Source organism: Danio aesculapii, chromosome 5 (genome assembly GCF_903798145.1).
Source record: "Danio aesculapii chromosome 5, fDanAes4.1, whole genome shotgun sequence".
Lineage (NCBI taxonomy): Eukaryota > Metazoa > Chordata > Actinopteri > Cypriniformes > Danionidae > Danio > Danio aesculapii.
Genome location: NC_079439.1, coordinates 30824139 through 31112496, shown reverse-complemented (window position 1 = coordinate 31112496; position 288358 = coordinate 30824139). Strand labels below are relative to the sequence as shown.

General features: G+C 36.0%; 16 protein-coding genes across 27 annotated transcripts in view; 10 read left to right on the top strand and 6 right to left on the bottom strand.

Moving 5' to 3' along the window:
- Positions 1-4472, bottom strand: part of usf1l (upstream transcription factor 1, like) — a 15786-nt gene extending 11314 nt beyond the window's left edge. Inside the window, exons 1-4 of one of the 2 annotated variants that reach the window (XM_056457903.1) lie at positions 4379-4472; positions 3847-3910; positions 3671-3717; positions 46-164 (exon numbers count right to left, since the gene is read on the bottom strand). In XM_056457903.1, the coding sequence (XP_056313878.1) occupies positions 46-164; positions 3671-3717; positions 3847-3851 (171 nt within the window). In that variant the 5' untranslated portion in view covers positions 3852-3910; positions 4379-4472. Of the gene's footprint in view, positions 1-45; positions 165-3670; positions 3718-3846; positions 3911-4332 lie in introns of both variants that reach the window. The other variant, XM_056457904.1, reaches the window with a different exon arrangement.
- A 72-nt stretch (positions 4473-4544) lies between these two features.
- thy1 (Thy-1 cell surface antigen) lies at positions 4545-6376 on the bottom strand. The gene is made up of 4 exons (XM_056457906.1): positions 6269-6376; positions 5496-5559; positions 5070-5393; positions 4545-4904 (listed from the first exon to the last, which is right to left on the bottom strand). Exons 2-4 carry the CDS (start codon positions 5533-5535, stop codon positions 4804-4806), a joined length of 465 nt encoding a protein of 154 aa, XP_056313881.1. The 5' UTR covers positions 5536-5559; positions 6269-6376; the 3' UTR covers positions 4545-4803.
- Positions 6377-12259: 5883 nt separating this feature from the next.
- si:ch211-215c18.3 (uncharacterized) lies at positions 12260-21131 on the bottom strand. 2 transcript variants are annotated; one of them, XM_056456932.1, is made up of 4 exons: positions 20712-21131; positions 20245-20330; positions 12891-13307; positions 12260-12705 (listed from the first exon to the last, which is right to left on the bottom strand). In XM_056456932.1, exons 2-4 carry the CDS (start codon positions 20282-20284, stop codon positions 12599-12601), a joined length of 564 nt encoding a protein of 187 aa, XP_056312907.1. In that variant the 5' UTR covers positions 20285-20330; positions 20712-21131; the 3' UTR covers positions 12260-12598. The 2 variants fall into 2 exon arrangements, with proteins under 2 accessions (XP_056312907.1, XP_056312906.1); XM_056456931.1 differs by having other exon boundaries at positions 12891-13310; positions 20712-21130.
- A 2462-nt stretch (positions 21132-23593) lies between these two features.
- Positions 23594-65350, top strand: cfap77 (cilia and flagella associated protein 77). Its single transcript, XM_056456930.1, has 7 exons — positions 23594-23663; positions 24109-24185; positions 39252-39351; positions 54908-55136; positions 59653-59758; positions 59858-59959; positions 65281-65350. Exons 2-7 carry the CDS (start codon positions 24123-24125, stop codon positions 65332-65334), a joined length of 654 nt encoding a protein of 217 aa, XP_056312905.1. The 5' UTR covers positions 23594-23663; positions 24109-24122; the 3' UTR covers positions 65335-65350.
- A 2488-nt stretch (positions 65351-67838) lies between these two features.
- Positions 67839-71291, top strand: barhl1a (BarH-like homeobox 1a). Its single transcript, XM_056457902.1, is given in 6 exon segments — positions 67839-67962; positions 67964-68054; positions 68057-68193; positions 68195-68210; positions 69372-69594; positions 70487-71291. Coding segments are annotated over 6 exon segments (819 nt in total). The 5' UTR covers positions 67839-67893; the 3' UTR covers positions 70770-71291.
- Positions 71292-72437: 1146 nt separating this feature from the next.
- Positions 72438-100520, bottom strand: ddx31 (DEAD (Asp-Glu-Ala-Asp) box polypeptide 31). Its single transcript, XM_056457900.1, is given in 21 exon segments — positions 72438-72559; positions 72561-72675; positions 83593-83788; positions 85823-85934; positions 88412-88496; positions 88903-89042; positions 89196-89246; positions 91490-91549; positions 94861-95025; positions 96301-96515; positions 96840-96946; positions 97119-97238; positions 97775-97839; positions 97951-97992; positions 98093-98137; positions 99023-99087; positions 99301-99371; positions 99450-99493; positions 99581-99656; positions 99751-100067; positions 100187-100520. Coding segments are annotated over 21 exon segments (2220 nt in total). The 5' UTR covers positions 100289-100520; the 3' UTR covers positions 72438-72532.
- A 2461-nt stretch (positions 100521-102981) lies between these two features.
- ak8 (adenylate kinase 8) lies at positions 102982-139701 on the bottom strand. The gene is made up of 13 exons (XM_056457901.1): positions 139602-139701; positions 139433-139517; positions 138366-138415; positions 136463-136573; positions 133462-133530; positions 127588-127669; positions 127352-127423; positions 126721-126924; positions 121443-121574; positions 119706-119795; positions 114460-114601; positions 103521-103601; positions 102982-103405 (listed from the first exon to the last, which is right to left on the bottom strand). The coding sequence occupies exons 1-13, from the start codon at positions 139683-139685 to the stop codon at positions 103147-103149; spliced, it is 1461 nt and encodes a 486-aa protein (XP_056313876.1). The 5' UTR covers positions 139686-139701; the 3' UTR covers positions 102982-103146.
- Positions 139702-140730: 1029 nt separating this feature from the next.
- On the top strand, positions 140731-142420 carry spaca9 (sperm acrosome associated 9). Its single transcript, XM_056456929.1, has 4 exons — positions 140731-140783; positions 141002-141164; positions 141643-141845; positions 142046-142420. Exons 2-4 carry the CDS (start codon positions 141021-141023, stop codon positions 142347-142349), a joined length of 651 nt encoding a protein of 216 aa, XP_056312904.1. The 5' UTR covers positions 140731-140783; positions 141002-141020; the 3' UTR covers positions 142350-142420.
- Positions 142421-142880: 460 nt separating this feature from the next.
- Positions 142881-159538, bottom strand: tsc1a (TSC complex subunit 1a). Of its 5 annotated transcripts, none has more exons than XM_056457894.1 (22): positions 159446-159538; positions 158102-158291; positions 157023-157126; positions 156745-156897; positions 154933-155077; positions 154663-154817; positions 154504-154577; positions 154242-154402; positions 152939-153051; positions 151661-151823; positions 151457-151569; positions 151315-151372; positions 151161-151238; positions 150587-151064; positions 149511-149581; positions 148977-149149; positions 148483-148665; positions 148251-148361; positions 147454-147576; positions 147054-147241; positions 145244-145408; positions 142881-145096 (listed from the first exon to the last, which is right to left on the bottom strand). In XM_056457894.1, exons 2-22 carry the CDS (start codon positions 158208-158210, stop codon positions 144604-144606), a joined length of 3411 nt encoding a protein of 1136 aa, XP_056313869.1. In that variant the 5' UTR covers positions 158211-158291; positions 159446-159538; the 3' UTR covers positions 142881-144603. The 5 variants fall into 5 exon arrangements, with proteins under 5 accessions (XP_056313869.1, XP_056313874.1, XP_056313873.1 ...); XM_056457899.1 differs by having other exon boundaries at positions 149538-149581; XM_056457898.1 differs by having other exon boundaries at positions 151324-151372.
- Positions 159539-168271: 8733 nt separating this feature from the next.
- Positions 168272-208510, top strand: grin1b (glutamate receptor, ionotropic, N-methyl D-aspartate 1b). Of its 4 annotated transcripts, XM_056457890.1 has the most exons (21): positions 168272-169065; positions 171577-171711; positions 172072-172248; positions 176248-176310; positions 177066-177163; positions 179611-179732; positions 180466-180640; positions 181154-181298; positions 182792-182878; positions 182964-183099; positions 183190-183317; positions 183508-183672; positions 185634-185752; positions 188570-188682; positions 188821-188969; positions 190171-190328; positions 192704-192865; positions 193015-193124; positions 195472-195617; positions 201855-201965; positions 206447-208510. In XM_056457890.1, exons 1-21 carry the CDS (start codon positions 168817-168819, stop codon positions 206510-206512), a joined length of 2814 nt encoding a protein of 937 aa, XP_056313865.1. In that variant the 5' UTR covers positions 168272-168816; the 3' UTR covers positions 206513-208510. The 4 variants fall into 4 exon arrangements, with proteins under 4 accessions (XP_056313865.1, XP_056313866.1, XP_056313867.1 ...); XM_056457891.1 differs by lacking the exon at positions 176248-176310; XM_056457892.1 differs by lacking the exon at positions 201855-201965 and having other exon boundaries at positions 168275-169065.
- An 8777-nt stretch (positions 208511-217287) lies between these two features.
- entpd2a.1 (ectonucleoside triphosphate diphosphohydrolase 2a, tandem duplicate 1) lies at positions 217288-232104 on the top strand. The gene is made up of 9 exons (XM_056457885.1): positions 217288-217501; positions 222560-222677; positions 225316-225466; positions 227704-227863; positions 227961-228188; positions 228278-228541; positions 228967-229086; positions 230610-230744; positions 231291-232104. The coding sequence occupies exons 1-9, from the start codon at positions 217373-217375 to the stop codon at positions 231492-231494; spliced, it is 1509 nt and encodes a 502-aa protein (XP_056313860.1). The 5' UTR covers positions 217288-217372; the 3' UTR covers positions 231495-232104.
- A 2164-nt stretch (positions 232105-234268) lies between these two features.
- Positions 234269-243152, top strand: entpd2a.2 (ectonucleoside triphosphate diphosphohydrolase 2a, tandem duplicate 2). Of its 3 annotated transcripts, none has more exons than XM_056457888.1 (10): positions 234269-234324; positions 234398-234474; positions 237821-237938; positions 238815-238965; positions 239160-239319; positions 239426-239653; positions 239750-240013; positions 240440-240559; positions 242034-242168; positions 242248-243152. In XM_056457888.1, exons 2-10 carry the CDS (start codon positions 234472-234474, stop codon positions 242455-242457), a joined length of 1389 nt encoding a protein of 462 aa, XP_056313863.1. In that variant the 5' UTR covers positions 234269-234324; positions 234398-234471; the 3' UTR covers positions 242458-243152. The 3 variants fall into 3 exon arrangements, with proteins under 3 accessions (XP_056313863.1, XP_056313864.1, XP_056313862.1); XM_056457889.1 differs by having other exon boundaries at positions 237805-237938; XM_056457887.1 differs by having other exon boundaries at positions 234272-234474.
- Positions 243153-244357: 1205 nt separating this feature from the next.
- nelfb (negative elongation factor complex member B) lies at positions 244358-257502 on the top strand. The gene is made up of 13 exons (XM_056456928.1): positions 244358-244609; positions 247433-247593; positions 247676-247775; positions 248997-249227; positions 249774-249959; positions 251630-251742; positions 251844-251946; positions 252584-252679; positions 252759-252901; positions 254836-254942; positions 255024-255165; positions 255275-255383; positions 256985-257502. Exons 1-13 carry the CDS (start codon positions 244508-244510, stop codon positions 257141-257143), a joined length of 1752 nt encoding a protein of 583 aa, XP_056312903.1. The 5' UTR covers positions 244358-244507; the 3' UTR covers positions 257144-257502.
- A 7487-nt stretch (positions 257503-264989) lies between these two features.
- LOC130228359 (P2Y purinoceptor 4-like) lies at positions 264990-265940 on the top strand. The gene has a single exon (XM_056456795.1). The coding sequence runs from the start codon at positions 264990-264992 to the stop codon at positions 265938-265940; it is 951 nt and encodes a 316-aa protein (XP_056312770.1).
- Positions 265941-267651: 1711 nt separating this feature from the next.
- LOC130228496 (lysophosphatidic acid receptor 6) lies at positions 267652-270113 on the top strand. The gene is made up of 2 exons (XM_056456927.1): positions 267652-267745; positions 268951-270113. The coding sequence occupies exon 2, from the start codon at positions 268966-268968 to the stop codon at positions 269992-269994; it is 1029 nt and encodes a 342-aa protein (XP_056312902.1). The 5' UTR covers positions 267652-267745; positions 268951-268965; the 3' UTR covers positions 269995-270113.
- Positions 270114-271856: 1743 nt separating this feature from the next.
- arrdc1a (arrestin domain containing 1a) overlaps positions 271857-288358 on the top strand; it is a 19204-nt gene continuing 2702 nt past the window's right edge. The window contains exons 1-7 of the mRNA XM_056457884.1: positions 271857-272050; positions 279964-280074; positions 280163-280213; positions 283449-283603; positions 283721-283903; positions 285571-285747; positions 286015-286519. Of these exons, the coding sequence (XP_056313859.1) occupies positions 271933-272050; positions 279964-280074; positions 280163-280213; positions 283449-283603; positions 283721-283903; positions 285571-285747; positions 286015-286519 (1300 nt within the window). The 5' untranslated portion in view covers positions 271857-271932. The remainder of the gene's footprint in view (positions 272051-279963; positions 280075-280162; positions 280214-283448; positions 283604-283720; positions 283904-285570; positions 285748-286014; positions 286520-288358) is intronic.

Below are 288358 nucleotides of genomic sequence, written 5' to 3'. Positions count from 1 at the left end.
AACGTCATATTATCAACGTTTACTGTGCGTGAATATGCCATTTACCTGTCCCCCTGTTGCTTCCGCTTTTAGAAGATGATACTTAATTTGCTGGTCTGTTGAAAATGCAGCTGCTGACTGGATGGCTGTGACCGCCAGTGAATCATCTGTTGTGTCAGCAACACCTGATAAAGCAATACCTGGAAGTTACTGTAAAGTAACAACAACTCCTTAGAAACTTTTAATTAGTATAAGGGATTTTTTTGCAGTTGAGAGGTCGGGTATCAGATTAGTGATAGTTCAACTGACCACTGATTGTGGTTTTAAGTCTTGCTGGAGAGATCATGTTTAATTTGCTTGCAGATATGCAAGTCTACACACATAGATGATCTAAAACCTTATGTCCAGTGAGGCAAAAAACAATTCACAAAGCCCCAACAAGACCACATAATAAGGTCTGGGTAGATTATATCGTTTTAAAAGAATCAATTCCAAAGATAAACAAACTGGCAACAGAGTTTTGGGCACTCAATAATGCAATGGATAAAAAAAAAAAAAAAAACTGACAAAGATTTCATGGTCATGGCCCACTGTTAAGTTGGAATAAATTTTGCTTTGGCATGCTTCAAATCATACCAGAAAATGAAGAGGCATCATATTATTCACAAGTTCAATGTGGTCTGGACCAAGGCTCAGTACTTGGACAGCTGCATTTCACTGTGTGGATGTACTTAGGAGTAGGGTTGCACGGTGTACCGGTGTTATGGTAGTATCTTGAGGGTAAGGGGGGCTCATGCTCGGCTCTTATTTATAGATTTATTCATTTAATCCAGAGACTTTTAGATAATTTTCAACTAAGCAACAATCTTGTTGGCTGGATTTTAGACTTTTTAACCAATAGAACACAAAGAGTGCGAATAAACAGTTCCCTGTCTGAAAGCCTGTGCTCCTTTACCGGGTCGCCTCAGGGGTGTGTGTTATCCCCACTATTATTTATTCTGTACACAAACATGTGTCAGAGCACAATTTAAAATCATTTCATTTTAAAATATGCAGATGACACTGTGATTGCAAGCCTCCTACAAGGAGATGAAAATAGTCATGGTCCCATAGTAGATCATTTTGTTCAGTGGTGTGAGTCTAATCTAAAACTTAATGCAACAAAAACTAAGGACATGATTATTGATTTTAGAAGCAATCATACAGCAGTAGAGGTGACTAATATTATGGGTCAAAAAGTAGAATGGGTGGAGAACTACAAATATTTGGGTACCGATCTCTAAACTTTGAGGCAAACTGTGATGCTGTGTGCAAGAAGGGATATCAGCGCCTATATTGTCTCATGAAACTATCACGTTTTTACATTGGCCCAAATATGCTTACTCTTTTCTATCGTGCTTTTATTGAGTGTATTCTATCCTTCGCTCTGGTGGCATGGTTTGGATGTCTTTCTCTCAAAAACAGGAATAGACTGAGCCAGGTTGTTAGGTGGTCTAGCAAGTTGATTGGTGAATCACAGCTGAGTATTGAATCCCTGTATAGTAGGCAGCTTTTACGAATTGGCCAGAACATTAGCAGCTGTAGCTCTCATCCTCTGTCTGAGGAGTTGATCCTGCTCCCTTCGAAGGTTTCAGATGCTTTTTAGTAGAAATAAATGGTTCAGGAATAGCTTTGGAGCAATTTAAGGTTGCAAAATTGTGTAGAATTCATGCCTCTTATGGTAGCCTATTGCATGTTTTCTTGATGCTTCAGTTCGAATGCACATCTGAATCAGTTCTGTTCCAGTCAATTTGATTTAGTAGCTACAACAACCGCAACAATCTCTTAAAAAGAACGACTCACAAAGAGAAATTTTGAATTACTTTGGATTCTTAGCTGATAAGACTGAAGAAAAAGAAAATAGATGAAAAACCCAAAAGAGCAACAGGAAACAATTTGTCCACTTCATAAAGCCTAATTTGATCTTTTTGTAACAAATTTCGTTTGGTATAATTTGTATCTTTATTTTAATGCATTTTTTGTTGGTCAGTTATCTACAAAATAAACAAAAAGAACAATGCATTTTAGGTGAAGTGATGTGCAAATAATGTTTTCAATAATAAGTGTATTATTAATTCAAGTAAGCATAATATAACATAAAATATAGTATTTCTGACCATTTTATTTATTTCATAGATTTGAGTTATGAATTACAGTACTGCAATACTACTTGGTATTACGATACTTCAGCTGGTATATTATCGTAATGTGAATTAATGGTATAATGGTATCAACCCTACTTAAGAGATATCGTTAAGAAACTCAGAGTGAGTTTTCAGTTTGCAGATCTACATTTATTTGTGTCGAGAGGCTGGTCTATGTCTAAACACAGAGAAAACGAAAGAGACCTGCGGTGGAAACAGGACGTAGTTTAAGGTACTATGGTTGAGAACCACTAAATTGAATTAGTGTAAAGTTATAAGCACTTAGGTACTATTATTGATAATGAATTAAATTTTAATGAAAACACGGAAAGACTATGTAGGACAGGCCAACAAAGACTTTATTGTCTGCAGAAATTAGCTAAGTTTAATATTGAGAGGACTCTGATGGTGGCATTTTATAAGGCCTATATAGAATCCATTTAATATTGATTTGTTGGTTTGCTTCTTTAAAAGTAAAACAGAAGAACTCGCTGTTTAAGGTTTTAAATCCCTGCATCAAAGTATTAGGGGTAAAAGTACCAGGGTTATCCTATTTGTATGAAAGCCAGGTGTGAAAGAAAGCCCATCAGATTACATCTGATATATCCCATCCTCTTTTTGATTCATTTCAAATACTCCCCTCAGGATCTCGGTACTGGGCCCCTTTGGCAAGGACCAACAGATTAAAATTTTCATTTGTTCCTTGTGCGATCGATTTGCTGAATTTTAATGGGAAGTAGTAGTTGCTGTTTATTGTAGTAGTATTAATGCTGTTTAATGTTTGTCTTAAGTGTGTGGTATGATATATGTGTTGTAAATCTAGCATGCTGCAGAACAAATCACCCCAAAAGGGCACAATAAAGTTTACAGTAACAGTATTTGAGGCCTAATGAAATGAACCAATAAACAAACTTTACAGAATGCACAGTCGATTTTAATTTGATGACTTGTATCTTTTTACTTCTAAATTTAGAAAAAAATGGGATTTTCCGTCAGTAAATTACATAATTATGTACATTGCAAAAAAAACATTAATTTATGAGCTCACATCTTATTTTAATGTGTTACAAGTTGGTTCCTTCACAAGAATCTACTACTGGATAAACTGCAAGTTACGTAGAGAACAAGCAGTTGTGTGTCATCTGAGTTTGTGAACACTGATTTAGAATTTAACTGATTCAATACTTAACTAAATCTATCTGGAACACGACATAACTTTCATTAATTTCACCAATTATTGCCAGAATTTACTTGTTTCTATTTGATGAACTTAGACAAATCTATTCTAAATAAGCTGGCAATGAAATAAACGAAAATTTACTTTTGACAGGCAGTCAAAATCCATTTGGTTCCTGTGTTTACATACACTCGGTTTAGCACTAGATGGTGCTACACAGACTGCAATCGGTCACAGTTAAACCGAAACTAAAGACTGACCCCTAGCCAAACATGTTGATTAATCTTCCTAAACAAAACAAACTAAATGAGAAGAATAAAGTTCCTCTCACCGTCTTGTAGTATGGGAGAATCTTCAGGATCAGAACCCTTCCGTTTTCTTTTTAAAAAGAAAGAAGTTTATAAAATATAGTATTATCGTTTAATTAAATGTACTAGTTTATACAATGTAGACATAGGGGTGTTAAAGCAATAAACTATGACACAAGTTTGATATTTAGAGACTTACGTCATATTTGTGAGCAAATATTGTTCTGGGGTTTAGCTTTGATGTCCTCAAACGTAAATATCCACTGAAAAAAGATAAATAAAAATAGGACGACGTTTAATATTTGTACCAACGCACTCGACTCCACATCTTAAAAATATTCAACAGCTCAAAGCAGGTGTGGCGTTAGCACAGGATTTTTACGCCGCTGCGTTAAAAGTCCTACCATACTACCAATGCGTTGAGAAACCTCATACAACGCTATAAAAAGCGCACATTCCTAACTCGTAATATACAAGTTGACGAGATGCCACTTTTTGCACAGATATGCAAGGTTAACTATATCAGCAGCACTAGAATTAGTTACGATAAACTTAGCGAAACCACCAACACAAAGCCGCATTTAGCATGCAAGCTAACGCCAAGTAAACAAAGAGAAATTCAAACAACTAGTAGAAAAGTTGAGCCAAAACGCATATATAACAGCAATTACAGTGTCGTGCCTACCAAATAAGAACAACAACCTGGTGGTTAAGATCTAAATACGAGTTACCCGTTTATCTTTTGCAGCAAACGTTCAAGGGGCACAGACCTTCCTGCGCATGTGCCGCAACCTTTCGGGTTTAATTGTTAGCGCTAGAGGGCGCCATACACAACAGCATCACTGTTGGAAATGGTTTATAAGGGCATGTTTATGACTTGACATTTCATCACACCAATTGGAGTACAACAAAATTTTATTTCAGAATAATATAATTAAAACAATGCCAAGCATTTGGTTTACATTTACAACAGCACATGTTAAGAGACATGCATGATATAACAGTGTCTGACATCAGCACAACCAGAACCAGTGTACACATACTGAAATTAAAAGCAGTCTGAAGACCCTGATTTCAGAATTATGAAACTTCTGCAAGATAGAGAATTGATAAGTTGGCTTTATGGGAGAGTTATTTCAGGATATCCAATTCATGCTCACAGAAGCTCTGACAACAGTGGGACAGTGAGGAAGGCTAACAGGAGCGCTACTCCACTGTGCTGCAAAACACTCCACGCTGAACAGGCCTGAAGCTTACCTGGGAGGAAGTAAAAAAGAAGATTAATATCAGCCTGATCACCATCTGCCAGTCACCTAAATTTCCATGCAAAGGAAGGACTTGCTTGTCAGTTCAAAGCAATTACTGATTAGGTTTAGCATTTATGGAAGTTACTACTACACAAAAAGTGAAGTTTCCTCTTACTCTTGTCCACAATTTGTATGACTGACACCGGTGTGGCAGTCTGTCTGATGAAGCAAGTGTAGTTTGCAGGTTTGCTATCTGGTAAACCCTTCAAATACAGGTCACACTTGTTATCAGTAATGGTGACATTGGCACGGTTTCTGTACATGCTGTCTGGTGTGCTGCTGGCATTGGTACTGCCAATCAATTTATTGTCGGTCATGTAGTAGCATGTTTTTGAGAGCTTGGGGTCTGTAGCTGGAGTGAAGGTGCAGGACATTTGCAGGTTTTGGTCTTTAGTCAAGCAGGATGTAATCCTAAGGGATGTCTGGGCAGAAACAACACCTATTTAAAAAAAAAAAAAACCTTAGATTTAAGGTGCAAGCCATTTAAGAATACTGGTACAAAACAGACACTCAAATTAAAGTTTACTTTATTGAAATTTACCAAATAAAAAGAGAGTGGCAAAGGCGGTGTAGCACAACATCCTGATCACGGTGCACAGCAAAACCTGAAGCCAAAAGACAAGCGTTAAGCAATACACAATAACAGTATTGATTACGTCAGTACTGCAAAATGTACTGAAAGATTATGAGATTTGTGGTTACAGGACTTCCAGCAACTTAGATGCATGTGCAACCGGTTTAAAAGAGGAACACTGTATTCCTGCCAGGGTCCGGGTTGCCTTAGTTTTGTAGCAAATATGGGTGTGGTCATGCCATAAGCAAACAAACAAATCTGTATTTTAACAAAATACATTTCTACACAAAGTAGGCTACCAATATCTACACTGAAGTTAACGCACAATATGAACAAACCCCACCTTAACTACAGGCAGAATGATTTAATGACTAGACTGATGCGCGAAGAACTTCCCTTCAAGGGTCTGTGCATCTTTTTTTAAACAAGACTGAACTTGTGATTCTTCTGAAACCTTTGGACATTCTTTAGCAAAAATTAATCTCGTGCTTCAGCAGTAGCCTAGAAGTAGTTAAAACCCTCGAGACTGATTTCAACATGTCTTTCCGCCTTCATGTAAACAAATAACGTGTATGGTTTCAATACAACTACAATTTTAGGCGTTAGGAACATAAGTCAAGATAGCAAAGCCATTTATTAGGTTGGTTTGATCGCTACATGCACCAGTTTTGGTGGCGTCTTTGTGATAGATGTTAATAAACGCTACAGAGAAACGCTAATTAGACCGATGCGGTTCTTACCTTATCTTTCTTTGCTCAAGGATGCTGTTGATGCGCTATAGACACAAGACCCTCAGTAATGATCCCTTCAGGAAGACAGAGATTAAGTAAGGGGAGGCTGCACGCCCACTTAGGCTACATCATGCCTTGTCATTGGGAAAAAACATGACGACCCATTACGACCAGCTGAAACTTGTGTACGAGTTATTTATGAAATCAACAAGATAGCAATTAGAAAAATAACCCGGGCTTCTTTGTTGGGCAACTTTGTTTAAAAAAAATCGCCACACCCTTTAAATATGCCTCATACTTTTTTATAGTTCACTTCAAAAAAGTATTACAAGGTTGATTTTGGACTGGGTTACTGAAGCAAATAAATAATAATTCAAGTACGTTTCGTTTCACACAAGTTAAGCCATCCGTTTGATTATAATGTTATCTACATTATTGATGTCGTTTACAGGCATGAATTTAAAGGAATATTTCAGCTAAACATGAACGCCATCATATGTAATCACACTCAAGTCATCCTTGATGTTAATGACTTTCTTCTTGGACAAAACAGAATAGAAATTTTGTTCATGGTCTTCCTCCCCACTATGGCAGTTTAGAAAGTTTATATGTATTTTTTTGCTTAAGAATGCATCATTAACCCACTTTCAGTCATGTGGATTACTTTTAGGATGGTTTCTTGTGCTTATTAGAGTTTCAAAATCATTGGGATCATTCACTGTCATTCAAAAGTTGGGATGATGAGCCAGGATATTATTTAATATAACACCAATTGTGAAGGCGTGTACTGTACACATATCTTGAGGGTAAAGAAATATGGCTTAATTTTCATTTAGAGATTAACTTTAACAATTAAAGGACAGCTTGATTAAAAATGTACTTACATCCTCAAGTGGTTCCAAACCTTTCTGTTTCTTTATTCTGATGAACACTATGTGAAGATATTTTGAAGAAACCTGAAAACCTGTAACTATTGACTTCCATAGGAAGAGCAAAGCAGAAGTAAATGGTTACAGGTCTCGAGCTTTGTTTAAAATATCCTTTTTTGTGTGTTGAACAAAAGAAAGTCAAACAGGTTTGGAGCAAGTTAAGAGTTAGTAAATAATGACATAATTTTCAGTTTGGTGAACTATCCCTTTAATAGGCCTTTAACTATTGTAATACTTTTTTTGTGCAAGTCATCCTTTTAATTATTAATTTAGATCAAAAGCAAATTATTTTATATATCATGCACAGATTACAAATAAATGATCACAAACATGCTTCACACTTTCTATTTAGTCTATCCACTTTTCATGGTTCACTGCTAATCTGTATTTTCATTCTGTAAAATTTCAGTTTGTTGCAAAATGTAAAACAGTAAAAAAGAGATAAAATTGTATGTTTTCTTTAACACAGTTAAACTTTTTTGTTGCTAGTAATTAACAAGAATTTTAACCATTCAGAATTTAATTAAAGAATTGGATTTCACAGATGATTTTTACCTTTAGGAGCGATTTTAAAATGAATACTGCTGTACAATATTACATTTATTGGGAAAACATTCAATTCAAATTTTATATTCAAACATTGAGAAAGTAAACATTTTATCAATTAGTTTTGACTTCAGTACAAAGACATGGAGGTTCTCAGTACAAGAATTTTATTAATGAAACTTCAGATTTTTTTAAGTACACTGTAAAACCCAATAAGATAAGATAACTCAAACCATTTGAGAAAACCGAATGCAACAAACCATTTGAGTTCAAAAACTAATCCTAATGAGTACTGTGAACTTAATCCATTTGAGTAAACGAAGCACTTTTAACACAGTAAAACCCAATAAATGAACAGAACTGAGTACTGTAAAATTCAATAGGTTAAGGCAACTCAAACTAATTTATATGAGAACTGTGAACTTACTCCATTTTAGTTGAAGTAATGAGGTGTTTAATTAACTCATTACCTTCAACACTGAGTTCAAAACTCTTTTTAAATGAGTAGAATTAACTTTCAGTTGAGTTAACTACACTCATTTCATTCGATAAAGTTGACGGTTGGGTTTTCCAGTGTAGTTCCTGGAGGTGTAGTGTCCTGCAGAGTTTAGCTCCAACTATAATCCAACACACCAGAACAAGATAATCAAGGTCTTACAAAGGCTGCGTTCCACTTCACTTTTAAAAATGCCAACTTTTCTTTTTTTGCATTTTTATCTTAATAATTTCCCCTCCATTTTAACAGATGAAGGGAATCGGCTTCATTTGTCCACTCCAGTTCCTATATTTCCCAGAATGCAATGCAATTGTAATATCAAAACTGTGTAGTTTCCAAAGTATCAAGGGATTAGAACATTCCATTTAAATCAATGACGTACACCTGAGGGAATGAGACAGAGGTGAAGTTAGCAAGTGAAGGTCATAAAAAATTGGACAGGAATGCAGCCTGTTATACTCTAAACTTCAAGGCAGGTGTGTTCAGGCAAGTTGGAGCTAAACTCTGCAGGTACACAGGCCCTCCAGGACTGAGATTGCTGACCCCTGTTTAAAAAAAGTCATCATATTTGGGGCTCTCAGCATTGAAAACTCCTAGTAGTCCTATAAAGCATGCTTGAGGTATGCATCATCTCTTTTTTATCGAATATATTAACTATTCAAGAATAACTGTAACTGATTCTAACAAATAATCTCAAATCTGTGTTGCTGTAAGTAAAAAGACCCGCACAGGTTACACTCTATTCCTTTATTGTTTTCTGTGACATTTCTCAGTAGATCCTTCAAATTAAAAGACAAAGTGACGGAAAGATACAGTTAAAGAAGGGAAGACAAAGAAATTCCTCACAATTTGTGTGTGAAATGTGCATGTTAGTGCTTGAACATATTGCTACGCAGTCTTTGTGAGTCATTATGGTCAAAAATGAAACAAAGCACTACATTGCAAAAGCAGAGATTATACCTTAAGTCAACTTAAGGCACTCAAAGTTGGTGCAAAAAAGCATGTGCAATAGTCTCTAAACAGTACAGTGCAGTTAAATGTGTACCTACAGCATCTGCACTGTGCATGCAAGCGTAATGGAAGACACATATAAATATATGCAAGCATTCGTCAGAATATTTAGTTTTCTAAGCTAGAGTCATTCTAATGCACTTGTGTACTGTTCTAGGTCTGTGTCGTTGTTCTCCTTGAAACGTTACTGAAAAAAGTCCTTCAGTTGTTGTACAGGATATTTAGTTGCATCATGTGTGAGCATTGCAATATAATATGTCATCAGTGGTGATGTCCTTCAAACAGAGTTGTCCTTATAAAAGTGATAAACAGAGACAATGATCAGGGAGTGCAATGCATTTTGCACTTGACAAATGGCAAGGATCAATAAACCAACCAACAGACCAATGAGATTACGGATTTCACTCAGCTGTTTCTATAAAGATTACAAAAATTTCAGCAATAAAAAGTATAACCTCTTTTAGAGCTACTATGAATTGGTTTGAAGGAAGCACATAGTTGGATATAAAGATCCTATGCCATATATTAAAATAATAATGTATATTTCTCATAACAGAGAATACTGTAGGTGATAGATATGCTGAATGGCTAATCGTTTCAAGCTTCTGCGGATACATTTATGTAAATTCTTCATCTGAATTTAATGCAATTGACAATCATGCTGCATTCATCTAATTATAAATGATAACTCCATTACACACACAAAAACCCCTTTTGACTGGAAATGTTTTGATTAAACTATTATATATTAATACACTACATTTCAAAGGTTTGGGGTTGGTAAGATTTTTAAATTGTTCTTGAAATGAGTCTTTAAAAATTCAGCAAAGAAGATATTATGATAATACTTTAAATGTATTGTGATCCCGGACGAGCCCCCACAAATTTTACACAAATTTAAGACAAGGCATCAATAGCTAAAAGAAATTTGAAGAACCCCCCAGTACTGGGTTGCAGCTGGAAAGGCATTCGCTGCGTAAAACCTATGACAGAATAGTTGGCGGTTCATTCCGTTGCGGGGACCCCTGATAAATATGAGACTGAGCTGAAGGAAAATGAATGAATCAATAAATTTGAAGAACAGACTGGTGTGATGTCATTTTATGCAATATCAGATGGCGTTTGATTCATTTTGGTTTGCTTCAGCTCAAACATTTCTGAAACACCTTTGGTCTGTGCTGATTGCATAACAGGTAGGTGTGTTCTGAGGCTTTACCTGAATATCTTAATTTCTTTTGTTTATTTTGTCAAGATCAGATATTTCTGAGGAAAATAAGTACGTAATGTAATTTAATTTCAGCTGGAGTGGCATCATTTTCTGTGTGTTTTTGTGTTGATAGTGCTTAGTGTGTTTAATTTGTTGTTTAGTCCAAAGAATGGAGCAGATCTCTCAGCAGCACAGGTGGCATTGGAGTGTTCCTCCTACAACTGATCCAGGCTTTTTTAACCCCTAAAATAAACCAGAAATTACAGCTTTAGGGGACTAAAATTAAACATTTACACATTACATTATTTTATATTTGAATATATTTTAAAATTTTAATTATTACCGTGACGGCAAAGCTGAATTTCCCCATCCTTCAAAACAGAAATTCTTCATAATTTTAAATATCTTGTCGGCGCCAATAGCCTAGTGATTAAGCATAGATATATACAGTAGATATCGCATACGAACCCTGAGCATGCGTCAATATCGCTGCCACATTTGTACAGTGCTTCCAGGACAAAGCCAATGTAAAGATGCTGGACTTTTGCACTGCGTCCGAGTGTAGTAACGCGCAAACAAAGAAAACAAAGCATAAAGGCAGAACATTTCATATAAGATTTAGTTTTTTAATGATTTTGTATGTGATAAGCTTTTGTGCTAAACAAGTAACATTACTGATGATAATACAGTCACTTACTGCACTGACCATAAGGCAAAGTAGCAAGTGATGTAAAATTATAATTTTCGTAATAAAAAAAAATAGTTGCATACTGACCACTGGGAAAACTCCCAATCGAATGTATAAATGTTTACATATCTATGGCTCCGTATGGCCAGTCCTCCACTACACCTTGGTCCTTGTGGTGGAAATTCATTTTATTCATCTTATATTAATTTTATATACTCATTTGTTCTGATTATAAAGGTCTGCTCTTTTGTACTTCCATGGATGTACCGTTTACGTTACACCAAGTGTGACCACTTTAACATCTGTTTATCACCAGACAAGATCTGGATGAGTACATGGTGATTTAACAAGCCACATGTTCGAATAGGATGTAAGGCTGAAATGTAGATGGTCAAAAATGAGTGCTGATGTAACTGTGATTCATCCTGTATGTCACTGATGACCTTGTGGGCATTACAAACTAGATAAAAAGAGAACGCACTCTGTTTCGGCGCCTCACACTCTGCAGAAACCTGCGTTGATGTAAGATTGTGTGACCTTCTTTGCAAAGAATAAAACTTTATAAGACACTTTGGGTAAGACTATGTCTTCTTTAGCACTGAGAGAGCCTCCTTAAAGAAAATTGCTACTACAGTCAAACATTTATTTCAAAGGAGTGCTACCCTGTACAAAAATGGCGACACTGTTGACACATTCCTTTAAGTGGTTAAGTAGGCTAACATAAGCACCATGGATTTCCAGCTCGAGGTCCTTTGCTGATCCTTCCCCTCTCTCTGCTCCCAATACTTTACTATCTGTAACCTTCACTGTCGTATCCAAACTAAAGGTGAAACCCCCCTAAAAATTATTTTAATATTACATATATATACACATATACATATATATATACATATATATACATTCACACACACACACACACATATATATATATATATATATATATATATTTATATATACATATACATATATATAAACATATACATACATACATACACATATATATATATATACACATACATATATATATATATACATACATATATACACACACATATATATACATATATATATATATATATATATATATAATTTTAAATATCTTTAAATATGTTTAAATATGGGTTTAATGCATCTTTACTGAATTTGCAGTGTAAATTATACATTTCTTTCTGTTAAATAAATAAATAAACATACAGACCCCAAAGTTTTGAATGGTAATGTAAGACATCTTAGATTTGAGCAGTGTTTTGAAAATGTATACTTGCTTGGGCCAGATGCATTCCATTTCACAGTGAACACTGATGAAGTAACGATGGTGACCCCCATATAAATGTTAGGTGGGGTTGTAAAACAAATTAAAAAGTGAGTGTAAATAAAAACCAAACACTAAAGTAAATTAAAATGCAAAAGTTGGTTAAATTTGACAATGGCTTTGACTTTTAGCCAGCTTGATGAAGTGAAGTCAAGCAGACAGAAGCCCGAGAGAAATGGGAAGTGATATCATAACTGCAAACATCCATGGTCCAGTGTGGAAGAATACGCTCAGTGCAGAGCACACCAGAATATTTCCTGTTTGGAACACAGAAGACACATAATAAGCAACAGAGCACCAGTTGAGAAAGCATGTTGTGAAAGCTCACAAATTTAGAAAGAACAAAATATGACAACTCATTTCATCTCAAACTAAACACCCAGGAAATATTTGTTGCCTTCCAGCACATGGTAATAGTCTTGCTGAGACATGTTAGACTCACTTTGGTGGAATGCCATGCTGTTCTCCTTCCAAGTGCTGCCCTGGTAAACCCTGCACGTGTAGGTATATGCGCGGTCATCGGACATTGGCATCCAGGTGAGGCGACAAATGTTCGGCGACACCAGGGAGACATTAGCACGGCGTCTGACCTCAATATGAGGGATCAGTTGAACTGGAGTATTTGGGTAGGTGGATCCCATGAGTCGCCCATCCTGTCTGAACTCGCAGAATGGGCCTGGGATCTTGTGGGTCTCAGGGAATTCACAGTCAACCTGGAGGTTTTTCTCAATGTATGTAAGGCAGGAGAACATCTGTGGCCCTCGAGGGGTGTTCCAAAACCAGGAGTTAAAATCCAAGAAGCCGGGTTTTAGGTATGGGTTTGTTGCACTCCCTACACCCACCATACATGACAGATAAGCTGCTGGGAGACAAACACAATAACGTGATTTGGGCTTTTGTTAATGCTGAGGGAACAGCTGATGTTTGTGAGAAAGAGATGAACATTTTGTTGTTTTAATAGAAGCATTATGTTCCTTTGCATGGATTTTTCTCTAAAAATAGAGAATTACAAGGAGGCAACCTCTGTCACATTTTGATGACCTCCATCTTTTGCCAATAATCAGGCAGGTGGTCGAGGCTGCTGACAGAGCCCAAGTGATTCTCAAGGTGGCTTGAGAAAGCCAACATACTGTTATAATATATAAACTTTTTCTTCTTCTTCTTCTACTAATTTCTATATGCATCTCATCCTAAACCGTTCCTACTACAACCACCAAACTAACACCAAACCTCCAAAAAGGGTTGCTAACTGATCCGACTTTTTTGTCCAAAAACTGTCCCGAAAAATTCTGAAAAGTCCCATTGACTTAACGTTGGATTAAACTTTATGAAAACTTTGCGCCAGACTGTCATACAGACTTAAAATTTAGCTCATTTAATTCAGACAACCAATCTGCCAATCACTGATGACCTTTAAACTTACTATCCACATCCTAGCAACCACTTACGGCACCCTTGCAACTGTCATATAGACTTTCTACCATTGTAAAAAACTGCCATTGACTTTACATTGGACATACTAACAAACAGACTAATCATACTAGCAACATGCTAATCCATGCTAATACATACTAGAAATATGCTAATTCATACTAAATTCATGCTAACAACATGCTAGTTTATACTAGAAACATGCTAGCAATGTGCCAATTCATATTAGAACCACTTCAGCAACCCCCGATCAACACCTTGGTAGTCACTCAGAACACCCTTGCAACCACCTAGCAACACCTTAGCAACCACCTAGCAACACATTAGCAACCACTCAGAACACCCTAGCAATCACCTAGCAACACCTTAGCAACCGCCTATCAATACCTTAGCAACACCTTAGTAACCACTCAGAACACCCTAGCAACCCCCTAGCAACACCTTAGAAACCACCTAGCAATGCCTTAGCAACCACCTAGTAACACCCTAGCAACCGCCTAGCAATACCTTCCCAAACACCTAGCAACGCCTTAGAAACCACCTAGCAACACCTTAACAACCACTAAGCCACACTCTAGCAACCGCCTAGCAACGCCTTAGCAACCACCTAGCAACAACTTAGCAACCACTCAGAACAACCCTAGCAACTTGCCTAGCAACCACCTAGAAACGCCTAAGCAACCTCCTAGAACACCCTAGCAACCACCAAGCAATGCCTTAGTAACCACTCAGAACACCCTAGCAATGCCTTAGCAAGAAACATGCCAATCCATACTAGAAACATTTTAACATATATGTACTTTTCTATCTATGCCAACTGTTTCAAACATCCTAAAAACTACTTTGATGACTTAAACTTTAAAACTACTTTAAACTTTCAGGCTAGGCTTTCTCAAACCACCATAAAGTTTGCCTACTGACTTTACTTTTCTAGTTATATTTAATTTTAGACTTTGTAAATTAGATAATGTTTTACTTGATAAGGTTACAAGAATACTGCAAAATGTGTTGATTTCAAGTAGCAAAAATACCACCTCCACCTCATTTTGAGCCTGGAAAAACCCTGATAGCTACACACATATTTTAGATCAGGAAAAACTGGAAGCCTATTGTGCAAATGCCATCAAAAATGCTTTAAAAAGTCAATATAAGTGTAAAAAAATGTAGATATTTAATGACACCAACGGCACCAAAGTGAACTAAACCACATTCATACAAACACAATGTACAAAAGATTGAATGTGATAAAATACCTAGATATACTCATGGAAAAGTTCCAATAGTATACTGATAACAAACTTCCAAAAACAACTTCCATTTAAGAACGGATCTTACGTGCTTTTCTCTCAATACCGAAATAAGCACAACAAAAATGACAGTAGTAGGAAAACTACATTTAGGGAAGCAACTGATCATGTGATTCTCAGAAACATGGGTCATCACGTTTTTGATTTGTCTGGCAAATACATCCCATATATTTCATATAAAAACAAGTCAACATTATAATACACCTGACAAGGTCTTGTTTATAGGTTTCATCTAAAGAAATTTATAGGTTGGCATTGAAAAAGTGACATACAGTTGAGGTCAGAATTATTAGCCCCCCTGAATTATTAGCACCCCTGTTTATTTTTTTCCCTTATTTCTGTTTAATGGAGAGAAGATTTGTTTAACATATTTCTAAACGTAACAATTTTAATAATTCATTTCTAATAACTGATTTATTTTATTTTTGCCATGATGACAGTTAATAATATTTTACTAGATATTTCTAGATATTTACTAGACACTTCTATACAGTTTAAAGTGACATTTAAAGGCCTAACTAGGTTAATTAACTAGGCACGTTAGGGTAATTAGGCAAGTTATTGTATAATGATGGTTTGTTCTGTAGACTATCGAAATATATATATATAGCTTAAAGGGGCTAATAATTTTGACCTCAAAATGGCTTTTAAAAGTTAAAAACTGCTTTTATTCTAGCCGAAATAAAACAAATAATAATAAAATAAAACAGATTTTCTCTAGAAGAAAAAATATTATCAGACATTGTGAAAATTTCATTGCTCTGTTAAACATCATTTGGGAAATATTTAAAAAAGAAAAAAAAATTCAAAGGGGGGCTAATAATTCTGACTTCAACTGTATACATCACTTTAGTTTTGTTTACAGCATTATAAACGCTTTCATTGTTAAAAATACAATTGCTCTCCAAAGGGAAAACTTAATTTCTGAGTCGATTTTTAGATTTGTATATTCAAAATTCAGAAAGTCTGACCAAAGTAGATTTTGACATGCTTTAACACTAAAATCGCCGGAGGTCGCTGTATTCCTAAAATCGTCGGTGCTGGTAAATTTTACCCAGCACAAATTTTGTTTAGAAATTGCTAAAAAAACAAAACAAACAAACATACTATTTCACTGTTTTTCGCCAGTTAACAATAAGTGTCTAGACTCAACTTGAGTCAATGATTATTTCAGGATGACAAGATTATTTTAGGAGTAGGTTAAAGTATCTAAATTTGAGCCATCATCCTCTGATGCATAACTTATTTCTCCAGACTCTCTATTATTGATTGTAGTTTGTTTTCAATAGCTCTACAAATTGCCTTCTTTTAGTCATTGTGAGTTTGTTCAATTATTATAACCACTAATTTAGTGAGTAAAACTGAAAGTAAAAGTCATTGGTGAGTTGTTCAAGCATAAGCAGTGCATAAATACAAGCATTTTTTATAATTGGTAAATTTGACCCACGCTGGAGCTTATAGGTATAAATGTCCCACTTTTTAATCTATTTTTATCTAAATAATTTTTTTCAATCTGGGAATTGTAAATAAGGCAATTTTAGTAAAAGTCAATGAGTGGGAGGCTTGAATGTTTTATTGAAGGGCTGGTATGTACATTTGAATAACAGTGATGGGTAAAATTGACCCCATGGCGGTTCAATATAGTGTTAAAACAGCATTCCATGGAAAATATTTTTGCAAGAACAGATATCAGGAAGAGGAAATGGGCTTGATTTGTTGCCCAGTATTGTACTACATGTTACTACCTTGGTATGCTAGGATCAGTTATCTTTGATGCATGTTGGCTGCTCTTCTAATATAAAAAAAGTCTTATTGATGATAATGTTATTTGTGTCAATGTTTGATGAAATAAAATCATGATGCCATTACTGAGTATAAGTATATTAACATATGATATGAAAGCTATGATTTCAGAAAATTTGTAAGCCATGATGAACTATAAGTAGAAACAGATCTGTTGTTCTGTATCGACACTAACAGATTTATTTTTTAATCAAAAGGTCTGTATGTGAGCTTTCAAAAAACAAACAACTTTAAAGGTTTCTAGTTTTGTTTATGTTGCTTATAGCCAATTTAGTTTATTTCAATCACCCCATGCTACCACATGTCTTTGGACTGTGGGGCAAACCAGAGCACCCGAAGGAAACCCACGCAAACATGGGGAGAAAATGTAAACTCCACATAGAAATGCCAACGGACCCAGTTGGGACTCAAACCGGCAACCTTCTTGTTACGAGGGGACAGTGCTAACCACTGAGCCACCGTGTCACCTAAAACACTTTCATTTTCTCATAAGACATATTTCTGCACGAACAGAGCCAAAAAAAACATTAGGGACTCAAACCACCCTGGTAATTCTCCATTTACCCTGCTGCTATCTGGTATGAGCGTAGTCTAATGGTCAATATTAATAGACTTCTTAGCTTTTTAGCTCTTAAACTCAGCCTTTCACCACGCACTGCACTTTCACTTTATTTATTGCTGCTATGTAACAAGTTCCACAACCTGTTTTATAGATATGCAAAATCATGCGAACATACCTCTGCATAATCCTAACTTGTTCATTCATGTTGAGGTAAATATCAGTGAAGTGGGAACAATAAGGTGTCATTATTCTCCTCATACTGAGTACAAAGAGAAAATAATAAGAAGGAACAAAACACAGACCTGACTTACATTTAACAGTCGGTTACAAATATGATATATACCAATATAACAGTTTCTTTAACAATAAAAAATTAATGATTCTTCTAAAAGAATCTCGTACTAACTTTTCAAAAAAGCACACTCTGCTCTGATTGGGCAGATGACCCATTTTTCCCCTCAAAAGTAGGTATTAGTAATATCAGTATTAATTGGTACTGAACATTTAATGATGTCCACATGTCTGTGTGCTCAACAGACATGACAGTGATAGGCTCCAGTGATGATCATTTGAACACTCTTGTGCGATTACACTGATACACAGTCAATGGATAGTTTGAAAGCTGTGTCTATCTAGAGATTCGTCTATGAGCAGATATATGAGTGATACGTTCACAGATCAGCTGATCGACACAATGTTCAACCTAGGGTGATTGTAGCCAATCACAGTTATATATGGTAAGTATGTAAACACAATGGCCAGTCAGCTGTGTTTTAGAGTCCACTAAACAGCACTCAAAATTCGAGCTTGAAATGCTTTTATTATCTATCTATCTAGGGGAGCGCGGGGCACAAAGTAACGCGGGGTTAAATGTAACACAGTGTTTTAAGGTATTTGCTCAGGGTTAACCGTGGCATGCTTCAGAGGTTTTCACCACAGTGTCGACAATCATCTTCCTGCCAATTTTTGAAAAAGTTTGGCAAAGAGAAACCATTTTTGCAGCATAAAAGTATTTTTTATTATAGTCAATATTTTTGTATTTTAAAAAAATCTGTGAAAGTATGAACGTGAAATCTAATATTGTTGTGATTACCGTCTTCTAGGCTAAAAGATGAAACCATTTTGAAAGATGTAAAAAAAACACGCAGTGACTGCCAGCTGGGTTTTGAAAAAAACACGACATAGCGGAGTTAGTTGTAACAGGGTGTTACAATTAAGCCACACACTGTTGCACACAAATTATACTAACAAAATATTTTTTAATTTTGAGTGTAATGTTGAGAACTTTTTTAATAAAATGATTTTTAATAGAATTTTATTTTGATAGACAAAAAACATTTTATTGCTAACACTACAAACAAATGCATTTTATAATAATGGACAATAATCCAAATGAATCCAAATGTGTTTATCTAATAAATAAATGGACATTCTGTGCTATGTAGAATAAAAAATAAATTGAGCTAGATACAGAGAAAATATAGCTAATATTTAAAGTAAACTAAACTTAAATGAACTGTGTGTAATCTGCCTTTTTAAGCATGTGTTACAACTAACCCTCTGTCTGTTACAACTTGCCCGCAGGTGGGATAAATAGTAACATTTTTACTCCTGGCACTTTTGGCAACACTGCACAGAAACCATAGGTCCGGCGATCATACTTTCAGTGCTCATTTGTCGGAGAGGGTTGTGTTTTGTTGGCAAAAAACAAATGGTTTGTCTAACCCCATTACTTTGTTTATTATTTGACCAAAACGTGTTACTTTGTGCCCCGCTCTCCCATTTATATATATATATATATATACACTATACAGATCCGATTGTTTGTTTTTGGTACCAATTTTCACAGCTTCAGTGATCATAACAGCCCCAAATTGAATTCTGATGTATGGTAATACATGCAAATTACATGTGACATACAAGTTCAACGTGGATTTCACATATATGTCATATATGCCATCTACATATTTTTTTTCATCCTTTGAAATTACAACAATGTACTGTGTATATTATATTATACAAAAATATGTGTATTACCTAGAATTGAACATGACTGTTCATATTTGACCATTGGTTTTTTTTTTTTTGCTATAAAGCAAATGTCATGCTAGAATATTTTTATCTCTACTACCAATTCTCTTCATCACATGATGTTGACATCACAAACTAACTGAGTTTGAGAATGTGTGGGCAGCCTACACCACAGCTTTAAACAAATATGTTATGGATCTACAAATATCAGTGACAGAAGTGAAAACAATGGCAGCAATAATAACTGAATGCAGGTTAATAAAATAGATAATTTAAAAGTAATAGTTGTTAATTATTTCACATTTTAAAATAGAATAGCACCACGGTGGCTCAGTGGTTCGCACTGTCACCTCACAGCAAGAAGGTCGCTGGTTCCAGTCCGGCTGGGTCAGTTGGCATTTCTGTTTGGCGTTTGCATTTTCTCTCTGGGTGCTCCGGTTTCCCCCCAGTCCAAACACATGTGATGTAGAATGAATGAATAGATTGGAATAGTCTGTCAACATTTACTTACACTTTACTTGTGAAGGGAGTTTCTTTTTTCTGATAAATAAAATGCATGGTAGTTGGCACTCACTGTCCTGAAATGTTTATTTTCGGGGTGAACTATCCCTTTAAAATTGGGCCTCACACAATACAAATTTTAAACGGAGCATTTTACTTACATAACACAAAACAAGTTGCCAGTGAAGGACGAGACTTCATTGCCTCTTTTTAGCAGGGTCCAAATTAAATGTCTGCTGTTGAACAACTGTAGAGAAAAATAATAAAAACGTTAGACTTGTATAATTTTACAAAAGCATGCATGAGATCCTAAACATTAAATAACTGTCCTGCTAAAAACAAAGGTCATTATGTGGCCCAATGTTTTAAGTGACAGCCTTATTGCTCAATGTCAGTTTTCTAACATAATTCTATTCAGCATATGTGTTGCAATATCACACTCGGTTGGGTTAAAACGAAAACTAGGCTACTAAATTACCGCATACCGCAGACCGACCCATCCCATATCTGTTCAAGGAGACTTTAAGTCATTCAAACAGGAATGTTTTCCCTTACTGAAATGATCGCATCTGAACACATGCAAACCAGGCGGTTATTAAGGCTAACTAAAAGACGACATTTGTGTTACCTTCAAGACAAATTCGGTCTGTTTCCTCGTCTGCAAGTAAAGGCACGCTGGTCCTGCTTAAGGACGCGAGTCGATGGAGATGCTGATGAAGCCGCAGCTCCGCCGCAGTCGAGCGATGAATGCAGCACAAGAAACAGTGCACAAATCAGCTCTCCTTTTAAGAGATAATTCTTGCTATATTAATCCTAAATATCTCGTCCTATGGTTTTCCCGTTATTAAATAACTGGGCAACCCTTGAATTTCTTAATAAAAGGCTGTGGTTTGCTTGTATCTATAAAACAGATGTATATTATAATTAACGGTGCAGTAAACCTAAACAAACAGGTAAAAAGGAACTTTTAAACAACCCCACAGGGCAACATGGGCTATATTTGGTTATCGTATGAATTTAGATCGCTCAAATGATGACGCAGCATCTGAGACAGTGCACGTCAGTTTAAACTGTCCATCAGAGGTCGCTATGCACACAAAATTTTAACTTGCAGTTTTATGTACAAAGGAGTTAAACAATTGGGACAGTTTATCAGACAGTCAAATTAAAAAAAAAAATCTCCCACATTGTTTCCTTTATAAACAGTGAATAAAGAGATTTTTGTGAAAAATCAACTATTGGGATGCCTCAAGGGTCAATGCTTGCTCCTATTATTTTCTCCATTTACACAACCTTAATGTGGTCTATATCACACTAGAATCTACTATTGCAAGGATGATATATATATATATATTCTTCCATAACCATACTTTCTGTTCAGAAGAGACATAGATTACAAAACTGATTCGATGATGGAGTATCTACAGCCTTACAAAAAGCTCTTTGTAATCCCTACAAACAAATCAGTTGACCACAGCATTGCATGCTTGCTAACCAGCCAGGACAATAAGGAACCTTAGGGTAGAGTTTGATGACCAGCTTAGTTTAACCACCCACATCTTAACAATGGTCTGGTGCCCTGGTCATGTAGCTTTGGCACAATTCTGACCCTTCCAGTTTTAATAAACAGTACAGTCATTCATCAAAGCGTTTGTAAAATCAAGACAAGACTATTGTAATGCTTCAATAGTGGGTCCTCCAACCAACACAACTAAGGCTTTGCAGATGATCCAGAACACAGCAGTACATCTATAATAAGTCAAAGCAAACCCACGTCACACTCCTCCTGATCTCACTCTGATGACCATATTTGTGGCTATATTGAATACTGGCTTTCAGAACCACTGCTGGAACAGACTACCTTAACTCACTACAAACACATGCTCCCAATCCGCAGCTCAGGTCACTGAACAGGAGACACTTTGTTGTTCTTTCACAACTGATCAAACAGCCATTCTTCAAAATCCCCCTTGTCAACCTACCTCCTGGCAAATGAGTCACCTCTGTAAAGCTGCTATCTTAAAGCACATCTCTGTTATGCACTCTGCTATTAAAATGAAGCATGGATTTATAGTAATAATTGTAATTTTATTGTAAAAACGTTTTCCATTAAAAAATATCTTCTTTTGCTTGTTTTATAATTTAGCCATCTAATAAATCTGGCATTGTTTACTGACGGTTGTTTGATGTTGACTTTTTATGAACTGCTTCCCCCACTTAAGTTTGGATGAAAGGATTTGCTAAATACACCACTATAACTGGTGTTATAGGTTGTTGTTTTTTCCTCAATAGATTTCAAATGAATTCTCACACTGTCAGAGGTTTTCCTAGTTTTTACTGTTTAAATATAACATTAGATTTTACTTTACTTATAGCCTATCGTAAATACAGCTCTTAAAGTTCTCTATTTGTTTACTTTATCAAGTAAAGTATGTGTTCTCATACATATACAAACAAGAAGGTCTAAGAGTATTCTTTGTACTAGGCATGGGACGATAACGGTTTTCAAGGTACACCACGATTTGGAAAAGTCAAGGTTTTAACACCGTCAACATTTTCTGCAATACTGTTCCTAAGGTATGTGTATGATTTTTTATTTACTTTTTTTTATTTTATTTTTTTTGCTTTTTAGGACAACAGTATCTCCGGCAGAAAAGATATACAAAGATGCTGTTATAAATTGTAAAAAAAAATCTGTTATTGAAATAAATGAAGACAGCAGAAGTCAATGATTCATTTTCATTATTCAGTCTTTAAATGTTTCTCAAAAGAAAATATATTGTGTTCAACATTGAGGTTTTTTTTTTGTTTTTACCCAGACATTGAAAAAGAACAGATTTTAGAGCAGTAATCACAATACAGTCAAACCATGATCATTTTATCCAAGGTTATCATACCATCAGAATATCATACTGGCTTTGTACTTTTTTTTAAATTCATGAATGAAAATATACAACCACAATCAAAAGATCAATAAAAGAGATATAAGAGAGGAAAAATACAAGTTACATTAACTGCTGAGAGTAAAACTACTAACAAACAAAGAAAGGGGAAGTAAATTACAATTGTACAAAAGCGTATGAAATAAATAAAGAGCATTGCAAGAAAGCTATCTAAAAGTTTTTCATATAGAACCAAAAATCTGACACATTTTTTGTTGTTACATAGGGAAAGATGTGAGCATTGAGTAAACTTAAGTCAGAAAATGTCAAAAAGTAGGTAATAAATAACTTATTTTAAACTAAAAGATTGTGCAAAGGTAGAAGGGGTGTTTAAATAATAACGTACAAGTCGAACCAAAACTTCTAAACAAATTCACACGTACAAAATAAATGTATTAAAGTTTCATTATTCTTACCAGAAAATGTACAATTACTCGGATCATCAACATTTTGAAAATAAATGAGTTAACCAGATATATTGTATGCAATATTTAAAAAAAAACGCTTTGTACTCTGTGAATAAAACAACTCATCTATACAGTATGAAAACACCTCTTGTGCTCTCTCGCCTTTGGAACGAGTCTCTGCATCAAGGCTGCCCTCTGTCGTAGTGGAAGGCGACTACGACCAATTAACACGTAAGAGCTGTACTTTTATATTTATTGTTTTTAATCTCTAAAATGAAGTATACTCACGACTACAACTACAAATATTTAAAGAATACATTTCAAATGAACTATTATTCTTCTATCGATCTCCGTGCTTGTTGCAGAAGCGTCCCATCTCCATGGCAACGCCAAGCAAGCAAAAGGAAGGATTGCCTCGCGGCCTGTAAATCGTCGAAACTGCTCAAAACTAATCGTGTTTTAGTGCTTTTGAACTTAACACCGCAAGATTTGTTAGTCATAAAAGCGTCGGTGAGCCGAGTTTTTCAAGGTGTCATCTACAGGTTAAAATTATTAAAAAAACGAACATGAAAAATGTCATATACGAAATATTTCGTTTATATGTAATGATTTTTTCTTTATTTTGATAAATAACATTATCGTTTTTTCTATGTATAATATTGTTTTATTATAGCAGTCAAGGAATCAGAGATGGAAAGTCCTCGTATTGGTGTGGTGAGAGACTCGATGATCCATCGTCCTCTATTGATTAAGGTCAGGACTAATATTTATTTATGGATATGTCTTGTTATGTAAGCGCTGACTTAAAACCTATTTCTCTGCAGCATGTACTTTATGATTGTTTATTCTTAATTATACACAACACACTCATAATTACTATTAAGACAAGACACTGCATGCAATTAGACCAACAACAACAAAAAATACTAATAGTTATCATCATACTTTCCCAGGAGTTGACTGTTTGTATTTATACATTTCTGTATTTACTTTCCTAAATTGACATTATTAATTAAATATACACTAACTGCACAGATGCTGCTGACTCAGTCCAGGAGAAAACAGGCTTTGATATGTATTTTAAGTGAAATCTACAGTCTCAACTTGATAAAAATCAAGTGATAAAAATTCAGAATAATGGGAACAGTTTAGACACTGTAATTTCTAAAAAAGTGTAACCTTTTGTTTGTTTGTTCAGTGCTAAGATCCAAAAAGTTAATGGAACTTAAATGTTTCATTTAAATGAATTAGATTTTTTTAAATGCACATACTGTCATGGATAGAGCACAATACAGAGACATCAGTGAGCAAATGGAGGCCTAAGCTGATTCTGCTTGACTACTGTAGACTGAAATGAAAAGCCAAAACTGACAGGTGCATAAAAACAGTTTTTGCCAATTTGACCACTGTCTCGCCTTAATTTAAACATTACTGGTGTGCTATAGTGGAATTTTAACATTTACCTTATTGCTTGGAAACATACAAAAACAAAAACAGCACCACAACTAGAATAATCACTAGATGGCAGAGTTAGTCTCTGAATAAATCTCACCATGACAGTCATGCTTGTGTGATCTTTCTCAACACTGACTGCTATTACGATAATAAGTAAACCAAGTGAAAAAAAGGATACTCATCCAGAATGTGCAATTCACAGACATTTAGTATATTTATAGTTAAATGTTTAAAGAAAAGGGTCATCCAAACTGACCCCAATTTACTCACCCACAAGTTTATTTCTAAATACAACTTTGCATTGTTTAATGTTGAAAGTGAGATATTCAGTATACATTTAACAAATCCTGTTCAGTTAAAAAAATTATGAGTCAGCTTTAAGAAAGTTCAGTGAAACCTGTTTAGTGCAAAATGTAAAATTAAGATGCAATTAAAGAATTTAAGTTTCCTTAACAAAGTTTCCTTAAGTTTAAGTGTCAAGGACAATTTACTAATCTAAAAGACGTAATTGAAAGCTTTTTTTGATATTAAAGTTTTTACAGAATTATATCTGCCAACAAAGAAGATTTTATGTTTAACAGCTCTCAGTGCTGACGTTTGACGAATGATATTTATAAGATGCCAGCCCCCCCCCCCCCCCCCCCCTTACGCCTTCTCCTCTAGTTAACCCTCTTTGTGAGACCAAGCGCAAGTCTTGAATCTCTAACTAAGTACATCCAGCGTATCTTTCATCTAATTCTGCTTCATTTCAACTTCATCAACTCTTCCAGTGGAGCAGAAGGAGAATGAAATGAACCCGCACAATCCTCAATGTTTCTCCTTTTCCTGTGCTCCCATGGCCTTTCTCTCTTTTCACACTCATCCAATCATCCTGTCCATCCCTGGTGGGATAAGACGCCTCCGTCAGACCTTTGCTTGCTCTCGCCCCTCCTTTCTTTCTAATGTTCTCTAGGGTTATTTGATATGCCCCTTTTGACTGATGCAGAAAATAGGATTACTGTATTTAAATGACTATGATAATGAACTGCGTGCATGTTCCCATAGTCCCACGAGATCAAGGATTTCTCATTCTTTTTCATTGTGAGCAGTCATAGCTACAGGTTTTGGCAATGCGCTGGAACAATGACAGAGTCATCTGTGAGGATTTAAGCTTTTGTTCTTGTGGCGTTGCCTGATGTTGCTCTATTTCTTCCCTCTCGTGCTTCTAGTTGTGAGAGCTGTAGGTTCGAGCGTTCACCCTCAATCAGCAGAGGCTCTCTTTTGCTTGCATGCTGTGTAAAGGAAGAGCCACGAAAGGCTCATGTTCATTAAGAAATAGGCCAACTGCAGCAAGTCCCATGTGCAGAGAGCATCTCTCGTCGGCCTGCACAGTAGTTCATCATCGCAGGAGTTTTCTCTGCTTATGCAGGCCTGATGTATGGCTGTCCCGTGGGGAAAAGGGACATATATCTTAGTAATGTGCTAATGGGGCTCAAAGTGAAAAGGAGATGAATTAGTCTGCATTTACATTTATAAATCAAAGTTCAAAATTGGCATCTGTTTCAATAAAGAATATTTAATGTTCATGGAATATTTTTATTGATTCTTCTGATTACTGAAATTGTCCAGACAATTGAAATGTTTACTGAAAAATACTTAGGAGATAGGAGAAACCTGAATGTTTATTCTTATGTATGTGAACATTTATTTTAAAAGGGTTAGATCACTCCAAAATAAAAATCTTGCCATCATTTACTGATCCTCATGTCGTCTCATCCCCATGCCATGTTTGTTCATCATCTAAACACAAATGAAGATATTTTTAATCAAATCTGAGCGATTTCTTCCCTCCATTGAAAGTCTGTTCACCCAAATGCTTGAAACTGTTTGTAAAAGATTAAAAATAAATCTGTGTGAATTAAAGGGATAGTTCACCAAAATTTGATCACCGTTTACTCTCCCTCGTGTAGTTCCAAGAATGTATTTATTTACATAGAGTTTTTGTAACCACCAAACACAAAAGAAGATATTTAGAAAAATGTTGAATACTGATCCATAGAAAAAAATACAATGGAAGTCAATGGCTATTGGCTGGGTCAGCTGGCATTTTCGTGTGGAGTTTGCATGTTTTTCCAGTTCTCCGGTTTCCCCAGTCCAAAGACATGCGGCATAATTGAATTAAATAAACTAAATTGGCAGTAGTGTATGAGTATGTGCATATGAGAGTGTACGGGTGTTTCCTAGCACTGGGTTGCAGCTGGAATGGTGGTTCATTCCGCTGTGGCAACCCCAGATAAATAAAGGGACTAAGCCGAAGTAAAATGAATTAATAAAAAAGTAGAGGGTGAGTAAATGATGACAGAACTTTCATTTTTGGGTGAACTATCCCTTTAATTCAAGTCCCCTGAAAAGACATGATCACTTTATATGACGGACAAATATAATATTGAAATAAACACTGATCAGAGAACATGAGTAGAAGCTCAATCAAATGAGAACAAACCTAATTGGCTTTTGTAGAAGCATAAAGCTCTGGTGTGACATAAAAACAACCTCATTGGTTCTTACACATCAAGCAGGCATGTTTAAGCTTCAAAATCTTCATAAATCTAATCATTAATCATAAAGCAAACTCCTCAACCCTTATTGATTTTTTTATTTCTATGTCAGAGTTTTAAGCGAACAAACTTTCAATTTAGTAGGAAGTCTCTCAGATTAAAAATATCTTTTTTTTTTCTTCCGATGAAGAACATATTTCTAATGGGTCTGTAATAATCTGTGAATGAGTAAACAGTTACAATATGTTCATTTAGGAATTAGAACATTTTCTGTTTTTGTGACCAAAAAGTTGATAGTGAGGAAAGGCCTCTCCTCTCTTTTCCTCTACTCTTGTTAATTCCTTTTTGATGAGGCATGGCCAATAAATCCTGTTTTCATGCCTGTATTCCCTGATGACCAGTAAATTAGAGATCAGGGGAGCAGATTTGGGGCTTTTGTTGTTCTCTGGTGTCTGAGAGAGCCCTGCTGTGCAGCAGGCTGGTTGGGCCCCATTCACAGTCCCCTTTTCCCACTCATTACCATTCACTTCATTCAGCCTATGTAGCTAATGTTAGACACACGGCAATCTGCACTTCATTCTTAAGCAAATCTGTACTGTAGCTGATATTCGCCTGCAGCGCAAATTTATTATGCATATGTGGTCTGGCCTAAAGCATTTTTTTTGCCTGAATTAAACTTCGGTATATAAAAAAAAATAAATGCAGTTTGAAAGCTTAGGGCGCTTTAAAATGCATTGCTTGAGTGTGGAATTTGATAAAAAAAATCAGTTGCCTACTGGCTTTAATTGGCCTCTGGAATGTATTTGAATTGCAAAAGAACTGGCCCAGACCTTGACCTTCACCCACCTTTCACAGGCATCTTCAGTTTGGCCCATATTTACAGCCCTCAGTAACATCGCTGCAAAGGTGCTTTAGCTTCCACATGGTCACTGTTGCAACACCGGGCCTTATTATTAATGGGATCCAGCTGGGACCGCTGTAGATACATGCAAAGAGAGACAGATACATAACCATGAACCTAATACATAACTGTAAACTGCTTGCATAATAGACAAATGTAAATGAGATATGTAAAGAGACCTTTGGCATATGTAGTCTGTCATAACAAGGGCCGCATGCATTCATTTATGGACTAAGAGAATGGAAAGCATATATCATTCTTGTCCGCAGTTGTAGTGCTAACTATTGGTGGAGTCTCTGAGGCCACTGTCAGCTGGGACAAATGAGAACAAGGAATAATATAAGTTAGTCTATATGTTTTTAGTATGTTTTCAACAATGATTGCTTAAATATAGTTGGCAGTTTTACAAAACAAAATTGATTCTCTTATAACTTATTTGAATCATATGAAAGCTCAAAGTAAATCTGCTTAACTGATTTTAAAATAATAATAATGAAATAATAATAAGGCAAGACAAGTCTATTTATATACTGTAGCACATTTCATACACAATGGTAATTTAAAGAGCTTTACATAAACAGGAATAAAAGAGACAATTAAAAGAAAATAAAAACAACAAAGAATAAAAATGATTAAAACCAATGAAAACATGTTAAAAAGGTTTTAAAAGCATGAAAAAGAAAATAAAGATATAATAGTGGGATCTGTCGGACGTAACACTGCTCATTCAGTAAAGGCACAGCTAAACAGATGTGTTTTCAGTCTTGATTTGAATTTACCTAATGTTGGAGCACATCTAATCATTTCTGGAAGCTGATTCCACCAGCAGGGGGTGCAGTAGGTGAAGGCAGATTCACCCTGCTTTGACTAAACTCTTGGAATTTCTAATTTATTTGATCCTAAAGATCTGAGTGATCTGTTAGGTTTGTATTCAGTGAGCAAATCTGTAATGTATTGAGGTCCTAGGCCATTTAGTGATTTATAGACTAGTAATAATACTTTAAAATCTATTGTGAATGTAACTGGGGGCGAGTGTAAAGACCTGAGGACAGCTGGGATGTGCTCTGATTTTCTGGTTCTGGTCAGAATCCTGGCAGCAGCGTTGTGGATGAGCTGCAACTGTCTGACTGTCTTTTTGGGAAGGCCAGTGAGGAGTACATTACAGTAATCCACCCTACTGGTGGACTGGAGGACTAGTTTTTCTAAGTCCTCACTGGAGACAAAGCATCTAATTCTTTCAAGGTTTTTGAGATGATAGTATGCTGATTTACTTACTGCTTTGGCATGACCACTGAAACTCATATATGATTCCAGAATAACATCAAGATCCTTGATCTTATTTTTTGATGTTTGACCCCTAGAGCCAAGGTACATATTCACCTTGAGAACATCATCTCTGGTCTCATAATAATAATAATAATAATAATAACAACAACAACAACAACACTAAATTATACATCTTATTTCATTTTAAATATTTTTGTCTTATTATAAAGGACAGTTTTATGACCCTAATATTTGTTACTTTAATCCCTCTCAGCCAAAAAAAATCTAAACTAAACAAAAACATAATTGTCTTTCAGAACATTAAAGTTCCACAAGGAAGGTTTCATACACATAATGCTAAAATAATACACAATTTATGCTTATGAATGTTAGTATATACACTTTTACAATTTATATGCTTTGATATACTCACCGGCCACTTTATTAGGTACACCTTACTAGTACCAGCTTGGACCCCCTTTTGCCTTCAGAACTGCGTTAATCCTTCGTGGCATAGATTCAACAAGGTACTGGAAAAATTCCTCAGAGATTTGTCCATATTGACATGATAGCATCACGCAGACGCTGCAGATTTGTCGGCTGCACATCCATGATGCTAATCTCCCTTTCCACCACATCCCAAAGGTGCTCTACTGGATTGAAATCTGGTGATCGTGGAGGCCATTTGAGTACAGAGAACTCATTGTCATGTTCAAGAAACCAGTCTGAGATGATTTACGCTTTATGACATGGCATGTTATCCTGCTGGAAGTAGCCATCAGAAGATGGGTATACTGTGGTTATAAAGGGATGGAAGTGGTCAGCAACAATACTTAGGTAGGCTGTGGCGTTGACACCATGCTCAATTGGTACTAAAGGGCCCAAGGTGTGCCAAGAAAATATCTCCCACACCATTACACCACCACCACCAGCCTGAACTGTTGATACAACGCAGGATGGAGCCATGCTTTCATGTTATTGATGCCAAATTCTGACCCTTTTCTTTCCTGTTCTTAGCTGACAGGAATGGCACCCAGTGTAGTCTTCTGCTCCTGTAGTGGTTATTTGAGTTACTGTTGCCTTTCTATCAGCTCAAACCAGTCTGGCCATTCTCCTCTGACCTCTGGCATCCACAAGGCATTTGTGCCCACAGAACTGCCGCTCACTGAATATATTCTCTTTTTCGGACCATTCTTTGTAAACCCTAGAGATGGTTGTGCGTGAAAATCCCAGTAGATCAGCAGTTTCTGAAATACTCAGACCAGTCCGTATGTCACCAACAACCATGCCATGTTCAAAGTCACTTTAATCAACTTTAATCCACTGATGCTTAGTTTGAACTGCAGCCGATCGTCTTGACCATGTCTACATGCCTTATTGGGTTGCTGCCATGTGATTGGCTGATTAGAAATTTGCATTAACGAGCAGTTGGACAGGTGTATCTAATAAATTGGCTGGTGAGTGTATATTTTATGTCACCTTTACCTTATTCGATCTAATACAGTAAAAACATTTCTAGAAACAGAATCAGGAGTGCTCTTGTTTGCTATGATTGAAAGAATTTCATCTTTTTACTAAGAGCCTTGCACTTTTTTTTCCTAACATTTGACTTTAAAATATGTTTCCTTTACATTATATGCAAGCCTTTGTCCTACTTTGCCTGGTTAAATTTGTTTTAACTAATTTAATCAAAGTAAGCCTTATCAATAACTCCTTTGACGCTTTATCCAGTTTTAAAAACAATCTAGAAAATAAAACATGCTCAATCATTCATATCATTATAGTGAGTTTTCTATCATATATTTTAAAATGTAGTTTATTCACGTGATACCAATGCTAAATCTTTAAAAGCTAAAGGTCATGCTAGAAACATTCATTGTGCAGCGTGCTGCATATTTTTGCTATAACTGATACTTTATTTTGGGCGACGCAGTGGCTCAGTAGGTAGTGCTGTCGCCTCACAGCAAGAAGGTCGCTTGTTCGAGCCTCGGCTGGGTCAGTTGGCGTTTCTGTGTGGAGTTTGCATGTTCTCTCTGCGTTCGCGTGGGTTTCCTCCAGGTGCTGCGGTTTCCCCCACAGTCCAAAAACATGCGGTACAGGTGAATTGGGTAGGCTAAATTGTCCGTAGTGTATGAGTGTGAATGAGTGTGTATGGGTGTTTCCCAGAGATGGGTTGCAGCTGGAAGGGCATCCGCTGCATAAAACATGTGCTGGATAAGTTGGCGGTTCATTCCAATGTGGCGACCCCAGATTAATAAAGGGACTAAGCCAAAAAGAAAATGAATGAATGAATGATACTTTATTTTAGGATTATTTAATGAGAGATTTAATAGAAAATTGTTGAAATCTCTGAATCAGTTACAATTTACTGTATTTGTTAATAAATTAATAAATAAGAATAAAAAAGTATTGTTATAAACCAAGAATTCCATTTTCATTTCATGTACATACACAAATTTAGCCCAGGTTAAAGGCAGCTTGAACTCGTGCGTAAGTCCAATTACTGTCTTTCCCATTCACATGCTTGGTTAAAATGCAGTTTGTGATCCAAGCTGTGGACTATTTTTATTAAACACACCCACACACACATACTTCAGCATACATACATCTAAAACGGCAGGATAACACTCATCTGTATTGAAGAAGGGTAGCAGAAGCTTGCCCAGACACATGCTCCCAATTAGCTGGCCCTCTTTATGGAAATGCCTCATCAATTATACCCAAAGCTTCAGGATTTGCCACACATAAAGAGAGTTAGCATCTTAATAACCAGCCAGACTATAGAGGAGATGAGATGAATGTGCGTTGATGTTTGCGTTGCACATATGCGCGCATTGACATTCTGGGCCTGATATTAATTTGGAGTTCACGGATTTAGCTAGAGAAGAGAAAAGCTGTGATCTGATGTGAAAGTTAGGCTTATGATTCCTCTTTCTCTAGTTTGGCAATTTCGACCCAGTTCTTATTAATAAATGTTTGTTTTTTTGGAGCTGGCTTAGACATTTGCCAAATTGTCAACAAATTCTCAACGCGGAAAATTATTAGATTATAGACCTTCTCGGTGTCTTTAGAACAGAATATGAATTCTCTTTCTGTGAATTGTAACGGATCACGCTGCGACAAAGATACTGATTCTTTCCTTCAACTTTTACGTTCTCTCCGCCATTCGTTCTCTCTATTTAGCTTAGTTGAGATGAAGAGATTAATCATAAGCCAGTGTGCCTGCTGTCCTGTAATCAGGCACCAGATGGCGCTGAACCGAGCTGGAGGACTGCGATAATAATTAGTGGAGACAGTTCGGCACGCATTACCGCCGTTATCCTCTAATCATCATCATGGCCACTTTTATTTGTAAGTCTGACGGAGGAACTCGTGGCGAAGCTGTCTGTCAGCTCTGAAAAGATGAGTTGATCATGCCTGGCTCATAATTCTCCATGCCGCTGCCTGACAAGATTAAACCAGTTCCACAGGGAAACCTAGTAGGTCTTGGACAGGAGGTGCGGAGCAGTTTCATCCAGAAGCTTCTTCTCTGAAATGTGTGCAAATCTAGCTGTCGGGAATGATGTCTGGGTGAGATTTGGGCGAGAAAAAAAACAAATACCACATGGTATTCGCTTAGAAAGACAACATCTGAGAAAGAGAAACTTGTGCAAGTGTTCAAACAGAAGTGGTGACCGGACTGAACAGTGCAGCGATAGACTCTCAGGGTCAGCGCTAGAAGCTAATCTCGGCAGCTCAGGGCAAATCCTAAAAGCACACACGAGCAAGAGAGGCACAAAAGGACGGTGAAATTAAAGCACGGGGGTCTGAATGGCTCTCCTTAGCAAGAGATGATTATGTGCTCTTTTAGCCTGTGCGAATAATCTGCTCCTGCTGACCCTGCTGTAGCCTCTCCTGAAGCGGCACTATTCTCATGCCGGCCTCTGCTTCATTCAGCGGGTCCGTGCCTGGTTAATGAAAACACAATATAGAGACAGATCACCAGTAAATGACAATTTAAAAGGAGCTTTTGCTTAACATAATCCTTCGCCCGACTTGCCTTTTCTGTTGTCCCCTTCTCTTTCAGCTCTTTCATTACGAATGAAAGGCCCAATAATGTTTTGAGGGGTCTGATTAGCCGTTTTACGCCAGCGGTTAACACGTTCCTTCAGGCGTCTCTAAGTGATCTCCTCAAAACAATCTGCAGATTAAAATTGCGAAGGGGATTAAAGAGCTGGCCGAGAAGCCTGGTGGCACTTACTCAAAAGCTTGGCGCTTTGATATGTTTCAGAAGATATGTTAACTAGAGGTTGGGTGTCTGCAAGTTAGAAAGGCCAAGGAAGATTTAGGTTATCTCAATTTGGCCGTACTTAGGCATTCGCCTTGAAAAACAGCAGCGCTTGGCAGTGCCATTCGCATTTCCGAGGGCTTTACTTGCCCGGCCTGATTGGTGGGGGGCCAGTGACAAATATCTTTCAAATCCATTTTTCAATGTAGACTATTCAAAGCCCCGAATAATGAAGGATTGAGGGTTTTTAACCAAGAATTAAGTCTTTAGAACACGGCAAACACAACAGCGATCTCCAGAGATGATGACAGACTCACCACGCCGAGTCTTTTCTCCTTCCAAAAAATCACATACGGCAGCGTGAGGAGAAGCGCCGACATGAATGTAACTCTGTGAGTGACACATGAGCACACCTCCCTCATGTTCCATCACAGATCAAAGATACGTGCTTGTGGAGCGCTCAGGCACCATATTCCACAGATCACTTTTGATACATCCGGTTGTCACCTTTGCCGTGGTTTGATTCTCAATTTTACGCCATTTTCCAAGCTAAGCTGCTCTTAAAACAAGGCTTTGAGCTGTTTAGCAGAGAAAAATAGTGGGCTTTTCTTTTGCCCCCATGAGAGATCTTCTCTGAGTTGATGATGATGATGGGGGTAAATACACACACACACACACACACATTCATACAAGGATAGGATAAGTGTTGCCTTTTTCAACGCTTCAGCTGTCAATCATCTTACAGTTATGACTCTGGAGACGTATATCATACTCTGCATGAACTAACTGGACTACATAGTGCTAGTGAGTCCTGACTGAAGAAATCAGCCTACAAGATCACTCGCATCAACGTTCAATGGGAATTCGATTCTTATTGAGCTGCCAGATACTGCAGTCATTTGGATGTCTTTTGTGGCATGTTTTATGCTAATAAGCTTGTGCATAATTATGATTTTATTATTAGATACAATCAGATACTTTGGTGTGTTCCAATTTGAAGGTGCGGGTCGAAAACTGCCTGTCAATCAAGAAATCAGCTGCCACTCCAGAGGTCCATAAAACTTTGACTTTGTGATGCACGCTTTGTCTCGCGGCGTTAAATGCTTCGCTTTAACAGCACCTTTATTGTGGTGATGTAATTGAGACTGATTGACAGTTTGATTGACAGTTTAGAGGCTCACAGAAAAAAAAACAGATTGACTGTTGGCTGTCAGAAAACATACACAAAAACTGCCTCTGGCATAGATTCGAAAATGGAATTATTAAAATGTATTTAAAAATTAACTAACTAATTAATGTACATTTAGTACGAGTTTATGGGGGAGGCATAGTGGCACAGTGGGTAGCGCTGTTGCCTCACAGCAAGAAGGTTGCTGGTTCGAGCCCCGGCTAGGTCAGTTGGCATTTCTTTGTGGAGTTTGCATGTTCTCCTTGTGTTCGCGTGGTTTCCCCCACAAGTCATGTGCTATAGGTGAACTGGGTAAGCTAAACTGTCCGTAGTGTATGTCCTGGTCCTCCAGGTTGGGGGTTAGGATTTATTATATCTTACGACCCACCTTGTAAAATATAGCCAACGACTAAATGTCAACTTAAGCTCTGGGAGTACTTATAAGTAAGTATAAGTTTAGATATTTATTACATATCTAATTTGCTCTTGATGAAATCTCCAGTACATTTACAAATAAATAAATGAAAGATAAGGAAGTTAAGTAACATACAACTGGACTACAAAAGTAAAACAAAATGTATGTACACAATAGTTCTCATAAAAAAGGAATGTCCATATTTTGAGGTATGAAATAATTAAATACTTGTAAATATTGTTAGGTATTGCATAGCTTTTATTTTTTCTAGATTGCACTGGACGATAACTTGTGGGGATTTTAACTGTTCATAGATGGCCTCAAGGAAAAGCTTTTTTTATTAATTAACTTTATATTTTAAATTAAATGAGGTTCCTATTTCTGTAATCGACTGCAGCAGGTTCAAAAAGTCAACAACTAATTTTCTCCAAAGGGAAATTCATTTTTAACAATAACTGGTTAACCTTTGAAGACAGACTATGAGTTCTGAGGGATTTGATTGATTGTAAATGATTTGTGGAACTCATCTGTTCACATTAATTCTACTTTTGAGTTTAATAACAGAATTTCTGCAGAAAAAACTACATTTACATAATGTTGTACATAACATTCACCATCAGCAAAGTGCTCACAATGAAATCAGCCTCTCAAAATACTTAAATATTTGTATACATGCAGATTCTTGAAATGTTTTTACAAAAAAACACTTTAAAAAAAAAGACTTATTTTTGGCCTTTTTCAGATAGGACAGTAGTCAGACAGGAAGCGAAGTGGGAGAGACAGAGAGGGGGTAGGGTCGGGAAATGTCCATGAGCCGGGATTTGAACTCGGGATGCCCTGAAGTGCTACAGCACCATATGTCGGCACTCTAACCACTAGGCTATCGCACCAACAGGACTAATACTTTTAAATGAACAGTTTTAATATTATATTCGCCACAGCCATATCATCCTGCAGCCCAAAACCTGTTACTCACTGAAGCTGCCTGAATGGAAGACCACATGGGAAAACTAGATTGCTGTTGGAAGTGGTGTTAGTGAGGCCAGCAAGGGGCACTCAATCTGCGGTCTGTGTGAGTTCTGATGCCTTAGTAAAGTAAAGCGGACACTGTATTGTCAGTGAGTGCTGTCTTTCGGATGAGACGTTAAACCGAGGTCTTGACTCTCTGTGGTAATTAAAAATCCAGTGGTTTGAGGTGTAGAATAGAGGTGTAACCCTGGTGTCCTGGACAAATTCCCTCCATCAGCCCTTACCGACCATGGCCTCCCAATCATCCCCATCCACCAAATTGGCTCTATCACTGCCTCTCCACTCCATCTATAGCTGGTGTGTGGTGAGTGCACTGACGCTGTTGTATCATCCAAGTGGATGCTGCACACTGGTGCTGGTGTGGAAAGACCCCCTTCATGATTGTGAAGCACTTTGGGTGTATGGCCATACACAATAAATGTCCTATATAAATACGCATTACATTTTGAACATTGCTTATTTTTTTTATTATTTCATTTTAATTTCCTTTCTAGGATCGTTGTAGATTATTAATTCTAGTCATTAAAGTACACAGTTTTGTGTCTTTTTGTCCGATATTCGAACATTTCTGTGATTAAAAAAATATTTGTTAGGCTTCAGTTCTCCTTGGTGAATTGATTGGTTTGGTTCGTGGTTTATAATGCTTTAACAAATACTTTACTTTTAAATCTCTATAGAAAGATTGAATGGGAAAATACTTCCAGAATCGAATTCTGCTGAAAAAATGACTTCATAGCTGTACACTGTGAAAATGAGTAGCTGAATCAAGTTAAATTAATTAAACTTTACAAGCCATTTAACGTCCATTACAGTAAACTGACTTATATACACAACAAACCTATTTAAAAAAAGCTTACTTCAGTAAGTAAAAGTACTCAAATCTGTGTGGAATATACGATGTTTATTTTGCTAGCGCACATTGTTATAATTCTTTAGGTAAACAATAAATCCGTGCATGTTAATCCACAAAAAAAAGTCTTTGTTTTGGTAATAATTTTACTTTTTTGGTAACTATTTGCTTCTGTGATTAGAGTGGCAGTCCTTCTCCTTTAACATCATTTTGATCATTTTAGTCACAACATTCTTAACCATGCCCTTTCGTACCATAAGTTTGCTGTGAGCAAATAACGTGTAAAAGGAAGCCCTGCCCACTATCCAATATTCTGTTTAAGTTTGAGGTAAATCAACATACTGGAATTAAAGTGTCAGCAACGTCCTGTTCACACAGACTGTAGCCCCTTTTATACATATAGACTTTTCCGGAAAATTACAGGCAATTTTTTTGGAAAAGGATCATGTGTGAACGGACCCTTTTTAAAAATACCAGTAAATTCGTTTTGCCAATTTTCCGGAAAGAGAAGTTGTAACATTACTGGTAATTTGCCAGAATGCTGCTCTGTGTGAATGCAGAAGGAAAATTGCTGGAAAGAGCACGTTCACGTTTAGAACACGCTGACATGAGACGTCTACTCCAGCCAATCAGAACATTGAGACGCATTCATATCTGTGCTGATTATGAAAATAAAAGCCTTTGAATATTTTTACAGACACATTTAGCTGCTAGATGTCAGTCAGATAACGTTTCTATGTTCCTTCTTAATGCCAACTGTGTAAAAAATATTGATAAAAGGCTTATGATAAACCGCTGTTTTTTTACCTTCAGGCTCTGCTTCAGTTGCTTAATGTATGTGCACGTGAAGGAGTGCTCCAGTGAGCAATAGCACACACACATATTATGTACATCTCGAGATATGAAAGTGTCCCCCCATATGCTTTCATAGAAGTTTTATCGAACAATACTTACCCATCCACAGAATTTGTAATGTAGTCAAATATGTAAACATTTAGCTGCGGTTCACACTTCATCCTTTGGATGTCTCTGGGACAAAAGCTGCTGCATGAATGCTAAAGCTTTAAATAAAAGTGAAACCATCAACAAAAGCTTGACCCTTTCTATGTTTACAAATATAAGCGCAGCCGTTTAGAGGTCATTTCTGTTTAATGATGTTAGGATTTACCGGTATTTTAAAATGGATGTGCACTTTTTAAAATGTACGTCGTTCCGGAAATTTTCCGGATATTTACTGGTATCACTGTGGGAAAGGGGCTTATAAACAAATGTAAATTTAATTAAATTTAATTAAATTAAATTTAAAAAAAGTGCTGTTCACACTGGCACACATCCATTTCAAAATACAGTTAATTTTGACATCATTAATAAGAAATGAGCTTTTATTCTTATTCACTTTTAATTAAAACTTTAGCAATTCTGTAGCTGATTTTGTCCAAGAGACGGACCAAATAACTACAGGAAAAAAATCTCTACCCTCTGAAGGCAGAAGCGCTAATCACAGCTAAAACAGCTTTGTTTCCACATCTGACTACTTTGATTACCAATACTGAATGATATGAAGGAACACTTTCACATGTCGAGAAGTACATTTGAGTGTGTGGTGCAGCTTTTTCATGTTTTTTAAAATGAAAGTCTACCAATGTTGTAGGCTATTCAAATCTGACTCACTGGAGTTCTCCTTCACATGGACGCAGGTCACGCAACTGACTGCGGAGTGTGCAGGTAAACGTGAACTCGTTCTTTCTGCCAATTTTCCTTGTGTGGTTCACACAGAGCAGCATTCCGAAAAATTACTGGTAATGTTACATTTTTTCTTTCCGGAAAATTGCTGGTAATTTGCTGGAAAAGTCTGTATGTGTGAAAGGGGCTATTGATCATATCTTATTTACAGAGTGCATTCATCTCAGTACTATGTGTTTCCTATATAGCCAACTCTTGGAAAGGCAAAGTCGAGGGGACTGTCCTATCCAGGACCTGAGTTTGTTTTCGGGACAGCAACCACAGTACAGGATGGAGGAGTACAAGAAGGTAAGTGTCAAAACAACTATGTTAAAGTGACACAAGAGCACGACTAGATTTGCCTTAAAAACTTGGCTATACATCGAAAGCATCATTACCAGATCATTATAAATCTCAGTCTCCCCTCAAACTCAAAGCCTTTTGTTTATGAGACACCACACCCACTCCCCATCAAGCCCTGTCACAAGATGATGTCACAGTGTGTTTTCTTCAGTAAGTGTCCCCTCAGGCGCTCTGTCAGTGCGCTCCTGTTAGCATGCTAAACTGCGCCTGGCTTCGGCACCGGCTCCTGTCTCACTCTTTAATTATGCTTTTCCAAAACGGACGACAGGCTGTGACTGCAAGTGTCAAGCCCTTATACAGTCCCATGAACTCTGGATGCAGTTGTAGGCCGAGTTTACCCTGTCATGCTTATCTAAGCTTAGTCATCCCAAATCCTAATGGAAGTATTATTGCAGAAAACTGATCTCTGCTCAGTTTTTGAACATGTCAACAAGAGCCTCGCCGAAAGCCTGTGCCTACTGCTATTTAACGCTGCCAGTCAACAAAGCCATTAAAAGCTGTTGCCTCTGCCCTGAACGGCTTGCTGATCCGTCTATGGCTGTATCGGAAAGTTGGAATACTGCTAATATTTCTGGAGAAGGAAGCAGTAGATTCGTCAATTATTTTTAAAACGTCAATATCAATTTGAGCAATTTACAGGCGCTTTTTTTATACACTACCCATATAAAGTGGTGGCACGGTGGCTCAGTGGTTAGCACTGTCGCCTCACAGCAAGAAGTTCGCTGGTTCAACTCCCGGCTGGGACAGTTGGCGTTTCTGTGTGAAGTGTGCATGTTCTCCCCGTGTTCGCGTGGGTTTCCTCTAGGTGTTCCGGTTTCCCCCATAGTCCAAAGACATGTGCTATAGGCGAATTGAATAAGCTATATTGGCCGTAGTGTATGAGTGTGTATGGGTGTTTCACAGTACTAGATAGCAGCTAAAAGGGCATCTGCTGCTTAAAACATATGCTGGATAAGTTGGTGGTTCATCCCGCTGTGGCGACCCCTGATTAATAAAGGGATGAATGAATGAATAAATGAATGGATAACCATATAAAAGTTTTTTCTGTCATTAATCTGTTTTTGTTGCTGTAAATCATCCAAGAGCTTTTGTAAAACATTACTTATTTAGACAAAAAGTGTTTTTACACATCCAATTCTTCCATTTTACAAATGTAATAATTCTTTTAAAAAGGTTTGATTGTTGCTGTTAATTTACTCATCCATAGGGTGTCCAATGGTGTAAGTTAACTGTCCATTCAAGAGAGAGAGAGAGAGAGAGAGAGAGAGAGAGAGAGAGAGAGAGAGAGAGAGAGTGAGAGAGAGAAAGAAAGAGGAGAGAGAGAGAGAGAGAGAGAGAGAGAGAGAGAGAGAGAGAGAGAGAGAGAGAGAGAGAGAGAGAGAGAGAGAGAGAGAAGAGATTTTTTTTAAATAAATAATACTACAAACTTTTTTTCTTTCAGAGGATATTTCTTCATTTACTCATTCATTCATTTATTCTCTTTTTCGTTTAGTCCCTTTATTAATCAAGGGGTCGCCACAGCGGAATGAACCTCCAACTTATCCAACATATGTTTTACGTGGTGGATGCCCCTCCAGCTGCAACCCATCACTGGGAAACATCCATACACACTCATTCACACTCATACACTAATGACATTTTAGCTTATGCAATTCACCTGTACCGCATGTCTTTGGACTAAATGGGAAACCGGAGCACCCGGAGGAAACCCACGAAGAGAACAGGGAGAACATGAAAACTCCACACAGAAATGCCAACTGACCAAGCCGAGGCTCGAACCAGCGACCTTCTTGTTGTGAGGCAATCGTGCTACCCTCTGCTTCACTGTGATGCCCTTCTTCATTTAAGTTTTTCTAAAAATTGTGAGTCTGAAAATCTTGATTTCTGTATGAATGTAACAAAATTGTCTTTAATTCAAGCTTTGTTTTTAAGATTTACACTCTAAAACATGCCTTTGTGTATTCTGCAGTTTTTCCTATAATATAAGTGTTATGTGTAACAATGACTGCACTGAAAAAATCATTCAAACGATTCCTTGGATTTACAAAAATGTTTTAAGTTAGGTGGATGTAAAGAATTTGTTTGGGCTATATTTAAACAAAAAAATTAAGTTGAACCAGGGGCGTTGCTAAACATAAAGCTCTACTGGGGCACAGCACTCCCTCCAAAAGAATAAAAATAATAATATATATATGTATATATATATATGTATATATATATATATATATATATATATATATATATGTATATATATATATATATATATATATATATATATATATATATATATATATATATATATATATATATATATATATATATATATATATATATATATGTTCTAAAACACAACATTATAAATAAATAACAGTGATGATGTTATTATACAATTATTATTCTAAACTAGATATTAAAGTTTGAGGACAAACTTTATGGTGGCTTGAAAAGCCGAGTCTGAATTAGCATGTTACTAGCATGAATTAGCAAGTAACTAGCATGATTCTAACATAAATTAGCATGTAACTAGCATGATTCTAGCATGAATTAGCATGTTACTAGCATGTTTCTAGCATGAATTAGCATGATTATAGCATGAATTAGCATGTTACTAGCATGTTTCTAGTATGAGTTAGCATGTTACTAGCATGTTTCTAGCATGAATTAGCATGTTACTAGCATGATTCTAGCATGAATTAGCATGTTACTAGCATGTTTCTAGCATGAATTAGCATGTTACTAGCATGTTTCTAGCATGAATTAACATGTTACTAGCATGATTCTAGCATGAATTAGCATGTTACTAGCATGATTCTAGCATGAATTAGCATGTTACTAGTATAAATTAGCATGTTATTAGCATGATTCTAGCATTAATTAGCATGTTACTAGCATGATTCTAGCATGGATAAGCATGTAACTAGCATGATTCTACCATGAATTAGCATGTTACTAGCATGTTTCTAGCATGAATTAGCATGTTATTAGCATGATTCTAGCATGAATTAGCATGTTACTAGCATGTTTCTAGCATGAATTAGCATGTTACTAGCATGATTCTAGCATGAATTAGCATGTTACTAGCATGTTTCTAGCATTAATTAGCATGTTACTAGCATGTCTCTAGCATGAATTAGCATGTTATTAGCATGATTCTAGCATGAATTAGCATGTTTCTAGCATGAATTAGCATGTTATTAGCATGATTCTAGCATGAATTAGCATGTTACTAGCATGATTCTAGCATGAATTAGCATGTTTCTAGCATGAATAAGCATGTTACTACCATGACTCTAGCATGAATTAGCATGTTACTAGCATGATTCTAGCATGAATTAGCATGTTATTAGCATGATTCTAGCATGAATTAGCGTGTTACTAGCATGATTCTAGCATGAATTAGCATGTTATTAGCATGATTCTAGCATGAATTAGCATGTTACTAGCATGATTCTAGCATGAATTAGCATGTTACTAGCATGATTCTAGCATGAACTAGCACGTTACTAGCATGATTCTAGCATGAATTAGCATGTTATTAGCATGATTCTAGCATGAATTCGCGTGTTACTAGCATGATTCTAGCATGAATTAGCATGTTACTAGCATGAATTAGCATGTTACTAGCATGATTCTAGCATGGATTAGCATGTTACTAGCATGATTCTAGCATGAATTAGCATGTTACTAGCATGATTCTAGCATGAATTAGCATGTTACTAGCATGTTTCTAGCATGAATTAGCATGTTACTAGCATGATTCTAGCATGTTACTAGCATGTTTCTATCATGAATTAGCATGTTACTAGCATGTTTCTAGCATGAATTAGCATGTTGTTAGCATGATTCTAGCATGAATTAGCATGTTTCTAGCATGAATTAGCATGTAACTAGCATGATTCTACCATTAACTAGCATGTAACTAGCATGTTACTAGCATGATTCTAGCATGAATCAGCTTGTTTCTAGCATGAATTAGCATGTTGTTAGCATGATTCTAGCATGAATTAGCATGTTACTAGCATGACTAGCATGTCACTATCGTGTTGCTAGCACCTTTCTAGCAAGATTAGCATGTGAGTAGGATGTTAAAACTGTTAGCGTGTGTTAGAATAGCTTGTCACAGTCTCTGGGACAGTTGCTAGGGTGCTGAAATTGGTTGCTAGGGAGTGGCTAGTAAGTTTAAAGGTAATCAGTGATTGGCTGCTGGCTAGACTGAGTTGAATGAGGCCAGACTCTAGTCTGTAGGACAGTCTGATGCAGAGTTATGAGCTCACAAAGGTTGATCCAATGTTAAGTAAATGGGAGTCTTTTACAATGGAAGTCTATGGGACAGTTGCTAGGGTGCTGTAAGTGGTTGCTAGGGAGTGGCTAGTAAGTTAAAAAGTCATCAGTTATTGGCTGCTGGCTAGACTGAGTTAAATGAGTCCAGTTAGAAGTCTGTAGGACAGTCTGATGCAGAGTTATGAGCTCAAAAAGTTTGACCCAATGTTAAGTCAATGGGACTTTTGGGATTTTTCTGGGTCGTTTTTCGGAAAACCCAAGGTCGGATCAGTTAGAAAAGATATAGCAACCCGAGTCAGACCAGTTCGAAGGTTTGACGAAAGTTTGAAGTATGTAGCTTGAAAGGCCTAGGAGGAGATACACTTAGAAATTAGTCTCAGAAGAAGAAGAAGAAGAAGAAGAATAATAACTAGATATTAAAGTTTGAGGACAAACTTTATGGTGGCTTGAAAAGCCGAGTCTGATTTAGCATGTTACTAGCATGAATTAGCAAGTAACTAGCATGATTCTAACATAAATTAGCATGTAACTAGCATGATTCTAGCATGAATTAGCATGTTACTAGCATGTTTCTAGCATGAATTAGCATGATTCTAGCATGAATTAGCATGTTACTAGCATGTTTCTAGCATGAATTAGCATGTTACTAGTATGTTTCTAGCATGATTTAGCATGTTATTAGCATGATTCTAGCATGAATTAGCATGTTACTAGCATGATTCTAGCATGAATTAGCATGTTACTAGCATGTTTCTAGCATGAATTAGCATGTTACTAGCATGATTCTAACATGAATTAGCATGTTACTAGCATGATTCTAGCATGAATTAGCATGTTACTAGCATGTTTCTAGCATGAATTAGCATGTTACTAGCATGTTTCTAGCATGAATTAGCATGTTACTAGCATGTTTCTAGCATGAATTAGCATGTTACTAGCATGATTCTAGCATGAATTAGCATGTTACTAGCATGTTTCTAGCATGAATTAGCATGTTACTAGCATGATTCTAGCATGAATTAGCATGTTACTAGCATGAATTAGCATGTTACTAGCATGATTCTAGCATGAATTAGCATGTTATTAGCATGATTCTAGCATGAATTAGCATGTTACTAGCATGATTCTAGCATGTTACTAGCATGTTTCTAACATGAATTAGCATGTTACTAGCATGTTTCTAGCATGAATTAGCATGTTGTTAGCATGATTCTAGCATGAATTAGCATGTTTCTAGCATGAATTAGCATGTAACTAGCATGATTCTAGCATTAATTAGCATGTAACTAGCATGTTACTAGCATGATTCTAGCATGAGTCAGCTTGTTTCTAGCATGAATTAGATTGTTGTTAGCATGATTCTAGCATGAATTAGCATGTTACTAGCATGACTAGCATGTCACTATCGTGTTGCTAGCACCTTACTAGCAAGATTAGCATGTCAGTAGGATGTTAAAACTGTTAGCGTGTGTTAGAATAGCTAGTCACAGTCTCTGGGACAGTTGCTAGGGTGCTGAAATTGGTTGCTAGGGAGTGGCTAGTAAGTTTAAAGGTAATCAGTGATTGGCTGCTGGCTAGACTGAGTTGAATGAGGCCAGACTCTAGCCTGTAGGACAGTCTGATGCAGAGTTATGAGCTCACAAAGGTTGATCCAATGTTAAGTAAATGGGAGTCTTTTACAATGTAAGTCTATGGGACAGTTGCTAGGGTGCTGTAAGTGGTTGCTAGGGAGTGGCTAGTACGTTAAAAAGTCATCAGTTATTGGCTGCTGGCTAGACTGAGTTAAATGAGTCCAGTTAGAAGTCTGTAGGACAGTCTGATGTAGAGTTATGAGCTCACAAAGTTTGACCCAATGTTAAGTCAATGGGACTTTTGGGATTTTTCTGGGTCGTTTTTCGGAAAACCCAAGGTCGGATCAGTTAGAAAAGATATAGCAACCCGAGTCAGACCAGTTTGAAGGTTTGACGAAAGTTTGAAGTATGTAGCTTGAAAGGCCTAGGAGGAGATACACTTAGAAATTAGTCTCAGAAGAATAAGAAGAAGAAGAAGAAGAAGAAGAAGAACTAGATATTAAAGTTTGAGGACAAACTTTATGGTGGCTTGAAAAGCCGAGTCTGAATTAGCATGTTACTAGCATGAATTAGCAAGTAACTAGCATGATTCTAACATAAATTAGCATGTAACTAGCATGATTCTAGCATGAATTAGCATGTTACTAGCATGATTCTAGCATGAATTAGCATGTTACTAGCATGATTCTAGCATGAATTAGCATGTTACTAGCATGTTTCTAGCATGAATTAGCATGTTACTAGCATGATTCTAGCATGAATTAGCATGTTACTAGCATATTTCTAGCATGAATTAGCATGTTACTAGCATGATTTTAGCATGAATTAGCATGTTACTAGCATGATTCTAGCATGAATTAGCATGTTACTAGCATGATTCTAGCATGAATTAGCATGTTACTAGCATGATTCTAGCATGAATTAGCATGTTACTAGCATGATTCTAGCATGAATTTAGCATGTTACTAGCATGATTCTAGCATGAATTAGCATGTTACTAGCATGATTCTAGCACGAATTAGCATTTTACTAGCATGTTTCTAGCACGAATTGGCATGTTACTAGCATGTTTCTAGCATGATTTAGCATGTTATTAGCATGATTCTAGCATGAATTAGCATGTTTCTAGCATGAATTAGCATGTTACTAGCATGATTCTAGCATGAATTAGCATGTTACTAGCATGATTCTAGCATGAATTAGCATGTTACTAGCATGATTCTAGCATGAATTAGCATGTTACTAGCATGATTCTAGCATGGATTAGCATGTAACTAGCATGATTCTAGCATGAATTAGCATGTTACTAGCATGTTTCTAGCATGAATTAGCATGTTATTAGCATGATTCTAGCATGAATTAGCATGTTACTAGCATGATTCTAGCATGAATTAGCATGTTACTAGCATGATTCTAGCATGAATTAGCATGTTACTAGCATGATTCTAGCATGAATTAGCATGTTACTAGCATGTTTCTATCATTAATTAGCATGTTACCAGCATGTTTCTAGCATGAATTAGCATGTTATTAGCATGATTCTAGCATGAATTAGCATGTTTCTATCATGAATTAGCATGTTACTAGCATGATTCTAGCATGAATTAGCATGTTACTAGCATGATTCTAGCATGAATTAGCATGTTACTAGCATGTTTCTAGCATGAATTAGCATGTTACTAGCATGATTCTAGCATGAATTAGAATGTTACTAGCATGATTCTAGCATGAATTAGCATTTTACTAGCATGATTCTAGCATGAATTAGCATGTTATTAGCATGATTCTAGCATGGATTAGTATGTTACTAGCATGTTTCTAGCATGAATTAGCATGTTACTAGCATGTTTCTAGCATGAATTAGCATGTTACTAGCATGATTCTAGCATGAATTAGCATGTTACTAGCATGTTTCTAGCATGAATTAGCATGTTACTAGCATGATTCTAGCATGAATTAGCATGTTACTAGCATGATTCTAGCATGAATTAGCATGTTACTAGCATGATTCTAGCATGAATTAGCATGTTACTAGCATGATTCTAGCATGTTACTAGCATGTTTCTAGCATGAATTAGCATGTTATTAGCATGTTTCTAGCATGAATTAGCATGTTGTTAGCATGATTCTAGCATGAATTAGCATGTTTCTAGCATGAATTAGCATGTAACTAGCATGATTCTAGCATTAATTAGCATGTAACTAGCATGTTACTAACATGATTCTAGCATGAGTCAGCTTGTTTCTAGCATGAATTAGCATGTTGTTAGCATGATTCTAGCATGAATTAGCATGTTACTAGCATGACTAGCATGTCACTATCGTGTTGCTAGCACCTTTCTAGCAAGATTAGCATGTCAGTAGGATGTTAAAACTGTTAGCGTGTGTTAGAATAGCTAGTCACAGTCTCTGGGACAGTTGCTAGGGTGCTGAAATTGGTTGCTAGGGAGTGGCTAGTAAGTTTAAAGGAAATCAGTGATTGGCTGCTGGTTAGACTGAGTTGAATGAGGCCAGACTCTAGTCTGTAGGACAGTCTGATGCAGAGTTATGAGCTCACAAAGGTTGATCCAATGTTAAGTCAATGGGAGTCTTTTACAATGGAAGTCTATGGGACAGTTGCTAGGGTGCTGTAAGTGGTTGCTAGGGAGTGGCTAGTAAGTTAAAAAGTCATCAGTTATTGGCTGCTGGCTAGACTGAGTTAAATGAGTCCAGTTAGAAGTCTGTAGGACAGTCTGATGCAGAGTTATGAGCTCACAAAGTTTGACCCAATGTTAAGTCAATGGGACTTTTGGGTTTTTTCTGGGTCGTTTTTCGGAAAACCCAAGGTCGGATCAGTTAGAAAAGATATAGCAACCCGAGTCAGACCAGTTTGAAGGTTTGACGAAAGTTTGAAGTATGTAGCTTGAAAGGCCTAGGAGGAGATACACTTAGAAATTAGTCTCAGAAGAATAAGAAGAAGAAGAAGAAGAAGAATAATAATAAGTTTAAGATAGATAACAGTATGCTGGCTTTTCAAGCCACCATAATAATAATAAGTTTAAGATAGATAACAATATGCTGGCTTTTCAAGCCACCATAACTAGATATTAAAGTTTGAGGACAAACTTTATGGTGGCTTGAAAAGCCGAGTCTGAATTAGCATGTTACTAGCATGAATTAGCAAGTAACTAGCATGATTCTAACATAAATTAGCATGTAACTAGCATGATTCTAGCATGAATTAGCATGATTCTAGCATGAATTAGCATGTTACTAGCATGTTTCTAGCATGAGTTAGCATGTTACTAGCATGTTTCTAGCATGAATTAGCATGTTACTAGCATGATTCTAGCATGAATTGGCATGTTTCTAGCATGAATTAGCATGTTACTAGCATGTTTCTAGCATGATTTAGCATGTTATTAGCATGATTCTAGCATGAATTAGCATGTTTCTAGAATGAATTAGCATGTTATTAGCATGATTCTAGCATGAATTAGCATGTTACTAGCATGATTCTAGCATGAATTAGCATGTTACTAGCATGTTTCTAGCATGAATTAGCATGTTACTAGCATGATTCTAGCATGAATTAGCATGTTACTGGCATGATTCTAGCATGAATTAGCATGTTACTAGCATGATTTAGCATGTTTCTAGCATGAATTAGCATGTTATTAGCATGATTCTAGCATGAATTAGCATGTTACTAGCATGATTCTAGCATGAATTAGCATGTTACTAGCATGATTCTAGCATGAATTAGCATGTTACTAGCATGATTCTAGCATGAATTAGCATGTTACTAGCATGATTCTAGAATGAATTAGCATGTTACTAGCATGTTTCTAGCATGAATTAGCATGTTACTAGCATGATTCTAGCATGAATTAGCATGTTACTAGCATGATTCTAGCATGAATTAGCATGTTTCTAGCATGAATTAGCATGTTACTAGCATGATTCTAGCATGAATTAGCATCTTACTAGCATGATTCTAGCATGAATTAGCATGTTACTAGCATGTTTCTAGCATGAATTAGCATGTTACTAGCATGTTTCTTGCATGATTTAGCATGTTATTAGCATGATTCTAGCATGAATTAGCATGTTTCTAGCATGAGTTAGCATGTTACTAGCATGTTTCTAGCATGAATTAGCATGTAACTAGCATGATTCTAGCATGAATTAACATGTTACTAGCATGATTCTAGCATGAATTAGCATGTTACTAGCATGTTTCTAGCATTAATTAGCATGTTACTAGCATGTTTCTAGCATGAATTAGCATGTTATTAGCATGATTCTAGCATTAATTAGCATGTTTCTAGCATGAATTAGCATGTTATTAGCATGATTCTAGCATGAATTAGCATGTTACTAGCATGATTCTAGCATGAATTAGCATGTTACTAGCATGTTTCTAGCATGAATTAGCATTTTACTAGCATGATTCTAGCATGAATTAGCATGTTACTAGCATGTTTCTAGCATTAATTAGCATGTTACTAGCATGTTTCTAGCATGAATTAGCATGTTATTAGCATGATTCTAGCATGGATTAGCATGTTACTAGCATGATTCTAGCATGAATTAGCATGTTACTAGCATGTTTCTAGCATGAATTAGCATGTTTCTAGCATGAATTAGCATGTTACTAGCATGATTCTAGCATGTTACTAGCATGTTTCTAGCATGAATTAGCATGTTACTAGCATGTTTCTAGCATGAATTAGCATGTTGTTAGCATGTTTCTAGCATGAATTAGCATGTAACTAGCATGATTCTAGCATGAATTAGCATGTTACTAGCATGATTCTAGCATGAATTAGCATGTTACTAGCATGTTTCTAGCATGAATTAGCATGTTACTAGCATGAATTAGCTTGTTACTAGCATGTTTCTAGCATGAATTAGCATGTTACTAGCATGTTTCTCGCATAAATTAGCATGTTGTTACCATGATTCTAGCATGAATCAGCTTGTTTCTAGCATGAATTAGCATGTTGTTAGCATGATTCTAGCATGAATTAGCATGTTACTAGCATGACTAGCATGTCACTATCGTGTTGCTAGCACCTTTCTAGCAAGATTAGCATGTCAGTAGGATGTTAAAACTGTTAGCGTGTGTTAGAATAGCTAGTCACAGTCTCTGGGACAGTTGCTAGGGTGCTGAAATTGGTTGCTAGGGAGTGGCTAGTAAGTTTAAAGGTAATCAGTGATTGGCTGCTGGCTAGACTGAGTTGAATGAGGCCAGACTCTAGTCTGTAGGACAGTCTGATGCAGAGTTATGAGCTCACAAAGGTTCATCCAATGTTAAGTAAATGGGAGTCTTTTACAATGGAAGTCTATGGGACAGTTGCTAGGGTGCTGTAAGTGGTTGCTAGGGAGTGGCTAGTAAGTTAAAAAGTCATCAGTTATTGGCTGCTGGCTAGACTGAGTTAAATGAGTCCAGTAAGAAGTCTGTAGGACAGTCTGATGCAGAGTTATGAGCTCACAAAGTTTGACCCAATGTTAAGTCAATGGGACTTTTGGGATTTTTCTGGGTCGTTTTTTCGGAAAACCCAAGGTCGGATCAGTTAGAAAAGATATAGCAACCCGAGTCAGACCAGTTCGAAGGTTTGACGAAAGTTTGAAGTATGTAGCTTGAAAGGCTAGGAGGAGATACACTTAGAAATTAGTCTCAGAAGAATAAGAAGAAGAAGAAGAAGAAGAATAATAACTAGATATTAAAGTTTGAGGACAAACTTTATGGTGGCTTGAAAAGCCGAGTCTGAATTAGCATGTTACTAGCATGAATTAGCAAGTAACTAGCATGATTCTAACATAAATTAGCATGTAACTAGCATGATTCTAGCATGAATTAGCATGTTACTAGCATGTTTCTACCATGAATTAGCATGATTCTAGCATGAATTAGCATGTTACTAGCATGTTTCTAGCATGAATTAGCATGTTACTAGCATGTTTCTAGCATGATTTAGCATGTTGTTAGCATGATTCTAGCATGAATTAGCATGTTTCTAGCATGAATTAGCATGTTATTAGCATGATTCTAGCATGATTTAGCATGTTATTAGCATGATTCTGGCATGAATTAGCATGTTTCTAGCATGAATTAGCATGTTATTAGCATGATTCTAACATGAATTAGCATGTTACTAGCATGATTCTAGCATGAATTAGCATGTTACTAGCATGTTTCTAGCTTGAATTAGCATGTTACTAGCATGTTTCTAGCATGAATTAGCATGTTACTAGCATGATTCTAGCATGAATTAGCATGTTACTAGCATGATTCTAGCATGAATTAGCATGTTACTAGCATGATTCTAGCATGGATAAGCATGTAACTAGCATGATTCTAGCATGAATTAGCATGTTACTAGCATGTTTCTAGCATGAATTAGCATGTTATTAGCATGATTCTAGCATGAATTAGCATGTTACTAGCATGATTCTAGCATGAATTAGCATGTTATTAGCATGATTCTAGCATGAATTAGCATGTTACTAGCATGATTCTAGCATGAATTAGCATGTTACTAGCATGTTTCTAGCATGAATTAGCATGTTACTAACATGATTCTAGCATGAATTAGCATGTTACTAGCATGATTCTAGCATGAATTAGCATGTTATTAGCATGATTCTAGCATGAATTAGCATGTTACTAGCATGATTCTAGCATGAATTAGCATGTTACTAGCATGATTCTAGCATGAATTAGCATGTTACTAACATGATTCTAGCATGAATTAGCATTTTACTAGCATGTTTCTAGCATGAATTAGCATGTTATTAGCATGATTCTAGCATGAATTAGCATGTTACTAGCATGATTCTAGCATGAATTAGCATGTTACTAGCATGTTTCTAGCATGAATTAGCATGTTACTAGCATGATTCCAGCATGAATTAGCATGTTACTAGCATGATTCTAGCATGAATTAGCATTTTTACTAGCATGATTCTAGCATGAATTAGCATGTTATTAGCATGATTCTAGCATGGATTAGCATGTTACTAGCATGTTTCTAGCAGAATTAGCATGTTACTAGCATGTTTCTAGCATGAATTAGCATGTTACTAGCATGATTCTAGCATGAATTAGCATGTTACTAGCATGATTCTAGCATGAATTAGCATGTTACTAGCATGATTCTAGCATGAATTAGCATGTTACTAGCATGATTCTAGCATGAATTAGCATGTTATTAGCATGATTCTAGCATGAATTAGCATGTTACTAGCATGATTCTAGCATGTTACTAGCATGTTTCTAGCATGAATTAGCATGTTTACTAGCATGTTTTCTAGCATGAATTAGCATGTTGTTAGCATGATTCTAGCATGAATTAGCATGTTTCTAGCATGAATTAGCATGTAACTAGCATGATTCTAGCATTAATTAGCATGTAACTAGCATGTTACTAGCATGATTCTAGCATGAATCAGCTTGTTTCTAGCATGAATTAGCATGTTGTTAGCATGATTCTAGCATGAATTAGCATGTTACTAGCATGACTAGCATGTCACTATCGTGTTGCTAGCACCTTTCTAGCAAGATTAGCATGTCAGTAGGATGTTAAAACTGTTAGCGTGTGTTAGAATAGCTAGTCACAGTCTCTGGGACAGTTGCTAGGGTGCTGAAATTGGTTGCTAGCAGTGGCTAGTAAGTTTAAAGGTAATCAGTGATTGGCTGCTGGCTAGACTGAGTTGAATGAGGCCAGACTCTAGTCTGTAGGACAGTCTGATGCAGAGTTCTGAGCTCACAAAGGTTGATCCAATGTTAAGTAAATGGAAGTCTTTTACAATGGAAGTCTATGGGACAGTTGCTAGGGTGCTGTAAGTGGTTGCTAGGGAGTGGCTAGTAAGTTAAAAAGTCATCAGTTATTGGCTGCTGGCTAGACTGAGTTAAATGAGTCCAGTTAGAAGTCTGTAGGACAGTCTGATGCAGAGTTATGAGCTCACAAAGTTTGACCCAATGTTAAGTCAATGGGACTTTTGGGATTTTTTCTGGGTCGTTTTTCGGAAAACCCAAGGTCGGATCAGTTAGAAAAGATATAGCAACCCGAGTCAGACCAGTTCGAAGGTTTGACGAAAGTTTGAAGTATGTAGCTTGAAAGGCCTAGGAGGAGATACACTTTAGAAATTAGTCTCAGAAGAGAAGAAGAAGAAGAAGAAGAAGAAGAAGAAGAAGAGAAGAAGAAGAATAATAAGTTTAAGATAGATAACAGTATGCTGGCTTTTCAAGCCACCATAATAAATAACAGAAATGAATCCTAAATGTAACTGGAAAACATTTAAGAAATAGTTTGCCTATATATTAGACATTATATAGACAATACAATTCAATAGAATTTAAAAAAAAATGTTTATAGGATTATCTGTTGTCTTGGGACAAGACTCAAGGCCGAGAATTTACCCTCCCTGACTCCATCCCTCCTTCTGCTACATACCAATCCATCAGGAGCCATGCAGTATAAATAAGATCATCATCATATTATTTAAACGTTGTTTGGTCGACTTGCAAAACTTACTGCGTGCCGGTAAAGCCGGTTTCACAACACATGAGCGGTCCGGCTACTTTTTCGATGTGCGTGTTCACAACCGGACCGGGAGCAGAGCAGCGTGTCAGCGTCAAGGCTTAAACCAGGCTTGAGGCGCACGGGTATGTTTTTTTTTTCTGTGCACACGTTCAGTTTGCTTTTTGATTAAACTGCATTGCTTTTGTCAGTGATGGTTTGATTGCACATAGAAAACAACGTCTTTATTCTGGGATTACCACTCTTAATAAATACACTTGCATATAAAGTAAATCATATCTCAAAGCATTTACTGGGGCACGTGCCACAGTAAATGTGGTCTAGCGACGCCCCTGAGTTGAACATTACTAAATTTTATTTGTTTGTTTAAATTCAACACAAATAAATTGTTTGCAACAATTTTGCAGACAACATTTTTTTCAGTGTGATTATAAACAGTTTAAATGAATATATTCAGTCCAGGCCAAAATTATTCATATTCAATTTACTTAAAGGAACATTTTTACTTAAATAGTTTTTCCCCCCCACAATGATGGCTCTTGTACATTGTCTTATTATCTTTTAGGAGAAGCCTGTGCCATTTCCAGTTTACAAAAAAAACCCTTTCTGGGTTGAATTAACAAACTTGAAGTCAGAATTGACTGTATATGCAGTGCTCAGCAGAAATGAGTACACCCCTTTTGAAAATGAATATTTTTCTCCATTTCTCATTAAACATAGACAATTATTTTTGGTGCATTCAAACATATTTATAACAGTTGTATCTATTAAAATAAGTATTTGGTCGCCAAACATCTTTAGTAATAGAAAGATAATACATTTAAATTCGATTGAGTTATAGCAACAAAAAATAATTACAAACTACAAACATTTCAACAAAGTTTTATATGAGTATGTGTCGCTTGATTTTTATTCCTGTTTATTAAAATGTTATTTAATATTTTCCATCAACATATTAATTTGGGTGAACTCATTTTGGACTGTGATCTTAGTTTTCTTGTTAGATTAGTAAAAAAACAAAAAATGTGTAAATTAACCAAAAGCAAAATACTACTAATTAAAAGACTAATGAATGAATTCTGTGTATGAATATTATTATATTTCTTGGTGTCTCTTTTTCAGCCATCTCCAACTGGCACACTCACACTATGTCTACCACACACCGAGCAGCTGAGAGGGATTTTATTGCCCTGAACAGAGAAGGGGTGAAGTCAGGCTTGGTCACTGCTAAAGAGCTTCACCAGTACCGCGCCACTCATGACATACGCCGCAAACCGCTGACCAGAGAGGGCTTTCGCAGGTCTGCACCACCTCGCTTATCACCAGACCATTCATTCTTCGTCTCTAACAGGTGAGTTTAGGATTGCACTTAGGTGTGTGTTCAGTTTGTTTGCTTTGCTGATAACGATCAGATGCAAACGATAATTCTTAGTAAACGCAATGATTTACTGTACTTGGTTTTCAATTGAAACTATTACTAGACTTTTATGACGTTATTTGATAGCATAATAAAATATTTTTAAATTAAGAGAAAAAAACTGTTTAGACATCTGTTACTTTAATGAAACTTACTTTCTCAAGCCTCAATCTTGGTCTCTTTCTCTGTTTACGTCTCCCACCCACATATACACTCCCAACCACAGCGGTCGATAAGAACATTCAACACTTGATACTGCAGAAAGATAAATGTACTTCAGCCAAAAAGTGTTATCTTTTAGAATATTCCACAAAAGCTTGTTCATATTCAAGAGCATAGAAAATATTACAATTTATTATATTTCACATACAAATTTTATTAATTTTATAATAATTAATATTAAAATGAACAATAATAATGAAAAATAATATTATTAGTGGTATTATTATTAATAATAATAATACAATAGTTATAATTATAAATGATATAAAATAAAAAATAATATTTGTATATAAAATATATTATAATCTAATAAAAATAGTTTTTGTAATTGTTGTTATTATTATTAATAACAACAACAAAAATAATAATCTTTTATTTGTATTTTATTTTATTTTTTAATAATAATAATAATATTAATAATAATAATAATAAAAGAACAACAATAATTATAAATATTATTAGGGATATTATTATTATTATTATTATTTATATTGTTTATATTAATAATAATATTATTATTATTTACATTAATAATAATATTATTATTATTATTATTATTAATAATAATAATAATAATAATAATAATAATATAATAGTTATAATTCTGAATAATACTAAATAAAAATATAATAATAATAAAACATTTGAATCTAAAATATATAATTTTTAATAATAATAATAATAATAATAATAATAATAATAATAAATATTATTATTCTAATTACAACTCATCCAGCACATGTTTTACGCAGCGGATGCCCTTCCAGCTGCAACCCATCACTGGGAAAAACTCACACACTCTCATTTACACACATACACTACAGACAATTTTAGCTTACCCAATTCACATTTACCGCATGTCTTTGGACTTGTGGGGGAAACCAGAGCACCCGGAGGAAACCCACGCGAACGCGGGGAAAACATGCAAACTCCACACAGAAATGCCAGGCTCGAACCAGAGACGTTCTTGCTGTGAGGTGACAGCACTAACTACTGCACCACCACGTTGCCTTTTTTAAAATAATAATAATATTAATAAAATAAACAATAATGATAATTATTATTATTAGTGGTATTATTATTATTATAAATAATAATGTTTATTATTATCATAATTATAAATGATAAAATATGTAATATTAAAAAAATTAAATATAAAATATATAATAATCTATATAAAATATTTTTTATAATTGTTATTATGATTATTAGCAGTGGGTAGTGCTGTCGCCTCACAGCAAGAAGGTCGCTATTTTGAGCCTCGACTGGGTTAGTTGGCGTTTCCCCCTCAAGTTCAAATACATGCGGTTCAGGTGAATTGGGTGAGCTAAAATTGTCCATAGTGTATGTGTGTAAATGAGAGTTTGTGAGTGCAACCCAGTGATGGGTTGCAGCTGGAAGGGCATCCGCTGCGTAAAACATGTGCTGGATAAGTTGGTGGTTCATTCCGCGGTGGCGACCCCAGATTAATAAAGGGACTAAGCTGAAAATAAAATGAATGAATGAATGAATGAAAAATAATAATAATAATAATAATAATAATAATAATAATAATAATAATAATAAAGTTATAATTATAAATAATATAAAATATATATATAATAACAATATAACATTTTTATATAAAATATATAATATAATAAAAATATTTTTTTTTATATTTGTTATTATTATTATTAATAATAATAATAATAATAATAATAATAATAATAATAGGAAGAAGATGAATGGTATAATAATAGTTATACTTACAACTAATATTATAAAATAAAAAATATAAGAACTTTTTAAAATTAAATATACAATAATATAATAAAATCGATAATTTTTTTATTCTTCTCATAATTATTATTTGGGTTCTTTAGAAATTAGTATTTTGGGGAAAGAATGATGATATTTCCTCTGCAATATATGACCTAGCAGACAAGATACATATTGTCTGCAATTTATCCATGGCTAAATGTACTTTTAAAATGTAACATTCAACTTTCAGTGTATTGATGTTAGGCTACACAAACCCTAATATATCCATAACTCACTTGTCAACATTTCAGCAAGTCATTTAGGACTCTTAGGGAAGTATTATTTCTCTCAAATGAATATTTCATCATATTTATAATGTGTCCTTTCGCAGATATATAAATACGTCTATAAGCAGGACCCACTCTCAGGACATTTTTGAGTGGGAATATGAAACAGGCTGGTTTTGATCAGCTTAAAAAAGTGATTTAGGTGATGCAAAAGAAAAGTGAGAGAGGCACAGGAGTGTGTAAGAAACAGAAGGAAAGAGGAAAGCATTCATCTATGGCTCTGTGTGTCCACTGAGAAATGACACGGGCATAGGATTATTACAGCCGTCCGCAGCGCCACAAGCTCCCTTCACTCCTTCCTTCTGCCTTCCACCTGCTTGCTTTTTTGTTCTGGTCCTTCTGGGCCTTGATACTGTTGAAATGGAGCTGAATTATTTAACTGAAAACACAGCTTTGTGCCCACACTTTCACTCGCGCACACACACACACATACGCTTGATGTTGATACATCCAGTGTGAGAAGTGTTGGGTGAGAGTGTGTTTCAAGAGCCAGTCAGGAGGAAGGAGGTCTGGAGCAATGAGAGGTAAGATCAGGGGTCCACAGGGACTTGTTTGGCCCTGCTCTCTATCCATCAAATGCTGTTTGCCAATGCCATGGTCAGCCCTAATGAGGGTGTGCTCGGATCCTTGCACAAAATGTCACCATCCCCATACGCACACATTAAAAACAGCATACACCGGTGCTAGACTGTTACATCTAGAGGTGTCTGTTTGAGATAAAAGAATGTTGTTTTCACAGCGTCACACCTGGCAGTCCAGCATCAAATGCCAGGGAAAGGGAAATGCTCAGCTTTCCTTCTGCAAGTGCCAGAACCACACCTTATGTTGGGATAATTGTGGTTTGGAAGGCTCCTTCCAGCATATATTTAAAGTCAGCATGAAATGAATGTTGCAATAGTCTTTTTTCCTCCCATGTTGTGAAGTGCACATTTACAGGCTGTACAGGCTGACACGTTGATAATGTCAGTCTCCATTATAAATTGCAGATTGTGTCAAAGAAGATTCATCAATATGAAACAATATCAGTTTTGCAGAAAATCTTTTTCAGTTCAAGTCAGATTCAGGAAGAATGTCAAATGTTGAAAGCTGTGAATCAACATATGGATGTTTGCTCACATGATCACATGAATCACATGAGCCTCAGATGAAAATGTTACATAACCAAGTTTCTTACCTGTTTCATATGTGTTTCAAATGTGTTCCAGTTATTTCACATGTGATTTTAACATTTGGTTGATTATTAACATTAGAGTGATTTTTTTTAACAACAACATCAATAAAAAAAGTAAAAATAACTGTAACACTTTATTTTGATGGTCCATTTGAGTATTAGGAGACTGTCTGCTTAATATCTGTTGATACTGCTCCTTTACAGGCATTTTTCTATAAGAAACTTTGCAAGTACATGTCAACTTACACTAACCCTAACCCCAACCTAACGGTCTACGTATAATCTAATGAAAGTTAGTTGTCATGTACAGTTGAAGTCAGAATTATTAGCCCCCTTTGAATTGTTTTTTCTTTTTTTAAATATTCTCCAAATGATGTTTAACAGAGCCAGGAAATTTTCACAGTATGTCTGATAATATTTTTTCTTATGGAGAAAGTCTTATTTGGTTTATTTCAACTAGAATAAAAGCAGTTTTAATTTTTTAAAAGCCATTTTAAGGTTAAAATTATTAGCCCCTTTAAGCTATATTTTATTTTGTTAGTCTACAGAACAAACCATCGTTATACAATAACTTGCCTAATTACCCTAACCTGCCTAGTTAACCTAATTAACCTAGTTAAGCCTTTAAATGTCACTTTAAGCTGTATAGAAGTGTCTTGAAATATATCTAGTCAAATATTATTTACTGTCATCATGGCAAAGATAAAATACATCAGTTATTAGAAATGAGTTATTAAAACTATTATGTTTAGAAATGTGTTGAAAAAAATCTTCCCTCCGTTAAACAGAAATTTGGGGAAAAAATAAACAGGGGGGCTAATAATTCAGGAGGGCTAATAATTCTGACTTCAACTGTAGATGCAATGTAACTTCAATTCAACAAACGGACCATCAAAATAAAATGTGACCAAAATAACTTCCTCAAAGTTGTGCAGAACCTAACAGAAACTGCTTTGTTCCATTTCAGGCCATCTACTCCAATCTCAGAGCTTATCGAGTACAAGTATGCTCAGAGATGGCTGGAAGAGCAGCAGGTCAGAGACAGAGTCCTCCAGGCCCATCAGCATAAGAAGGTCTGTAGAAGAGATCACAGTATGACTCCCCGTATTAACCTTTACTGCCAAGAGAAATAAGCCATAAGTATCTACAGCATCTGACTCTCGCCTTCACAGGCTCAGCTCGGACGTATACAGGACACAAGAACAACCCTGCTCCGAAAGAGTCAGCCCTTGCCTGAGGCTCCGTCCACGTGGAAACTGCCTCGATTCCAGAAGGTGAAAACCTCCAACACTTTCACTTTGTATTCTCCAGACCATTCAGTTAATTAGTAAACTACACGGTACACAATTCGGCCATATTTAGAACAATATATTTTAATTCAATGCATTATTTATTAAGATTTCTATTCATTTAGTAGTTTAGATTAATCACACTGGAAGCATAAGTGTACTGTACCGTGTTTGTACAGTAGATCAGTGTGACAGAGACTGAGAGCGAGAGAGAGAGAGTGTGTGTTGTGACAGTGTGAAAAATGTAAGCTGAAAGCAACAATATCTGCCTCAAGCTCTTACGATTGTTCACACACACACACACACACATGCACACACACACTAGCCCCTTCAGTTTTAGGTCCCTCTACTAGCCTTAACGCAAAGCACCAAGTAAATCAAAAGTGCTTTTGTTTTTATTGGTCTTTTGCCTTGACAAGCAGACTAGCAGCCTGACAGCTCTACCTGACAGCGGTGCATGGAAATCCTCTATTGACAATCCCCAATGCTTCCAATTATGAAGGAATCAAGACTCTCGCTGAGCTAATGATGGCCCTTCCACATTCAACACACCCTCACAAACACTGACGGATCACCACAAAACATATGCACTAGCCACAGTGTTGATTTACACAGGGTAGACCACTACTAAAATCACCATAATGCTACAAAAAACATATACTATTTTAAAAATGTCATCAAAACTGCCTGCTCTACCAAATGGTTGAGCATATTTTGACTGGTTTATTTAATGACTGTTAAAGTCATTTAAAGAAGGGTTTACACACACAGCATTGTTGGTTTACAAAAAAAAAATCAAACAAACATAATTCTGTTGCACTACTACACCTGATTTTGGTTTTATTGTAAAATAAATAAACAAATAAATAAATAAATAAACAAATAAACAAACAAATAAATAAATAAATAAATAAATAAACAAATATACAAATAAATAAATGAATGAATAAATAAATAAATAAATAAACAAATAAATAAATAAATAAATAAACAAACAAACAAACAAATAAATAATTAATTAAGCATGTTAAATAAGAATCTGAAATATTTTATGGCATACTTCAAAAAAATAAAGGTGATTTGGTATTCAAAAATGTTTTATTTTGATTATGTTTTTATTAAATTAGTCTTACACTTCATATTTTCAGATGTTCATAGTATATGTATTAATTCTGGTATTTCTGCCATAAACCGGCATATCAACCATTTGGTAGAGGCTGATATTTTAGAAATTATGGGATGTGTTGAAGAAAATGCTGTGAGTGTGTTTACTAGCGGCATTAGGAGTTAAGAAATGCAATCCAAACCTTTTTTTTTCTTGTTGGGGTTAAAACCAGTCATGAAAGATTTGTGTTTTTGACAGTATGTGGTTGCATTAGATATCACGTCCCTTGAGTGTATGCTGGTGTTTGTTATACACAACAACAATCATAGGAACAAGCCATTGTAATTAGTGTATGATTCACTAAAAATATCTACCATAAATGTTTTTTTTGAATGATTTTAGATGTGTTCACAGTTGGATGATTTAGGTTGATTAAAGCAAACTCTAGTGTGATATGAATAAGCGTAAACTCTGACTCAATCATGGTGTGAATCAAGTATATAAATCGAGATCACTGAAAAGTTCTATTTCCAAAGAAACTTTGGTGCAGTCGACTGAAATATGAATTCAACATGGACCAAAGACAGTTAAACTATCTAAAAACAGAACATGATGTATGCGTATCTTCAGCAAACCAGTTTTCTCTTGTCTGACTACAGTGTAGTACAGCATAGTTTAACACAGCAGTTTTTTATGTTTGTTTATTTAACTGGGACAATGCACTTGACATTGTTATACAAAGACAGATGCTGCGTACATAGGGCATATAGCATGAAGCTAATTTGCATCCCTCCTCCCTGGTTAGGCTTACATAAATCAAAAAAAGTCAACAAAAAAAAAACAATACAACAAACGTGTACAGTACATATACAGCGCCACAAACATATAATGTAAGTCAATCTGCACACTAAAGAAAAATGTAAACCTGACCAACCTGAATGAATAATACTTAATGTTCCCCTACAGTTGAAGTCAGAACTATTAGCCCCCCTGTTTATTTCTTTCCCCAATTTCTGTTTTGACAGAAAGATTTTTTCTAAACATAATAGTTTTAATAACTCATTTCTAATAACTGATTTATTTAATCTTTGCCATGATGACAGTAAATAAAATTTGACTAGATATTTTTCAAGACACTTCTATACAGCTTAAAGTGACATTTAAAGGCTTAACTAGGTTAATCAGGTTAACTAGGCAGGTTAGGGTAATTAGGCAAGTTATTGTATAATGATGGTTTGTTCTGTAGACTATCGGAAAAATATTTGCTTAAAGGGGCTAATAATTCTGACCTTAAAATGTTTTTTTTTTAATTAAAAACAGCTTTTATTCTAGCCGAAATAAAACAAATAAGACTTTCTCCAGAAGAAAAAATATTATCAGACATACTGTGAAAATTTCCTTGTTCTGTTAAACATCATTTGGGAAATATTTAAAAAAGAACAAAAATTTCAAAGGGGGGCTAATAATTCTGATTTCAACTGTACATAATGCTCACCTTGCTGTAAAGATTTCAATCATTCTTTCAGCTTTACAGAATAAAAACTGGGAGTTCTGATTGTAACTTTAAATCAACAGGCATGACATTCCAGAGAGTTGAACCTTTCACTGAAAAGGATGACTGACCCACAGTGGTTCTGCTTCTGCAGATTCTAGAATTCCTGCTTACTGCCCCTCTAGTCTTTGCCCCAGCACTGCTGAATTTATGTATCAGTTCACAGACTACCTTAGGGGCAAGACCATGTATACACTTAAACACGCTTTTTCAAAATCAAAACTTAAAAAAAACACATCTCCTCCTGAAAGATTTAAGTTTGTTTCTTGCTTCTGTTGTGACTTTTTAAAAACATTTTCTTAAGCTCTTCACAATTTCTCAATTTCTAAAAATACTTGCAGACCAAGCATTATATTGTGTACTTTTTTTTTGGTCGCAAAATATACGTCATTAAAGATGTTCTTTCTTTGTAGGTCAGTCTTAATAGCGACATTATGAACACTAAGCATCTCAGAACCAGATAGATTACTTTTTAATCCAAACCAAACAAATCAAGAGATCTGAACTACTTACAATCTTAGTTATAATCACCAAATGGCTCCACATTCATTCATTCATTCATTCATTCATTCATTTTCTTGTCGGCTTAGTCCCTTTATTAATCTGATGTCGCCACAGCGGAATGAACTGCCAACTTATCCAGCATCTGTATTAAGCAGCGGATGCCCTTCCAGCCGCAACCCATCTCTGAGGGCTTCAAATTCAGTAATAATAATAATAATAATAATTAAATTAAAATAATAATAATAATAATAAAGCATTATTATATTAATAATAATATAATAAAATAATAAAATAATAATAATAATAATATAATAAAGTATATAATAATAATAATAATACAATAAAATAATAATAATAATAATAATAATAATAATATAATAATAAGTATATAATATAATAATAATAATAATATAATATAATAAGAATAATAATAATAATAATAATATAATAAAATAAGAATAATATAATAAAATAATAATAATAATAAAATAATGGTATAATAATAAGATAATAAAGTATATAATAATAATAATAATAATATAATAGAATATAATAAGAATATAATAATAATATAATAATATAATATATAATATAATAATAATAATATATAATAATAATAATATAGATATAATAATATAATAAATATTAATAATAATAATATATAAATATAGTAATAATAATATAATAAATAATATAATAATAATATAATATAATAAATATAATAATAATAATAATAATTAATAATAATAAAGTATATAATAATAATATAATAATAATCATAATCATAATAATAAGGATATAATAATAATAGTATAATTAAAATAATAATAATAAAGTAATTTCATTTAAGTAATAAAGGTATCAGTTTAAAAATAAAAATTTTATGATGCAGGTGGCTATTTATTTCAACTTTTTTTCTTTTAACAACAGATACAGTGATGCAAACCAAGCACACACACACACGCACACACACACAACACACACACACACACAACACACACAGAACAACATTATTTTGGTTTGTGTCTGTGTGTTTTTATATTTACACTGCTCCATCACGAAACATGCACATTATGTTGGACTCTCACTTTTACATCCCACAATGCCATGTTTTCCCTTTAACTCTTTCCACGCACTCCCCTCCATCCGATTTTTCCTCCCTGTCTGAATTTCCTCTGCAAATTACAACCCCCTCCCCACCCTCACACACACACACACACACGCACCCCGTGGCTGCCTGTCCTGTCGTCCACCCTCAGTTGGCTCTAATGAGGGAGGGAGAGTGTTATTTTGGTTGCACGCCTGCGCTAAATTCTCTCTTGTATGACAGCTGATGGAGAGAGAGAGGAGCGTTAACCTTATAAAAGATTTACCTCCGCTCATTACAGCCTGTCAAGTAGCTGTCCTGATAGCACCAGCTTCGACATTTGCATCCTTGACTCTCTTCTTCATTCTACACTCATTTTCTTCATTCCTGTTGTTTGTTTGTTTGTATTGTCACCTTCCCTTACATCTCTTTCATTCCACCCTTCCCGAGGACGTGTGTTCCTCCTATTTAATTCAAAAAGGTTTGGAGGTGTCAAAAGTGTTTGTGGGAGGCAACAGATTTTTTTTTTAGAGGAGGAAAAGGAAAAACAAGGAAATATATTTAAAACATGACGTGACGCGACTAAACTTTCCGAGTGTTCGGAAACATGCTAGAAACTAACCTTTGGAAGATATAAAATGCAGAATTTTGAGACACAATCTGCTGTTTTGAGCCATTGTTTAAATTAAATGTGCTGTGCGAGCTCTATTATTTAATACCTGTCAGTATACATCTTAAACCACCATTTAAATGCTACAGAAAAGGGCAAAGCATGCTGCGTTTTTTACAAAGCTCCCTTTTTTTAATGTTCAGCTATTCTGACTGCACTTTCGTGTATCAAAACAGAATGTCTACCGTCTTCCAACAGTGCCATCCATGTTACTTTTCTCTGTCATTCATACCTTTTTCAGTGTTCAGCGTGAACTACAATTGGCCTTCGTCTGTATTTATCCAGCGTTTTAGCAGATCAAATGAGACTGTGGTCTTTTGTATGCTACTTTCTACATCCTGGATATCGGAGTAAGATTTATCGGACTCTATGTTTTCGTATTCTGCAGGTGGGAGCGGCTCTGGACCCTTTCGAGATCCTGAAGCCCGGAAAAAAGCCATGAACGCCAGTGCTCTGAGGTCTGTTAGCAGGGATAGGGATTCTGGGTCAAGGCACTACACGGTGGATTAACACAGCTGTAATTATGTGTATCAGGCTTCTCCCTCGACTATTCATCTTTTAATGTCAACAATAAATGATGTTAACCGCTTTTAATTGTTCTGATTTAGGTTTTACAACCAATCTTAAAGCATGCTTCATTCGTTGAAAGCATGAATTCTATCAATTTAATAACAGCTTATTATATAGTTAACAAAAATGTTATTATTTTTGCAGTCGTATGAAGTAGGTTTTAGTTATTTTTTCTCCTTCGTTTATTTCTCCTAACATAAACGTACAGTGCTCAGCATATATAAATACACCCCTCACAAATCTCTCTTTTAAATTCTTAGTTTTAATAGGAAGCTATACAATATTATGTCTGTGCATATACATCTGATCAGTCAGTACTGAAGCCAAATCTGGAGCTTATCTAACAAAATGACTTATGATAACGGCCCAAAAACTAGTACAGCCAAATTTATATGTATTACAAAAATATTAAATACAAATTTTAAAAAGAGGAAAAATCAAGAGAAGCAAATATATATATATATGAAAAAATTAGTTTGAAATTTTGTAGGTTGTATTTTTATTCAATATTTTGCTTGAATTAACTGTATTATCTTTAAATTTCTAATTATGTTTGGTGACTAAAATATTATTTGAATAAATATATCTGCTAAATAAATCTGTTGTTTAAAAACGCAACCAAAATACACAGCCTATATTCACTGAGAAATGGAGAAAAATATTCAAAATGTGGTCAACTAAATTAATGCTGAGCACTGTATTAATATTAACTTTGTGAAATGCATTTTACTGGGCACTGATACATTTCTGTCACAATTTCTGCAATTAAAACCAGATTTTAGATTTTTTCAGGTTGATAAACTCTGTGATTGTGCTTTCATATAATACGATGACAATTTTTCTTTATGTAAAGCATCAAAATGTTGATGACATGACCCAGAAACAGCACTGGAGATGAGATTTATGTTCATCTTTCATACAGTGAGATAAAAAGCACCACCAACAACAACAATCTTCATCATTTACATAGAAAAACATACAGACTTATTGTTCAATAGTCTATTGCAGCTCAATCATCATAGACATTAGGTAATATTTACTATTATTATTATTCTAATCTTTTTTATTTATTCATTTAGATTTTGTCAAATCTCATTTCTAATTCAGTTTCTAGGACTAAAGTTATCATAGGGCCCTGAAAATTATTTTTATTCATTCATTCATTTTTCTTTTCGGCTTAGTACCTTTATTAATCAGGGGTTGCCACAGCGCGATGAACCGCCAACTTATCCAGCATGTTTAAAGCAGCGGATGCCCTTCCAGCTGCAACCTAGTACTGGAAACAATTATTTAAATACAGTTGAAGTCAGAAACAAACCATCGAGTTATGAGTTATTTAAATTATTATGTTTAGAAATGTGTTGAAATCCTCTCTGTTAAACAGAAATTGAGGAAAAATAAACAGGGGGGCTACTAATCCTGACTTCAACTGTTTATAATGCTCGGTAAACAATGTAATATTTTATTGACATTAATCTTCACTTAATTAAAGTGTTTAAAAAGGGTCTCTGGTCTGTACAAGAAAAAAGGTATAGTCTAAATGCCATGTTACTAAAAGAAGAGAAAGAAAGAAAGAAAGAAAGAAAGAAAGAAAGAAAGAAAGAAAGAAAGAAAGAAAGAAAGAAAGAAGAAACACAATAGCTACTGCATCCACATGTCACGCGTTACGTATCTGCAATTTATTTAGGAGAAAAGAGGGAGGGTTGACTATGTTTTCTCCCCCTCCCGCCCGCAACATATACGTGATCATCACCCCCCAAAAACACCCTTTAACCAATAAACGACGTGGCGCTCGGGACAAACGCGGAATGGACAACCTTTAAAAGCGCGTTCCTCCTCCGGTATTGGCTGTTTTCCTTGAGGGTGTCATTTTCAGGGTCGCGGAGATCACTGCGTGTGTTTATACTGCGTTACACGGGTTTAGTCCTCGCAGACCTGGACTAGAACTTTACACATCAGCATCGGGCTTAGGTCAGAGGATTTGGGGCTTGGTACGGGTTGCAGTCGAGTCTCTAGAAAGCCAGATAAGTTTTCAGTTAACGATTAGTTCTCCGCTGAGAGTTGACCGTGAGGGTGAGCAGATAGATGTACCTGTCCTTGGTGCTGAATCTGACCCGCGCGTTCACGTTTCGCTTTTGAGGAACTCTACAAGAACACATTCAACAGAGCAGCTAAATCAATCAGAAATAAAGGACTTGTGACTTGTTTTCTGGGAAAAGGATTAAACTGTTTTTTTTTTATCGAAAATGTTCAGAAGTTTAACGTTTTAAATCGGGCAGTTTTTCAGCTGCATTACTAAAACCAGTGTCATAAAGGACAAATGCACATTTGATACTGATTTTACTCGCGATGGAGGTATCAACGGCTCGACTTTGGGATCGAGTCTATACTATCTCACAGAGCCAGCAGCCCGTGCAATGTCTAAGGGGGAATGCAGGTGCCCGCGGAGCTGAGCCCGCGCTCGGACCTGGATAGCGGCTGCTCGTCGCCTCCTTCTCCGAAGACGGAGCTCAGTGGAGGACGCGGTGCACAGACACGCTCGAGCCCTCGGACTGGACTCTCCTTTACAAATATCCCAGCAAGCCGAGAACAGTCAACGTCCTCCTTCCTGATCAGAGACATTCTGGCGGACTGCAAACCTCTGGCAGCCTGCGCTCCTTATTCCAGCACTGGACAGTCAGCACAGGATGCTGAAGACTGCATGGACAAACTTCACAGCAATTCTTCCTCGGCACAGCGAATACAGGGGTGAGATGAAGCTACATCAGTAACAACGGAAAGAAACTACAAAACTAAAAGAAAAAAACGATTTCTATATATAAACTAAAATTTCACAATTCGTTTTTTTCTTTTAGTTTTTTCATTTTATTTTCGTATTATTCAATGTTTCAATTATTAATTAGGCCTATTCGATGATTTGCTTAAAACATTATGAATGAAAACTGATGTAGCATTTAGCTGAACATGCCATTAGGCATTTTTATGTTCCTAAGAATGAGTTAAAAACTTAGTCGAAGTAATATAGGCCTAAATGTAAATTCTTTTGACTGCTAATATTTTGATCTAAAATAGATCTCGGCCTCAAAAACGGATTTTCCCAAAAAAATACAAAACCAATGCGCAAAAAATGGCAGCATTTCTAACATACCTAAAGTAAAGAATCTAAAAATATTATAGGATTATACTTTTGTTTCGTTTCTCTTCGTAACGCAGTTGAATGTAACTTGAACAATTGAACATCAGGATCTGAATGAAATATCATCTCCGTCTGGAGGTCATTTTAAGTCTAAATTTGTTATGGATCCAAACCAAATTAAATTTCCTGATGCATGTTTAACTAATTGAGTGGGTCGGTGTGCTCGCAACTGATTGACAATAAATGTGTTTAGTTAAATATTTTAACTCTGAATCCGTTAATCAAATGTGCAATGCTTTGTGTTGCAAAAAATCATTTTTAAAATGTCGTAAGAAAGGTAGACTCTTGCAGCTCAACTCTGTTAGATTTTTTTAACGCAACATTATAACGATAATTAGAAAATAAAAATGATTTAGTTGCTGTTGAAATCATCAAACATAATGGATCATGAATAACTGAATATCTACACTACTGTTAAACCATTATTACCACCACGAAGAACTTCTAATGTTAAATGAAGCTTTCAATTGAAAAGGTTCTTGAGTAGAAAATGGTCATTTATTAAAAAATAAACTATTATTACACCATATAAAATCACAGTTCAACAACTGTTCTTAGTAAGAATCTTTGAGGAACCCAAACCCCACGCAGAATGCTTTATTTTTTTAAGTATGTGATCTGAAATAAGCAGGGAATCACATCTGTGCGAAATAAATATACACATATAAATCAATAGCACATGTTTATATTGTATATGTGCATGGTGTTTTCAGTGAAAGACGAAGCTGATCGGGAAATCTCCAGCAGTAGAGACAGCCCCAGCTCCCGGCTGAAGAAGCCTCGTAAAGCCCGCACCGCGTTCACGGATCACCAGCTGGCGCAGCTCGAGCGCAGCTTCGAGCGTCAGAAGTACCTGAGTGTGCAGGACAGGATGGAGCTGGCAGCATCCCTCAACCTCACTGACACACAGGTCAAAACATGGTATCAGAACCGCAGGTGAATACACACGTCTTCATATGGGCTATACACACAAAGAAACTGAAGTATTGAAGGATCAGTGGGCTGAACCATTTTAAAACGCGTATAAAAAAACCCCAAAGTTTTCATACAACAAGAATAGCCTTTTTATGAATCATTGCCGATATCAAAACTATGCAAATAAATAGCTTGAAGCAGTCTGTTTGTTGTTTCTGTTCCCGTCAAAATTAAACCACAACGGGAAAAAGTTACAGTAGCTACAAACCTCGCACTCCACGAGTCCAACACATTCAGTCATAAATAATAATTACTGCATCGTTTAATCAATAATTTAGCTTCCAAGTAGTAATTAAAACAATTGCCACAAAATATTAATTATTTATCTGAAAGGCTTTTTGCTGAGTGAACAATTTGACGGATGACTGTTCAGCAGGATATTACACGGATTCATCCTCAAAAACAAACTTTCCACGAACGCGCCAAACATTTGCTCTCAGAAAAAAAACTTTAAAATCACAAGCCAATGTTTTTTTTTTTAATTTTAATTGTATCCCTACTTTTCACACCGCGAGCGTTTCTTTTGGTTGCTTAAGTTGATTTATAACATTCTCTAAGACAAAAGAGCCTAATATGAAAGAAAAACATTGACGCATACATAAAGCGAGTCGTCTTGTTTTAGTCTTGTCACATGACAACAAAATGGCTTCCTGTACATTAGTTGCGCCACACATTCTGATCTGAAAGACGTGCAAAACTACATATTTATAACTAATAATAATTATTATTTTATTATTGTTCTAATCTGTTATGAGCTGAACATTTTCCCTCAACGATTTTCAACCATATAATAAGACTATTTAGATACATATAATGAGTAAATGAGTGATGGTATGTTGCTTGTTTGAAACAGAACGAAGTGGAAACGGCAGACCGCGGTGGGACTGGAGCTGCTAGCGGAAGCTGGGAATTACTCCGCTCTACAGAGAATGTTTCCTTCGCCCTATTTTTATCCCCAAAGTTTGGTGTCTAACCTGGACCCAGGACCAGGCTTGTATCTGTACAGAGGGCCGTCCGCGCCTCCACCCCCAGTTCAGCGGCCTCTGGTCCCCAGAATCCTCCTGCACGGGCTTCAGGGCGGCGGAGATCCAGCGTCTCTGTCCGGGGTGATCCCGCGACAAAACCCGCCGCGATGAGCTGATCTGACCCGACCCGACAGCCGCTCCAACCTCAGGAATCACAGGGTTGCGCTTGGACGATACCCTTGTAAAATCTAAACGCGCAATAATAGACTTTCCAAATGACTCTGACCAAAAGGTGAATGCTATAACTATTTATTAAAAATCAACGTGCGGAGGAAGTGATCAGAAAACAGTCGGATAAGGGTTCCATCACCTCATGAACCCCGTGACTTGTTTTCTGAGATGTTACTTTTCCCCTAAGAATGAATGGCGTGGTTTATTTGCACAAAATGATGACGCAAGCAAACCAAAATAAAACATCAGAAGACAATTTCAGATATGCAATAATGAACAATTGTACTTTTTTCTACCAAACGAAAAATGCATTTACTAACTAAAAAGTGAATAAAATACAACAACATCAGGCTACTGATAATAACCATTAACAATTGTAACAAATGTAATTTGTGACCGATTAGTGTGATGATGGCCGTACAGCTGAAAACCTGTTTACGCAAATTCAGGACTTGTCCTAATGAAATACATACAGCAGCGAAATATAAACATCACTGCAACCTGTTCACGATTTAAAGCGTATTGTGGAAATATTGTGTTTGTGGTTATTATGGGTTGTTTACAGCCCGGGTTAAAAGACGGCCAAAATACTTTTTTAAATAAAGACTATCGTGACATCCAAGTAATTTATTCTTCAATATCATTTTGGGTCATTTTGTATAGGCCTAGTACATGTGAAAATATGATGCATAATTGTCTATAAAATGAGCAAAAATGCTTTAACAAACGAATAAAAAAATTATTAAACCCAACAGCCCAAGAACGCAGCTACTTAAAAACACCACGAAAACTATCTTACAGTCTTTATTTAATTTTTAATTTATCCCAGCTTTCTGTTAAATTAGCACTATTATTAACGTTTTAGATTAACACAAGCACACAATGACTGCCAATGGGAAGCTAGTAAGTCTCTGGTTCACAGAGTCAGGTTCACTCACCTCAAAATAAGCGTATCTGTGTAAGTGGTTTGTTGTGTGGGTTTAATTGACCAATCCTAATAAGCGTTTCATATCACAGACCAATCACTTTTCGCAAGCAGCTTTTAAGTTAATAAAGAGACTGAAACGTAATATTCCGGTCAAATTTTCTCTAAGCGCTCGCAGCAAAACACTCGGCCAAAAAGACAGCAGCTGGTGACCGGGCGAGTCCGACTGAACGCTGGGACAGCTGGTCAGCGTAAGCCTCCATACACATCCAGCCCCATTCACCTGACCAAACCGACATTCAAGCCAAGGAAACGAGCTAAACGCTTTCAGCAAACAGTTTATAAACGCAGAGTTCTCAGAAGCTCGTGTATGAAAGCCATGTTTGGTCGCTGCTTGATTTTGAAACACTTTGGATGCAGTGCTTTGTCAGATTTTAGACAGATATTAAATACAATCATCCTTACAAAGTCAATTCAGCAAATTTTTATAAAATATTGCTTAAATATGGCAGAATATTTATAAAAATAAATCCATAAACCAACTGCAAGAAAATCATGCATGCTCATTTTCCCATCTGCATCTAAGCTTTTGCATCGAGCAAATTCCCAGATTGTTTTGCTGACCGGTTGTGCTTTTTCACAGCTAAAAAAAATGTTACTCTGTGAAAAAACACCTGTGTGTTTCAAACCCTGAGAATCCACCTGGTCGCGACAGCCTCTAACCTCAGCACTTCCAAAAAGAAAAGCGCAGTCTCTGATCTCTCCTGTATTGCCCACTTTATGCATTGGTTGATTCCTCTGCTTGAACCTTTCTTCTTTTTGCTTTTCTTCTTAGCCTTAGATTGTCCATCCATGCCACTGTCATACTCTGAACGCATGAGGTTTGACACCCGCTGCTTTGCTGTGAGTTTCTTGGGAGGGCTGAAAAACATTTAAATAGACAGATCACACTTTACAACAAAGTTCCATTAATTGACGTATTAGTAACATGAACAATACTTGTACAGCATTTATTAATCACAGTTCAACATTTACTAATGCATTATTAACATCTCAAACTGTGCTTGTTAACATTAATGCTCTGTGAGTTAACAAGAACAACTTTACTTTCATTGACTAACATTACCAAAGATGAACAAAAATACAAGATCTGCTCATGCTAGTAAATTCATTAACTAACAGAACCTTATTGTGAAGTATTAAACTGATATTCTGTATATATCTGAAATTAAATGGCTCTCAGATCTGAAATCTTTAACCTGCAAAAAGCGGAGGCAGACAGTGTGTGGCCGGCTTGAGACTGGCTGAACAAATTTCCCACCGTCGTCAATAAAAGGCTCGTAGACAGCAGCGGGGGCCTGATGTAAAACTAGTGACTGTTTATCTAATCAATAACTCTGGAGATGAAGCGGCGCTGTGGCCCCGTGGGGCTTGCTTAAGGATCCAATACACACACACACGGTGACACACGACACACTGTACCCCCGGGGCTGCGAGAGGCTATGAGACAGCAGTTATTGTTCTTTAGGTCCCTGAGCACTCTACAGGGACCCCTACCAGCCATATGAAGCATGTATGCACACTTACATGATGGTGTGGAGATTATATATTCATTCACTTTATATTTACACTTTTTTTTTTTCAATTGACAGAAATGTGCTAATGATGTATGTAGGCCTCAGCAGCACTCTGTAAAATAAGCTGGGCTCCACACAATTCCTTCATGTTGTGCCAACATAAATCAGTTAAATTAACCTAATTGTTTTTCTTCAAATCCACTTAAATTTGTAAAAAACACTTAAGTTGCCCCGTCCCAAAGAAAAAACGAAATACTCAAGACTCAGCTCATTTTAAATAAACAAAAGTAACTAGTTTACTAGTCATTTTAATAAAGTAGTTTTGAACAAGAAGCAGTAAATCATCCGCTACACTGAAAAAAAAAAATGATTCATTGGATTTACTCCATTTTTTAAGGTCAGTGGTTGGAAACAATTGATTTGGGCTGAAATTAAACAAACAAATTTACTAATGGTTTAACAAAAAAAATATTTGTTTAAATTCAGCCCATATCAATTGTTTGCAACACTGACCTTAAAAAATGGAGTAAATCCAATGAACCATTTTTTCAGTGTAGGTTGGAGTTCAATCAAGGATTGTAAAGAGTGATCGAGTCATTCCTGATGATGCTTAAAATGAAAAAAAAAAAGTTTTTAGTAATTATAATACAAAACAATAAAGCTTATGTGGTCAAAAAAAAAAAAAAAAAAAAAAAAAAAAAAAAAAAATTCAAATTAGGCATGGGCCAGTGTAAGATTCTGACGGTGTGATAACCTTGGATTAAATATCAGGGTTTTACGGTGTATTGTGGATTACTGCTAAAATAAGTATTTTAAAAATGTCTAAGTAAAAAAACAAAAGCAAAATAAATTCCCCATTGAACACAATATATTTTATTTTAAGAAACTTTTAAAATACTTTGGCTTTTTTGTTTTAAACATGTCAGGTTAAACTATTTAAATAAAATCCACTATCTTCATTAATTTCAATTGAACTTGAAAAGAGATCTTTGGACATCTTTCTTTTTTTGTGGATATAAAGTAAAGCCACTGCACCGTTCAGGTCTATAGCATGCTGCATGTTGGTGTATAAGTGACTTGCTTTTCAATATGCAGAGCTAGTGTTTTTCCCATCCTGATAAACTTCCGGTGAAAGCTTAATGTGACTTTTTTTTTTCAATTTTATACGGTTCTTTACAGCATCGATGTTGTAACGTAATTAAAATACTTCAGTTAAATAGAGCATTCATTAGTTGTTACGTTGAAAAATGGGGGTTAGTAAGATTTTTAAAATGCTGTGAAAATCAATTAAATAATCCACAAATGGCAGTAAATTAATCAAAAATGTCAACAATCCTGATAAAATGCATCATTACGCACAATAAAAATCAATCAGTACACTTGTTTCAACATTAATAGTAAGTAGAAATGTTTCTTGAGCATACCGAATCAGCATATTAGAATGTCACCCTGAAGACTAGAGCAATGACTGCTAAAAATCATCAAATGCATCAAATAAAATCAAAACAAGGTTATTTTATAATACCAATATTCTCAATCATCATTGCATTTCATCAAATCTTGCAACCTTAAACTATAACCCACAATATATTAAAACAAAATATGAGTGAAATAAATATATACTGATAAAAATAATTAATATCCATAAATACAACACCCTGCAAAGGTAAAACAGAATGTACTTCTCCATGGAATTGAAGTGTGTATTTTTGGTGGCCTGTAATGGCCCTCTTCTCCTGCAGGCCAGAGCTTTTTGTTGTTTAGTCGTGTGTGGTGTGTGTATATGTTTATATTGGTGTGATTCTGCTCATTAGAGAAATCTTGTCTGGACATGGACAGTGTTCACCACAGCCGGCTGTAATGAAGTCTCTCCTGACAGGACGGCTAGACTCGACCGGGAGTGTGGAGCACAACACAGCATGCCACTCAAACACAATTACACACACTATAGTAAAGGTTAACACTGACCAGTAAGCAGCATCAACATGAATATTCTATACGTCCAGAGCGATGGCTGGTGAATATAGATGTCAGCTGGCAGATATGACGTCTGAATAGTTCATTACGGCTGTTGTCTGTTGTCTGGGCAGGTTTGGGAGCATTATGGCCGCTCTGGGGCAGCTCCTCTCGGGACTGAACTATTGTGCCGCTCCATGGGTTTCATTCACAGGTCCTGCTGCAGGTCCACTATGCCAATTACTAGTGGTTAGACACATGCTTTCTCCCGCTAGTGGTCTGAAGGAGCATGTGGCACGAGTCAAACCCAACTGGCCATGAAGATGTGGTACATGTACAAGCTGGAGAACAAGTTGAGTGACATTTTTGGAAAGACTAAATGGATGGAAAAAGGAGCAAAAAAGTTAAGGGAGGCATTGATGACTAATTAAGCGAGATAAGCGAAAATAATTTGTTTTTAACAGCCCCTTTCACACAAAATTTTTTTCCAGAAAATTACTGGTAAATTGCAGTAAAGGAATCATGTGTGGTAAAATATGGGTGACAGAGGTTAACAGGTACATTACCCTCTGGGAAAAAATCAGGCATACCCCTAATAGTTTTGTTATTTAAAAAAAATGTGGTCCCCTTTTATTTCCTTTCTACAAACTTGATTAATATGTTTACTATGGCTTTAGTACCTACTTTTACCAAGGATTGCACTGGTGGGTGGTTGGTTGGAGGAACGCATGTTTTTTTTTGTTTAATTATTATTTTTATGGGCGTCACGGAGGCGCAGTGGGTAGTGGTTGCTGGTTTGAGCCCCGACTGGGTCAGTTGGCATTTCTATGTGGAGTTTGCATGTTCTCCCCATGTTCACATGGGTTTCCTCCGGGTGCTCCGAATTCCCCCCAGTCGAAAGATTTGCGCTATAGGTGAATTGAATAAACTAAATTGGCCGTTGTGTATGTGTGTGAATGAGAGTGTATAGGTGTTTCCCAGTGTTGGGTTGCAGTTGGAAGGGCATCCGCTGCGTAAAAGGTGCTGCATAAGTTGGCGGTTCGTTCAGCTGTGGCGACCCCTGATTAATAAAGGGACTAAGCCGAAAAGAAAATGAATTAATATTATTTTTATGACTGTTGGTTGTTGTTTTTTTGTTTGTTTGTTCCTTTTCTTCTTCTTTTTTAATGTCTAATTATTTACAAGTGAATGTCTGCTAAAATATTTAAACCAGAAATCATGTGTGAACAGGCCTTTTTAAAAAATACAAGTAAATTAGTTTTGGCAATTTTCTGGAATGAGAAGATTTGCCACAACCCGTTCTGCTCTGTATGAACGAAGAAGATTGCTGGTATGAGCCTTTACAAGGTACAAATTTAATCAATGTCTTGCAACATCTACTTTTTATGAAAAGAAAAGCTGTGAATTCTTTGTTCAGACACATTTCGTTGCTGCCTGTAATCAGACAATGTTTCTAAGTTCCTTGGTGCCAACTGTGGAAAAAAAAGATTGATAAAATGCTTGTGATATAAAGTTTACATGCAAGTGTTGCGTTCAGCTGTGTGACATGCTTGTGTGCACTAGATTCCGGTAAAAGACCGTTAGCATTTTTTAATTTCAAAGAGGGTCTTACAAGCTACAGCATATACTCAAAAGTAAGCACTTGACATGTGAAAGGTTCCATTTCATTCCGAGTCGTTCACAATACTTTTCCATTGATCCACAGAATTTGCTCATGTTCATCACCTCTGTGTAGTCAAATGTGTAAACACAACAGTTTTTTAGCTACAGGTAGAGCCTCTGCCTTCAGGTTCTATTGATAGCATTTTCCATGGGCCCGTTTCCACTGAGTGGTATGGTACGCTTTCATGTCCGTTTCCACTGTCAAAAGGTACCAAAAAGCAAATCGTACAGTACAACTTTTTGGGTAACCTTTCCAAAGGGTACCTAGCACAACAAAAGATACCAAAAGGCGGAGCTAGATGCACAGCTGACCGCTATTAGTTTGCAGAAAAGAGTCACTAGCGCGTACAACAAGCCAGATGAATGAAAAACACAGGAAGCGCCATTTTTAAATACACAGCTGAGACATTACACCGTAATAATATACACCTATAATAACGAGCCATGGTCGACCCAAGCACAAACAAACCTTGTCATCGTCTTGATGAACAGCCACAAAGCTAAAGAGAAGAGCAGAATCTGTCGTGTGTCCTGTTGTTGTTTACGAGGTCATCCAAGCGTGAGTGGTTTCACTTTCTCTCTCTATTTGCGGTCACTCGCCACGCGTCTATATTTGAAATAACAAACTTGAGCTGCTGATAATAACATGTGCATGACTATTGAAGTGCAGCTTCTCACATTCTTTCTGCTTCCTGCAGTTATAATCAAATCCTGTTCATAGAAAGGTTAGTAATAAACATTTATACACAAGTATTTATGTGTACAAAGCATCTGTTTTGTAAGCAGTGCTTGTCATATGATATGTAAACGACCCGTACAGCTTTACTTTGACATTTTCACGAGCATGAACGATGTCGACTGCAATGTTCCATCGTACACCACGCCTACCACAAGGGTACCATTGGTATCCTTTGGCAGTGGAGACACAAGCCTGTTAAAGGTGATCTGTACCGTACTGAACTGAATCGTACCACCCATATCGTTCAACTTCCAATTCAACCCAATAACTCACAAAAGTTATTGTTTTATGATCTATTCTGAACAAAAATAACTGGTTTAATAGGAATGATCAGCTCTGTTCGCAATTCAGACATCACAGCATGTTGTTAGTCACGGTGTACAAAAAAAAAAAACCAGACGCACCCCAATAAAACACACTTTTTGCAAACCTCTTTCCCAACTGACTAGATTATAAAATTACCCTCGCAGAGTTTTGTTTGTTGCATTTCAATGTGAAGCCCTTATAGTTTCACATAAAGCCTCCTCTGATGAAAGTAGCTTCTTTAAGAAAACACACAGCGTCCTTCCACAGCGGAGCAAGCTCTTCTGTTAAGAGCGACTATTGGGAGTCTGTTTTCCACCCTGTAATTCAACACCGCTACTCAATTAAATTTAATGTGTCACTAACCTTGAGTTAAGCAACTTTAACATCCGATTTTACCAAACCGAACCTGACACTCCCTTTACAACACAGAAACAGCACGCAGGGGCTTTGAGCCTTTATCTCAAAGGCTCACCGAACAACTGAAGGTGGGATGAAAGCGAGGCAAGTAAAATACAGCAGAAAACACTCACAATAACAGACATTTCCAGATGACAGTTTTGGTCTGACAAGACAACTGTGATCACTGCATGTGCAGGTCAGCTATAAAACATGACAACAATAGAAGTGTGTGAATATTCTAGATTTAAACACACACAGAAAAGTGTGCAGAGACACAGATGACGCTCTTCACCAAGTGACTGTACTGACGTTTAGAAAGCTTGGGTTAATTGAGAGTCCAGACCACAAGGATGCACAAAGGAAGGCTTAAACCACCAAGACCAGTCTGGACATGACCTTTGCAAACCAGACCCCATGCTAGCAGAGCTACGTTGAATCCTGTGGGAATGACCACTAATAACTCTGCAGTGTCAAGCACTGGCCAAACCTCATAGTTAATGCCTAACAGCCCAAGTGTGATGGGTGTATCATAAGCACATCAATAACACCCATCCACATCCTGTCACCTGCAATCACAAATGATCATATTTGTTCAGGAAATAAGTCACACTAGACTGTAATGCTTGAGTGTGTAGACTACACTATATTTTGTCTGTGTTAGTCACTACATATACATGCGTATGGATATTAACAGAGTAAGGGCTTAATCGCAATATATTGCTTACATGACAGAAGGAAAGCTTACATGCATACATAATATTCCCTAAGAATTGTGATTATTGTTAGGGCTGCACGATATTGGAAAAATCTGACATTGTGATATTTTGTTTTTCTGCAATATACATAGCAATATGAATATTATTTCACAAGATGGCTTGAATAGCTCTGTGTTGGGGGAAAAATAATTAATTTACATCAATTGGGGGGATTTTATAAGGGTGTGAATCATGTACAAAAAAAGAATAAACAAATTGCAAGCAAGAATAATTACTATAGAGCAAAGAAAAAAGTCAAACAAGCAGTGCTTTATAGTTTACCGTAGAATCAATTAGTATTCAGGAACAGAAATGGAATAGTAGAATGTCAAATAAAACTACAGTCTTCATTGTATTAATAATTCAGTAAAATTTTTCTTCATTAAAGTTACAAATGTTGTACGTTATTTTGGCGAAGGCTTTTTCACACTCTCTTGAAATGCCTTTAAAACACATAAAAGCACAATGATAAAGTTCCACTCTTACAGTTATACTTCCCAATGACTCGACAAATCTTATGTATTGTCAATAGTGAATCCTGTGCTATGACTTGCGCAAACCCACAATGCAATATTGATGCTGAAACAATATATTGTGCAGCCCTAATTCTTATCACAAATATTCACATGCCTCACTTCTCAACACAAATGATGGACTTGGAAAGAGTGGATGTGTTCCTGACTGCTGTTTGAATGAATTGACCTCAAACACTTTTTATGGTTGTGTTCACTGGCTTTAAATCTGAAGGTGGGATTTTGAACTCCTTAATTATTTCTGTTAGGGCTCAGGTGGATTAATTAATGTTATATTAACACAATGATGATTTCTGCTTCTGTATGTCTGAGGTACTTATGGGCTAGCAACCAAAAATATTAATAAAGAATAAAGATGTTAGTCATGTTCACAAAGATATGTTTTTACCCCACACACCAGGAGTGTGGGGCAAAAATGGCACTAAAATACCCCAAATTTCAAGATATGGAAGCTGAATTTTCGAAAAGTTTTTTTTAACAACATGACAAAAGTGTTTTTTTTTTTAAATAGTCTATTAGCACATTTGCAAATGTCATTTTGATTTCACTCAACAGTTCAATAAACAAGATGTTACTTATTTAGATTTTAGACATGCTATTGCTAATACAAAACAAAACAAATCAGAACAAATGAACATGTTTTTTTTTTTAATTTCTGATTAAATCTGAATTTTGAATGAATCAATTCACTAACAAAAATTCAGTGACTCACGCTGCACTTTTCGCCCCCTAGACTTCCATTCATAGGCATGCGAATGCAGCAGACTGGAAATGCAAGCTTGTGTGACATGTTTCGCAGTTAGCTGCGTTGCAAATTCAAGTTTGGTGAACTCTGACCTGCGAAATCGCATGACGTGACTGCGCAAGACCAATCGAAAATAGACACAAATTTAAAATATGGAGCAATCATTTGCTTTTTTAATCGTCTAATCATCTTGTTAATCCCACATGCTCAAACTTTAGTGTGACTGCGGCAAAAGACAGTGAACTGACACCACCTAATGGGAAAATGGTCCCTTAATGGAAAAGGTAGCTCTTAGGCTAGACTCATAAGGACAAATGCTGGTCCTTCATGACTGAATTTGGGCACCAATGCTGTTAATCACACAATAATACTTAATAATATGCTATATTAAGTTTATGATTCTGACTTCTCACACAGTCTTCATATTGTTTTGAGTGTGTTGCTGTAATACTGACCATTTCTGCTTATCTTTTTAATGTTATAATATTTATTTTTTGCACTTGGTACACATGTGTATGGTGTTTTGTTGTGTTTTTTTTGGAACAGTGCCCCTTTTTTGATTTGGGCCACTGCCAACTTCACAACATATCCATAAAATGTTTGTCAGAAAATGTAATAAAATGTATTTCTATAGTTAAAGCTAATTATAATGACATTCATTTAAAACATCAAGTTTAAAATATATATATTTAAAGTGAACTGCTTAACTAGAGGCTTGTAGGAAATTAACTATACAAGACAAAAATGCAAAAATTTAGCATAACATTTACTGCAATTTATAACCTATTTTCCAAAGAATTTGACAAACCTACTTTTTCACAGACAGAAGAAAATGCCATAAATAGAAAGCACAGAATCAGCTCTTTCTAAAGGACGTCTTTTTCAATAGGCTTCGTGAGTACATCACAGCATAAAGGTAGCGGAGAGGAAGCGAGAGGGGTGAGTGTGTGAAAGGCGAAAGGTAATTGTACAGCTGGTAAAGGCAGGACTTGACTAGTCCTCTTTGACCCCAAAGAGCTCTGTGACGGTGAAAGGCTCACAGCTGCCAAGAGCATGTGCAAACTGCGGGCTTTTCTCCAGCGCAGTCATGCTGATGATTTTCATGGCCATCATGAAAACACACTTACAGTACACAATGTCCAACAAAATGGCTCTAATAAGAGGTTAAATGAGCAAAGCTGGTGGTTTTACACAGGCTTTTTACTTGACACAATTCTTTCATTTTTGCTTGGAATTGTGAAACGTACTAATACATTAGTATGTAGTTGCTTAAAAAAAAAAAAACATGTAATTTCCTATATTTTTTTCTTGCAGCATGTAGTACCAAATTTATTGACTTAATTTGGATTTGAAAGCTCAAGAATGAGATCAAGAATTGTTACTTTGTTTATTATTATATTAATCTGGCATTAATTAATTTGCTTAATTGAAAATGTTGTCATTGGCTGAAGTATTGCATAAGATACAAGTGATGGAAATGCCAAATTCTCAAAGATCATGCTCCGTAGAGGTAGTTTTGGGTGAAAGGGTTGATGTGAATAATGGGAGATGGAAATGCATTTGCCGAATAAACTCTGATGTAGTGAAGATTAAATGTTAGCATGTAGTGAAAATTACTCTGATTACCAATAGGTTACCAATATTAGAGTCAGCTGCTCTAACAACTTGATGGACTAATTTGCATTTGGACTAAATATAATTTGCATTTAGGATTTATTCCTTTTCTTCACTTCATGTTGAGATTGAAACCTGGCTATTGTTACAATGAAAGTTGAATGTATTTTTCTAGTTTAATATTAGGGATGTCAGATCCAATCACGTGATCGGAAATCAGGCCCAATCACGCGGTTTCAGACTCAATCAAAATCGAACGTTACCACTATATATATATATATATATATATATATATATATATATATATATATAGTTATTATTTTTTAACACATCTATAGTTATGCTGTGGCACAGAGTAAGACCTCTTTCTTGACTTCTCAACGCATGCAGCATGACATCATTTTGTTGCAGACGCTATTGGTTAAATACCAGCAAAGTAGAACACTGAAGCAGCTTAAAGTGGAAAGCGCGAGTATGTCTGCGGTCTGGAGATATTATAAAGTTGATGACGACAACATTGCCATGGCAAACTGAGATATGTAAACTTGGGATTGCCTGCCTGGGTGTTTTAAGTTGAGGTGCTGTTTGTTTTTATTAGTTTTTTTATATTTACTGTTGCACTAAAGTCCAAAGTAAAAATGTATGTTATTTATTAGTTGATTGTTCAAGCTACCTCACAGAAGTGCTCTGTTTGTCAACAGAGTTGTTGAATGTTAAAATAAGCGGAATTGAATAAAAAATGAAGACCATTTTAAAACTGTTTCTTCGCTCTTCTTTATTCTTTTTTTATGTATTATAAAAGGATCGAGTTTCACTATCGGTAGATATTCAAAATCAAATCACTCTGACTCGAGGGCAAAAAACCTGATCGGGACATCCCTATTCAGGGTTAATACATATTTTTATTACTAAAATTCCAAGACTTTCAAGTTAATTTTCATGACCTAACGTTTCATGCAATGTCTACATTTGCGTGGTAAAAGAAAAACAATGCATGTTCAAATTTACTACAGCACATCGCAAAACACACAACAATCTATTTAGTTTCAATTTAAATTTATATCTATGTCAAATTGATTTAGATAATGCTGACACTGTGCTAATAATGTGAGAGTCTGTGATTGGCCAAAGACAGAAAAGTAGTAAATAACCTATATGCAAGTATACAGATATCTGCTTTCCAAGACTTTTCCAAGACTTTGTGGGTTTTTTCTGTTTTTCCAAACTTTTCCAGGCATGGGAAATGCCATGTGAAAATTCTATAACTTTCCAGGTTTTCCATGACCATAAGAACCCTGCCTATTTTATATGAAGTAAAAATAATATTATTCCTCTGGATTTTCAGCATCATTACATACTGACTTTCTGCTCAAGAAACATTTTAAGTTTAAAGATTCCCCCCAAAAAGTTTGAGAAACCACAGAAGAAAATGTATCATCAAACACGACCCAGCTAAATTTATCTAAAAGCAGAACTAGATCATACTCTCTGGCACCGCAAACTGTTTGACAGATTAATAAATGACTGTCCAATTTTTGAGAAGTTGCAGTACCTCTTGGCTTTGTCTTTGGCCTTCTTGGAGTGTTTGCTGTTGGCAGGATTAGTGCTTATGGAGCTGGCCAGGCCCTGGGGTGCGTCCCTCAGGCCAAAGCTCTTAGCAGCATGGCCCAGGTGCAGCATGCGGATGTGGAAGATATGCTTTAGACTGGATGGGTATGTGGTATAAGCTCTCAAGAAACACTGCAGTGCTACAGGAGCAAAAAAGAAAAACACACTTACTGTACAGACCAGACAGTAAACATTTTTTAAAAGGATTTTAAAAAAGTATTAAAAGGATACAAAGGCAATAAATGACTAACTTTTAATTGTATTTTAATGTCATAAAAGAAATTTAATTTAGGAATTGCTTAATTTTAATTAACTGTACCAGAAATGTTTTTTTTCTGAAATGTGCTTGACTTATTTTACAACTTATGCAATTAAAATCAAGCAGCAAAAACATACACAAGCTCTTCAGACGTTTGGATTGGAGCCAAATGAGAGATTTTACAGTGAATTCCACTTTATTTCTTGTGACTCTGGACTACAAAACCAGTCTTAATTTGCACAGGTTTATTTTTGCCAAACGTTGTATGAATAAAAATTGAATTTTATTTTATACAAACATCATTAGAATATTAAGAAAAAAAAACATAATCCATGAACAGGGTTTCTGCAGGTTCACCAAGTCAAATTTAAGACTTTTTAAGACCATGAAGATGAAATTTCAGACTTATATAGGGCTAGACACTAAGGTTTTTATTAATTGGCCAGCACAAATAAAATGTACTTGCCCTATCAAAAAATAATTCTAATTATTTCTTGGCCACATATTTCAAATGTGTCAAAACAAGCAGATCCTAGTTGTAAAAACTTTCACTTTTAAAAACTAAACAACAGATTGTTATAATATTAGTTATAAATACATACAAGTTGTAATATATCTATATATATATATATATATATATATATATATATATATATATATATATATATATATATATATATATATATATATATATATATATATATATATATATATATATATATATATATATAAATAAATAAATAAAGTAATATAAGTTTTATTGAGCTGTATTGTTAGTGATTTGATGTGTGTGGATCAACTGGGTAGCTTTACATGAACAAGGAAAATTAAGACCCGTTTAAACTATTTAAGACCTACAAGACAATATTTCAGCAAATTTTTTAAGGCCCTAAAATGTTGTTTTTGAAATTTAAGACATTTTAAGACTTTAAGACCCTGCAGATACCCCGATAAAGATAAGTAAATTGCAAATAGATAAAATCTCAATTTTTAATAAGTATTATGCATTGAGCATATTATGCTAAGCACTTAATTTAGACCAATTTAAAAGGGCAGTTTTTCAATATTTAGAATTTTTTTTAAACCCTTTAATTCCAGATTTTCAAATAGTTGTAGAATATCATTCAATCCTAACAAAGCATAGACCAATGTAAAGCTTATGTATTTAGATTTCAGTTGATGTTAACCTCAATTCCTCAATAAATTTAAAAAACTATAACAAAACTGACACTTATGACATTTTGTGGTCCAGGGTCAAAAATGTTTTATTATTATGCAAACATTTTAAATGATCACAATCTAGATTGGCAAAATAAATAACAATAAAACAATTATATTTTAGAGTTTAGAGGTTAATACATGATTAACTCAACTTTAACAAAAAAGTCAGGTAGAAATGTACAACTGCTCAGCAGAATTGAGTACACCACATTAAGAAAATGTATATTTTTATCCATTTCTCAGAGAATATAGGCGATGTATTTTGGTGCATTTAAACAAAACAGAAGAATGTATTTATTCAAATTATATTTTAGTCACCAAACATATTTAGAAATTGAAATATAATACAATCAAATTCAAGCAATATATTTATACATATAAAACCTACAAAATTTCAGCTACATTTTTTAATTATTTTGCTTCTCTTGATTTTTTCTTTTACATTTGTATTTAACATTTTTCTATAACATAAATTTGTTTGTACTAGTCAGATAAGCTCCAGATTTGGCTTCAGTACTGACTAATCAGATGTATATGCACAAATATAATATTGTATAGCTTCCTATTAAAAATATGAATTGAAAAGATACATTTGTGAGGGGTGTACATACATATGCTGAGAACTGTATATATATAGGGCTGCACTACCAGTTAAGCAAAGTAACTATGCAAGGTGATTAGCTTTTCATCTCACCGCTCTTGGCTGTTTGCAGAGACTCATTACTGGCGTGGACATAATTCTCAAATTCAGTCTGTAACATGGTGGCTCTCTCTCGCACCTCCTGCTCAAAAACAGCCGCTGATCTCTGCACACATCAAGGCAAACAGCAGAAATTATCATTTTCCAATCCAGAAACAATATTGAAAAATTGCATATAATAAATGATATAAATAAACAGGAGCATCATATAAGTGTTAATGGTTCAACACACTAATGACATCAGCCCTCCCCATCAATGACCTCTGACCCTCAAATGAGGCTGCTAACAAGGGGGGAGGCAAGACTGAGGATTACAAGCAGCCCATTGGTGGTGATGAGGGAAAAGGACATTAAATCAGGATTAGGACTGACTGAGCGCTGGCAGAAACATTCGCTCATTGTTGTCAGATGGCTCTCATTGTTCAAAGGGAGGGGAAAATAAGAGATAAAGAGAAAGCCATTCTTCTCTCACAGCTGTTCTCTAGACTTGCTTTTTCAACCACATGTGAGCTTCAACTAAGATTGGAAAGTTATAACAGTGGTGCAGTCAAACATGTCAACATTGACTCTTTGGATCAGAACTGCTGTTCTTAAGGTTTATGCCCAAATTACTTTCATTTTAAAGTATACATTCGGAACCATGCGACATGAATTTGTCATCAGCACAGGAGTCATGCATTATAAGTGTGCAGACCAATTTCTTTTTCAACAAATAATGTATACGTTGCTCCCACAAGCTTTTTATTGCTTTTGGTTTCAGGTTCGCGAGAACCGTACCCCAGACCACCTCTTTCAGGCAGACTCGGGTATGATTCACGGGTGCGCACCAGAGTTCAGAAGACATCGTTCATACTAGCTAAACGTACCGAACTCTGACGGATGCAGACCAAAAGTGCTAGTGTGAAAGCACCCTGAGGAGCCGATCACACTGAACATGCATTTACGTTCCAAAAAACGCGTGGCATAACACATTGCCTTTTTTTTGTTGCGCTTTTTTTTAATGTCGTTAGGCAACAACTGAATCTGCTGTGTAATGTGCGAAAGTTTTGCTGTTGATATTAATAGAATTTTTAGTATTTAATAATATTGTGATAATTAAGATTGGTGAGTCATACATAGGGCCAGAATCTGCAGACGTTTTTTGCCATTTCTGCGGAAAATTTTGGTAAATTAAACTAAAACCTTAATATGTGAAATAAAAAATTATATCTTTTTAACTTTTATTTAATGTTTAAAATGCAAATCCAATTAGATTCACTTTATTTGGTAAAGAAAGCAAGGCTCTTATATAAAATATCTACTAAAAGACAGAAATATTACTGTACAAGTGCATTGTACATAAACCAGGTGAACATTTTCAATAATTTTACTGTAATAAAAAAAAAACTGAATAAATATAGATTTACACACATTTACTTAAATAAATAAACAGAATTAATAATGGGCTAAAAATCTGAGGAATTCTGCGGAAAATCTGCGGAATTCTGCGTGCGCAGATTCCGTGTGGGCCTAGTCATACAGCACCAGATAACTCAAAACAGCAACCACAAGTTTCTTCTTCGTCTTCAAAAGTCTCCGTTGTTGTCCTGACTACACAAACACTGCAGACACCTCAACGGAAACCCCGCCTCTGCTTTTATTTGATTGGAGAATGAAAGAGACGCGACTGACGTAATGCGCTTTTTCTGCTCAGAGTTGACTGCGAGCGCACGGCACCCAAGGGCAAAAACGCAAGGCATGCAGGACGCTTCCCAACACAAGCACATTCGGTGTGATCAGCCCCTTAGACTACTGATAAAAAAAACAGCTTCTCATATTTAAATGCATCTCGTTTCTTGTAATTATTTTGTTAGAATGTTAGTAGATAAACAACATCTAAATAATGTCTCAAACATTACTTTTAACTCAGAAAAGCCATTAAATGCCCATGAGCTACAGAAAAGCATTTTTCGAAACATTCAAGTAGACATGCCTACATAATAAGATTTTTATTTTAAACACTTGCTTAAAGTTGATCTACTGTCTGGCTGGAATATTAAAAATGTTCTGTCAAATATATATATTTTTTAAATTTGTACTGTAATAGATTATTTATATTATTTATTGATTATTTATATTAACTAGACAAAATCTTGACCAAAAACCCTTTTTGACGGTTTTATTCACGCCATGGTGACAATTTTGCTAAATGTTTTTGGGGGGGGGGGGGGGGGTGACAGAAAAAAATTGTTTGGTATTCTGTCTTTGGCCAAGTGCTTCTTTATGCTTCGTCTTTTAGTGCATTTGTATAAAGCAATGTTATGTTTCATTTTTTATAGTCAGCACTTAAGTCCCTGATGTTATTGTTATGCAGTTTTAAAATGCATCTTTACAACAATTTAAGATATACTTTGAAAAATTGTGCATTTAATCACAAGTTAACTCATAGCAATCATGCAATTAATTGTGATGAAATATTATACATATGATTGACAGCCCTAATATATAAAGTATAAAACATTCAAAAACCTTTTAGAACTTTTTTTAATTGATGCCCAAGGGTAAAAACCAAAGCACTCTTGGTCTTCAGATGTCAAAACTTACCTTGCTGTCCCATTTCCCTCTGACTTTGAAGCGCTCGTCTTTCATCAGCGTGGACAGGATGTCCACCATCTTCATCTCAGACAAACTGAGGAATAGAGAAGCCAAAAGTTGTAGATGTATATTAAAAATAAATAAAATACACAAACTTGTTTTCTAGTCAGCGTTACAGATGCTCTGCAACAGTAACCCAATCAAACACCATCCTTTAATACTTTAAACCATAACATAAGGCAAAAGCTAAAGCCCCTGTGCCCGCAGAGCAGATTCATGCAGAGACTGAGAGTGTGTTTTCTCTTCACACCAGCACAGACTCATCAGTCCAGCTCTCAACTGCTGTATTGTGGGCTTTGGAACAGAGACAAGAGCAGTTTGACCATCTTTAATCACATTGTCAGGGACTGGAGCTCATCCACCATCACAGATGACCGGTCCCACGGGAGTTTACGGAGATGAGAAGTACCTGATAGAGATGAGAGAGAGCTGTCACACACCTGATGTTGTGATTGGCCAGCACATCCACAAAAGCGGTCTCGGAGGGGGTGAGGAAGAGCAGGCTGCTGCCCTGAGCTCCGATTCGAGCAGTGCGGCCCACACGATGAACATACTCCGCTGCAGAAACTGGAGGATTGTACTGAAACAGACACATGACACTCATTTAAAAAATATACAGCATAATAATAAGTGAATAATTAGAATTTTTGTGAAGAAATTGGCTAAATTTGTTTATCTGCTGCACACTGGCAATTATGCAAATGATGAAATCTTAAACATGAAGAAATCAAACCTGAACAATCCAAGTAACCTGAGGTAAATCTAAACCACGTGCAGCTACATCCTGAGGGAAAAATAAACAAAAAACAAATTAATATTTAACCAGCATTTAAACTATGAACTTGAAACAAAAAAAAAAATAAGAACATGAGATTTTTTAGAGAAATGTAAAAACACTGCTAGCATTATCATTATTGTAAAAATCTATTAAAATCCCTAGTAAAATGAAGTTGAAATGAGATTTTACATTAAAAATACAACTTTACATGCTTTGTTTTGTATATAACAAGGACAGCTGTGAAAAGCAGAGTGTATGGTAAGATAAAGATAAATATTAGATGGCAAATTAAACTTTTAACTTCTTTCTGCTAGTTGGCAGGATAACATTTTACATTACTCTGGAAAACTAAAACAATTACAACCTGTATAACATATCTTTATTAAGTATTTTCAAGGTTTTACAATAAATCAAACCCCAATACCCAAAACTTACCTCAGCTAGGTTTAGGGAAAAATATAAATTAAATAATAATCCTTATTTTAAAAAATATATATTTAATAATAAATAATAATAATAATAATAAATAAAAATAATAATAATAATCATAAATAAAAATGAATAAATAAGAAATCTAAATCAAACACAAATTCACATTCCACTTTATCACATTCCACATTATTTGTTAGCCAGTGCAGTGCAAACAATGTCTAAGAAAAACCTAATTCACTCTATAGGCAAATTACCAGTTTGTAAACATTCAGGATGCGCACGCATCGAAGTTGCAGAAAAAAGCGAGAGAATGACATCTGATGCGGTACAGAGTTTGTTGTTGTCTTAGAGATAAGTAATATTGATTTTTATATATATATATATATATATATATATATATATATATATATATATATATATATATATATATATATATATATATATATATATATATATTACATATATTATTTACATAATGCTTTCAATCGTATTATAACAGCTTGTCATCCAGTGATAAGCAATTATTCAGCAAAATTAATGTTGAAGTGAGCGGCGTTCGTCTGACAGGTCTATTTGCGATAGCGCCCTCCCAATGTATATTGGAAAAGACGAAATCGCCAAGCATCCAGCCAGAAATATACAACTATCTCATTGAAACTTCAAGTGATTTAACAAGAGAGAAGTTAAAGGCCTACATCTCTTTGGATGCCTACAATTGTCTTCTGTGTGGTCATGTGCAAGAAATAATGTTCCATGATTAGCAGATTCAACACTATGTAGCGCTGAAAACCGAGGTTCTGCCTAGCCAAAGACAAGGAAAGAAGACGGAACTGTACAAGGGTAATCATCAACAAGCAAAACAACTGCATTCTGACAGCGAACTGCACCTGTACAGCAGGGTATGTGAATTTACATTTTCACATTTCATTCTTAGCATGCAGTGTTCACAATTAACCATATTTGACTGTTTTTGCTGAAATATTGCTGCAATCAAAAACGAGTAATGTGTATGATTCAGCATAGTGTAAAAATTACCTGATATAAAATGAGATCTGCAGAGTCAAGCATTTTTAATAAGGTCCTCATTCCATTCAGCTCTTCTGATGGCTGTTAGCCAAAGACGTCTGCGGTTGGCATTAAAAGCAGTAAAATTTATGGTAAAATTTAAGTTTTCTATTTTTGGACTTTCAATTTTGGCATCCTACCGCACAACACGTCATGTTTGCTATTGAAACAGGTCTATTCCCCTATAAGTATTTTACATATTTGTATGTTACTGCCACACTACACTATTTTACCTATCAACCCAAACCAACATTCATGCTTTTCTCCCCGTAACTGTAAGTAAGCAGACCATATCCCACAAGCCCTAAACTTTAAACCACATCACTTTTTTTAAGGATGACCATTCAGACACTTCTCAATCTTAACTCCAGCTCTAAAACTCAGCGGGTGTAAATCGTGAGTTGTGGTGTCTGGAGTCTGCAGCTTTAGAGTTGGTACAGATGGAGAGCAACACAATGTCATGCCAGGCTGTCAGCAGGAACAGAGGCACTCGTTCACTCCAGGAGCTCCTCTGCCGAGTGACAGCATGGTGGAGGAGGAGGAGGTGGACACACATACGCACACACACACACCTGTCCCTAAAACTTCATATCAACCGACTGCTTTGCAACTTGAGCCATATCATCAGATTATTGCAGCGACGAGTCAAACACAGACAGCTTTCTTAGATTTTTAAAAGGAACCTAGATTATCCTTGCTGCTTTAAACTGCCGTCAGTGATTATACAAATGGTGTCTGGTGAAATTACCCACCGTACACAGCAGAATGCCAGTTTTACACTGAGAAAACTCCTGGAAGACCTCAGTGCGCTCCTGAAAAGTAGAAAAACAGGCATGCTCACAACAAAACACGGTATAAAAGAGAAAAGCTATAATGTCCAGATAACATACAACTAAAGTCAGAATTATTAGCCCCCCTTTGATTTTTTTTTCTTTTATAAATATTTTCCAAATAATGTTTAACAGAGCAAGGAAATTTTCACAGTATGTCTGATAATATTTTTTCTTCTGGAGAAAGTCTTTTTTTTTTTTTTTCAGCTAGAATAAAAGCAGTTTTTAATAATAATAAAAAAAACATTAAAGGTCAAAATTATTAGCCCCTTTAAGCTAATTTTTTTAATAGTCTAAAGAACAAACCATTGTTATACAATAACTTGCCTAATTACCCTAACCTGCCTAGCTATCCTAATTAACCTAGTTAAGCCTTTAAATTGTCACTTTAAGCTGTATAGAAGTGTCTTGAAAAATATCTAGTCAAATATTATTTACTGTCATCATGACAAAGATAAAATAAATCAGTTATAAGAAATGAGTTATTAAAACTATTATGTTTACAAATGTGTTGAAAAAATCTTCTCTCAGTTAAATAGAAACTGGGCTAATAATTTTATATTCCATTAGAACATTTAACAAAGTTATTTAATCATCAAAAGTCAAAATTACACATTAGATGCCTAAGAAACGCAATGTACAAAAATGTGCATTACATTTTGGGTTATTATTATTATTTCTTTTCTTTAATTTTCCACAATATTATAATTTTTTATTATTTGTTTGATTTATTATGTTTCAGAATATGTTTTTAACTTTTTTTTCCCACAATGTTTTAGTTCTGAAGTTCAAACAAATGCCAATAAATATATTTTGGAGCAAAAAAGATAAATTTTGTACTTTAAAGAGACAGTTCATCCTTTTACACATTTATTTTAACTGTCATTAATTTATTTCCAAACTTTATATCTTCTACACATTAAGATCCATTTCCCTCTTTGCTAATTTAAAAAAAATATTGAAACAAACTGAATGAGATGTCTTATTGTTTTAACTAAGAAGTTGATGTATGATCCCTGCCTTGGATATGTTTTGTATGTTTTCTTTGTCTTAACGGTGGGGGAATTGTGAAACATGTTTTTATAAGGTCATTTTGGTCAGGACTCTCTGAAAGAAGAGATATATGCTGAGCTCAGAGACCTTCCCGGAAAAATAACGGAAATTAAATGAATCTCTTTCCTGTTAAACACAAAAAGTAAATATTAAGAATAATACTCAAAACTGGTGACTATTGACATTCATAGTAAGAAAAGTCAGTGGCTACCAGTTTCTAATATTCTCCAGCATTTTTTTATGTTAAACAGAAGAAAGAAACTCAAATATATTTGGAACAAACTATAACCAAATGTTCATAATTTGGGTGAATTTTCACTTTAACTACAAGACTATTAAGGGGCATTTTTCATAATTGGACAAAAGATGAAGCGGAAGCGCTGATATGAGCCCATTTAAAGATGGGTTGTCCGACAGCTCCTCTCTCTTCTTCGGCATTGAACACAATCTGTTATGTGCTGGAACAGCTGCCCGTCTCCTGCGGTTCTCCTCATCGGAGGAGGCGTCCAGAGCTCAGCCTGCGCCGTCCCATTACCAAACCCATCCATAACACTACAGGCCAGCACCACACCCAGACCTGCTCTCTCATACATCTGAGGAAGAGGCTCCAGAGTCCCCTGCCCTTCCAGTGCCATATGGGCAATCCGTGGCAGCTCCATGCGTGAGGGGGTGAGGCTGAAGGCTGGACAGTGGCAGGATGCAGTTCCCCTGACACTGCCACAGGGCACCGACTGCTGCTGCTGCCTTAACGCCAGCTGGCCAAGAGCCGGAAGACCCTACTGGTCAACCAGACCATCATGGTCAAACCTGGTGTCATATGCTGCTAGTGCTTCTGGATGCTTTTAAGAGACATGGCCATTTTGGGAGGGGGGGGGTATGGGCTCCTTTAGGTGCAAATCGGATTATTTAATTTCTAATTAAATAATAGTGAGACTTTATTTTTAGCAAGATAGATGGGCAAGCGGTTAATTAATCTCAATGTATAACATTATTTATTAATAAACATTGATTGTACTTGAGGAATGATATCCAAAAGTTCAAAGACTCTGTGCTAGGTGGTTCATGAATACAGACAAATTCTTATAGCTACTGCACTCACTAAAAGCAATTTCTATTCAATTAAAGACTTTAGAGATTCGCATAATAGAAACATGCAAATTATTTTAAGATTTTATTGCTTCCCAGGTCTGAGTACCATGCGTTTAAAAGCCCCTGATATTTTCTGCCTTTTCATAACCCCGGGGATCCTAATATTATCATTGAAAACTAAAATTACTTTCTACCGACCGAGATACAGTGTGCATTAAAGAGAATATTTCAAGAAAAAAAAAAACTTTTCTTGGACTTAAAATTTTTTTTATAAAAACATACACTGCAGTCTTTTTTATACATTGACATCCCTGTCAAAACTTTCATCAAAGCATCTTTGAACTAATAAGAAATGTTACTGGAGCACTATATTATAATATTTGTGAAAGATCATGTGACACTTTTTATGTGAAGCTGCTTTGACACAATCTACATTGTAAAAGCGCTATACAAATAAAGGTGAATTGAATTGAATTGAATTGAAGACCCGAGTAATGGATGAAACTAAAAACTTCCTGTTGCTTGATGCATGTGAGCTGATGCTGTTTTTTTTTTACGAGGGAGAGAATAAGAGAGAAGCATGCATCAAACTGTTCATCAAAATGTCACACAGCATCTTTGATGATGCTGCAATTTATATTTAAAAAGCTAAGACCAATCATGATCTCACATGCTACTTTGTATAAGTACATGAAGGACTATTTGCTGAGACTGTGGATTAAAAGTAATAATGCTGTAAATAACATTCACTTTCTTGCAAAACAATTTAATTAACTTAAAAGATCAGTGTATCATCAGGAGAATTGGGAATTAAACTTGGTTTTGCCTGTGTGCGTGTATTGATTCTCAAAGGAATGGTAACCATAGAATATGAATTCATAAAATCATTATTAGAATAACTGTTAACTAAAATGTTTAGTTAAAAAACTTCCTTTAACATTTTACTTCAGAAAAAAAGTCACCTAGATTTTGGATAAATAACTAGGACATTCATATCCAACTATAAAGCAACACATGCCATAATAATTGGTCTATTAAATTACTAATAGAACAAATTATAACTATAATAGAATAATATACATTATATGTAAAAGTCTTGACTAACTGGACTTTGGATAGAAAAATGTTTAAATTGGCATAAAATGTCTCACCTCTTGTCTCATGTTGCCATGCAGCCTGTAGAAGTTGAGGTATGGAGTACTTTTAGATGAGGTGTTGCTGGGAATCTCACAGAGGACTGCAGTAAAGAGAGTGAGCAGGAACTCTACAGCCTCACAGCTGGATATGAAGATGATCAACTTCTGATGCTGCTCAAACTATGAACAAAAACATGGTAAACATCAGTATAAACACACTATACATCTACTACTGTGAATGACTTTACAGTCATCAAGAAAGCCATCTGTGAATTTTACACAGTTAGCTAATAGTTTAAACAGCTGACAATTAAACAACATTCTAGCATTGTGTATATGCTACCATTCCACCCAGGGTTTTATTTCGTATACTTTTATTCAATGAGAAAGCATTAAACTGATCAAAAGTGATTATAAAATTGTTAATTTACCAAATAAAATCCAAAAATGTATTACAGCTTCCTCAAAATCTATTGGTAACTGTATTTTAGCAAATGTTTTTAACAATGATAACAATAAGAAAAGTTTTTTGAGCACAAATCATTAAATCTAAATAATTTCTGAAGGATCATGCACTGCAAAAAAAAGCTGGGCTCTACTCAATTTCTTTATGTTGTCCCAATACAAATCGATAAAGTTAACTTAATCGTTTTTACAAATTCAACTAGATAAAAAAATTAAGTTGTACCCAAAAATATTTGTTGGTTCAACTCATATTAAAGAAGCAGTCTGAACAAGCAGCAAAAGTAACGATTTAAGTGTGAAAACTGAAGTAAGAGCTGATAAAAATACAGCTCAAATGAATAAACAAAGGTATTTTTAAACATGAAAATACAAGAGAATTAGGCTCATGGCGGTATCAAATTTTCTTATCACGGTATATGGCATTATGACAATCCTTAACTCCATTTAATAAAATGGTTACGACTTGTAATCAGATTAAGACTATGTTTTAAAATGTTATTAGGCATTAACTAAGAAATGAACATCATCTAAGATAAAAAAACAACCTTTTGTTGGTACTTTTCATTAGTTTAGTTAAATTAACCAATGTTAACTATTAAAGACTTATTTCACGGTATTAACATACAATAGCCTTATAAATATTCACAGAATTTTCAATCAACATTTCAGCATATAGATTAGCGTGAAACTGTTTGAACTATTAAGCAAAGCAATTAGGTCTCCAATTATTTGCTGCTGTTATGAACACCTCTGCAAATACAATGTGAATATTCTACAAAAGCACTCTAAAAGATTTAATAATTATTCACAATATGTTGAAGTATCCATGACATCAATATTGTGCAATCTCATTATCACAATATATTGAATTATTGAATATCTGCATATGCCTTAATGAGAATAAGCATCTTCTTTAAGAAATAACTAGCGGTGATCTACAGCACAACACTGAACATTAATAAGTGGAGATTAACATATGGTCTTCTCTACCTTGCATTTGGCCAGAATAAAGGCAGCCAAACAGACCAGGTGGAGCTTGCTGGGCACCACCACCACGTGCTGCTGCAGTCTCTCAGGCACTGCGTAGCTGTCTGACAGAGCCTGAGGGGCCGCCTGGGGACACGCTTCAACTGTCTCCTCACTCCCCTCTGACACATGGACACTCACAGGATCCTTCATACTGATACTGGCTAATCGGGACAGTCCTGCAAGTGCAGAGAACACGATCAGCATAAGTGCTTGCGTACATATGTAGATTGTCACCCAAAATGCTTTTGTGATCGAAAACGCTGGAGGAGTAAGACGTTAGTGTGACTTAGTAGTGCTGCTTAAACTGGAAAGGTCCTTGAAAACTTTTTCTATTCACAGAGATAAAGGGCCTGTCAGCTTACTCCAAGCTGCTTCTGCTAGAATAAAGTCAATGATGTACTTCCTACAGTCTACAGTGAGCTTTAACTGTCTCAAATTTACATTCACTCACACTTTCCCTCATTGTGTGAGAGCATTTGTGAATAGACGATGAGCTTTACCTTCAGATATAGTGGCTGAAAGCAGCACATTTTGCCTGTCGGGTCCAGCAGCGTTCAGAGCATTCAGAATCACAGTCAGATCTTTCTCAAAGCCCAAATCCAGAATCCTTTAAAACAGCATGATTACTGGTTATAACACTTGGTACTTTTACATCTGCAATAATGAATAGCTAAAAATGTAAACAGTCATTAATGAAAATGTTACTATAAATTAGGCGGTTATTTAGCTCTGTGCACCACACAATGACATTTTCTGATTAAATCGGTTATCACACTGACCTGTCAGCTTCATCCAGAATTAGCCAGCGCACAGCACTGAAAGCAATACTTAGTGTGTTCTTGATGTGGTCCACCAGTCGGCCTGGAGTCGAGATCAGAACATTTATGCCCTTCCGCAGTCTAAAGTCAAGACAAATTCAAACAAAGACAAGTAAAAACACTGAAAGACTAAAGACATACTGTTGAATGTAGATTACTGTGTCAAATGTTAGGTGTCTGTAAGATTTGTATGGTGTCTGAAGTGTCCTTTGTTCACAAAAGCTGTAAATAAAATAACAAAAAAAACATTACAGCTATATGACATTTTCTTGAGCGAAAATGACGTCGACTGAAACTTTTTCTGTCATACACCACGCCCACCAAAACGGTACCCTTGGTAGTGGAAACGCAAGCCTGATAAAGGTGACCCGTACAGACCCAAACCGTACCGTACTGTACCAGTCAGTGGAAACGAGCCATTAAACTGTTTTCTCTAATTTAACGCATCCCTGCTGAAAGATAAATAGTAGTAAAAAGGATTAAAATCCTACTAAACCCAAACTTCTGAAATGTGGTGTATTTGCAGTTAAGTAAAACTAATCAAAATGCAGTTAAAATCATTAATAATTTGTATATACAACTGAAATCTTATTGAAAATGATGTTTTCATTGTTTACCTTGCTTTTTCTGCTTTCTTTTTCTCTCCTCCCATCAGAACTCCTGGAACAATCCAGGTAAAAGGCTAAAACAAATAAAAACATACATACATACATACATGTATTTTTTTTAAAGACCAGCATTTTTGTAAAATTTCAATTATTTCAATAATATAAAAAAAGAGGCAAATTCTCACTCTAAGAAGCTTCTGAAACATCTGAAAGCTCTGCAGGGCAAGCTGAGGGACAAAAATCAGAGAGCCATTTTAGAAGGAAACAAAATAGGTACATAAAGAGGAATTTAAAATGTTATTATTTAGAATAACTACAATAAAGTACCTCTCTGGTTGGAACAATCACAACAGCTAAAGGCCCATCCGATCTCTAAAAAATAAAACGAATGCTCATTCATAAAAACGAATGTTGATGTTTATAACTATAAAAACAGATCACTAGCAAATTTATTGATAAAGTGCGAGTTACACCTTGCATTAATAATGTAGTAGACATTTCTTAAAATATTTATTTTTGCAGGTTTCTTAGAAAAACAGACAAGAAGAAAGGCTCGCGAGCAGGGATTTATAGGCTGACTATAATGTAGACTTATATAATGTCTACATAAACTGCCCTGTATTGCATTTATTGCAGCCATAGGTTATGCTCTGTGTAAATGTTCAGCATTGAGGTACAGTAATCGATGTTCAAAAAAAAATAAAAAAATAAACTTTGGGGAACAACACACCTGAAGTCAATCAGCAGAGGCTGTTTACACTTTTGATGAGGGAGAAAAGACAACTCAATAAACAATAATTGATGTGTTTGTCTAAGTGATTTCAAAATTACAAGAGACCTTCAATGTCTACATTTAGCAAATCATGTATGTATTTCAGAACGTCATATATAAAAACGAACAAAATATAAACTGAAAATAGTAAAAAAAAAAAGAAAGAAAAAAAAAAAAGAAAGAAAAGCAAAATGTCAAAAACAGCATTGGCTGTCAGAAACACATTATACCAAACACATTATACCAAACACAGTAGCAACATTTTTTTCTAGTTTTAATTTTAAATGAATAAAAAAATGTACATAACTAATAAGTAAAATAAAAAAATAGAAAATGAGTTATTTCAACAATGACACGTCAGAAGTGCCAGTTAGGGAATTCTGGTAATGTCAAAGCATGTTTATTCACCATACTGATACCATTTTTTACTGTAGTAACTTTACTGTTAAATTATTATTTTTTAAATTGAGTTGTTCGAGACTTGCCTTGACTTTCGGTTGTATCGCTTGTAAAAACTGAACCATTGGAATCCCATACGCCAATGTTTTCCCTGTACAACACATATGAATAAACAAACCTTACGTAAGTACATTCTTTCTCTAACAAACACTTTTATGACTTCTATTTTTTATAGTTTTCAAATCATCCATTCAATATGAAACTCAATTTAATTTGACACTCAACATTTTGTTACTCTTTGAGTTATATAGCTAATATTTTTAGATTTTATTTTATTAACATTTATTTACATCAAAAACCCCACCTGATCCAGTCTGGGAGCGCACTACAGCATCTTTACCAGACATCAGCACTGGTATGGTCTGTTTCTGGACACTGAAAGACAGACAATGTGAATAACAAAACAAAACAGAGCTAGGGGACAAAACAAAGTGTAAGATGAACTTGCAGTACCTCGTCATACTGCTAACGTTCAACACTTTATGGAGTGTGGCCACCTGTCAAATAGTTGAGGTCAGAAATGCATATGAATAAAGACAGGAGGAGCATTTCACTTGAGAATCATTTAGGTTTGTTCTTCTCACCAGATGTGGATGCAGATTCAGTTCTTCAAACAAGTTGCTGGTGAAGACTTTCTCCTTCACTTGATTTACAGCAGGACTAAAAGAAGAAGAAAAAAGACAGGTAAATTGCACTGAAAGGTCAAATCCGAGAAAAGAGACCATTCGCACAAGCTCAAATGTGTTGCATCTACCTGAGGACATCAGGGATCTCTGGGTTGTTTCTGAAGAGAGACGATGTCTTGATAAATGGTGTGCCAAGGTCTCCTTGCTCTGCAGAAGCTTTCTTTGGAAATGTTTTCACCTTTGATGGGGACTTTGCTGCGCAGTTTTCTCTCTGGACCGGGCTCTCCTCTGTGTCTCTGTTATTGCTCCTCTGAGAGGGGCTTCTGGGGGTTTGCAGCTTTTGCTTATGTGCGTGCTGTTGACCAGTTTGATTAATCTTCCTCTGTTTGGAGGCGCTGCTCTCTTGGGGCTCAATGACAGCCTTCCTTTTTGCCCCTCTCTTTTTCTGTAACGTCAACACATAGGGTACAGCACTTCACACTCAATCTAATGCAAATTTGCGTGTAAATTTAAGTAACATTACATTAGCGTGAGAATGAGAAAGGGAGTGTGGGACTGACTTACCTGTGCCCATTTCTCTGCTGATGACAAGTGCCTCTGGTTTGTTTTTCTGTTAAACTGTACAGAACCTGAGGAGATGTTGAGCATCAGCATGTCCTCAGCCATGACAGTAAACAGGTTGTAAACGTCTTTTAAAACAGGAGGTGTATTAGTAAAATATCTATACTACACTCGGACAGAACACTCGCGCTAGCTAAATGACATATTATCCTTCATTCGAGTGGCGCAAATGTCAGCAGCAAGCTAAATGCGTATGGCGTTATCATTTACACCGTGTATATACAACGTAAACAACTGCACATAGAGAGAGCAAAGTTTCACACGTGTTTGTACTCCGTGTCCACTACAACGTGAAGGCATTTCCGGGTGAGGACGTTACCAAAATAAAAGCCCCCGCGCTTGAAGCAGATGGTGAAAATGTGTAAGTAAAGTCGTTCAATTTTGTATTTTTTAAAAAGTGCATTAACTAATTTTCAGAATGTATATTTTAATGATGTATTATAGATCTGAAATGCTAAAACTATCACTGCCAACACTCCCCTCTCCCTCCCTACGCACTTTGGGACCCTTGACACACATGCAAACACCAACTCATACATCTGCATCGGTCACTTTGTGTAACATTGGACTGCTAGTTACCTCATACCCCCCCAGACACTGTTACTTTATCATACTTACAAGCTTTTTGCACTATATGCTGTTTTGCATCTGCACAACTCTGGTTTGCACTCCTTGCCATGTGCCCTTAAGTGTAATTGTATTGTTTACTATTTTTTTATTTTACGTATATTTTTAGATTACATTATATTTGTAATAATATGTATTGTAATTTCTTTTAAAAATGCAACTTTTTATATTAATAATGTGTGTTCCGTGTGCACCAGGGCGTCACGGTGGCGCAGTGGGTAGCACGATCGCCGGTCGCTGGTTCGAGCCTCTGCTGGGTCAGTTGGTATTTCTGTGTGGAGTTTGCATGTTCTCCCTGCGTTCGCGTGGGTTTCCTCTGGGTGCTCCGGTTTACCCCACAGTCAAAAGACATGCTCTGTAGTTTACATTTACATTTACATTTAGTCATTTAGCAGACGCTTTTATCCAAAGCGACTTACAAATGAATTGGGTAAGCTAAATTGTCCATAGTGTATGTGTTTGAATGTGAGTATATGGGTGTTTCCCAGTGATGGGTTGCAGCTGGAAGGGCATTCGCTGCGTAAAACATATACTGGATAAGTTGGCGGTTCATTCCTCTGTGGCGACCCCTGATTAATAAAGGGACTAAGCCGAAAAGAAAATGAATGAATTAATGAATCTTAAGTAAAAACATTTGCTGTAAATGTGTCTTTGTTCATAGGATAAGCATAAACAGTGCTACAGAACCGAAGGGAGCTCAGGAAATTCTACCTTATTCAGACGCATTTCATTTTCGCAGCCTCATCTCTCTCTTTGGATAAACGCTGACCCTGGTGTTTACATATTCAGAGGAGATGCATATTCCGGACCTCATCTGCTGTAATTAAGTCAGTGTCTGCCTGTCATAGCACACTATCTGAGGGGAATTTGAAAATCGGCCTGTTAACATGTTCCTCTAACCAGTGTACTTAACTCCATTGCCCCCTGTGGGAATCATCCAGTGACCCCAAAGAAGGGAAGGGTGAAGGAAAGCGAATTTAATAATCAAAGCACCGTTGACTGGTTTCCTCAGCACGAGAGCACTGAAGCGAAACTAATACTACCCACCATCACAAAGGTTCTGGCCAGTCTGCCTTTCGCTGCTATGTTAATTAAACATACGTCGAATTAGCAGGTGCCATGCACTCCCATGAGCTCACACATGGTCAAACGGCATGAATGACGACATTGCTTTGGTTATTTGGAGACATGTTAGTGTTTATTAAATTAGAGCTATGACCAAGACAAATTCATAAGCAGTTTTTTAGTAGCCTATCCAACTTTTCCACTGTATTGATAAAGAATAGGTATTAAAATTGATCTATGTGTATTATTAAAGAGATAATCCACCCAAAAATAATTTTAATCACCTTTCATGCAGTCTCATATGTAAATGAGATTCTTTCCATTTGGATTTTTAGAATTTTATTCTTTTAAAAAGTCTATCTTTCTGAGGTTGAGGTTTTATAATGCAGACAGTTTGGACATGCTTCAAACCACATAAAACCAACATGGCACTAATACATCTATAACCTAAGTAGATGAATCAATGCCTTTCGAAATGATAACTCTGTGTAATAAAAATACTAAAACCTTCATTTTTTTCCTCTATTTACCATCATTTTCAGGCAACTATCATATGACTTCCATTGTAATCCCACAGCAGTTCATGACTGCTTTTCTTTAGAGGATAATTTAGAGAATAACTCGTTCATATATTTTATTATAATTGGTTATGACCCCAGTGATGGCTATGTTCAAAGGTGGGGCTAGACGCATGTCTTTTATTTTGAAAAATTGTCCATTTTAGTACAAACAACAATGGATGAAATTGCCACTTTTCCGCTAAAGTAAATAGTTACATTTTCTAGTGTAATGATGATACTGTGATTTCACATTTGACATAATCATTAGTATGTTATGAAGAATCATGTAAGTGAAATGACATACAGCACCTCTACACTGTCACATCAATTCTTTCACAATGTGCTAATCTCTACACTCAAATGTCAAATTTGCGAAAGTTGGAAGAAATAGTTTAAAGTGTAAAAGTAAAAATAATAATATCAGTTTTCTTTTTTCAAGTCAACATCTAAAAAATTTTAGATTACCATTGTTTCTTTTTGCATGTTTTTTTGTTTCTTTTTGCATGGTTTTTTAAGTCCATCCACTGTTTGGCTTTATAAATTGCTCTTTTTAAAAATCTACGTTTGTGTTCTATAAGTCAAACCATCTATGATTACACAAGACTTCAGTTTTTGGGTGGTGCATCTCTTTTTTGAAGTGTTTCAGGAGCATTAGCCCTCATTTGTTTGTAGGTTAGTCAGGATTTTGGGTAGTTGGCCCACTAGCCGACTCTCCAGTGACTCAAACACAGTGTGTGGGTCCTGGTCAGCGTTGATGTACACTGCCTGTGGGTAGAAGGCCTGCAGGCTCACTGTTTGGCTCCAGTATTCCTTAAGCCTCATTAACAGCTGTGCCTCTGAATGCTGTGGGTTAAACCGAAGTCGGGCCTGAACTTCCGGACCAGGAGGAGGTTTATACACGCTGTGGTACCTGCGGAGTTCAAATGCAACATTCAGAATGCGGTTATGCCTTTAGTGGAAGCAAATGGAATGGATTATTAATAAACAAATTTACAAGCAGCTAAGTTAAGCAGATTCTTTCTCACCATTCTCCTGTCACAGGATCCACAGCCCTAAGTGCTAGTCTTTCGATTGCGATGTCATCAGTAATCTCCAAGAAGAAAACCCTGGAGGGGAAAGAGGAGGAGGTCTGATATGATACTTGTGGATCCTCTCAACTGCTTACTTGATAAAGTTATCATATGGCAACAATGCAAATGGTTACTGAGTGTTTCATTTAATTACAAAGTTAAAAAATCCACAATTAAACCTCAGAAACTGTTTCAACCACTGTACTCTAATACTAAACTAGATATCGTTCATTGATTTTCCTTCGGCTTAGTCCCATGGTGAACTGCCAACTTATCCAGCATATGTTTTATGAAGCTGATGCCCTTCCAACTGCAACCCTGCACTGGGAAACACTCATACATTCTCACATTCACACACATACACTACCTGACAAAAGTCTTGTAGCCTATCTAAGTTATAGAAACAACAAATAATAACTCGACTTCTAGTTGATCATTTGGTATCAGAAGTGGCTTGTATGAAAGGCAAAGGCCTGTAGATTATGCTTATTTTACTAATATAAAATATGATCATGCCTTGATTTTTTTATTATTTAATTAGGACAGTAAGGTCTGACTTTGCTAGACAAAAGTCTTGTCACTTAACAGAAATAATGTACAGTTTAGAATATAAAGTCATGGTGCAGTGGAAAAAAAAATTAATATTGTGCATGACTCCCATGAGCTTGGACGACTGCATCCTCTCTGAATGACTCATCTAAATTATTAATAAAGTTATCTGGAATGACAAAGAAAGAGTTCTTGTATGGCTCCCAAAGTTCATCAAGACTCTTTTGATCCATCTTTAATGCTTCCTCCTTCATCTTACCCCAGACATGCTCAATAACTTTCATAACTGGTAACTGGGCTGGACAATCCTGGAGCACCTTGACCTTCTTTGCTTTCAGGAACTTTGATGTGGAGGCTGAAGTATGAGAAGGAGCACTATCCTGCTGAAGAATTTGCCCTCTCCTGTGGTTTGTAATGAAATGAGCAGCACAAATGTCTTGATACCTCAGGCTTTTGATGTTGCCATCCACTTTCTCGCACACCCCCATACTGAATGTAACCCCAAACCATAATTTTTCCTTTACCAAACTTGACTGATTTCTAAGAGAATCTTGGGTCCCAGGCGGGTTCCAATAGGTCTTCTGCAGTATTTGTGATGATTGGGATGCAGTTCAACAGAGGATTTATCTGAAAAATCTACCTTCTGCCACTTTTCCAAATGATCAAATAGAAGTCAAGTTATTACTTGTTGCTTTTACAACTGGACTTTTGTCAGGTAGTGTAAACTACGACCAATTTAGTTTATTCAATTCACCTATATCGCATGTCTTTGGACTGTGGGAGAAAAGCACAGAAATGCCAACTGGGCCAGCTGGGGCTCGAACCAGCGACCTTCTTGCTGTGAGGCAACCACTATGCCACCGTGTGAACGACTAGACATCAATATACTAGATATCAAATATACATACATACAATATGACTAGAGTTGTTTGACTCCTGAAAGAATGATTGTAATGAGTCTGTTCTTTTTAGAAAATCAATAATGTTTAGATTAATTAACTTGAGAACAGTCAGATTTGATATACAACACCTATAGTTAAAAATATGATTAAGGCATTTGTCAGTATTTTATAAAACGATGTAAATGAAATACTAAAGCTAAATGTATTTTGTAAAAACATAAATGAATAAATAAATAAATAAATAATTAATAATTTAATGCAACAACTCTAAAAAATACAATAAAAATAAGATAAAGAAACTGGGCTACTTTAGGAAATTTCCAGTACATGTTTGTACAAAAATGTACTTTGCAGTTCTTTTGCAAGTTATTTTCTTTTAAAATTCACATCTAATCTATTAGCAAATAAACACTGTATGGTAATCAAGACCATTTATTGGCCCAGGATAATACTGAATGAAAAACGTACTGGTAATTTTCTGCTATTTTACATATTTCGACAGGTTCTTTGAAGGACATCACAAAAGTGACAATAAAGACTTCTATAGAGTTACAAATATTTCTATTTAAAATAAACTCTAACTTTTTGAATTCTGTATTCAGTAGAAATATCCTGAAAGATCACGTGACACTGAAGACTGCTGTTAATGATGCTGAAAATTCAGCTTTGCCATCACAGGAATAAATTACATTGTAAAATACATTACAATACAAAGCAGTCATTTCCAAGTGTAAAACCTGTTCATAAGTTACCATTAAATGCAACTAAAGTATCCTCAATTCTTCATGATTACCACCTACACTTGTCAGAATGCTTGCAGAAATCATAACATGTCATGCGAAAATCCATTATTCCATTATATGTAGACTGCATCTAGCCTTCAGAGAGAAATAATCATAATGCGTTACTATTAAGAGCTAAATAAATGATGAAGAAAATAATGGAAAACAGGGATACTCTCCAGGGCCACAGGAGGACTTCAACAGAGGAATGTCAGGTCTCAACTGGGGGTCACTGTGTTTTGACATTGTCCAGACATAAAGTGGGCCTAATGGTGAGGTCAGGTGGGGAGTTTACATGCCAGTCTTGTCCCAAATGATTTAATCGGTGGCCCCCGAGGACAAAAACCTCAAAACCTTTTCCACATTATTTCATTTTTAGCCACATAAACACTTTCCACGCAGACTGAGATTGTGGTATGATGGAGCAATTCAGCAACAGCAACATCACAAACCCTCCTCTTCCACAAAAAAGTGTGAGAAAGTAGAGAAAATGGGAGAAAGAGATCTAAGTTGGTGCTTTTGATAAAATATTTAAATGTCTTTGTGTTCCTGGCTCTCAGTACCACTGTGCCCTCTGAAATGGACAAAGAAGACATGGTGCTTTAACCGACTATTAGGCTGGCCTAAAACTGCGAGATATTTGATGTGTTTAAGAGGCATAATAATGCGTGTGTGCGTGTGCGCGGGTTTAATTATTCCAGAAAAAGGCTTCCCTCAATTTTTAATGAATATTTGTCTTAAAAAAGAAATAATAACTACTCTGCAAAGCTATTAGAATTAATATTTATGCTTCCTCATGAAATATTTATAAATGTGGAGGAGAGTTGTGTCTGAGGCAGGAGGATGGGAGGGTGGGGGCTTGCGTTTGCCTTTCTTCTCATCCCCCCCATACTTTTTTTTTCTTTATGCGAGCCGTACAAGATGAATTGATTTACATTAGATGTTTCTTACATGACAGCTTGAGATCCTCTAACAAATGACTGACTAAAACAAGGCGGATAACAAAAGCCTGACGGTTCTCCGCTGCTACAAATGATCCACCAGTCTTTCCGGCAGTACAGTGCTAGTATGTGTGCGCGTGTTTCTATTCTTTCTCTAGTATACATGAAGTCAGTGGTAACCTCTGACCCTTTTGTTCTTCGGCTTACACGCCGAGCTGAAGTGATCCAAGAAGGTCTCGGTCCATCCGATCTCTCCCGCTCCCGTCAGCCTCCCTTTCTATCTCTCCAAATTAAGAAATTAATGAGGGAAAGATTCTTTACAGGTGGCCACGGCAATGTTTACCACTGATTAAATTGTAATGCTGCCCCTGCTGTATAATTGATAAGCCAATCAGAGGAAGTGTTGCTTGATTTGATGGGGAGCGGACACATGAAATACATTTAACTAATAGAGAGCAAGAGCGCGGTGCAGGTGGAAAGAGAGAGGGAGAGGGCAAGGCGAGGACGAGAGCAGGTAATTGGGCCAGACTCTTAGATTACATGGCTAATTGCTCTCCTTTATCTACCTGTCACAGGTAGCCATGCATATTTCAGAGCTCCCAAAGACTCTGATTGTTTGCGAGCGTGTCAAGGCTGTAAGAGGCCGATGACTAGCCAAACTGGAGAGTAGTTAAAGACTGGTAGGAGGGGTGGGAGTGAGACCAGCGAGAACAATGATCTGCTCTGAAAATGAGCATGTAAATGGGGCTCGGACATGGGTCTTTTGAAAAGCGCAGGTATTTTGTGCCAGCTTTCAGTTCATAATATTCTTTCATGACTTTCTTCAATCTGTGGAACGTAATTGTTTCCCATAATGCACCATTTACATATTATAAAAGTGGTTTATATTATTTGTTTTCTATATTTCAGGTCTTTTGAAGTTTAACAGTTGATTTGTGCAAAAAACATACAAACTAAATAATGTTTTATTCATAAACAGGTCTCGGAGACCTGTTTAGTGTAACTTCACCGAAAGGATCTGATTCAAACACCCTGAATACCCCTGGTAATAACAAGCATTTATGTTGATTGCGAATTATGTAGCCAGAGGAACGTATGGCTGCATTTCTTTGTTAAAACGAATGCTACAGGGCGGTATGACACTGTTCCTTTTCACGCTTACTAGCTGACGGCTTACCTTCACATTAACAGCTTTTCCACTGTTACTAGTTTGTGCAGTGACTTGCTGCGTACACTGGATGATTTGAGATGCAGAGTGGAGTTGACCGTGATGATGGGGTTTGAGAACGGTTCCAGAAAGCAGGTAAGACAAAAACAAAAGCCAAAAAACAAAACAAACAAGTAAATGACAGTGTGAGAATGTGGTAAAATCTGAAAATGTGGTAAAAATCAGGCTGTTGCTAGGGCTTTTCTTTTTCTAGATTGTTCTCGAAAACACTGTTGGTTGGATTTAGGAAAGTGGCTGGACGCTGGTCAACTGGTGTTTTTTAAAACACTATCGGTTGGGTTTAAGACAGGAGGGGGGTGGGTCAGTCAATCGTCAGTCAGTCAGTCAGTCAGTCAGTCAGTCAGTCAACAGCGGACTCTGGTGGATTTATGCAAAAAAGCGAGAGAAATTTGAGGTCTCAAAAAACATACACAGCGGACTCTGGTGGATTTACGCAAAAAATCGAGAGAAATTTGAGATCTCAAAAAGTGTACACAGCAGCCTCTGGTGAATTTGTAAAAACAAAAACTGAAAAAAAAAAACTGCTCCTGGGACGTATTTGGCGCTCTCCAGAAATGTATATGGGGTCATAATGAACCTGGGTTGCTTAAAACAGATATGAACAGGGTGTGAATGTTTGTCCACTTATTTCAAATTTATTGCTTTTGTAGTGTAGGTCATTTAGTCAAATATGTTCAAATAGCCACTAATGCACCTACTCTTTGACAACTGGCCCAATCCCTTTGTCATTTGAAATCAGTGCCGTGCAATTAATCAAATGTGATTTTTATGCGCATTTTAATAAAGCAGGTTCTAGTCACATGCCTTCAGAGCAGTATTTATAAGAGTCGTAGTACACTGATAAGCTATGTAAAATCACGTTCAAAATCAATTGAAATCATTCTGCAATAATGACAGCACTTTATGTAGCTTCTTAGTGAACTACACAATGTAAATGCTTCTACACCTAGATAGACACCCACACATAAGTTTTTACTCAAAGCTCGGTTTGTAACTTCAGTAGACTGAAAAAATTCCAGTAAATTCTAGTCGATTGTTTGAGATGATTCCAGTCACTTTAGTCATTGGTTTACTAGTCATTCTGAATCAATGAAAGTAGTTAAATCTTCTGTTTATTTATTAACACTATGAGAATTTCCTGGGTTTCTTCTTTGTGAGTATTTGGAATTACACCCCGTGGTCTAAGGGAGGAGAAGATTTACTACATGCTTCCCTGATAAAATGTGCATGACAACTACAGATTTGCTTTTTAGCATTTGCAATGTCATATAAATTAATGCCCCAAGCCCTAATTAAAATCATAAGTTTGATTTGGAGACAAAAAATACAAAAAGCATAATTTTTCAGACTAACTTGAGTCTAACACAACCACATTACTTCCTGCATTATTTTAAGAGCAGAAACTAAATCTTTCTTTAGTTTCTATTGTCTCCTTTCTAAATTATATGTAAATTACGCAATTTTTAATTAGAATGTTAGACTGGAAGATCAGAAAAAGACTATACATGCATTCATCCACAGAGGACAAACAACGCAGATGAAAACACTGTAAATTGGAATGTGTTTTGCTCAACTTCTTGTGATCTGATCAGCCAGCACCAGGATGAACCTACCAAGTATATTTACACTATATGGTACAATTTTGTAAATTCACTTTCATTATGGGAAAAATAAGGACCACAATGTTTACTAAAAATATTGTATGGACTAACAAGTATGGAATGATAATGAATTATAGTTGTTTCTCTTAAATCCTTTGGCTCTCAGTAATAATACACTAAAAGTTCTAACAATATATTTATTCTATTCCATCCCCTACTAATTTTAAAAGTGTGATTTCAACTTTTAAATGTTTTACAAAGAGGAACTTTAGACTCTGAATGTTGAAAACCACAGTGGTAAAGAGCGGTTTATAGTGTACTGTAATTATTTTAGACTCCCAAAGTGTCACCAATCCAGAGCTAACTGTAAGTGATCAGCTTTTGTAAGAGGATCAGATGATTGCGCCACGAGAAACCAGAGTGAAGGCATCTTCATTTATCTGATGAGAGAACTTCATTAGTGAGCGTCCTTTTTCCTTTTCTTCCTCTTTCGTCTTTTATGGATCAGGTAACTTTCTTTACATGACAAAAGAAGGAGCGCTAACTGGAACGGACTACTGTGGATTACCTGCCATGACTTCAGGTAAGTCTTCAGGTAATTATTATATGTACATTCCATAAAATCTACAAAATTGAGTTCCAATTTTATATTAAATTTAATTAAACGGTTGGTCAATCAACTATTTTTCAAGGCTTAGATGTTTTTATGGTGTACATTTTTAACATTATTCTACATGACTGTTTCTGTTCTCCTAAAATGGTCTGTTGTTTTCATAGTTCTATGAAGCCCCTCTCTCAAAATGCAAAATTGTACATTCTGATTCGCTAACTGCCTAATGCATGATTTATATTTTAGAGTGATGTCACAAATACAGAAAGAGGCTCATAGTAGTCCAGCTGTTTACAGACTAACTAAAGTTATAAAGGTAAATCATAATTAATCCTCTTTAATAATGATTAAATGATCCCAAAGTTTGTCAACAGAAGTTTAAGACTCTTGAAAAGCATTGTCTTGGCACTTAATGCAGGCAGCGACTCTCTGTTAATGGAGCCCTTTCAGGAAATGGGTAAAGGGATCCCTCCAATCTAACCAGTATGCCAACACTGCTGCACTCTGTCCCCTCTCCCTTCTGCCAGTGACACCTATTAAATGCCCATGACCTGGCATGGCTCCAGGAGGAGCTGACTTATTCATCCTCACTAAAGCCTGGTAACCAGAGAGCTGTTAATTAATAAAGCTGTCAGGTACAGCGCCGCCATCGGGCCATCATCGGCCCATTGGAAACATTATCTCCCCATTGTTTCAGGGCCAGGCTAACCGCGGGCCTTCGAATCAATTACGCTAATGCTATGTAAATGAGGTCTCCTGCCATTAGCCCAAACAACACAGGCTGTTAATGGAGGAAATAAGGCCTTGTTTTGCAGAAGCGGTGAAGAAAGCGGACACCGAGGCTGCTTGTGGACATCTGGGATCAAATCGTAAAACCGGGGACAGATAAAATTGGGCAGAAATGATGAGAAACCATGACGAGCCACAGCAGGATGGGACAATAAGCTGAAAAGGGGGGCTCTAGTCGATTTCTCCTAATGTTACTGCGCAGATTGGGGCCCCTGCTCTTGTTTCTATGTCAAAGGAGACAGAATTGGGACACGGTTATTTTCACTGATGACCTAAGCTCAAAGTGAGCTCTCTGATGAGGGGACACACACGGAGGACAGGTTGTATAATCTAAGTGCCATCAGATCCTTCAGGGCAGTTGAGTTAAGGGTAATCTGAGAGGGCAATCTGAGCCCTGCGGTTACACTCACTATTTAAGAAAACCAAGGAGACGCAAATCACAAATAATAACCTGAAGGATTCACACAGTGTAGTTTGAACATTCCTCTTCTGCTTTGTTTTCATTCTCTAAACAGCTATGCTTACTCTTCTGTCTGTCACTGTGGAAGTCCAAGAATGTTTAGCTGGGAATGCATTGGATAGATGATCCATTAGTTAGATATGTAATGCTTAATTAGTTACATCATTTATTGCATACTGTAACATACGGTAAACATTATATCATTCACCAATGATGCATTAAACTGATCTGGCAACGTAAATAGGCTTTTACATTGTTACAAATATTTTGATATCTAACAATCGTAGGAAATTTTTTTTTCCAAATATGACTTCCAAAAATATTAAGTATTGTAATATTAAGTAATAACTGTTAAACACTAATGACAATAACGTATAATAATGTATTGGCCACTTATATTTATCATATATTGGATTAATTTAAATCTATCTATATAATGGCAATAATAAGAAAAATGCTGTGGTTTATTATTTACATAAATGCACTGAGTTGCACATCTCTTGAACATTCCAAACTTTTTCTCAGAGCAAAATCAAATCCAAAGCCTGAGTCTAAGATCTACAAAGCATGTCATGATTTTGCCAAGTATGATGCGATCCTGGATTAACATCTATATTGATCCTGGAATATAATTTTTGTTCGAAAATGTATTCCATACCTATTACCTACCCCCAAACCCAACCATAACTGTAAATTATTCCCAAAATCAGAGAGGAATAGCAGTTAGATAACAAGTAGAAGTGCATAAATCTAACCATAAGCCTAAACTTTACATAAACGTATCCCTCAATTCTGATTGGCTGATTGGAATGTTGTTCCAGGATCAACTTAGATGTTAAACTAAGAACATGCCCTACTTGGTGAAATCAGGTTGGGGTATGTACAAAATGTGAGAAATGCACCGTGCTCAGGCGCTGGCACAAAGTTTGGGCTAAAATGTCTTGGACAATAAATGAAACCGACTGCAGTTTTGTGAATATTTTTCTGGAGCAAATGGAGCAAAATTGATTTATTTACATATAGAAATGGTGTTTCTGGCCATTTCATTTGTTAAATTTATTAAATAAATATGTTCTTCTATTATATGTCAAATAAAAGTTGAAGTAATTAAAAAGAAAAATTACATTTGAAGACTGCTGTATTATATATTTTATTTATTGTAATCTTAAGTTGTGCCTGTCTTAAAATGTTGGAAATTTGAATGTTAAATCCAATCCATGTTCAGTAAAATAAATTCAAATTAATTTAATAAATGAAAAAATTGCAAGTAGAGTTTTTTACTGTACAAAATTGACCAGTAATTGGTGGAATAGTTGGAAATGGTCAAATGTGTATTTAAAATGTGTATCAGCATCAGCACAAAAAAATATAGTAATAATAATAATAAATAGGGTGGCACGGTGGCTCAGTGGTCAGCACTGTCGCCTCACAACAAGAAGGTCGCTAGTTCGAGTCCCGGTTGGGCTAGTTTACATTTCTGTGTGGAGTTTGCAAGTTCTGCTCGTGTTGGTGTGGATTTCCTCCGGATGCTCCGGTTTCTCCCACAGTCCAAAGTAGGGATATCCCGATCAGGTTTTTTTGCCCTCGAGTCAGAGTCTGATTAATTTGATTTTGAGTATCTACTGATACCGAAACCCGATCCAATACTTCTATAATACATAAAAAAAGAATAAAAAAGAGCGAAAAAACAGATCCAGGATGGAGTCAATCCATTGTGCGGTAAGGCTTAGTAGAGACATGAGAGGTACGGACGAACTCCATATTTCTATGGTGAACAAAACATGGGGTACATCTGATAACAGGACAAGTAGTTAGGAGTCAAAATCTTCTTATAAAGGGCTGGTAGAGCTTTTTCTGTGAAATAGTGGCAAGACGGCATTTCAAATAAAGGTCCTACAGGCTCCATAAGCATAATAAATCCAGGGTTCCCTACAAAGGTGAATGGCAGGTCACTCATTGCGATCATTTTATGCTATCTTGGCTGTGATGTCCTGTGCCTTTGTGCTGTCACAGGGCATTTTTTCTCTCCTCTTCAAACTCTCCTGTAGCATTCGTCTTCGGTTGGGTTGCCTGGGTAAACTCGCTGTATTGTGTTGGGTGTTTGTTTTTGAAGTGCCTTATCAGTAGGGCCAAACAGAATCTGTGGACATTTTTTACTATTTCTGCTAAAAATGTTGTAAAAAATCTGCGAATTTATGCTGAATTATTTTAGGAGTATCGTAACTAAAACCTTAATCTGCGGATTAGTTTACATATCTCACAGTTTGCTATGGCAATGTTGTTGTCATCAACTTTATAATACCTCCAGACCGCAGACATAATCGAGCTCGATTTCCGATCACGTGATCTAAATTGCCTATAGTGTATGAGTGTGTATAAAAATTAGTGTATATGGGTGTTTCCCTGCACTGGCTGCGTAAAATATATGCTGGAATAGTTAGCGGTTCATTCCGCTGATAAAAAAAGGGACTAAGCCAAAGAAAAATGATTGAATGAATAATAATAAATGCATCTTGAACACCAATTCAGTATATTAGAATGATTTCCGAAGGATGTCAAGACACTGAAGACCAGACTAATGACTGCAGAAAAATTTACTTGGTCATTACAGGAATAAATTATATAAAATATATAAAATATTAAATAATATAAAAAAAGCTACAGTACTTTTATATTGCTGTTTTGTCGTAATTTGAATTAATGCAGTTCTGGTGAGCATAAGAGACAGTCTAACATGTATAAATAACGTGGCCAATATATAGTTTTAAAAATATCTTCTTATGGAAACAACATGAGATCACAGAACCGGGTAAACTATCCCTTTAGGAAACTAAAACCCTAATTGTCAGTCAGATTATGGTGATGGTGCAGATGTTCCTTTAATTTCAAAGGGAAAAAAAAAAACACAAAGAACCACTGCTACAGATCATCGTGACAGATCCCAGAGTGGCTATATGGCTTCCACGATAATGACATGACAGTATACATGCTGAGATTCACCTTTTTAAATCAGATTATAATGACTGCTATACCTGTTTGGTGTGAAATGAGACTTGTGAAGAATTTCTGCCTGCTCAACATCTCGAGGAAAGCCATGAAGCACCCAGCCCCGTGTGGTGCAATCCATTCTGCTCAGTCTCTCTGTGAGGATCTGCAGGACTATGCTGGACGGCACTGTATGGATTAAACAATAAATACAGCGATAATAAGACAGCCTGTTTATTTTATATTTGTTGTGTTATTCCTTAATTACATGACAACAGAAGTACACAACAAAAAGCGGAGAAGAGAAACCTCATTAAAGGCAAACTTGGTGAATCTGGAAAATGTTGACACAAGAGGTTCAGACTCTTGAGAATCAACTCTGTGTGTCCTTTGAATGACACTCGTCCTATATACTGTAAACACAGTGTTCACAGGGGTTTACCCCATGAGACGCACACACAAACACACCTGCTTAGCATTTTGTTTGAAATACGGTATACGTTCCTCCCTGTAGGACGGCAGATCACAGTGTTATAGATCTAACGGACGTGAGAAAGGCCTTTCATTTGTTTACTTCCTTCCAGGTACTGAGAAAGAAGAAGAAGAAAAACAGAGCAAGAACTTTTTGAAATGTGAAAGATGCAGATATACCATGCGGTTTTAAGAGTTTAAAGGGATAGTTCACCAAAAAAATGAAAAATTACTCAACATTTACTCACCCTCAAGTGGATCCATACTTTTTTATGTTGAACACATGAGAAGATATTTAGAAAATGTTAGAAACCTGTAAACATCGACTTTTACAGTAGAGAAAACAAGTACTAGTCAATGGTTACAACAGAAAAAAAAGAAACTCATATAGGTTTGTGGCAAATAAAGGGTGAGCAAATGATGACAGAATTTTTAGTTTTAGATAAACTATCCCTTTAAAGCCCGGAGCTCTAGATGCTCTCCCCCTCAGTTTAAGTGAAATTTTGTCTAATTTAGCTTTCTGTCCACTTGCGCCCTTGTATTTTCAATTTAGATTAGATATTTTGAGGCCTTTAAAGGGATAAATCATCTAAAACTAAAAATTATGTCATCATTTGCTCACCCTTTATTTGCCACAAACCTGTTTGAGTTTCTTTTTCTCCTGTTGTAATATCGACTTCCACAGTAGGGAAAACAAATATTAGTCAATGTTTACAACAGGAAAAAAAACTCAAACAGGTTTGTGGCAAATAAGGGGTGAGCAAATGATGACAATTTTTTTAGTTATGAATGAACTATCCCTTTAAAGCCCCTCAATATATCTGATTTGAATTGAAAACACATGGGTGCTAGTGGACAGATAGCTAAATTAGACAAAATTCCATTTAAACTGAGGTGGAGAGCATCTAGAGCGCCTCATTAAGAGGATTCAATTACAGGAGATGGTCTGAGGAGAACTGAAACTACATCACACTCCACGCAAAGCATCAGAGATCTCATCATCAAGCGCTATTGGCAAGGACGTGCCTTTTGTTTGTATCTGTATCAAATCAAGTCGCTTTATTCAGATGTGAGGTGATAAATAATTAGCAGACACGGTGTCATTTAAATTCATGTATGTACATTTTGTCTTTTGAAGATATTTCCCGGGTCCCTCTCAGAGTACAAAAGCAGTCAACGGCTCGGCTGACAGGGAACATGAGCACATTGTTTAAGGGGATGATGGCACCTCTTAAAACTGACGGAAACTGTGGTATAAGAGGGTGGCGCTCGTAATGCTGCAGGAAAATTAACGAGAGCGGCGGAGGACAAACAAATAATGAGGGTGAAGAGAAAATAGAACAGCATTCTTTAAGGAACGCAAGCTGGCACCCAGGGGGGTCCCCGCAGCTGGTGAAAAATTAAAGTCGACGGTTTCAAACTGTCCAATTTCCACATCAAACGCGCACAGCCTCTTGCCTATCTCTGCAGCCCTGCTTCAAACGTAAGGCAGCCTGGAGAGGCTTCCTCCTCTCTCTTTCTTTCTTTCCTCTCCTTCTTCACTTCTGCTAAGACTATTTTTTCTTTTTTTTTTGGTTTGCTTAATAATCCGGCTTTTCAAATCCCAGAAGCACTGTACTGGTTACACTAGCCACCATCTCTCCATCGCCTAATTATACCCCTGTGAGGCCATTAATCAACTTGTAAATTATTTAGGCAAGCTCTCTGCCTCAAATCCTCACTGTCACTGGAAAAAGGGGGAGAGAAAAGGCACAAAAATCCCCCCCTCTTCTCTCTCCCAGGATACCGCAGCCCTGTTCAACACGGCAATGGAATATGCGCTAACAAAACATTTACATAGCATTTCTTATGCACACACTGCTACTTCAACAAACACGCAACATGAATTTATGAACATATGTTGAATGTGACAGATACTGCTTGAGCTGAAAAGATACTTTACTTTACATACTCTGGCAGATCTGACAATCATATTGGGAGTGTGTGGGTGCTCAGCGGAGATGGATGGGTGGAAGTCCGCACTCATAATCCATAAAAGGCTTCCAAAACTGAAAATGTGTTAATTATTTACCCACACTCAAGTGGGTATAAACCTTTATGAGTTTCTTTCTTCTGTTGAACACTAAAGAAGATATTCTGAAGAATGCTGAAAACTTGTGACCATTGACTTCCATAGTAGGAAAAACAAATACTATGGAAGTCAATGGTTACAGGTTTCCAGCTTTCTTCAAAATGTATTCTTTTGGGTTCAAGAAAAGAAAACTCAAACAGGCTTGAGACAAGTGAAGAGTAAATGATGACAGAATTTTCAGTTTGGGGTGAACTATCCCAGCAGGCACAGGATGTCAACATGACGTCAGATTGACGTTGTACTCAACGTCGTGGGAAGGTGCATTTTGTTTGAAAATGAAAATCGGACGACAGGACAACGTCAATGACCAACGTCAGACAGATGTTGCATTTTGGTTATTTTCCAATGTACCCCAAAAACAACCAAATATCAACGTCTAATGATGTTACAGTTGATGTTGTGTGGACGTTACTAATATGACGTCTATCAGACGTTGGATTTTTATTGCCATACCTGACTTATAAATGTCAGTATTTATGGTTAATATAACGCTGGTTTAAGATGTTGGCTCAACGTTGGATTTTGGTCATTTTCCAAATCTACTAAATACCAACGTCATTTCACTTCATTATTAGACGTCAGAATAAAATTGTCCTTAGATGCTGGTGACCTAAATCTAACCTAATATTTACGTCTTATGATGTTCTGTGTCTGCTGGGATCCCTTTAATAGAACAATAATACAATAAAAGATGATTTAGTGTTTTTGTTGCCCTTGACTAATGAATCTCAAACACTGCGACATTGTAAAAGCAGTCATGTAAACATCTCGCCCAAATATGAATATTATATTTTGCTGTAATAATATCTGTTAATAACAAACATTTACCCTTAAATCATAACGCTTTCAGATTGTATTATGAAACCTTAGTTTTCTGCTCTGACAACTTTTGATGTTCAATGTTTAACAAGTTTAAGTAGATTTTATTCATATTTTGAATAGAAACAATATATTGTCTGGATTGGTAGAGCAAATTATTATTATAAAACTTGACAAAAAAAAAACAAAAAAACGGTAATGACCTTTCAGTACTTTTACTGTTTCCTGTTGCAGTACTGGCAGTATTATTTCTTATACAATATATTGGTCCAAACTACTACGAATGTAAAACAACAACAACACCTTTGTCAAACTGTGGAGTAAATTTATCAGCATCAAAAGTGGTCAGAGCAGAAATTAAGGTCCCATAATGCAATTCAGAAATTAATAAATGGAAAAACATCTGTGAATCACAAGCAACAGCCTACTGTTTGTTAATGCAATCTCTGCAAAAAAGATCTAGTATAAGTATTTGTTTGATTACAAATGTAATAAATAGTTTACCCAATTCTATCATAACTTGCTAACCCTTTACTTGTTTCAAACCTGTTTGACCATCTTTCTTCTATTAAATACAAAAGAAGATATTCTAAATTAAGCTGAAAACCTGTATCCATTGACTGCCATAGTATTTGTTTGGAATCACTTAAGGTTCAGTAAATAATAAGCAAACAGTATTTTTGGACAAACTGCCCCTTTAAGCAATATCAGATTTAATATTCAAGCTAATTTTTAAAGTTAAATTGCCCAAATGTCAAAATTCAGTCATCATTGAGGTTATTGGACCACTGACTTTGAAAAACAAATACTCAACAATCCTTATCAGTGAAAGTACCCCTTAAAAGAAGAAGAAGAAGAAGAAGAAGAAGAAGAAGAATATACACATACAAATGCATGCTTACTTTCTGTGCTTTGCATCCCTTGGGGATCTTTATTAAATTAATAAAAACTTAAAAAATAAAAGATGATTTAGTGTTTTTGTTGCCTTTGACTAAAGAATCTCAAACACTGCCACATTGTAAAAGAGTTCATGTAAAAATATCTGCCCAAATATGAATATTAAAAGTAAGCAAATAGTATTTTTGGACAAACTACCCTTTCTAGCAATGTCGGATTTAATATTCAAGCCCGTTTTTAGAGTTAAATTTCCCAAATATCCAAATTCAGTCATCATTTCAGGTATTGGACCACTGACTTTAAAAAAAAAAAAACCCCACTCAACAATCCTTATCAATGAAAGTACCCCTTAAAAGAAGAAGAAGAAAAATATACACATACAAATGTATGCTTACTTTCTGTGCTTTGCATCCCTTGAGGATCTTTATTAAATTAATAAAAACTTGCTCAAGGCAAGTGGCATGGGCCGAAGCTGTGATAAAGGCAGTGATTGGCAGTCCCAGCGGCTGAATACATTCTCTGAGGGGCGGGACTACATATATATTTACTTATGGTCTCTGAGGGATTTAGAACAGAGGGGGGTTGGGCAGACACAGAAGGTGTAAGATGGGCAGGGAATAACAATGATGAGGATGAATAAAAGGTCATACAGTGTCAAGACAATGCTAGAGTACTATGGTGTGTTGTGTACTGGCTTACAGTAGATGCATGATATATGGTAAGAAGTGTTGTGATTTTGGGTAGACAAACATAGCAAAACACACCGCAAGGTATATGATAATCATTTAGACTGCAGTTATCACATACATGTGAATATAACACAATATGTTCACCCACTGAACTATTCTGGCTACGGGGGTCCAATTATCTGGTCAAAAGCAGGAGACTGAATTTGCAGCTTCCAGACTGTATTTGCACTTGTTCTGTGTGATTGACCCATTTGGCAGTAGGTATGGAGGAGGTGAGGAGGCATACCTCGCTGTTCTGACTCCAGGTATGGTTTAATGAGCTCCCCCATATGGCTCTCATCAGCTGACACAGCCTTCAGAAGCTCACCACAACAAACTACAGCCACAGAAATATGGGAAGCAAAAAAATTCAACAATATTGGTACAGTGGTTCACTCAAACATTATTTAAAAACTATTCATTCTTTAACCCTTGTGCACTGTTCAAACTTACTACCCTTTTGTTATGTTGGGGATGAAAACATACACTAGATTAAACTACTGTAAAAATGCAACAGATTAATATTTTTTTTCAGATTTTTTTGCATAAATCTGTTAATCGATCTCAATCCTGATCAAAACTACTAAATTGTTTAGAAAATTACTGGATTTTAACACTTTAATTGCCAAGTTCACATTTTATTTCAATATAAATTTCAATATAAAATTATGTAATTGTGGACTGGATTTTTGTTACCTTTTATCACAGTCTTGGACATGTGACTGATTAGTAACAACATTGGCTTTTTTTTCTCCCTAATTTACTGTTGGTGGCTGCTTTTGTCCCGTTGACTTCCATTATAACCACATTTGATGGTGCATAAATACAGTCTCTGTTTTTATTTACTCCATGTTGTTCTGAGAGCTGAGATGCATATTTTGATTTTCTCAACCACATCAAGGTAAATGTGCAAAGTTCACTCTTACACACATACATACACTTTAATTAGCTGTTTACTCTATATAAAATCCAGAAACTAAATTATTTTTGCACAGGCCTATCTAACAGGTTAATTGTGCCAACTGATGATCAACAGTAAAAAGTACAAATTTTACCTCTTCCCAAAAGGAAAACCACCAACAATCAAAAATGCATGATTATATGGTGTCATGGTTTTTTGATAAAAAAAATGGGTCACACTTTATTTTGATGGTTCGTTTGTTGAATTTAAGCTACACTGCATCTACATGCCAACTAATTGTCATTAGAATATAAGTAGACTGTTAGGTTTGGGTTAGGGTCAATGTTGTTTCACATGTCTAAGACCTTGATAGAAGGTAAAAAAAAATCCAGTCCACAATTACTATTTATATTGAAAATATGTCATTGTGTCTGTTTTTTTTTTTTTTACCAAATCAGTGACTTTACTTATGATTTTGGCAATTAAAGAGCTAAAATCCTGTAATTTTCAAAGTAATTTAGTAGTTTTGATCAGGACTGAGGTTGATTGACAGATTTATGCAAAAAATAAAATAAATAAAATAATCCGATGCATTTTTACAGCAGTTTAATTGAGTTTTCATTCCTAACATAACAAAAAGGTAATACATTTGGCCTGAGTGTATTGTTGAGTTTTTTTTATTTTTATTTAAAGCATTTTCTCAAAATATGTGTCAAAATAAGATTTGTCACAGGATTTGTTCTGCTAGCTGAAACACAGAAAAAGGTATGGCCAAATTAAGACTCAAAATCACCACAGAGTGGATGAAAACATCCCAAACAGCACACAAGGGTTAAAATACCCTATTTATTTCATTTGGAACGTGACAATCACTATAAATGCTCACTGTGTTGCAAGAACTGTGAAATGATTCTTTAAAAATGTCAATTTTTATTTTACAAAAAAAACTAAATTTGAAACAACATTAGGGGGACATCTTTTTTTGTACATTTTACAGTTAGTGCTCCACAGATGAATGAAGAAATGACAGCAGTTCATGAAAAAAAAAAAGAACAAAAGTTGTAGAGTTGATGAAGAGCTTACTGTTGATGATGCCGTATTTCTTAGCAATTAGTTTTGCCTGCAGACTTTTTCCTGCACCTGGTGGTCCAAACAGCAGGATTCTGGGAGTGTAGGGTGAAGGAGAGTGTTGTGGAGTACAGATGAAGTTCAACACTGCAGGGTAAAAGTAAAACCATTTAAAAAATCAACAAGAACAATCGATAGTGTCTTACTGAATGAATGATGCATACATCGGATAGCGCACCAAAAATGTATTTACCCTCGATCTATCCAAGATCTATGTTAATAGAATGTTACAAAAGATTTTTAGCTGAAAATTTTATCTTTGGGCGATTAATCAAATAGATATTTGGCACTTTGAGAGTGAAAAAAACATTATTAAACTTTATATAACTCCAACTTTCACATGATCTTTCAAAAATCATTCTTAACATGCTGGTCATAAACATTTCTTATTATTGTTATCAGTACTGAACTGTTAATATGTTTTTGTGAAAATGCATGTTAAATGAGCCTTAACTTTTAAAAAACAACGTACGCATCATAAAACATGTTTGCACAATAAACCAAAGATGAAATATAATGCTCTTTAACCCTATGGTGTTTGTTTAGCACCACACTATTTTAACACAAAACAGCACAATGCAGGCTCAGATAGACTCTATTGAATGTTTAATGGAGTAAGATAATAGAGGCATGGTGACAGCCCATTCGCTCAGATCATAAACAGAGATTGCCACTAAACTGAATATAAAGCCACTTGATTAATTAATCATTAGAGTCTTCCTTTCATGTCCACGGGGGCATTTGCTTGTAGTGTGACATCCCCGTCGAAGCCATCTGCTTGCAGTTGGGTTTCACTCACAACAATGCTGTTTGTCTGGAACCTGTGCTGAGCCGCCATTCTAATGTGCGATGATTAACAACAGCCTAATCATAACTAATGAGTCCCTCTCATCCAGCCCTTTATGCTGCTAATTGTTATACAACAACATGATAAATGCTTAATATGCGAAACATGTTAATGCGCTAAAAGGCTAAGTCAGGGGGAAACTAGCGATGCTGCAATCAAACCGCATGCTGAATTAGCACTAATCAAGATTTAAGATGACAGCCTTATTGCTGTTTGCTCCTCGGTATGGGTTTATGAATGTTTTATGGCAGAGTTTATCTCAAATATTTATTTAATGTCCTCCATTTAGACGTATCAAGAAAATCAGGTGCAGTTAAGTCAAGATTAAGGAATAATGCCATGCTGTCCTAAATCTGCAATTTACAAATCAAGCCCTCAGCGCAAAGCCATTAGGCTGGAGGGTCACTTCCTTGATAGGTGCTCCACGGGGCATTTTGGCTTTAAAACTAATGTGCCATGAGACTAAATGAGCCTTTATTATCCCCTGGATAAGCCTAATTTCTAAGAAATGAAGAAAAAACTATTTAAAATTGGATTTGAATTCCACCGGTTCAAGTTTATGGAATTTGAGCTAGCGAAATATTGTTAAAGAAAACATAGTTTGGTTCATGACACCTCTACAAATGCTGCCGATAATATAGATTGACTGGCTATCATGCATACTCATTCTTATGATAAATATGCATTGTTCTTATAAAAAAAGTGGTATGAATTTCACAAAATGCTGCTAACCTGCCTAACGCTCCAGTCAAAGTGATGTATGCAAAGAGCAGTTTAAATATTCACCGCCTAGCGCTACCTCACAACTAAAGGAAGGGAAGTGACAAAATTATTTTGTCAAGTTGAGCGATATAATATTTAGACAGGTTGGATTCAGATGGTTTTAATGTAATTGGCGAGGACCGCTCATCCCTGCCCAGGTTCTCATGGGATAGTCTGTGCCTGCAGAGCTGCCTGAGGCAACCTCCTCGACTGGCAGAGAGCCTGACAAGCGGGTCAATCACTGCCTCTGAATGCAGCGCCGCATTGCTGACCTCCGTCCAACAGGGGCAGCAGATCCCGCATCAGCACAGTATCTTTAATTAGGAGAAATGCTTGAAAAGCTGTAAATGCAACTAAGCCATCTACCAAACCTAGCCTGCACACATTGTAAGAGATACAGTTAATGTTCTTAATTCAGGTTACTTGATTAAATTAGCCACATTCATTCATTCATTTTCTTTTCAGCCTAGTTCCTTTATTAATTTGAGGTTGCCACAGCGGAATGAATCGCCTAAATTAGCTACCAATGGAAAATAATACCAAGATCAATTTGTTTCCTCATAGGGTCTGTGATTTAAAGGGATAGTTCAATCAAAAGTGAAAACTCAACATTTACTCAATGATACCTTTTCCCAAGATGCGTTATGATGTGTTTAACGGTCATCATAATCTTCAATCCTTGAAAGTTTTTAATGTATAGTTTCATCATGCTTCAAATTACAAAAAATGAATTGCCGCTCATGCGAGCTGTTTCTAATGCAGCGTCCATGGGTTGAGAGTAAACTTGACGTAATTCTCTCCTCTGACTCCCGTCATCAGCCTCACACTATTTTCCCATTTTTCCTGAAAGCCTTGACAACACAATCGAGGAGTTTTTCTTAAATTATTTCACCAAATAGGATTTTTTAAAAAAAAATTTGTTGTACCCATTAACTGCATTCTAAGATAACAAGTAATGATGCCTTCCGCTACTGAGAAACCCGGAAATGTGAAAAGGGTCTATTCATTGTTGACCTTTGATGATAGTGTGGTGTAGATACAGTAGTGTTCTACAGCTATGTATAATAATTAATTTCTTGTATAATTATTCGTTTCATACATGATCAAATAGCTTGTGTGCTTCTTTTCTTCCCAAATTCAGAAGCATGAACTTATTTACATGACCATTCCATTTTGTCATTATATTCAAATCTAAATAATATTAGATGAAGTAGGATTTTTAGAAAGGAAAATATTAAAAATAGACAGAGCCAATAATTTACCGTAGATGAATGAATATGCAGTCATGTAATCCATACAATTTAGGTTAGATTAGATTCAACTTTATTGTCATTACACATGTACAAGTACAAGGCAACGAAATGCAGTTTCGGTCTATTAATTTAAAAAACTAATATATTCGAATTATAGGTATAATATGTCTGATTTTTTACATTAGAAAATATCAAAAAACAGTGATATATTTTGCTGACTTATGTACTTATAGTATTCCAATTATTTAGAAGAATGTTCAAATTCAGAGAAAAGGCAATTTTAACTAGTGAGATGGACTGTGTCCTGCATCACCAAACTAATGACATCAAAACACCAACCTGATTTCACCAAGTAGGACATGTACCTGGATTAACATCAATGTTGATCCTGGAACAACATTCCAATTAACCAATCACAATTAAGAGATACGTTTAGCATTTATGTTAAGTTTTGGCTTACGGCTAGGTTCATCAAAAACTATAGAATACACAAGACATGTCACTAGTGTCTTTTTGAATTGGGAAAAGTGTAACTGTCAATTTGGTGAATAAAGCACCAACTACTAGTACAGGAGCCAATCATCGATCGCTATATGGTGAAAAAAGCCCGCCTTCTAGTACAGGAGCCAATCATCGAACACTATAGATTGACAATACTCTGGGGAAAGGGCTTGGACAAGTTTCTGCAGATTTTGTGTGATTTGGACGTATAGAAACAAAACTAAAGGGACAGTTGATGTTTAATTTTATTGGTGATTGATAATATGAAATTCAATCGTAAGCTTGGCAAGCAGTTTTGGAGAATTTGATGTTTCCCCATTCAAACAGAATGCCCGAACATACTGCCTGAGAGGCATTTCAAAGATGGCCACCGAGTGAAATGATTTGCCTTAAAGGTACTTTGGGATTACACACTTTTAGATTATTGTTATTCAACTATCATTCCCCTCTGATTTGGGGAATAATTTACAGTTATAGTTGGGTTTAGGAGTAAGAAATAGGTATGGATTACATTTTCGAACAAAAATGATGTTCCAGGATCAACATAGATGTTAATCCAGCATCACACTGTACTTGGCAAAATCATCACGTGCACATCAAACACCCTGGATTTATGGTTTGGTTTTTACAAAAAGCAGGGAAACACCAAAAACACTTTAATATGCATTGCAATTTATTAGACTGCACAGAGCAGCATTATAACAGAACTCTAAAATGTATTTAGTATGATAAATCAGTGCTGCTTGTTCCCCATGTGATCACAACCAGAAGAATCGCAAGGGGTCAACAGTGGTGTAATTAAAGCTCTGTTGCTTTTGTGTTGCGTCATGCTCATTGTTCATCAGCAAATGCTTTAGCGGTCTCATTTATTTCTAACGGCTTTCAGTTTTATACTACCATGATAATACGTTTTGAATACTTTATCTCATCCATGAACATGATTTCTGATGAGTCCCGTAGGGTGCAATGAAGATGACAACTCCCATGATTTCACACTCAGTCACAGCATAATCAAACTACACCATTGTTTGTTGTGTATATGTGAAAATTACATAATGTGCCTTTAATTTCGGATTATGTAATCCAGATTACATCTAATTAGTTACTGCCCATACATTTTAGATCTCAAAGCAGATGTGTAATCACTTTTTAAAAATTCCAAACCGACATGCCTCAACACAGACGGAAGTCAGTGATAACCAAGTTTGATTACCATTTATTTATTAATTTTCCTTCGGCTAAGTCTCTATTTCAGAGGTCACCACAGTGGAATGAACCACCAACTATTCCAGCATATGTTTTACGCAGTGGATGCCCTTCCAGCTGCAACCCAGTAATGGGAAACACCCATACACTCTCATTCACACACACTCATCATTCATTCATTTTCTTTTCGGCTTAGTCCCTTTATTAATCAGGGGTCGCCACAGGGGAATGAATGGCCAACTTATCCAACATATGTTTTACACAGTGGAAGCCCTTCCAGGCACAACCCAGTATTGGGAAACACCCATACACTCTCATTCATACACACACTCATACACTACGAACAATTTAATTGATTCAGTTCACTTAGCACATGTTTTTGGCCTGTGGGGGAAACCGGAGCACTTGGAGGAAACCCACGCCAACACAAAGAGAACATACAAACTCCACACAGAAATGCCAACTGGCCCAGCTGGGACTCGAACCAGTGACCTTCTTGCTGTGAGGCAACAGCCCTAACCACTGAGCTATCGTGCCACCAAGTTTGATTACCACGTTTTACATTTTTCAAAACATCTTAAACAATTCCCAAAGTTTCTAGTTTTTTAAAGATCACAGAAGTATCACTACAATTCATACAGATGGCACATGTATCAGCGTTTACCTTGCGAAAATACATCTACATGAGGCTGGTCAGCATTGATGATCTTCAGGCAGTTGTGGTAGGTGCGCTTCAGAGCGTGAGCTTCTGTGTGGTATTTCTGCAGCATTCGGCTCATAAGTTCAACTGCCATCAGAGTCCTGGGTGTTTCTAAACGCTGTGCAACCTCTTCACTTTCAGGCCACATGAAGGTGACATGATAAACATCTGAAACAATGAAAAGAATCATGTGGGTAAGCTCACCACGTAAGTTTAATACACCAGAGTTTATGTGCTGAGCTGGATATACTGTGTGTAAAAGAACTTCTTCGTAGCATTTGTTCTGACAGTGGATGTTCTGAAAGAGGCTCATAAACAGAGATCATAAATAAACAAAAGGGAAAGTGGCAATTATGTGGAAATGGCAAATCCACACCATCGCAAATCTGCAGGGAGCTCTGGCTTTTGTTCATTACAGCTGGGCTTTCCGAAACCCTGAGGACACGCAGGGCCCGATTGAGATTCAGCAAACAGGTTGAGTGCTGTCAAGGTCCACAGATAATGAAATGCATTCTAACAAGGGTGCGTGTTGGCTGCCTGTCTCGCAGTCTCACTCTCTGAACTAAGAAAAGTGTAATGATCATACAGACATTACCTCCTGTGACAGGGTCTATCCTCTTGCCCGAGCTCCTTTCAATCAGGACGACATCAGGAGCTTCCAGCATCACTGCGAGGAAAGAGTTAAAAGTAAGCGCTAGAGTTTGACACGTCCTCCGGGGACTGCTAGTGAGTCCAAGAGGGATATTTGGCCGGTCTCATTATCGAGTCCTGACTCAAACCTCTTGTTTTTCAGTTGGGAACAGCAAAGTGTTTGGACAACATGCCACTAACCAACGTGATCTGGGGTGATGCCTGCTTCTTGTAGACATAGCGCCTCTTCTTGCGTCTTGGGAATGGCTTCCAAAACCCAGCCCTGGAAATACAATGCATGTTATGCACACTAGAGAAAGAACAAACAATCTGCTTTAAACAATAATCCAAATCTCTGGTGACACTGAGTCCGACTCTGCTGGTGACAGACAATGCTGACATCTTCTGCTAATAACACAGCTGAAAGCCTGCGTTTCGTATTAAATAAACACACCCACACATACAAGCACACTCGATTCAACTGTTTACATTTCTATAAATGCACTTGCCTTTCCCTACGGTCAGCTATTGCGCTTAAAATGTTGCTTAAAATTGTTTTCATATAAGCAAAGCAATATCCAGTCTGGAAAGAATACTTTAAAAAACAGTAATAGGCTTTGAATGAATAATTTTGTATGAATAATTCATATAAATTGCTGCCCTGTACCAGTCTAAATAATGAATGTATAAATTGTTGTATGAATAAGGAGAAAACTGGCCCATATGGGGTCTCATGCAGGGAGGCAAATGGAGGGTTAAATCCATAAAAACCTTGAAAATGTGCCTAATTCTCCAGCTCCTCTCCACACTTCTCACTTAGCAATAAAAATAACATAAGAAGAAAGGAACCCACATGCATATCATTCATTAGCTACAAATCCATAAAAAAAATCCTCCTCTCTAATAGTCTCCTAAATCCCAAGGCTTGCTGTGCAATGGTGCGGTAAAATAAAGAACAGTCAAAGAAACCATCTCCCAAAAGTGCTTGTTAGGGGCCAACTTATTACTGCAGCGAATAATCTTAAAATAAATAAATATATGCAACAAACATTTATAGATCTAAGTATTATCAGAGGAGCTGTGGGTTTTTGCTGCCGAGTTTCGAGTGTCTGTTTGATATCAGCCTTTGTTTTTTCAGGCTTTGATCTTTAACGGCAAACCTATCCTTTGCTTCACCTGATCTCAGCGCGCAAGTTTCCTCCCACTTACTTTCCCATTAAGCATTTGATTGCCTCTGTGGCTGGGAAGCCCATGAGCAAGGCCTGACTCACAGATTGCTTGAAAGGCCTATATAGCCTACACAATCTTACTGGCATAAATATATAGGAAAATAGAGCAAACTGGCAGAGCAGTGGGGTTTCTGGCTGGTTTATTAATGTGCAGCATTTATACATAGATGAAAACATATTCTTTTAGAACACACAGAAATCAGTTAAAGGGCAGATACTATAAGGTGCTTGATTGTGATTGGTTATAATTGTATATAAAATGTACATTTCTAAATGTGCAACTGAAGTAGTCCCTGTCTGGTCATTACTGCATAAAGAAATAACTGAAGAAAGACCATCAAATTATTTGAAAATAATGCTCCATATTGTCTAAAGTGCAAAGCAGAAAAGCAGACTTTGTTTATTGCACTTTGAAATGTACACTTATCAAGACCTACTGGTACAGATTTGTAGGAGACTTGAGTTGCGTCCAAAATCTCTTATAATCAGGTATTTGATTTAGAATATACTTCTCGGCCATTAGAAAGTGTGTTCTATTTAGTATGGCTACATCCGCTATTTGTCCTTATTAAATGACCTACCCACATCAGTTGCGTCGCTTCACTACCATTCATAAATTCTCTTTTGTGGCCTTATGGAACAGTAAAATGTCCATTGAATGCATATAACTAGTAGCTCATCCTCCTCTTGCCTACTGTTTTTTCGATTACTATGAATTTAGACATATTACTTGGCTCTACTCTGTTATGCATTTAGGCCTGGTCAAGATGATCTGCTGCAGTTCAAACCGAGCATCAGAAAGGAGAAAAAAAGTGATTTAAGTGACTTTGAACGTAGCATGGTTGTTGGTGCCAGACAGGCTGGTCTAAGTATTTCAGAAACTGCTGATCTATTGGGATTTTCACGCACAACCATCTATAGGGTTTACAGAGAATGGTCCGAAAAAGAGAAAATATCCAGTGAGCAGCAGTTCTGTGGGCGCAAATGGCTTGTTGATGCCAGAGGTCAGAGGAGAATGACCAGACTGGTTGGAGCTGATAGAAAAGCAACAGTAATAGAAATAAACTGAAATAGCCACTCATTACAACCGAGGTATGCAGAAGAGCATCTCTGAACGCACAACACGTCCAACCTTGAGGCAGATGGGCTACAGCAGCAGAAGACCACACCGGGTGCCATTCCAGCAGGATAACATGCCATGTCAGTGTTCACTGTACTCAAATGGCCTCCAAATCTTAATCCATTAGAGCACCTTTGAGATGTAGTAGAACAGGAGATTCGCATCATGGGTGTGCAGCCAATAAATCTGCAGCAACTGTGTGATGCTATCATGTCAATATGGACCAAAATCTCTGAGGAATATTTCCAGTATCTTGTTGAACCTATGGTATGAAGGATTAAGGCAGTTCTGAAGGCAAAAGTGGGTCCAACCCAGTATAAAGTGGCCAGTCGGTGTATATATATATATATATATATATATATATATATATATATATATATATATATATATATATATATATATATATAGGGGAAACCGGACCACCTGGAGGAAACCCACGCGAACACAGGTAGAACATGCAAACTCCACACAGAAATGCCAACTGATCCAGCCGGGGCTCAAACCAACAACCTTCTTGCTGTGAGGCGATTGTACTACCCACTGCGCCACCGTGCTGCCTATATATATATTTTCTTAAAGCAGCTTTACTTAAAGTTTTGTGATTAGTAAACATGCTCTTTTAAGACAGTATACTGTATGCAGTAAACAATATACGTGTAATATGCAGACTGTAAAAAATAATGAAGCACATCCAAAACATTACGACCTTAGGATTTTGTAATACAATCCATTGTCAGTTTTTCCTTATGTAGGCATCTACAAGCAAAGGTATATAAAAAGAGACATAGGTAGAGTCTAAACTTCTTTCAGTCAAACTACAGCACACACACACACTCTTTCTCTGCATACATACATTTCAACACAGAGCCCCACTGCGACTTGCTCCATTCCGTTTCATCCACACATCAAAAGGGGCCATGGTGCAGCAGCAGTGGGCTCAGACAGAGACCCCAGGACTGGAACATCTGCAGTGAGGCCAGTTATCACAGGAGGGACATGCGTGGAGCAGATGTCACCAGCCAGCCCAACAGCAGGCAAAGCAGGGGAGCAGAAGAGTCGCCCCGACATGTCACTCACACACCCCAACATACAACTCCCCCACACAATACACAGACACACAATATGGCAGCATGAGCGGCTGCAAAATACTCTACTTGACTTTTACAATTAGATTTCAATTAGCTAGTTAAATTAATTAAATTTTGCTCTAGTTTATATATACAATACAATGTCACTGTGTGAACTTTATCCGAGGAATAACCCTGATTTTAAATCACAAAAAATAAAAGATATAAATGACAATATTTTTATATGACATTTGGAAGAAATGCCATCAGACTGTTGTGATACCTAGTGATTGAATCCAGTACAATTAGAGAAACAGAAAACCGAGGATGTGGTCTCCTATCTTCAAAAAAACGTTTCAAAGATGGCCGCCGAGTGAAATGACTTGCCTTAAATGGACTTTGCCGTAGAGTATGTGTGTGAATGCAAGAGTGTATGGATGTTTCCAAGTATTGGGTTGCAGCTGGAAGGGCATTCACTGTGTAAAACATATGCTGGATAAGTTGGCGGTTCATTCCGCTGTGGCGACCCATGATAAATAAAGAGACTAAGTCGAAGGAAAATGAATGAATAAAAAATATAAATGACAATATTTTTATATGACGTGGAAAAAATGTCATCATACTGTCATAGAATAAAACAAATATAATCAAATGCATACCCGGTGATTGAATACAGTACATTGAGAGAAACAGAGAACCGAGAATCTCCTATTTTTAAAAACGGATACAAAAAAATAATAAAAGGATAATATGCAAAGCAATGGAATTAAATCAACCTCAGAAGTTTTATTATATATTACATTTCTTTAATTTGATACTGAATCTATCTATCTATCTATCTATCTATCTATCTATCTATCTATCTATCTATCTATCTATCTATCTATCTATCTATCTATCTATCTATCTATCTATCTATCTATCTATCTATCTATCTATCTATCTACATTTAAATATATTGTTAATATAAAAGGCGAAAAATGAGTTAATCATGTGGCAAAAGATTTCTGTTACAAATAAACTGAGGAAAAAATGTCATGACTTTCATGAGGATATTCAAAAGGTTTTAAAATCCCAAACTTTTGAAGGAAGTGTACAAATTTTTTATTACTGGAATCCTATTATGTTAAAACGCAGGTAATACAACTAAAGTATTACCTGCATTGTGTGCATTCAAAAAGTTTGAATATATCATTTCAATTGCCAACTCTCTTTTAGATGTCTCCTTTCTCCCTCAAAATAGAATTACAGACACTATGCAAATTCAAACAGCATAACTTTATTTGGAAGCCTCATTAGGGATCGGGATGACTGTGACACGCGCCCCATGATCTTTCTTTCTTTCCTTCTTTCCATCCTTCCTTCTTTTTTTCTTCCCTTTTACTTAAGGGTCCATCTTTTTTTTTCAGAGGACTGAGAGGCGCTCATTAAATTGACATTTTACTTTAAATCATATTCATTACCTATGCTCCCTCTCTTCATTTTCCACAAGACTACAAGTCTAAAGTTTTACAAACAGTGGCCTCATGAGAGAACGAGAGCGGGAATTAAGACAGCTTGAGAAGCGGTGACAGGCGGAGATGAACTAGATGACCTAGATTAGGCATGATTAACATTCATTGTTGCTTAATTTGGAAAAACAGGTAGACAAGCGCAGGCATCGGTGGCAAAGCAATTAAGCTTAGCTGTCTAGGCTCCGGTGCTGATGTGACGTGTCAATCATTTCCTTCTCTGGCCCATTAAAGCACACGCAAAGCTGGAGACCATGAGATGAAGGCTCCTCATGGTGAGCCAGAGATGCTTTGTCAGGTGTCTAAATCTACAGAGGAAAAACTCTACCTCAATCCTCTGCTCTTATGCAGATCAGTCGGGATGGGAAATAATTAAATAACCCGATAAATACTATCAGACAGTTTGCCTGAAGGGATAAACATCCATTACCAGATTCAAAGCAGTCGCTAATCACAAACTACTGAGATTAAAAGGTGAAAGTTAAAGGATGGCGAGCGGAAAAGAAAAAAAAAAGTTTTCTCGGCTGAGTAAAGCTCCATTTGCGGAGTTTAGCGAGGAAAAAAGAGAAGATGCCGTTTGGTGTTTAACAATTTACATATTCCTCTGTTGCAGCCCAAATGAAGAAACTGACACTTCAGAGGAAGACGCGATCAGGGAGAGCGTGATTGATTGTGTGATTTGATGGAGAGATGAGAGGAGGAATCAAAAGGTGCGAGATCTGAGAACGGACACCTCAGCGGTGAGGCTCTTAAGTGGCATTAGTACTGAGATCACATGTAACTGGCAGCCGGTGAGGGGCCCGCTGGCGATGAAAGCTTTTCTCACCAGCAGTCTTGCTTTCTCTGAGACCCAGCTCAGCAGTCCTCAAGGGAGGCGGAGAAACACACGTCTAATTATTTATCATAGAAGGTTGAGTGTAAATAAAGAATAAAATAATGGCAAATTTTGTGGGCATCCTACTCTTAGAAATATGAGCAGTTCAAAACGAGGAGGTCATGTGGAAGGTCAGGATGAAAATATGTTGATTGTTGAACAGATTGCTTCATTTTTTTTCATGTTTTAGACAGGATGAGAAAAAATCCTCAGTGTTTTGGTTTGTTAGTTAATTACAAAAGAAATAAAATATTCATTTAAAAAAAGGCCTTACCCGCCGAACACAGTCAGGTTTTGATAGACGTTGTTGAATCAGTTGGATCCAGAGGTCTTTGGGGACATTCTATCAGAAAACAATAAATTACGGAAAGTGAATATTTTAATTAAAGTCAATCACTAAAACTTTTTAAAATAATACACAACAGAATTAATAATAATTTATGTAAAATCAAATCCTGTATACGGTATAATATATTGAAACATAGTATAATAAGTAATAATTAAATATGAACTAATATTAACCTAATGTTATAATAAAAACATTTTAAATGGCTTTTCACCAATATCTCAAATAAAAACAATATTTGAATCATATATATATATATATATATATATATATATATATATATATATATATATATATATATATATATATATATATATATGAAGTCAGAATTATTAACCCCCTTTGAATTTTTTTTCCTTTTTTAAATATTTTCCAAATAATGTTTAACAGAGCAAGGAAACTTTCACAGTGTGTCTGATAATATTTTTTCTTCTGGAGGAAGTCTTAATTGTTTAAAACCATTTTCAGGTCAGAATTATTAACCCCTTTTAAGCTGTTTTATTTTTGATAGTCTACAGAGCAAACCATCGTTATACAATAACTTGCCTAATTACCCTAACCTGCCTAGTTAACCTAATTAACCTAGTTAAGCCTTTAAATGTCACTTTAAGCTGTATAGAAGGATCTTGAAAAATATCTAGTCAAATATTATTTACTGTCATCATGGCAAAGAGAAAATAAATCAGTTATTAGAAATGAGTTATTAAAACTAATATGTTTAGAAATGTGTTGAAAAAAATCTCTCCGTTAAACAGAAATTGGGGAAAAAAATAAAAAGGGGGGCTAATAATTCTGACTTTAAGTGTATATATATATAAATTCACATACACATATATAAAATATTGTGATTTATTTCCAAAATATATGTAACAAATCATATTGTTCAAACATTAACAGACGTTTTTTTCCCAAAGAAAGAAAAAAAAACTCAATATCAGAGAGATTAATAATAATAATAATAATAATAATAATAATAATAATAATAATAATAATAATAATAATAATAATAAATATATGTCAATTATAAATTCTAAATTGTAAATTATAAATTCCCGACAATATCCCACAACACAGGACAACTTCAAGGCATATGCAGCAAGTCTCCTTCAGCTGCATTGCACCTTAGACATTTTGAGGATATATTAAACATATTAAGTTTTTTGGGAGTATAATATCCCTTACAAAAAAATCACTGCAATTTTTTAAAGAATACTGCAGTTTTTTTTTTAAAGAATTCTGCAGTTTAGTAATGTTTTTGGACATGAAAAAAATGTTTTACTGCAAAATAGCTAAAGTACTAAAATACACCCAACTGCAGTAGTACAACTGTAGCAGTATTTCAGTTGTGTTGCAACTGAAGTACTACTACAGTACAAATGCAGTACAACTACTGCATTAGTACTGAAGTACTACAACTACTATAATGCAGTACTGCTACTGCAATACAAGTGAAGTACTACTATAGTACAACTACCATACCACTATTGCAATACAACTGAAGTACTTCTACAATACAACTGCAGTACAATTACTACTTTTTCAAATTAGGTTTCAGTACTTCAGTTGTATTGCTGAAGTACTACCACAATATATTGTATTGCACTTTTCAGAAGTATCAGTAACTACAGAAATACATCTAAAATCATCTGCAGTACTGCAATACATAATAAAACTAAAGCGCTCTTTTAATACTTATGTACCTAAGTGCAATGAATTATATAACATATCACTATATTGCCCCTCTCAGTTTATTTAATGTTACTTCAGTTGTACTGCAGATTTTACTGCTGCTGAACTTTATTGCATTGTAGTTGCGCTGAACTGTGCTTATACCCTCAATATATGGCAATTTTGCAGTTGCATTAAATTTTGCCTCAGTTATCCTTGTATATAGTTTACTGCTGATGTACTGTTTAGTTCACTGCAGTTATTTTTTATTATTCATTTTTGCAAATAAACTCTTCAAATTCTAATTAGAAAATAACTTGAATGCAAAAAACATCCCTGAAAAAAGTACAAAATATTCTTGGAAGATGTTGAAGAACAAACCCTGGAGTTTTACTTAAGTTTACTGCAGTTATTTTTGAAAGGGATGTCCGAGGCAATTTATTATTATGTGATTTTTTTTTTTATCACTAGCCCATAGACCAACATTAACAAAAACAATAGGCCTAAATCACAGAAAGTAAGTGTTTTAGTCGAAATTACTGAACAATAATGCAATTGGCAATTAACCTAACTAAATAAAACTTTATAAACTGATAAAAGATAGTCTAAAAACGATTTGTGTCGCTAACATTAACATCAACTAAGGTGTATGTTCTCCAGCAAACTATACTGTCCACTGGAAACAATCCAATTATCAATAAACAAATACATTCAAATACGCTGTTGAATCTCTAATTATTTATGACATCCTCTGCTGCTTTCATCTCCCTCTCCTTTGTGAATTTTGTGAAAAATGATAATAATTGGAATCTTTTGGATCGTTCTATTTTAAACTCAAGGCCATGGCGAGTTTAAGTGAGAGGATAATTAGAATAATTAAACCATTGGGAGACTCTTTTCCTAAGCACATCTCTCTTTTTTCTTCTAATACTATTCAACTCTCCTGATTTATCGACTAACTAGCCTGCATTGCATTTGCATGATCAGACTTCAGACAAAATCAGTTCTATGTCTTTACAATACCACAGAGACTGCAATTACTGGCATCCAGAGAGTGGAGCAAATGCTGACAACATTACCTTTTCTACTTATACGTCTAAAATGAATATCATGATCAAGGCACTCCAGACTGCTTTCCTTGAAGATACTTTGCAAATCAATTGTAACATGTTGTACACACACATTTGCAATGCAGTATACTTAAAGATCGATTGTGATTCTTATAGAAGTATAAGTGTTTTAAAACAATGTAAGACCTCACCTGTTTTTTGTCGTGATAACTCTGTGCAGCTCTTGTCAGGTCATTGTCATCTTTTAAAATATCGCTAAAAGTTATATGAACAGCCTGAGTGTGCTTGCATAACTTTTTAGCCTGCGGTAAAACAAAAGAAGACAATGAGAAACAGAATAAAAAATGAAATAAACCTTACAGAAATGAGGTAAAAATGAGGTAAAGTTGGTTTTATATTCACACACTCGTTCAGTGACAACTTGTGACACGCTCCCTATATTGTTTACTGTGGTACTTTGAATATTCGTTCTGAAATTACATAAAAGTCTTGAAAACAACATTAGCACTGTGTATTTGACTGTGAACAGTGTTGTACTTTGATAGTCATAGGCTGCTAATATGATTTCACTATTTAGAATTTGCTAAGTATTTTTTTTGTGAAATTATATTATTAAGGTGAAAGTGCGAATGTGCGAATATAAAACCAACTTTACCTCAGTAGAAAATGAAAACATTCATGTGCTACAGAATTACCCTTACAAAAAATTACTGCAGTTTTTTTTAAAGAACACTGCAGTTTTTTTTTTTAAACTGTGTTATTTAAATATATTGCAGTATTACTGCAACACAACTGAAGTACTACAATACAACCAACTGCAGTACATCTACTGCAATACAACTGAAGTACTACTACAGTACAAATGCTGTACAACTACTGCAATTCAACTGTATTACTACTACAGCACAACTTTAGTACAACTACTGCAATAGTACTGAAGTGATACTACTATTCAATTCAATTCAATTCAATTCAATTCAATTCACCTTTATTTGTTTTGCGCTTTTACAACGTAGATTGTGTCAAAGCAGCTTCACATAAAAGGTCATAGTAAATTGGAACAGTGTAGTTCAGTTTGTAGTGTTTAAGTTCAGTTCAGTTTAGCTCAGTTCAGTGTGGTTTAAAAATCACTACTGAGAGTCCAAACACTGAAGAGCAAATCCAACGATGCGCAGCTCTACAGATCCCGAACCATGCAAGCCAGTGGCGACAGCGGAGAGGGAAAAAAACTTCACTACTATACTACTACTATAATGCAGTACTGTTACTGCAATACAACTGAAGTATTTCTACAATACAACTGCAGTACAATTACTACTTTTCCTGCACAGTGGCGCGGTTTCCAAATGAGGTTTCAGTAGTTCAGTTGTATTGCCGAAGTATTACAATATATTGTGTTGCACTTTTCAGAAGTATTAGTAACTACAGAAATACATCTACAATACACAATAAAACTAAAGTGCAATAAATGATATAACATATCACTATATTGCCTCTCTCAGTTTATTTAATGTTACTTCAGTTGTACTGCAGATTTTACTGCTGCTGAACTTTATTGCATTTTAGTTGAACTGTTTATACCTCATTATCCTTCAGTTTTGCAGGACAAATGCGGTAACAACATAGTTTACTTGTTTTTACTCCAGTTTACAGCAGCTTATACTGCTGTTGAACTTTATTGTACTGTATTTGAACTGTGCTTATACTTCATTGTATTGCAATTTTGCAATTGTAATTAATTTTACTGCAGCTATACTTCTTTATACTGCTGCTGTACTGCAGTTGTTTTTTATAAGGGTAATGCAAAACAGCTAGCTGTATTGTAATGTGTAAGGTCTGATGTTGTAATTGATGAATATCTGATTAATATAAGTAAATTAATCCTTAAATTCCAAGACTGAACAATATTTTTCAAAATTACAGACTAAGAAACAAATAAATGCAGATTGCTTGTATGTGTGTGTGTGTGTGTGTGTGTGTGTGTGTGCAACTACAATGCTAGATGTCATGTTAAAAGACATACATGAATCACAAGCCTAAGAATAAACATTAGCTACTAAAAAAATATGTTTTATTTAAAATGTATCCACTTACTACGGTTCTTTTCCCGGATGCTGGAGGACCCAGTAATATGATTCTAGGAACTGAAACAGATATACACATATTTTAATCAATGAACCTCTCCAATAAAGATATTATCTCCAATAAACTATTGATGTAAGATGACGACTAGTAAAGTATTTCTTGTCGATAACAAAAAGCTGGCAGTAAGTTATATAATTAATAATGTCTTTTTACCCGAAAACTTGATGCTCCTTCAACTTCATTTTGTAAACTCGTCCTATTTGATATCAAGTGCAACTACGCCATCTTGTGGTTAGGACAGTATTACTATAAGAATGTGTTGGTCATAATAGGCTATTTAAAGCAGGGATTTACAAACCAAATCTAATCATCCTCATGTGAGGGACCTAAAGTAGGTGAGGGACCTATTTTACATTTTACATCCTAAAATGCAAAATACATATATAAAGCGTAAAAAGAGTCTTAAACACTATTTGGAAAATATTTTGTTTCTTTTACATTACATTATTGAATCTCTTACTCATACTGTATTAATTAATTTATTGGAATATTTAATTATTTTAATATTTAAAATTATTTTAATATTTTACATTTTATATTTAATCCTTTTATTATTTTAATCATTATATATTAATTTATTTACAATTATTATTTCTTATTTGTAAAGAATTTATACATTTTTACTTTTCTTTTGTAGCATTCCACTAGCAAAATATTTAGATTTATTACTGCATTTTTTATTATGGTGCTGTATTAATTCATTTATTTTTACACGTATCTAATTATTTGAATAAAATTTGTATTCAATTTTTTTTTTTTTTACATTTTCTTTAATCACTGTTTTACTTCAATCATCAGATATTAATTGTGTTATAACCATTAATATTTTCTAGTAATTCAATAATTTATTAATTATTCTTATTTATTTTGATTTTTTAAGCTTTTTTAATGACCTCTAACATTTTTACTGACATCTCATGTGGCCCCCTGGTCGTTCCCAGACCCCAGTTTGAAATCCTTTGTTTTAAAGAATACTAATTTATAAGGATTCACGGGCACAATTAGACAAATCTTACCATCAACGTTGTCCATTTCCAGGAAGTTAATCAGGTATTGAATGGGGTCATCTGGTTTGTCCACCATCAGATTTCTCACAAGGGTCTGCAAATTAGTAGTTTATTTAGACACAGTTGTCTTGTAGATGATCGTTAACTTATTAAACACTAATTAGAGAAATATCTATACCTGGATCAGGTGAAATATGTCGTGTTTCTCTGCATAAATGGCCATTTCCGGGGGAATTCTTAGGGGCCTTTCTGTTGAATCCATCACTGCAATGCATGCAATACGAGACACAGAAAGGTCAGCAAAGCTTTGAAAAGCTGGGGGAAAAGGACAAAATGGGTCTTGGTTCACAAACAAATTAGCATTTTATGAGTTTAAATGTTTTATGAGTTTAGATGTCCCTGGACTTTTTGGGGACGTATATTTTTAAATAGAACAAAAATTTACGCCAGTTAAGTATTTACTAGTTTTTTAGATTAATTTGTTGAAACGGGTTGCTGTCTGTTCTAATTAAAACACACACACACACAAATATAATATGTTCATACTACTAACTTAGTACTAATTTAAAAAAAGATACTAGTTCTTATTCATTAAATATTAGTAATTATTTATTGGATACTAATACTCAATCATTAAATATAAGTATATATTAAATAGATATTTGAATAGATATAATGGTAATATTATAAAATTGTTTACTAGTCACATTTGAAATAAATCAAAATTGAACAGATAATAATATGTTAAAGATGTGTCCCCACAAACATTAACAAGTTATATTGTCACTGGTGACAATAAAATAACGTTAGTTACGAGTTATTACTGAAAAATAATACGTGATGTAACTAATATCTAATCCGTAAATACTGGTATGTACTAGTATAAAATATATAAATAATATTAGTATCTATTTAACAAGTAACGTTACTTAAAATGTGCTCAGTACTTTTTCATTGACGTTAGGTAACGTTACCAGAGTTTACTCTTTATGTAAGTTAGGCTAATAGTTTACTTAGTAGCTTTGCTCCCTCACAAAAGGGGAATTTACGCAAACTTTGTGTATTTATTTTATTAAAAATAGCATGATGCGGCATAACGTTACTGCTCTGAGGAAAATGAAGAACAAATATATAAATAAAGTTACCTTGAAATGTAGGCTAACGTAAGCTGTTGCTAATTTGTTTTGCATTCGCACTGCAGTTGTTGCTGTTGTTGCCCTTGGTAACACGTGTAGCTGATCACAATCAATCAGCACCACTAGAGGGAGCGAGAGCTTGAACTCTAGTTGCTACGCAACACATTACAGAAAAAGAAGACACCAACTGTACAGGTATTTCATATACCTCAGTATTAATACAGGTAAGTTCGAATAACGTACACGTGAGTATTTTACATATTGAAGACACAATTAGGCTAACGTTACATTCCGTGAAAAAGTCCGCTCTTTAGTTTTACAAGTTTTTTTCCAAGTCTTAGCCGTAGTAGAAGATCCTCACCCTAACGTTCCTCTTATTTATGAACAGTGCTTCTTGTATTCTGCATTTTTATATTACTGTAACGTTATTCATCTTCAACAGGTTGAGCACTTTAACCGAGATGGCTGACGTCAGACAGCAGCTACTTTCCATCGAGCAGAAATATAAACGTTTTAAACAACAACAGTTTATCTTTATAAATGCTCTGGAGCGCTCAAGGGAACATGCAAGGGACAGAACAGAGCCTGTCTCCACCGTAAAACAGGTCATTATGATTTATTAACCGTTTATAATGTCATACACTTCATACGGCAGCCCAGCTAGGGTTATTGGGTTAATAGGGCAAACTATTGTTACTTGTAAGGATATATGGTATGATAATATTTGCTGGATAATTTCTTTTGTCATGTTATCCTAGTAGAAATTATACTGTTAATATTTTCAAGAAACAAACTACTATTTAATGTTGTTTGCAGAAACTATGCTACCCTTCTCCATAATTTTGAAGACACTGATATTTTATTCATTAGTTTCATCTTTGAAATGTTAAAGAATTGTTTATTAAAAATACAAATCTGCTGCTTTTCTTGAGTTTTTTTTTAAAACAAATCTTACAGCAAACATGTGTAATTCTAATCAGTTGTGTATGTTATTGATTCAGAAGTGTTAAATAATATGTATGTAATTGCATGTGTCAATAATGTAAAATTTGACCAAATTAAAAACATTATGTTCCTCTGCAGGTCCAAAAGTACATGAATCACCATTGCAGCAATTCCACAGACAGGAGCATCTTCTTACTCTTTCTAGAAATTATTTCTGATCTTGGAGGTGTTTTAAAACAACTGGAGTCTTCAGTGTCCAGCAGAAACACTTCATGTGAGGGATTGGAGACCTGCAAAGAGCTCCTGAACCCCAGCAGTAACATCAGTCAGCAAAGGGCACAGTTAAGTAACAGTAAAATTACACTTCTTACATAAATATAAACAATTCCTGTTTGAATGATTAGCCTTCAAAATTCAACCCACTATTAGGATGCTAGAGTCTTTCTCTCATTGATTGAAATCACACAGTAATATAATGCTCAAGGCTCCTAAGAATACCAATCATCATTGCTTACTATTTATATCTCCCCTTTCTTCACAGCTATCCACACAATGTGATCAACCGGCTAAGCTGTGATGAAGCAAGAAATTTCTATGGTGGGATCGTGAGCATTATTCCACTGACTTTGGACCTTCTCGCTGCCTACAGCAGAGGAAGTGGAAAACATCCAAGTTCAGCATCTACAAAAACACCAAATCAAACATTGACAAAGAATGTTGGGACCGGGATGGATGTAAGCCTTGACAAAGACACCAGTAAGTACCAGAGAAGATATAAAAAAGGATCTGGTGGTTGGCATGCAGGAAAACCAGCCTGGAAGCCACCCGGTAACACAAGGAGATAAAACACTTGATGTTTACAGATGTTTTGTTCTGAGTTCCTACACCTAGTATTATAAAACTCACAATGGGCTATTTGCACAGCTGGTGTTTTTCAGCCAATGATGAACTTCCGGTGAAAGCTTTATCTGACTATTTTCAATTTCATAAGGTTTTTGACAGCATCAATGTTGTAATGTAATTGAAATATAATCAGTTAAATAGATTTAAGCATCCATTTGCTTGTTAAAGTGTAAAAAGAGATTAACACAGGCGGCGTCATTAGCTGCAGGCTAGCGCAGAAATTCCATTGAAAATACTGGGGTAAAACTAATTTCATGGCATGGAAAAAAATGAATGCAGTGCATCTTGTTTGGTCTAATACCCACTTTATATCATATCTTCAGCCAGGCAAGTGAAGATCGCTGTCAGATCTTAAACACGGTGATTTTGTATGGGATGACAATTAACCAGAAGCCCTGGGGCTGGCTGACTGTAATTAGAAGTCCATGTGCATATACCCCATTGTCATTATAAAATTGATGACAGCAACAAAATTATGCAAAACATATATTTTTAATTTTTTTTGTTGATCATAGCAAGTAGGAGAACACATATCTGTTTTCTAAACTTCAAAATAGAGTCCCTGGTTACCCATTACACCCGTCACCGTCTGATTGTACCATAGTTAAGATAACTTTCCAAAACGACTTCAGGTGACAGACAGGTTTCCTACTTTTTCGTTAAGGCATTACGTGAAACAACAAAATGCTTGAGAGGGGTATTTGTATAAAAACAAAGTCTGAGTGAAAGGGAAACAAAGCACAAGCTGTACGATCACACTCATGGTAACCTGTGAAAAGAACAGTCTAGAAAGAAAAAACTGAAAGGATTTCCATAGATTTCAATTCTCAAAGCCATTTCCCCAGCTGGCAGGTCGAAACCAGGATTATATTTTCTTTGCAACAGCACTTCACATGTTCCATCTACAGTATACCCTGAACTGAAAACAACCCCCTGGGGGCAAGTGTTTTAGAAAGAGATGTGTATATTGCTTTGCTAGAGTTCAGCAATCTTAAGAAGGGCTGAATTAAAAAAAAGAAGTACTTTCAGTTCAGCCAGCTGCAGCCCATTATCTGAAGCTTTTTCTTTGCAGATGGGGTCTGACCTGCGTACGACAGGAATGAAAGAACATAATAGAGGGAAAATAAGCCTTTTGGCTTACAGCGAGCAGCTTCCTTTCAGAGTTTAGTGTGTTGAAGTATTGCAGTGGCCGTATTTGTATACCATTAACACAAGAACATTCACCCGTCAGACACACCTTAGACCACACAGTCATTTTGATTTCTCATTGGGTCTCAACTGGACAAATGCTCCTACAGCAGCCTGACCCTATGTTCTTCAAGGCTCTGACGGTCCTGCAAAGCAGCAATCTAAATCAGTTTATTTTATATTCCCCATCATCATACCTTCGAGCTGGCATGAAGTGTTAGCCAAGTATTGCACTGGTGACTGGGCGCTACAATCCCAGCAAAGAACGTTAAATGCATAAAAATAAAATCTATTACTAGAAGTACAACACAAGACATGATCATTCTCTATAGGCGAAGCGCACAAAGCACTGCTATGGCATATAAGCACACCGCTTGCCTCGACGATGAAATGTCATTTGCGATTCTACTTCACCTATTCCACATAGCTTCTTTTTTTGTTTTTCACATTTTTTATCGGACTGACTGGTTGGTTTTTCAGAAGCATAATCTATTTACAGTGCTCTGCTTGCAATGATCATACTCAGTATTGTGCAAGTCACATTAGCTTAAATGAAGTAGTGACTCAAGCATTTTGCTTGGACAAATTTAAGAGGACTGGAAACCGAATGGTACCATTACCAGAGCAAATACAGTGATTAAATCAGTACATTTGCTGCAAAGTACAGTGAGGCCCAAATAACATCCAACCACCACGCAGTTAAATCACCATGACTGCTCTCTGAATACCGATTATAAAAAAAAATACTGAATTTCAGTGAATTCATATTAGACAGGAGAAAAGTAAGCCATTTTTTCTTATGAAGACAAGATGATCTCTTGCCACTATGGTGACTACATGGCAACTGCCAAGCGAAAAAGTTTTTTTTTTTGGCCGTTTTGTAGTACAAGAGCTTTTAAAATGAACTAAAATGTAGCAAACCACTCTAACAAAAAGAGTGATGCATATTAATACTGGGTCCAAAATGATCCTCTTCTATCTGCAGACGATGATGTCAGCAGTGTACAATCAATGCACATGGTGGGTCTCATTGTAGTCCATGATCCGCAGATCCTGATGCCTCCTCCTCTGAATATTATATGCCCGGGGTCTATCCATTGGCTGCAGGTCAAACTGGTCAGCAGCCTCCTCAGACTCCAAACTCTCTGTGGGGTCTGTGATTGGCTCAACTTTAAGATCCTTTGAGAGGCAGGTGAGGGTGGGCGAGTCGCCATCATAGTGGCTCTCGCTCTTATTGCGGAACATTTCTCTGGCTTTCTTACCCAAAAAACTTCTGGTGCTGGGGTAAGAGCCAACTGCAAAGGGTTGGCAGGGGAGGGAGGGAAATGAATGAGTAAGGGCGGAAAGATCTTCTTCCTGACTGCCATTAATGAGTGCTGTGGGTGTTTGAGGAGACGCTGCAGATATTTCACCATTGACACACACATGCGCCACTTCCTCTCTTTTCATCAGGTCAGCCGGTAGAGATGGAGCAGATGGGCCTGCACTGTTGCCATTTGGCCTGAAATGGAAGAGAGAAATAGAATCATTACACAATTCAGAAATCAATCATATTCATTTCTTATATTTTGCTCTGCAAATTTTAAAATGCATTAAATTGATCAGGCTTTGGAGGTGAAACAGCTGTGCGTGATTCTATGAAACACACCTCTGGTTGGTGGGACTGCTGGGATCAGAAGTGGGCTCTGCTGGTGCATTAGTGTTCAGGTTTTTGAGCTCTATCTTGCTATAGAGCTCAAGCAGCTCAGTTTGTAATGCCTGAGTGATGTTCTTCTGGGCCAAATACCTGTTTTCTGAAGCCTGCAGCTGCTCCCTACAGAAAAAAACAGATAAGAGCTAAATAATTAAATCTAAAAGCAAGATCTTGAGAAGATAAAATAGAACCTGATCTTTGGTATTCTGGAAATAAATACAGCACCCTTTTATAAAACCCATCGTTAACCATTTCATTACCTCCAAAAATAGATCAAACTTGATTTAGAAAACCGAACTGGTGGGAAAAAGTTAATTTAAAAAAAAAAAAAAGATATAAAAACAAAAAAGAACCATTTTAATTTTATGTATCATTAAATACACTTAGAAAAACGGAATTGTGTTGAGAAACTTTTACATTAGCTTGCATTTTCATGGCGTCTGAAAAATATATAAATGTATCAATTAGGGATGCTACGATTCACAGTGAGTCGATTGAAAATCGATTCAAATATGTGAATTCAAATCGGTAGAAATGTTGAATTATTCGCGATTTTTTTTTAACAGAGGGGGCGCTGTGTTTACAGGCGCAAGTTCGCTTAACCTGCACATCAGCAGCGAGCAAAAAATGGGGCGGCAGAGTAAAATGACAGCCGTGAGGTATGCTAGACAAAACACAAACTGTGAAAAGATGTTTACTTGCACTAACAGATTAGCAAATATGAGGCAAATAAACACTCAGCACAGTGAAAAACTACTGTCGCAGACGTCTGTACGCAAAAAAAAAAAAACTATTAATAAGGCAAACCACGCGGACTGGATGATTTACTCCGACAAGTACTGCAGAGATCACACGGTGCATCAGTGTTTTCACAGCGAAAGCGTGAAGATGTTTTTCAGACTGAAAGAGAAAGCTGTTCTGTTACAAAAGCAGGTATTAGATTATTTTTACCCTCTCCTTTTCAAATTAGTTTATGCATATTTTAATAATTTGCTTATTATTATTGAATATTCAAAAAAGTTCAAGATTATCTCTTCTTAAGTGTATCACACTGATACTTTTACTAATTAATTATACAAGTAATATTAATTATTCACCTTCATAACCATGTTGAATTCCTGTCACTATCCTACTATACAATTAGTCATTTTATAATCAGTTTTTATGCCAGTCACCAGTGCCCTGGATCAGAGGTCCTATTGACCACCTCTGTACACCCTGCTCACTGGAAAAGCTTACCTCTCCACACCAGCCATCTCAGGCCCCCATTGAAAGAGTTTTTTCATCAGCAGGGGACATTGTAAATGTGCAAAGACCTCGGCTTATTCCAGAAAACATAGATATGCTGATATTTCTTTTAAAAATGTTAAAATCCCAGCACAGACACAGTTTTAGTTTGTTTATATTAATGAGTCTTCTTTAGTTTGTATTAATCTTTTTTTGGAATTTATTTGTTTTTAAAATGGCAATTTAGTTATTGCAGAAAATATGCTTTATTTTGCTAAAAATGTGCAGCATTGAAGAAAAAAATGAAAGGGCTCGCCACCTTAAATTTGTTTGAAATAATTTTGTTAAAAAATCGTGACTAAATTGTGAATCGTAAGATAAGTATCGTGAATCGTATCGAATCATGAGTCAGGTGAATTGATACATCTCTAATATCAATTGTACCATGAAGTTTGGTCTAAAAGACGTAGATTCAAACCGCAATAAGAAAATGTATTTAAATTTCAGAAGGACGATTAAGGCGATAACAAGCACATACGTGGCCTGGCGTTTGACATTATCCAGCAGTTTCTTTTGCTCTCGGATGACTTGCTCCTTCTTGGTGAGTTGGTTCTCCAGGTCTGTGATGCGCTGTTGTGCAGCCTCAAGTCTCTGACTCTGCTGAAGAGAGCTCTGCCTCAAGCGCTCACCCTCCCGCACTGAAGTTGCTTGTAGCATATTCAGTTCCTAACATTCATAAGAGATTAAGTCTGAGTTGATCGGAGCAAATCAAACAAATTTCAGTCCAAAAGTTAAAACATTTCATCAATTTGTGAAATCAAATGCCTTGAATTCAATAGAATTAAATGGACTATATTAACTTTCAATTCCATAAATTGCTATTTAACATTTTGGATAAAAATGGTCACATCTGGTAAACGCCTCAGTATCATGCTTACCTTGTGCGCCTCAGGGCCCAAGCGGTCAATTTCCTCCATATATAACTTGTTGGCTTCACCCAAAAGCAGCAGCTGCTTATTCAGAAACGCCATCTGCTGCTCCATGTCTTCACTATTGTTCAGCTGAGGTTAAATAAATCACAAAATTATCAACAAACAGATAATATATATAAAATGACTGTAATTAGGCGTGCATAATATATAGTTTCAACATCGTTATTGCAATGTACACATCCGCAATAGTCACATCATAGCATGTGCAACGTCCAGTCATCATTATAGTTGACCAGGTACAATAGTTTGTTTTTACAAAGTTTATCCATAATGTTGTTAAAGTTTTATCATGTTTTTAGACCCGTGGTGATTATGAAGCATTTCAAGAGAGCTTAATAGCACAAGAAATTCTAACATTTGTAGCTTTAGATAAAGATTATTTACATTTAATTATTATATATCCGATGAAGACTAAATGATAATTTGCATTTAATGATTCGAGTTCTGTGTCTGAATACTACAAGTCTTCTAAGAAAATCAGAAAAGCACTGTTTATTTCATTCACATCTATGCTCATTTGTATTTATCTATGGTTGTAATTTGAATAGTATGTGTTATGTAGAATAATCCTAATCAACCTAAAAATACTGAATTCTTTTCCCCAAAAAAAGCTATTCAAGTCATCTAGTGAAATTGTATTTACCGCTAAATATATTGCAGAAAAACTAAATATCTCAATATAATTTTTTTCCAATATCGTGCAACCCAAATTGAAATATTTGGCTGAAAGTGTCATACATCACCTTGATGGATAGCTGGCTGAGCATGTGACCCATATTACACACTTTGTTATTGGCTTTCTGCAGTTCCGCCTCCATTTTGCCAGCTTTTGTCTGATTCTCCTGCAACTCACTCTGTAAATTATTATGTAAAACATGTTTTTAAAACTGATGTCTCATTCTCTTTCAATATTCTTAAAGCAAAATGTTAGTGTACGGAGTAGTAATTATTCAAGTTTTCAAACCCTATGCTCACCTTAAGCACCTGCATCTTTGAGTAGTAGTCATTCCGCTCCTTCTGTAACTGCTGAATTTGAGTCTGTAACTGGTTCACGACAGCCTCTCTGTCATCCTGTATGTGCACAGAGCGCCGCTGCTCCTCTTTCAGGCTTACCTTAACAGCCTGGATCTCAACATCCTGAAGTTTGAGCTGGGTTTTCTGCCACACACACACACACACACACACACACAAAACGTGAAATTCACTGATATTAACAACCAAAATAATAAGTAATAACCAGCAATTAACAAAGTTGTGAAGCCTCACAGGTTTTAAAAGACTATTATCATAAATATCTACATTTTAAAAGTCATAAAATGCTTCAGACTGGGTTAGGCAAATGTGATGAATTTAGCTAAAAGTGCTATTGCATATTTGGGGGTTATGACTGTTGTTATAATTGACAGGCTTTTGAATTATATGCAGAGTTTTGAACAGGCCTGGGTAATACCTCTAATTTTATTCATTACCATGGAGTTATTCTGCTCTTCCAGTGCAGTAGTGTTGACGATGCGGCCAAACAGACGACGGTTACGAAGTGCGTGTTGCTCTCTCTTATGTCTCTCATAAAGCAACTGGTTATGCAGCAGCAGCAACTGACTGCGTAACATGTCTAGCTCATCAGACACTGCAGGCACAAGTCCTGTAAAAAAATACATTGCAGTCAATTGAAAGGTGCTGTACTTTACTAAAGAAAACAGCATCTCATATTGTTTAATTAAAAAGCAGCTTTTCGTATTTTTACAATCACAATACTGATTTTTATTTCAATATATCATGCAGCTCCATTTCAACTGGGATTTCCATTATAGTAAAACACAAAGCTTTCACTGAGGGTTTGACAGTGAACTACACAGAATACAGTAAAGGAATTTGAAAGACAAAGATAATTAAAGGAAAAGCAACAAGAAAATGTAAAATCAGGAAATGTTGGAGAAGGAAAGTTGGAGGACACAATTGTCTAGAGCGCAGAAAGCCTAGTAATTAGAAAAATGACTAAATACCTTTTCCTTTATTGCTATGCTGTTTACCTTTCAAGTGTGGGTCTGATGATTGGCTTGGAGAAGAGAAAGTTCTGTAAACAAAAAACAAACAAACAACCTCACAGTTGTATCACATTCAATACACTTTCAAATTTAGGGCTGGGCGACACTGAATATGGAATATTTAAAAAAATTATCATGATATCATGTTTCATATCATTCGGTATCGATAATTATCAAATATCTTTTAACAATCCATTCAGGAATATTAGGATTTTTTTATTGAACCACTTTATTTTAATTTACATTACAAAGGCAAATACTTTTAATAGTCGAAAACAAAAATATTAAAACAAATTATATGATCTCTTTATAATAAAATAAACAGAAGTGTTAAAGAGACTCTTAAACGTGATAAATTAAATGTTACAAAGTGTGTGCAATGGTAAAGTGTATACTGAACAATTAAACTTTATGGTAGACGAACATCTGTTAGATGTGAATAATAATGATACAGCAAACCTCAAACTCTGTAAACACAACAAATTATGATAATCAAATCTGAGCTTTCAAGTAAAGGAACTAACCATCATTATTCAAAGATGACTACATTACTCCCAATGCTGAAAACCTTTTCAGATGGAGAGCTAGTGGCTAGGATGCACAAAAAAAGAAACCAAAAAGCCACTCTGGTGACATCTTCACATCCTTTTATTTACAATCTCCTCACTGCTGCTATACGGCACTCATTTTCGCGCATGTTGTTATTCTGACCTGAAGTGACAAGTGCGAGCATGTGGTTTCCTTCACCATTTACAATGGCGTCTTTTGTAACTAGAGGACCATCAATCGTTTTCTCAGAGGATGACAAATGGACAAACCATTGCTGAAGCTCCGATGCAAAACGTACACCCTAAGCTTATTGACTTTCCTTCCGAGGCGCGTGCTCAGCAGCCACATTTGAATAAAACTGAAGCCTTCATACCACTTTTTTTAATCGTTATTGACAATGGTGTTTGTTTAATAAATGCTGATATCGATTTTAATCGCCCAGCCCTATTCAAACTTCATATTTGAATTCAGAAGAAAAAGCATACCTCTTCAGCACTTTCCCATGGGTGTCATGACCCTGCTGGATAACCCGGTCCAACACCTCCAGAGGGGAGGTGACAGAAAGATCCTCTCCTTCCATCTCATCTTGGTGATCTCTTTCTCCTTCAACCCTCCGAAAGGCCTCGGCAGTCTTTCTCTCCAAAAACAGAGATGCCACCTTCGGCAAGGCGAGGTCAAACAGCGGCTCATAAGGCATAGACTCTTTCGTGAGATCAGACAGAGAACATTTACTGTGCTTCCCATTTTCAATAGGGGTGAATGGCCAGAGGGACCTAGGAAGCTGCTGCTCTCCTGCTTTGGCAGAGCATTCAACCCTGTCTGGTGTGGACACTAAATTCTGCTCATGGTTGGGATGAGAGAGGAGGGTGTCTAAGGAGGCAGAAAATGAGGATTCCAGACCAGGCCTAGTTCCAAAGTCTAGTTTCCCATGGGTTAGACTCAAAATCTCTTCATTGATTGTATCTGGGGTAAAAACAAATATTGCACATTTTTGAGAGCAGAGCACATTGAAAACAAATGCATGACTGAAAAAGTCCTGCATTATGTCATCACTCTCACCATCCTCTCGCTCCCCCTCTGTCCTTTTGACAATGTCAGAGAGCTGTGCCAACGACACTGGAGTCTTGGCATCACCTCCTAGAATAGCAAGATCGAAGCTTTAATCAATGTTGATTACTCGAAGAAATAAGACTCTATAAATATTGTTTATTACCATTCTCACCGCTGTTATTAATACTTCTGGGTGTGACTTTCTTCACCTCTTTGCACGTCTGAGCAGATGCAAAAAGAAAACAGTTTTTATGAAAAACAGAGTTAAATAAATAACGAAGCAAATGCTTTAAACATCCATGCACCTTAGCCTGGGTACTGCTGGTGTTTTGGGCAGCCTGCCCTATTTCCTCTGAGAGCGATGGGAGAGGGGATGACCCTGAGGGTGTGGAGGGAGATAAAGTCCACTTTCCATCCCCTGTAACAAAAATAACCCCTGAAGCCATCCGAGACAGCAAACAAACAAACCGAGATATGCAGCTATGTAGATCAGAATGCATTTGGCTGACCTGGGGTGCTGGGGATCCGTCCTGAGAGGTGCGAGGCACTAAGTGAGATGTCAGAAACTGTGGTTGGGGACATTCCTCTAGAACTGGGAGGGGTGCTCATCCCACATATCGAGGAAGGGCTCCACAGCTCCTCCTTAGTCCCTGAGGATTTCACCTCATCACTCTGATGGACATATTTATTCTTAATTAAACCACATCAAAACTAAAGTCATGTACTCATATCATATAAAACAATGACTTTCATTCATCCTCAGAATACTAATCAATATATTTAACCAAACCTTAAAGATTTCTGTGCTTTTGTAGAAAGTTTATTTACCCATAACTCTGACACTGCATATTTTAAAAGATTAAAGCTGTCCTGTTTTGCTTGTTCACTTATTCAACCTTAGTTAAGAGTGTAATGTTGCTGTGTATGCAAGAAAATATCTGCAAGGTTACAGAGCTCCAAGTCCACTCCAATGGGAGAAAACATTTCTCACGTAATACAGCCAACAGCTTGTTTGGACGAATACACTTTTTCAGATATTATGACTTCACATAGATTATCTTTTACATAACTAACACCCACAGAATATGCAAAAAAGGGATCTGTTTGATGACAGAAAAAAAGAGGTACATCTAATAGTTGCTTCACACTGCATGTACAAGCAGATATAACACCACAGCAAAACTTGTATATCGATCAAAGTTGCCTTAAAATATTGAACACCCATTCTTGTCTTAAGACAAATTTTTGATCCACATCAAATGTTGACTTTTGTACATCATCGGCTTTAAACCTACATCTGTTTTCAGCAGTCCATAGCTCTGGGACAACTATATTAATTTTGAATTATAGTCTATACTGTGTTAAGCTTACAAGACATTCTAACAACAGTATCTCCAGCAGAAAAGATCCTGATATCCAAAGATCCTGATATCCAAAGATGCCTTTTTAAATTGTAAAGAAATCTGTGTTTCTGAATCTAATGAAGACAGCAGAAGTCAATGATTCATTTGAATTATTCAGCCTGACATGTTTACTGTTCCAAAATATAATAAATGTTTTTCAAAATAAAATATGTTGTGTTCAATTTGAAGGAAAAATGATTTTTTTTTACCCAGACATTTAAAAATAATTTATTTTAGAGCAGTAAACACAATACACCATGAAACAGTGATATTTTTATCCAAGATTATCATACTGTCAGAATCTTATACCGCCCCATGCCCACATTAGATAGCCTTGTATTTGTTTTGAAACAAAAATGGATAATTTATTTGGATGACACTTACTTGATTGTTGGGGGTCTGTGTGCTGGAACCTGAGTCTTGGGTTACAGTGAGATAAGGTTGTGATTTAGAGAGAGACTGACAAATAGCACCCATTGGTGTGACCGATGAGACTTCTGTTAACAGAACAGTATGCAAGATCAGTGCTCACACACATACATAACAAATATCTACCCATAAAAATGTACAACATTAATAGTTTTATGACAGGAATTATTAAGTTGTTTCTATGTAGATTTAAACAAACACTTAATAAGTGTAAAGACCATTTTGAGGCATGTAAACAAAAACAATGGTTCCAACGTATTTCCTGTTTTACATTTTTAATTTCTATAGCTTCTGAGAATCCAAAAAGAGCCATATATTGATAAATAATGTTATGATACCTGTTTTAACATTAAGTTATGACTGAATTGCCTCGTTACAGTTATGAAATAGTTTGATAAACAGGAAATGTTCATGGGCCAATGACATGACCACATTAAAATGGTCTATAATTAACCCAGGTGTTTGCTTGACAGCCAATCTGACCCATCACAATGCCAATATTATTTCCTTTTATTGATATCCAAGATTTTGTCTGACAAACTAGCCATAGGTTGGAGGGTGTAGATTGAATTGTGAACTATGAAAATGTCTTCTCGTCATAAAATCCTTTTGAATAAATATTCACGTTTGACTGAGAACAGAAAGTACACTGGGTTTTCTTTACTTCACTAAATCAAAGACTTTGGGTTTTGTTAGTAGAGCCTTGACAGTTTTGAAATACATGATTGAGATGGTTGATTTTAATCTAGAAAGCTCTAACGTGCTACAGTTTTTTGACATTTGTGGAACCACTTGTGGTTGTGGTCTACTTTGCCAGGTAATGCAGTAGTTTGGGTTTACCGTGTGACCTGTAGGCTTAGGTTATAACTTTAACTTTAAAGTTAATCATTTAAAATATTAATCATCCATCATTTAAAAAATAAATTAAGTAACTTTAACATCATGTACTTATATCAGTCAACTGGACACTACAAACTTTTTAAACCGAAATTAAATGTCAATTTTCCAGATATTATGCATTCATCGAACACAGCAAGTAGGACAGGTTTTGTGAAGAGTAAATTGGTGAAATTATTATCTTGTCCATTTACAGGTTATCGTAGCTCCTTTTTTCCTTGCGAAGAGTCTTCTTATTTGGATTGAAGGCTTGTACACAGAAATGCCTTAAACAAGGGTGGCTGAAATAACCTTTTCCACTGGTAAGAATGACAGCAGTACAGTAACATGAAAGTACATCACTCATTATAAATGATTTTACCATGGAAACTGAGCTCTGAACATGATTGGCTATGGTGGACAGGGCGTCGTTGTATGTGATCCGCCAAAGAGGAGTAGCCCTCTTCAGATGACGCCTCTTTAGAATCCAGCGAAATTTTGGCACATTCAATCACAATATCATGTGGCTCAAATCTCTTCCATCTACACAAAATGAAATGAGTACACAAAATGTCTACACTAAATAAAAATCAGTGTGATCAATCATACTATCATCAAACAGAAAGTACATGACTTCATTTTACCTAATTGGATCAACCTCGTAGTCTTTGGTTCCGGTAATGAGCTCAGGATGTATCCGAACATGTTCTAACATGGGCTGTTATAAAAGCAGAATGAAACCGTAGTGTTAAAAATGCTAACAATATTTTTTTAATTCTGTGGTGAAAGAGATCAGTCCTCACCTTCACCACTTCCTCGAACGTGTCAACATTTTCTTTCATACTGTAGTGGGCACGCAAGTACGAAACGAAGTTACAAGGATACATGCCATATAAACGATGAAAAAGAGAGTACACGCTGGCATGTAGATGGACTGCAAACACTCCCTGAGCATGACCTACAGGACACAATCGTAGAAAGAGTACTGTGAGATCAAGCCATCTGGAAACATAACCTATCCAAAAACTGAAGCCAAATAAAACAAATTATTTGCAATGTTTGTGTGGAAATACCTGGATGGCGTTGGTTCCAGGCAGCAAGACGTCCAAAGATATCAAAGTAGTCACAAAGAAGTTGTTTGTTGGTTTGAGGAATCATGGGCATTAGAGTGATCAGCACCAGCACACCGGTTATGAGAACTACTACATCTGAGTCAGTCTAGAAGCAGAAATTAAACAAATAAATTAAGAATGACTACCAAAAGTTTGTAATGAGATTTGATATATTTTTTTAAATGATTCATTATTGGTGTATCGATACACTCACGTCACTATTCTATACACATTCCAAAACAGAACAACATTGATGAAAAGATATGGATGAATACTTTCGCATACGGAGATGTACATTTGAGTTTGTACTGCAGCTTGTGAGATACATTTTTAAAACATAAGACTCCTGGTGTTGTAGGCTTCTCAAATCGGACTCCTTCACATGCACACCCGTCATGCAGCTAAACTCACAGTGGTTTATCATAAGCATTTTATCAATCGTTTTTTCCACATTTGGCATCAAGGAACACAAAAACGTTATATGACTGACAAGCTATTTTCATAAAGAGCTCGGATGTTAATTCATACGACTGATCAGAGTAGATGTCCACATCAGCAAGTTCTAACCATGAACGTGCTCTCTCTGGCAATTTTCCTTCTGCGTTTACACAGAGCAGCATTCCAAGAAATGACCGTTAATGTTGCAACTTCTCTTTCCAGGAAAATTGCGGGAACGAATTTACCGATATTTTCAAAAAGAGACTGATCACACATGATTCCTTTCTGGAAAATTGCTGGTAAAAAAGGGGATATTATCTCAAGAATAAATAAAAATACGTTTTAAAAAGAAGTTTAATATTAGTATTATTATTGTTATTTCTCAAACTTAGGGTTGGGGTCTTTAATAAACTTTATCTCGGTACTGAACAGGATGACATCAGAATTCATAGTCTAGGCAAGCAGTTCTTAGAACAGAAACTGATGCTTCATTATAAATATTATTATTATTAAATACAGTAAACTGACTCTGGGATTATTAAAATATTGTTTACATCAGCGATTGTATTGTTATACCCCTATTATTTACTTATTTTTATTTAATACTTTTATTCAGCATGGCACATTAAATTGATCAAATGTGGCATTACATTTTTTTTACGCAAAATTATTTACAATGCTATTAAGTATTTCAGTTTCAAAGACATTCTTAATAATAATAATAATAATAATAATAACACTCAAAATTAAGTAAAACAAATCAACATTACCAATAAGAAATGTTTCTAGAGCAGGGGTGATCAACCCTGTTCCAGGAGATCTACCTTCCTGCAGATTTCAGTAGCAACCCTTATAAAAACACAATAGCCTGCAATTAACAAAGTGCTGTTCAGGTCCAAATTAATTGGCTCAGGTGTGTTTGTCAAGGTTGGAGCTGAACTCTGCAGGAAGGTAGACCTCCAGAAACAGGGTTGAGCACCCCTGTTCTAGAGCATCAAATCAATTACAATAATTAAAAAAATAAATCATGTAACACTGAGCGTGTTTACATGCACGTTCTTATGCCATTTATACTTCATAAGCTGACATGTTTAATGTCATGTAAACAAGTTAGCCGGATTTCGTTTATTGCTTAAAAGTCAAAAAAATTACTTGAACATAAATCAATTTTTTTAAAAGACATTTAGGGAATAAAATGGGGTGTAATAACAAATTATAGGTGGAATTTTTGGAGAAAACACCCCTATAAGATAATACCCCTACAAAATAACTTGCACTGATAATGTTATGCAATTTTAAAAACCTATAGCAGTTCAGTAGCCTTTGTTTTGGTACCTTGAGGCATTTGAGCAGCGAGACAAGCAGAGGGAAACGTGCGATCTTGTGGATCCATGGTGGCTGTTTGCGAACAACATGACCAAGGAGGGTGATGGTGGAGAGACGACAGCTCTGCTTGCCCATGCATTCATTCATCTTATCTAAAAGATACTAGAGAAGAAAAAAAAACACCAACACATAAAACTAGGCTATTATTCATCAGTCGCGGATGTTCTGAAATACAGAATGACATCATTCATCTAAAGAATACTTATTAAGGTGAGCACTTTCCTCACCTTATCATGAGGCTCCCGGACAGAAGACAGGATGTCCACAGCTTGAGATGAGTTTGTTTGAAGGAAATAGTCCACAAGGCTATTCAGCAACATGGTCCCTTTATCTACAGAAAGAAATGAAAAGAATATTTAATACCTAATTTTAAGGATGTTTTTACATTTCAAAAACTAAACATTTAGTCCCACTTAGTTTAGCAATGTAGACTGTCTTTTATTTAATGAAAAACTGACATGTGCTGGTCTAAAAGTGCTCACTGAATGTGCACACGTCATGACACTTATCAGCACGAAACTTGTAAAGAGCTTATAAATGTGTAAAAGAGTCCAAACAATGGCAGCAATTCCTCTGAAAAACATCATACATCATTTTTGAATATTGCCTGTCTTACTTGTAAAGCTACTTTGACACAATTTGCATTTTATTTAGTATTATGGCAACTCCAAACAGTAATGTTATATACTGAACTGTATTGAGCAACAACATGATTAATCATCATGACTTGAGAAAAAACATGTATGGTTGAGCATTCTGTTCTTTTTATGGTCATATCTCATGATGACATCATGTATTGCAGGGATCACCAAACTTGTTCCTGGAGGTCCAGTGTCCTGCAGATTTTAGCTCCAACCCTAATCAAACACACCTGAACAAGCTAATCAAGGTCTTACTAGATATACTTGAAACACCCAGGCAGGTGTGTTGAGGCAAGTTGGAGCTAAACCCTACAGTGCACCAGACCTCCAGGAACTAGATTGGTGACCCCTGATGTATTGTCTTTAGTTAGTTTAGTTGTAAAACTGTGCCAGAGCTTACTCAGTGGCGGACTGATGTCTGTTCCACACCACGATAGAATGGTAGCGTTCACACAAGTTCAAATAAACCACATTAAGTGACAACAAAGCATGGCTTGTTTTAATCTAATCCGTAAATACATCCTAAATGCATCCGCTGATATTAACAACAACTTACAAACCTTTCATTTAAATATTGAAAATAATTAAATGGACAACAACAGTGTTGCAAATTTCTATTTGCCCCATGCACCCAAGGTATTCTGTAAACATAGGAACAGACCAACCTGCACTGAGAGTTTCCTGCAGCAGGGTTTTGACCTGATCCAGCTCATGTAGGTCAGTGGACCCCAGAAGAGGGATGAGGTCAAACACACTTGGCTGCTCTTTGGCCATAGTCGTGCAGGACAGCGGGCAGGACTGATGCCTTTGTCACAGCAGAAATCGATGTCCTGTGGTGTCAGCATGGGGTGCCTACTAGTGACCCAAAATAAAAACATTAAGGTGACTGAAAACAAACTCACAACTAATACACACCGCCTGTCTTTAAATATAGCAAGATATGCAACAAATTTGACACAGATGTATTAGGAATATACAGTTTACAACATATACAACAACAAATGCTGAAGTGTACTAGTAATACACACTGATATTATATATAAATATTGGAAACCCAGAGTTTTTAATTGACGTATGACATAGCAATAGCATGTTTTGGACCAATGCAATAGCAAGACTATGATGCTATAAACATTTTCTGTCATTTGCAATACCAACACCAATGCCATTTAGCATATATACAGACAATAGCATGACTTTTGGACTTATACTTCTAAGTATAATACCGTGTTATCTGTCGGACACATACCGTGGTGATTTATGGAGTAAGTTTCCACATAAATATCATGCAATACCACGAACATGATATGCATTCAGCAACATGGAATAACCACACGATAACCTCACAGCAAAACAAAAGTAATATTTTGTAAGTGTAATCCTGACAATGCAGTCGTGCATGAAGGCCAAAAATGTTGTCTAGGTAGTAAGCTCACTGTGTGTTAAGATGTAGCCTTCATGAAAATCAAATGTAGTCTGTCATGCTTGGATTCAGTCTTACTTGCGAACAAACAAGCTGAATTGCGAACGTTCATAACGACTTGAGGCCAAAGAAAATGAGTTCGACTTCGCGAATACAAAACGTAATGATACAAGACACAATTCTCTCGGTCTTAAAATAAATTAAGCGTTAAACTCACTGAAAAAGCAGTTGTTGTAAACGCCGTGAATTACGTGACAGCAGCACATTTATCACTGAAGTCTGACAAGCGAGGGCTTCAGCTCTGCTTCACGTCCATGACACCTTCTGCAATCTGCTTTTACTAAACCTCGAATTACTATTAAGACAAACGTAGCACATTAAACAATCACCAGGTGCCTCAAAAACAATTTATTACCGTACAGAGAGTGCGAACTTCATACAGTCGCCATCTTGAACACCTCACGACCTTTTACACTACTGAGCTGTTTGCGCAGACGAAAAACTTATATTGCTAAGCAGCCCCGCGCGAGTGCAATCCAGAGATGAGGATTTATGGTTGATGTTTAATTATAGAAAGGATACTGACCGACTCCTCCGTCTCGCTGTCACAAGATCACGGCATGAGTGGCAGATAGGTGTGAAGTGCTGCTGTGCAATGAGAGCTAGCTAAGCATGTAGCGGCTTCAGCGTGACAGAATCGCACAGCGCATGCGCGGGCTTAAAAGGACAAACATGTTTATTTGTTTTAACAGCACACAATCTGAGTTTTCTCAATTTACATAGCCATTAATTAAAAGTGCAGTTTGCCGTTCTTAATACCATATTCTCGTTTAATTCCTAAACTTATTTCAGCTCAAAGTGCACATGGCAAACAAACAGCCTATAATAGGCTACCATGTAAACAGAAATGATAATATATGCAATGGATTTTTAAATAACATGTAATACAATTTTAATTAAAATAATACTAATACAATTATATTATTAATAATTACTATTATTATATTGTTATATTACAACAATTATTGTTATTTATATGATCACTAATACATTACTTTGCTTTTTAATAAAATAATTTACAGGTCCTATTGCATTTAAAAAGGTACAGCATATTATTATTATTATTATTATTATTATTATTATTATTATTATTATTATTATTATTATTATTATTATATAGATTTTAACAGAAAAGGATTTAGTGATATGGGGGGCCTGAGCAACCCCAGCATGGGGCCCCAAGTCCTGAAGTGCACCCTTTCTACTTTTATTTAGTTTTTATTTATTTTGCTGTTTTTATATCACTCAATCTTCCTTTTTACGTTTTATCTCAATGTACTGTAAGCTTCACATTTTAAATAATTACATGTCTTAAAATAAATTTACAACTAAAAATAATATTTTTTTTTATAAATTTGACTGCTGGACTGCTCCATGATTGAGGGTGGTGGATATTGGTTTTCATAATATTATTATTACGTAACATTAAATTATTTTAATAATATTATATTTTATTATATATTAAATACTATTTAGGGGCGACGCAGTGGCGCAGTAGGTAGCGCTGTCACCTCACAGCAAGAAGGTTGCTGGTTTGAGCCTCGGCTGGGTCAGTTGGTGTTTCTGTGTGGAGTTTGCATGTTCTCCCTGCATTCGGGTGGGTTTCCTCTGGGTGCTCCAGTTTCCCCCACAGTCCAAAGACATGCGGTATAGGTGAATTGGGTATGCTAAATTGTCTGTAGTGAGTTTGTATGGATGTTTCCCAGAGATGGGTTGCAGCTGGAAGGGCATCCGCTGCGTAAAACATGTGCAGAATAAGTTGGCGGTTCATTCCGCTGTGGCGACCCTGTATTAATAAAGGGACTAAGCCGAAAAGAAAATGAATGAATGAATAAATAAATAATATTTAATAAAGTGAAAAAATTTATTTGACTCTAACTATATATAAAATATGATAGAAATGATGTTATATAGAGTTTATAGGTACAATTTATACTTCTAGATATTTATTGGAGGCCCCCAGATGTCCTAGGGCCCTAAGTGGCCGCTTACCTAACTTTGTTGGTTAAATCCGCCCCTGCTCATGCAACTAAACTGTTAAAACATTCTTAAGTGTTATATTTAGTGTTATGTTTATAATTGATTGTTAAAACATTCTGTAACATATTTAGAATTATAATAGTACATTAAATTCACATGCGGTTCATATTCACTGTTTGCATTTAATAAGATACGATATGTGTATATCTAATATTAATAGCATATAGGAATTCTTACAGACAAAAAAGATTTAAGAATTATGGATGAATTGTGAAGAATTCCATAATAATCGTGGTGAAGTACAAACATCTTAGTCAATGCAAAAAACAATTACAGAATTTATCTAACAAATCTATTCAGAAGTGTCTAATTCTTGTTTCTGGGTGAACCGCCTTCTCTTTTTTTTTCTGCTGTGGCTATTTCTTCTAAGTGAAAACAAACTCATCTGTACTGAGCTCTTTTGTTAATGATGCACAGTGTAATTATAGACTGTTAAAATGTATTAATTAGTCTTTTGAGGTTGCTAATGCATATCTGATTTATTCATTGTCCAAAGGAGAATATCAAAGAGCTAAAGCTAGCACCCTTACATAATTTACAATGACCTGTTCAAGAGCAACAAAAACAATAAGAAAAACTTGGACATTGAGATGAACCAGGTGCAAACCCAGATAACACTACAGCTTCATGCTGATGTGCCAAGTTTACTGACATGGTGTGATAATGCTGTGCTGTATTCTCTGCCATGAGCTAAAATTAATCCATCTCTGCTGCTCGTTGCTTTTGATGTCACTTCTTCAGCATGCCTGCTCACACTCCTAGATCCCTTGGGTGATACACTAGTGGTCTGGCAAGCCCCTCGCCCCTTCACACAAGTATTATCAAAACCCTTAGAGCAATTATATTCATTATTGTCATTAGAGCTTTAGTGATAATTTAGCGTGCATATTATAAATGCACTTTGAGTCTGCTGTTATGGCTTTGTGAAGAAAACACTGCTCCCTTGAAAAAAAAGTCAATATTTGAGCAAGTTAAAATCATATGTGAATCATAAAATATTTGGTTTTGGAAGATTTTTAAGATGTGGTGGAATCGGAAATTTGCATCATGGATGTTCAGCCAACCAATCTACAGCAACTGTGTGATGCAATCAGGTCAGTTTGGGCCAAAATCTCCAGGGATGTTATCAGAACCTGCACTTTAAAAAAAAACATATGACAAAAAATCATGACAACAAATGTTTTTATGCTACTTTAACTTATTTTAATGAGTTAATCTGGTTTCAATAAGCTTTTCTTTTCAATTTAAGTAGTATATTAAGCTATGTTTAGCGTGAATTGAATTTGAATACAGTTTAACTGGCTATTTTTAGTCTCTGTTTGACTGATGTAAGTTGAGAGGAATTAAAAATGTATACATGTACTAAATATTTTTATTCTTTCCCATTTATTTATGTTTCTACTTTGCATTTTAAGACCTTTAGCTTTCTTCCAACAATTTTCAACTTCGAAAAAAAGTACAAAAAGGTGACTTTTTGATTTTTTAAAGTTTAAAGAGATATATTGTCTGAGTTGGTGTTGTATATTACGGCACGAAAGCCTTGTAAGAAACTGGCAGTACATTTTCTGTTATTTTACATACTTATTTCTAGCTATATTATTTCTTATACAGTACATTATATCATTTCAAACTACCAAATTGTAAATAAAAGTGTCTTTGTTAAACTGCACACTGTAAAAATCCAAGGTTCCTGGAGGTACCTTTTGGGTTTTTTACATTGCCACACCAGCGGAACCCTCTATAGAACCTCTAAGCACCCTTTCAAAAGGGGTGGTTTTCTGAGAAACTTCAAGGGTTCCTGGTGGAACCCTCTTATTGAGAATAACCAGGAACCACCATTTCCCAATTTCATTTTTAATGTTTGAAATTCCCATCCTCTTAATGTATTGTTTATACAAACATGTTTTAATCTATACATGAGTTTTTAGATTTAAAAAAGACATCACATTTTCAATAAATAATCACTTTTATTAAAAAATGTATTTAATTTATTAATAAATTAATGAAATTAATCACTCCCCCCTTGCCTTCTGCACCCCATTCATTTTCCCGCTCATTCATATTCAATTTTGAGTGTACTGCATATGTGATATATTATTATTATATTATTTAGGCTAGCTTTTTTAAAAATTACCCAGTAGTTTTAAAACACATTAAATAAAGTGAAAATTATATAGATGAGTTGTTAAATTAAAAGAAATTATGCATGAAGGTCAAATATTGTTTTCAAAGTCACTATAAGAGGTCTTTGAGTTACAGAAATAATTATAATAATGCATTTTATTTATAATTCGCTTTATTAAAACCCAAGGCGCTACAACAACAAACAAATCAAACATGCAATAAAATACAAGTATACATAAAAAAGTTCTAAAATATAAACAGAATAACCAAGAATCTAAAAATGCAGTCTTAAAAAGATGAGCTTTTAGCATCTTCTTAAAACTAGCTAGTGTGAAAGTGTTTCTCATAGATCAAGGGAGAGCATTCCATAAACTGGGTACAGCAACAGAGAAGCCTCTCTCCCCCATTGATTTTAGTCTACAGGGCAGCTGTTAAAGGGTGAGAGAATCAGCAGACCGTAGGTAACGAGAAGGTGTGTATTGAGAGACAATGTCACAGATATATGAAGGAGCTGTACCATGAAGAGCTTTATATGCAAATGTGAGTGTTTTAAAAATGATACGGGACTGAACTGGGAGCCAATGCAGGTTATAAAGCACACTAGTAATGTAATGTAAAATAATAAATTAATTACATATGTTATCACATGCAGATGATAAAAAAGAGTTGAATTTTCAACATCAAAAGTCGACAGAGCAGATATCAGTTCCCAAAATGCAATTCACAACCCTAAATAAAAAGAAAACACATATTGTGAATCACAAAATATACAAAAACTACTAATTAACAGTCATTTTTACAGTGTCAAGTGCTTTTTGATTTTCTTTTTTTCTGAAAAATGCAAAAACAAAACCAGAAGCCATTGTAAAATAAAATTGCATTCATAAAAAAATATGAATGCCAGTACACTGTAAAACCTAATAAGTTATGGCAACTCAAACCATTTGATGAAACCGATTGCTACAAACCATTTGAGTTAAAAAAAACTACTCTATGTGAGTACTGTGAACTTACTCCATTTAGGTATTTAATTAACTCAAGAGTTCAAAACTCTTTTCAAATGAGTATAATTAACTTTCAGTAAATTAACTACACTCATTTCATTTGATAAAGGTCACTGTTGGGTTTTACAGTGCAGTTAACAGTTTCCAAATTCAAAATATCGACTTTTGTGTTCAACATATGTAGTTACAAAAAAGATGTATCTCATGTTAACTAGCATAATGCAGCTAGCAAAAAATAATGTAAAGTGTTTTATCTATGTATTAAAATCAATGAATAAAATGTAAAGCAGGCAAGCTTTCATAAAAGTAAAAACCCAATCATGAGCTAAATGTGCTCTCCTGAGAATGCAGATCACGTTTCACATTTGTCGAATGGTTAACTCGCATCCTCAAGACACACTTGAAGGTCTTTGATTACACCATTAGATGGAGCTGTTTCTCCGCCGCACAGCTTGGTTTCTCCACAACACAACAGCATTCATTTGAATGCATCTAGCATGAATCAAACATCAGTGTGTAGTGGAATACAGTAAATAATATATTTTTTAAAGTAGCCTATCAGAAGGGCTGATCTATCTTTTTCTAGCTTCACAATCAATCTTGCTGCCTTTTGCAATTTTCCTGCGAGCATTCTGCAAATAAGAAGCGCTTTACTAGGAATTAGGACTCTAAACCATTATCCATTGTGCTGCAAATGGCTCTGCCCTGAAGCTCTGCTAAATTCTGAGTGGCAGAGAAAAACCCACAAGGTTTTAAATGTTGCATGCACATATAGTGTGTTTCCTGCCTTGTATGCCACTAACACTTCACGGTTTAATTCCAAGTAACCTCCTTTGGATTTATCGAAATGCGTGTATGTCAGAAGAGATAAAAACATTGGGCTGAATCCTATTTCCTTCCGCGCTAATAGCACCATCACAAGGCTGTGTGTGTTTTTGTTGTACTGGATAATTATCTGGAAAAAGCCTCTTCATTAGGCACGGTTGAGAATAATTAAACAGACATTTTGGATAGGTTTTTCTGCGTGTGGTAAAACGATTTCAATTATGCATGCAAAGAACCACATGCTTCCAAAAAAAAAGTTGATGGCGCATGCAGCAAATGAAGAATAACCGTAATGTTATTTCTTTGGTTTTTAGCTATACTCTAAATATATGAATATAAATATGCTTGAAGGTCAAATAATGTGGCAAAGCTGCCCAGTGTTGTTCTTATATACATATATGCATTGTGTTGAGCTTGCATTTGAGTTTGTGGAAGAGATACATATCAGGGTTATGTCCCACTGAAATCACGTTAACAAGCAAGCAGCGCATGTTTTATACAGTGCATCACCACTGCATGATCCAAACTGACACTTTGGGAGCTGAGAGCCAGTTTGAGAGTAACTCTGCTGGTATCATTTATTGAGAGCCTGAAGCATCTCACTAGCGTTTTCGGCTGCCATCTCCTCTTACCCACATTCCCTAGTCCTGCATAGATCCACACTTCAGTGCTCAGTGTATTGCTGTCTAATGATTACAATTTTTTTAATGAGTCCACAGATCACACAACTTCATTGTGCAGTGAAACCAGTCTAAGGTAGCGGATAACAAAAACAAAAACACTGTAGGTTTGTACTGGAATGAAGGCTGATAATTATTTGATTTGTGCATATCCTGCCCTGCTGTTGTTTGTGCCTGCACTCAAGTGATGTCACGTTTAATCCCCCTCTGCATGTGTTGGTGGGTGTGTGACTAATATGCAAAGCACGGTATGTATGCTATATGTGACACACATGCTTCATATTTATGTTTTTACTGCAAACAGTCAGTGTGGACAGTGTAAACCTCATCTATTTGATTGTGAACTAATATTGTTTAGAGGAAATCTCAGGCCATGGCTGGACTAAATGTGTACTTGAATGGCTAGAGGATGACCATCTGTGAAAAAAAAGATATAATGTACTGTATTTACAGGTGATTTACTTAGATTTTGAATTTTGCATTGTGCTTTGTTGTGTGTAAATATAAAATGTGTTGAATGTAAAAATGGAATCTAAAACATACAAATGGGTCCAAAACATACTGTGATGGCATGTGTCATGAAAACACAGTGTTTCAGTATTATATATATATATATATATGGTTGTTGACATGGTTGTTGACAAGCTGGTCTGAGTGGTCTGGTCTGAGTATTTCAGAAACTGTTGATCTACTGGGATTTTCACGCACAACCATCTCTAGGATTTACAGAGAATGGTCAGAAAAAAAGAAAATATCTAGTGAACGGCAGTTCAGTGGGCGAAAACACCTTGTTGATGCCAGAGGTCAGAGGAGAATGGCCAGACTGGTTGGAGCTGATAGAAAGGCAACAGTAACTCAAATAACCACTCATCACAACCGAGGTATGCAGAAGAGCATGTCTGAATGCACAACACGTCCAACCTTGAGGCAGATGGGCTACAACAGCAGAAGACTACACCAGGTGCCATTCCTGTTAGCTAAGAACAGGAAACTGAGGCTACAATTCACACAGGCTCACCAAAATTGGACAATAGAAGATTGGAAAAACGTTGCCTGATCTGATGAGTCTCAATTTCTGCTGCCACATTCGGATGGTAGGATCATAATTTGGCAGCAACAACATGAAAGCATGGATCCAATCTGCCTTGTATCAACGGTTCAGGCTGGTGGTAGTCGTGTCATGATGTGAGGGATATTTTCTTGGCAAACTTTGGGCCCATTAATACCAATTGAGCATCATGTCAACGCTACAGCCTACCTGAGTATTGTTGACCACAGTATTGTGACCACAGTGTACCCATCTTCTGATGGCTACTTCCAGCAGGATAACATGCCATGTCATAAAGTGTGAATCATCTCAGACTGGTTTCTTGAACATGACAATGAGTTCACTGTATTCAAATGGCCTCCACAGTCACCAGGTCTCAATCCAATAGAGCACCTTTGGGGTGTGGTGGAACGGGAGATTCACATCATGGATGTGCAGTCGACAAATCTGCAGCAACTGCGTGATGCTTTCATGTCAATATGGACCAAAATCTCTGAGGAATATTTGCTGTACCTTGTTGAATTTATGCCATGAAGAATTAAGGCAGTTTTGAAGGCAAAAGAGGGTCCAACCTAGTACTAAGGCGCATAAACCAAAAACAAAACAAAAAAAAAATTATTCTTTCATCACTGTAAAAAATACCATTTCAGTTCTACCTGCACCTTTGTTCTGTTGTTTATTTTGTTACTACAATGTTGCCAAGAGCAAACTTGATAAATAATAACCTACAGATACAACAGATACTTGCTGTACCCAAACAAACCTTTAAAATCGACATTCTTCCCCATGTCTGATTATATTGCAGTTTTTCTATCCATTATAATGAGTGATGTTCTTCCAGGCGGCAGTAATGATGTAATCTAAATGCAACATCAAAACGAAGCATTTTTCCCCGGTGATGCTTGAATCCATAAATAATTTTTGATATTTGATTTAATTTTCTCTAAAGACTTTTTAGTGCAAACCTTAAAATGTATTATTAAACATGCAAAACACAGTTTTGTTAATTGTAAGTTACTGTGAGTGCAGAAAAAAATAAACACTTGCACCTCAAGCTGGAGATGCTTGTTTCCTTGGTAACGGGGGTCTCGTTGAATTTCTCCATTGCACTTGAAGGCGCTTGTTCTGGTGCTCTCTATGGGTGATATATGGAGACCAGCTCTCATTGATTATTTTTATGAAGAAAAAACATTTTCTCTGCTTTAAATGAAAGGAAAACAAGAATATCGACAGTTCGGCGTGTACAGGATGAGCATAATGAGCGCAGGCTATAAAAACGCCACGGATTTATCAGTTTGTCATTTGTTTTCTATATAGACGAAAGCGTTATGCCTACTGAATTAACTTGTAATGTGATATATTTAAGGAAATAATAGATCTAAATGTCACCAACAGATAAATGTAAAAGCATTAATAACTAAATTAATAAATCAGTTTGTCTGCTTATTAGTTGTCTCCGCGCTCTGAGAGAAAATAATAAATGTTGACGCACAAACATATACATGTTTAAACGAAAAACCATCTGTTTAATCCATTTTTAAATATGCAAATTGCGATTCACACACAACTAATACGCAACCGACTTGTCTCGTGTGACTTACACACATCAACGTTGTCCAATCAGTTCAATCACACGGTGCTGTGATGGTCTGAGATTTTCCTCGCATTAACGCAAATGTTTTGAAGTCTATTCGACCGTGACAGCTCCGTGATATCAGGCGTAATCTGCGAGTGCGCGCGCATCAGTGCACGAGCACAGTTCTCAGCACCAAGGACAGCGTCTCTCACAGAGCATCAGGTCACCCTTGACAAAACCTTGACTACGATTCAACCAGGGCAAGACCGAAAGAAGTGAACCACAACATTAACGCGAAACTGTTTTTCTTTTTCTTTTCCCACCCTCTCCGAAGAGAGAGTGCATGTGAGAGACGACTATCAACAGGAGCGAGCGTCATTTTCTCCAAAGGCGCGCTGGCATGGTCTTGTTGAATGTGAACGGGTGTGATGAGCGGGCTCAATGAGTGAAGCTCATTCCTCAGCGGAATAGACGGAGCTGATCGCATTCCGGTGCTGCTGGAGAGGAGGACGCGCTGCGAGCGGATCTGCCTCATCAACGGACACCGACACGCATCCTCCACGGGGCACTCGGCTCGACTTCTCTGCCATCCAGGGCAAAATGCGTCTGGTTCTGTTCGCCTTTCTCATCTCGTGCTCCTGCGCGAGAGGTGGATGCGAACCCAAGACTGTGAACATTGGAGCTGTCCTGAGCCAGAAGAGATATGAACAAGTGTTCAAAGACGCCGTCACCCAAGCCAACAATATCTACGGCAAAGATAAGTTCAAGATGAACGCGATTTCAGTCACCCATAAGCCAAACGCCATCCAGATGGCACTCTCCGTGTGCGAGGATCTCATCTCCAACCAGGTAACACTCAAAAATCAGCCTGTTCAGGTCATGAGCATACTGAATATAATAATAATAATAATAATAATAATAATAATAATAATGATAATAATAATAATGATATTAACAAAGAAATTCAATTCAATAATATTAATAATCTAATTCAATAATATTAAAACTCAAATTTATCTTATTAAAAGTTTGTATTTTATAAAACATCTATCTATCTATCTATCTATCTATCTATCTATCTATCTATCTATCTATCTATCTATCTATCTATCTATCTATCTATAATTATAATGTTACAGGTAATGTTATCCTAATATTAAAATATTTCTAATTATTTGGTTATAGGTAAAGTGCCAAGTCAAAGCAATAGTAATTTTTAAAACATGTTTGACAGAGCTAATATCTCTAAATATATCTGTCAATCTATCTTTGTGGGCTATCTATCTTGATATATTATATTATTACTGCTACTGATTCGTTTGAGTCGCAATATACATAATTAAAATAATTATAATATTAACTACAGTCTTGTATGTTAAATGTTTCAATACAGCTTTGTTTTTAATTACTTTATTTTCTAATGTTATTTAAATCTTTTGTATTATTACTATTTCGTCAACAAGTGTTTCTGGTAAACGCGGGAAAAAAACACATTCTGCTAACAAATCCTCCAAATTCAGAACCACAATTTTGGATGACGGACAGCCGTTTTCAGCCAGGCTAAGTTATTCTAACTAACGAGTTATTCTGCAAGGTCAAACGCTGTCGAGAATCTCGATTTGCACGGATGAAAACATGCAACAGGATCCAGGGGTCCATTTTGACCTTACCAGTGAGTGAAGCATTCACAGTACATTGGCGCGTTGGGAAGGCGGTGCGAGACGTGCTAAGAGGTTATGAACTGTGCCAGAAATAATGTAAGGTGCATGAGTGAGTCCGTGATTCATATGTCGCCTTGTAAATACAGATCACAGAATAATTACAGCGTTTAAGGTAACACTGCCCCCCCTGCATGCAGCGCCATCGCATCCCCGCTGGCCCACCGCCTCTACTTTAATGAAAAACGTAAAACGAGGCCAACATGGCGCAGCTTCCTATAACAGCTGGTTTGTTCGGGGAGAAAGCTCTAGTAGAATATTACACAGCGATGGGGCAGAGATTATTACAACACGGATTACTTTCCAAGTCACAGCAGACTAACAGATGCAATGCAGTTCATGACATCCGACATGTAAACTCCAGATGTTGGATCAACACTTGACATTTTACTGTCAACTGACTCTTGCTTTGCGTTTTAGAAATGCGTCGACAACAAACACAAGATACAAACTAAACACGTGTAGTAAAAGATCAGTTAATAGGCTTACCCACTGCCAAAATGCTGATCATTTTAATGTTTTCATTCATTCATTCATTTTCTGTTTGACTTAATCCCTTTATTAATCTGGGGTCGCCACAGCGGAATGAACCGCCGACTTATTCAGCGCATGTTTTATGCAGCGAATGCCCTTCCAGCCGCAACCCAACACTGGAAAACACCCCCACACACGGTCAATTTAGCTTATTCAAATTACCTGTACTGCATGTCTTTGGACACTGGGAGAAACCGGAGCACCTGGAGGAAACTCATGCGAACATGTGGAAAACAGGCAAACTCCACACAGAAATGCCAACTAACCCAGCTGGGATTCAAACCAGCTACTTTCTTACTGTGAGGCGATCGTGCTACTCACCGTGACGCCCCAAATTAGATGTTTTTCTTTTTAAAAAATGTACCAAGCAAACACAGAACATTCCCTGTTTGGTTTCCATTTATGAATGCTTTCTGTAGTTAAAGTTATCCTCTCAGAATTTTGTGGGCAGAACTTTTTAAAACAACCTAAAGAGAACATTACTAACCTTGAGGGATTGTTATTTACATGAATGTTCCTGACTAATCAGCAGAGAAACATTCTGGGGACCAGAAATAACATCCTCAAAATGTTCTGGGAAACAGAAATATCTGAAGTAAATGCGCTTGAAATGACAAATGTGAAAATAACACCGCAGCGAGTTTGGTGGATACTTAACAGCAAAAGTGGCAAACAAGGAACTGTACCAATCAGACAACTGTTTCAAACCTGAGTGGCTCGAGTTTTGGTTGTACACAATGATATTTCAGAGTGTTCAGAGTGAGCATATATATTATCAAGTAAAGCCATTTTTTGACAGTTATGCCTTCCTCTGTGAGTTTAGCAGTGAAATGAGGTGGAAACGTTTAAGAAAAAGCCTAAAATATGAGCTAATGAGAACAGCAAGTCATGTAATATTTCACATAGATTTAGCTAATGCTTAAGCAGTCATTTTATTGTAATGTTTGTTAGCTTGGTGGTCAAGTTAAACAGCAGTTAAGTTGGTTACTACATTGTTTTAGCTAACAGGTATCAAAATTCCTCAATTTACAGTGTTGTTTAGGATTTTGTGACTAAATCAAAAAGCTTATTCAGATTTCACTTCCCACTCCTATCTCTGTGTCCTCAGGTTTATGCGATTTTGGTAAGCCACCCTCCCCAGTCCAATGACCATCTGACACCCACTCCGGTGTCCTACACTGCTGGCTTTTACCGTATCCCTGTAGTGGGTCTGACCACCCGCATGTCCATCTATTCTGATAAGGTAAGTGTTGTAGACTGCTGCCTACTATATTTGTGAAAGACATTTTTTCTTGCCTTTTGCTGCAGATCAACTGGCTTTTACTGATGGTCATCCAATTGTCTTCTGTTCATTCATCAGAACTGAACGATGTGATTAATGTTTACTCATTTTTAGAGCTTTAAAAACTCTCCTACATCTCATTAGAATCGATTGACTGTTTTAGATTCATTAACACTCTTTGCCTTATGACATCTTGGCATGAAGACTGATGTTGGGATCCATCTCTAAATTAATTACAGCTAAAGTGATTAAATCCTAATGAACTGAAATTGCTTCGGGCCTTTGAGATTCACTAGTTCTTCCTCCCGACCGTCCATCCAGAGTATCCACCTCTCCTTCCTGCGCACGGTGCCTCCCTATTCCCACCAAGCCCAAGTGTGGTTTGACATGATGCGCGAGTTCCAGTGGAATCACATTATCCTGATTGTGAGCGACGACCACGAGGGCAGAGCGGCACAGAAAAGGCTGGAAACCCTTCTGGAGGAGAGGGAAACAAAGGTGAGATGCGTGGGCTGCCCACTCACATGGATTAAACGTGTACATGAGTGTGTGTGTGTGTGTGTGTGCAAGTCAGCGTGTGTTACTGTAATCAGTATTTCAGAAGTCTTCTATATATGTTAAATGTTTCCTTTTTTCTGTTGTGTAAACACATTTCTTTCCATTGGCTAACATTATTTATGCCAGCAGCGTCTTAAGTGGTTTATCTGCAAAACTTTGTACTTTTCTACTCATCTCACATTGCTTTTTACCATAGTCAGATTCTCCTATTTGTCTATCCACAACAGGAGCAAAATGAGGGACTTAGCCTGGGGCTGTGCAAAAAATCAACCAAAATATTAATGGCAGAGCATTTAGTTGCTTTGGGTTTCTGTGAGAATTTATTCTAAGCAACAGACTATGATTTATTGTGTGTTCTCTGCGCAGCTTTGTGCTGCTTAATATTTCAGATCATTTAATAAAGTATTTCACCAAGAATTTAATGTTAAGGATAGTTATGCACAATGCAAGTTTAAACGTTGTTCGCATTTGTACATCTGTGTATACAAATTTACATATCGTCACCTTGGAATTATAAGGTTCTATCTGCATCCTAAAGGATTTTGAGATATTGAGCTTTACAGTTTTTACATTTCATATAGCAAACAATATGTATGTGACAGTTCTCTTTCATACATTAACATGACAGAGACCCTAAACATGCTCTAAATATAAATGATCAAAATTCTCTGAAATTTGCAAACTGGGGTAAAAAGAACAGAGCAAATGCATATAAACCTTTGTGACTCTAAAGTCATTTTCTGCTTTGAATTATACCCAAAACCCAAAAAGTTAAGATAACTGAAACCAAAGGAAACTGATCGCAACAAACCATTTAAGTTCAAAAACTAATCCTAATGAGTGCTGTGAACTTAATCTATTTGAGTAAACAAAGCAATAGGCGAACTCAAACCAACTGAGTACTGTAAAACCCAATAAGTTAAGGCAACTCAAACCGTTTGAGGAAACCGATTGCTACAAACCATTTGAGTTCAAAACAAATCTATTTGAGTACTGTGAACTTACTCCATTTAAGTTGAAGTAATTAACTCAATACCTTCAAAACTGAGTTCAAAACTCTTTTCAAATGAGTAGAGTTTCAGTAAATTTGGAGTTAATTTGATAAAGTTGACTGTTGGGTTTTACAGTGTAAGGTTCCATCAGATTATAAATTTAAGCATTACTTTTCCAAAAAATACAATCACAAAAAATAAAAATTGGTGTTGTAACAATATGTTGATGTTTGAGAAAGTTACATTTTTGCTTTTTGCAACATTTATTTAGTGTTTTAGGATAAATATTTCTTTGTGTTTAAATTAAGCATACAAGGCTGTGCTAAATATTTTATTCAGTGCAGATGTTAATTATATATATATATAAATATGGTAATATTTATTGAATTTTATTCTTTTTTATGAACTATTGCATTATATTTATTGAATTATATGTGCTATGAATTAAATTAAGCATTTGCCCTTCAAGGCTTAATATCAAATTTAAAGACTTTAAAAGAAAACAGGCATCACAGTGGTGCAGTGGGTAGCGCTGTCACCTCACAGCAAGAGCGTCGCTGGTTTGAGCAAGAGCTGGTTTTGAGCTAGGTCAGTTGGCATTTCTGTGTGGAGTTTGCATGTTCTCTTTGTGTTTGCGTGGGTTTTCCTCCGGGTGCTCCGGTGTCCCCCACAGTCCAAAGACTTGCACTATAGGTGAATTGGGTAAGCTAAATTGTCCGTAGTGTGTGTGTATGAGAGTGTATGGATGTTTCTCAGTGATGGGTTGCAGCTGGAAGGGCATCCACTGCGTAAAACATATGCTGGATAAGTTGGCAGTTTATTCCGCTGTGGCGACCCCTGATTAATAAAGGGACTGAGCCGAAAAAAAAATGAATGAATGAATAAAAGAGAACAGACAATGAGCAAATGAGTTTAATAAACACTGAAAAATGTTTCACTATTTATACACAAATAAAAATATTTCAAATCTAATATATTAGATTTTTTAATAACTCATTCTTTTTCATCAATGTAAAATAAAACACTTCATCTCAATGTCAAAAAATGCTTCTAAATCATCACATTTACACACATCTTTTCAGTTTCATGTTTCTTTACAATTTTGTGAGGCGCAGCATTATTTAGTCGACTCTGATTTTGTGTTTCTTTCTGGTCTTACCCACTCGCAGTGGAGCAATCTGGCAAAATGACAAAGAAAGCTGATCTGATTGGTCCTCATGCGTGCATTCGAAATGCTGATCGGCTCACAGAAAGAACCTAGAGCCAAACTAGAGTTCGACTTTATAGATAAAACTCTATTTGTTTTTTAAATAAAAAATCTTAAAGTATAAACAACTTATAAAAAATAAGAATATGTGAATGACTCAATTTTGACTAAAACGTCAGATAGAACCTTATAATTCTAAGGTGACGATATGCACATTGTTAATCAGTAAAAAGAAGCATTTCTTTGGGATCTGAATCCATTAGCATGGCACCGTATTTTTAGGACAACCGCAATGTCCTTGCAATGTCATCCCCAGTAATGGCAGCCTCAAGGCCAGCTGTTTTTATGTGCACATACTCAGACTGTTCTGGGAATCAGTAGAAGGGCTCATGAAAGTCTTTCACTTGTGTTTGTTACTGAAAAAAACTTTGCTGGGAAATTGTCCAACACATGCACAGTCACTGCATACAGTTGCAATCGGAATTATTAAACCCCCTTTGAATTTTTAAAAATATTTCCCAAATGATGTTTTACAGAGTCAGGAAATTTTCACAGTATGTCTGATAATATTTTTTCTTCTGGAGAAAGTCTTATTTGTTTTATTTCTGCTAGAATAAAAGCAGGTTTTAATTTTTTAAAATCCATTTTAAGGTCAAAATTATTAGTCCCTTTAAGCTATATTGTTTTTTGATAATCTTGATAATTTGATAATAATAACATCATTATGCAATAACTTGCCTAATTACCCTAACCTGCCTAGTTAACCTAATTAACCTAGTTAAGCCTTTAAATGTCATTTTAAGCTGTATAGAAGTGTAGTCAAGTCAAATATTATTTACTCTCATCATGGCAAAGTTAAAATAAATCAGTTATTAGAAATGAGTTATTAAAACTATCATGTTTAGAAATGCGTTGAAAAAATCTTCTCTCCATTAAACAGAAATTGGGGGAAAAATAAATAGAAAATTTAGGGGGGTTAATAATTCTGACATCAACTGTATATTGATTACATGTATTTAAAAAATGACAAGTATTAAGAACATAAACGTAATATAAACCACGTATATCCATTAAATCTATTTGAACTTTAGTTTTTGCTTTGTAAACGCTTTGAATTCTTCACAGACATTCAGAAGAACATATGAATCTGCATTCTAAGCCTCTGAAGAATGTGCATTATCTTGCTAGAGTGCTTAAAATATCTTATTGTGGGCCATATGTCTGGACAGAACGGTCTTGTAGCCGCAGCTTGCTGTGCTTCATGGACTGTAGCCGATGTTCTTTTACGGTAGATTGATAAATAAATTTAAACTGATGGATGGGATGTAGTGAACTGGATTAGACTGCGCTTAATTGTACCACACAATTAACAAACAGCAATGCATTAGGGGGGAAAAAAAAGAGTTCAGATGATTTGGCATTTACTATTAATCATGGTACAGTAACGAGCATTCTCAGAGCAAATGATTTAATTAAATACAAATCAAAAGGTATTAAAATTCCAATGAAACTTTATGAAAAGCATTAAGGCAGGGGGAAATTATGGGGAGCATATGCAAAGTTAGATAAGGTTGTCTGCTGTATGTAGTATTTGTTGATGGTTTTGCAAGCCCCAGGATTAGAGTTTCCCAATTTGAAGCAGAAAAGTGGAGTGTTGTTGGAATGCTTTACTGCGCACCATTTATAACTGTTTATAATATTCTGTGTCTGCATATTTTCTCTGTGCACATTATTCATCAGAGTAAAAACAGGAACTATGAAAACCTCGACCAACTGTCCTTTGACAACAAGCGAGGACCCAAGGTATATTTGCATGGTCAATGCACGCCGCCCAAAAAGTTATCTGAAAGTAGCCACTAGAAAAGCAGTCAAACAATCAACAAACCGATTCCAGAGATCCTTATCCTGCCAGCACGTCTATTTATTTGTTTGGATTCTTTTTATGATTTCAATCGAGAATGGGTTATTTTTTCTGTTAATGCGTATACAAAAAAAAAAAAAAAAAGAATCGCTCCCCCACCTCTCACTTTTTTATTTTTGTATAAAGGAATGCATGTATTGAAGCCAGCAAGATTGCAAGTCTATTCTTTTGACACAGTGCGTGGAGATCTGGTCGTGTGGGACAGACACTATCCAGATGTTACTCCCACCTTTCTGCAGCATTTCTTCTTTTTTGTTGGTTTTGGTTTTGGTTGGGAAAGAAGCCACCACCACCACCTTCACCTGTTTTTTGCTTTCCGGTTGCATCAATCTTCTTCTCCCTCTTCCTCTAACATGCACGTGTTTCCTTGGAATCTTGATTCCCTTGAGTTTGCATGTGAAATGCAGAATTTTTTTTACCTGCTCCAAGCTTATTTACGTTTTTTTTGAGTTACGCAGATTATCTCAGAATTTTTTTATTTTTACTTCATTTTTTAAACCTCTCCTCCCCTTGCACCCACAAAAAAAGAGAGAGAGAAATGGAGAGAGAAAAAAAAAAAAAGCACAAGGGCTCAAAAGAGCATGGTTCATGGTGGGGATGAGTCGACTTCTTGACTAATGTTGTGTCCTAATCCCAGGCAGAGAAAGTCCTCCTGTTCAGCCAAGACACAAATCTGACGGCTCTGCTCCAGGAAGCCAAGGAGCTTGAGGCCCGAGTTATCATCCTGTCTGCAAGGTGAGTTCATCTCCACCGCTTGACCCACCAGACTGCTAATCGCTAATGCTACTGAATAATACATGTGGCCATGCCGAGGCTGACGAATAGTGCTGGCTAATATGGTGAAGCTTGTGTTGGAAAATTGTGAAAAGATGTTTGCGTGTCATGGTAAATTTTTCAGAACTGAGCAATTGGGTTCTATTCAATTCATTTGGCATTTGCCACATTTCAAAGATAGTTGAATTGGATTGTGAAACGTAATGGGATCATAAAATGTTAAAATAGCTGTAAAGTAGATACACTTTAAACAGCTAATTATAATTAATTTTATTTTTATTTACTTTCTTATGTTCAGTTCAAAATCAGGCTTGCTAATCAAGTCAAAGTTCATTTTAGAGTCTAAGGGTGCTTTCACACCTGTGGATCGATTCTTTTGTTCCGAAACGGATTAAAATTGTTACAATGTTGCTCTTTGTTCTTGGTGCGGTTCGCTTTCACACGGCAAAGTTTCTAAACGGACCAAAATAGCTAAAACAAGTCTTGTGCAAGTAAACTCTCCTCACATTGGTCAGAGCTTCATGGTTTATTTTGTCACGCTCAGCTGTCATGCATCCTTATGTTAATTTATGACAATGAGTGATAAGACATTATAAGCGAAAAGCTGCACTTTCATTCTGAATGGTGACACCCACAGACCTTTTCACCAAATATACGTAAATCAGAGGCAAGAGTAAGACTTTCTCATCCATAGCTATTGGCTAGGATTATGCATTATAGGCTTACATTATAGAGAGAAATAACCGATAAACCAAGACTGCAGTTGGGTCAGTTTTCCTAACGGATAAACAGCTCTTGTTAATAGTTCAGCATGCTTTCACTTTCGTATCTGACATGAAACGCACATTTACCGGTAGGAATGACATCCCACCGACATCATAATTCTCTCTTCGTATAGCCGTATGCCTATTACATATCCATAATACACTGTGATATAGCCTGGTTTGGATCGTTTTGCTTTCTCATTACAATTGATCCGCTCCAGAGTTCGCTTAAATCGAGCCAAGACCAAGATTCAGGCGATCTCGGACCGATTGTTTTGGCGCGCATCCGATTGCGATTGCTGGATTCACATATGCCAAACAGACCGTGCTAACAGGGGAAAGCACCAGGTTCCGAAGCAAAAGTCTAGGTGTGAAAGCACCGTAACTTAACCTAAAATCTGATGCATTTTTTCTATAATAGCTGGTAATAGCTGTAATGTCAAGTAATATCTCTTTTGTTGATAACATTTTAGTTCTTCTTTAGTTTTTTACTTTAAATGACTGTGTGAAGACCGAGGGAACTAGGATTAAATGCATTCATTTAAAGTCCCATTGAACCGGAAGCTGTGATCGTTATTCTTTTCGTAATGTAACGCAGTTCTGAGAGAAACAGAATTTTAAATGAGCAAACTGTGGGCGTGGCTTGTTTTTTCTACCACGGGCTAAATGGGTGTAGTAAAGTAGCCGTTTCTTTCAGAAAGATCAGGAAAGGAGGTTTAGAAGAAATATTACAACCTAACAGACACCTCCTGCTAACCAATCCTGTTTGTTGTCAAAACTGACAGTTAGCCAAGCCCATTACCTCAAAATCATGTAATCTGATAAATGAACTGAAAACAAACAGGAAGTGCACTTTCAGATTTCAATTCAAGATTAGAAAGACAAACATTTTTTTTCTTAATGACATGCACAGATTTTCCCAGAGATGGGTTGCAGCTGAAAGGGTATCCGCTGCGTAAAACATGTGCTGGATAAGTTGGCGGTTCATTCCGCTGTGGCGACCCCGGATTAATAAAGGGACTAAGCCGAAAAGAAAATGAATGTGACATGCACAGATGAATTGTTCACCACAAAACTAGCAATGTGACCTAACAAAATCATATGGTTAGTTTTGATTTCTTGGGGGCTTTAAATTTTCATTACAGACAAGACTAACCAGGAGAACTGATCTATAAGTGTAACACACCTTAAAAGACAATTTACTGTATATATCTGAGAAGCTAACAATTTCTGTGAGGTTAAGCATTACAATTGAAGCAAATATTATGTCCAGCCGCCGCACAAACACTTCACAAAGTGTTGTTTGGCTAAATGAGCCAACATCTAATTTGTAAATGAGATTAAAATGTCAAACAGTTTCTTCGCCCTTCATGAGTCACTCAATCAGGCACACACAGACTGACTTGGGGGGAAATCTGAGGCATCCTGCATAATAGATTCAGACATGATTTACGCTGTAGTTGGTGACTAAAAGCATGGTCAAATCTGTCTACAAATACTGTATTTAACAAGAGACACGCAATCAACCCAAGCTCCGATTTTTTGCACTGACAGATTCCAAGTGGACTTTCTCATAATATGAAAAATGTAGGTGTTTATTGCAATTACTTCAACTCGTTACCACCAATCTTTATCTAATCACAGTGAAGACGAAGCCGCGGCCATTTATAAAGTGGCACGCCAGCTCAATATGACAGGCTCTGGTTACGTGTGGCTGGTTGGAGAAAGGGAGATGTCTGGTAAAGCACTGAGTGAAGCCCCAGATGGTATGTACTTTCATCCTCTCCATTTTCATCCTCTTGCTCTTTCTCTCTCTCTCTCTCTCTCTCTCCCAGGCTGTTTAACAATCTGAACATGTTTGCCTTTTAAGCTTTTTATACGATTACAATTTGCAATCCCCACCGACGAATCAGTGTCTGTGCTGTACTTGCGTGTTTAAACGTTTAAACAGCTGCGTGTTTAAAGGTTTTAAACACAGTGACTCTTTACTCATTGTACTGTGCTTTATGTCTAATGTTTAATTTGTTTCATTTTTGAGTGTTTGTCCTTTCTTTCAGTAGACAACAATTGATGCAATAGAGAGTTGTGGTAATCCATATTGGTTTGAGTGTGCATACATTTTTTAAGGTTTGGCTTTCATGAGTTTATTTGTAAGTGACGCTTTGCTACTTCCACATTGAGGTGTGGATACGATGGTAAGCGACAATCGCATTTCTTTGTTCCTGGCTTCTTTATATACACATCCGTGTTCAACTTCACGTCATTCTGCTCAGTGCTGACCCTGTCCTAACCCCCCATGACTTTCACAGTCCTTCTGTCTGTCTTGAGACAATTCGTTGCTCATATGCAATGCACGTTTTTTGTTTCTCTCTCTGCCAATGTGTGCGTTTCTTTATTATTATTATTATTATTATTATTATTATTATTATTATGAGTATGCCTCTTAAAGTCTTGTTGTGAGGCACTGGCCAACACCATGTAATGTTGTCAACTGGGCAGGCTTGCTCGGCCTCCAGCTAATCAATGGCAAGAACGAGTCTGCGCACATCTACGATGCCGTGGCTGTGGTGGCCCAGTCCATCCAGGAGCTCTTTGAGAAGGAGAATATCACAGAGCCTCCTCGAGGCTGTGTTGGCAATACAAACATCTGGAAGACTGGCCCACTCTTCAAACGGTGAGGCCAGGGATGAGCGCTGGCTAGCAGTCGCTAGCTTTCCAACCAACCAACCATTCATTAGCTGTCATGCATTACCATACATTACCACTGGTCTGGCACTGACAAGAGTGGAAGCTTTCACACCGCAAACATTGAAATCCCAAGCATTCGGCTTCTAAAACCATTCCCTGACTCCTCAATTGGAGGAATATTGGAGTGCAAGGACACAACAAGCCTGTTAAGTTGTTGATTACATTGGCCTTGTGAAATCTGGTGGTACCAATTTGAGACCCTTACAGGTGTCATTTCTGTTCTCCTATGTCTGTGCCTGCACAATATGTGCCATCCCACCCCACACAACACCCCATAATTTTCCCCAGTTAGTCGTCATATCTTTACCTGAGACACACCTGCATCTCCCATCTCTGAATATCTGCTAATCTTCCATTACTTCCAGTCATCGTCAATGTCCTCCTTTGTGTTTAAATGAGCATTTTGTGCCTTTTCTAAAATGCCCCTCTGGTGTACTAGAGTGCTGATGTCATCCAAGTATCCAGATGGCCTGACAGGCCGCGTGGAGTTTAATGATGACGGAGACAGGAGGTTCGCCCACTACAGCATTCTGAACTACCAGAAAACCCGGCTGGTGCAAGTGGGCGTCTACAATGGCTCGCAAGTATGAAATCGGCTCAGCCTTTTTAATGAGCTGTCCTTCTGCTTGGCAGAAATATTTGGACAGCAGCACACTGTAATTTTATTGTAACACTTTAGCATAAGGTTAAAGCTTTCCATTTAGTGAGCCACCAGTGTACAATGAAAGCACATATTTTTCTAGGTGAATTTTCATTTGAACTATACTATAGCTTGGCCGGCACAGTGGATAAGTGGTTAGCACAGTTGACTTACAGCAAGAAGGTCACTGGAAGGTTTGAGTCCTTGCTGGACCAGATGGCATTTCTGTGTGGAGATGGCATGTTCGCTCAGTGTTCACGTGGATTTCCTCCGGGTGCTTCGGTTTACCCCAAAGTCCAAAGACATGCGGTATATGTGAATTGGATAAACTAAATTGGCCATAGTGCGTGAACGAGAGTGGTTGGGTGTTTCTCAGTGCTAAGGATTGTACTCTCAGTGCTGGTATTGGGCGGTTCATTCCACAGTTGTGACCCCTGATGAAAATAAGCAAGTGAAAAAAAAATTGAAGGATTAAAATATCACATGATTATTAATGATTATTTTCTACAAAAATATAAAAACCACTACCTCTATGCTTTCTTCATCTCGGGGGGGCTTTTTTTCAGTTTATTCATGACAACTTGCTTTTGTATAATGTTATTATTATTGGTAGTAATATTTATTATATGTATATTTTTATTTTCTTTAATAAAAACAAGTTTAGATTTGTCTACCTGTCGGGTTTTGGAGATGTATGTATCACCATATGGCACATAAAAATAGGACCAGGGCTTAATGTGTGCCGGGTCAAGCCGGATCTGGATCCGGCACCTCAGAAATCTGATCCGACACCTAATTCTACCAATCTTTCTTCCGCAACTCCCCAACCCTTTTCGTCCATGACAACATCCCTTGGATGTCTTCGGTGGAGTGCGTACGACACTGTTTTCTTATTCACGAAAGTAAAGGAGTAAAGTAAATAGTAAAAGTAAAGTAAAAAGAAAGTTAAAAGGCCGGATGGAGGAGGCTCATTCTTTATCATCGGGCTGCAGATGGTCGCGATTGACTCTTAAAGGGAATGTGAGATGAGACTCTGATTGGTTTAATGCACGTTATGCTCAAAACACACCCATAACTCATTAAAAGAATAAGCACAACCCTGTTAGACCATGCGCCGTGGTGCAAACTATATTTTTCTGTCCTTAAAATAGCAAAAGTGGATTCAGACACGCCCTTATTGCTTGTGCACCATGCACTTTAGACTGCGCCTAGCTCGTTAAAATAGAACCCCTATAGTTTGTCATTAAATTTTTCTACTTGCATGACTCCTCCTTGCATGACTGAAGAAATCCTTGTAATTTGCAACACCGGAGACCATCGAGTAAACCTACTGCTTGTTTCCATACACAATATTTGTATTTGTTTAATATAATTGCTTTACTATACAGCAGAGGAAATTAATGTAGTGTAATGAATCAAGACGACTATTTGTTCCAGGTTGTAATGAACGCTCAGAGGAAGATTATTTGGCCAGGAGGGGAGACTGAAAAGCCGAAAGGCTATCAGATGTCAACAAGATTAAAGGTAGCTCATTGCAGCAATTTTAATGCATCTTTTTTAAGGAGGAGAGGGCATTACATTGACAATCACTTATTTTTCCCTCTGATAGATTGTAACTATTCATCAAGAGCCCTTTGTCTACGTGAAGCCGACTCTACGAGATGGAACCTGTAAGGAAGAGCACACTGTAAATGGAGTCAAAATCAAAAAAGTGATCTGCACCGGCCCTAACGAGACCATTCCAGGTAGTTATTATGTCTTATATCATACTTTATGCTATTGTTTTGGACTGCAGTTGTGCTTTGTCTGGATCTGACTGGCTTGTATAAATACAGGTCGGCCCATAGTGCCTCAGTGCTGCTATGGGTTCTGCATTGATCTTTTGATCAAACTTGCATTCACAATGAACTTCACCTATGAAGTGCATCTTGTGGCTGATGGCAAATTTGGCACTCAGGAGCGTGTGAGTAATATCATAACTTTATTGATTTTTCACCTGCCTGAAGCTTTGCATGACTTTTTGTTTTCGAAGTCATGCCATAGACTTTTCCCAGCTCTTCTTTACAGAGGCTGTTGGGAATCTGCTGAAATTTACATGAAGTAAAGGGCATTGATGCATGACGAATCGCTTAGTGTTATCTTCCTGATACCAGGTAAATAACAGCAACAAAAAGGAGTGGAATGGCATGATGGGAGAGCTTCTGAGTGGCCTGGCAGACATGATCGTGGCTCCACTTACAATCAACAATGAACGAGCCCAGTACATAGAGTTCTCTAAACCGTTCAAATACCAGGGGCTCACAATACTTGTCAAAAAGGTGAGTCTCAGATAATCTCGGATAATCAAGTATTGTGTTGAGTTTTTAAATTAGTTTTTATTTTTACATACATATATACACTCACTGGCCACTTTATTAGGTACAGCTTACTAGTACCGGGTTGGACCCCCTTTGGCCTTCAGAACTGCCTTAATCCTTCATGGCATAGATTCAACAAGGGACTGGAAATATTCCTCAGAGGTTTTGGTCCATATCGACATGATAGCATCACACAGTTGCTGCAGATTTGTCAGCTGCACATCTATGATGCAAATCTCCCGTTCCACCACCTCCCAAAGGTGCTCTATTGGATTGAGACCTGGTGACTGTGGAGGCCATTTGAGTACAGTGAACTCATTGTCATGTTCAAGAAACCAGTCTGAGATTATTTGCGCTTTATAACATGGCGTGTTATCCTGCTGGAGGTAGCCATCAGAAGATGGGTACACGGGTACACTGTGGTCATAATCCTGAACCGTTGATACTCGGCAGGATGGATTCATGCTTTCATGTTGTTGATGCCAAATTCTGACCCTCACCGTCCAAATGTCACAGCAGAAATCGAGACTCATCACACCAGGCAACGTTTTGCCAATCTTCTATTGTCCAATTTTGGTGAGCCTGTGTGAATTGTAGCATCAGTTTCCTGTTCTTAGTTGACAGGAATGGCACCAGGTGTTGTGTTCTGCTTCTGTAGCCTATCCGCTTCAAGGTTGGATGTGTTGTGTGTTCAGAGATGCTCTTCTGCATACCTCAGTTGTAACAAGTGGATATTTGAGTTACTGTTGCCTTTCTATCAGCTCCAACCAGTTTGGCCATTCCCCTCTGATGTCTAGTATTAAAAAGCACCCACAGAACTGCCGCTCACTGAATTTATTCTCTTTTTTAAACCATTCTGTGTAAACCCTAGAGATGGTTGTGCATGAAAATCCCATTAGATCAGCAGTTTCTGAACTACTTAGACCAGCCAGTCTGGCACCAACAACCATGCCACGTTCAAAGTCACTTAAATCACCTTTTTTCCCCATTCTGATGCTCTGTTTGAACTACAACAGATCGCCTTGACCATGAGTTGCTGCCTTGTGATTGGCTGATTAGAAATTAATGAGCGTTAACAAGCAGTTTGACAGGTGTACCTAATAAAGTGGCCGGTGAGTGTATATATATATATATATATATATATATATATATATATATATATATATATATATATATATATATATATATATATACAGTTACTGTTTAACTGATCTAAAGTAACAGTATAACAGTAACAGAATTTGTCCAAAAAAGAAAATTCGAAAAAAGAAAAAAAAACAATTGTGTATTGAGTTTTGCTTTATATTTTGAATTAGTTTTTATTTTTACATTTTGTTGAAGTCTCATGCCAGTAATTGTTTTATTAGTTTATATATAAGCTATATCATAAAATACTATAGTATATATTCAGCTACTTTTTATTTGATTTTAAGTACCCGTAACAGAACTGTCCCTGCTCCAAAAATGTACATTTGAAAACAAGAAGAAAAAAAACAAACAAATAAATACAATGCATAAAGCTAAAAATAAACTACAACATTTTTATTTTAGCATTAGACTATCTCTTTAAACCTACATTATACCCTGGGGCCAATGAGAAATGATCTGGGGTCAGTTTCATTATAGTTACATCTTCGAGTTTCAAAAAAATGTCTGAAATGTAATTAATTTTTGGAAAAATCCACTGGGAACATGACTTTGTAGGACAGAAATAGTATTACAGTTTCTTGATTTAATTGAATTCCCTGAAGTGGGCTTATCTCTGAACACTGAGAAAATGCTGTGGTAAATCAATTGACTATGGCATACAGTGGAATCTATTAATACACCTCTGACCAGCACAGACGTCGACTCCATTTGATGTTCCATATGGCGATGTGGGTGGTGTTTGTTGGATTGGATAAAGCTGTGTTGTTTTGCAGGAAATACCACGCAGTACACTGGACTCGTTCATGCAGCCCTTTCAGAGCACTCTGTGGTTACTGGTGGGTCTATCGGTCCATGTTGTGGCGGTGATGCTCTACCTATTAGACCGTTTCAGGTAAAGGACAGTAACTCAGTCATCATTTATCCAAACAGTGGTAGTTAGGCTAATTTATTAATGTTATTTTTAGCACATTTTCATACATCAGAATGCCATGTTAATACATGTTTTTACACCAAAAAAAAAAAAGATGATCATGTATTTTATGCAGGATTTACAGCAAGTGTCTTTCTGTGTTATATTAGTTTATATAACAAAATACCTTGTCAGGCTTATTTAGAACAATAACCATCACATATAAACCACACTTATACATACAAAACACTAGATTTTACCTTTTTGTCTGCAAAAACCCCCAACATTTTCTCTTAACTCTTGTGCACTGTTCAAATTTACAACCATTTTGTTATGTTAGGGATGAAAACATGGCATAAATGTGTTAATCAACCTCAGTCCTGATCAGAACTACAAAATTTTTTAAAAAATGACAGGATTTTAACTCTTTAATTGCCAAGTTCACAATTGATGTCACTGATTTGGTGAAAAAACACACAAAATGACGTATTTTCAATATAAAAAGTCAATGGGGAATGGATTTTTTTAACCTTTTATCACAGTCCTGGACACGTGAAAGATTAATAACAAGATTGGATTTAATGCATTGTTAGCTTTTGTGCAGCATAAGATTTTCATTTGTTCTCCCTAATTTACTGTTGGTGGCTGTTTTTGCCCCAGTGACTATGTTTACATGGACATCAGCAATCTAAATATTTGCCTTAATCCGAATAAGACAATAATATGATTAAGGTGTTAACATGAGTTGCTTTTTGAAAGTTCCTTTCATGATTCTTTTTTACATGTTACAGCACATAATTTGATTAACGTCATTGCGTCAACACGCTACCTACATTTCATCAGCAATTTTATGTAATTTCAGGTGTTTTATTTTTAATTTGTCAACATTAACTGCAGTTCGGCAGTTTCACTTTCATTCAGGAATACTGACAAACAATGACAAACGAGATATTGGAGGCGAGTATGAACTGCTGGAAGAGTAGTTTTAATGGAATTTGGTACCTCACACCATATGGGAAAAAACCTCATGTGCAGGTGTCTGTGGTCCTTCACTGACCCGGTAGATGCAGACAATAGTGTCAAACAGCCATGTGTGTATAGACAATCCTGTCGCAAATTACGGCGAAAAACGTACACGACGGTAATTGTTTGATTAAGGTGTGTATATGTCTGTGCCTCACTTTAATAATGCGACTAAAATCAGCATACTCCACATGTCTTAATTCCATTTCTGTTTAGTTCGATTATGACCCTAATCGGATTAAATTAATCAAAAATTACCGTTAACATGGAAAACTCTTAATCAGAGACATAACTGTATTAAAATCGTATTATTGTTGTCCATGTAAACATACTCAGTAACTACCATTATAACAACATTTTTTGACTGCAAAACCAAGACACCATATAATCATGCACTTTTGATTATTGGTCGTTTTCCCTGTGGGAAGAGGTCAAATTTGTCATTTTTTCTGTTGATCATCAGTTGGCACCATTAACCCTCTAGATATGCCCTTTAGAAATTTGCCCAGAGTGTATTGTTAAAATTTTTTATAAAAATTCCCCAAAAATTTCCTAAAATATGTGTCAAAATAAGATTTGTCACCAAAAATCATTCTGCTAGCTGAAACACAGAAAAAGTAATGACCAAGTTAAGACTCAAAATCACCCCAAAGTGGATGAAAACATCCTCAACAGCACAAACGGGTTATTCTTTTAAACATTTTAATAAGTTCAGGTCAGAATATGTGAGTGATTCATTTTGACATATGATTTTGTAATATCTTTACATTTTGTGAAAAGTAATTTTGTATTAGTTCTGTAATTTTAATGAAGTAAATAGCAAAAAAAAAAAAAAAAAAAAAAATATATATATATATATATATATATAAATTTTGATTTGAATTTTTTTGGTAATTGTATGTATGTATCTCACATTGTCATATGTATTCTGTTGTGTGTGTGTGTGTGTGTGTGTGTGTGTGTGCGTGTGTGTGTGTGTGTTTTTGGTCACACTTTATTTTGATGGTCTGTTTGTTGAATTTAAGTTTAATTTCATCTACATGCTAACAAATTCTCAATAGATTATAAGAAGACTGTTCGGTTGGGTTAGGGTTAGTGTAAGTTGACATGTATTTACAAAGTTTCTTGTAGTCAGTTAAATGTCTGTTGAAGCAGCAGTATCAACAGTTATTAAGCAGACAGTCTACTAATACTCAAATGGACCATTAAAATAAAGTGTTACCGTGTTTTTTTTTCTCCTCTTGTTTACTGGCTTGTTGGTTGACTGGTGTGATTATTGTAGATGTGTAGAGCTTGACTTTTTCTCCACTTCTCCTCTTCCTGTTTAACCTAATGATGACGATGTGGGTCGAAACTTTGTTACAGTAAAACATTTTTGAGAGCTAAAGTGTCAGTGTGCCGATTTTCCTTTGACATTTTCCATTGCGTTCGTTTTTTAATCGAGCACCCTCTACTTTCTCCACTTTTCTTCAGAGAATCTCAGATGTGTGCACATTTCTGTTTTTTGGTTGCTTGATACCAAAATTGCCATGAAAATTCTTAAAAATATCTTCTGCAGACGAACCAAGTGTCTGTAAAAGACAGGATTTGAATTTTTTAGCAGACGCTCCCATTAAAACTCATCCTTTGACAGATTTTTTCAAATAACCAACCGACCGTACAGATGTGAGAATGTAGCTCGGTATTAAGTATGTTGCAGAACATTCCAAAAGGTTTTACTGAAGATTAACAAGTGTGAAATGTCTGTCTCTGACTGATATGTGCTTCGCTCTGCAGCCCATTTGGAAGGTTTAAAGTGAATAGCGAAGAGGAAGAAGAAGACGCCCTCACCTTATCCTCCGCTATGTGGTTCTCCTGGGGTGTACTTCTGAACTCCGGCATTGGAGAAGGTAGAAAAATCAGCAAGCAAATTATTATTCGCTCCATTTCCCCCTGTGAGGTGCAGATATTGCTGACTCAGTGTTTGATTGATTGTGCAGTAAGCATAATATTCTTTATTGCTCTCACCTCTACGCTTCCATTCACAGGTGCCCCTCGGAGCTTTTCGGCGAGGATTTTAGGTATGGTGTGGGCTGGTTTTGCTATGATTATAGTTGCATCTTATACTGCCAATTTGGCAGCCTTCCTAGTGCTGGATCGGCCTGAGGAGCGCATTACCGGCATCAACGACCCTAGGGTGAGCAGGAAATAAGAAGCAGCGCTACATGTTATACAACACAATATCAAATAAGGCTGAAAATTAGCATGTTTAGAGATTGCACATTTCACACAGCATAAAATCAACGCATATAATTAAGCTTGTCAAGGACATGTAATTAGGGGTCATTTTGTTCACAAAGGTTATTTTTAAGTGGCTTTTTTTCATCATAACAGCCTACAGTATGTCAGTTCTGGGATGTGGGCTGAAAATTGGCAAAAGAATAAATGTAAACATTTGATGTAAAATAGCAAGTAATTGTATATTTTAAATAGATCTGTAAGGTTTCGATGAGCAGGGCTGAATTATAACTGATCCAGGATTGAAGTACTTGTAATTAGATTAAATTACATTCTAAAATGCATATGTTTACATGTTTATCTTTTTAATTAATTACACAATTACATTGTTTACATACATAGTAAATTATTCTTGATTTATTGATTTTCCTCAGTTTTTTATGTAATTGCATTTACATTGGCATGCAGATAAATATATAAAATATACAGTTTTATCAATTTTTTTAATGATTTTTATATATTTTTTAAAAAATATTTTAATATATATTTTAAATATTTATACTAAATATTTTCATTCAAATCTGTTTGAGAAACAGGGTGTGTAAAAATAAATCTAATGTAGTCAAAAAGTCATCATAAAATTTATAATTTAATAAATAATTACAACTTCTGTAATGTAATTTGTTATCAGTAAAAGAATACAAATTATAAGTAATCTACCCTACACCGTTTGTAATTTATTTTGAATAAAATTCTTTAAATATAATATGTAACCCTGTGAACTTTTTGATTAGAAATGTGCACATTCAATTTATTTTGACAACTTTAAAAGATGAAAATCTGGTTTTATAATGACTCATAAACAACTCATGGTCACACATGAGTTACTTATTCCATCATTCCATCTTATCATTCCATTTCTTAGATGTGTAGACACACAGCATTATGACTTCACTGAACATTTTTAGGTCACACTCTATTCCCACCACTATTTTCATCTTTAATATTTAATGTTATTACAGAGACCAAAAAAACTTCCAAATTTTGGATTTGCAGACACCAAACACCAGTTTACTTGAATTATTCAGCATGTTGTGAATCAACAGTCACTTCAGTTCATCTACACTCAGTTCATCAAGACCTTTTTTTGTGTGTTTCAGCTGCGAAACCCATCAGATAAGTTCATCTACGCCACAGTGAAGCAGAGCTCTGTGGACATTTACTTCCGGCGCCAGGTTGAGCTGAGCACCATGTACCGCCACATGGAAAAGCACAACTACGAGAGCGCCGCTGAAGCCATCCAGGCTGTGCGAGACAAGTAAGTACTTTTTTAATACCTGCAAAATTTCATTTTTTTTTAAGCGTTTAAGTAAGGCTAGGTCAAAAGTAATCTAAAATTTCATCTAAAATGTAATCTAATTATATCAAGAGATTTAGCACTTGTATCATTATTGTTGTTTTATTCTTGTACCAAATTGTTTTTATGATTTTTTAATGTTTAATTAAGTACCACAGTTTGTAAAACCATAATTTATTGTGATGTTTAATGCACTTCATATCCTTTCTATTTCTTATTTCTGTCATTGTGGTACAAAATAATTTGATTCAAATCTATTGGAGAAACAAGTTATGTCAAAATTAATCTCAATTAATAAAAATTAAGCACTTTTGGTCCGCACTCGGGTTCATTTGATATCAGAATATGGTACGTTTAGCTAGTGTGAACGCCGTCTTCTGAACTCAGTGATGGTCTGGGGTACGGTTCGTGCCAACTGTACAACAAACTTCAGTTTTGTAACGTTTATTGGTGTGTATATGTCTGTGTATCACCTACTTTGGCGACAAGCAGAGCTGACCCAGTGCAAACAGTAATAATGTCTGTTGTCCTTACCAAAAACAACTCCGGCAGACATCGCGTGATGTTCTGAACGTTTTTAACATTTTTTTTGCGTCAGATAGACGCAAGTTGCTTTCTGTATTTTGGTTTTGGCAACAAAACCAAAAGATTCAGTAAAAGCAGAACGGCCATGATATGCGTACGTCTTTCCATTGTGGGGCTTTCCATTGACAGCTGTACAAAAAACAGCAGCTTGATGACGCAAGCATACTGGGGTTCAGAAGGAAAAAAGACACAAACCAGCCGAGGGGGTACTATCAAACTTTGTTTCGGACCAAGTGTGAAAGCACCCTAAAAGTAACCTTAAAATGTAATCTAATAAATTATTTCACTAACTAGTGAACAACCAAGAGATTTAATACCTGTATCATAATTGTTTTTTTTATTATGCTAGTTTTTAAAATCTGTTTATTGTTTTTACATTTTTATTGTTTAATTAAATACCAGTTTGGGAAACCTTCATTAATTGCAATGTCTAATGCACCATATCGTTTCTTTTTCTTATTTCTATCACTGAGGTACAAAATCACTTATATCAGATCTATTTGACAAACAGGTTATGTCAAAAGTAATCTAAAAGTAATCTAATAAATTATTTTATTAACTAGTCAGCAGTCAAATGATTTAATACTTGTAAAATCATTAGTGTTTTTTTGTTCATATGGTTTATTTTGTACTTGTACTGTAAATGTTAAATAGCACAATATTACAACACACAGTTTAAGGTCTGGGTATAGATGTGGATGCCAGGAAGCGGGCAGCAGAGAGCCAGTCAGTTTAAAGAGTGACACATATTCCTTTTATCTCAATGAGTGTGCGAAGAAGAGCAGAGAGCGGCTAAACACCAGTTAGTGTGATTCAGTACAGTATTGATGCTGAATACAAAGCAGGGGCTGGGAGTCGTATTTTAGGAAAGACCTTTGTTAAAAGGCTAAGAGGAGAACAGATGGCAGCCTGCCAGAGTGTTTAATAATGCTATTGACCAATTTTTAACATCTGGAGTTCTGTAATCTTCAGGAATTAGGTCTACTTAGAAGATGGAAATTCTCTGCTGTAATTTTTATGATATAAAAAGTAGAGTAATCTAATTTAAAGCTGCTAATAATGGATACGATGTTGAAAAATGAAAACCTAAAAAAAAAAAAAAAAAGACAAAATATGTGAGAGTCTGCACTCTTTGTACAAAGAGATCTTCCTTCTTCCACTGAAGCCCGAGATTGCCTTCATAGATCATCCTCAAATCATGGTGGATCACATCTAATCATCATCAAGTTTTGCTCAAACCTGTGCACTTCATATAGCTTCTATTCTGCCGTAATTCTGGTACACTGTAAAAATGCGGGTTCCCACACAAATCCTTTTGTTTTCCAATTTATTTAGTTTTACTTTTAGAGCGGATAGGCTATTCAAGTTTCTTAATTAATGGCTGTATATAATCTATAGGTTACTACAGTAAGAAAATATCAGCACAGAATCTATCAGTGATATAGTGCAGAAAATTAGATAAAACAATATGACATGGGGGTGGAGACTAGGGGAAAATTCAAATGAAAGGGTCTGACAAATAAAAACATGGAATTTAGCTCAATTAAACACAGAAACAAAACAGGGACCGTAACACTAGGATCATGTGACACTGATGACAGTGTTACCATCACCTGAATACGAACAATTAAAAAAAAATTTTAATACAAAAGTTTTTTGAAATTGTGACAATAAAAGCTTTTTGACCTTGTCATTGGTCAAATAAATAGAACTATTCAAAAAGATTTTTAAAAATCTCCATAATCCCACAGCAAACTCCACGCGTTTATATGGGATTCAGCAGTGTTGGAGTTTGAGGCCTCGCAGAAATGTGACCTGGTTACTACGGGCGAGCTGTTCTTCCGTTCTGGATTCGGTATCGGCATGCGTAAAGACAGCCCTTGGAAGCAAAACGTCTCTCTGGCCATCCTCAGGTAAAAAGATGAATCACACACAGCTACGCTTTTGCTTGTTTTTCTCTTTTCCCTTCAGCTAATCCCTAGGATTACCGCAATCTGTCAAATGTTTCTAATTCTGGAATAACGGATTGTTTGACTGATGTGTCGGTTCTCTGAATTAATAGTTCCCATGAGAACGGCTTCATGGAGGACTTGGATAAAACCTGGGTTCGATACCAGGAGTGTGACTCCAGAAGCAATGCCCCAGCCACGCTCACTTTTGAGAATATGGCAGGTATGAGGCACCTATGATCAACTTTTCTTGTGGTCACTTTCATGCAACCTATACAAACACACAGTATGTGTGTGCGTTACATGTGTGTCATTGTTTCTGGCATTTACAAAATTAAATAAGTTAATATTTAATGTTGCAAAGTGACAGCTCATAAAAACTTTTCAGTTAATTTGTAAAAATTCTTTATATCCTTTTAATTCTTTAAAGAAATAGCTCACACAAACATTTTAATTCTGTCGTCATTTACTCTTGTGAGTTTCTTTCTTCTGTCAAACACAAACGAAGATTTTTTGAAGAATGCTGAAAACCTGTACCAATTGACTTCCATGGTCGGAAAAACAAAGCCAATGTTAGTCAAGTTAACTATGAAAGTCAATAGGGTTGAGTATCGTTTGGGGTTATTTCGATACCGGTGCGAAATCGATACTTTCAAAATGGTACCGGTGCCAAAACGGTGCCTGAACCGATACTTTTAAGCCACAAAATCATGGTAGATGACTCTAGAAAAATGTTTTATTTAACAAAAAATATATATTTCAATCATTTTATTGAACAATATACTAAAGTTTAAAGTACATCAACTCATATTTAATATATTTGAACTCAATTACATTTTTTTTATCATTTGTTTGTTAATATGAATTTAAGATTTGCATTTTGCAATTAACATTACATCAGCTTACTACTAACCTGTGAACGGCTGTCATCAAAATCAAGGAACACCTTATTTCTAGGGTTGGGGTTTGTGACTACATTTACATGGACATCAGTAATCTAATTATTTGCCTTAATCTGAATAAGATAATAATATGATTAAGGTGTTTACATGGTTGCTTTGCTTTTTGAATGTTGCTTTTATGGTCCCATTTTACATGTTATAGCACATAATTCGATTAACGTCTTCATTGCGTCAGCACGCTATCCACGTTTCCTCTGGAGTTTCATGTAATTTTCGGTGTTTCATTTTTATTTTTTTTCGGCTTTAACTGCAGTTCAGCAGTTTCACTTTCAGTCAGCAACATATTGTTCTTGCCCCATTTTTTTCAACAAAGAAATAGTGTGTTCAACAGGAGAAAGAAACTTAGAACAGTTTAAACCTTTATGAGCTGAGTAAAAAGGAAGATAGATTTCATTATTGTGTGAACTATCACTTTTACTATAAGAACTAAACAGGACAACTAAAGCCTGGCTCACACTGTATGATTTTCAATAATCCTAAACCATTGCAGCGTGTCAGACTGCACAGACATGGCTCCCATGTCACACTGTAAGATCTCAGCTGTCATATTGTCAAACTGAATGACATTGAAAACGTGCTAAACATAGAAGAAAACTCACCTGCAGTTTGACATCATCCATCCATGACACTTTCAATATCCTGCGTACTGAACTGATACCTCACAGCAAACATAAACAATCTGTAGCGGCAATTTTGCACACAGCGTGCCTCAAATAATAAAACCAGGAAGACAAAAAAATCTTTTGACATTTCCCCGCGGTTATTCGAAGTTGTTGAATTTTTCGGACACTGACAGAACTTCATTGGAGGAAAAATCAGATTGCAATGGCCATTAAGCGGCTGTTTATGAATATGTCAAACCAGCGATTAAAAATACACAGATTTTAGCCTTGGATTTCAAGAATCTTTTAGGGTTTCCCAAATTTGGATCGGACCACCAAATCATGGCTGAAACCCCAGTGTGGTGTTACCACCAAAATGTCTAGGGCTGAGGTTGAACATAAGTTAAAGAAAATGAATAAATAAACAGTTAGCAGGTTATGATTTTAATGACCTGAAGGTTCTTTTATTGTGAGAAAAGGGTAAAAAGTTTACAGAAATTTACAGAAAGCAAAGAACAGGAGCACAAACAAAGTAGCTTAAGGGCTGTGCAAGCCCACAATAATAAATTAAAATGAACTAACTCCCCCCTGAAGAAAACTTACATAATAGAATCAAAAGAAATACAGAAAATAAATTCAGCTTAAAAATACAGCTTAACTAAACCAAGAAACAGAAAACAAGAAGTCATTTGAAAATAAATTGTGCTACGGTGCACAGTTTACTGCTTCATAATACAAAAATATGGGTATTGCATTCACAACAAGGAGGGGAGAGAAGAAAGAGCAAGGCTTAAGCTCGATAAATTTCCAAAACACAAAATTATTCAGCAAAATTGCAATTATCTTCAATTATCTTGGACCTTTCAGAAAGACCATCCAATATCATCTTTTGTCTACTGGTTTAGAAATACTCTGAATTCTGGCATACTACTCAGCTAACATAATAATATACAAGTAGGCAAGAATTCACACACAAGAATTAAGGAAATGTGTTTTCATCACACAGGCGTGTTCATGTTGGTGGCTGGTGGCATCGTCGCCGGGATCTTCCTCATCTTCATTGAGATTGCATACAAACGACACAAGGATGCCCGCAGGAAGCAAATGCAGCTGGCCTTTGCAGCAGTTAATGTCTGGAGGAAGAACCTACAGGTACAGTCGCCTCCAAACTCTTGTCGGAAAGAATTAAAGTAAAACAGGCCAATCTGCTGCAACCCAATGGGTTTCAACACAGAGTGAAGAAGTCTCGTAGATTTCTTCTGGTCGCATGTCTGTCATCTGTTCGTGATGTGACTTAAAGGTCATGATGAAGCACAAATTAACACATTACCGAAAGGGCAAACTCAAAAAAAGAACAGTCAAATGAGGCAGTCAAACAGCAGCTAATGGTGCAGTGAATTAAAGCATGCCAACACATTAATGCATGCTGAGTTAATGCAGAATGAACTTCTGTTGTACAATGATTACTTAGGAAGTGCTTTTTTTAATGTTTTGATGCCAAAGACCCACTAATCTGATGATTACCTTCCTAAAAATCTACATTTATGTAAAGGCTGACTTTATATACCACAGTTCAGAACTTACAGTAAGTATCATATGATTATTCAGTTCAGAAATCATTATACTATAATATAATATGCAGTTGTGCTGGTCTTAATTTAACTTTCAGTCGATTTAATAGACATTGACCAAATAACAGTATTCATTTTGTTAATAAACTCTTTCTGGGCCCAAATTACATATAAACCAATAATACAAATAAGTATGATGAGTTTAAGATAATTGCTTTATTTACACTGTAAAAAAAAATCCTATTTGCCTTAAATTTTTAAGCTAAATCAAATTAACCATTGAGTTCACTGAACTTAAATTATGTTAAATAGGGTTGGGTCTATAGACAATGCCATCGTCCATCTTCGATTGCAAATAGACATCGCGATCCTCCGCCCTGCACCCATCGCAGCAACCCGTTCGCAAAAAAGCACACGGCCCCGTTTACACTAATACGTCTTAGTTTCAATCTTTCACTTTCACGCTTGTACTTAGTAATTTTAGTGAAAACCTCAGATACTGTTGGTTGTGCACCTTTTTTACCAACCAAGTTTGTTGACGCCATTATATCGCCACAGATCACTCTGCCTTTTCATGCCAGAATCCCATGGAAAAAGTGATTGACAGGTGGTAATTTGTGTAGCTTATCTTTATTTATTTATGATTTGGTTATGGGTAAAAAAGACCATGCGGGTCAGGTAGTTGAAACGGCCGCCTACGACGACGATGTTATCATCCATCACAATGTTTCACATTAGACATCTTACGATGCCAAATTGGTCGACATCGCCCAACCCTAATGTTAAACTGACTTAAAACTGCTTGCATAACTTATAAAATTAAGTTAGAACATGATTAACTTAGTTTAATAAGTTACAATAAACTAAAACATATGCTGTCATAATTAATTGATCATATATTTTTTTACAGTGTAGGAAACTCCATGCTTTTTCTATAATATTATGCTTATTACGTTTCTCAAAGGGTCTTTGACATTAAATTGATACAAAAAAAATCATTCATACCCAAAAAGGGCATGTAAAAATAATAAAGAGTTATGTTTTGTTTAAAATACAATATAATTGTAAGCATCTGCTGAATTAATTTAGCCTCTCAGTAGTGCAAAACATGCCTCAAGGTAAAATACATGAACATCTGGCCATGCAACAGCACTGAGGTATCCCCCGCAAAAAAGAGTGGTTCTCCATGCAAAGACACATCTCTAACCATCCAGTCGAAATGCTCAGCATGATAAAGCAGCTCCTGCAGCCTCACTACTGCCAGTGGCCTTGCTTTTATCGAGCAGCTTGACAAAGTCACACACACATATTGTGTACACACATACACAAAGAGCCTGCGATGCTGCTGTGGAGCGAGGAAGATGCATGCTGAGCAGATCGGCTCAACGTCCCCGCTGGGCTCCAACCGGGATCAGAGCGTCCTCGCGCCCTATACAGATCAGTGTCTGTCTGTCCGCTGCTGGCTTCCAGCTGCATCCATGCACAATGGGTCACGGGCCAACAAGATACTCGGATGTTGGTGGAAAGTAACAAGGTCAGCCTGTTTAAGACTTCACAACACATGACCGCAGCTCTAAACTGCTGCGAAAGTTACTGCGTTGTTGAAGCGAGATTACTTTTCCTAATGGGATGCAAGTCATTGAGCGTGGCCTTGTTACTTTAGACCCATTATTAGCAGGCATATATTTCACCACAAGGCAGAATTGACTAAATCTAGTTAATGCATCAAGTGTCAGGGCAGTATCGAAGCCGACAGCTATCTGATTGACTTCACACATCAGAGAGTCATGTTATAGGGAGTTAAGTGTTTTAACCTTCGGGCTTTACCGCCTACTTGAGCCACAAGACAATGCTGTGTGGTTAATACGCCCACGAGCGCCACCCACGTCAAGTCAGAGGTCCGGCATTGTTGAAGGCTCATCATTTGAGATGAACAAGAAACTATATTTGACCACAGACGAGGTCTTCTTGATGGATTTTCCTCCTACCGTTTATCGAATAAAGGAAATATAATGCTTATATAATTTAACAAGCCTCCCATGTAATCCCCATCAGAATGGTAAATATGGATGTTCAACTGGTGCTAATGGCGGCCGATTCGCGTTGATGAATAATTCCTCCCTGAAAGCGAAAATCAATTATTCCAAGCAAACCCCGGCCGGCACCACAGTTCCAGGTGCACATGCGATGTATGCAAAAGTCGTACACACACAACTGCTTCCTGAATGCATGAACAGGCAGATCTGCCTAGGGTGGATTTGCATTTCAAACCGGAGAGAGCCAGAAGCAGATCAGGAGCCTGTGTGATGTGGGCTGGCTGCCCACTCCAGAGGCTCTACCTCATCACAGGGCTTTGAAATGCAACGGATGAAAGCACTGATGGTTAAAGGAGCTCGTACGGTCACCGTTTCTAAAAATAATAATAAAAAGAATGACAAAATGCATTATGTTAAAACAGATGGAAATCTTATTGTGGGCATTTTTGTGTCTCGTTTCTTTTGCGATGTTGTTTGAAAGAGCCAGACAGTGACTAACGGTTCACGAATGAGTTTAAGAGCTGTTTAATGCACTTTACTTTACAGAAGCATTTTGGTTGGTTTTGGACTAAAATGAATTGGTATGTAGTCACTGTAATTGCAATCATTTGTAATTGTAGAAAGAAAATGTTGATTTGAAAAATCCCATTGTATAGGTTTGATTATATATATATATATATATATATATATATATATATATATATATATATATATATATATATATATATATATATATTTATATTTATATATATATATATATATATATATATATATATATATATTATTTATATTCATATATTAGATTATTTATATTCAAGTTCCCTTATAATGTAAAAGGTCCAAAGTAGGACTGTGCGATTTGGGGAAAATATCAATTTGTTTTATTATTTTTTTTGACAGATATTGCAATTTCGATTTGATTTGTGATTTTAATTTTGTTGTCAAGCTTCAGCTCAATATTCTGTATCATAGCTTCTTACTGCTAAAATGCAGTGAGTCTTAGTTAAAAAAGGAACTGATAAGATATTAACTTACTTAAACATTCATTCAAAAAAAAAACATTTTAATATTCAGAAATGAAAACAGTAAACACAAATAAAATGTCCTTACCTTTCTGTAAATAAGTTACACTCAAATTAGGGAGATAATGTAGCTTATTATTAAAAATAAATAAATAAAACATTTTAAAATACAGAACACTTAGCAAACTAACATGGCTGAAACAATTGTACTTTGCTGTTGCTTGCTACTAGATTGAGTGTCACTGGCAATACTTTCAGTTGACTTTTTAGCAGACACTCTTCATATAGCCATCTGTGGTGCTTTTTTAAGAGCTCGTTCTAGTATTTCGTCGTGCTGTGGCAACAATTCTTACAAATTACCTGTTTTTGTTCGGTGTCTGTGACTTTGAAACTAAAATATTTCCATATTACCGATTTCCTGTTTTTCTTTGATATATTTCATATCACAGCCTCTTGCGATTAGCTAATCGCAACTTTTCAAATCACGATTGTGATTCGATTTCCATTAATCACACAGCAATAGTACAAAGTTTTATGAATCAAGGTAGATGACAAATAAAGTTCTTAAAATCAACTCTAAACCACCAAAACGAACAATCAGCAATTCTAGTAGATGGAGGTTTGGGTTGATTATCTAGTTCTTCCAGACTCTTGCTCAAATTGATCAAAAAAGATAGAACTGATGCTATCATACAGCGTATACAATTGCTAAAGACTTAGAAAAGTAATAGACATTAATAGACATGTTGTTTCTGACAAGTACTGTAAGGTGTAGACCCCTTATAACAAACCAGGGGTGCATTTCCCAAACAACGACATAACTCGTTGCTGAACTATCACAGTACGATGCATTGTTTGGGAAAAGAACGATGTAGTGATGAGTGTTTCCCAAAACCGTAGCTGCTTTGTCGCAGACTCATCATTTGAACCACATTAGTTATAACGTAAAACATCCATAATGACGCTCTAAATGGGGCGGAGTAACAAGTTCTTTAGAGAACAACCCCATACTTTTTTGTACAAATTATACTGTTTTACATGCACACCCATTAAAAAATATATATATATTAGTTTTGATAAAATCATGCACTCGTTTTCCAAATTGATTGAAATATATGCAAAAATTATTATTATTATTACTATTATTATTAAGTAGGATATTGTTAATTTATTTTTTTTAAAGTCTACTTTTACAATTTGACACATGCAAACCACTGCAGAAATGTTCTAACCAACAGGCCCATGTCATATACAGTACAGATACTTAATAAATAACCTACTATAAATTAAAACCATTAACGTATGCTACATATTTTCGTTTTTACAAACTTTAGAGATGCATAAGCATAAAGGATTTCAAAGTGCCCTGCAAAGCGAGCGCAATTGTCAATATGACGATCGCTTAAACTGAACTGTAAAAATACTTTAAAAGCAAATTAAGAGATGAATTTAATGTTTTTTTTAATCCTTGCAAGTTTAAATGTTGGAATGTTCTAAAGGAATAGGACATGGGGGGATAGAACACAACCAGGAACTCTGCTTCTAACTACAGCTTTAGAGGTGTAGTTGGAAAAGTACAAGTTTGCGAATGTTCGTTGGAATGACGGATTTGGGAAACGCCAAATCAACGAACTATGTTTGTAACGACAGAACTTGTGACGTTAAAAGCTAATGATGGCTTTCAGAAACGCACCCTAGGTCATCTGACCAATTAGGCTTGCAGAAAGTAGGGCTTCTTCAGATCTTCAGGCAAGTCACTTGACACTCAAATGTTAACAATGAAACCATGTCAAACGCACATCAAGAGAAAATTATAGTGATTTTTGTCTTTGAATGCATTGTTGGAGAACTTCAAAATAAAGAAAACCCTTTAAAACAATAGGGGAACTAAACAAAAATTGTCCGCAAAATTAAGTAATATATACTTGTTCGACTATTCACTGCTGTTAAGTAAAGTGCAGTTGCGGATGGTTACATTTTGAGTCGCTCACTGTAGGGAATCAGACACACACTCCAAATGTGCTAAACAATGAGGGAGTGACGGTGCCAGCCAAGGTCAACTGTCATGTCATTCATTTTGCATTCCCTTTTTGGTTCCATGTATTGCATGTCTTCTGGTTGAATTCACCACCCTCCTTCCCGACGATCTCGTCTCCACTTATGAGCCGCGCACACCTCCCTTCCTCCTTCCTTCATACGCCCATTATACCCTCAATGGGTTATAATGCCGAGGGACTGTGTTAAGTTTCAATTGTTTATTGATAAGTTGTCCTTTTTCCCTGAAAACACCAGAACATCATCTCCCTTTCAAAACGGAGCCTGTTTTTTTCCCCATCCGATTACGTTCATTTTGCTTTTTTTTCCTTTGCTAATGCTTTGGCTTTCCATTTTGATGGAGTTGCGGAACTGTGGATGAGTGCGGTCTGCTCGCACGATCCACAGCGGTCCTCCTCCTCCCCTCTCTAGAGTGCCAGGACTGTAAAAGTAAAATATAATCTGTACACATTCTCACCCGGTCTATGCCAGTGTCCTCTTTCCTTGTAGAACGCTGTGGGTGCGCGAAAGCACCGTTCTGACTCACAGCCAAGATGGAGATGGAGAGTGGACAGGAGACGCCGTTGCTAATTGTGATTAGCACCAAAATTAGCAGGGTTAGCAGTGCTATTTAGCAGTCTCAGTGGGTGGTGATGGTTGGAAACCAAGCACGCTCTTCCAGAGGGCACGAATAATTGTTCTACATATACTGTATATTTATTTTAGGATAGGAAAAGTGGTAGAGCAGAGCCCGACCCCAAAAAGAAAGCCTCTTTTAGGTCCATCAGTACCAACCTGGCCTCCAACATCAAGAGACGTAGGTCGTCCAAAGACACGGTAAGGAGATTAAGAAAATGACGCCCTGCCTGTACTTCTATCTTCTCTGCTCTCTTTCTCTTCCTCCTCCTCCTCCTTCTCCTCAGCTTGCCCTGTTTCTTTCAATTTCAATCTCTTCCTTTCTCCTGTCATCTCATCTCTCCTCTCCAAAACAAACGTCTCATCTCAGACTATCTTCACCCTCACACATGGAGTTACAGTCATGGCCACATGTCTGTCAGTCAGCCATCTATACTCCATCCAGACATCTGTTGGGAAAGCCCAAGCAGGGATCTAGCTGCCAGGGAAAGTGTGCAGAGGAAACTAAGGAGATTTTTTTTTTTGGTGGGGGGGTTTACTTTGGGTTTGACCTTGCAGGACGGGGTGAGGTAGCTTCTCCTTTTAGCGCCTGTGCTGGTCTTTCTCCCGCGCCTAACCTGGATGTGACTTTACTTCACGCTTTGTTTTCACCTTTTCTGTTCTCCTTTCTTTATGTGTGTTCGTGTGTCTCTCCTCCCATCGCTCGGTCCTGTAACCGTTATTTCCATGTCCCTCATCCTCCTTTTTTATTGTCCCATTTTATGTGGTTGCTCTCACAAAGTCACCCTGTATGCCTCCCGCGATGCACGGTATCGCCATTAACAGCCAAACGAGACGAGCGACGCTAAAATAACCAGTGCTGTTCCCCCCCCCGGCAGGAATGCACCGCCCTTAATTTTTAACCATCCAATGTTTTCTTTGCAGTTTTATGAATACAAAAACCTACTTTTCATTTTCAGGAAACGCTGCTCAGATGGGTCTACGTTTACAGTGTATTGAACTCTCAGAGCGAGAATCCCAAATGAGTTTGTTCACACAAACGCCTCCTCGCTGTGATTCCTGGGTCCCGCAGGTTTAATAAGACGTAGCTCTCAAACTAAACAGCTAGCAGCTCTGAGGATTCAATACAAACAAATGTGCGAGCACAAATACAGACTACTCCATTGCATTGATTGTTTTAGACTGAATTCAATTGCTCGCTGGGTATGGCAATGATTGACCTGGGGCTTTGTTGCACACACCTCAACTTGCAAAATTATTCCGATTGGCAGTTCATTTGCTCCACGGTTTACAGAGAAACATTAAAACCCACATAGGTCACATTCCAGTTGCTTTGTTCTTCAGTTGGTCACAAAGGTGAGGGTGCTCACAAAACTTGATATGATATACATGATGAATTTAGGATAGACGCAGATTAATGTTTCTTTTGGTTAAAGGAGCTACACAGTGACCAAATGTCTTTTTGAACTGATGTTTACCCATCACAGTCCTAATCATCCTTTTCTTTTTCTATCAGTGTTTTTTATAAATGGATTTGAATGGCGTTTTGAATGTCGGTGTCCACACCACATGCCACACTGCCTCTCTCTTCCTCTACCAGCATGACCCTTCTGGTTGTTGTAGAATAGAGCTCTTATACTGTTCCCCTGTTTGTAGACAGGGGGCGCTGTGGTTATGACTTACAATTGATTCAGAACACTATAAAAGACATTGTTACGAGTGAGAGAATCACAACACCCACTGAAGCCACTTTATTTTGAATATTTATCCAAATCTATGTGCCGTAAACATGATTTTTAAAAATGACTTAAAGGAACAATTCACGCAAAAATGGAAAAACTGTCATTATTTCCACTCAATCATTGTGATTTAAAGACCTGTATGGTTTTTTCATACTGTGAAACCTTTTGAAGAACATTTGGCCAACAGCAGTAAATCCTTATTTTGGATTAAATAATTGTCAGTCAGCTTAACAAAGATATTTGTGCAATAACATTGATTTTCCGAGACAATAAGTTTCACTCTGGTGCTTGCTTTAATACATAACAGGCATGTATTCAGCCTGGTGAAAGGGGTGGTGGTTCTTTTTTTTCAAGAAGTGGACCTTTTTGAAGTTATTCGCCTCATTTTATATTTCATTATCAGATTTAAATGCTCCATTTAGTAACATTTTAAGCACTATTTTTAGCTGAAGAAGTAAATATTAAAAACGCCAGCAAATTGAGAAAAGATCTTCATCAGTTTGACAGCACACATGCTGCAAATCCTCACAACACAAACACATTAAAAAAAGAGCTGCATTTGCACACAACACAAAAAATGTATGTAACGCGCTGCATTTTCACACAACACAATGGAATTTTTTTAAGGAGACCCTAAAACGTGACGTACCCGCCAATTTATGTTATGGTTATTTAGGCTAATAAATACTAAAGACACAGGGATCGGGGTATCAAAATAAACAAACAAAAAAAAAACTCACCTTTCAAAGATCACCTACAACTTCACAAAGCAACAGGCAGGGCACAGCGGCGTCCGTCACATTTAGGTCCCCTTAAAACATTTTCGTTCTGTTCTGTTGTTTGTGAAAAATGCAGCGCATTTTATTAATGTTTGTGTTGTGTGAAAATGCAGCTGATTTTTTTAAATGTGTTTGCATTGTGAGGATTTGCAGCATGTGTGCTGTCAAACGGATGAAGGTGTTTTCTTAATTTGCTGGTGTTTAATTTGTAATTGCATGTGTTTTCTTAAATTGCAGCAAGTTCAGCTCTCTCTGCCACCATAGAATAGCTTGTAAATATTTCCTAAATATTTAGAGTAAAGAAATATGAAAATATTTATTTTTAAAATTACATTTTAAAAATGTAATTACATTTTAAAATCACATGCATTTAAAAAAAATCCAATATTAGTCTTTGCAAAAACATGCACTCGTTTTCCACATTGATTGAAATATATGTAAGGGCCTATATTTCCTTTACAAATATTATTGAGAATATTCCATAGTCTATTCTAAATTAACATAAAATCACTCACAAAAGCTAACATGTATTCTACTATAATATATAAATCATACAAATAAATAAATAATGAGGCTATTTATTAAGAAATTAAATTTAATATGTATTTTTTTATTAGGAAATGAAAAAAATCCTACTTTAAGAATAAAAATAATAATAATATTAATGATGATGACGAATATTATTATGATTATTAAGTAGGATAGGCCTAGAGGTTATAACAGGGAATAGAACACAGCCTAACTACAGCTCCAGAGGTGTAATTGCAAGCATACAAGTTTGCGACGCAGTTCGTGAATGTTCGTTGGAATGATAGATTTGGGAAACGCCAAATCAACTAACTATGTTTGTAACTTGCGACCTTAGTTGGCTATCGATGGTTTTCGGAAACGCAACCCTGGCCAGCAAATTTGGATTTAATTAGAATTGGATTAAAACAATACAACAACAACAACAACAACAATAATAATAATAATAATAATAATTAGTAATTATTTAAGAATTTAGTAGTGATTTAATAATCACAATTTTTCTAGCCACTCTTGTAAAAGTGCATTTTTACTGGTCATGTTTTCTTACATGAATAAAGTCCAAGATTTAGAATAAAAGTTACTTGTCAAATCTTTTCTCTATTTCTATCTTTTCTCTATCTCTATGACTTTGATTATGTCAGATGTTTTCTTGCACAGCTGGATGTTGGACCTAAGAAAAATAATTGTTTGCATTGATCAAAACTGATTAGCGGAAGTCACACCAGGATTCAATAGGTTATTTTTATTTATGATTGTATAGCAGTCAAAATAGGACAAATGAGCTCATGTATGGGACAAATTCTGGACCTTTGTCAGTGAGGGGTGGGTCTTCCGAACCACCCAAACCCCCCCTGGCTACAGGCCTGCATAACATTTTAAAAAAGCTAACTATGGGTGAAATAATCCAATATATCTTCTGTGTTCCACAGTAAAAAAAAGTAAATCATACAGGTTTACGATCAAGGTGAGAGCCAGTAAATGATTATCTCTAGAGGAACAATACCCTTTCATGAATTTCATAGCCCTTTCCACAGCTAATATGTCCCCACGTGTGCAGTATCAAAATAAATTTCAATACAATAATTCTACAGAGACACTGAGGGTGAAATCTGTAGGATCTCAGGCTGGAATGAACTGCACCTTGTGCTGCATATCAGATCTGACCGTCATATTTCATTAGGACAGTTACCATGGCGACAATACTTCTAGGTCAGGTAAATTATTAGCCGTAGGCCAGGAGACGGAGCGCTCTCGTTTGTGCCATTACAGCTTTCCTGCGCGGACATTTCCGCATTGATATATGATATCGGTTTAAGCAAGCATATTCATTTTGGACTATAAGTGTGAGCAATGATCCTTTAAGAAAGCAAATTGTGCAGTAATGAATCCATGACCTCATTCACTCGATTTATCTTACGACACAGTGCAAGAAGGCCTGCCTGTTTGTAAAATGCTAGCAAATTGTTCAGAATGACACATGAACGTGGCTCAAAGTGGGTGGAGAGATTGTCTCTGTCAAAACAACGTCAGCCCGGTTACGAGAGGTACAGTGCAAACTGTATGTCGGACTATGCCAAAGTATATATGCTCTTACTTTTCCTCCTTTTCTCTGTTTCCTCCTCATCTATAGCCATATCCCACGGACATTACGGGCCAGCTCAACCTGTCAGACCCCTCTGTGAGCACAGTGGTGTGAAAGTGAAGAGAGAAAGAGAATTTGACAGGCAGAAAGAGAGAGAGAGAGAAGGCGGTGGGCTATGAAACACCCTCAACACTGTCATTTGAGCATAATTCAACCTTTCTGAGCTTATGCACACTGGATATGAAACTCCTATGGACACACTGTGCCAAAATCAACCACACTGGAGCAAATCCACACTGCCACACAGTTCACACCAGACCAACACACATACTTACACACACATACACACAAAGTGCTTCACTTTTTACAATCTTTTGCACATATCTAAAAGAGTTTTTGTGAAATATGTAAATATGCATTCAGACTTGTGTTTCTCCACATTAGGTCGACATTCACCAGAGAAAATAATAAGATATTACCGAATTAGTTTTTCACTTTTATGATACGGACATTGTTACAGTACATATGTGATACACGTCTTTCTACCTCCACCTAAGATATATGTAGCTCATCTCAACACTTTGGCAGTGTTTTGATGTTTTCCCAACTGAAAAGAGCAAACACCGAACATATCTTTGGATTTGATAAAGTAGGTTATGGTAGAAAATGTGCTACTATAAATAATAAGACTGTCGTGAAGGGCACATTTTGATCATCGTTGCACTTTGGTGTATTATTCCTCATTTTTGACTCTCTCTCTTCACTGCCATTTCCTGAAGTGGTCCAGGTTGCTTTTTGGACACATACTGTGGATTTTTAATTCTCTGTTTATTTATTCAGTTGTGTTTTTTTTACATTTTGTAAAAAGACTTCCTTTTTTTCAATGAGAATGATCTATCAGCATATAATACAGGGGTTATTCAACCAGGGGGCTAAATGTAGCAAATCTGACCTTGTTCATTATGACGTTAAAAAAAGAAAACGAAAGGAACCCATTCATGATAAAAAGAGTGGCGTAGATGTGATGAAGCAGCTATTATTACAGGGTTTTTTGAGCTCAATCTTGAACCTTGCTTGAAATTCCCTGTAATAATTTCCGTATCATTGTGTGAGCTGGTAGCGTGCGTCTTTTTGCTACCACAATGGGGACCTTTCCACACATTATATATATATATCATGATCATGATGTCATTATAATATATGAGCAGTATTATATTTTGTCTGTGATGCTGTTTCCATTGTTTGTTGTCAAGCTTTTGCTCTGTGGACTAGCTGGCAAAAGTGATCATTTATAATGCGAGTCTTTATCTGTGGGCTTTTCAAAGTATACTGAGCAGTATTAGGTCGAAGTATTAGATCGCTGTATACATAGTTTGTCTCGAACAATCAATCTGAGGGCTTTGCTAATATCGTGAGAAGTTTAGAATGTGAACTATGCGTACTGTAACTGTTAAGTTATGGAGCTGTTTTATAAGATGAACACGTTAATAGATTTTAGATTCGAACTGAGAGGTTTTTATATAGAATAACACACAGATTAATAGATCAGGGTCTGGTGGTCTTTGTTTGACAGTATTGTTCTGTTGGGATCCAAATTTACTGTTAACATGACTGTGAACTGCTTTATGTCAACGTGAAATTCGTCAGGAAGCGTGTAACGTGTGAAGCAGATTCGCAAAATTCATAAATATATAATATGACCTACTTACAAACACGCTACGTCCATCAAGCTAATATCTGATGATGTAATTGGAATCTGGTGAAAACACACAATGGTGACAGGAGTGAATTCAAGTGTGTGACCTGAAGTAGATCTTTTAGAAACAAACAAAGCAATGCAACCTGTCCCGTGTGCTGTTGTGTGCTAACATGCATCTTCTCTGGAGCTTTAAGATATTGCAAGGTCATTTTAATCTGCTTTCACCATATTTTTTAACCACCAAATGTGCTTTTGATGACTATTCCGATACTGTTTGTGGACAAAAGAAATCTCTGAATTGAAATGCAAACAAAGATATATGTTTCAAAATGTATAACTGCTTTACTCCAGTGTGCCAATAAAATATGTATCAAACGAAAAACAATGAAACCTGGATTAAATAAATTCATCCTCGGTGTTCTCTCTGTTTTTAATAAGAAAGACTAAAGTTTCAGCAAATCACTATCTTCATATTATTTTCATAAAGGAGTCCTAGAAGCGGCAGGCGAGTTTTTTCTAAAACAGAGAATATCAGATATGAGGATTCACCACAAGATTAAGAACAAAGGTCAGTCTGCTTTTTTTCTATAATTAACTGAACTTTCACACACTGCGTAACTAAATACTTGGGTGAATACCAAGCAGATTGCTATTTGTGATTATTTTCTACGTGTTATGCATTTCCTTTGTGATGTGTTTACTAATATATTATCAAATGGATTTATCACAAGGAATAAAAATGAGTACTTAAAGGCAATACCCCCAAAGAAGCTGTGGTGTATGGTGAATTTATAACAGGTAAGGGGTATATTAGGCAAGACACAGAGCTGATTATTATACTATAGCCTTTCATATAGATGTAGTTTTATATAAGTTTCACAAATAACAACAGTTTCTTTGGCACGATACTGATAGTGGAAAGGTTGCTAAGAAACAGTCAGTTGTAGAGTATTTTCGCAGCTGGCACACAACATCATAGGAAGTTAATATTGGGTTAGATTTAGATCATGACGTCAGGTGACCAAATTTCAATGTCTAGCCAGCGTCTAAGGACAATGTTATTTTGACGTCCAATAACGACATCAAATTACGTTGATATTTGGTTGATTTTAGGTTGTGTTGAAAAGTGACCAAAATCCAACGTCCGATAGATGTCATAATGATAACGTCCACACAGCATCAAGGTGTAACATGATTAGATGTTGATACTTGGCTGATTTTAGGTTGGACATTGAAGTTGGCCTGACGTTGCGTTCTGATGTCAACCAAATTTTCATTTCCAAAAGAAATCCAACGTCCCCACAATGTTGGGGTACGTTGGGGTACAACGTCAATATGACGTCATGTTCTGTGCCTGCAGGGTTACAACAGCTCAACCAATCAAAATCAAGAACCCGAATGAACCATTTTATGAGGATACCCAAAATCGTAAAAATACTATTAATTCACATAGACATAGACCATCCACTATACAGACTTTATATTTTCTTCAGTAACCAAATCGTGCTCCTTGGTTATTCATAAACTGCAAGCTAAAAGCTACGATCACATATTCCCTCATATGTGTATATATGTGCCATACATAATTTATGATTGATATTATGAAGTGAAATTATCGGTCTGTACAAGAAATTGAACATTAATTAAAACATTGTTAACTTTGATCTCAGCCACTTCTCAGTGTATACTCAGGTGTGGAATTTCTTTATATAGTTATTGCTGGTAAAATTAAATTTTTAGATATCTCTAATTAGAATTCTGCCCAGCAAAATTTAATTTATAGATAACTTTATTTACAATTTCTATTAGTCAAAAATCCTTTGTAGGTATCCGGACATTTTTTATTCAAATGGTAGTTAATGGAACGATATGATTAGTCATAACTAGTCATGGGCTGGTATAAGTCTCTAACAGTATGATAACCTTGGATAAAAATATCACGGTTTCATGGTATTGTGATTACTGCTCTAAAATATATTCTTTTTAAATGTCTGGGTAAAAACAAACACTTTTTCCCCCACTTTAAGCACAATGGCTGCGTCCCAAATCACATTCTTCCATACTATAAAGTATGCTAAAAACAGTATGCGAGTCGAGTAGTATGTCTGAATTCATAGAATTTGAAAAACAGTATGCGAGAAGTAGCCGGATGACCTACTACTTCCGGCGAGATTCTAAAGTGCGCATCCAATGGATGCTATGCTATCCTATGACTAATGCGGACTCGCACATTGCGATATCTATGCTGAAACAATACATTGTGCAGCCCTAGACAAAACTAAGTTATAAGTAGTACAACAATAGATATTTTATGTTAAAATAGCTTGCCATAATCAGGAGCCACAAGTTTTAATTTTGTTCGGCCTATTTGTTTTTGGGACCCTAAAAGCCAAACTTGCATTTCTAAATCGCCAAGACCCACAGTTTCAGCTTAAAATCTTCTTTAGCTTCCACTAAACAAAAGAGTTGCCTATATCTTGAATAGCCTAAGGGAGAGTAAATGAACAGCACATTTTCATTTTTAGGTAAGCCATCCCTGTAACACAGCGTGTCCACATTCATTATTCAAAAATAGATGAAATATGCCACAATAGTTTCAGTATCAGTATCTTGGCTCTGCTCTGCTCTCCTGGGGATTTTGCACAGCATGAGAGCACACATAGCCATTTGCTTCACTGTCATGATCAAAGCACAGAACCACTGACTAAATCTATTTTAATCTTTCTGAAATACGTGGATGGAGTTGTGACTTTTCTTACAATATGTAAAAATAACGGTGTGTTTGTTTATATCTACATCCACTGCTTTAGCAGTCGGATGCATGAAAGTAATAATGTTAGAACGGCATAAAATTAATTATCATTGCACAATCCGCCTCTCACATTAAACAGACATGGTACCAATCTGGTGTAGAGAAGGTGTTGTGCCAAGACAGGAGAGGAGGAGCTGCTCTGAATCTGTTTGTTTTGGCATTTTGAGCAGAAGTAATCCAAACAAGAGCACAGGTCGGTGAATGGACAAACTCTGGGGCATCTCGCAACCTGACGCGTGTTTGTCTATCAGTCCTACAGCTTCTACTGGGCATCAGCTGTAAAGGTAAGCTTTATGTTGCTGTTTGTATTGCAACTGTGCGGTTTTATTTTGCCACCAAGGTAGATGCTGCAGTGTATTTACCTTTCAGGATTATCCACGCAGGTAATGTGACATTTCAGTAAACTGGGTTTTTTTCTGATAAAGCCCTTTGGTAGACACTGAAAAATATAAAAGTAATGGTATTTTATTTGCAATTATTAATCATGAGGGGATTTACAAGACACATGAACTTAGTGTTGGGAAAGCTATTGAAGTAGTAACAATTAGAACACTACTAGTTAGCAGCTAAATATACTGAAATGAATGAGCAATATGCATTTTAATAAATTAATTAATATTGTTTATCCAATTATAACTTTTATAAAGTAATTAGAGCCTTGATGTGAACTTTAACAGGTTAATTCATCTAAAATATGTACAACAAAACAACTAAATTTACATAAAGTTGAAAAAGTATCTACTTGACATGGAGTAAATCGATGAATGATCTTTGTGAATCTCTTCCTGATTTGCTATAACAAATCATACAATCCAAAATCTGTGAGAGACATCTTGATGAACCAATTTACAAGAATAAATTTAAAAAACAAGGCAACAAAAAAATCCTTTCAGACAAACAGATTCATTCCAACTCTAATTATGAAAAATATGACCACTGGGATGAACGTCTATGAATCTAATAATCTAACTCTACATATTCACTACATTAAAAAAGACATTACAATTTCAAAAACACAAGCACTCACAGTGTACTAGAGTGAATCAGACATTTAACTCTGCATTTTCACTATAATGATTCAGAAGTTCCAACTGGTTCCCTACAATGAGTCAGAATTCTATCTCTACATAGTCACTACAAAGATTCAGATCTTACAAATATGAAAAATTGGCCACTCAGATGGATAGACTGACTACAATGAAAAAGAAAAGTCTCTCATCATTTACTCAACCTCATGTTGTTCCAAACCAATAAGACTTAATTCACCTTCAGAGCAAAAGTAAAGATATTTGTTATGAAATCTTAGGGTTTGCAGTCCCAAAATGTAAAGTTTATGGGCTATATGCACACAAACTTTTAATATTCAGCCAGGCAGCCCAAGGGCTTCCAGTGAACTGTCTTTGTACAAAATTGTCACTTTTAGATCTGATTTCTTTAAAAATCAGCTATCTTTACTGCCTGTGATATATACGATATGAAGTGGGTCTCAGATCGGAAAAGAAGCACTGCATTAAATTCCATTTCCCCCGCCATGTCTTTAAAATATTACTGTTTATTTTATTGCAGTGTTTTCAATGGAATTTCTGCGCTAGCCTGTTGCTACTGATGGCACTAGTGGTTACACGGTCTTTCATCTCGTTTTAGGCTTGAACAACTAAATGAATGCTGAAGTCTATTTAACTGAATGTATTGTAATTACATTACAACATTGATGCTGTAAAAACAACCTTGTGAAATTTAAAATAGCCACATTAAGCTTTCACCGGAAGTTTATTGTCGGCTTTAAAACTCTAGCTGTCCATGGAGCCCATTTATCAGAATTTCTGAGGCTTCGCATTTGTAACATGATTTTTAAAAATCCAAATGACCAAGCAGTTTAATCCATGTCTTTAAAAGACGCAATAGCTATGTATTATGCACAATTTTGATTTAGCTTTTTATTCTCATATAAACATTGAACAGTAATATAAACAGAAGCTCAGTCATACCTGCTTGATGTGCAAGATCAAACATAATAGTTTTGTGATCATGAATTCTGTAAACATGCTGTTTGATAATCCTTTTATGTGTGAATTAAGGTTGATATTAAAATATTTTGGGTAAGTAGACTTTCAATGGAGAGACAAACATCTCACAGATTTGATTAAGAATATGAAAACTTGGAAGTTTGGAACAAAATGAGAGCAGGTAAATTAATAATTTTTTTTTGTATTGACCTAACCTATTTTGATCGCATCAGGTAGATTACTGCTTGAAAAACTACTTTAAGACTATACTTACACACACGACATACAAGTAACACTGCGATATGACTGTATATAAGCACTGCTGGGAATGCATCTGTAGGCACAGGCCGCAGTCTCCCATTGCCAATTCAAAAATTTTATTATTCCCTTATTATAAATAATTAATTAATTCATTTTCTTTTAGGCTTATTCCCTTTATTAATCAGGGGTCGCCACAGCCAAATGAACTGCCAAATTATCCAGCATATGTTTTACGCAGTGGATACCCTTTCAGCTGCAACCCATCACTGGGAAACACCTATACACTCCCATTCACACACATACACTATGGACAATTTGCATGTCTTTGGACTTGTGGGGGAAACCACCCGGAGGAAACCCACGAAAACACAGGGCAAACATGCAAACTCCACACAGAAATGCTGACCCAGCCGGGGCTTGAACCAGCAACCAGTGCTACCCACTGCGCCACTGTGCTGCCTTTAAACCCGGTATAAGACTTGAATAAGGAATTTTCAATTCATAATTTTGAGTATTGTAACGTCTAATAGAAAACAAAACAGAGGAGCTTGCTCACAAGTGTATATATAAAACTGAACGCCAGAAAAAACATCCCTCTACAGAGTTGTCTCTTGATTTCTGAGAGGACTTTAGAGCTATACATCTGAAATATTCGGATGTAGAAGTCTCTCTCTCATCATTTTCAACCAGTTACTCCTAAATTCGATGTAGTAGTCTTTCTATTTTCAACCAGTTACCCTTAAACACTGATTAATTCTGAAAGGATTTTGTTTTGCATGATACACATAGCCAGTCCCGTTCAAAATGAAACGCAAAATTCACCTCATTTCTCTGTTCGCTTGTTTTCCCCACAGCAAACAGCTTGTATAAACCTCCGAGTACTCCATACAATGAGTACAGCACAAACAAAAGCTTTCGCCGTGTCTCTGTCTCCCGTGTTGAAGAGATCTCTGTGGAGGTACACTAGTCTCTCTGATGAGGCCTGTCAGAACCGATGCTGCCTGGACAAACAGCGCCTCCTGCTGCTCAGCCTGGCGCTGCTGGCCCTGTGTGGCATGGTGCTACTTCTACTGTGGAACTACCAGTGCTTCATTGTTAACCACATGTGCCAGGACCCGGAGCACAGTTCAGAGTATGTGCTGTTTGATATGGATGAGCAGCGGCTTTCTTCATACGGAGCAGCCTGAAGCTGTGAGGCTGAATAAAGCGGCGACAGCTGCTTACAAAGACTTCTCTTTCCAAAGGGCAAATAGAGACCGAGGGGGAAAGAAAGAAAGAAAAAATATATAGAAGAAAAGTGTCTATGTCATGCACAGAGCACTGTATCTACTCCTGGGCTATTGCTTTTATCTTTAAACTAACAGAAAAACGGCTGTAGTAATGTAAAGATGTATACCAAAGGATATTAAATCTGTCTGAATGATGGACATAAGTGGAATGTTACCCGTTCTAATATCTCTGTTTAATGTTTGATATTGTGAGTGTGCTTAAAATTTATAATGCATAATGTACATCCTGTTTCAATAAACAAGATATTAATCCTCTTGGCACACAAGCACAGTTGTTTTTTTGATGAATGACCCCGAGTGTGCCCGTAGTTCCAATAGGCTAAATGCTTTGCTCAACAGTATGAGCTCTGCATGATAACAGAGTTATGCTGTACGCCTTTAATGCTTTTATCATTTGTTTTTTACCATCCTTGTGACACGGTTTTATTGCAGCATTCACAGATAAACCTTGTTAAAAACCTCAAGGTATCTTTTTCCTGTAAGACAACTCATTACAAGCGGATGTGTGTGCTCTTCACACTTATTTCACATGCGTGTTAACCACCCAGACAGAAACTGAAAAAACTAAAGATGTTCATCTGAACTCTATACAAGTAAGGTATAACTTTTACTACTAGCTCAAATGAGTTTATGTTTGGAACATTTTACACAAAATGTGTTGTATTTTTTGTAACAAAAGGTTGCCATGAAGAGAAAATCAGTGCATTAACAAAGTCAAAATTTCTGTGTCTGCCATAATAGGCAGTCTGCATATGTGGAGAAGACGATACCATCTTTATCCTTAATCTATTTACTTACTGCTATGTGCAGAATTGATTGAGTATTTTAATATTGTCATGCTAAAGAAACTCAATGGCTGTATCTATTGCTTGTACTGTGAAACATCATGGGCTCTTTATGATTATTTATATGCTGTGTTGCTTTAATTAGTATTAGTCATTCCAAATAAATTAATCAAATGTGTGTGTGGTTCAGTTTTTTCCTATGTCAGGTTTTTGTAGTATACAAGTTATCTATGAATATTTTTGTTCCCTTGAGAAAGACTGCTCAGTGATAAATGGACAATAGAATGTACTGCATAGAAGATGGAAATGTACCGCCACATGGTAGGGGACTTTTAGGGACTGAAGACACCAATAGATGGTGTTTCAGGTGTAATCCTGCAAATAAGTCTTAAGGTGGGCAACAGTACGGGATCTTCATTGTCGCATTATACGCTTCAAAATGCATCACACATTCACCACTATTGGAGACAGGTCGCACTGCTGGCAGGCCAGTCAAGTACCTGTTTCCTCTTTCTCCACGATCAGGACTTTGTAATGTGTGCAGAATGTGGATATGCATCGTCTTGTTAAAATATGAATGGGCGACCCTAAAAAGAGGGCAGCATATTGTGCTCAAAATCTCTATTTACTTTTCAGCGTTAATGGTGCCAGCACAGAAGTAGAAGTTACCTTGGGCACTGACACAACCCCACACCATGACAGACTCTGGCTTTTCGACAGTCTGAATGATTCTTTTCTTCTTTGGTCCAGAGCACATGGTGTCCATTTCTCCCCAAAAATACCTGAAATACTGATTCATCTGACCACAGTACACGTTTCCACTGTATGATGATCCATCCCAGATGCCTCAGAGTCCAGAGAAGTCGATGGCGCTTTTGGACACAGTTAACATAAGGCTTCCTTCTGCCACAGTAGTTTTAACTAGCACTTGTGGATGTAACCACGTATTGTGGTTTGCCAAAGTAGTCCTGTGCTCATGTGGTGATATTACTTCTAGATGAATGACACTTGTTAATGCAGTGCCGCACTGCCGCCAAAGGAATCATATACCATGGTAGATCAGCTTAAGCTTGTCCTTGTCCTTTACACACTGAAATTCTTCCAGATTCCTTGAATCTTTTAATTATGTTATGCACTGTTGAAGGTGAAATATCCAAATGTCTTCCTTTCTTTCTTTGAAGAACATTGATTTTAAACATTTCAATAATTTTCTCACATATTTGTAGGTAAACTGGTGATATCAGCCCATCTTTGCTCCTAGAGGACTAGACCTGTCTTGGATGCTACTTTTGTACCAAATATAATTCCAATAACCTGTTTCAAATCACATCATTATTTAATCAATTTACTTAGCCCTGAAATGCTCCTGTCCCAACTTTTTTGCAATGTTTTCAGGTCTGAATGACAGGAAAGGATGTATATTTACAAATGAAATGAAAAGTTGACCAGACAAAACATGAAATATGATGTATTATAAGTCAAAGTAGATTCACTACTTTATTTTTTATTGCGTTATCCCACCCAACTTTTTCTGATTTGGGGTTGGATGATAAAGGAGGTTTGGGTATATTTGGGGCACTTAAAATAGATGGAAACGTTTCATACACATCATTACAATTACAAACAAAGGTTTCATAATTTTGTGCGTTGCTAATTCGTGTTTGTTCGTGAATGTTTAACGGGTTCAGCTTAGCTAAAAAATATGAACTTAGCTTATAAAGAATCAAAAGGTTGCTAGGACATGTTTTCAGAAATAACTGAACAGGACATCTACCCACTAAAAATAACAGTTGCATTTTTTTTCAAGCTTTCTAAAACATTTCCACCTGTTCTTAATTAGTGGAGTGTAAAATCTATTAAGATACATATTTACAATAGCGATAAAAGCAACACTTACGGGTCTCGGTACACTCTGAATAGACTTCTTCAAGAAGTACATAAATTATCGCCAACATAGTTTCACAGCGAGAACCTGTTGCACCACGGACAGATGAGGAGGAACAATACAGTGCCGTGCCCACTGGTTTTACCGCCTGCCACACGTCACGGCAGTATATAGGCTACCAGACGCTCCAGCGAATGTCGTCGCTGTCATTTGCCTTGTCTGGATCTCGTGGTGAAGATGGTATCCACGGGCAACCGGCAGCAATGCCAGATCATTACTGCCACCGCGGCTCTCTTTCTGGCAGTCGCTGGGATTCTTCTGCTCGTCCTGCCCTCTGAAGACATCAAAGGGTCAACAGGTTTTATGGTAAATAACATCTTTCTAATTTATGACACACACAGCTTGGCTGCAAATCCCACAGAGGAGAAGGGAGTGTTTCACATTCCACTGACAGTTCACTGAGCACGTTATCATGAGAAACACCGAGCTTCTTATCAGAATGGTGACGTTATATCGATCAGTTTCCGGTACTAGTCATAGATTAATTATTTAAAAAAAAATCATAGATTAATTATTTTGAAGGCTCAGATATTGTCTATTATGGACCTGCAGTCCGTGACGGTTGAACGGTACAAAGTTGTTTTGCTGTTGTTGTGGTTTTTTGGAAGATTCAGTTTTATTTAAGCCCTTAAGAGTTTAGTTTCTGTTTACCTCAGAGTAATAATAAGTATGATATTTAGCCCAAAATGTGAGAGGTACGTTTTGGCAGCACTTCAGAGTGATATTGTATATCATTAAAGCAACTAAATAACAATTAAGATTTAAAAAAAAAATCACAAACAATTAGGGTGAGAGATTGTGGTAACTTCTAACCGTTGCTTTATCAGATTTGGACACCCTGCTGGATATGTGCATCTAATACATATAAATAATGAGTTTTAAGGCATAACCAGAGTGATTCTGAGTAACATTAAAACCCCTTAATTACACTTAAGCCCCAAAATGGAAAAAAGGGGTTAAACGGTTTTGATAATGTCTAATTTAGTTTTATCAGATTCGATGACCCTGCTGAATATCTGCAGCTCTTTACAATAAAGCTGAATGTTAAGACATTACTACAGTGAGTTTGGGGTAAATGTTAAGCTAATGTGTGTAAAACGATACACACATCACCGAAGTTGTAATGGTTTAAAAAACTAAATGCATTACAAACCATCACCTTTTAACGGTTTATACTATTCAATTTATTATTAGAATTAAATTTCAATTATAATTATTAAAATCACTAGAAATTTTATGAGTGTTCCAGCTGTTGTTTTTTTCAGCAAAGAAAGATGGGTATCTTAATTCAACAACATGTAATTTTGTCTTTTCAAAACATGTCTCGCAGACCAGAATGTTACTGGCTGCAACTAAAGAATATTATTGTATGACTTAGTTCATCATAATGGAAAACAGTTCATAGTTCATAATTGATAATAATCAGTCACACTTAATTTAACTAACAGAATAGTTATGTTTTATTCATATAAAATTAAATTTTTTGTTAAATAAAAATTAAAATTATAGTTAAAATTATAAAATGCACACATTTCTGAATGTAATCACGCACATAGTTGCTTTTTTAATCAGTGGCCTGGTTGGAATGTGCCAGTTGCAAGAATATTGTGCTGACAAGGAATTGAGTAGGACTGTATCAACCAAATTGTTTAGACCAATGCTTAAAGACAATGCCTCATCATCTATTTGTATGCTTGTATAAAAACTTGCCTCAAAGGATAAATTAACCATTTTGTGTTTCTTCTCCATTGCTGCAAGAATATTAAATCTTTGAGAATCATTCTTCCAGGGTCTTGGTATAATTTTTATTCTGACAGTGTTTAAAATAGGCACTCACAAATAATCAAATGCGTCTTTGCATATGTTTTGTCCCCGATCACACAGTGCTTATTTAAAAATATTAAAACTTTATTTCCATTTTTTATAAAAGTGCATTCACAAAAGCCAATGGATTTGACACAATCATAAAACAAACATTAATTACTGCTTTCACCACAATACAAAAAAACAAAAAACAATATATATATATATATATATATATATATATATATATATATATATATATATATATATATATATATATATATATATATATAAATTTTTCATCCAATTTTATCCATTTTTAAACCATTTAATTTCATCCATTTTACTGCCAGCAGGCCTGTCACAATAATCAATATATCGACTTATTGCACAACACATGGACATGACCTCAATCATTTTGGTGATGCAATATATATATATATATATATATATATATATATATATATATATATATATATATATATATATATATACAAAAAAAAAAAAAAAAAAAAACAATATCAGCAACATTTTAGCTCTATCGGAGGTGTCAGTATCAGTATGCTTAAAAATCACTAGTATTTACTATAAATTACTTATTTTCATGTGGGTGTCTAACAACTGAAAATAGATCTGTTACTTTTTTTCTATCTCTTTTTACTTGTATATTTTTGTTAACATTTTTCATTATTATTATTATTTATTTGTTTAAGATGTTATGTTTTCAGATTCTGATTCCAGTGCCTAATTATTAAACTGTGAATTGACTATAATTAAATATTCTTAAGAATACGAGTGTACTTGCATTATTATGCCATTACTGTGCATTGTTATTCTGGCATTATAAAATGAGTGGCATAAAATGGTCTTAAAATGACAATAATATCATTTATCACAATATATTTTGGTGCAATATATCATACAGTGAAAAATAGATATTGTGACTGCCAGCATTTCCCAGCTGCTTTGATTCAACCCTTTAATCCCTTTTCCTTCTTAGAAAGGGGAGAGTAGTTCTCTGTGGTTTTGAATGTCTAGGAATATTTTCGTAGTGTATTGTGACATTGTGCAACTTGTACGCACCCATTACGGTTAAATCTCTTAATATGCCTACAGCGCATGTTGACAATTCTGTTTAGCTTCAGGATAAACCCCTAATAAAAGACATACTGCACAGGTGAGTAACGACAAAAATGAGTGTTGTGGAATAACACATAAAAAGGCAAACCCGAACATGTTTTGAGTCACCTGTCGAACACAACTTTCAGAGCTGCTACTATTACACGAAGCTAAAATGGCAGTATGCAAACTGTAGGCAAAGCGTGGAGTGCAAGATATGTAATTGGAAGGGATTATCTTGGTTTGCATGAATGAATAGGGCCCAGGCAGTGTCTTGCCCAAAATACACAATCCTTCAGGAAGCCTTTACTGCAGGTGTGTATAAAATAAGATAAAAGAAATGGATGGTGACTTACAAGAGTGAGAGATGGCTTATGTAAATGACACTTTCTTGATCTTTAGGTTGTAAAAACTTATAATCATTGAGCAAACACTTCAATTTAAAGTAGCGTTGAAGGAAATCTACTTAGGCTAGTCATGTTAGCTTGAATAAAAATCAGACTTGAATGAATTAAGAAGAAGCTTTATATTATAAAATGAAGAAAAAAGCATTAAAAAGGTAGACGATGCAGCTACTTTTTAAGCTACATTTAGTATTATGATTTTTTTATCAGTGTAATTTATGATATTGTAATCCTAAGTGAATCAGTGCGTGAAAAGTGCCTCTGTGAAAATTATGTATAATGTAGTTCCCATAGGGTAATGGCCAAGTACACACCCTGTTCTCTGCAACAACAAACCCATTTACCTGGAGCCAGTTGCACCAGCTACAGTATATGCAAGTTGTAACTTGGTCTGGTTGCTGTGTGAATAAGTGATTGAAATCACATTCATTAAATATTTGAGTGTCGCACATTAGAACTTAAATTTGTTGCAATTCTGAATATAAACTAAATATTTGAGGATGCCAGTATCCAGGAGTATACAGAGTTGGATATTAGGACTGGAATAAAACAGCAGACTGATTAGAAACATCAATAAATAACTAATGTGAGATAATATTAACAATAACAAGATAACAATAAATGAATAAATGTCAATTTAATTTGTAGATGTATTGTATTAGTATTTGGGCAATTCCATGCAAATATCAACCTTGTCATGAATAAAAAAATGATTTTCGACAAAATATCTAAACCATTTCTGCGTTTTTTTTTGTGTAAGCAAGTATTTTAAAGTGCTTTAAAAATACTTAAAATGTCTCTGTTAAAGTTTTCAAACTATTATATTTGATTTACCAAAATCACACAAGTGCCAATTCAACATCTGTCACAATACATAACGAAGATTTTTTTCTCATAAATGCAGAAAATGTCAAATAAAATAATTTTATTTTTTTTGTTTTATAGTGAGCCAACTCTTATGCTTTTGATTAGCATTATTTCTTTTGGTTTGCGCAGTTTAATTCACAGAATTTCTACAAAGTATGCTGTAAACTCGCTAACTTTTTTCGTCACACCCACAACGCATGTTTATTTTCCTCATTTAAAGTACAAAACATGTTTACAGATTGATTTTTTTCTGCTCCCATAACTCTGTGGTTAGATTTTTCAATATAATTGAAAAGTTGCAGCTGGAAGGGCATCCATATGTTCCATATGTTAAACATATGCTGGATAAGTTGGCGGTTCATTCTGCTGTGGCAACCCCTGATTAATAAAAGGACTAAGCCGAAAAGAAAATGAATGAATAAAATAAACGTTTTTTTATTGCAATATATTTAAAAAGGTAATTCATTACTACAATGGAAAGTTTCATCACCTGTTACTACAGTCTTCAGAATGCTTCAGAAAACATTCTAATATTCTGTTTTAGCCATCAAAAACATGTATTTCTTATTGTGCTGCCTAATTTCTTTGTTGAAATCGTAATGCGTTGAGTTTCTTTATGGAACACAATGTTTGAAAGAACAGCATTTATTTAAAATAGAAATCTTTTGTGATATTATAAATACCGTTGCTGTGACTTTTGATAAATCTAATGTGCCCTTGTTGAAAAAAGAAAACTTTAGCACGATAATGTAATTATAAACGAGTTTTTGATAATTCATGTATATAAAATTTATTTCTTCTTTACATATATGCACTTGACATTTTTCAAGCAACTTGTTAATGCTTGTTAATTTTAACTTGGTGTTCATTTTCACGCCTTGACCAACCAGTGTATAGATGTACAGTAATTATATATATAACATCGTAACAGAAAAAAACTCATAAAAAGTTCTGAACTTTAACTCTACAATGGCTAAAATTTGCAACTAAGTAAAAAAAAAAAAATCTCATGCATTTTAAATTGTGGTCACCAATAATCCCCACCCTGCGATGTGACTATTGTGGATGTGCACATTTCAATGTCGATGCTGAAGTGATATATTGTGCAGCCCTATTAAATTAAACCAAGACAAGTTTGTGGACATTTGTTAACAGATGTGTTTGTCTTCAGTATGGAATAGTTCTGGATGCCGGATCCTCACATACGTCCATGTTCATCTACAAATGGCCAGCAGATAAGCAGAACGGCACTGGCATTGTCAGTCAGCACAGCGAGTGCCATGCAAAGGGTGAGTGTTTAATGATAAATGGCTTATTCCTCATTTGGATGTCCGTTTGGATTAAAATGTCCGTAAGAATAATTGTAAATGTCAGTCGATAAGATTAGGGACAGCGCTGCAGAACAGGGATGTGAGACTGTTAAAACCTTGTGTAATGCCTTAAACTGCAAACTTCTATCATCATTTGATGCTTTTTATATAACTATTTACCGTAATTTTAGTTTCAGAGTGCAACACGCTTCTCAAAAGCCACAGAGAGGAGAGATGTTGCAAAATTCATCAGAAGTTTTACTTTGTGTATATAAATGCATTAAAATGAATTTTATTTTAACTCTGTAGCTCACTCAGAATGATATGACTCAAGAGTGCTGAGTATGGACACTATTTTAGTCATTTCCTCTTATGCGGTGATGCCTCAAGTTTGCCCTTTTTACTTCATCACTGTGGTTCAGTCTTTCAGTGATCTCTAAGGATCTGGCAATCATAGAATAAGGATGTTAAACTCTCAGTACTCCTCAAATATTGCTGATCAGCAGTGATCTACAGAAACATCTGGGGCCTCATGTACGAAGACTTGTGTTGAATTCATACTAAAACATTGCGTACGCACAAAGCTGTAAATGTGTATACGCAGTAAAAAATCCAGATGTATAAAACAGTGCGTCCGCGGAATCCCACGCATATTCTCTTTGTACATCCGAATTAACGTGAAACTGAGCACACGTGCACGAGCGTAAAACCCCTCCCTGCCTCCTCCCCCTAATAAATATGGTAATGATTCTACTTTGGAAAAATCTAGTGAAAAAGCAATGGCAAAAGCAAGCAAAAAGAGAAACTTTGAACAGAATGTGAATTGGAGGTGCTCCTTTCGGAGGTAGACCGGAGAAAAACAGTGTTATTTGCAAGTTTGTCCTCCAGAATTAATAACATAAGAAAAAAATACAGTGGGAGAGTGGGAGGGTCTGAACATCGCACTGTGAAGGAATTAAAAAAGAAATAGTGCGATGTAAAAGTGTAAAATTTTGTAGTGTCCCATTTGATTGACAGAGATAAAATAACTGAAGAGAGCAGACATTATCAGTGTGGCGTAGCTCGTAAAGCGCATGGCAACATGTTTTGACACTATCAATCATGAACCCGGTTCGAATCCAGCGTCTGATGAACTCAATCTTCTTTTTTTCCCATTACTTATCAGATTTTGCCTACTCATCATCACGAGGAAGATAAGTAGGAATCATTAATAAGTGTGTCTATTATGTTAAGCGCATTTGAGCATCACATATTATTTGAACATTTATTGAACGGAAATGTTTCTGATTCATGTATGCAAACTCATCTTCAGATGGCGCCTTTATAGCAATGTGCGTGCAGTCAATTGCTTCGATTACATTAAGAAAACCGGCGATCGCTGCAAAAAGCGCTTTAATGTTTGGCTGGTCAACTGTATGGTATGGAAGCCTTATACACCTGCTAGACATGCGGATGATCCCGTCCAATACAGCTGCCATTGCACGGCTCAAATGGCCCGTTTCCACTGAGTGGTACGGTACGGTTTGGTACGCTTTTGGCCCGTTTCCACTGAGTGGTACGGTATGGTACGGTTCGGTTTGGTACGCTTTTGGCCCGTTTCCTTTTGAAACCCGATCCTGTCAGACACTGACAAACGCGAGAGTGAAGCGCGAAAAAGCAAAGGAGAAGCCGGAAAAAAAGGAGCACATTATTTTTCAGCAAGCATGAACAAAATGCCAGAACTATTATCCTCACCTTTTGGACTAATATGAACTAGGAATGATGGAATTACTGTCTAACAGAGGCTACATGTGCTGCTGAAGATTACAGACACAGATAAGAGGTTTACACTGACTGTGGGCTATATTTTGTGTTGTTTCTGAACCTAAATACGGACGAAATGTCTGCTGTGTGTAGTTCTTCTGTAGTTGGTAACATATCGGAGACTGTAAGGGGCTGTATGTGTTTATATATTTTCATTTATTTATTTATTTTATATAATTACATATGTTACAGTAGGCTGTTTCGCACTGTCATTGATCTAGTTATAATCAACTCATGTTCATAGAAATGTTAGTAATAAACATTTCTACACAAGTATTTGTGTGTAAAGCATCTGTTTTGTGAGAAGTGCTTCTCATATGACATGTGGGCGATCCGTACAGCTTTATTGTAGACATTTCGTTGAGCGAGAATGACATCGACTGAAACTTTTTGTCATACACCAAGCCCACCAAAAGAGTACCCTTGGTTGTGGAAACGCAAACCTGATAAAGTTGACTCGTACTGAACCGTACCGTACCCTACCAGTCAGTGGAAACGAGCCAAAAGATACATTGTAGTGTACAATTTAACATAATTGCCTCTAGAAGTCGCCAATGGAAAAAAAACAAACACACAAGAAATGCACGTACGCCAGACATGAAGTTGGCGTGGACCAATGCACACTCACGTTCATTTCTTTGTTAGTAAATTCAAAGGTGAGCGTGAAATCTGGTGAACGCAAAGTTTTTGTGCGTACGCAGAAATATTGATACATGAGGCCCCTGGAATAGGCACCCAGAATGTCTTGTTGGTAGTCAAGTGTCCTGATGAACCGAAGTTTGCCCCTTTCCTCCTCTCTTACTTTCTCTACCAGGAGGTGGGATCTCAAGTTATGCTGGTGACAAAGGAGGAGCAGCTCGAAGCCTTAAGGAATGCATGGATAAAGCCATGAGGGAGATCCCAACAGTTAGACACAAACACACTCCTCTGTATCTCGGGGCCACAGCTGGCATGAGACTACTGAAGTGAGTCAGAAAACTCAAGAGCTTTGTGTCAAATTCTGCTTGTATATGACCAAAAAAAATCTTAATTCAGCTTTAGGACTTCACTTCTACAACTGTCTACAAGGATCACGTGACAGTGAATAGTACTGGATTACTGTTACTGAAAATTCAGTTTTGGCATTATTAAAATATATTAAAATAAATTTGTAATGACTAAAGCTGCAATAAAATATTATAATCTTTTTACCTTTTAACTTTTAAAGGTATAAAAGTAAAGGAAAGAAATAGCTGAATCATAAGAATTTATTACATGGTAATGACATACCGTTAGCCTCAAACAGTATTGTTTCCTTACGTTAATCATGTGAGTGTAAAATCACAATAAGAAACAGGCCAATCAGAACAAGATACAGAATGTGACAATCCACAAGGGTTAATATGCATACCCCTACAGCGTTTGATTGGTCACAATGTTTCCTATTGAGCTTACAACAAGCTTTTTTTTTACCACAGCTTATTATATTTCCTATGTATGTGGGTGTTACAAGGTTTGATGTCTTTCTAGCCATAGGGAAGAACATTTCACACATTTATTAATTCAATAAACAACAGATGAAAACATAAGCAGCAGCCGCACACACAAACACAAGCACATAGTTCCAGGCGTGGTTCTCTCGTTATTCCACCTTTTTTTGACATTCCACCATGAGACTCGAGACCTGTGTTGCACACAGGTAACACTCATTAACTCTCATGCCACCAGCCTCACTCTACTTCCACTGTTCTCGGCATGCCCCCCATAGCACAATGGGACTGTGTCGAGTGATGGGCGTGACCCCTGGCAGTGAGGTTTTTGAGTTACTCTGAGTTTCTTTGCTGTTTTTATTTTTTATTTTTCTGAACGCTACCTTAATGTACACGTGGCTCCAACTTGCTCATTTTGAGGCGGGAACCTGTAGATGTGCAACAACTTTAATTATAAGGTAAACAAAAAACAAAACTTTTCAATTGGAGCTCCTTCATGGGACTCAACACTTGTAAACACTCGCTCCAACAAGTTTGCACGGCTCTCACCCCCACCCACACTCGTCAACGCTACCAAGCCGACCAATCACAGAGCTTGTGCTACGCAAAGGCTGCGCTGGGGCATACGCCTGCACTTGAACCAGAAGTATAAATTAGTCTGTAGAAACAATAAGAAGCAGGCAGCCATGCATGGCCACGAATGGGTTATCTGATCTGTTTACAACTCATAGAATGAAAAATTCTGGAAAGACAGATTATAACTTTATTCAGCGCTGCCCCAGTGGCATAAGGTCTCTTTAAATATATTATATGTTTTATATACATACATATATACTGCAAAATTGGCATGGTACTTTTGTAATAAAATAACAGACACATGTAAATTTCAATAAGTGCATTGTGTCATATCACTCAGCTCTTACTATGATTTTAACAGAGCTAATAGATGGAAATTAACTTAAAAATATTTTTTTTTTACATAGAGGTTGAAATTATTTCCTGTTTTCAAATGTTAAACCCTCAAAATACAACTCTAAATACATCTATCTATCCCTTCTATTATATATTTTAATGATATATAACGCATATTTACAATTTAGCCTATATTTCATCCACAACACACAATTCAGGAGCAGTAATGGAGAAGCAGACTTAGTTTCCCACAGATAGCTCACTTGCTCCTAATAAGAACCTCTTATCTAATTCAATTGAAACAATTGTCATTTGACAAGGCATCTATTCAGTTTGTTGAAATATTTTTGGCAACTGAAGTATGATTATTTTGCACTTATGTATTTCAGAGTACATCATGCTGTGTGAGGGTCAGAGATATGAGCCGAGAGCAGCATGAGAGCAGATCTCATTAATATTCATGACCCTCCCAAATAAGGTCAAAACCAAGATTTTCATTCTAGGGTTGTAAATGGGCATGTAAAACTGGAGGCTTTCTGGAGAGTTTTTGCACTTACCTAAGCCACATACTTTCGATGTATATCTTAGAGAACAATTTATCCTATTGATTAAATCCATTGTATTCCACTGTTAATAAATTTACACTCCAGTCTTTTGTGTGCAGTGTGTACTGTACAGTGTACAAATGCAGTGTGTAGAGTAAATACAAAAGTCTGTATTTTTTAGTTAAAAATGCAGAAGTGCCCCAATATGTTGGTACAGAGGAAATAAAATTGTCCAAGATGGAGATAACAGATATTGGTTTCTGTCGTATCACACAGTATTTCTAAACCCAAAGAGTCAGCTGAGGTTTTGACGGAAGTGGAAGAAAAACTAAAGCGCTACCCGTTCAGCTTTAAAGGAGCCTCCATCTTAACTGGACAAGAGGAGGGAGCGTATGGATGGATCACAGTCAACTACCTGCTGGAGAACTACATTAAGGTATAAAGTTAGCCATATTGTGTCTCTTACAACGTCTAAATGTCCTTCAGCTCTGCTACCAGCCATTACCCTACATTTCCCCATCTTATTTCTCCAGTATGGTTTTGTGGGTCGATGGATTTCCCCAGGCAGAGATACAGTTGGTGCCCTGGACTTTGGTGGAGCGTCTACTCAGATTACCTTTGTGACGAAACAGACCGTGGAGAACAAGGACAACCTGATGAAACTGCGGCTGTATGGGCGAGACTACCAGATCTACACTCACAGTTTTCTGTGTTATGGACGAGATCAGGTTTTGCTCCGACTGCTGGCACATCTGATCACGGTTAAGTGCAAAACTTTAACCTGGTTTAGTTTAAACTGGCTCATTATTCAGAATAAATATCTAATGTTTTCTCTTTATGTGTGATACAGACTCAGGGTTCAGACACATCTATAGTCCACCCCTGTTATCCTGCAGATTACAACAGCTCTATAAAGCTGGGCAGTGTGTTTGATACTCCATGTGTTAAAAGACAAACTCCTTATAAACCTGATGATGAGCTGCAAATAAAAGGCACCGGAAACTACAATCAGTGTCTTGGAAATATTTCTGAACTCTTCTCTTTTAGCAACTGCTGTTATTCCAGATGCTCTTTTGATGGAGTCTTTCAGCCCAACATTACTGGAAACTTCATGGTAAGAGTTGCTACTAGGCCTATTATAAAACAGACCGTTTGATTTCATGATTGGCCGAATGAAAATCCATTTTATGTCGTACCTTTCAACAACATCCCTTAGGTCTTCTAAATTTACCATAAATCACAGATTCTTGCCTTTAAAAAAACCAGTGGAATTTCACTGTTTTCTTGATCAGTTGGCATAATATCTAATTTGCTCCTTCATTTTTCAAGCCTTAGGCAGCATTTCAGTCTGGTGGGGGATGGTTGTGGTGACATGCACGCAGTTATTAAGTGGGACAGCTTGAAGCATTAAAATAAATCATACATTTATCTGCTGGGCACTTGTGTGTCATAGTTGCATGTGTCATTATTATGATTATGCAATCTCTCTCTATCCATCACTATTCACTTTCATTTTATTCTTGTTTTTTCCCCTCACAGGCATTTTCAGCATTTTTCTACACCCATTCTTTTCTTCAGGAAGCCACAGGCATCAAAATTTGGACTCCAGCTCATTTAGAGGACGCTGCTCGTGTGATCTGCAACATGAGCTTGCAGGAGGTACTGACCCGCTGAGCTAATTTTGAGCCTTGCTATTTGGAGATGACTTTCCCTCCAGTGCAATTCACCAATCGACCAATGATTGAGAGTCATAGTGAATTTTAGCGGTTTTTATTTTAAGCATGATGGTAAAACACGAACGACAGTTATGACTGTATTAGAACATGTGCTTGTTTGTTGTACAAATTCGTAATAATGACAAAAAATACCAATTTGTGCATCTCCTGACTTCTGGGTGCAGCTATCCTGCTGTTGTGGCTGGCGTATTCTGGGAAATTTTGTTACCCCTTGATTTCGAGTGTGGTCCTGAAAAATCTCTTTTGAAGGCTAACTAGCCCTTCTCCTTATCCCTACGCATTCAAGCTAAAGAGAATTGGGATTTTAAGCTAAAGAGAATTGGTAAGGGGAAGGTGTAAGGGGTAGAATTGGGATCAGGCCTTAATGTGTTGAATCAAATCACTTTTAGCAGACGAATATTAAATAAGCAGATCTGATTTATTTTGTTTAGTTATATTGAAAGCCTGTAAGATCTGTTATTTTTGAATCACTACCTAACTATTGTAGTTTTCATTAATGGTTTGAATTCAGTTTAGTTAAGTTTCTGCTTTTATTTTATTTTTAGACATTGTGTATAGTCCACACTTCCATAAATAAAACACTGTGCCTTTGTAAATGAAAGATATGCTATATTTTTTATTAGGTTTCCTCCAGTGGTGTAGTCGGGGCTATACGCACTTTTGTCCACTAGCTCTTTGGGTATTACGACTTCTGAGGATCAATAATTGCGTATACCCTCGGTTTACTCACTTGTTTTGCTGGTTAGACTTCCCCTTTAACTGTATACCAAAAGTTTTTTTTTAACTCTCATCTCAATTTGTTGCAATTGGTGCATTTTTTTATTATATTTTGCACCATTCCCCGCCCCCTGACGACCACAGCAGCTGTGAGAAAATTTTGTGAGTTTTTCGAAGTCGAGTGAATGATGTCTCGCTAAAAAGTTCAGGTAAAATTATAAAATCAGCATGGGCGGGTTGGGTGGGTAATAGTACACCACCTTTTTTTTTAGGACTACACCACTGGTTTCCTCTCCGTTCACAGAGGCATTACAGGTGCATGATGCATCTCTGCTGTTGTTTCATTGGTTATTAATTAAACGTTCCACTTTTATCATTTAATGGTCAATAATAGAATTGAATTTAAAAAAATAAAACAAAACAAACATCCCAACCTGCCAATAATAAAACACACTCTTACAAGTTTCTACTTTTACTTGAATTTTAGACATTTAGTAATTTGATAGATTTTTTTTGGAATAACATAACTTTAATTGCACATATAAATACTTTAATAATAACAAAAATACTGTAAAATATAAATAAGGCATTTAAAAAAAATCCTTTTGATTTCATGGTGACTATATATATTAAATGTATTTATTTATATATGTGCTTAAACATATATAGTATACATGTGACTAAATGTATGAGTAAAATGCTTGTTGTCTTCAACTCTGTCTGCCCTAGATGGGGAGGAAGGTTCAGCATAATGAAAGCCGTCTGAAGGACTACTGTGCTGTCTCTGTGTTTATGCGGGCGCTCCTGGTCAATGGATACAGTTTCAACGATCGCTCCTTCCCACACATCTCCTTTCAGAAGAAGGTAGAAAAAAAAGTCTGTTTACCTGCTGAATGCACGCTTCCCATATACAGTATTACTGTTATTAACCCCTTCCCTTCCAGCCTGTCAAATAGAGAGTGCTTTTCAACTTCCACTTAATTTCCCAATGATAAAGACGTGCTGCTACATTGAACTATATTATCTTCAAAAAATTATATTTAGCACTTTACAGAAGTAAAAGCCATGCAGATTTAAGGTTATAGTTCACCTGAAAATGAATAATGCTGAGTAAATTTTCAAGTGTTTTTTTTGTTTGTTGAACACAAAAGAAGATATTTTGAAGAATGTTGACACCTATAGAATGAAAAAAAAATCTATGGACGTCAATGGCTTTACTGGTTTGCAGCATTCTTTAAAATGTATTCTTTTGTTCAACATAATAAAGAAACACAAACAGGTTTGTAGAATGTGAAGGGTGAGTAAACGATGACAGGAGTTTTCATTTTTGGCTGAACTAGAACTTTTAAGCTCTGTGAATAAACGCTCCACTAAGTCAAGCTGATGTCAACATGTAGCTTTGGTTCCCAGGCAGAAGACACGTCTGTCGGCTGGTCCCTCGGCTACATGCTAAGCCAAAGCAACCTGCTGCCTGCTGAAAACGTTGCACTTAGGAAATCACTGCGCTCAGGAGCCTGGAGTTTTCTCATCTTCCTCTTTTCCATCCTCCTTACCTCAGCACTAATCTTTCTGGTTCGAGCGATCTGCAATAAAAACACAGGTGATGTCGTTTGATAATGTGCTATATTTGTACTTATGTACCGTTTATCATTATACACAGTCCTTGGTGAGGATTCTTCCATTTACAGTACTCGGAAAACAACAAGGATGCATAAAAACATTTCATCAATAACCCATTTTTTAAGAAGCACATTTTATATGTTTTATAGTTTTATAAGAGACAGAAAACAGGTCATGCTTTTATTAGTGCTCATTTTTTTGTTTGATTCATCTCACACCTGGTCACTTCATGCGCTTTCTCTGATCAGATAGCTATGTGATTTGAAGAATCCATTTATATTTGCCCACATAAATGTATCTCCGCTAAACGAATATATCCAATATTTAAATCCCACGCAATATGCCAGTGTTTCTCAACCACGTTCCTGGAGGACCACCAACACTGCATGTTTTGAATGTCTCCTTTGTCCGTCACACCCATTACCGGTCCTTCAGTCTCTGCTAATGAGCAGATTATCTGAATCAGGTGTGTTTTTTTAAGGAGACATGGAAAATGTGCAGAGCTGCTGGTTCTCCAGAAACGTGGTTGAGAAACATTGCTATATGCAAATATAACTAGGTTACCTTGATTAAAGCATAAGATACACTGCATTTATATACATACATGTATGTATATATATATATATATATATATATATATATATATATATATATATATATATATATATATATATATATATATATATATATATATATATATATATATACACACAGAAATCAACCTATACCTGTTATTTCTCTTACAAATTATTTCATATGTAGGCTACTGGAGGCTTTTTTACTCATGTTCCAGTAAAACAAAAATAAACATCCCAATCTGCTGTCTGTGGCATTGTTGTTGGGTGTTGCATTTGCATTGTTATATCAGACTGTAATAAAACATGCTCCTACATTTTTATTTATTTTTTACATTTTGGGGGGAGAAAATTTTATACATAATTAGTTTTAACAACAAGAGGCATTTAGAACTGTCCAGTTTCATCTAAAATGTGTTGCAGGCTACCTGCTGAAGTGGTCTGAATGCCAGCAAGAATTTTTTGTTTTTGAAAGATGTCTAATAGATGTGTAATAAACGTCTAAACATAGTCTTGGCTATAACAAGGCCAAATTTGGGCTGTCAGAGAAAATCTAGTAGACGTCAAATAGGCCAAAACTAGACTAGTCATCAAATAAACAGAAATGAATGACAACACATATAAATAAAGTCTATTGGCGACTCGTCTAGTTTTGGGCTATTTTTAGATGTCTATTAGATTTTCACGGACAGCCCAAGTTTAGCCTTGTTTTAGCCAAGCTGTTTACATTTAGATGTCTATTAAACACAAAACTGTTTGCTGGGATACGTCTCAAATGCATTTCTGAGGGCATTTACACCAGTCTTTTTCATAATCAGATACTGTAGCCATCTGATGAGAAATAAATACATGACGTGCCCTGGCAACAGCCTTATAGATGTGTTTTCTTTTCTTATAATGTTGAATGTACATTTTTAGATACAATTCTGTGCCTTATATATTTATACGCTGATGCAACTTTTTATAGACTTTCTCTATGTTCTGTCTTATCTGCTGTAATACAAAGTCAAGGCACTGAAATCATGCGAAAGAATCTTACAAATGTAGCTGTGCAGATACCAGATTGACTTTGATTTGAAAACTGTATTGCTTGCTTCTGGGTTTTTTATATAAATAATTAAATGTATTTACTACTTTTCTGTCAGATATTTGTACATTCTCTGAAAAACATTGAATGTTTTGGGCTTTGTTAAAGCTAGCTATATGCAAGTGCACACATATTTATAGTTAGCAAATATTAATTATTCTTCTTGTGTTACACAGATTTGTATCCAATCGAATGCTCTCTAGAATAAGAATGTTCCTCCGTCAGTGTTGCCTGCTACAAAAGTGCAGGCAGCAAATCGAGTTCATGTTTGTGAGAATATAATTAAAGACTCAAGACTGTTTAAAAAGATAAGCCCTTTGTCTTGTCTATGTTTTCAGATTCAAAGAAATATGTCAACACTGGAAAGGATCTATTCTATTTTTCTCTTTTTCATTCTCCGACATGCCCCAAACAAAAAGATAACATTTTATTGTGATTGCACATGTGGCATGTTATTAAGGCAAATTTTTCATTTAAAAGTTTAAAAAATTTTTATTTCATTTTTTTTTTTACTACAAAAACAACAACAAAAAGGTTATTGTAGTTAAACCGTTCCCACAAACAAACTAACCAAGGTTTTGGTACACTAACCATATCCTAACAAGTGTGTGTGTGTGTGTGTGCGTGTGTGTGTGTGTGTGTGTGCGTGTGTGTGTGTGTAAAGCTACAGAAATAAAACAATAATACACTTTTATATGTTCTTATTTACCCCTCGTTTTTTAAATACTAAAATAATTTCAAACACCAATTTAATCGTTAATTTAACGATCCCATTTAATCACTTAAGACTTTAATTTCTCTTTAGTAACATTCATAATGTGTATTGTGAGGTTACTGAATTATAGACTATTGCTCCAGCGTCATCTAGTGTCAGATTAATGTCTGTTTGCATGGATTGCGAGTCTCTCAATTCTTTGTACATTCAACCAACTGTTTTTACCATTTCAGACCTATTCACGTAAACAAAGGTGAACAAACTTATTAAAGCACTATTCAGTAAATAAACGCACCTCTACAGATATTTATAATAAATTACATTAAGTTCTGTTTTTTTGATACAGACTAATTTGCATGGCCGAGCAGGTCTGACAGGTTAGTTTAGTTAACCTACTCGAACGGCGGTGGATTCAGATACACCCCGGCTAAATTCCAACAACAGTCGGTCAGCAGATGTCCTTTTATTTTTAGTTTACAACTGATTAAAATGCAATTGCAAACATGCACTATTATTGCAGGTTTATTTGTTTCATTTGTTGGCATCCTTCTGCTCGTCGTTAATACTGAAGACTTCAAAGAACCAGCGCAGCTCATGGTAATGTCTTGTTGTTGTTGTTGTTGTTGTTGTTGTTATAAAGTGAAATACTCACACAAGGCTGACAAGCCAAAAGAACGTTTCAGCCTTCTGATGAGATATGATTTTAAAACATAATTCTTATCTGTCGAGCAGAAAATTTGTATGGCATGTGGCAGGCAGCCATTGAAGCTCAGCTGGCAGCTTTAGTGACAGTTTTGACTTGCTGCTTATGAATTTGAATAACGATTGTCACAAACAGAGGCATTCAAATTATTCACGTGAAAGCTCTTGTAAAATAAAAGTGAACTAAAGAAAATAGTTTTTTTTTTTTTGCAAGTTAAAATAAATGAAACTAGGGCTGACAATATCCAAAAAATAAATAAAAAATGCCATATACAGCCTATATTATATTGCCAGTAGTGAAAAGAGTACTGAAAAATCATACTTAAGTTAAAGTACCATTACTTGCCCCAAAATGTAGTGCAAATAAAGTAAAATTATCTGTTGTAAATATTACTCAAAGTACGAGTAAAAAGTAGCCCTTTACTCAAGAGTAATGAGTGTTACACTGTGAAAGGCTGATGCGTTTACATGCAATTAGTGTAGGGATGTGTAAATGTAACATTCTGTAGTGCATTTCGTTCTTGTTTAACCCTCCTGTCGTGTTCACATTCTGCCCCTTACTTTAGTGTTCCCGGCCAAAATTGACCAGTCTGTTTTAACTGCTCTTATATTAGCACAAAAATCTTTTTTATCCACCAAATTTTTATTCAACTTTCTTTTAGCTGTGAACAATGTCTCAAAGTAGTGTTTAACATGAATATACAGAATTAGACATAAAATAACTGCAATAAAAACAAAAATAGGCACTGACAATATATTACAAAATGAACAATAGATGACAGAAATCAAAATACTTTCATTACTAGACAGTTTGCTAAAATAACTATCTCAGGGTCTGACCAAAGAAATTGAAATTTTAATCCATCTGAATGATTTATCAACCAGCAAAGCACAAACAAAATGCTATCCTTTCCTGTGTTCTGAGTGATCAAATTTTCAGTCCTTCAAGTGTACTAATATAGGAAAATGTGACTGAGGGTGTATACTGTGAGCATGGACACAGAACTAGCACTAGTTATACTTTGGTCATTTTTGAGCAAGATAATAACGATCTAATATAATAAAATAATTGTTGCTAAGCTAAGCTAAAAATGCCCCTGCTAGACTCAGATTGGCTGAACGGATATTGGCAGAGAGAGAGAGAGAGAGAGAGAGAGAGAGAGAGAGAGAGAGAGAGAGAGAGAGAGAGAAATAAATAAACAAAAATAAGAAGATAAAAAAAAGAACAAAAGAAGAAAGACAGACACACATACAGTAGATGGATTCACATAACAGACACCTAGTCTGTGTGTAGATATGATACACTGTTTTATCAGGAAGTTGATTCACGTTGGATTATTCAACACCATCATGGCAATTCATAATTTATTGGTTTAGTAGCTAATCCATATGAATTTATACGATCTCATTCATACAGTTTTGTACAATTTGCTTATCCTCAATGACGATTGGGTTTAGGGGTGGGGTTGGGTGCCACACCTCCTTTTAAAAATCGTACACTTCTGTATGACTGAACTCATATGAATTAGCCACTAAACTGACAAAACGTTAAATAGTTATGTTTTCTTGTGAGATCAGGTTGGAGGATCAGCGCGTAAAAGAGATGTGTACCTGCAAAAGACATTGTTCAGTCTGAAGTGAGTGAGTGAGTTGGGGTAGTAGTGTGTGTGGGGATGTTTTCTGTCTTATGAATGAATATAGCCTGGATACCCATTCATTCACTTTTGACCGGGAACACCACAAGTGTAACAAGGTTGATTAAAACACTCAAATTTGAATGAAAGAGCTGATCATCACTTTTATATATTCAAATGTATTGTGTGTAGAATATCATAAGGCCGTGAGGCAATCAGATGTAAAACACAATATTTATGAGTGATTTAAGTTGTAAATCGGTCAGATTTCAACCGAACACGACAGGAAGGTTAAGGTCATTTGTTTAAGGACATCTTCTTGGACACTTTTAATGTTTTTTTTTTATGTTTTGCTGCATTTATGGGCTGTATCACTCATGTCTTTAGGTAGTTTCACATGATGCGATTTACTTTCTATCTGCAATTTGATTGGACAGAAATCACAGGACTGATTATTCTACTTAGCCAATCCCTATAGACAAGAAAAAATAAAGGTTGAAGGAAAGTAGTGAAGTAAAAGTACCCATGCAGCACTAAAAATAAACTCAAGGGAAAGTAAAAGAACACATTTTTAAAACTACATTGGAATTCCTGAGAAAAACTACTCAATTACAGAAGTTTGAGTATTTGTAATTTATTACTTTACACTACTGAATATTGCAAATAAAACCATGTTCCATCCATCTGCATAAAATGTAATAAACTATATAAATACAAAAACAAATGATACAAAACAGAAAAACAAATTGTGCTTTACATTTTAATACTTAATGTCTTAAGTAGTCAGACATTGAATAATCAAATGTAAAGTAACTCTTCACAGTCTTCACTGTATATAAATGAAATGCAATTAATCTTTGTTTATGCTAAAATTATATAATTTCTTGCACCTGCATGCTTTAAAGGCGTGGTCCACTACCATATCATATTTTAAACTTTAGTTGGTGTGTAATGTAGCTGTGTGAACATAAACAACATCTCTGAATGTAATACGCTCAAAGTTCAATACAAAAAGAGACATTGGCTTTTACAGAGTTAGCTTAGCAAAGCCTACAGCGAACAAAGTTTGGGGACTACAAAAAAATAAATCCGGGTTGATGATGTCATAAACCCTTCAGGTTACGCGCAGTGAAGGGGCGTGCCCAGAGGTGCTGTAATGTTATAACAGAGACGCTTTCTGGTGATGTGGAGCTGATCTGCGAATCACAGCACATTATGTTAGCTGACCAATCAGAGCCTCTTGAGGGCGGGCCTTTCAGAGGAACTAGGAAATATTGTCTTCATGTTAGCTAAGTATATAATCAAAGTAAGATTTATTTTCTACAAATGAAGCGTGAGCACACATTGCTTTGCTTATGTTAACATCGTAACAGAAAAAAAACTCATGAACATTGTGAACTTTAACTATACAATAGCTAAACTTTGCGACTGAGTAAAAAAAATTCATATGCATCTCAAATTGTGGTCACCAATAATCCACATCCTGTGATGTGACTACTGTGGATGTGCACATTTCAATTGTTTATGCTGAAGTGATATATTGTACAGCCCTAAATGAATCCATGACAAGTTTGTGGACATTTGTTAACAGATGTGTTTGTCTTCAGTATGGAATAGTTCTGGATGCCGGATCCTCTCATACGTCAGTGTTCATCTACAAATGGCCAGCAGATAAGCAAAACGGCACTGGCATTGTCAGTCAGCACAGCGAGTGCCATGTGAAGGGTAAGTAGATACACTATTTTTATTTTCTAATCATAGAGGTAACAGAATGAAAGAAAATACACAAGAAGTATAAGATTGACTCTTACCCTAATATTGAATATAGAGAAAACTCAAACATCATATATTGCAGAATTCAGATGTAAAAAATAAATAAATGAAAGGGATTTGTCTTAATTTATTCATCCCAAATATAGTTCTGAATTGGTCATGCTTTTTATCTCATTGTTATTCTTCTGTTGTTCTCACATTGCTTTAGGTGAAAACATCTGCATAAATGTAAATGAGACAAACAACACAGCGTTCTTTAAAAATTAACAGCATTGCATTAAATAATTGACCCATTTTCTCTCTCTTATGATTATCTGTCACTTTTGCACTCTTCACTAAGTCAAGCTGATGTCAATATGTGTCCAACATCCTTTGGAACGCGCTTCCACTAGAATTAAAAATGGCTTCGTCACTGAAATTTTTTAAGTCTAAATTAAAGACTCGTCTATTTTCTTGGTCGTTTGAAGCATAAGTCCCTTCCTCGGGAGTCCAATGGTCTCATTTTTAATCCTGTTTATTGTGGTCAACTTCAGTGGCATCTTTTGGGTGGAATTAAAGGGTCAATTACTTTCTTGTTTTAGGCATTTAAACCAAACTGTTTTGTATAGTCTATTTGATATCTTTTATGCTCTCTTTTACATTATGTGCCTATTGCTGTTTTATTTTATGTCCGTACTGCTTGTTTGTATCTTCTCTGTAAAGCACTTTGTGTCGTCTTGTGGCCATTTGGAAACGTGCTATATAAATAAATCAAACTTGAACTCATGTCCTCCACTGTCAGATTACAAACATTTTAATAGCTTTTTCCACAATTTTTCCCTGTACCAGGAGGTGGGATCTCCAGTTATGCTGGAATCAAAGGAGCAGCAGCACGTAGCCTTGAGGAATGCATGGATAAAGCCACTAAAAGCATCCCGAAATCTAGACAGAGAATCACCCCTGTGTATCTGGGGGCCACTGCAGGCATGAGGCTACTGAAGTGAGTCAGAACACTGTTCAAATGATGAATGAACACCGATGAGTTGATCATTATATAACCTTTCCCAATATCTGCACTGCATTTTATGACAGCTACAAATTGTAAATCTAAAAGGCTCTTCACTTCACATGTTCATCCACGGTATGAGTGCACTAAATAGAGTGGAATGAATCGCAGATAATATTTTTGCACAGTATTTCCAAACCCAAAGAGTCAGCTGAGGTCTTGAAAGAAGTTGGAGAAAAACTGAAGAGCTACCCGTTCAGCTTTAAAGGAGCTTCCATCTTAACTGGACAAGATGAGGGAGCTTATGGATGGATCACAGTCAACTACCTGCTGGAGAATTTTATTAAGGTAATGGTTGAATTTTTGTTTTCCCTATACAGTACTTCTATATATTTTGGGTAATTTTAAATACCACTTGATTTGATGAACACTCTCTCTCTGATCATTTCTCCAGTATGGTTTTGTGGGTCGATGGATTTCCCCAGGCAGAGATACAGTTGGTGCACTGGACTTTGGTGGAGCATCTACTCAGATCACCTTTGTGACGAAACAGACCGTGGAGAACATGGACAAGCTGATGAAACTGCGGCTGTATGGGCGAGACTACCAGATCTACACTCACAGTTTTCTGTGTTATGGACAAGATCAGGCTTTACTCCGACTGCTGGCACATCTGATCAGGGTTAAGTGCAAACCTTTAACCTGGTTTAGTTTAAACTGGCTCATTATTCAGAATAAAATATCTAATGTTTTCTATTCTTCTTTATGTGTGTTACAGACTCAGGGTTCAGACACATCTATAGTCCACCCCTGTTATCCTGCAGATTACAACAGCTCTATAAAGCTGAGCAGTGTGTTTGATACTCCTTGCGTTAAAAGACAAACTCCTTATAAACCTGATGACGAGCTGCAAATAAAAGGCACCGGAAACTACAATCAGTGTCTTGGAAATGTTTCTCAACTCTTCTCTTTTAGCAACTGCTCTTATTCCAGATGCTCTTTTGATGGAGTCTTTCAGCCCAACATTACTGGAAACTTCATGGTAAGAGTTGCTGTGTAAAAACATTATTCTTGGAATTAGTTACAAATAACTTAGGAGTAGTTTCTTTTTAGTGAATGAGAAAGATGGAACTTTGAGTGGTCTAAATGGATACATTTTATGATCCAATTCTTTAAAACATGCAACAGTTGAAGACACAAACGGTTTTAAATTGGAATTGGATCTGTAGTCTGATTGCCTACTGAATAACTTTACATAATTTGTTCCTTTTAGTCGAACAAAAACATACCTTGTCTGTTTCTCAAACAGCCTTGTTTTGAAATGTTAAACACCTCGCAATCTGAATTCCTTGATGAGCTAAATTTGATTGAAAATAAACAACCCATGGATCCCAAAAGACCTTGTGATAAACTAAGCTTTGAACAAACCATTTTACGCATACAGCTAATATCTCTTTCTTTGGCACAGGCATTTTCTGCATTTTATTACATTCATCAATTCATGCAAAAAGCTGCAGGCTTCTTCATCACATCCCCAGCAGATTTAGAGCACGCTGCCCAGTTTGTCTGCAACATGAGCTTTCAGCAGGTACCAACCCACTGAGAAAAGTTATTCATTTTAAAGGAATAGTTCACCAAAAAGCTTTAATCTACACACTCACAGAAATAAAGGTACAAAACCTGCCACTGGGGTGGTACTGTACCTGTTTAAAAGGTATATCTTTGTTCCAAACAGGTCCTTAAAGGTACATATTAATTTACATATTAATAACCCTAAAAATTACGAACGTGTACCATGAAAGTACAAAAGTAAATCTTAAAGGTACAAAAAGTGCACCCTAAAGGTACTAATGTCCACTTGTATGGTAAAATCTGTACCTTTTAAAAGGGTACCAACCCGGTGACAAATTTTGTACCTTTGTTTCTGAGAATATACTGTACACAAGGTCATCTAAACCGTAGATGTTTTTTTCTTTAGTAAACAATTAAAGAAGTAGAACTACTGGCACTTTGGGAGACACAAAACATGCAAATGCAGACAAAACTAAATGAAAAACACTGGCTACAATCATTAAGATTTTATGAAGCACATTGATTGGTCCCTACAAGAAACTGAGTGTTATTTAGTTATTCAGTACAAGCTTCCATTTTTTGACTATTAAAGGTAAGGAAAGTGATTTCAGAGAGGCTAAAACTGTTGCTAAAGCTAAAGATCCTGTCGGCATTAGAAAAAAACAGACCTGTGAAACGATGAGGGAGATAACCTCATCTCTTATTCACCAGCGAGAAAAAAATAAATAAATCATTGAATCGCATTAGACCACTAGTATCTCGCTCAAAATTTTCAAAAAAAAAAAAGAGGTACAATAATTTACCTCTTTAAAAATTGACTATTCTATATTTACATCATGATGGAAAATTCAAAGGTGAAAATAGTCACCAGCTTGGTTACTAAAGTACCCTGTCTTGAAAGTTAGACTTGCCACGATTTCAGCTAAAACCTTTTACGTTACACTGAAGAAAAGATTCATCTTCATCTTGGATGACTGGAGTATGAGTAAACTAAAAACAAATATTCTATCACTTTCTATCCCTTTAATGGGTCTTTCTTGTCAACCCAAGATTCTAAGAGATTGCATTTTTTTTCTCTATAGATAGGCTATTTTGTTTACTTTGCTTAGATTGATTGAATCATTACCAACTAATGCTGTATTTCAGATGTTTAGCTGTTCGTGGAATTCAATTCAATTTATCTTTATTTTTATAGCACATTTACAATGTAAATTGTGTCAAAACAGCTTAACATAGAAGTACTAGTAGATTAAAACTGTCAGTCCAGTTTCACTTTATAGTTCAGTTCAGTGTGGTTTAAATTTCACTGCTGAAAGTGCAAACACCGTCGATGCGCAGTCTCAAATTCAATCCAACACTATCAAGTGTATTACCATGCTTGTCAGAGCTAAAAATTCCTTAGCCTAGGCCTTAATTAAACTCAAATGTGATAAAATTTTAAATATTCCCTTTAGGCAATATCGCCGTCTAACTCCCTTTTTCTTTCTCAGATGCAGAACAAGTTTCCCACTGAGGGGAATCATTTGAGAGACTACTGTGCTGAATCTGTGCTTACGCGGGTGCTCCTGATTAATGGATATGGTTTCAGTGATCTCTCCTTTTCACACATCTCCTTTCAGGAAAAAGTAAGACACCCAGAATAACCGCTATGCAGTTTTAAGACATATCCTTTCAATAATGTCAACACATTGTGTTGGTTTGCAGGTTGAAGACACTTCTGTCGGCTGGTCTCTTGGCTACATGCTAAGCTTAAGTAACTTGCTGGATGCTGAAAATGTGAAAGTGAGAAAAGCACTGCGTCCAGATGCGTGGCGTGCCGCTGTTCTCCTTTTCTCTGTCCTTGTTATTGCATCTTTATTTTTTTTGTTGCGAACCTACCAAAAGAATGGCACTAAATTATGTTGTTACATTTGATCACTGTCACACTGAAGAGTGTGAGAGAAAAGAGAGTTTGACTGTGCTAATGAAATTATAAGCATTATATGTAGAGGTGAAAACATTTGTATTGACAAAACATTAATATAATTTATGCGTGTTTGTTTTAACACTGTTCAAAATATTAAATGCACTTAACATTTACAAGTATGTAAATATGTAAAGACATGAAGTCATAAATAAATGATCAACACACTAGTCGTAGATGGTGTGCTTAGCTATTTAATGAACTTTGGGAAGTGTGGAAATTTGTTACAAAGAATTGTTTCTTTTTATAGCCACCCACTGTTGTGTAAACATCTTAGTTTCTGATCCTTGATCAGCTTAGAAGATTTATTGTTTTGTATTGGTCCAAATGTAAGAGAGATTTAATGAAAATTTTGCAGTTCATGATCTGCTTGAATTAACAAAAACCTTTGTTTTTTGGTAAAAGGTAACATGTATTTGGTTGTATTTAATGTTTTATCTTGTAATATATACCTAAAAATGTTTATATACCTACTGTTTATATAGGCTACTGTTCAGTTCTCCCTATATTTATCTATGAAATTATGGTGTTGTGTTCATTGAACTTACAAATGAGAGGCACAATATGTAAAAATGATTTAAAAAGTCTTGCTTTTGATTTCCATTTGATGTATTGCATTTAAACTTTGTATAATATGATACCTCCATCACGATTTTTGTGCTAATTTTTTATCAAACACTGATGACATAACCACTTATGTTTATTGTGTTACCAATATTTGAAGTGGTATTTTGGTAAGCATATGCAACTTAAGATAAATAAGTAACTTAAATATAAGTGTAACAATTCAGTTTCTTTGGTCATTTAAATTTAAATTGAATAAAAAATCTATTGCTCACCGTGGGGCGGCACAGTGAAGGTCGCTGGTTCGAGCCTCGACTGGACCAGTTGGCATTGCTGTGTGGAGTTTGCATGTTCTCCCCGTGTTCGCGTGAGTTTCCTCCTGGTGCTCCGGTTTCCCCCACAGTCCAAAGACATGCGCTATAGGTGAATTGAATAAGCTAAACTGTCTGTAGTGTATGTGTGTGAATGAGAGTGTATGGGTGTTACTCGGTGATCGGTTGCAGCTGGAAGGGCATCCGCTGCATAAAAACATATCCTGAATAGGTTGGCGGTTCATTCCGCTGTGGCGACCCCTGATTAATAAAGGGACTAAGCTGAAAACAAAATGGATGAATGAATGCTCACTGTGGCCTCTCTATTTTTGCCAAAGGAGAACATTTTATTTTTCTTTCTTTTTCCCCCTTTAATTTGGCTATACATAAAAAAGAAAGGGGAAATGCCGCCTTTATAGACTTATAAATATCAAAACTAATTTACAGTCTAAAAACATTATAATATAAGATGAATGACTCTGAATGTAAGAAATACATACAAGAAGTATCGGACAAAATCTAAGATAAAATTTACCACCACTGACTTCATATTGCATAAAAAGTTTAACAGTTAAAAGTTTATTGAGCAAAACAATGAAATTCATAATGAGCAGCTGGATTAAATTAAGCTTTTACATTGATAAAGCAACATTTAGAAAAAAAAACTGATTTTCAAATGTAAATGAGTATGAATGAGTATGTGGTGTTACAAGACAGTACACTACAGACAAACTAGCCTAAATTCAGACTTTTCTCAATGGAATGGAGGTTGTATTTGTTTATGAAAATGTTGACTAAAATATGTCAGATCGGAAACTGTGGGAACTTTAGATATCATAGCGTTTAGAAAATTTATAAAATAGAATGTACTCACCATGCACTGGCAGATCAACCAGCTTTACACACAGGAAGTTGAAAGCGCAACTAGGAACCTTTCTGAGCCGGAACCTTTGACGATGTATCAGAAACAAGAGTCTGTTTACGAGGCTGCACGGCTAGGAAGTGTGCGATTACAGATAACAACGGACAATGCAAATCTAGCCAACATTTGTGTTATTTCTGCTGTCAATGCATGTAATTTGTTATCGTTTTGAAAGTGGAGCCTTCACTTAGAGAGCGTGTGAAAATGTTCGCCGGGTTACCGGAGCTGGGAATATCCAATGGAGAGGATCTGAAAGAAACTCTGACTAACTGTACTGAACCTCTGAAAGCCATCGACCAGTTTCAGGTTAGATCTTTTCAAACGTGCACATGATTGTCTGACGTGTTTACATTTTCCTCAGATGTCTTGCATTAGACATAAAGCACCTCACGCTCGTGCTGCAGTCCTCTTCATTGTTTATAATGGGAGGATCTAAAGTCTGGCAGCGCGATTCATCATTTGACAACCCGTGACTGCATATTATCATATATAACATAACTAATGTAATTTAATATTAACATTAACTAATTATAAATCTATATACAATAACTTACTCGCAATACTCCCAAGTAATTTATTTTTTAGGACCTCATAACTTGAACGTATTGATAACTAAGAAATAACTAAAAGTATTAATACTTAATAATTACTCCTGTAAAAAAGGAAGTATTTAGGCCTTTTACTTGATCAGGAGCTTTCCTTCAAAGCACACGTAGCAAATTTGGTTCGAAAATGTTTTACTATCGAAATGGATCCTGCTTTTCTCTTAAATCTCGTAAACATTTGGTGTCTGCAATATTTTTACCATTGCTTGACTATGGTGATGTTTTGTATATTAATGCCTCAATCAAATGTCTCCAGCCTTTAAAATCTGTTTATCACAGTGCTCTGAGGTTTGTTACAGGCTGTTGTAGACTAACTGGACATTATGAACTGTATGCCAAAGCTGAGTGGCCTTCTCTAAATGTAAGAAGGTACTCCCACTGGATGACTCTACAAGTAGGCATGGGACGATAATGTTTTCAAGGTATACCGCGGTTTTGAAATGTCAAGGTTTTAAAACTGTCAGTTTTCTGCAATACCGTTCCTAAGGTATGTGCATAATTTTTATTTATGTTTTTTTGTTTGTTTTTTAGGACAACGGTACCTTCCGCAATAAATATATCTAAAGATGTCATTTTAAATTGCAAAAAATCTGTTTTTGAAACAAATGACAACAGCAGAAGTCAAATATTAATTTAGCCTGAGATGTTTACTCTTCCAAAATATTTTAAATGTTTCTTAAAATGAAATATATGGTATTTAAAAGGGTAAAAAGCTTTTGTTTTTAATCCAGACATTTAAAAAGAATATATTTTAGAGCAGTAATCATAATATCGTGATACCGTCGGTACCTTGGGTTATACGTTTTCCAAGGTTATCATACTGTCAGAATCTTATACCGACCCATGCCTATCTACAAGGCTCTTTTGGGTCTGGCATCTTTATACATAAGTTCCTTTCTTCATAGGTCAAAAAGCCAGCATGCCCTATGTTCAAGGGAATCTTATCGATTGACTGTGCCCTGGGTTCGAACTAAAATGGGGAGGTGAGCCTCTAGTCATGCGGCTCCCTCATCCTGGAATACTCTTCAGTCTTAGAGCTTATCCCAATCAAATCATTTCGCTCTATCCTTTATAATGAACAAAAACAGTCCATTTCTCAGTGTATGTGTTTTTAACATAGTATAATGTGGTATATCTGAATAACTAAACTACTATTTTTATATTATCTTTACTTTTTATTTATTATTATTATTATTATTCATAAGTCATGTATTGCGGACCTCTTGGCCAGGTCACCCTTGTAAATGAAATCTTGATTTCAATTGGTTTTTTATCTGGTTCAATAAAGAATTGTGTATAAGTGCTCTAAACTTAATTAAACATGCACTTTTTATCTGCTTTTATCTCTTATTTCTGTTGTACATTTAAAAGATGTACATGCAGATAAAGTAATATTACCATTAAATAAAAGGCACTTTAATGCAAGAGAGTAAACCTTTATGACAGCTTTTTAAATGTCAAATGCAAAGTTTTACTTTATTGTACACTTTAAATATATGAACATAATTTAAAGTAGTTTTTATATTATTTCCATCATAAGCATAATTGATAAATATTCCAAGTCTAAAAAGTTTTATTAGAAATTACATTTAAAATGAATAAATTAAATGTTCTAACTTCATCTTTTATGATTTGTAATTACAAATATATTTAAATACAGTAGAACGTACATTCAAGTTTTTGTACATGTTTGTTTACTATAAATCCTTGTCAGTACATTTAGTACTCTATATTAAGTATACTTCAACCATTTCTCAAAGCGATTACAAAATTATTAGTTATTTTCCTATTATTCCTACACCAGTTCTAAGCATTTTCAAATTATCTTCTTTTGTGCTTAACAGAAAGAAACAAACTCATAAAGGTTTTATATTATAAGCATATTAATTCTATAATTTTTTATTTACAGGTATTTACGTTGGCAAATAAGTTTGAGTATGAGATTTAACTTGTTTGAGATTATTCTAATTAGGGGTGCTCAATACTGGAAATATACACAATTTTGTTTGAGTATTGCGTCATTTTCTTAAGACATTTCCCTAGACAAATGCAACTTTTTAGCCATGTTTTAAAATAATTTAATTAGTGATATTAAAATAAACAGGCAAAAGATATGTAGGTCTAATGAATTCTAATTCAAACTAAAAAACTGTGTCAAGATGCAAACATTTAGTCTTTAAAACATTATAAATGAGTGAAAACCGCAGCAGACATTCTGACTCTGATTAGCAATAGCAGAATCAATAGCAGAACAGCAACTACTGGGGAGGTGGCGATAAAGATATTAAGGCCCCATCCGATTGGTAGAACTTAGATAATTAGCCAATGCATAAATTAAAACTAATTGATCACACATGGATATATTGGATATACTATTATCGCAATAACAATAATTCTGCAATAAATTGTATAGCTCTAATTCTAATAGCAACTTGCAGCAAAATAAATTCTAAGGCATACTAATCTATGACATGATTATCTATTAAAAATTTACTAAATCCTTTATCGGTATTGTTTTTAACAGACGGAAAATGGCATTTTGTTGCCAACCTTACAGTCTGCCTTGCCTTTTCTGGATCTTCACGGGACTCCACGGCTGGAGTTTCATCAGTCAGTCTTTGATGAACTTCGAGACAAGCTAATGGAGCGTGTTGCCACCATTGCAGAGGGCAAGGAAGAGGACAGGTGAATTGAAGCTTTGATTTTGAACCTTGAGTGTTCATAGCCGAGCATAAATCATAACTCTCAATCTGCTTAACCCACTTAGGTACGTAAAGCTGGAGGAACTACTTGAGAAAAGCTTTCCCCTAGTGAAGATGCCATCCATACAGCCGGTTGTCATGCAAGTGCTGAAGCATCTGCCAAAGGTACCGATGTATGCTCTGACCTCTTACTAGGCCCTTTAGGCTTTTGTGATCCAGTGATTGCAAAATCACCCCAAGATTAAGAATAACATGTTTAATCAGTGTTATTGTATGTTTGCTTTAAGGTTATTCTTACTTATTTTTTTTGTTTCATAAATTGTTTTATATATTGCTTGGTTTTTTGTAGGGATATGACGAGATCTCAGGCTACGAGATCTCTTGAGACTAAATTGCTACAAGATTTGAAAAGTTGTCTTGTGAGTGATGTTATGATGGAGCGTGAAGGTGAATTTAACACTGAAGATTAGAGGCAGGATTGGATTTGAACCATACATAAAGTGCTTTGCACAAACCAGGCAACCCAGGCTGGCCTTGGTGTTGCACGTCACTCGTTCGCTTGACATAACCGCTTTTTCTATTAAAACAGCTCTCTCCTGTCCGTCCTTACTTCAACCTCAGATCCAGTAGCTCAGATTTTGTCACAGGGGCATAAAATAGAGGTGTGAAGCTACACTGGTCTCACAGTTTGTTTCAGTTGCGATTATCATGTCATCGATTTGGTTCAATTCGATATCTCGATGCATCATTTTGCATTGACGATGCTTTCCATACACAATTTTATGTTTTCACAGCACAACAATTCTTTGTCCTTTAATATAAGCAGTCAGATATATGAACTGTACCTATAATTTTACCTGCTCAAAGAAAATACTCTTTTTGAATGTATCAAACAAAACTCAAGTACGTGCACAGAACAACATATTATCCCACTTGCTTTTTCAAAGGGCATTGTCAAGTGAGTTTTTACGCCCCTGTGATTGGTCGATTAGTTGCGATTGGCTCTAATACGCTGTCGCTGTTCACCTATGAATGACACTGATAAATGGCATCGGCGATCTCAGCTGATCCATGATAGACGAGGTGGAGAAGGGGTCCACAGTGAGAGAGAGAGAGAGAGAGGCAGAAATGCAGATTACAGCTTTCATTTCTCCACAGCAGTGAAATGGGGGCTTCTGCTGTACGTGTGTATATATATATACAACATGAGAATAGAACAATATGAGAAAGAAAAACTCTGACAAAATCAGTCATTCAGAAAAATAATCAGTCAAAAGTCATGAATATTTTCTGTGAAATCCTGATTGTAATCCTGAAATATACATCAAGCCATTTCAAAACAGTTTTAAGTTTGTCCGTCGTTGACAGCATGACCTTCTCTTGCAGGTGCCTGAGAAGAAGCTGAAGCAGGTGATGGCGGATAAAGAGCTGTACAAAGTCTGCGCGGTAGAGGTGAAACGGCAAATCTGGCAGGACAATCAGGCTCTTTTCGGGGACGAGGTGTCTCCTCTCTTGAAACAGTATATCGTGGAGAAGGAAGCAGCTCTTTTTAGCAATGACCTCTCTATCCTGCACAACTTTTTCAGCCCTTCACCCAAAACACGGCGACAGGGTGAGGTGAGTGCCACAAAAAACCAAGTCAGCATTCCTGAAAAAGTATGTGAAACTAAAAGTCACCTGTGCAAATTTAGTATTTGTGTGCTTGCAGGAAATGTAAAGGACCAGACTGTCATTCAGTTTGATCATTTGATCAATATTAATTTATCAGTATTAAAGTTTCTGAAACAAAATTCTGACAAAAACTAAATTCACATAATGTGCTTTAAATGTTATCGTTATTTAATCTTTATTTTTGAAATTTTATTTGTTGTTTTATATCTTAAAGTAGTTTTAGTCTGGTTTTTATTTTTATTCTGTTTTTTGTAAGCTTAATTTTTGGTGTAGTTAATCGTTGTTCTAAACCTTACCTTTAACCTTAAGTGAAGGAATGTTTAGTTTTGAATTTAGAATCAGGATTAGTGTTGCATTTTACTTTAGACTTTGCTACAAAACAGTTTTTGCAAACATTTGCATTGATATAACCCTGAATTAATTTTTCTCAGGCTTTAGAAGGATCAATTTAACTATTTAAAGTGTGTATATTTTAATTTGTTCCCTCAACAGGTGGTGCTGAAGCTGACTCAGATGATTGGAAAGAACGTGAAGCTCTATGATATGGTGCTGCAGTTCTTGCGAACACTGTTTCTGCGTACCCGTAATGTACATTACTGCACCCTGCGAGCGGAGCTGCTCATGTCCCTTCATGACCTCGACATCAGCGAGATCTGTTCAGTCGACCCCTGTCACAAGGTCAGCTACCAGTTTCACACACTAACTGTCTGATTACTCAACAACATATGTACAAGCCTTCAATTTCATTCAAAATAACTACGGTAGCAATCCCATGGTCTGATAGATATGTTTATAATGATATATTTGATACAAACCCTTATATTGCACAAAATGGGTGATTTTTTTTTTTTTTTTTTTTTTTTTTTTTTTTTTTTTTTTTTTTTTTTTTTTTTTTTTGAAGTTTTGGAATAAATCACTTTTTAAAATCATTTATAAATTCAGGTATTAATTGTGTTTGTAGTGTTTGTGTGTGTGTGTGTTTATATATATTTATATATATATTATTATTTATGTGTATATATATATATATATATATATATATATATATATATATATATATATATATATATATATATATATATATATATATATATATATATATATATACACATATATATATACATATATACACACACACACACACATACACACACACACACATACATACATACATACATACATACATACAGACATACATACAGACATACATACATATTCAACCAGCAAGTTTTATTTTGGGCCAGAAATGACACAGGCTTTTCCCCAAATATAATAAGACGATGTACACAAGACATCATTGTGGAAAAAAACATATTTCTCAGCTTTTATTTACATTTGAACAAAAACTTTAAGTCGGAATTTGCCAGTGGTATGAATAATTTTGGACTTGACTGTACAGTATATATATTCAATTAATATCTGGAATTCAAAATTTTTTTTTTCATACAAATTCTTAAAATCAAATCTTTATAAATGCTTTTTTTATATTTACAGATCAGTTTTACACATGTGTGAAAATGACCCATTTGCTATTTTTAGCTTTTCTTTTTTTTTTTTGTTTTTTGCTATTTTTATAAATAGTCAGTTTTTATTCAAAAACTAAAAGAAAATATCAAAATTACCATTTGTAATGACCAAAAACAAGTTAATTGGTGCTTATCTGGAATATTGAATTACAAGATTAAGGTCATACTCACACCCCTGACAGCCTGCACTCACACTGCATTTTGCCTTCCGAACCTGAACATGCTTACATCATCGATGATGCAACTGTTCAGTTTAACAGGAGGAGAAGCGCTCTCACTCAGCACAGCGGAGATTACTTTAGTTTTATCGTTTTAGTCACTTTGGATGCAGTGACACGCAGTCAAATATTTTGCTGAACAGATCCACAGCGTTAGATTTTTTTATTTATTTATTGATTTTTTTTTTTGACGTTTGCTGAAGCTGCAGCAAGGGGTTTGTATCTTTAATAAATTATGACAGTTTGCGTTCATTGAAAAATAAAATTGATCAAAAAAATCCATATGAAACTGTCCCTTAAAAGTGATTCAGCGTCTTAAGTTTCGGGTTTTCCATTCACACAACAAGCCCAACCGAACTGTACTTTGGCACACCTCTTCCAAACGGGCCAGGCCCAGCCAACTGAACCCCACCTGAGCCCGATTCAGAGCACTCACACTTTATGAAATGAACCAGGAAACGCACCCAGGCATGTTTCTGATTGCCTCTATAATAAACTAATTTTGGTCACTTTATAGACCTATGTTGCGCATCAGAAGTGCTTAACATGCAGAATTATATACAATCATAAAAAAGTACCAGCATTTATGTTTGCTCTTTTGTAGTTTTCCTGGTGTTTGGATGCCTGCATCAGGGAGAAGTTTGTGGATGCTAAACGGGCCCGAGAGTTACAAGGCTTTCTGGATGGTGTGAAGAAAGGCCAGGAGCAAGTGTTAGGGTATGAGGTTCATATTTAATTCTACAGACAAGAGGCAAAACAGTGTACAGTAAAGCTACAGAAGTGTACAACGTAACACTGTCTGTCTGTGTTTCCCTCAGTGACCTTTCTATGATCCTCTGTGATCCCTTTGCCTGCAACACACTGGTGTTGAGCACCGTGAGGAACCTTCAGGAGCTGTTGAGTCAGGATGCCCTGCCCAGAGTAAGACCTCCAGCTTCATCTCTGCACTACACTACACATAATTCTTATTTACATTCATTTAGTGTTCTACAGTGTTGTTAATGTTAACTAAAATGTTTTTGTAATTTATTAACATGGATTGGTATTTGTTATTTGATTTATATTATTTCGAGAAATGTTTAGAAGCAACACAATTATTTTAGCTTTAGTTTTTGTAGTTATTGCACTTTGGACCTGCATAAACAAAACAGTTTTATTAATTACCAAAAGTTAATAAATCCTGTAATGTATATATACTATATATGATCAATGTAAATATAATGATTTGCATTTGTTTAGGGATTAGTTAATGTTGATTTATCAGAGCTAGTGGTAACACTAGAAAGATTTAAAAATATTTTTTAAGAATCGACATAGGGCTGTAATAAAAATAAATGTAAATATTAGCTAAAAATATGAAGTTAAAAAAATATTTAAATGTTGCCTCATTAGTGGAAGTATTAACATTTCTAAAGCTGAATTAAAATAAAACTAAATATAAAGCACATCAAAATGATTGAAATGAATATTAAAACTGAAGAAAACATCAAAATAAAAGCAATATGAATGCATACTGTAATAGTACATAATGCTGAAATATCTGTGTGTGGATGTGCAGGACAGTGCTGACCTTCTCCTCTTGCTGCGGATGCTCTCTCTGGGCCAGGGCGCCTGGGACATGATCGACAGTCAGGTTTTCAAAGAGCCTCGAATGGTAAGATCAGCACTCAACAGCTTAATGTTTAAAAATGGATTTGTCCGGTTTACACAAGGCGGGTCTTGTTTGCCTTCAGGATCTGGAGGTGGTGACACGCTTTCTGCCTGCCATGATGTCGATAGTGGTGGACGACTACACGTTTACAGTGGAGCAGAAACTGCCGAGCGAAGAGAAGACTTCTCTCGCGTACCCCACCACCCTGCCCGAAACCTTCTCCAGGTGTCTGCTCTATCCCACACCGTCCCTTAAAGCTGCACCTTTAGGAAGCACTGGTTTTAGTAATGCAATCAAAAATGATTTAAAATTAATAATAAAAAGTATAAAATTAAAATAAGAACTAAAACCACACACACACTCCAGAATAACACTTGTGTTTTTAATGTTCATGAGGACATAAAAATCTGAACTTTGTTTCATCATTTTTTTTTGTTGCGAAAACTAGCCTCATATACACACTGAAAGCAAAGGTCTTTTCAATATTCCATCAAAATAAAAGTGTGGTTTAACCTAAAGTGTTTAAATTGTAAATTTTTTTTAAGCAACTTTATTTTATAATCAACTTATATGTGTATTACAAATATGAAATAGAATGTAATACTCGTATATTATGCTGAAATTATTAAAAAGCTTAATATTGATACAATTACAGTGCATGTATAAATATAGTGCAAGTCGATATTCCAGTCAGGATATTTACCCATGCCAATGCATAATCGCATCAGTTACAATCACAACTACTAAAAATGATTGCTATAAATTAAATTACAAAATAAAAGTGGAAACTAAGATGTTTTTCACCTCCAGTCCTCACGAAAGGGATAACACCTTAAAGCTTGTGATTTTAATTATCCATTGCAAGCTTCTTATGGACACTTAATAATTTTTCATGTTCCAGTTTAAATTAAATCAGTGTTTTATTTAAGCAGGGTATCCACAGGGTCTTAAAGTTTTAAAATTTCTTAAATTTTAGGCCTGAAATAAATTGACTGAAATATTGTCTTGTAGGTTTAAAATCATTTTAAATGGGTCTTAATTTTCCTTTGTTTATGTAAAGCTATCCAATCGATCCAACACAGATCCAGTTACCAACAATACATCTGAATAAATCTTTTAGAACAGTCTGTTGTACATATACATTTAGTTTTTATGTTGTTAATTAAAATATATGTATATAAATAGAGTCTGCTTGTTTTGACACATTATTTTAAATATGTGGCTTAGAAATAACTAATTAGAATTATAGGCAAATCATATTAGATGGGGAAAGTACTTTTTTTTCCCCTTGCAGGCCATTAAAAATCTTTAGTGTTTAGCCCTATATAAGACTGAAATTTCGTTCTTCATGGTCTTAAAAAAGTCTTAATAAGTTTTAAATTTGACTTTGTGAAACCAGCAGAAACCCTGTTTAAGACTTTTATATATATGACAATTTTAAATGATCATATATAAAATATGATAGTAGTCATTAAGATTGATGTGGTTTCACTGCAAATAATTTAGATTTTTTCAGAATGTTTGTAGAGTTTCTAGTCTAAAAGGTCTTAAATCAGGAAGAATTTTCTGTACATGGGAAAAATATTCTCTTGTTTTTAGAAATATTTCAAAATCAAGCAAGTTTTTCCTTAAAACAAGCTAAATAATCTGCCAATTGAGTAAAAAATATCTTGTTTTTAAGTGATGAGTACTTTCACAACTGGCAGATTATTTACTTTATTTCTTATTTTCAAACTATTTCTGAAAACAAGACAATGTTTTTTGCTTGTCTGGAAGAGGCTTCTTGATTTAGGAATTTTTTAGATATTTGGACAAGAAACAAAAAAAAACTTATGTCAGAAAAGCATTTTTATCAAGTGATTTGATTTGGTGTAATGTGTGTCTGGGGGGAAAATTAGCTCACACTTTACAAAAAGGTTTCATCAGTTAATATTAATGCATTTAATAAACTAATAATGAACAATACTTGTACAGCATTTATTAATCATATTTCAACATTTAGTAATACATTATCACTAACTAACATGAACAAATACTGTAATGCATATATTATTTAATGGTTATTTATATTATTAAATAACACCTTTTTTAACCATTTTCAGTTTTGGTCCGGAATTGAAATTTAATTGGATCATTGTTGTTTTTGTCTATCGTCTTAGGTATATACTGGACAACAGGGTGGCATGTGAGATTGGCCTTTACTATGCTCTGCATATTGCCAAGCTGAGGAATAAAAATGCTTTACAGCGGCTTCTGCCTGCATTAGGTAAGACTCCTGTTAGACTCCTATCAGTTTTAATGGTAAAGCTGCACACTTGCTGATCACTTTGCGTGTGTGTGTTTGCAGTGGATACCTATAATGACATGGCATTCGGAGATATATTTCTCCATCTGCTCACTGGTCATCTGACTCTTCTGTCTGATGAGTTTGGAACAGAGGAGTTCTGTACTGCTGTCTTTGACAACTTCCTCCTCACGTCTTTCTCAAGGTCTGCATCTTTGTTTTTTGTTTTTCAAAGCATAAAACAAAAAAAGCTTTAATAGTAGTATAAGAATAAAGTGTAATGCTCATGACTCATGGTTTGTTTTGATTTGCAGTAAGGAGAACGTTCACAGACACTGCCTTCGCTTGCTGAATCATCTCCCTCAGAAGGTGCTGCCGTCCTACATGGAAACCTTGATGAAGACGCTTGAACCACCAAAACAGGTATTTTTAAAGGAAACAAGACTCACTAACTATGTTTTCATCCAAAGAAGCATATTAAATGTATGCGCAAAGCTGTAATATTGCATATATATATGGTGAATAAAGCATAATTTTCCATCCAATGAGTCAAAAAAAAACATCATTACTTCCTGATAAGTTGGTGCTAAATATCAAAAAAGAAAAACAGAATATGCTGTGGTAGGAGAAGAAACTGGGCTTTTTCTCTTATGTAATAAATTACGTGCACCTGAGAAGACAGCTATGAAAGGCAATGAGTCTGCGGTGGATTTTAGTGGCATTAGACTACTCTTTGGGAGTTCAGCCGCTCCAGACAGTTCTGGGAGTTAATAATACTGAACCACTTTGATGACAGACTTTGCCTAATAAGGAATTTTAGAATGACCCAAACAAGATTTCAGATGATTTACAATGTGGTCGGTTTGCTCAATGATGCTAACCCAGTGCACCTATTTTATCACATAATCTCTTATAACAAAATCACATGATTTTTGGATGCATGCTGAAATTTATTCAGTAAATGTGTTTCCATCATAGTTTATTGACAGTTTTTCTTATCGGATGAAAAGTTTATCCTACTCAGTTGTTCATAAGGTTTATGTGCTCATTTTCAAAATTGATATGCATCTTGGCGTTTCCATCAAACATTTTTTTAAGCAAATAGGAGAATGGAAACTTAGCTAAAAAGAATACAAAAGCATGTTTTTGCAACTGTTCGCAAATGATCTGCGGACATGTGTATACATGTTATTATAGAAACATGGCATTTGTCAATCAACTCGGTGGGCAGGGAAAACCACACTCCTACATCACGTTGTGTTGGGTCTCAAAATCAGTGGCATTTATGTCCTATTTTAATGTCAGGAAATTTTAAAGAAGAGACTCGTTGGGTTTATATCACTCTAATATGACTGTGGACACACCATACATACAGACAGTTCTGTACAAACAGCTTACAAAAGTAGATTTTCATCATGGGTGCCCTTTAATGTTGCCTTTAAAAATCACTAGATGGCACCTCATCTACTTATGGGCTCAATTTTGTTATAATAATAACTATTATATATTAATATTTATATACCATTATTGTATTAATGTTTAGATTTAGCTCATTTTGTTTTCATGTTTATGTTTATAGATTTATGTGCTTTTGTTATTTTACCCAAAGTAGAGACATACAAACAAGCAATCCATTATAAAGAGGCCAAAAATATAATATTATTTTGTGTTGACAGAAGAGATGTGTTGAGTAAGTGTTTAGAGCATGGGTATTCAAACTCGGTCCTGGAGGACCGGTGTCCTGGAGAGTTTAGCTCCAACCCAAATCAAACACACAAATCAAACACACCTGAACCTCCTGGCAGTGTGTAGAAGCAAGTTGGAGCTAAACTCAGCAGGACACCGGCTCTCCAGGACAGAGTTTGGACACCACTGGTTTAGAGTATCATTTTTAATTGTTTTTAATTTTAGCTTAAAATACAAAACTGATAAAAGTGTTCTGTTTCTTTTTGTATTAATATATTTCAAACGACATTTTGTACAAAAACCTGATTATATCCAAATCTGAATTGACCCAATCACAGAGCAGTGAGTCGGTGAAGGAGCTGTACAACTTGCTGAAGGAGAAACTGGAGGCCTCCAAGAAAAGCCCCCCGCAACCAGAGGAAGCCCCTTCTCTAGATCTCGGCCTTCATCCCGTTACTGTGCCACCCACCCCCTCCACCCCCACAACCCCTGTCTGATGGAAATGGTACGTTCCGCACGCCAAACAGCAGCAGTGTTTGAGTGGAGGTGTAAGGCCTGTCTAATGGCGTAAAGACTGAACTACATGTGTCAAATGGAACTGTGCTGTTCATGTGACTCAGTTATGTTAGTTTTTCTTCTTTTCCCCCCTCTTTTATAAAGGTCATTTTAAAAGCGTTTTCCATTTTTGCAAATCCGTGGGCTCGGCTCTATTTCAATTTCTACACTTCTTTTAAGAAAATGTAGTCCCGGCTTGTTGAATGAGTTCTTATGTACAGCATCTCTCATGGTTGAACGGGATTTGCTTTGGATTGTGTCTGTGGCAAGCCCTGGTGTAAATAAAATAATTGATTCCAAAGTTTGTAGTGCGAGTCTTTGAGTCTCTGCAAACACACTGTTGTTTTGCACTCGTGATCAAATATGTGCATAATTAAATTAATGAATAAAGTATGAAATGTTGCACTTTTCACCTGTAGTGAGTATAAAGTACATCAAACTCTCAGGACGTTGTCCTCTGTGCTGCTGTCTCCACCTAGTGTTTCTGCATCAGAGATTGACCTTTTGTACTGGCTGTGAGGCTCCGGTTGTTGTTGTTTTGGTGTTTTCTGTGGTATTAAAAATGTAGTATGATAATAATAAGTGGTATGGATACAACTGACTGCAAATTTTGCAAATAGTCACAAAGAAATGGCTAGATGCACATTAACTTTCTTTTCAGTATGTTTACAAACACACAAGTCATTTTTTAGGAGCTAAAGTTACATGCATATATGTATACCAATACAAGAGGACAGGAGGAAATTTAAATAAATGGAATTCATGTATTTACACACACACACACACACACACACTCTACCTGTCATAGTCTTGTCGTCGCTCACAACCTGACTTCTAGTTGATCATAGCAGAAGGTAGATTTTTCCAATGAATCATTTGTTAAGCTGCATCCAAATCATCACAAATACTCTGGAAGACCTGTTGGAACCTGCATGGACCCAAGATTCTCAGGTGAAGAAAAAAACATGGTTTGGGGTTACATTCAGTATGGGTCATGCGAGAGATCTGCAAAGTGGATGGCAAAATCAACAGCCTGAGGTATCAAGACATTTGTGCTGCGCATTACATTACAAATCACAGGAGAGGGCAAATTCCTCAGCAGGATAATGCTCCTCATACTTCAGCCTCTACATCAAAGTTCCTGAAGGCAAAGAAGGTCAAGGTGCTCCAGGATTGGTCAGCCCAGTCACCAGACATGAACATTATTGAGCATGTCTGGGGTAAGATGGAGGGGGCATTGAAGATAAATTGACAGAATCTTGTTGAACTCTGGGAGTCCTGCAAGAATGCTTTCTTTGCCATTCCAGATGACTTTATTTTTTTGGTGGTTCTACTTCATTCTTAACATACATCAGTCAGTTGCTATGAACTCTGTATGATAGACAAACAAATAAAATAAAATACCATGATCAATGACATTTAGTCTGATTTACCGGTTATCACCTGGTGGAAAATATGGTTTACACTATGTTTCCCCATGGAAAAGACAAGAACAGTAGCAGTGTGTGAAGTCTTCCTCAAATTACTAACAAGTGTTCACTTTCTAAAACACACTTGTTAAATAAACAGGAATTGATGAAGTATATAATAGGAAGACATAACCACATGTGAAATTGAGAAGACACCAAACACCCAGAGACGATGAACATTTCCTCTTTTTAAAAAAAGCCTGTATATTGTGAGCTAGACTACATTCTGATTAAAAAAGACTTTATTTAGTTATTCAACAGATGTTCTTTCTTTGTTTTACAATTACAAAGTACAACTCATTGCAATTTTTGTCTCTGCCAACTTGATTTAAAATTAATCTCTGAAGTCCGCAGTATGTGAATGTGAAGATTCAGCTCAAAATACCCCAAAGCTTGTGTATTAAAGCTTGTCAAATTTGGGTTTGAGCAAAAACACATACTGTTGTTTGCCATTAAATGAAAGTGAGCTGCCCTTACAGAAAATCCTGCAGAAACCCTGTAGGTATTTAGCTGTATTTGCAGGGATTCTGCAGGAATCATGTAGGACTTAATGCAAATCCTACAGGACAAGGTACAAAGTAAAGTAACACTCCGGCAGGGATTTTATGAACTTAAAGGACTCTTTAACATCCAGAAATGAATAAATGATGTAAATGTCATGGTTTTATTGGAATGTTATTGTTTATTCATCAGTCAATGTTGATCCGACTAATTGGTTTGGTGTGTTTCACACATCGCCTCTCATTGGGTTAACATCAGAGCTGTTGACTTGATTCAGTGTGTTAAATCAGCGTTAGCCATTAGCTGAACATAGCAGTCTGACTGGTTACTCATCAACCAATCAGCACGAGTGAAAAAACAATTAAAATCAAGAAGGAACACAAAGAGGCTGGCTGTAATTTCGCTACATTTCTCAAATATTTGCAAACGATATGGATTATTAGAATATCAGACATATTGCCCAGGGGTGGACTGGGACAAAAAAATCAGCCCTGGCACTGTAGCCACACCAGCCCACATTAACACACCGACACAGTTCCACCCACGGACACACACATTCACTACTTATATTGGTGTACAGGTGGTGAAATAATATAAGCAGTACCATATGTAGCCTAATAGATATTTAAACATTTAATGTATGTGACTGGAACAAAAGCAACCCATTTATAACAAATTTATAGATACATTAATTTCATTCATTCATTTTATTTTCAGCTTAGGCCTAGTCCCTTTATTAATCTGGGGTCACCACAGCAAAATGAACCACCAAGTTGTCCAGCATATGTTTTGGGAAACACTCATACACACACATACTCTACAGACAATTTAGCCTACCCAATTTACTTATAGCGCATGTGTTTGGACTGTGGGGGAAACCGGAGCACTCGGAGGAAACCCACACTAATCTTGCCAGATTTTGATTACATCCGCATAACCTCTGGGTCGGCCCCTCTCGAAACCAGCCGGCCGTTGCTGATGGGACCAAATGCTTAACATTTATTATTATTACTATCATCATCATCGTCATCATCATCATCATATTCACATCTTGCAAGACATAAAAGCTGCCTGCATGTAAAAACAATACATACAAAAATATATATATTTTTTTAAATCTGACCGGCTCACATTAAAATGGTCCGTCCCTTCTGGCATTTGCCAGAATTGCCAGATGACCAATCCGCCTCTGATATTGAATCCCCCCATGATGAGTGACAATTACTATGATAATGGTACTAAACGCTGCTTTGTTAAAGGGTCACGAAAGATTGCTAAAAACACTATTAGGACACCTATATTTCACTAAAAATTAAAAAGTTAGTTGTTTTTATTTCAAGCAAATTCGTTCTTCTGGTTTGAAAATAAATTTTAAAGCAACGTCTCATCCATGAGATCATTGTGTAAATTCCAGCGTGGAGATTAGCTGTCTGTACTGCCGGGTACAATGTGACGTTATTGAGTTTTCAGCATTAATTTATGAGAATGACTTGGTTCAAACTAATCAGCATGCTCAATTGTGAATGAGGTGCAACTTCATTAATATGCATGATATAGCTTTTTACCTGTTACAGTGTTCAGCCGGCAGAGAACACATTGTGTTGCCAACTGTAATTAAATAAAGTGAAGAAGAAGAAGTATTGTTTGGAGACATAGGTCGTCAGTGTTGCATTTATAAATGTGCCGCAACAAAGGTTTTGTTTCCATTTCCACAGCTGGTGTGTGGTTTGCTAACACGTGACAAAAATACAATTGTAAGGAACTTTTTTTACCCAAGGCTTTTCACTTCTGGAAATGGTGAAATCTGGATTTGCCACTCGTCTACTTTTTGAAAAGATGCAGTTCCAGTTGGTGTTGATTGTCCTGTCTCTACAGATTTGGTAAGTGATCATTGTTCTTTGTTTATGTTTATTCAGATGGCAAAGTTAGTTAGTGTCGTCAGCAGTCTCTTTCAGTTTTTAAAGACAAACCTTAGTCAAAATTATTTAGTTACTAAGTTTAAAGTATGTTAATATCACTACAATATTATAGACTGAAAGAGCCGAAAGTAAATGTTGCTCTCCAGATGTAAACATGTAAACACCATCATCAAACTATTACCATCGTAGGATTTTTGCCGCATTTTGTGACAGAATACTCTATACACACACATCTGTTTGGCACTATTCTCTGCACCTACTAAGTCTCTGCATCTACCAAGAAATGCAGAGACTCAGTAGGTAGGAATTTTTTTTCTCCCATACGGCATGCAGTATCAAAAAATCCATTAAAATACTCTTCCAGCAGTTCCTCGCATCCAATATAAAATATGAAAGTGAAAGTGCCAAACTGCAGTTAAAGTCGACAAATTATAAATGAAGCACCCGAAATTACATGAAACTCCGGAGGAAAAGTGGATGACTTTAATCAAATGATGTGCTATAACATGTAAAATGGGATCATGAAAGGAACATTCAAAAAGCAACTCATGTAAACACCTTAATCATATTATTGTTTTATTCAGATTAAATCAATTAATTCGATATACTGATGTCCATGTAAATGTAGTCACTGTCTATCCCCCCTGCATCTGTGTTTGTGTTGCCGCTGTGAAAATCAACCTGTGCATGTACTGAAACTCCCCTTTTCATGCAAAACTTCTTTCGTCACTCAACACTCTCACCTAAACAAAGTAAGACTCACCCACTTTCCTGACTTTTTACAAACTAGAGGTTTGAAAACTCCCTGCTGAGACAGGGGCTTTTCATGGCCCTTTAACAATTTGCATGCGTTGTGAATGAGAAAACCTATACTGCCCCCGCAGGTGCAGAACGCTCTTTTGGCTTTTGTCCATTTAGTGCAGGGGTGTCCAAACTCGGTCCTGGAGGGCCGGTGTCCTGCAGATTTTAGCTCCAACTTGCCTCAACACACCTGCACGGATGTTTCTGGAAAGACTAGTAAGTGCTTGATTAGCTAGCCCAGGTGTGTCTAATTGGGGTTGGAACTAAACTTTGCAGGACACCGGCCCTCCAGGACATGCCTGATTTAGTGTGTTCACACAGAGCTTTTGGTCCAGATGGAACAAGATGTGAGCCGACGTGAGGCAACAACACAGTTGGGCTTCATCGGCATTAGTTGTTTAGCGTCGGCTTGGTGTGTATCAGTTTAAGGATCAGCATAGGCTTGTTTGCAGGGTTTATTTTTTAAAGTTGAGCTAACACTTTGTGATTACCTATGATGAATCATTTGTTGTATTTTTTGTTTTTATGTCACTTTTTTGATTGTGTCTAAATGAATGCGAATAAATAAATATAAATGGTTTATATAAACTGTATTTTCAGCATCCATTTTAAGTCAGAAAGGAAATTAGTGTTTGTAAATATAATGTGGTCTGTGTCTTCTGAACGGATGAAAGTTTCAAATGAAAGCATGTTCATTTTGCAAACAGTTATTTACTGGTGAGTGTAGTTTGCAAGTCTCAGATGGGCTCCTGGTTCAGTTGGCCGTCCCTGTTCTGTCAGTTCAGACAACATCAGACTTGCCTCACAGCACCAATGCTGCCTCATTCCATTATTCATCAAGTGTTACAGCTGTTCAAGGCATGTTATATCTGAGGACTCTGAGGCTGACAAGTGTTCTGCTGAATGTCTTCATACGCTGATGGCACTAATACTGCGTGAATGAAGAGTAAACATAAATGAAGAAAATTTACCCTACTCTGTTAAAAAAATATGTATGAAAAGCCTGCTAAAGGCAATAAATTTGAAATTATATTGTCCAACAAGCTATATATATATATATATATATATACTGTATAGAGAGAGAGAGAGAGAGAGAGAGACTACAGTTTATATACTGAAGTCTGCTTAGGACTAAAATCTTTATGATTAAAAAATCTCACATTTGTATAATAATTGTAATAAACCAATATATATATATATATATATATATATATATATATAGATATATATATAGATATATATAAATAGTTCCTAAAACTTGGATAGCCAACAAGATTTTTGTCAGGTAGTAAAATTGAGTACACCCCATTATGAAAATGAATATCCATGTCTCAGTGAATATAATCAATATATTTTAACATAACAGATATATTAAACAGATATATTTATTAAAATAATATTTTAGTCACCAAACATATTTAGAAATTGAAAGATGATACAATTAAAAACAAGCAAAATATTGCAAAAACAATATTACAACCTAAAAAATTTCAACTAAATGTTTAAATTTTTTTGCTTCTCTTGATTTTTCTTCTTTTTTAAAATTTGTATTCAATATTTTTCTTTTCCCCTCATTAATTTAAAAAGATAAATTTATGAGGGGTGTACACATATATGCTGAGCACTATATATATATATATATATATATATATATATATATATATATTTATATATATATATAAATAACCGTATTTCCGTGTAAAAGCAGCCAATGTGAGCAGATGCAACACCTCAGCTTATTTTTAACAGGTTATTCTTAATTGAACGTTTGCAAGCAGCTACTATGCATGAAACAGTGACGTCTACATTAAAATGACACCTCAGTTCATTGATATTAAAAGGAAAATATTACAGCAGTTAACAGGAAGTCTTCACTTGCTATTGCCTATATATATAATGCCTTACAGAGGTGTAGAGAATTATTTTTATTACTGATGTTCGAGCTGAACAAGGCTTCTCTCTGTGGATTTTAAGGTAACAATATTTGCCTATGTATTTCAGAATAGAACAGAATAGACTTTCTTAAATGTTAATATTTATCTGTTAACCTCAAATGACTTTTAAATTCAAATAATTAAATAGTAAAACCTGAGATCTGTATTTTGCAGTGCTTTGGAGTGTAATGTTTCTGAGTGTATTTTTCACAGCTGGCATCTATTTTTTGTTATGATTGTTTATTTTACATATATAAAATAACTAACATCTAATGTAAATTAACACATTTTGACTATTTAATGCAATTGTATTAAATGCAAGTCTGTATTTTGAACTGAAGGAAAGTTATAATCCAAACAAATTATTAATTCAGTTTGAAGATTTCAGTATGAATATTTAACTCAGTTGCTTAAATGTTATAATTGACAAGAAATATTTCTACTTCTGAAAGTAACTAAAAACTGTTTTGTAATAGTGAATTTTAATTGTGATTTCATTAAAAAAGGAAGGAAATCTGCAGCTAACTGTATAATTTCTACCTCAACTTTTCCAGACTAGACCAACATAATGGCTCTATGGTCAGCTAGCATTTTAAAGCCAACGATAAACTTCCGGTGAATGCTTATCGTGACTATTTTCAATTTCAATATCCTTTTACAGCATCAATGTTGTAATGTAATTACAATACATTCAGTTAAATAGACTTGAGCATTCATTTAGTTGTTCAAGTGTAAAACGAAATGAAAGACCGATGTAACCACTAGCGCCGTCAGTAGCAACAGGCTAGCGCAGAAATTCCATTGAAAATACTGGGGTAAAATAATATGACATGGCAGGGGGAAATGGAATTTAATGCAGTGCTTGTCCGATCTGAGACCCACTTCATATCGTAAATTTAACAGGCAGTGAAGATCGCTGATTTTTAAAGAAATCAGATCAACATGACAATTTTATTATGGAAAGAGTTCACCGAAAGCCCTAGGGCTGCCTGGCTGAAAATTAAAAGTCTGTGTGCATATAACCCATTAAATATTCCGGAAGTAAATAAAATTTTAAGTTGCATTTCCCCATTTAAAATGTAAATAATTTAAATGTAATTTTAATGAATTTTAAGAGTAATATTAATAGTGTTTTTTTATATTTGAACCCTCTGTTTCTTCCAGATGAACAGCTCGAATGTCACCAGTGAGTTTTGTCCAATAAAGCCTCAACACATCTCCATTCCTGTGCTTTATTGTCTAGTCTTCCTGGTGGGATTCCTGCTGAATGTCTTCAGTTTATGGGTGTTCACATGCAGGACAGCAGTCTGGAAGTCTGGCACTGTTCTTCAGTTCCATCTTGCTCTATGTGACGTCATCATATGTCCTATGGCACCTTTTATGGCAGTATATTATCATACGTCTAACTGGCTTTTTGGGAAAGCTCTCTGCCGGCTCAAAATAGCTTTAATAATCTCTCACATTAGCAGCAGTATTCTGTTTCTCACTTCCATTAGCATTCATCGCTATGTGGCTGTGGTTCGATTTAATCGAGACTCTTACATGAATCAAAAAGACTTTGTCCAGAAGCTCTGTATTGGAATTTGGGTTGTTGCATTGGTTAAAGGAACTGCATTAGCAGCGATTGCAGACACAAGCACTGTAAACAATTACACTTTATGCCTCAGCGTTCACCAAGGACAGTATATCGACATTTATTTAATGGTAAACTTCATCATCTTCATTCCTGCATTACTTCTAGCATTCACTATTTCTGCAATCTGCTACAGTCTTGTGGTGCGCTCGATGTCCCGGCTCGACACTAGCCATGACAGTGGACGAGCTATTAAGAGCAAATCACGTAAAATGGTTGCCATTTGTTTGGCAATATTTGTTATTTGTTTCACGCCTATGAATGTGGTGCGCAGTGTGGGTGTTGTAGTCAAGAAATTGTTCCCTCACGAATGCAGCCTACTTTCAGGAGTTGAAACAGCATACTATATGACATGGATTTTGACAGGAGCAAATTGTTGTCTCGATCCAATTATATATTGTTTCAGCTCTAAGAAATTTTCAAAAAATTTTCTTATCTCTCATACCAGCATGAGGCTTCAAACAGCTTGTGATTCTTCATAAGACTTCCTTCATTCTGTTTATGCTCTTGGTTTCTGTTACATGTCAGCAGGCACAGGACATCAATGTGATGTCAGATTGACGTTGTACAACATTGTTGGGACGTTACATTTTGTTTGGAAATAAAAATCAGGTTGACGTTGTGCTTGAAATACAGCTTGTCGACCATTATGACGTCTATTAGACATTGGATTTTGGTTACCACACCTGACAAATAACGTTAGTATTTGATGTCAATATGACATTGATTTAAGATGCTGGCTCGATGTTGGATTTTGGATTTTTGGTTCAACACAACCTGAAATCAAATAAATATCAACATCATTTGATGTCGTTATTGGACGTCAAAATAATGTTGTCCTTAGATGCTGACTAGACATGGATTTTTAACCACCTGATGTCACAACCAAAATCTAACTTAATACTATTGTCTTATGATGTTGTGTGTCTGCTGGGATATATAACATATATTGCTTTTTGTGTTTTATCCGTTGCAGTGAGTAATTTTCATGCTTATATGTAATTTAAATAAAATGCTTTTTTATGCTTTGTGTTTGTGCCTGATAGCTAGCTAATAATTAAGTGTAGTTTAAATGTTAATTATGCTTACATTTTCCTATTTGACAACTCATATTAAATATTAATCACATATAAGTTTAACTGGCAGCTTAAAGTTCTACTTTTTGCTGAGTTTTGTGAGTCTTTCTAAAGTGACCCTCTGACAGCTGGTTGGCTAGATGTAGGCTGAAGCGATGAGCATTTCAGACAAAAAAAAGTTGGTTATTCCAACTCTGTGATTTCTAGAAACTCAAGTCCCTCCAAAAGGCTAGTCGTCCACAAAAAACAAGTGCCTGAATCAAAGGTCAGTAAGTTCAACAGATAGACTAAAATTGCTTGTTGGTTCAGAACTGAGAAAGGCAAATGTTCCCAACAAGCATTTCTTGTTTTTAAAAGATGTATAATAGATGTCTAATAGACATCTAAACACTAAACATAGTCGTCATGGCTAAAACAAGGCTAAATTTGAGCTGTCGGTGAAAATCTAATAGACGTCTAATAGGCCAAAACTAGACTAGTCATAAAATAAACAGAAATGAATGACTACACACTTAAAGTCTGTCTATTTCATGACTAGTCTAGTTTTGGGCTATTATATGTATATATTAGATTTTCACTGACAGCCCAAGTTTAGCCATGTTTTAGCCAAGCTGTATACATTTAGATGTCTATTAGACGTCTATTAAACACAAAATTGTTTGCTGGGTTCTGTCAAAATACAGTTTCTTAATGTTTTAGAGAATTTGGACTAAAGTAAAATTAACAGTGGTCAAATCTATTAAAAAAAACTCTCTATGAGGATGTTGTGTGGACAGCAAGCCTAATTAAAAATATTTTGAAAGTGGCAGCAAAGTTATAGCTAAATAAACACTAGTCTGGGAGATGACCCTTGGTTATTTTGTAAAAAAAAAACTTTTCTACTAACATGGTATAGTCACAAAAACTTAAGTAACACTAATGTATATAAATTAGACTAAGTAGACTAGAAAATGGCCATCCCTTATTTACTGTGTGATATTTAACATAATAAGTTAATCTTGCAAATCCAACTCCACTGCTTGGTTTTCAATTTTGACAAGGGTGGATTTAATGACAGCTAACTAATAAAAGGAAATCCTGTCTTAGTTCCTTTTTTGGCACATACAGTCATACCAAAATGTTCGTGTAAAGTCATTTGCTTTCATCATAGTCATCTCAGAACGCATTTCATGTATTACAGAAGAGATTTGATGGGAGTGTTGCACGAACTGGTAAGTGGTCTGTGTAGCTTCTGGTCATTTATTATTATATTCATTTAATTTTCTTTATATAGTCTGCACTAATATACCTGTATTCCATATGTTATGCATTTAGAGTATCATATACTATACTGTAACCTCTTAGATTATTACAGGAAAAGAAAAAGAGTATAATTTCCTTACAGCAGAATAACTAAATAAAATTAACAAAAGGTTTCTTCTGTGATTTATAGTCAGTTCTAATGTGTGTGAAATGTAATGCATATAATCATTTGAATACATTTCTGTCCGTTCAAGATTACATGATAGCAAAACAGAACACAAATTAAGTCATTTAAAGCTCAAAAAGCTTTAATTTGAGAGTTTACTCATTATTTGCTCACCCTCAAGTTGAATGCATGTACACGAGTATGCATTTCCCACTTCTCTTGAACATAAAAGAAGAAATACAAAAATACAAAACATGGAGAATAGACTAGCTTGTAGCAGGAAAATCTTGTGGAAGTCAATGTCTGTCGTCAACCATTTGACTCCGAATATCCAACAGAAGAAAAAACTCAAATAGGTCTGAAAGTCAGGTAAAATCGTTAAAGAATAAATTTTTGGGGGCAAACCAATTTGTTTTAGCAGAATGATATTTTGACAAAAAAAATGAAGATGTGTTATGGCAGTATCATTAGTTACACTGTAAAACCCAACTGTCAACTTTATCAAATGAAATGAGTGTAGTTAACTCAAAATTGACTGAAAGTTAATCAACTCATTTGAAAAGAGTTTTGAACTCAGTGTTGAAGGTAATGAGTTAATTAAATACATCATTACTTCAACCTAAATGGAGTAATAAGTACTCATATAGATTAGTTGTTTTTTTTTACTCGAATGGTTTGTAGCAATCTGTTTCCTCAAACGGTTTGAGTTGCCTTAACTTATTGGGTTTTACAGTACTCAGTTGGTTTGATGTCTCTTCATTAATTGGGTTTTACTGTGCTCAAATTGCTTTGTTTACTCAATTGGATTAAGTTCAAAGTACTCTTTAGGATTAGTTTTTGAACTTAAATGGTTTGCTACAATCGATTTCCTCAAATGGTTACATTAACTTTTGGGTTTTACATTGTGGGATTCACTAAAGCTAAATTCACATATAGTCATCAGTTTACACCTTATGAGTGTACTCAATGCAAAATTTGACCAGCATTACTCATTTTGTTCCTGCACAGTGACATTCTTCTACGATGAGCGGTTTAGTGAACATCAGCAACACGAGCAATGGGGACACATGTTCTCCTGAGCCTCAGCACATGTCCTTGGCTGTGATCCTCTGTCTGGTGTATCTGCTGGGCCTACTGCTCAATGGATTCAGCCTGTGGGTCTTCACCTGCCGCATTCACAAGTGGAACTCTGGAGCCGTTCTGCAGTTTAATCTGGCTTTGTCTGATGCCATCATCTCTCCGCTCACCCCATTAATGGCAGCATACTTCGCCATGGATAGCGATTGGATTTTTGGGCCATTCACTTGCCAGCTGAAGATTGCGGTGCTCAGCATCCACTTCAATGGCAGCGTGGTCTTCCTCACCCTTATTAGCATTCATCGATATGTGACCGTGGTTCATTTCAATCGCTCCTCATTGCTGAAGAGGAAGACTTTTGTGAAGAAGCTATGTGCTGGGATTTGGTGCGTTCTCATAATAGTTGGATCCGTTTATGGATGGGTGCTTCCTGTAACTACTGGAAAAAACCATGGCCAGTGTTTTAGTATTCATCAGGAAACACTAACCAATGCTTACTTCATTATAAATTTTGTTATTGTCTTCTTTTGGTGCATTTTACCCTTAATAGTATCAGTGTTTTGCTACAGTCGCCTGGTAAGCTCAGTATCCCGCATTAACAATAATTCTGTTCATGGTCAATCAATCAAGAATAAATCATTGAGGATGATAGGGATATGCCTGGTCATATTTGGCATATGCTTTCTCCCGCTCAACGTTATTCGGACCATTGCGGTAATCGTGAAAAAGTATCAACCTAAGAAATGCCGGCTTCTGTTGCAGTTGGAAACAGCATATTATGCATGCTATGTATTGGCAGGAATCAACTGCTGCTTGGACCCTCTGATCTACTTTTTTGGCTCACGTAACTTTATGAAAGCGTTCAAGGGATCTCTTAGGGTAATAGGGGTCAGACGCAACGTTGAAAACAAAGTTGAATCAGAAACATTAAGTCAGAGTGCAAATAAAAATGTAGGACTATTTACTGTCTCTTAACATAATGTGCTTGATTATAGGTTTTGAATGAAAAAAGGGAGACTCAAAAACGAGACTTCATTCACATAAATATTAGTTATCTGCCTACGTGTGTCTGTGTATGTGGGCTAATATTGTGTATAGGTAATTCAGTAAAATAAAATTGCATAAATATAAAAGAATTGTCCATTTTGATTTCCTGGTGCTTTAATGGTGGCTTCCTCCTAATCTTTTATTTTATTATTGAACGATTGTTCGTACAAAGTGTTTGTTAGTGTTGTGATTTAGGTAAACAAATTTAACATTTGAGCAAAAAGGATGCTTCAGCTGGAAGCATCACTGCTGTGAGCTGTTGAAGTATTATTTTTATTTTTTAAGAAATATTATATATATAAAAAAAATCTTTATTTAGAAAATTCTGAAACAAACTTTTACATACACTACCTGACAAAAGTCTTGTCACCTATCCTCGTTTTGGGAAAAACAAATAATAATTTGACTTCTAACTGATCATTTAGTATCAGAAGTGGCTTATATAAAAGGCAAAGACCTCTAGATTACGCTTATTTTATCAATATAAAATATGATCATGCATTGATTTTTTAATATTTAAATAGGACAGTAAGGTCTGACTTTGTTTGTACAAAAGTCTTGTCACTTAACAGAAATAATGTACAGTATAGAATATAAAGTCATGGTGCAGTGGAAAAAATAATTAATATTGTGTATGACTCCCATGAGCTTGGAGGACATACATCTCTGCAATGACTCAAATAGCCTTCATAAACATTCAGAAAGTCATCTGGAATGCCAAAGAAAGCATTCTTGCAGGACTCCCAGAGCTCATCAAGATTATTTGGATTTATCTTCAATGCCTTCTCCTTCATCTTACCCCAGACATGCTCAATAATGTTCATATCTGGTGACTGGGCTGGCCAATCCTGGAGCACCTTGACCTTCTTTGCTTTTAGGAACCTTGATGTTGAGGCTGAAGTAAGAGAAGGAGCGCTATCCTGCTGAGGAATTTGTCAAATGTCTTGATACATCAGGCTGTTGATGTTGCCATTCACTCTGCAGATCTCTTGCACGCTCCATGAATGTAACTCCAAACCATGATTTTTCCTTCACCAAACTTGACTGATTGGTGTGAGATTTTTGGGTCCATACCATGCGGGTTCCAATTGGTTTTCTTCAGTATTTGTGATGATTGGGGTGCTTTTCAACAGAGGATTCTTCAGAAAAATCTACCTTCTGCCACTTTTCCAAATGATCAACTAGAAATCAAGTTATTATTAGTTGCTCTTACAAGATCAAGAATTTTGTCAGGTTTTTATAAATATTCTACTCATGCAAAGTAATTTTAGTATTACATATATACTACTGGATATATAATAACTTTTGAATGTTTTGTAGCCTACAATATTCTAGAAGAAATAGCAACAATCAATTAACAAAAAACTCTTATTTAATGTAGACTAAATTTAAAATGCCAGTATGAATAAAATTTAATTTATGTGGTTATATTTGGAAATGTTGATACATGGCCATTTTAAAATAGTCACAACAGTGTTAACGTGTTAATATATTATTATTATTATTATTATTATTATTATTATTATTATTATTATTATTATTATTATTATTAAGTAGTAGTAGTAGTAGTAGTAGTAATAGTGGTAGTAGTAGTAGTAATTTGAATATTAGCCTATCATTAAAGTGAATGCAAAAACATTTCAGAAGACAACGAGCATTTTTTTAAAAAGTGAAACGTATATTGTTTGTTTTGTAGTAAATAAATCGTAAAAAAAAAATAAGTCAGTTTGAGGTGTTGTTTGATAACGGCGATGTGACGTCACGATATCAGCTGCGTGACGTCGGCCACAGGACAGGTAGGCATTTCCTTTATGCCTTGTGGATCAGTTTCGCTTAACCACCTGTTCGTGGTGGGAAAACGACAGAATGGGGAAGCTTCAGGAATTCGAAATAACTTTTGATAACAACAAAACGGTTTATAGTCCTGGTGAATCTCTCACGGGGACTCTGAAAATCTCAATCGCGCAGTCCATACAATGTAAAGGTAAGACAAAAAGATCCTAATCAACGCACACCGCTGACATCCATGTTGCTTTTGTAGATTTGTTTGTTGTTCTTGCTTATAAGTTTCTAAGCAAGTTATACGTGTTGCCCTATTTTGTTTGCGATGTAAATATAAATCTTGTTGTCCTGGAAGCGTGCACGTTTAGAGGTTTTATCTTTGGTCGAGGGCTGACTGAAACTGGTCGAGCGAAACTGGTGCATGTTTTATTGACATGCCAACGAGGAGTAAGACATAAACCACACAGAAAAAAAAAAACTTTAGTTTCTGTTTGAGTAGCCCACTTCTCTTAAATTGTCCATTCAAAACAGAAGTTGAGTGTACTTAAGGTCACTCACAATAATACACGTTTATAAGCACGATTATGTGTAACATGTATGTTGTTTGATGCAGTGCCAGGTGAACGAATAGTTTCGGATAGCCAGGTCCTGTGGTTTAAAATAGTTACTAAGAAAACAAAACAAGCAAGTAATTACGGCCTAAAACAGTGTAGGAAACCTACTCTTTGTAACGCATGGTCAGTTTTGGTGTTTATTGTTTTTCCGAGCGGCTCATTTGCATATTTATTCTTTAAGCCTTTGGCAGACATTTAAACGTCTTTAAAATTGTCTAACGAAACTTTTTCATCGTTTCTCTGATACTAAACATAAACACATTTTTTTCTGGAACACTGGTCAGGCTGTTTGCTATAAAAATAAAGTTGGTACGCCTGTATTAAACTTCTCCCAACCTGTTCATACCTGCACCTTTTACTGCAATTCCAATGCTTTTCAGTATGTTACATCAAAACCTAACCTAAAAAAAATATTTTCCTATACATTTATTTTGAGACAACATAAATCTGGCTCATGTAAAAGGCTCAATGGGCAAAATCGAAAATTGAGCTTTAAAAAAATCAACAAGGCCTTACATATGTTTAAATAGGCCTAAAATGTGCTAGTTTCATTTAAGTTTTATACATTTTTTACTGTTTTGTACTTTGTTCTGTTATGAAATGTATATATCTAAAAAATGAGCAGCGAGGGGGTTTTGAGGGACCATCAGTCCACGTTTAATGCATTTAGATGCACTCAAAAAAATAATAATTTTTTTACTTGTTCAAACTACTTAATTAAAATGAGCTGAAACAACACAATTCTTGAGATTTCATTGGAACAACTTAATGTCTTTTTAATAACTTTTTATGTTCAATCCACATAAATTTGTTAAAAGTTTTAAGTTAACTTAATAAATTTGTGTTGGGACAACGTGAATGAATTGTGTGGAACCCTGCATTTTTTTACAGTGTATATTGATTTATAAATAAGTTGTTTTAAATAAATGATGCATATGAACTGACTTGTGTATACACCCATTAAACTAATAGTTTCCAGAAATGCAATGACAATGCAGCGCCAGTACTGTTTGAATTGTGCTTTAGGCCGCCTTCCCTTGGCCATGGGAACAAGGTGTGATTTCCTCTAAATATATGCATGTGTAAAACTATGAGTGGACATCTTTTTGTTTTTATATATGTATATATAAAAGAATAACAATCATTGTGAAAAAATGTAGTTAAAATGACATGTTTTTCACACATGCTGTGGGTTGGGCAAATATGATAAGACTCAAAGTGAGTCAGAGTGCAGTCAGAATAAAAAAGAAATCAATAAAAAGTCTGAGCAGAAGCACTGATCAGTATGTAGTGGTGTAAGTCATGTGGTTTGGGGCTGGTCTGTTGTTTGAGCTGAGATGTAGCTGAAGGAAATACTCACCGACTGGTTTGCTGACATTTCGGAGAATAACAATTGCATGCATCCGACAGAGTTTACAAGAACAACAATTTTGTCTTGATTAAAAAAGGCATTGTTTATATAACTAGTTTTTTAACAGAGCATTTTTGCTCTCTTTTCAGATGTATTAATCAATAGCATATTCTTTTGATTGATTGGGGAACTAAATCAAGTTGCACCTGTTTTTTTTTTTTTAATCAGTTTAGTTTAGCACCACTTATATTTTGTTCAATAAGTCAGAGTTACTGGTCATGAGATCTTCAGCTTCAGATGTTGTTGTTGTTGCTCACAAGGGTCTCTTCTGACATGATTCCCATGGCTGCTTATGTATCTGTGGTAACATCTCTGTCTGCTAACACTAAAAGCATGTCTACAGGGAAACGAAAGACAGACAGAAAGTGGTGGAAAATTGAGGAACAAGAAGATCATGTATTAAAGGCAAAAAGTAGTGGAAAATGGAGGAACAAAAAGATCATGTATTAGTCTTTATTTATCAGTTACATTTATGTTATATGTTCACTTAAACTCTCTAATGTGCATAATGTGTGCTATGCATGCCCATTTTCAAAGTCATTTCTGTCAAGGGTTGGGGATGAGCAATTTCAAACAATTCAATTGATGTATTAGGAACACTTTGCAATGCAGGACACATTTATTAATGAGTTTACAACCATGAACAAGCAATGAACAATAGTTGTACAGCATTTTTAAATAGTTGTTTAACATTTACTAATGCAGTATTAAAAACCAATGCCACGCTTGCTAACATTAATTAATACGTGTGAGGGAACATTAGCTAACCATGAACAACTGTGTTTTCATTAACTAACCTGAACATAATTAAATTCTTTATTAAATGTATTGTTTATTTTTTGTTCATGGTAGTAAATACATTAACATTAAGTGTCCACAAATGAACAGTCAACAAACACAAGGCAACTGAATCCATTTAAGGACAATTGTCTACATTTTTATACTTTAAAAAAAAAAAAATCAGCACATACACTACTTTATTCTTTTTTTAAATTTAAGTTTTTATTGCAGAAAGATACACTTCACAGCATCAGTAGACAAATGCCTCTTTTACAGCTTTTCCAGTTTAAAATCCCCATTCAGGCATCAAAGAGGTACACAAATTTCTTCATGACAGCGACAGAACAACATATCCATTTGCCTTATTTTACATCATCCTTATCAAAGCTATATACAGAAGAAAGAAAAAGGAGGGAGGGGGGTGAAAACAATATTAAGAGTAAAAATAAATATTAAAATTCTATATGAAAAAGACATTAGTCTGGGAGTATGGGAGTAATGTACTCAATCCATTTAAACCACAAGCCAACAAATGTATCTTTTTGGTTATGCACACTGTATGTAATTTTCTCCATAATGAATATATTTCAAATCATCAATCAAATCTTGCATTTGTGGTGAATTAGGTTTATACCAGCATCTAGTAATGGCTTTTTTACTTGAAGCAAGGATGACTCTATACTCTACATGTATTTGTTTTTTTATTTCATACACAAAATACCTCAAAGCTGAAATCAATTGGAGTATTTCAGATATTTTCAAAAAAGCTATATCCCGGATGAGCCCCCAAAAATGTTAAAAACCCCTGATGTAGTCTAGGGGAATGTGGGGACATTTAAAGTACAATTAAAATTAATCTATATATAAGGTGAGTGAAGTGCAAAAGACAACCAAAGCAGATACCAAAACTGTGACTTATTTACAAATCCCAAGGTGAACAAAAACAACGAATTAATCAAAAATAAAGAAAGAGAAGGTAAAAATATACCTTTTACATTATAAACAATATGATTGGGAGAAACACAAAGATGGGGAAAACAAGAGATCTGGCAGAAGGGATGTGGGCGGCGCTAAAGAAAAAACAAAACCCAAACAATGTCTAACTCTCCACAAACATCTAACTAACTAAAAAAATGAAAACAAAATAGATAAACACACAGAGGTCTTCTAAGCAAGTTATAAGTTATATATCCTACTCTATCTATCCAAAAAGTACAAGGGGTGGTGCTCGCCCCTAACCTAATGTACTAAACATAAGAGTAGTCCTACGTGTTGCAAATTCACGTGACCTGCTTGTCCGCTTCGTCCAAGCCTCGTAAACAACAGAACAAGTGAATGAAACAAATAAACTGATTGATGTACATAGCAGACCGATACGTGAACACACAGAAACGGGCAACAACAAAATACACAGACAGGGTTTTTTTGGATGCAATTCAATAAACACAGCAACGGAAACAAGAGGGACTGGCAAGTGGTATGGCGCGCACTTTTATGCCGGGTGGTCTTGGCCTATTGGATATGGCGTCAGAGTGACGTCAGCGGGAAGGAAATGATTGACCAATGAATGGAACCTGAGATTATGAAGCAGGTACGGGAAAACAACGAGAGAGAAAGAAAAAATAACACAAACAGCACAAGCACGTAACAATCCCTTTCCAAAAACTTTTAATATTAGGACATCCCCAAAATATGTGAAAAGGGTTAGCGTCCTGTGATCCGCAATGCCTCCAACAAATTTATTCTATTTTTAACAGTCTTTTTAAATTTCAGCAGAGAACATTAAACACTGACAGATCTGCTCTGTTTCTCTTGAGCAAAAACTCATGAAATATCATTTAACTCTCACGTAACAGTCTGAAACAAAACATCCTGAGAACTAGAAATCCATTAGTCATTCTGTTTGCTTAATCTAATGAGTTATTGAGATTACATAACATTTGTCTTTCAAAAGCATAGTTCACCCAAAAATGAAATTTTACTCACCATCGATTTGGTTATAAACTGAGTTATTTAAAGATATTATAAATATATTTTGAAGAAAGATTTTTGAAGAACCTGTACTGACGTCCATAGTATAGAAAAAAACAAATACTTTGGAAGTCAATGGTTACAGGTTTTCGGCTTTGTTCAAAATATCTTTTGGTTCAACAGAAGAAAGAAAATCTAGCAGATTTTGAACAAGTGAAGAGTGGCTAAATGTTTTATTTTTGAGTGAACTATCCCTCTAAGTACAATGAACTTTTAAAGCAATATTTGAGTGAAACTTGCTTGTTTCATTTAGTAAATATGACTTTGAGAGTGGAGCAATCTTGTCTAATTGCTGTGGCTGATGTTTTCATAATGCCTAACAAGGAGGAAATAAAGCTTGTTGTGTTAAGAAGATAAACTGCAAAAGAACAGCTTTTTCAAACAAACCATCAACATACCTATAATGTGTAACCAAATACTCAACGTAGTGTTTGCTAGTTGCCATCCAGGAGGCATTGTTTTGTCTTTTAATTTTACCATTCAAAAGTTTAATGATTTTGTATTACAGTATTATTGCAAAATATCTCTAACTTAAAATAATGATTTAACTTTTTTGTTTGCAGCAGGCATTACTTCAGTTTTAGAATTACAATCCTAAAAAAAAAAAAAAAATTCTAGATAAATATATATTTTTATTATTAGCAATTGTGAACAACATCTGATGTTAAATATCATTAGAAATTAATAGTTAAACAATCTAGTTTAAACTAAAGGTAAAATTTCTGGTTTAATTCTAACATGTAAACAATGGAAAGCTTATGGTAAAATCATATAAACCTTTATAAGGCCAGTGTTTACACTCAAGAAAAATTTATATTGCAACATTTCTTGTGTGCACTGATGCAAATTTTGTCCTGCAGTATGTATTTTCATCTTGTTGCAATGGCTCAAAGATTGCAGAACATTTCTTGAGAAACAAAAAGTGTATAAATTTACTGACCTCAGTGCTGTGAACACTCTGCAGACTGTATGTTTGTTACTGTGACAATCTGAATCTCTTAACATGTAACATCCTGTCGGTAAAGACAGGGTGACGACAAATTAAGTTTTTAATGAGAAACAAGCCTGTCATCTCGCTGCCCGGCAAATCCAGTCATTATTTAGCTTTCTTGGCTTAGCTGTTACCAGGAAAGTAATATAATTTAAAGTAGGGCTGCACAGTATATCGTTTCAGCAACGATATTACAATGTGTGCAACTGCTTTAGTCACATCGCAGGACCACAGTAAGGAACCACAGTTCATTACACATGATTCAAGATTTTTAACCATAATCTAATAGTGTGAAAGATTTTTACTTTAATGTGTTGTTTTTTTAAGTCCTGCAATTGTAAGATATTCAATTTAATTCATCGTTTTTTCTATAGCACTTTTACAATGTAGATTGAGTCAAAGCAGCCTAACATTGAAGTTCTAGTAAATTGAAAGTGCTTCAGTCCAGTTTTCAGAGTTGAAGTTCAGATTAGTTGAGTTCAGTGTGGTTTAATTTTTACTGCTGAAAGTCCAAACAGTGAAGAGCAAATCCATTGATGCGCAGGCCCACACGTCCCAAACCAATTGACGAAAGTGAAGGGAAAAAATCCTCGAGAGAAATCAGGCTCAGTTGGGCATGACCTTTTCTCCTCTGGCCAAACTTCTAGATATAAAGCAAATTTAAACCATTTGGTCACAAGAAATTATAAAGATTGCTGCTTAATAAAGATTATTGTGCTCAATTATTTATAAAATAAACTATACAGTGGTATCTTAGATTTGATCGCTACATTTTTGCACCTCAATATTATGAGATTCTACCAAAAACCATGAAGCAGTGTTTAGTCAGGTTTTCTATTTACATTTCTTTATATATTTTGGGTTTTTTATGCAGATGCCACCCTCTACAAAACCATCCCAATCAATGTAAAATTATGTGAAATTATATTCATATCACTTAGGGGTGTCAAAATTAATTGTTTCTTCGGTGCACCGCGATGCAGATGGGGACGATTCGATATCGGTTCAGGAATAGATCATAACCGGATATTACATACTGACGTCATTTATCTGATATACGTGATGTCGCAGTAGAATACTATGCTGAGGGCGAGGAAAATAAACGCTCCTTCTACTTAAAGACTAGATAATTATGCACCGTTCAACTGCTTGTGAGTTTGCTGGAAAGTCTTTCAGTGACCAATCATAGGGGTGTAAGACCTCGCTTGACAGCGCTCATAAAGCAAGCGGGATAAATATTTACTTTACTTTATTTGCCATAAATGCTCATGCTGTGTTCTGTGCATGCATTGGAGTTTTGTTTGATACATTCAAAAAGAGTGTTTTCTTTGAGCAGGTAAAATTAAAGGTACAGTTCATATATCTTACTGTTTGAATTAAAGGACAAAATTGTATTACAAATAATATATAAATATTAATATATTTATAGATTTGAATAAACAAATTGTGTTGTGAAGAAAAAATGTAATTATGTATTGAAAGCATCATCAATGCACCGAGATATCGAATTGAACCGAATCGATGGCAGGATAATCGTAACTGAACTTTGAGACCAGTGTAGGTTTACACCCCTACATATATACAGTTGAAGTCACAATTATTAGCCCCCCTGCTTATTTTTTCCACAATTTCTGTTTAACGGAGAGAAGATTTTTTTCAACACATTTCTAAACAATAGTTTTAATAACTCATTTCTAATAGCTGATTTACTTTATCTTTGCCATGATGACATTAAATAATATTTGACTAAATATTTTTCAAGACACTTCTCTTCAGCTTAAAGTGACATTTAAAGGCTTAACTAGGTTAATTCGGTTAATTAGGCAGGTTAGGGCAATTAGGCAAGTTATTGTATAATATGATTTGTTCTGTAGACGATTGAAAAATATATAGCTTAAAGTGGCTAATAATTTTGACCCTAAAATGGCTTTTAAAAAATTAAAAACTGCTTTTATTCTAGCTGAAATAAAACAAATAAGACTTTCTCTAGAAGAAAAAAATGTTATCAGACGTACTGTGAAAAATTCCTTGCTCTATTTAACATAATTTAGGAAATATTTATAAAAGAATAAAAAAAATCAAAGGGGGGCTAATAAATCTGACTTCAACTGTATATTCCAGAAATGCAAAATATTGCAATGCCAGTTCTTTCCAATATTGTGCAGCCCTAATTTAATATAACATATTTAATTATATTATTGTAAACTGAAGTTTACAGTTGTAGCATACTCATTCTGTGTAGACCCTTTTTGTTTATGACTTTTTGACTCTTTTTATATCATAATCAGCCATCAAAGTGAGCTGCCAGGGCTTCTGTGGCGTGACCAGCAAATCAAATGACACCGACTGGACAGACGAGGAGCAGTACTTCAGCAGCTCTGTCTCAATAGCTGATAAAGGTACACAGGTGTCATTAGTCTTGCTCGCATTACAAATACTAGGATGCTTGATCACTTCCCTAACAGTGTCTCACCATATGTTTCCCAGGCACTCTCAAAGAGGGCGAGCACAGTTTTCCCTTCAAGTTTCTCTTGCCAGGTGAGAGACAGTTTCATGTAATCAAACTGACCTGTCGCTCTGCATTCCTCCGAGATGCGTCAGAGATTAACAACTGTTTAAAGAGCCCATATTATACATGAAATAGGGTCATATTTAGGTTGTAAGGGTCTCCAACAACAGTCTAATATGCATGCAAGGTCATAAAACACTTTGATGGTCTTATAACCTGCATTTATTTTTACCTAATTATCCCAACGACTCCCATATGAATCGTTCAGCGATTCATTTGTTCCCAACCCCCTCCTCAGCGCGAAGCTAATCTGCGCTGATTGGACCGATGACAGCCTGCTGCGATTGGTCGACAGTGACAGCCTTCAGCACGAGACAGAGTGAAATGCCCAGCTGGTAATCAACTATATAAAAGTAGTCACAGTGCACACGCGCTTCATAGTGTAAGGCTTTTTTCACACACACACACACAACCCTCCTCAGAAGAACTGGGGAGATCGACGCGAGTCTCTCTCTCTCCCTCTCCCTCTCTCTCTCTCACACACACACACACACAACGCTCCTCAGAAGAACTAGGGAAAGCGACGCGAGTCTCTCTCTCTCTCTCTCTCTCTCTCTCTATCTCTCTCTCTCTCTCTCTCTCTCTCTCTCTCTCTCTCTCTCTCTCTCTCTCTCTCTCTCTCTCTCTCTCTCTCTCTCTCTCTCTCTCTCTCTCTCTCTCTCTCTCTCTCTCTCTCTCTCTCTCTCTCTCTCTCTCTCTCTCTCTCTCTCTCTCTCTCTCTCTCTCTCTCTCTCTCTCTCTCTCTCTCTCTCTCTCTCTCTCTCTCTCTCTCTCTCTCTCTCTCTCTCTCTCTCTCTCTCTCTCTCTCTCTCTCTCTCTCTCTCTCACACACACACACACACAACGCTCCTCAGAAAAACTAGGGAAAGCGACGCGAGTCTCTCTCTCTCACACACACACACAACGCTCCTCAGAAGAACTAGGGAAAGTGACACGAGTGTCCTGTCTCCTAGCTTATGATCGATCGCCATAGCAACGACAAACGGCAGTGGAACGCGAGCTCACAAAAGCCTTTAACGTTAAATCCGTAAACAAAGCGGCACGCGTCGCGTTTTTAACGTGGCTTACATGTGATAAGAGAATATAAAGAGTAACCACGTGTACTGTACCAGGTTAACAACTCATCTTTGGGTAGAGACTGTCAATATTATCCATCTGAGCACAGCGTGACTTCATTGGACCGGCGGCGTCTGTGTGTGTGTGTCTAGTGTTTTTTCTGTGTTAGTGGGCGGGGCCGCAGGTTTCAAATCTCCCTGGTTTGCGCGCGTAACTACTGGCGAGGCTTGTGTTTCGTGGCTGCGTCATCGCGAAACACCTAATGACTCGTTATCAAGGCGACTCGTTTGAAGCACTATGAGTCGACTCTTTTATAGATGAATCAATAGTTTTAAACACTGTACACTTACAGATTTAAGCCTTAGCTGGATATTTCACTTCACTTAGAGCTGTGGTACACACTACATGGAAGGGCATTTTCAAAAAGCCATAATATGGGCTCTTTAAGTGTATACACAGCTACAGAAAATAGTCCTCTTGTATAACTATATACTCACAAACTAATAAATGCTAATACCCAGTTTATCTTAGGTGGATGTACTTGCATTTACTGAAGAAATACAGTAATATTGAGAAATAATAGTTTATTTTAAAACTAGATTTTAGACTTAACGTTTTTAACACCTCAGCTTGTATTAGCATGTTGCTTTTGAGTTTTACCATAGTACTAATGTTTCTGCCATGTTTTAACATGAATGGGCATGTTGGTAATATTTAAAGCATTATTGATTTGTTCATGTTCATTCATGTTGTTAACATGTTTCTAGCATAAATGAGGATGTTGCTAACATGTTTCGAGCAAAAATCAGCATGTTGTTAATACATTGAAGGGCATCCACTGTGTAAAACATATGATGATCGCAAACCCCTGATGAATAAAGGGACTAAGCTGAAGGAAAATGAACGATGAATGAATGAACATGATTTAACCATTAATTAGCACATTGCTATATCATGCAAATATCATGTTGCTAACATGTTTCTAGCATAAATGAACAGTGTGAACGTTTTTTATATGACTCCGTATGTTTACTAGCATGTTTCTAATGTTAAGTAGCATGTTTCTGGCATTATTTTATATTTGAATATTGCTAAATCTCAATTTTTAGGTATTACCGCAACCATTTCTTTAGTTCAGGGGTGTCCAAACTCAGTCCTGGAGGGCCGGTATGGTGTCCTGCATAGTTTAGCCCAAACTTTAAAAAAAAAAATTTATTTGCCTGGAAGTTTCAAGTATACATAGAAAGAGATTGATTAGTGGATTCAGATGTGACTAAATGGGGTTGGAGCTAAAATTTCCAGGACACCGGCCCTCCAGGATTGATTTTGGGCACCCCTGCTTTAGTTGTGTCATGTTGTCACTTTAGATATCATTCTAAAATTTATTTCATATGACCGCCCATTTTGAAAAACCCCAGTTTGGGGTTAACTGGGATGCATTTTGATAGAAATTTGATATGAGGAAAGTAGGAACATTTATAAATTGCTTTGGTAAATGAAGTGTTCATTTCTTTTAAAAGGAAGTAAAACCTGACCTTAGTTTGTGGTCAAAAAACAAACTGTTTAGCTGACTTTTTAACACTGATAAAAACAGGAATTTAATTTAAAAGTTTCCAGTGTAGTACCACCGCTTTAAGTTAAAAGCAGATATTACATTGTTCACAGAGTACTGCCACTTACTGTGAATACTTAAATTGGGAGTTCTGTTAAAGTCAGTCAGAGTTTAAATTATATTTCTTAACTACCTTCATTGTATTCACTCATCTCGCAATGTAAAGCTAAGACACACAAACCCACAGGCTACTGCTGCTCATATGGTCTGAAGTTGCTCAGCTGCTATTTGAAACCTCCATCTGCTGTTCCTCTTTTGTCTGAGACGTTTCAGCGTTTCCTAACAGAACAATAAGAGAAATGTGCCTTCTCATGCTGCAGCGTTTGCTTTTGTGGTTTTTAGCCTTTTGCTAAAAATATTTGACACTAATGAATAATGCATATTTTTAAACCATTTACTAGAAAAGAATATGACAAAAGACTATTGTTTGTAAGAAGTCAGATAATTAAAAACCTTTCTCCGTTCAAGGAATCATTCATTATTTATCTGAACTGTCACAGAAGATATTCAAACCTCTATTATTCTGTCTTTTGTAGCTGCTGCACCAACTTCATTTGTAGGGCCTTATGGACAGATCATGTACCGAGTCCGGGCTTTCATCGACACACCTCGATTTGCCAAAGACTACAAGATCGAGAAGCCATTCTCTATGACCAACACATTGAACCTGAATGAAGTACCTGGAATACGGGTATTTGTGCTACATAATCACACATTTGAATATACTGCATGACTAATAGTAACTGGTTGAACTGATTTACTGCCAGTAATATAAATAATTATTTTATTTGTATTATCTTTTGCGCAGGAACCTAGCTCATCCTCTGTAACCAAGAATTTCTCATACATGCTTGTGAAAAATGGGACAGTGGTGCTGAATGCGAAGACTGACATGCGAGGGTATATCGCAGGACAGATCATTAAAGTTTCCGCTGGGATTGAAAACAAATCTGACAAGACGACAGGTCATGTGGTTGCCAGTCTAATGCAGGTAAGATGACACTGACAGCTTGCTGAGTGTGTTTTGCTGTTTCTGAGACTGATATCATATTCGGAAGCACTTTAATTGCCATGTACTGTGGGTTTATGTGGTCAAGGAATTTGTCTTGGCATCTTTGGTGAGGTAAAGCATATTTTAATAGAATGTATATTTTCCAGTGATATTAGAGGTTGTTTTTGATTCAGTTAATATTTTAAGGGAAATTTAAAAAGGTGTCTCCTGGGTGAATTTTAGAATATATTTTGACTAAATTAAAAGATCTTATTAGACATTTTGTCAGTAATGTTTTTATTTGTGTATATATTTTTTGCATGATGCTTATTTATTAAGAAACTGTTATGTATTGAATATGTATTACTAATGTTTCCGTGAATATAGTCAATGCTGCTGAAATTATAACAAATAAATAAATGTGTACATACAAAATTTGGCAAGGTATAAGTAATGAACATAGCAAAAATAACTCTATATTACATTATAGCTCATGGTCCTAACATCAGTTAAAATAATCTGCCTAATAATTGAAATTAAAACTTGGACTAAATTTAACGACTATTTATTAAGAGTAGAACCTTATGATATTATTTTATGGTCTTTTGTAGTGCCCTTAAGTGTAATGGGATTGTTTACAAATGTTTATTTTTACTTATACTTTTAGATTACATTATATGTGCAATAGTATTTATTCTCATTTCTTTTTAAAATTCTACTTTTTATATTAATATTATATTTTAGGCATGCTAGGGTCTGAGAGTAATGCAATTCCAATTCTCTGTATGTTCTGTACATGTGGTTGAATTGGCAATGAAGCTGACTTTGACTTCACTAAATTATGGAATTGTTATTTAAATTGTGACGCATATATTTAGTAAAGCAGTTAATTTGTGTCACTGTCATTTTTATGCAGTTTGTATTCCTTTAGCTTATTTATTGATTATTGATCAGTGTGGTATGACTTTTGGCTTGTTACTGAGGTTTTATGCAAGCTTGTAATTCTGGTTTGAGTTGCATTTTTATTTGTTGTTGTCTATCTTGTAGCCATTTGAGTTTAAGTGCATCATAATTTTTTTTTATTATCATTATTATTATTATTATTATTATTATTATTATTATTGCATTTATTTCTGTTAAAGTTAAAAATTCTACATTTAAAATAAGTAATAAAGCATTTTGTTTTAATTTATGATTATTACTTTGAGAAATATGTTGTTCTTATAATAATTATATTTCTTGTTACAGTTTCTTTAGGTTACATAAAATGTACAGATTCCAGTCAGAAACCTATATTTTTCACATTTCACATTGTGAAAGAGACCATAAAAAGTATTCTGTTCTTCTGAGGTGTACATTCTTCAAACAATCCTCAAAAAGGTCTTATTTACAAAAGAAATTATTCTGCATATTCAAATCAGCACATTAGCATAATTTCTGAAGGATGATTTAATATTTTTAAACAGACATGTTTTATGTTTCAATCCCATTTCACAATATTGCTGTTTTTACAGCCTTGGTGAACACTGACTGTATTTTAATCTTTCCTTTTAATATTCTGACTAGTTTTTGACTGCTATAGATTCATTGGCGTTTGCGATCTGCACACACAGTTACATCATTGGTTAATATCATAATATAACCCTCACTGTTGCTCTCATTTTCAGAAAGTCACCTATAATACCAAGAAGCCAACATATGACTTGCGGTCCGTAGCGGAGGTGGAAGGACCTGGAGTAAAGGGTGGAAATAAATCAGAATGGAATCAGCAGATCATTGTACCTGCTCTTCCTCACTCCTCCCTGGCCGATGGAAACCTCATTCAAATCTGCTATTACATTCAGGTCAGCTCCTTAAGTCACGTGTTTGCTACACAAATGTATTACATTGCCAAATCATATTGTGTGACAGACTTTTTCTTTCCTGTAAGTGATTTTCTCCATTGTGGAGCGTTTAATAATGACTTGCATTTCTCTAATCCATAATCACTGGGAACATGCATATGAGGGAGATGTGCTTTATCAAAAGTTCATGCAAATTACAGTTAGTATATCCTGCTTCCTTCCTCTTACTAAATCCCATCTGCACGTTTGTTTTCTGCTTTTTTTCAGGTCTATCTGAAATACCCCGAGGTGGCATTAACTCTGCCCATTTGCATTGGAAGCGTGGCGCTGGATCCCTCTCAGCCTTCCCTTTCCCAGACGGTTGCCCCAATGCCAGCCCCACGTATCACCCCTGCCCCATCTCCATCTGCTCCTGAATCTGAAGCTCCAAATCTGCCACCACGGCCAGCCCCAAAACCTGCACCCAAACCCAGGCCTCGCAGCACCCATGCTTCCCCCAGTGCGCCTCCAGTCGATCTGTACCCACAGCTCCCAAGTGTGAGTAACTACAATGGAGAAATGCTCAAGAGCCCGCATCAAGAGCCAGGCTCTCAGGGTCCAGTGTCCCCTAATGCCTTCAGCTACGCTCCTGGCCTGAGTTTCAGACAGAGACAGAGCTCCAGTGGCCCATCAGCACCTCCTCCGTCATCATCCAGCAGCTCTCAGGACAGGAATCAGACGCCCTCTTCTGCGAGTGTGCCTCCCAGCTATAGGAGTTCAGCATATCCACAAGGTGTGACACACAGTCATTGCATTTGAATGGTTAGTTATATAGAGGGATTCAGGTTGACCTTTTCAGGTTATATAGAGGGATTCAGGTTGACTACGTTAACATGGACATCAATAATCGAATTATTTGCCTTAATCTGAATAGGACAATAATATGAATAAGATGTTCACATGAGTTGCTTTTTGAATGTTCCGTTTAGGGCTGGGTGATAAATAATCGAAAAATAATTGAAATCGACATTCAGAACCTATAATCGATCAAATTTTTCCAGGTCAGTTTTTTCAATTACTTTCCCTACCACGTGTGGACTCGCATGACCCTGCTCTGTTAAGGCTGAATTACAATTATATTATGATTTATACTTATTATATTATTATGGTATTATACTTCTGCCAAGGGCACATGTACAGTCCGGTGCAGCCTTCGCATACCCACGCACTGCTCAAAAAAATTTACTTATACGTCACAATGGCGCGTAGTTCAAGCTTTGTGATTGGTTGGTTTGGTATTATTGACGACAATGGGCAGAGCAGAGAGATGCGTTTTAGACAATGTGCTTTAATTTCAGTTGTTCAGCATTGATGCTCAATAAATAATCATAGATAGTAGCTGGTGTGTGTTTCATTCAATTATTTTAAAATCGAGTTATCCACCCTACATTCAAAAATCTCTCACTTTTAATATGTGAGCATATTTACTGTACAAAGCTTGTCAGTGAATTATGAGGGCAAAAACATAAAATAGATAAATAAAATAATCGCTCATTAATCGTAATCAAGTTGTTCAATGTTCATTTATTGAGATCTTGATTTTAGGCCAAATCGCCCAGCCCTAGTTTTTTTTTTTTCATGTTTCTGTTTTACATGTTGTAGTACATAGTTCGATTAACGTCATTACGTCACCATTCAACACTAGTTTTTGCCGGTATTTCACACAACAACAGTTTGTGTTCATCATGGCACCATTTTCACCATCAGATTTGTTTTTAATTTTGTGACCAGTTCAACTGCATTTAATTTCTAACACTATGCATGCAAACAGTCCACGGCAGATGCAAATTCTCAAGGAACAGACCACCTCTGTCATTTCATTCACTAACATATTCATGCCTCCGCGACAAACTTTGAGATATTGGATGAGAGTACGCAGTAAGAACTGGTGGGAGAATTCTCATCATAGTCATAGTTTCCCGCTTGCTCGCTTGAAACCATTCTCATTCATTTGTCATCAAACATCAAACAACTGCCATGTGTGCATCCTGTCACAAAATGGAGCGAAAAGTACTACACCGCGATAATAAATTCATTTATTTGTTTACATGTCTGTACTGCACTTCAATAACGTAACTAAAATCGGAATACTCCACATGTCCTAATTTGATTTCTGTTTAGTTCGATTATGACCTTATTTGGATTCAGGTCATCGAAAATAGCTGTTTACATGGTAGACTCGTAATTAGAGTACTGTCTTAATCATATTAGAATTAGAGTATTGGGGCCCTATCAAACACCCGGCGCAAAAAGGTGCAAGACGTGTTTGGCACGATTTGTTGTTTTTTTTTCAGACCAGCGCAACCCTATTTTTCCTGTTTTGCGCCACGTTTAAATAGCAAATCCATTTGTGCCAATTTGTGTACTCATGGGTGTTTCAGTCTAGAAAGGAGGTGTGTTAAGGCGCGTTGTTTTGCGTGTTGCTATTTTGAGGAACTGAAATAGACTGCGCAGTTGACCAGCTGAAAGCATGTCTAAAGTTCAGAGCTGAGCTCGTCAGTTGTGCGCCTTAAACGCTTACACATTGCTTAACACACACAGGATGTACAGCAATACGTAAATATCTTAACAA

Excerpts from the sequence above, each read along its gene's own strand:
- LOC130228359 (XM_056456795.1), top strand. The coding sequence starts at position 264,990 with ATGAACAGCTCGAATGTCACCAGTGAGTTTTGTCCAATAAAGCCTCAA.
- entpd2a.1 (XM_056457885.1), top strand. The coding sequence starts at position 217,373 with ATGGTATCCACGGGCAACCGGCAGCAATGCCAGATCATTACTGCCACC. Across the intron at positions 229,087-230,609 it reads GCAACATGAGCTTGCAGGAG|ATGGGGAGGAAGGTTCAGCA; the intron begins GTACTGACCCGC and ends TGTCTGCCCTAG. Across the intron at positions 230,745-231,290 it reads ACATCTCCTTTCAGAAGAAG|GCAGAAGACACGTCTGTCGG; the intron begins GTAGAAAAAAAA and ends TTTGGTTCCCAG.
- LOC130228496 (XM_056456927.1), top strand. The coding sequence starts at position 268,966 with ATGAGCGGTTTAGTGAACATCAGCAACACGAGCAATGGGGACACATGT.
- entpd2a.2 (XM_056457887.1), top strand. The coding sequence starts at position 234,367 with ATGCAATTGCAAACATGCACTATTATTGCAGGTTTATTTGTTTCATTT. Across the intron at positions 237,939-238,814 it reads CAGCGAGTGCCATGTGAAGG|GAGGTGGGATCTCCAGTTAT; the intron begins GTAAGTAGATAC and ends TCCCTGTACCAG. Across the intron at positions 242,169-242,247 it reads ACATCTCCTTTCAGGAAAAA|GTTGAAGACACTTCTGTCGG; the intron begins GTAAGACACCCA and ends GTTGGTTTGCAG.
- nelfb (XM_056456928.1), top strand. The coding sequence starts at position 244,508 with ATGTTCGCCGGGTTACCGGAGCTGGGAATATCCAATGGAGAGGATCTG. Across the intron at positions 249,228-249,773 it reads AAACACGGCGACAGGGTGAG|GTGGTGCTGAAGCTGACTCA; the intron begins GTGAGTGCCACA and ends TTCCCTCAACAG. Across the intron at positions 252,680-252,758 it reads TTTTCAAAGAGCCTCGAATG|GATCTGGAGGTGGTGACACG; the intron begins GTAAGATCAGCA and ends GTTTGCCTTCAG.
- tsc1a (XM_056457894.1), bottom strand. The coding sequence starts at position 158,210 with ATGGCCAAAGAGCAGCCAAGTGTGTTTGACCTCATCCCTCTTCTGGGG. Across the intron at positions 151,239-151,314 it reads TAATAACAGCGGTGAGAATG|GAGGTGATGCCAAGACTCCA; the intron begins GTAATAAACAAT and ends TTGCTATTCTAG. Across the intron at positions 147,577-148,250 it reads TCAGCCAGCTATCCATCAAG|CTGAACAATAGTGAAGACAT; the intron begins GTGATGTATGAC and ends ATTTAACCTCAG.
- si:ch211-215c18.3 (XM_056456931.1), bottom strand. The coding sequence starts at position 20,284 with ATGAAGTCTCGTCCTTCACTGGCAACTTGTTTTGTGTTAT. Across the intron at positions 13,311-20,244 it reads GGCAACTTGTTTTGTGTTAT|CAGCTTATCTGTCATGTATG; the intron begins GTAAGTAAAATG and ends TTTGTCTCCCAG. Across the intron at positions 12,706-12,890 it reads CAGCATGGCATTCCACCAAA|GAAATATTCTGGTGTGCTCT; the intron begins GTGAGTCTAACA and ends TGTTCCAAACAG.
- grin1b (XM_056457890.1), top strand. The coding sequence starts at position 168,817 with ATGCGTCTGGTTCTGTTCGCCTTTCTCATCTCGTGCTCCTGCGCGAGA. Across the intron at positions 176,311-177,065 it reads ACAACAAGCGAGGACCCAAG|GCAGAGAAAGTCCTCCTGTT; the intron begins GTATATTTGCAT and ends TCCTAATCCCAG. Across the intron at positions 179,733-180,465 it reads ACTGAGTGAAGCCCCAGATG|GCTTGCTCGGCCTCCAGCTA; the intron begins GTATGTACTTTC and ends TCAACTGGGCAG.
- cfap77 (XM_056456930.1), top strand. The coding sequence starts at position 24,123 with ATGGAAAGTCCTCGTATTGGTGTGGTGAGAGACTCGATGATCCATCGT. Across the intron at positions 24,186-39,251 it reads ATCGTCCTCTATTGATTAAG|CCAACTCTTGGAAAGGCAAA; the intron begins GTCAGGACTAAT and ends TTTCCTATATAG. Across the intron at positions 55,137-59,652 it reads TCATTCTTCGTCTCTAACAG|GCCATCTACTCCAATCTCAG; the intron begins GTGAGTTTAGGA and ends GTTCCATTTCAG.
- spaca9 (XM_056456929.1), top strand. The coding sequence starts at position 141,021 with ATGGCTGACGTCAGACAGCAGCTACTTTCCATCGAGCAGAAATATAAA. Across the intron at positions 141,165-141,642 it reads CTGTCTCCACCGTAAAACAG|GTCCAAAAGTACATGAATCA; the intron begins GTCATTATGATT and ends GTTCCTCTGCAG. Across the intron at positions 141,846-142,045 it reads ATCAGTCAGCAAAGGGCACA|CTATCCACACAATGTGATCA; the intron begins GTTAAGTAACAG and ends CTTTCTTCACAG.
- ak8 (XM_056457901.1), bottom strand. The coding sequence starts at position 139,685 with ATGGATTCAACAGAAAGGCCCCTAAGAATTCCCCCGGAAATGGCCATT. Across the intron at positions 139,518-139,601 it reads ACATATTTCACCTGATCCAG|ACCCTTGTGAGAAATCTGAT; the intron begins GTATAGATATTT and ends ACTAATTTGCAG. Across the intron at positions 119,796-121,442 it reads GAAATACGGCATCATCAACA|TTTGTTGTGGTGAGCTTCTG; the intron begins GTAAGCTCTTCA and ends CTGTGGCTGTAG.
- thy1 (XM_056457906.1), bottom strand. The coding sequence starts at position 5,535 with ATGTTGTGCTACACCGCCTTTGCCACTCTCTTTTTATTTG. Across the intron at positions 5,394-5,495 it reads TGCCACTCTCTTTTTATTTG|GTGTTGTTTCTGCCCAGACA; the intron begins GTAAATTTCAAT and ends TTTTTTAAATAG. Across the intron at positions 4,905-5,069 it reads CATACAAATTGTGGACAAGA|GTAAGCTTCAGGCCTGTTCA; the intron begins GTAAGAGGAAAC and ends ACTTCCTCCCAG.